The sequence below is a fragment of the Nomascus leucogenys genome, chromosome 18 (genome assembly GCF_006542625.1).
Source record: "Nomascus leucogenys isolate Asia chromosome 18, Asia_NLE_v1, whole genome shotgun sequence".
In the NCBI taxonomy this organism is placed as follows: domain Eukaryota; kingdom Metazoa; phylum Chordata; class Mammalia; order Primates; family Hylobatidae; genus Nomascus; species Nomascus leucogenys.
The window spans coordinates 33,939,611-34,227,968 of NC_044398.1; the positions used below are offsets into that span (position 1 = coordinate 33,939,611).

The window sequence follows — 288,358 nt, forward strand, 5'->3', positions numbered from 1 at the left end:
AAAAAAAAAAAAAAAATACAGCCCCAATAAAGTCCTGATGTGTTTAGCCAAATAAATGGGAAAAGGGCAGCCTTTAGGCAATAGCTGTTCCACTCCAGCAAAACGCCATGGAAAAGACCATGGCCCCCACCCCCACCAGCCCAGCAAAGGTTGAATGGGGAGCCTAGACTTCTACCCTGTCAGAGCTGTAAAAAGGCAACAAAGCCCCCTTTTGAGATGGTGTCAGGTAAGTCCAAGTAGGGAACTGAGACTTTTATGCTCAACAATCAGTAATGAGCCCACCCCAAATTGTCAGTGGAGACCACATGATCAGCCTGGACTTCACTTCTATCTGGCAGTAATGAGGGGCCCTCCCCCAACCTCAGATGTCAACAGAGGCCAGGTGGAGAACCTGGACTTCTACTTCTACCTGGAAGTAACAAAGAGGTGACCCCTTCTTCCCTTGCCAGAAAAGTGCCAGGGAATCCCAGCTAAAACGGAAAGTTTAAATAAGATCCACAGGCTCATATTATGGGAAAATATCCAGATTGCAAGTGAAAATTACTCATCATATACAGAACCAGGAAGATCTCAAACTAGATGAAAAACAAACAATTATAGATGCCAACACTAAGATGAGAAAGAGATGATTAGGATTATCTGACAAAGACTTTAAAGTAGCTCATATATATATGTATATTGTGTGTGTGTGTGTGTGTGTGTGTGTTTTGAGACAGAGTCTTGCCCCGTTGCCCAGGCTGGAGTGCATTGGCACAATCTCGGCTCACTGCAGCCTCTACCTCCCGGGTTCAGGCAATTCTCAAGCCTCAGCCTTCCGAGTAGCTGTGATTACAGGTGTGCACCACCACTCCTGGCTAAATTTTCTTGTATTATTATTTGAGACGGGGTTTCACCATGTTGGCCAGGCTGGTCTCGAACCCCTGGCCTCAAGCAGTTTGCCTGCCTCAGCCTCCCAAAGTGTTGGGATTACAGGCGTAAGCCACCGCACCCGGCCAATATTTTAACAAACAATTTGGAACATGCATGAAACAAATGCAAAGAATTAGAAAAACTCATCTAGGAAACAGATTATATAAAGAAAATCTCTGAATGGGCTCAACAGCAGAATGGAGGGGAGAGAAGAAATATTAAACAAAATAAAGCAGGAGCAGCTACACTGGTGTCAGATAAAGCAGATGTCAGAGCAAAGAAAATTGCCAAAGAGAGAGAAGAACCCTATATATGATAAAGTGTAAATCCTCCAAGAAGACTTAATAATTCTGAAAGTGTATGCACCAAATGCCAGAGCTGAAAAATATGTGAAGCAAAAACTGATGGAATTGAAAGCAGAATTAAACAGTGGAAACTTCAACAACTCCCTCTCCATAATTGTGAGAACAACTAGGCAGAAAATAAGCCAGGATGTACAAAAACTCAACACACCATCAAGGAATGGTATCTAATCAACATTTATAGAATGTTCCACTCACCAGCAGCAGAATATACATACTTTTCAAATGCCCACAGAACATATACCATGACAGGTAATATTTTGTGTCACAGAGTGTAGTGGCATGATCTCAGCTCATTGCAACCTCCGCCTCCCAAGTTCAAGCAAATCTCGTGCCTCAGCCTCCCTAGTAGCTGGAATTACAGGTATGTGCCACCACACCCAGCTAATTTTTGTATTTTTAGTAGAGATGGGGTTTCGCCAGGTTGACCAGGCTGGTCTTGGCCTCCCAAAGTGCTGGGATTACAGGTGTGAGCCACCACACCCGGCCAACGAATTTAAAATAACTGAAATGATATAGAGTATGTTCTCTAATCATAATGAACCAAAATAGAAATCAACAACAGAAAGATAACAGGAAAATCTTCCAACATTTGCAAACTAAACAAAATACTTTTAAATGATTCATGAGTGAAAGGGAAAGCATCAAGGGAAATTTTTAAAATGCATTTAACTGAATGAAAATTAAAAAATAAAACATATGAAAATGCATGAGACACAGCTACATTAGTGCTGAGAGGGAAATTAATAGCACTAAATACATTCACTAGAAAAGAGAAAAGATTTCAACTCAATTATCTAAGCTCCCACCTCAAGAATCTACTAAAGAAGAGCAAAATAAACCCAAGGCAAGCAGAATAAAGCAAATAATAAAGATAACAACAAAATTGGCTGGACGCCATGGCTCACGCCTGTAATCCCAGCACTTTGGGAGACCAAGGCGGGTGAATGACCTGAAGACAGGAGTTCAAGACCAGTCTAGCCAACATGGTGAAACCCCGTCTCAAATAATAATACAAGAAAATTTAGCCAGGAGTGGTGGTGCACACCTGTAATCTCAGCTACTCCAGAGGCTAAGGCAGGAGAATCGCTTGAACCCGGGAGGCGGAGGTTGCAGTGAACCAAGATTGTGCCATTGCACTCCAGCCTGGGCGACAAGAGTGAAACTGCATCTCAAAAGTAAATAAATAAATAACAGCAAAATCACTGAAATTAAAAACACAAATCTACAGAAAACCAATAAAACAAAGACTTTTTTTTTTTTGGAAAAGCTAAATTCACAAAACTCTTGTAAGATGACAAACAATAAAAGAGAGAAAACAAAAATTTCAAATATCAAGAATAAAACCGGGATATCTCTACAGATCCTGCAGACAGCAAAAGGATAATATGGAAATACTACAGTCTACACTCATAAATCTCCAAGCCTAGATGAAATGGATCAATCCCTCAAAAAAGCACAAACTACTACAGTTCACCTAATATGAAATAGATTATTTAAATAGCCCTTTAGCCCAGTGTGGTGGCGCTTGCCTGTAATCCCAACTACTAGGGAGGTTGAGGCATAAAAATCGTTTGAATTTGGGAGGCGGAGGTTGCAGTGAGCAGAGATCATGCCACTACACTCCAGCATGGGTGACAGCGCGAGATTCCATCTCAAAAAAAATAAAAAATAAAAACAAAGTAACTAACCCAACGACTATTAAGTAAATTGAATTTATAATTTCAAAACTCTTAAAAAAGAAATTCCAGACCCAGATGATTTTATCAGTGAATTCCATCTAATGTTTAAAGAAGAATGAATACCCATTCTATACAATATTGTCTAGAATATGGAAGCAGAGGAAACACTTCTCAATTCATTTTATGAAGTTAGTATTAACCTGATACCCAAACCAGATATGACAAGAAAATAAAACTACAGACCAATACCTGTCATGAATATAGATGCAAAAGCCCTTAACAGAATATTATCAAATAGAAATTAACAACATACAAAAAGGATTATATACCATGATCAAACAGGGTTTATTCCCAGGCATACATGGCTAATTTTCATATGGGAAAATTAATCATTATAACCGATCATACTAACGTACTAAAGAATTTAAAATCCCATGATCATATCAATAGACATAGAAAAGGTATTTGACAAAATTCAACACCCGTTCATAGCAAAAACTCAGAAATATAAGAATAGAGGAGAACTTCTTTAACTTGATACACAATCTACAAAAACTTATAGCTAACATACTTAATGGTGAAAAACTGAATTCTTTCCTCCTGAGATCAGGAGCAAAGCAAGCTGTCTGCTCTCACCAATCTTATTCAACATAGTGCTAGAATTTCTAGCTAGAGCAATTAAGGCAAGAAAAGGAAATAAAATGCATACAGGTTAGAAAGGAAGAAATCGAACTGCCTCACTTTGCAGATGACATGATTGTCTGCATAGAAAATCCCAAAGCATCTTACAAATAAGCTCCCAGAATTAAGTCACCATCAATGCGGGCTGCAGCATAAACATATAAAAAGCAAATTTTTTCTGTATACTAGCAACACATGGAAACTGAAATTAGAATACAATACCACTTATAATTGCTCAAAGAAAATTAAATACTCAGGTGCAAATATAAAATAGCATGTACAGGATTTGTATACTGAAAACTATGCAATGCTGATGAAAGAAATCAAAGAAGATCCGAATACACAGAAAGACACATCATGTTCATGAACTGGACTATTCAACACTGTTAAATATTAATTATCCCCGAATTGATATACAGGTAGAAAGCAATGACTATTAAAATCCTAGCAAAATGTTTGTAGCTATAGATTATTTTCAAATTCATAAGAAAGGCAACAAAGCAAGATTACTTTAAAGTTTTTGGAAAAGAAAAATAAAGAAGGAGAAATCTGTCTATTCGATTTTAAGACACAGAGCTACAGTAACCAAGACTGTGTAATTTGGCAGAAGGATGGTCATACAGGTCGGTGGAACAGCACAGAGAACCCAGAAACAAACCCATACCAACATGCCCAACTGTTTTTGACAATGGTGCAGAAGCGATTCAATGGAAGGATAATCTTTCCAACAAATGGTGCAATTGGACATCCGCAGACAAAAATAAATAAACAACAAACAAAAATAAACCTTGACCTATGTCCTACATCTTATACAAAAATTAACTCAAAATAGATCACAGATATAGATATAAAATGTAAAACTATACAACTGTCAGTAAAAAACTTGGGGGAAAAATCTACAGAATAGAGGGCCAGGAAGAGTGTTCTTAGAATTGATACCAAAAGGATAAGTCATAAAAGAAAAACCTGATAAATTGCTCTTCATCAAATTAAAAACTTTTGATCTGCAAAAGGACTTTGTTATGAGGATGAAAAGACAAGCTTCAGAATGGAAGAAAATATTTGGAAACAATATGTCTGACAAAGTGCTAGTGTCTAGAGTATACAAAGAACCTCAAGACTCAACAGTTAAAAAATAATGCAACTAAAAATGGGCAAATATATGCAGAGATATTGTACTGAAGAGAATATACGGATGGCAAATAAGCACATGAAAAGATGTTCAACCTTATTAGCCACTAAGAAAATGCAAATTAAAACCAGAGCGAGGTAACCTAACATAGCTATTAAAATGACTAAAATTAAAAAGAGGCCACACATGTTGGTTCATGCCTGTAATCCCAAAATTTTAGGAGGCTGAGGCAGGAGGATGGTTTGAGCACAGGAGTTTGAGACCAACCTGGGCAACATAGTAAGACCCAGTCATTATAAATAAATAAATAAGTACAAACAGAGACAACATCTAATGCCAGTGAGAACATGCGGAAAATTCACCACTGACACATTGCTGGTGGGCATGTAAAATGGTACAGCCACTCTGAAATATAGCTTGGTAGTTTTCTTAAAAACTGAAAGTGCAACTACCATACCACCTAGTACACCTCCGGGCATTTATTCCAGAGAAAGGAAGCCTTCTGTTCACACAAAAAGACCTATACACAAATGCTGATAACAGCCTTTTTGCCCCACAGTGGAATATACATAGCTGTCCTTCAAAAGGTAAATGATTAAACAAACTGTAGTATGTACGTACATGGAATACTATTCAGTAATCAAAAAGAATGAACTATTGATATACACAACAACCTGGGTGAATCTCCAGAAACTTATACTGAGAAAAAAATCCCTGTAACAAAAGGATTACATACTGAATGAGTCCATTTATATAGCATTTATGAAATGATAAAATTTTAGAAATGGAAGACAGATTAGGATTTTTCTGGAGTTAGGGATGGAGTAGGGGTGGAATGAAGGTGGGGGTGACTATAAAAGAATACATAATGAATCCTCGTGCTGTTACAATTGTTTAGTATCTTTGTTATGATAAAGAATACATGAACCTACACAGGTGATAAAATTGTATAGAATTTACATACACACACAAATGAGGACAAGTAAAATGGAAATCTGCATAAGATCAGTGAATTATATCCATGTTAGTATTCTTGTTGTCATATTATGCTATAATTCTGCAAAATATTACCATTGGAGGAAACTGGGAAAACTATGCAAAGGATCTCTGTATATATATATTTTTTTTTTTTGAGACACAGATTTGCTCTGTTGCCCAGGCTGGAGTGCAATGGTGCGATCTGGGCCCATTGCAACCTCTGCCTCCTGGATTCAGGCCACTCTCCTGCCTCAGCCTCCCAAGTAGCTGGGACTACAGGCATGCACCATCACGTTCAGCTAGTTTTTGTATTTTTAGTACAGACGGGGTTTCACCATGTTGGCCAGGCTGGTCTCGAACTCCTGACTTCAAGTGATTCACCCACCTCAGCCTCCCAAAGTGCTGGGATTACAGACATGAGCCACTGCACCCTGCCTGGATCTCTGTATTATTTCTTACAGCTGCATGTGAATCTATAATTGTTTTTCCACATATAAATTAATAAAATTACATATTTTGTTTCATATAAAAATATAAGTTGACTGGAGAGTGTAGTAGGAGAAGCTCGGGACAGTAACCATGATCATTTGAGATAAGTGATTATAGTCCTGTTGTTTAAGTTCCTCTAGCACCTCTTGGCTGCTCAGGTAAGGCCTTGAGAGGAAATTATTTGGGGTCATCCAGAGGTGGGGTTTTGTTGATGACCATGAGAAAAAAAAAAAAGAAAAATAAGGTTTAGGGCCATTAAAGTGACAGTGTTGAGAATCTAGTCTGACTGAGGAGGATAATGAAGAGAAAGAGGTGATGCTTTGGATGAAAGCAAAAGAGTCAACAGACTAGAAATCCTAATGAAGCAAAAACACAGAGTGGGGTAAGTGAGCATGCAAGCTGGTTGGAAAGGAGCAGTCAGAGAGAATGAAATTTTAATTAGACTATGAAGATGGACCATCTTGGAGGGGACAAAAGGTCAAGGATGACTATGCAAGTCATGGGTGAGGTGGAGTGGACAAGGAGTTCACTGGTAATAAGGAGGTCAGAGAAACAAGAGTCGCAGATATTGGATGCTGAAGTCATCAGATTTATGGACAGCTGATAAGGTGAAGAGCAGGACCTTGCGCCAGGAACCTAATGCTTTAGCCTGTGAAGTGGTGTGGTGGCTTAGTAACATGTCAGCTTGGCTAGGTGGAAACAGGTTTCCTAGAATCCCTTTCCTGTTTGTTTCCAGTTAGGGTTGGCCACAAGAGACAAATTGCAAGGCATGGAGACATTTTTCTAACACTTGAAAAGTCTATGCAAGGGCACCAGGCAGCTCATGCACCTTGTCACTTATCTACTGGGTCACCTTGTTGGCATGGGATGCCACCCAGGCTTGCAGCTGCTCCATCCTCCCCTGAATTTTACTTCAGCTTCTCCACTCATGGGTAAGATATGTGTTTATCTGCTTTTCTTACAAGACACCGTATATTTAAAATTGGAGGCAGTGCAATACTAACATGGGTTCCAGTCCTTCTGTGTTCATTTCAGCTCATGCTTGTCATCTCCAGCTTGTCCTTGCTCTCTACCACTTTGCAATCATCTTCCCTTCCCTTCCCAGCCTGCCCTGAGGACTTCATCATTCAGCATCAGATATGAAGATGACAGCCCTATAGAGACTATTTAACCAGCTTCTAAGGTGGTTAAATATCTTACCAGCCTATGTAGAGTCAAATCCTACTAACAAATCACTAGTGTATGTAATATCCCAGTGGTTTGCTTCTCTAAATGAACCCTGACTATTACAGGTTAAGAATTTTGACAAGAATATATTAACAGCTTCTAGGAGGAAGAAAGGGAAACTCACTTCAGGTCAATAGAGATTGTTATTTGGGACCCCTTCAAGACAACCAATTAAGTGACTCTCCCTAAAATACTGCTATCCAGCCCCCATTCCTCACTTTTGTCCTAGTGGTAATAAGGCATTCATCATGTATCTTTCAGAAGTCCAGATACCACTGTCTGAGTAGTTCTTTAATCTGCTTGTCTAGTGATTCCATCACAAATGGCTCAAGTAAGTCTGGCATGCCTTGGGCTTGGTGTGATTTTCTACACAAAACACAGATTATAGATGGACCTGACAATTAATCTAATTAATAAGAAATGCTACATTCAAAGCATTTTATCCAAGAGTGCAGGATAAACATATAAAAAGCTATCTCAGTTATAAGAAAAATATGTTTTCTATTTGAGAACCCTTGGATTTATGCATTCAGTTTGGGGGTTAAAAGGAATAAGGATGAGAGTTCATAGTGCCTGCTTTATCCAAACCTTTTTACAAGGTGAAGATGTGTTAACTAGTTACTATTTTGAGCCCTTCATACTGAAGTTTTGAGTGAAAAACACAGTCTGCTAAGTCAAGGCAACAATATTTTTCTTTTTTTGAACTTACTGTACCATTTAAATTATGAAGAAATAAAATGTTAATAATCATAAACACTTTGTGTTGTAAAACTGCTTTCCCCTCTCTTTCCTTCACTGTATACTGTACTGAAAATGTTTCAAATACTTCCAAAGACATCTGCCTTTAGACCAGTCATACACATTCTCCTTCAGCCTGGACATTAACTCAGCAAGCAGCAGCTTCGGAATAATGCACCTGTGATCAGGCCAATTGGGATAGAGGCATCACCTGCCCTTATCTTCTCAGAGCCAAAGAAACTAACTTTATTTTCCGTATCAGCTTCATTTTCCCCTTTACTCAATGCCCAGAGATTAATTCTTGGTTTCAGCCCCACCCCATGAAAAGGATGTCTATTCAATCAGAGAGACACAAAGATGGCTTGTGAGAACCAAGCAAAAAAGACACAAGAGGAATTTATTCTGGTTAATAAGCTGAGAGCAAACATGTAGAGGCTAATTGTATGGTGAGTACAAGAAGAGTTTCTTATCTGGGGAGTGTATAATGTTGGGGTAGACACTGTCATTTGTTTTCTTATCCAGTAGCCATCATTCTTCATTGCTTAGAAAAAAACTTTGTGCTACAGCTATCAGGCAAGTGGCATGGGATTTAGGAGAAAATTATTTGCTGTCAGCCCTGAAGGATGAAGGAATCACAATTTCTTTGTACAATCATGGTAGTCAGCTTTCAAGATTCCTCCAATGATTCTCATCTCCTGCTATTCATGCCCTTGTGTAGCTATCTCTTGCACAGAATAGGGCTGATGTGTGACCAGTAGGATATTGTGGAAATGGCAGAATTTGATGTTCATAAAAGACATTGCGGCTTTTACCTTGCTCTCTCAGCTTATTCACCCTGGAGAAGGCTGCTGCCACATTGTGAAAACATTCAAGTGGCCCTCTGTGAAGTCCATGTGATCAGGACTTGAGGGTTCCTGACAACAGCCACCATGAATTTGCCGACCATGTGAGTGGCACAACTTTGTTCACGTGACTGGAGGCCCAGCTGGCAATTTGCCTGCTATTTCATAAGAGACTCCAAGCCAGAACCACCCAACAGAGCCAACTAAGTCTCTTCCAAATTCCCAGCCCGAAGAAACTCTGAGAGATAATACATATTTATTGTTATTTAAGCCACTGAATTTCAGAGTAATTTGTTATGCAGAAATAAATAACAACAATTGTGCTGAATCCCATTCCTCTCTCACGGTATATATGTAGTCAGAAAACCATAGACTAAAGTCCACAGGCATATATGATAGTCCTTGACATTACCCATGTCTTATTTTAATAATCCTGGCTAGTTAAGTACTGCTAATCCATATCTCTAGAAAAATTTAGAAAGCCCTAATTTGCAGTGTTTACCTAGTTGTGTGGTGCAAATATTCCCACTGGTTGACATCATGCTACCAACACAGAGTTGGGAAGAAATGCACACAATTGGTTCTTGCAAGCTCATATGAGCCCCAAAGCACCACTGAATTGAGCTCAGAAGAAACAGATTGGGTCAAGTAATCATACTGACCTCTGCCTATTTGGCCAGAAGGATCTTCAGAGGTAGTGTAATGTTTTGACAATAGCTTTAGGACCAAATGACCAGGAGCCTAATTTTGCCTCTGCTGCTTTCTGGCTGAGTGACCTCAGTAGGTACTGCTTATTGGCAATAAGTGTCAGATTCTTCATCTGTAAAATGAGGATGGCAATTTCTGCTCATCAGAGATTTGAGAGAATTAAATGAAAATAACAATAGCAAAAACAACAGTTATAAGTACTTACTATCTATCAGGCCAGAGTTGCTTATAAGATATCATTACTTAATTTAATAATACAGGCAAAGCAGTAGGGACTAAATGAATGCTAATTATCAGCGCTGTTATTACATTTCTGAGCAGGGAGCTGTTCATTAGAATGAACACTGAATCAGAAATTGTTGGAACTGACCTGTCTCCTATTTTCCAACCTCAATTCTTCGTCTTCCTAAGTTGGGCAAAAGGCTCCAGTGAAGAGCTGTGAAGCTTATCTATGGGGACTCACCAGGGGCCAGCCCAGGCTGCCCACAAGACCATGAGCCACTCTGTGACTGTAGGAAGTGGAGAGAAGGGAAAGTAGTTAGGAAATCAAGAAAAGTATCTTTCAGTACCATGGCCAGAAGTTGTGCCACAGAATTGGAACAGGGAGACCCAGAGAGCCGGTGCTGTCCTAGTCCTAGTGCTGAATGATCCCACTGGTGTCCTTAGAAGGGCTCTGACCTCAGCCCACCAGCGGCATGTGGACTCATAAGTTTTCTAGCAGAGTTGGAGATCCTCAGGAACAAGAAATCTCTTAAAATGACATGAAACTTCAATCAACCAAGGCTTTCTAGCCTGATGTGAGTTGTCTTTACACACATATACCTTTTTAACAATGAAGAAGAATGGACATTGATAGAACTTGCATTCTGTGTTCATCACCAGGATAGTTGCTTTATAAACATCATTTTGTTTTTAGTCACAACCCCATGCAGCATTTTCCTTACTGACAAAGAACCTGAGGCATAGAGAATTTAAGCAACTCGCTGAAGGCCACCCAGCTAATCAGCAGTGGGAAAAGAATTTAATTCTAGATTTTTCATTCTAAAGCCCAGCTCCCTACACTTTGGATGCTACTATTTCCAAAAAGTCAGCAACACTTTGGACTATCAACCTGTCTGAAAACTAAAGAGTATTTGAAGCAGGTAATACAAATTGTTTTCTAATTTATTATGGTCGGTTCTCTTCTTTGAATCCAGGTGATACTGATGTCTTCATACCTCCTCTTCACCCTTCAGAGGAGGTCCTCTTGCTTCTAGAAAGAGAATACAAATAGCTATATTCCTACTCAGTGGGAGAAAGTGAGACTGTTCCAGAAGATGAGGACTTAGGCTGGTAATGTCCTGAGGAAATGACTATGCCAACCTAGAGATCCCCTTGTGTGTGGTAAGGTCCCCAGTGAACAGAATGGGGCCCTCACCTGACCACATCTCAGGCCTGGCTTCAAGATGGGTTTCAAACCAGAAAGTAATCATATTGTATGATTACTACATACTACATACATTGCCATCCTCATTTTATAGATGAAGAATCTGACTCTTATTGCCAATAAGCAGTGCATGTTGAGGTCACTCAGCCAGGAAATAGCAGAGGCAAATTTAGGCTCCTGGTCATTTGGTCCTAAAGCTATTGTCAGTAATCTCAGTATGCCTGAGATGTGGTCAGGTCAGCATACTTTAGAATGAACTTTTATGCTAAGATAATAACATGGTGGTTAAGTATTGACTCAGGTTGTCTACATTCGCATTAAGTTTTCACTGTGCTAAGCTAAACTTAAGTTTTCAGCGGTGTTATTTGGGGGCACTAACTCCATAAGCCTCAGGGTTTTTTTTTCTGTTTTTGTTTTTGTTTTGAGATGGAGTCTCGCTCTGTTGCCCAGGCTGGAGTGCAGTGGCGCGATCTCGGCTCACTGCAACCTCCGCCTCCCAGGTTCAAGCAATTCTCTGCCTCAGCCTCCCAAGTAGCTGGGATTACAGGCGCCTGCAATCATGCCTGGCTAATTTTTCTATTTTTAGTAGAGATGGGGTTTCACCATGTTGGCCAGGCTGGTCTTGAACTCCTGACCTCATCATACACCTGCCCCGGCCTCCTAAAATGCTGGGATTACAGGTGTGAGCTACTGTGCCCGGCGGGTTTTGCAGCTTTAAAATGGGAACTATAAGGTTGTTTACACCCAATTATGTATGTCATGTGCTTTCCCTAAGGAAATTATTCAATAAACTTTGGGTAGTTTTATTATTATCATTATTATTGCTGTGCAGTGATGCAGGTCACTGAAGGAAAAGGTGCCCATTTTCAACAATAAAACAGAGACATTCCTTTAGTGTATCTCCATATTCCCTGAAGGGGAGCTGGAATGACATGACGGACTTGGCCTCATGGCCTCAAGCCTTCCCTGTTGGAGTCTTCATGACACTCCTCAGAAGCAGCAGCCCCAGCCATGTCTGGAACCGTTCCTTACCAGACAGGAGGATATCATGGCCTCAACTCATGATCTGTACCAAGCCAAACCTCTTTTGGGGTACCACCAAGCCTCAGGCCTCACCTTCTCTGCCCTGTTGTCCCTGCCCATCTGTCCTGGTTTCCTACTAGTTTCCACTACTGGACACTTGTCTGAGGCTGGGTCCCCACCTGGATCTTGTGGCCTCTTGCCCAGGGCTTGGAGGGAAGCTGCTCCCACACATGGTCCTTTGTGGGTGTGCTGTCAGGAAGATGACGGTACAATCTGTTTAATGTGCCAGTTGTCTCTGTGAGTCCCTCATCCGGATGAGCACTTGTCACACCCCTGCAGAGCCCCAGCTGGTTCTTAGAGAGGTGCTCCAGCTCTGTGATTACCTAATCTGGCTTCCCAATCTACCCCACAATGTGTCATTGCTGAGGTCCCTGTGGGTCTTACAGATAAACTTGCTACAGTCATCCTACACAAAAAAGAAGCTCGTTATCATGAAACCGGCCTGCTCTGTAGCTCCTGGGCCCTAACTCACCCTAGATTGCTGTCAGCTCTTTTGTTTTCCCACTTAGACCAAAGGGATTGAGATGCTTTCTCATTCCTTGGAGCTGCCACCCTCCATTCTGTATCCTCTGGTAGAACACAGTAAAAGGCAATCTCCCCCTTCACCCTGCTTGCTGCACCCCAGATGCTGCAAGGCCCATGTGCTGTTTTTGACTTCAGTACTTCAGATTGCTGTAGGAACACAGGAGGCAGCAGCCAGATGAGAAATTGAGTTTGACTCTGGAGTATTATAAAGTCCTTATAGTTACTGGCCTTAGGTATAAGGTCTATATTATTAAAGAGAAATTATTCACCAAACACTTGTTAAAAATGTTAAGACAGTTTATTTAAGAGTATTGCAATAGGTAAGTGCTATGGTCTCAATGTTTGTATCTCCCTCAAATTCATAAGTTGAAACTTCACTTCCAATATGAAGGAATTAGGAGGTGGGCACTTTAAGGGATGATTATGTCATAGGCCAGAGCCCTCATGAATGAGATCAGTGCCCTTCTAAAAGAGGCATTGGGAGAGACCCCTCACCCTTTCCATCATATGAGGACACAGCCAGGAAGCATCATCCACGAACCAGAAAATTGGCCCTTACCACACACTGAATCTGCTGATGTCCTGACCATGGACTTCTGAGCCTTCTGAACTGTGAGAGATAAATTTCTGTTGTTTATAAGCCTTCCAGTTGATGACATTTTGTTACAGCAGCCCAAACAGACTGAGAGAGCGAGAGAGATGGAACTCAACTTTAAATACAAACAGGGACAAGTGGGGATTTATAGCCAGTGGGCCCAGTGAGGGAGAGGACAGAGAATTACTATGGGGAACTTGGGGTAGGGGAGAGAGACCTGATTAGATATCAAAGGCACGGGGGATTTCCAATAAACTGCCTCAGCAGGATTTTTTGCTAAAACTGGGCTCAGCAGGCCATGGAGGAGGCCTAGTTGAGAAGAGGGCTCAGAGTGTGGTCAATGAGAGAGGCTTCGTCAGTTTCAGTCAGGGTTCTTCAGAGAAACAGAAACAATAAGAAAGAGAAAGATTGAGATTTATTTTAAGGGATTGAGTCATGCAATTGTGGATGCTGGCAAGTCTGAAACCTAGGGCAGGCCCTTTGGATAGAAATTCAGACAAGAGTTGAAATTGTAATCTTGGACCCAAAGTCTGCAGGGCAGACCAGTGGGCTGGAAATCTAGACAGGATTTCTATGTCAGTCTTGAGGCAGAGTGCCTTCTTCCCCAGACACCTCAGCTTTTGCTCCTAAGGCCTTCATCTGATTGGATGAGGCCCACCCACATCATGGAGGTAATCTGCTTTACTTAAAGTCTGCCAATTGTAAATGTTAATCACATCTACAAAATATCTTTCTAACAACATCCAGACTAGTTGACCAAACAACTGGCCCCAATCGCCTAGCCAAGTTGACAAGAAAAATTAGCCATCACAGGGTCTGAAGAGAGTATGTGGACACCCAGACGGTATGTTCAGTCCACCTTCACTTCCAAGGGACGCTCACAAGTCTCCCCAGTTGATCCTGTTTTTTAGGGAAGACAATGCAGAGGATCCTCCCCCACCCCCATCACCCCTTTCCATAACCTAGAGATAAAAATGAGGTAAGAAAGATTTGTTCCTGGGCCAGGTGTGGTGGCTCACACTTGTAATCCTAGCACTTTGGGAGGCCGAGGTGGGTGGATCACCAGGTCAGAAGTTCAAGACCAGCCTGGCCAACATGGCAAAACCCCATCTCTACTAATAATACAGAAATAGCCAGGTGTGGTGGCAGGCACCTGTAATCCCAGCTACTCAGGAGGCTGAGGCAGGAGAATCGCTTGAACCTGGGAGGCGGAGGTTGCAGTGAGCCAAGATTGTGTCTCTGCACTCCAGCCTGGGCAACAAGAGCAACAAAAAACAAAAAACAAAAAAATTAAAACAAACAAACAAAAAGATTTGTTCCTGTACCTCAAGTGGACAACTGATGTCCAGAGACCCACTGGACTGAGAACATCCACCTCCCTCAGTTTCTGACTGCCGAGCAGTGATGACTGGGGACATTTCATGCAGGTACATCACCGAGGAGTGAAGAAAGTAGTCACCCGAACCAAACGGTAAGGTCTCTGTCCCAGAGATGCTGGGGGTTTGGCAAAAATGCTGTGAACACCGATAAGGGCATTGCATTGTTAATCTGTACATGTGAACAAGAAAGGATTAGCCTCCAGACCTCATACTCAAGGACGATGGTAGTGGAAAGCCCCACTTCCCATTGTGCTTCTGCTTCCTGATGCTCAAGAATAAGCTTTAGGCTTGACCAAGTGGGGGTGGAGGGAAACACAAACAGAAACTGCCACTATCCTCCCCACAAGCAGAAAAATTTAAGAGTGTCTTGTTCTCTAATGAAGTTTTGTAACAGTAGCCTATGTGGTGAAAACAAAGCCGAAGCCTCCTCCAGCGTGCTTAAAACCAGGTTTAAGCTGCTGGCTGCTACTGTTGCTTCACCAAGCACCTTAGCTCCAGGGAATGGGCTTCACCTCTGTTTCACAGAGAAGTCCCCTTTGCCAAAGAATGTGGGTGGTCTGCAGGGAAGCAGGGCAGTGAATATACTTTCCCTACCTTCTGTGATGCATTTTCTTCGTGCAGCTCTAAAGCAAGATTGTTTGTTGTTATAATGACGGCCTTTCAGTCTTTACTTACAACATCCTGTTCTCCCAGGACATTAAAGGCTGGGCTGAGAGACAAAGCTGAGGGACGCCTAGTCTGGCTGCCTCCCTGGTGCCAACCAAGTTCCTGACTGGATCAGGCTCAACCTACAGGAATTCCTTCCCCGTCATTCACTCACTAGTGTGTTTTAAAAACATATTTTGAGGTGGCTCACGCTTGTAATCCCAGCACTTTGGGAGGCCGAGGCGGGCGGATAACGAGGTCAGCAGATCGAGACCACGGTGAAACCCCGTCTCTACTAAAAATACAAAAAATTAGCCCGGCGTCGTGGCGGGCGCCTGTAGTCCCAGCTACTCGGAGAGGCTGAGGCAGGAGAATGGCGTGAACCCGGGAGGCGGAGCTTGCAGTGAGCCGAGATTGCGCCACTGCACTCCAGCCTGGGCGACAGAGCGAGACTCTGTCTCAAAAAAAAAAAAAAAAAAAAAAAAAAAAAAAACATATTTTGAGTGCCTACTGCTGGTGCTAGGGAAACAGCTGTGACTAACGATCTCTGACATTCTGGGGTGCCCATCCTCACAAAGGAGACCTCTGCTCCCAGCACACCAGTGGCAGATGTGTCCACATAGATCCAACTCCATTTCAAACTCAAAATGACCTCTTTTACTCCTGCTATGTTATATATATTTAAATATTTTTAAACATTTGTTAATAGCATTTCAAACTTAAAATTACCTCTTTTACTCCTGCTATGTTATATATATTTAAATATTTTAAAACATTTGTTAAACAGCATTTCATGGGGATATAGTTTCTCTTTCTCTCTTTCTTTTCTTTTCTTTTCATTTTTTTTTTTTCAGTCTCCCTCTGTCGCCCAGGCTAAAATGCAGTGGCTCAATCTCCTCCACCTCCTGTGTTCAAACAATTCTCCTGCCTCAGCCTGCCGAGTAGCTGGGACTACAGGCATGCACCACTACGCCTGGCTAATCTTTTTGTATTTTTAGTAGAGATGAGTTTTCACCACGTTGGCCAGTCTGGTCTTGAACTCCTGACCTCAAGTGATCTGCCCGCCTTTGCCTCCCACAGTGCTGAAATTACAGGTGTGAGCCATGGTGCTCTGCCAGATGGTAGACATAGTTTCAAAAATTAAATATAGTTTCTGCAATTAGAAAAATGCAGAAAGTGGGCCAAACGCAGTGGCTCATGCCTGTAATTCCAGCACTTTCGGAGGCCAAGGCAGTCAAATTACTTTAGGCCAAGAGTTCAAGACCAGCCTCGCTAAAATGGCAAAACCCCATCTCTACTAAAAATACAAAAACTAGCTGGACTTAGTGGTGCACGCCTATAATCCCAGCTACTTGGGCAGCTGAGGCAGGAGAATTGCTTGAACCCAGGTGGCAGAGATTGCAATTAAGCCAAGATCGTGCCACTGCACTCCAGCCTGGGTGACGGAACAAGACTCTCGTCTAAAAAGGAAAGAAAAAAGAAAGAAAGAGAAAGAAAGAAAGAGAGAAGGAAGGAAGGAAGGAAGGAAGGAAGGAAGGAAGGAAGGAAGGAAGGGGAAGGGAAGGGAGGAAAGGAAGGAAGGGAAGGAAGGAAAGAGAGAAAGGGAAAAAAGAAAATAAGCAAAAAGAATAAAAAAAGAAAAAAATGCAGAAAAGTATGAAAAAGAAAAAGTATCACTTCTACATTCATATCCAGAGATAACAACGGCTAAAATACTGGTATATTTTCTTCCAGCCTGTTTTCCACCAATATATGTAAAATAGGAAACATGTAACACATCCTTGGCTATTATCTCCCTTTCCTTCAGAAGGACTTGGGAGAACAAAGACTCTTGGCTAAAAACGAAATGAAGGTCTTTTTGGAAAGGCCATTTCACAGCCCCTCTCAGGGTAACCAGGGGAGCCTCCTTTGAAGCATAATGTGGCTTTTTTATTTTTCAGGCTGGCCCCAAAAGGCAGGAAGCAAGCCAAACAGGACACAGGCGCAGCATAACAATGTGGTGTACTGACTCCCAGGAGAAAGGGAGGCATGCTCCTAATTATGAGGATGTTAAGGAAAGGGCTCCTTCCTCCTTGTGCGTTTGGGCGTGGTCCCTGGCAGTTGGTACTAGTGTTTGTCCTTGGGAGATGTGGGTGGCAATGCTTGATGTAACAGGTGCATAATTTAAGGAGGCAGAAGAGCCCAACATCCCACTGGGAGGGATGTTGACAAGAAAAGCTGACCCAGTGGTAGTGTCAACCTGGACCCCTGGTATCTGAGCACCAAAGTCCCTCCCATCCCAGGATGCACAGGGAACGTCTTCAATAGGGGGCTTCCTGACCATATGCTGAAGCCCGGGGGCTGCTCAGGATGAAAGAATCAGACTAAGGGAAGACACTGGAGTCATAGAAAGCGATGGGAGTGGGGCAGGAAATCCTGTTGCTCAGACAGGGGGCTTCTGTTGCCCAAAATGGAATGGAGGTTTAAAGAACAATGCATCACCACAGCAAGGCTAGACCTGGGACGTGTCCTCAGTTACACCCTCTGTGAGGGGCCTGTCAACCCATTGCCATCCCTTTGTCTTGTTTGTTTGTTTTTCTTGAGACAGAGTCTCGCTCTGTCGCCAGGCTGCAGTGCAATGGCACAATCTCTGCTCACTGCAACCTCCACCTCCTGGGTTCAAGCGATTCTTGTGCCTCAGCCTCCCAAGTAGCTGGGATTACAGGCGTGTACCACCACACCCAGCTAATTTTTGTATTTTTAGTAGAGACAGGGTTTCACGTTGGCCAAGCTGGTCTCGAACTCCTGACCTCGTCATCTGCCCTCCTTGGCCTCCCAAAGTGCAGGGATTACAGGCGTGAGCCACCACACCTGCTCCCTATCCCTTTGGATTTTGGGGAGAAGTGCTAATCACTACCTTCAATGAAGCCAATATTCTTCCTCACCTGCCCAAATCAAAGCCCCCAAATGATGTCAGGACAGCCCAGATTGTAGTAGGGAGACAGAGACCATTGGAAGGGAGCTTTTTCTCCTGGGGGGAGAAAAAAAGAGGATAATTCTGTATCTGATACCACAGAGACCTTGTTTTTGTGTATATTGTCTAATGGAAGAAAACAAAGAATGTTAGGACATTAGAAAAGACACAGAGCTATACAAGAAGGACAATGTGGTCAAAACGCACTCCTTAGCTCTACAAAGAACATTGTCAATGTGGACCTAATAAGGTCGCCTCTGTTTATTGATTTGACCAAAAATAGAAATAGAGCTACATTGGGAGAATGAAGAGAGGGGAAGGTGATGTAAGACAGCTAAATCATGATCTACAGGAGGTAAAGCAGCAATGTCCGAATTTAGTAAACTACAACTATGAGTGTATGCCTGGGGAGAGATAGGGTATGGTCAGAGGTGGCACAAAGCAGTGCTTTATCATTATCTTCATCATGTATCCTCTTAGTACTCTTAGCCATGTTTGTGTATAACTTTTACTAAAAATTTATACATCTATAAAGAAAAACTGCCCCAACCATCTGTAAAATGAAAATGCCTTCTGGGATGGCTGCTGTAAGAAGCAGGTACCCTGGGGCTTGCAAGGGGGTTGGAGGAGAGGGGCCTCATGCACTGCCCTACCATCCCTGTGCTGCCTTGGAGGACCACCAGCAGCCAGGGCCCAGGTGACCTGGCAGAGACCAGCCATCCAGCAGGTCATGCTCTTCCAGCCATCCAGCAGGGAAGAGCTCCTGATGCTGAGGACCCCCAGAGAGGATCCCTCCTGAACCATGGGTCAGAACCTTCTCTCTATTTCCACACATGAGAGGCAGCTGGCCCTCACTGGGGAAGACCAGGTCAACTCTCCAGCTTCACACAGCTCTGTATATGGCTTTTTCCATTTAACATTATCTTGTGGGCATTTTTATGCAATATATCTTTTGGAATTTGGTGCAAATGCTATCTGGTCTCATTGTGTGGCTATACCATGTTAACGGCATATCTAAAACACAACACTGGGCTGGCTAAGAGTGCAGGTGCATCAATCCTATTTTCTCAACTAGAACCCTGACTCTGTCACTTTCCAGCTGTGTGACATGGGGGGACACACAGCTTCAGCTTCTATCTCTGTAAAATAAGGTAATAAGAGTACCTAATTCACAGGGCACTTGTGAGATTTAAATAAATAAATACATATATACAAAGTGCGCAGAGCAAGACCCACTGCTTAATAAGCACATAATACATTATAGTTATTACTATTTTTTAGCAATCCTAGCCAGATTAGGTGGCTGGTGCCTGAAATCTCAGCTACTCAGAGGCAAAGATAGGAGAATCCCTTAAGCTCAACCATTCGAGGCTGCAGTGAGCTATGACTGTGCCACTGCACTCCAGCTTGGATGACAGAGTAAGACCCTGTCTCTAACAAAAATAAGAAGAAGAAGACGCCATCCTCATTTTATTTTATTTATGTATTTATTTATTTTGAGACAGAATCTCGCTTTGGGCCCAGGCTGCAGTGCAGTGCATGATCTTGGTTCACTTCAACTTCTGCCTCCCGGGTTCAAGCAATTCTCCTGCCTCAGCCTCCCGAGTAGCTAGCTGGGACTACAGGCACACACAACTACGCCTGGCTAATTTTGGTATTTTTTGTAGAGACAGGGTTTCACCATGTTGGCCAGGCTTGTCTCGAACTCCTGGCCTGAGGTGACCCACATGCCTCTGCCTCCCAAAGTCCTGGGCTTACAGGCGTGAGCCACCATGCCTGGCCGCCATCCTCATTTTAAATACAGGATTTCTTTTTCCTAAAGCACACTTTAATAAACCTCCTTATACAACTTAATCACACACAAAAATTCATATTCATTAAAGAAAAAAATAGACAATGCATATGAGCAAAAAAAGAAAACAAAAGCTACCTGGAATATTACCCTTTTCCCCCAAAGATAACCACAATATATTTGGTGTATATATTTCAAATCTCTTTCCTTTGTGTGTGTATGTATAAATATATGTATACATATACATACACACACATATATACACATATACACAATATACACTATATACACACATAACTCCAATGATCTACTCTCCAATGATCTATGTATACATATATACACATATGTGTATATATGTGTATATATGTATACATGTATGCATATATGTGTATATATAGTATATATGTATATACATGTATAAACATATACACGTATATATGTATACACATATATATGTGTATACATGTATATATATACGTATACATGTATATACACATATATACGTATACATGTATACATATACATACACACACATATATACACATATGTGTATATATGCATACATATATATATACACACACACACACATGCAAAGGAAAGAGATTTGAAATATATACACCAAATATATTGTGGTTATCTTTGGGGGAAAATGGTAATATTCCAATTAGCCGAGCGTGATGGCGGCCTCCTGTAGTCCCAGCTACTTGGTAGGCTGAGGCAGGAGAATGGCGTGAACCTGGGAGGTGGAGCTTGCAGTGAGCCTAGATCATGCCACTGCACTCCAGCCTGGGCAACAGAGCGAGACTCTGTCTCAAAAAAAAAAAAAAAGAATAGATCATTTATAGTTTTCTTTTTCCATTTAAGAAAACAGTCAACAATAATTTTTCATGGCTGCCTAGTATTCCTTTTCATGTTTGTATTACTCTTTGTTAGTACCCATTGCCCATCACAAACAGCATTTTATTATTCCAAGTTCTGTGTGTGTGCTGAGATAAAAAGCTCACACAGTCTACTCAGGTCTAAAGAGCATAGCTTTTAATTTTCTCTGCAATGATCATAAGACAGTCTCCATTGTGTGTAATAATGAGAAAAACTTAGATGTGCCATTTAAAAGTTTAGCTATCTCCTCTGGTTTATGTCTCTGATTACGCTGTCAATATTCAGTCTCCTACTTCTGAAATCAGCCTCTGGGCTGATGGGGAGTACAGCGTGTCTTCAGCAGGCCTCCCAGCTGTTTGCCCTGTCACATCTGGCCATGGAGTGGAGCAGGCACCTTGGCCTCATGGGAACTTCCCTGTGCAAGCTCCTGCAAACCCTCCATGCCTAGACCATTTCATCATCAGCCTCCTGACCAGTCTGTCTGGACTGGTGCTTTCAGATTTCAGCATGCATGCAAATCACCTGGAAAGTTTGTGAAAACAGACTTCTAGGCACCACACCCAGAGATTCTGATCAGTAGGTCTGGGGTGGGATGAAGAGTTTGCACTTCTAACAAGCTCCCAGGTGAGGCAGGTCCCAAAGCCACACTTTGGAGATGAGTACCCTCGTCTACATCTCCACCACAGCCTTGCTGTGCAGTCACTTTGCTCTCACCAAGGTAGTACCTTGGCTGATCTCTGGCTCTCAATCGAGCTGTCTCCCCACACATTACCAAGAGCTTAAGAGATATCCTAGATTCCTGGCTTTCCACAAGGGAAACCGGAGTGGGGAAGGGGGAGTGCTTCCTACAGCCCTCCCTCTGAGGACATCCCATGCTGCCTCCTCTCCCCCAGGTTGATATGAGGGCTCCTTTTCAGAGGCATCTTTCCAAAGCACCAACTGGGAAGAGAAACACAAGCTCCCCGCTGACCCCCCTTACTTCAGGCTTTTGTTCCAAGGTAATTTTTATCTGCCATCTTCCTCCATTTTAACATTAAACCTGAATGCGTAGAGAAACAGATGCAGGGACACTGTTATCTGACATCCTATACATCTCTTTCTTACCCCTCACTTTCCTCCCAGAACCAGAGAGCCTTTCTTTTGTTTCTCTCTTGTCTGGAAGTCACTCTTCCATTGTTAATGCCTTGTTCTGTTGTGTGTGTGTGTGTGTGTGTGTGTGTGTGTTTTAGACATGTGACCACCTTCCCTGGGGTCATAATGGCAGAGTGGCTTCTGGGGAATATAATTTATAGAATATTAAAAATATATAGTTTAATGTTTTCAAAATGTCTCTGGTACACATAGTAATTGTGTTTTATTTTTCTTCATTACATCTGCCAGAATTCGTTTATTTGTTTATGCTGTTTTATTTGATTTTACTTATTAATTTTACTTTTTTCCTATTTTCAGACTCAATAATTATGTTACCTTTATTATATAGGGTAATTATATATAATACCCTATTATATTTATAATATTTTTTTCTTCTACCCTTCTGGGTTTTCTCTGGGATCCTGTACCAAAAGGAAGATTAACAAACAGAAATTTATTAATATATATATCCAATAAATAGATGAGAGATGCCAAAGACATGGCTTTAAGCTAAAACAAAGGAAGAAAGGTGTGAGGGAGGCAAGCCATGGGAAGGTAGCCAGAAAACCAGGTGACCAGGAGAGGTTATGCAGACTGAAGTTGGAGTCTTCTCCATGGATTAGAATATTAGAGTTGTGATTTTTTTTTCCCTTGACACCAAGTCTTGCTCTGTCGCCTGGGCTGGAGTGCAGTGGTGCGATCTCGGCTCACTGCAATCTCCACCTCCCGGGTTCAGGCGATTCTCCTGCCTCAGCCTCCTGAGTAACTTGGACTACAGGTGCGCATCACCATGCCCATCTAATTTTTGTATTTTTGTGATTTTTTTAAAGTATACTTTTTAGTAGAGTTTTGTTTTGTTTTGTTTTGTTTTCAGTTTTTCAACTTCTATTTTAGTTTCAGGGCATAGGTGCAGTTTTGTTAGATGGGTATGTTGCATGATGCTGAGGTTTGGGGTACAATTGATCCCATCACCCAGGTACTGAGCATAGTGCCTAATATTATTTCAACTCTTGTGCTCCCCCTCCTCTAGTAGTCCTCAGTGTCTGTTGCTGCCATCTTTATGTCCATAAGTACCCAATGTTTAGGTCCCACTTATAAGTGAAAACCTGCAGTATTTGGTTTTCTGTTCATGCATTAGTTTGCTTAAGGTAATAGCCTCCAGCTGCATTCACGTTGCTGCAAAGGACATGATTTCCTTCTTTTTAAAGGCTGCGTATCTCATGATTCAGAGCCATCCTTCTCTTACTGGTACAGAGAAGAAGACACTCTTATAAATGGAGATTTCCTCTATAAATTTAAGTTTCCTTTACTAAAGGGTAACTTATACTCTCTTTCAGAGCTTCTCCTGTGGCCACTGTTGCTGAAAATAATCAGCTCAAGATAATCCTTATGCCAAAGAAGCATATTTGGTGCAGTATATTCTGGTTTCCTATAGTCATATTTTGGGGTAGCATATTCTGGTCTCCTACAGTTATGTTCTTCATTTTTAGATTTTTTTTCCTAACATCCTGAATGGAAGGTTTCTTTTCATCATTTTGAACTTTAAAGATGTATTTCACACTCACATAGAAGTATGTAATGGTATACACATGGGATCATGCCATAGGTGCCGTTTTTACTGTAGAAGCCTTCTCTGACACTCCCACCTCCACCATCCCTTCACAGGAGCACCACACCTCGCATCTTTCTTCTTATATAATAAAACATCTGAAGCTAGAAGCTTATACTTTTCTTTTTTTTTTTTCCTTTTTTTTTTGAGATGGAGTTTTTGCTCTGTTGCCCAGGCTGGAGTGCAATGGCGTGATCTTAGCTCACTGCAAACTCCGCCTCCCGGATTCAAGCAATTCTCTGCCTCAGCCTCCAGAGTAGCTGGGATTACAGGCGCCCACCACCACGTCCAGCTAATTTTTGTATTTTTAGTAGAGATGGAGTTTAACCATGTTGGCCAGGCTGGTCTCAAACTCCTGACCTCAGGTGATCCAACCGCCTTGGCCTCCCAAAGTGCTAGGATTACAGGCATGAGCCACTGCATCCAGGCCAGAAGCTTATCTTTTTATATGATTTGACTGTATCCATTACTTCAACATGTAGTATTATCACCGTCTTTTAATTTCTAAAGACATGAAAATCCTGCTGTAGTTTGCGCCATAAATAATGTGAATTTGAAGGCAATGCATATTTAGATCTATTGAGATTGGTGCTTTATTTCTTCCCTCTTCTGAACTCTCTCTTCCTTTTCAAATAGGGCAAGCTAAAATTATTATCTCCCACAGAGGAAGGAGGATGTTAAGAGGAGGAGAGATTGGGCGGTGAAATGAAGAGAACATGACTACCAACTTTCCGGGATTCTCCTGACCCATTCTCCCCCATCAACTCGATACCAACCAGCCTCGAGATTCCTGATCATATGGTTAGGCTTTGTGTCCCCACCAAAATCTCATCTTGAATTATAATCCCCATAATCCCCATGTGTCAAGGGAGAGACCAGGTGGAGGTAATTGAATCATGGGGCCAGTTTCTCCCATGCTGCACTCGTGAGGGTGAGTTCTCACAACATCTGATGCTTTTATAAGGGGCTCTTCCCTCTTCTCTTGGCATTTCCCCTTCCTGCCACCTTGTGAAGAAGGTGCCTTGCTTCCCCTTTGCCTTCCACCATGATTGTAAGTTTCCTGAGGCCTCCCCAGAAATGCTGAACCCTCTTTCCTTTATAAATTACCCAGTCTTGGGCAGTTTTTTATGGCAGCATGAAAATGGACTAATACACCTGAGATGATTGCTTCTGTCTTGGATGTCTAAATCAGCCATAGAACCTAGCATTGCCCTCATATTTAAGTTGAGGCAGTCATCTACTAGCAGATATTAAAGAAACATTACTTAAGACACTTGTTAAGGATGGTAGGAAGGCTTTTCTCAAGAGGAGTTACTGCAATGAGGGTTTTGCAGTGTGGAGGATAGAGATCAAGCTCCACTCTAAATACAAGAAGGACAAATGGGATGTTTAGCTGAGTGAAATGGGAGTTAGCGGATGGAAAATTCCTCAGAGGAAACATCAAAGCTAAGGGGACTCTTGCTAGACCAACTCTTTTTTTTTTGAAAAACCACTTTATTGAGGCATGATTGACATGAAAAACTCTTTTTTTTTTGAAAAACCACTTTATTGAGGCATGATTGACATGAAAAAAGCTGTACATATATAATGTATATAACTCAATGAGTTTGGGGATGAATATACAGCCGTGGGGCTGTCACCATCATCAAGGTCATAAACATATCCATCACCTCCCAAAGTTTCCTCTAACTGTCTTTATTATTATTATTATTATTTGTGTGTGTGTGTGTGTGTGTATGCACGTATGTATGTGGGTAGTAAGAACACTTAATGTAAGAGCCACCGTCTTAGAAAATTTTAAGTATACAATGCGGTATTGTTAACTATAGGCATCTGCTGTATAGTGGATCTCCAGAACTTATTTTTCTTAACTGAAATTTTGTACCCTTTGACCATCACCTCCCCATTTCCCACTTCGTCCAGCACCTGGAAATCACCATTCTACTTTCTGTTTTTATGAGTTTTTTAGATTCCACATGTAAGTTGTAGATCAGATAGTATTTATCTTTCTGTGTCTGGTGTATTTCATTTAGCATAATATCCTCCAGATACATCCATGTTGTCCCAATGGCAGTATTTTCTTCTTTTTTAAGGTTGAATAATATTCCATAATGCATCTATACCATGTTTTCCTTATTCGTTCATATGGAAATGTGTAGGTTGTTTTCATACCTTGGCTATTGTGAATAATGCTGCAATGAACATGGGAGTGCAGGTATCTCCTTGAGATCCTGATTTCAATTTCTTTAGATAAATACCCAGAAGTGGGGTTGGTGAGTCATATGGTAGTTCTATTTTTAATTTTCTGAGAAACTACCGTACTATTTACCATAATGGTGGCACCAATTTACATTTCTACCAGCAGTGCACAAGAATTTTATTTTCTTCATATCCTTACCAGCCCTTTTTATCTTTCGTTTTTGACTCAACAGGATTCTTGTTTGCTGAAGGCAGGCCAGCATGATAAATAATGTGAATTGGGGGTGGGGAGTGAGGAATTTGATCAGATATTGACAGTAATCACTACCAAGGTGGGGCAGTTCCACTAAACTGACTCAGCAGGATCTTGCTGGACTAAGTGGCCCAAAGACAGAGGCCAAGGTGGGGACCTAGTCAAGAAGAGAAGTCAGAGGAGGCTGACTCAGGTTTGGTCGAGGACAGAATCTTTGTTACAGATAGCACCAAATGCAGCCAGGACCTGGATGGATCTGGGGAACTGCCAGCTATAAACACTTGTCCTGGCCAGGTGCAGTGGGGTCATGGCTGTAATCACAGCACTTTGGGAAGCTGGAGCGGGAGGATCACCACTTGAGGCCACGAATTTGAGACCAGCCTGGGAAACAGAGTGAGACCTTGTCTCTACAAAAAAAAAAAAAAAAAAAAAAAAAACAAAAAAAAAACCATGACTCACTGCTTTCCACCTCAGCCTCCTGGCAACTGGTAGTCTTCTTGACGAAGGGTGTGCCACCACACCTGGCTGATTTTTCGAATTTTTGTAGAGATGGGGTCTTACTATGTTGCCCAGGCTGGTCTTGAACTCCTGAGCTCAAGCAATCCTCCCACCACTGCCTCCCAAAGTGCTGAGATTACAAGTGTGAGTCACCGTGCTTAGCCTACGAAAATTTTTTAAAACATTAACCAGACATGGCAGCATGCACCTGTAGTCCCCATTACTCAGAAGCCTGAGGTAGGAGGCTCACTTAAGCCCAGTAAGCTGAGTTTACAATGAGCTATGATTATGCCACTGTACTCCAGCCTGGGTGACAGAGCGAAAGCCTGTCTCTAAAAAAATAAAAATAATTTTTTTGGAAAAAAGAATAAAATTTGGCTCTCTAAAGCCATCTCATTTCTTAATGATTCTAGATAATGCAAAAAAAAAAAATCAGTTACAAGACCTGTGCATCTTTTCATCTCATTAGCCTCTCAATAACATGATCCCATACATTTTACAAGATTGAATTTTTCTGGACCATTTTAAGTGAGTTACGGTGGGGTTTAACTGTCTGCTCCCATCCCCCTATCCCATGAATGCTCAGCCCCAGAGAACAGCTCCCTCTCTCTGACACTCACTCACCCACCTGCTCTCATGGCTTATTCACGTCATACTGTGGTCCCAACTCCTGGCTTTTCTGCATCTCACATTCTTGGTTCCCAGTGCTGCCTGCTCTTTCCTCCCTCAAGCCTGCTTGCTTCAACCACTGATTCTGGTACCTTTCAGTTGTGTTTTCTTATTATTATTTTCTAATTTGTATTGATTTCCTATTATGAATAGCCATTTTATGTACATGGTACAGCATTGAAAAGCTACACAGGGTATATGTACAGTAGAAATTAAGTCCCCTTTTGCCCACATCTCATAGTAATGGAATCTTCCTCTGTGAAAGTAACCATTGTTACCAGTTTCTTGAGTATCTTCCCAGAGATGACCTGTGAATTTATAAATATTTATGTATATACATATATTTCTTTTCTTCTATACAGATTGAGCATACTATACAGATTGCTTGGTATCTGGCATTTCCCCATTGACATCATAGCTTGGAGAGTGCTCCATTTCAGTGCACAGAGAGCTGCTCATTTTTGTTATTGCTGTCACTTTTCTTTGGCTTTGACTCTTGGAAAAAAATGTCTTCGGCCATTCTGGCAGTGTCTCCAAACCTGCCCTCTGCTGCCTGTACTGCAGTTTCTAACAAGAGGTACCCTCTGTCCACCCTCCTCAGCGACTTGCACCATCCCCACCCCTCTCCCTGGCCTTCTTGCCAGTGATGGAGAGAAATGAGCCATTCTAGCCACAGAACTTTTCATTTCTCCGAAGAACCACCGAGCTGAAAAGGGAAATGGCTCTTCCTGTAAGGGAGCCTGAGGACTTTCAACAATGACATGCTGGTGCCTGGCAAGGAGCCCAGATTCACAAAACCTTCCCAGCCATATCAGATAAACGGCATTTATACCACTAGGACCAAGATCAGCGATGTCAAATCAGCAATCCTTCCTGCTTAATATGCATGCTTCTCTTACCACTGCCTAAAAATTCAGCCTCTTCCCCCCTAATTCAATGCAGAGACAAACACAAAAGTCCAAAAGTTAGACTTGGTTAAAAAAGAACTTAGGGGCTGGGCCCGGTGGCTCACCCCTGTAATCCCAGCACTTCGGGAGGTCAAGGTGGGAGGATTGCTCGAGTCACCAGTTTGAGACCAGCCTAGGCAACACAGCAAGACCCTGTCTCTACAAAAATATATATTTTTTCAATTAGCTGGGCATGGTGGCGCATGCCTGTAGTTCCAGCTACTTGGGAAGCTGAGGAAGAAGGATGCTTGAGCCCAGGAGGTCACGGCTGTAGTGAGCTCACCCATGATTGTACCACTGCACTCCAGCCTGCGTAACAGAGCGAGACCCTGTCTCAAGAAAGAATTCCGAGGAGTCTGAGTAAAATTTGGCTAAGAAAAGAATCTTTGTCAAGGGCCAGAATCTAGGAATGAGGGACTGCAAAAAAACTTGAAGGAATCCAGCCCCCATACCAACCTTGGACCATATCCATCATGACTTTTCCATGGGGGAGAAGTAAATTCTGATCTAGTCATGGCTTCTGTCATGTTGAATTTTGCTTTTTTTTTTTTAATTTAAATCTCTATCTATCTTAAGTAATGAACTACCATCCCCTCAGAAATAGATTTTTAAGGCCGGACACCATGGCTCACGCCTGTAATCCCAGCACTTAGGGAGGCTGAGGTGGGAGGATAATTTGAGATCAGGAGTTCGAGATCAGCCTGGTAAACACAGTGAGACCCTGTCTCCACAAAAAAATTTTAAAAATTAGCTAGGCATGGTGGTGCACACCTGCAATCCCAACTACTCCAGAAGCTGAGGTGAGAGAATCACTTGAGCTCGGGAGTTCAAGACTGTAGTGAGCTATGTTCATTCCAGTGCCCTCTAGCCTGGGCGACAGAGCAAGCCCTCATCTCTTTAAAAACAAGGAAAAAGAAAGAAAGAAAATACATATATTTTAATGTTTATTTTTTGAACCTCTGCTGCCAGCAATGGCAATGGTTAATTTATAGATGTTGATTATAAAGGTGTCTGCTATTCTTATTTCCTGCCTTTCCAACCTGTAGGAAATACTTCAGCTTGAAACTTCCACCCTGCTCGGCGCATGAGCCAGAGAGAGGAGCGTGGAGTGTGCAGGTAGAATGGAGCAGAGGGGTATAGAGGATTTTGGAACTGTTCTTTCAGGAGGTTGGATTCTAATATGCCCAGGTTACCCAGCTGACTCCATGGGAACCTACATGCGCATAGAGCCTCAGCCTAACACCTGCTGACCCACAGTGGCAGGAACAGACTTCCAGCCTCTCTCCACATGAGCAGGCCACTCACTCCTCAGAGGCACTCATCCTTTTCTGATCTCTGTTGGAAGAACTGGCTACTGGCCAGAGGCCTGGGATGAGGATCCTATCCATGGCTGACCCCAGGTACCAAGAAAATTGGAGGCAGAATTGGCATAGGAGCCAGTTGGGAAGAAGTGAGGGAGGTGACACTGCGTCACTATACTGATGGTTTCCCATCACTGGCACCACCACTGGGCGGTGGGGCATGGGTATGTTTACCCAGCTTAAAGATCCAGGGCAATTTTTGTAGTTTTTGAGAGAAGCCTTTCTGGGTTGCTGGTTCCTGGTCCCCGGCCCAGCTCTAAGCTCGATGGGTCAGGAAGTGCTCAGGGGCTGCCAACTGACTTAGGGTATCCATACTGCTTGGAGAAGCTGCTTCTGAGCCCTATCCACTACGTCAGCCTGAGGCAGATGCCAGCTCACATAAATTATATTCGCTATATCCTCTGCATGGCAACTGGGAATCCCAAGTCCTCTACACAATGTCCTCAGTTCTCCTAGACTGGGGATCATCCATCATCCCTTTCCTACCTGGCCCATTACTGGGCCAACTTCCCAGATGGGACGGAGTTGGGTGGCAGGCAGACCTCAGAAGGATCCACTGACTGAGAATGAGGTTGAGCATCAGGGAGAGCTACTGAACTTTGAACAAGCCAAGAGAAACATTTCTTGTGACTGTGGCTGGAGTCTTCTGCCTGGAAAGATAGGCAGGGGATACTGCTTCAACAACCAAAGGAAGCAGGAGACATCCCACTTGATGACCCCAATTTTTCCCTGCTGCCATAAATGTGTTTTTTGTTTTTTTTTTTTAATATTACCTGGTCCCATTGTGTCCGGAGTTTGTTCCTTCCGGTGGGTTCGTGGTCTCGCTGATTTCAAGAATGGAGCTGTGGACCTTCCTGGTGAGTGTTACAGCTCTTAAAGATGGCATGGACCCAAAGAGTGAGCAGCAGCAAGATTTATTGTGAAGAACAAAAGAACAAAGCTTCCTTAGGGTGGAAGGGGACCCCAGCAGGTTGCTGCTCCACGCTGCGGTGGCCAGCTTTTATTCCTTTGTTTGTCCCTGCCCACATCCTGCTGATTGGTCCATTTTACAGAGTGCTGATTGGTCCATTTTACAAATCTCTAGCTAGCCCCAAAGCACTAATTGGTGCATTTTTACAGAGCACTGATTGGCGCATTTTACAAACCTCTAGCTAGCCACAGAGCGCTGATTGGTGCATTTTACAGTCCTCTTGTAAGACAGAAAAGTTTTCCAAGTCCCCACTCCACCCAGGACGTCCAGCTGGCTTCATCCTTACCATGGGCTTTTGGCACTCCCATTTGCCCCGAAACAGCAGGTCAACTCTCTACTTTTTCCTAGTGCAGAAGCACAACTTCTCCCAAATGCTGCCATAAGGTATTGAAAGCTACAACCTCTCTCCATATGTTTAGACACCATCTTAGAAAGAAAAGCAAAACTGGAGGCAGCCATTGAGATCTTGAGCCTTTTTATCCAACATTGATTGAAGACTTCTTAAACAGTATTATTTGAAAGATCACCTATATCCAAGTTTTAAATAGATTAATATTTTGTAATTATTTTTTCTCAAAAAACAGCAGATAGAGACTCAGGAAAAAATCCAGATTAGTTATGGTCAAATAAAGGAATTTCTCTTTTCCTGCCATTATGGGCTGAATGGTGTCCTCTTAAAATTCATGTTGATAGACTGAGTTTCTTTAAAATAAAAAAAAAAAAGAATAAAAAGAATAATAACATGAAAATATGTTATTAGTGTAAAAAAATTTACTCGCCGGGCACAGTGGCTCACACCTGTAATCCCAGCATTTTGGGAGGCCAAGGTGGGTGGATCACCTGAGGTTGGGAGTTCAAGACCAGCCTGACCCACATGGAGAAACCCCATCTCTACTAAAAATACAAAATTAGCTGGGCGTGGTGGCACATGCCTGTAATCCCAGCTACTCGGAAGGCTGAGGCAGGAGAATCACCTGAATCTGGGAGGCAGATGTTTTGGTGAGCCAAGATCCCGCCATTGCACTCCAGCCTGGGCAACAAGAGTGAAACTCCATCTCAAAAATAAAAACAAAAAAATATATATTAGTTGTTCACACCGGTCACAGTTGTTCACACCTGTAATCCCAGCACTTTGGGAGGCCAAGACAGGAGGATCATTTGAGGCCCAGAGTTTAAGAGCAGTCTGAGCAACATAGTGAGATCTTGTCTCTACAAAAAATTTAACAATTAGCCAGGTGTTGTGGCATGTGCCTGTAGTCCCAGCTACTAGGGAGGCTGGGGTGGGAGAATGGCTTGAGCCTGGGAGGTGAAGGCTGCAGTGAGCTGTGATTGCACCACTGTACTCCAGCCAGGGCAACCTAGTGAGACCCTGTCTCAACAACAACAAAAAAGTAGTTTGACCTAAGCCCCAAATCGGGGGAACAGACCTGAGTCCAGCCTTTTATCTCCTTGCTGGTTGACCTTGCAATAAAGCCTTTTGTTTTTACAAAAGCTGGTGCCCTAGTATTGTCTTCTATGTGCATCAGACAGTGAGCCTATTTCTTGGTAACATCTTAAATTTTTCACATAAATGGGAGCATGTTGTAATATCTAGTTATTTAGCACTTCCTACGTGCCAGGCTTACATACGTAAACTCACTTAATTCTCATAGCAACCTAATTTATTCCCCATTTACAAACATGAAAACTAGGGGACAGAAAAATAAAGTAGCTTGCCCAAAACCTCACAACATGGAAATGACAAGTGGCAGAGCCAGGATTTACAGCAAAGTGGTGAGGCTGTGCAATTCCCAGGCACAGAGAAACTTGTTTTTTCACTTAAAGATACTTTCTGGTAGTTTCCAGGGATGGTGGCTCATGCCTGTAATCCCACCACTTTGGGAGGCCGAGGCGGGCGGATCACTTGAGGTCGGGAGTTCAAGATCAGCCTGGCCAACATGGTGAAAACCCGTCTCTACTAAAAATACAAAAATCAGCCAGGCGTGGTGGCGGGCACATGTAATCCCAGCTACTCAGGAGGCTGAGGAAGGAGAATTGCTTGAACCTGGGAGGCGGAGATTGCAGTGAGCTGACATTGAGCCACTGCACTCCAGCCTGGGTGACAGAGTGAGACTCCGTCTCAAAAAAACAAAGATACTTCCTGGTAGTTTCCCACCTCATTACACATATACTTACTGCATTTGTTTTAAGAGCCACGTGGAATTCCACGTTTTATTCTAGGGTATAAAAATGAAGCCCGCATATTGCTGCTTTAACAAGTAGCCTTCTGTCCACCTTCATGAATAGTGACTCATCTGGAAGGAATGGAGGCATTTCCTCTCTCATCAATAGAAGTAGAGATTGGTCTTTGTGTTTCTGAAGACTGGTAGGTGCTCCTTAACTTAGACGGAAGACACTTTTTTCTTTGTTAACAGTTAGAGCTCCTTTTTGAGAAGCTTTACCTGAGAGGACGTTAAGACTTATTATGAGAGAAAGGAGGCAAAATGAGTGTTTGCAGGAATGGTACTAGAGAGATTTGGAGCTGGCACTCTAAGACATGACTGGGAGTAGGGAACAGGGCCAAGGTCTCTGGGTCCTGAGGCTGGGAACCTGACCACTGATGAATGGTCCCATCGGTGGTGTGTGGCCTGGAATAGATCTGAATGGAGGAAGGGGCTTTAGGGGCTTCTGAACAAGTGCCTAGGAGGGATATCAGACCAGAGAAGGGGCGTCCCGCACGCAGAGGCAACTCAGCAGGGCAGGCCGAGTGGTGGGAAAGGAGTCTGCAGCAGTGGTCATGTCCCCTGCCTGCCCTGCCCAGTGTAGGGAACCTCTTAAGCCCATGTCTCACCACAAATCCCTCCTCACAGCTCAGCTGCCAGTGACGGGCTTCCCCTTAGTGCCCCAGGAATTTGGCAAGCCTCCAAGATCATCTTTTTCTCCTATTCTCAATCTCTTTTTCTGTTTGCTCCCATTTGCAGATATCCTCAACTTTATTTTCTAGCTCTTCTATTGAGTTTTCATCACTGCTATTATCTTTTTCATTTCGAAGGACTCTTTTGTGTTTTTTATGACATCTATTCTTGTTTCATGGATGCAATATTTTTTCTTATTTCTCTGGACGTGTCATTTATAGGTTTTAGGAAGGAAGCATAAGAGGGGTAGTTTTCTTCCTCTTGGAGTTTCCAGGTCCTTTCAGGTTTATTTGCCTGGGTCTCTAGTTTCCATGTTAGAGGTTGTTCTCTAGTGTCTCGCAATTTTGGTTTCTTATTTGTTGTTAAATGGGGAGGGCAAAATAACAGATCCCACCAAACAATATTGAATTATGTATAGATATAAAAGAGAAATTACCTTCTTTTTCAAATGAACATAAAACATTCATGAAAATTGACCAAATATTAGGCCACCAAGAAAATCTCAAGAAATTCCAAAGAATAGAAATTAAAAAATGCGGCCAGGCGCAGTGGCTCACGCCTGTAATCCCAGCACTTTGGGAGGCTGAGGTGGGCGGATCACAAGGTCAGGAGATTGAGACCATCCTGGCTAACACGGTCAAACCCCATCTCTACTAAAAATACAAAAAAATTAGCCGGGCGTAGTGGCGGGCACCTGTAGTCCCAGCTACTCGGGAGGCTAAGGCAGGAGAATGGTGTGAACCCAGGAGGCGGAGCTTGCAGTGAGCTGAGATCGTGCCACTGCACTCCAGCCAGGGCGACAGAGTGAGACTCCGTCTCAAAAAAAAAAAAAAAAAGAAAAGAAAAGAAATTAAAAATTGCATTATCTGATCATAATGCAATAAAACTAGAAATCAATGACAGATTTTTTAATCTGAAAATTCCTTTTTTCTGGTAATTTAAAAATACTCTTTTAAGCAGCTCCTTGGAAAATTAAAAAGTAAAATTTTTGAATTTCTTGAAAATAATAATAAAAACAAGACATATAATCTCTGTGATAATGCTAAAGTAGCTGTGTTTGTTGTTATGATATGTGTATTGTTCTTTGTCCACAGTTCCTGGCCCATAACTCCCATAACTTTTGTTAGTCTTCTGTTACAATGTTGGGTGTGTTAGGTCTCAGGAAACAGAATCTCTCTGACCTTCTCCTGCTCTTCTTTCACCTACCCCAAGGCAGGACTCTAATCTTTCCTCATTTCTGACTGTGGGTCCTAAGACCCTTATTCCAGAGAGGATTCCACGCCATTCCCTCGGGGAAGAATGCTGAGGTCCTGAAGCTTCCATGAAAACTCAAGAGGCCTGAATTCAGAGAGGTTCCAGGTAGCTGAATACCTGGAAGTTTCTGAGGCGTGGCACACCCCTTCCCCCCACCTCTGCCTATGCATCTCTTCATCTGTATCCTTTGTTATAGCCTTTAAAATAAACCATTAGGCCAGGCGTGGTGGCTCACACCTGTAATCTCAGCACTTTGGGAGGCCGAGGCGGGTGGATCATGAGGTCAGGAGTTCGAGACCAGCCTGGCCAACATGGTGAAACCCCGTCTCTACTAAAAATACAAAAATTAGCTGGGCATGGTGTCCTGGCCTGTAATCCCAGCTACTCCAGAGGCTGAGGCAGGAGAATTTTTTAAACCTGTGAGTTGGAGGTTGCAGTGAGTTGAGATCACGCCACTGCACTCCAGCCGGGCAACAGAGCAAGACTCCATCTTGGAAAAAAATAAATAAAATAAAATAAATAAAATAAAATAAACCATTAAATATAAGTGTTTTTTTGAGTTTTAAGAGCCACTCCAGCAAATTAATCGATCCCAAAGAGGGTCATGGTAACCCCAACTTTTTTTATTTAATACAGATGGGATTTCAAGGTGTTGCCCAGGCTGGTGGCAAACTCCTGTCATCAGGTGATCCTCCTGCTCCCAAAGTGGTGGGATTACAGGCATGAGCCACCATGCTCAGCTGGAAGCCCCAACTTGAAGCCAATCAGTCAGAAGTTCCAGAGTCTCGGACTTGCCACTGGGTGTCTAAAGGGAGGGAGACTAGTTTAAGGGACTGAGAGCCCTCAACCTGTGGGATCTGATGCTATCTCCAAGTAGATAGTATCAGAATGGAATTGGAGGATATGCAGCTGGTGTCCACTGCTTGTTGGTGGGGAAAAAACTTCACACATTTGGTCACAGACATCTTCCGTGTCGACTGCTGTGTGGTGTGAAAGCAGAGGAAAAACATGGTTTGAGAATTTTTCCCAAAGAGCAGTTATTACAGGAAAATTTATGCCTTTAAGTATCTGGCGCAATAAAAATGAAAGCATAAATATAAATAAATTTAATGTCCAAAATAGAAAACAAAATGGCAGAGTAAACCAAGAGAAGCAAAAAGGAATTAATAAAGATAAAATTATAAATAATGATTTGGAAAACAGAAGAGTAAAAATAATAAATTTAAAAGCTAGATATTTGAAAAACACAAAAAATACACAAACTCTTGTCTAATTTAAGCTTTAAAGAAGAGAAAACACAAATACATATAGAAATAAAAACAGAACACAATTTAAGAAGAAAGTACTTTGTTCAACTCTGTGCAAATAAGTATGAAAATCTAGAAGAAATGGGTATTTTTTAGACAAATACAACTTACTAAAATTGAAACCAGTAGAAATAGAAAGTCTAAAACTAATTTCTGAGGAGGAAATGAAAAGGCTGAATAGTTCTTTCACAAAAACAAAAAAACACTAAGCCAAATGATATCACAAAGGACTACATAATCTTTAAGGATCTGCTAATTCCATTGTTACTTAAACTATTTCAGGACATTTCATTTTAGGAAGCATTTACTCTATTAATCCCCCAACCTGACAAAGATTGCATTGTTTTTATTCCAATACATTTCACATTTGTTTGGAATAAATTTCAAAGATTTTTATTCCAATAAAAGAAAACCACAGACAATTCTCTCTTAAGAATTTCAATGCAGAAAACTTAAAATAGACCCTGACAGCAGATTAAATGATGCATTGTGATCAAGTGGGGTTGATTTTAAGAATGCAGTGTTTCAATGTCAAATTGAAATTTGAGAATGCAAAGTGTTTCATTAATATATGATCATCTCTACAGATGCAGAAAAGGCATTTAGCAAATTCAATATTGGTATACTTTTTTTACGACAAAAATTCAGTAAACTAGGAATTGATAGATATATCCTTAACGTGATAAAAAAAATCATGGCCCAAAAGTCAGCATCTTAGTAGCTTTTCTGCTAAAGCAATGAAAAAAACAAAGAAAAACATAATTCTTAGCTTTTGCAGGTCTGCCTATGTCACTGACATAGTTTGATATGTGTCCCTACCAAATCTCATGCTGAACTATAATCCCCAGTGCTAGAGGTGGGGCCTGGTGGGAGGTGTTTGGATCATGGGAGTGGATCCCTCATGAATGGTTTGGCCATCCCCTTGGTGATAAGTGAGCTCTTATTCTGAGTTCTTAAGATATCTGGTCATTTAAAAGTGTATGGCATCCCTCCCCTCCACTCTCTCTCTTGCTCCTGCTTTTGCCATATGATGTACCTGCTTCTCCTTCATCTTCTGCCATGACTGTAAGCCTCCTGAGGCCTCCTTAGAAGGCAAGCTGATGCCAGCATCATGCTTCCTATAAAGCCTACAGAACTGTGCGCCACTTAAACCACTTTGTAAATTACCCAGTCTCATGTATTTCTTTTTTTTTCTTTTTTTTTTTCTTTTTTTTTTTGTGACGGAGTCTCACTCTGTCGCCTAGGCTGGAGTGCGTGGCACAATCTCGGCTCACCGCAACCTTCGCCTCCTGGGTTCAAGCAGTTCTCCTGCCTCAGCCTCCCGAGTAGCTGGGATTACAGGCACACACCACCACACCCGGCTAATTTTTTGTATTTTTAGTAGGGACAGGGTTTCACCATGTTGGCCAGGCTGGTCCTGAACTCCTGACCTCAGGTGATCTACCTGCCTTAGCCTCCCAAAGTGTTAGGATTACTGGCGTGAGCCACCGCGCCTGGCCTCAGGTATTTCTTTGCAGCAATGCGAGAATGGACTCACACACTGCTGTAGAAATCAGTATGACATTTCCTCAAAAAATTAAAAAAGAATTACTATATGATCCGATAATTTCACCTCTGAGTAAATAACCAAAAGAATGGAAAGCACAGTCTTGAAGAGATATCTGCACACTCATGTTCGTAGTAGCATTATTTGTGATAGCCAAAAGAAGGAAGGAACCTAAGTGTCCACCAATGGATGCACAGATAAGCAAAATGTGGTTTATGCATCCAATGGAATGTTATTCCACCTTAAAAAGAAAAATACTGACATATCCTACAACATGAATGAACCTTGAAGACATTATGCTAAGTGAACTAAGCCAGTCCTGAAAAGACAAATACTGTATGATTCCACATATATGAGGCACACAGAGTAATGAAATTCATAGAGACAGAGAGTAGAACAGTGCTTCCCAGGGACTGGGGGAGAGGGGAATGGGGAATTGTTGTTTCATGGGTATAGAGTTTCAGTTTTGCAAGATGAGAACAGTTCTGGAAATGGATGGTGGTGATGGTTGCACAGCAACATGAGTGTACTTAATACTACCAAGCTATACAATTAAAAATGGCTAAGACAGTAAACGTCATGTATATTTTACCACAACAATTTTCAAAAAACAAATCTGGTGCATATCAGGTTCACAATCATGTTAGTTTAATTTTTCCTTCACAGGAGAGGAAAACATGGAAGCAATGTGAATTCTCCATGAATTTATAAGCTAAATCACGTAGAATCCATACTCTCTCTGGAACCTCTATAGCACAATGGCAGACTGCAATGCTTACAGGAACCAGGCAAGCAAATGAGTGGATGGAGTTAGTGTAGACAAAAGGGCCTTGTATGACTGGCCAATTGGAGAGAACTGAAAATGTGATTTTTTAAATATGCGAAATTCATCAATTTTTAAATTTCTGGTAATGAATTCAATTTTTAAAAATCATGGTGTGGCCAAACAAAATGTACCTGTGGGCTGAATTTTATCTAAAGCTGTTATTTTGTGCACTCTGCATAAGAGATGAAGGAAAGGATGCCAATGTACCGGCATCTTGCCTGCTGTGGCCAGGCAAAGAGGCTATGGTGACAGGGTTGGAGGTTATGAATGGGCTCAGCAACATTGACTTCTACTCATCAAGGCTGACCTGGCTATGGCTACCATTAACTGCCCAATTTCCCAGCAGCAGAGACCAACACTGAGCGCTTGATGTGGCACCATTCCTTGGGGTGATCAGCCAGCTACTTGTTGGCAGGTTGATTATATCGGACCTCTTCCATCATGGAAAGGACAGCAGTTTGTCTTCACTGGAATAGACACTTGCTCCAGATATGGGCTTGCCTATCCTGCATGCAATGCTTCTGCCAAGACTACCATCCGTGGACTCACAGAATGCCTTATCCATCATCATGTTACTCCACACAGCATTTCCTCTGACCAAGGCACACACTTTATAGCTAAAGAAGTGCAGCAGGGGGCTCATGCTCATGGAATTCACTGGCCTTACCATGTTCCCCAACATCCTGAAGCAACTGGACTAATAAAATGGTGGAATGGCCTTTTAAAGTCACAATTACAATGCCAACTAGGTGACAATACTTTGAAGGGCTGGGGAAAAGTTCTCCAGCAGGCTGTGTATACCCTGAATCTGCGTCCAATGTATGACACTATTTCTCCTGTGGATTTCTCCTTGAGGATTCATAGATCCAGGAATCAAGGGGTGGAAGTGGAAGTGGCACCACTCACCATCACCTCCACTCATCATCACCCCTAGTGACCTACTAGCAAAATTTTTGCTTCCTGTTCCTGCAACGTTATGTCCTGCTGGCCTGGAGGTCTTACTTCCAGAAGGAGGAATGCTGCCACCAGGAGACACAACAATGATTCTGTTAAGCTGGAAGTTAAGATTGCCACCTGGCCACTTTGGGCTCCACCTACCTCTAAGTCAACAGGTTAAGAAGGGAGTTACAGTGTTGGCTGGGATGATTGAGCCATACTACCAAGATGACATCAGTCTACTACTCAACAATGAAGGTAAGGAAGAGTATGAATGGAATATAGGAGATCCATTAGGGTGTCTCTTAGTATTACCATGCCCTATGATTAAGGTCAATGGGAAACTACAACAACCCAATTCAGGCAGGACTACAAATAGCCCAGACCCTTCAGGAATGAAGGTTTGGGTCACTCTACCAGGTAAAAAACCATGACCTGTTGAGGTGCTTGCTGAGGGCAAGGGGAATACAGAATGAATAGTAGAATAAGGTAGTCGTCAAGACCAGCTGCGACCACATGACCAGTTGCAGCAATGAGGACTGTAATTGTCATTAGTCTTTCCTCCTTCTTTTGTTAAAAACATGTTTGTGCGTGTGTACACTTATACTAAGAAAATATCTTCATTTTATTTCCTTTATTTTTCCTTTGTCATGCGACATAAGATTTATTGACTTCATATCAGCATTTAAGTGTTGTTAACTTTATGAAATAGCATTTAGGTTAAGGATTAGTATACTTCTGGTTGTATGAAGGATAGCTGTATTCTGTTAGGCATAATTATGACCTTATTATTATCTTTATTTGAAGATTATGTATGATTTCAGGAGATGTGTATGGGTTCAAGGTTGACAAGGGGTGAACTTGTGATGGTTAATATTGTCAACTTGATTGAACTGAAGGATGCAAAGTACTGTTCCTGGGTGTGTCTGGGAGGGTGTTGTCAAAGGAGATTAACATTTGAGTCGGTGGGCTGGGAGAGGCAAACCCACCCTCAATTCGGGTGGGCACCATCTAATCAGCTGCCAGCACGGCTAGAATAAGGCAGGCAGGAGAAGATGGAAGGACTAGACTTGCTGAGTCTTCTGGTCTTCATCTTTCTCCCGTGCTGCATGCTTCCTGCCCTCAAACATCAGACTCCAAGTTCTTCAGCTTTTGGACTCTTGGACTTACACCAGTGATTTGCCAGGGGCTCTTGGACCTTTGGCCACAGACTGAAGGCTGCACTGTCGCCTTCCCTAGTTTTGAGGCTTTCGGACTCAGACTGGCTTCCTTGCTTCTCATCTTGCAGATGGCCTATTGTGGGACTTCACCTTGCAATCATGTGAGTCAATACTCCATAATAAACTCCCTTTCATATATACATCTATCCTATTAGTTCGGTCCCTCTAGAGAACCCTGACTAATACATTATTTTTCATCTTTCTGGGCCTTGCCAAGCAATTTAGGGAATGAAAAGAAGGAATTCATTCTACTTTGCTCCCGTTTGTCATCTTCACAGCTGAGAAGTAGGCTTTCTACATCTTCAACCAGGAGGCAAGATCGTGGATACTCTGTCTTTTACTGGTAAAGATGCTCCTTGTTGCTGGATTCTAGATCCAGAGGGCATCAAGGCATGCAAAGTCTTCGAAATTAGGGCCAACAAGGAAAACTTTCTGTGACTGTGGGAGCCGAGAGTTCCCATCATCAGACTGCCTTCTGTGAAGAACTGGTGATTTCTTCTAGAAAATCAATCCCATTGACTCCTGTCCTTGTTCAGGACTTAATCCAGAACAGTGCCTGTGGATGCTCAGTAAATATTTGTGAGACGAAAGGAGGAGATTTCTCTTTTATTCTTATTTAATTACAGATGGGATCTCACTGTTGCCCAGGCTGGAGTGCAGTGGTGCAATCATAGCTCACTGCAGCCTCAAACTCCTGAGTTCAAGCAATTCTCCCACCTTAGCCTCCTGAGTAGCTAGAACTACAAGTGTGCACCACCACATCCAGCTAACTTTTATTATTTTTTTATTTTTGTAGAGATGGGGGGTTCTCACCATGTTGCCCAGGCTGGTCACAACTCCTGGCCTTAAGTTATCCTCCTGCCTTGGCCACCCAAAGCTCTTGCTTGAGCCACCATGCCTAGCCAGGAGATTTCATCAGAGATTCTTGTCTGTTGTTATTTTTTTTTCTTAGAGACAGGGTCTTGCTATGTTGCCCAGGTGGGACTTGAACTCCTGGCCACAGGCAATCCTCCAGCCTCAACCTCACAAGTAGCTGGAATTACAGGTGTGTGGGACTGCACCCAACTTGTCTGTTTTTGGATGGTCTCCAGAATCATCTCCTACTGGGGCTCTGATCAACTGTTTCATTGTGCTGTTTGTCATGGAACCCTAAAACTTCCCCTGAAAGAATGTCTCTCTTACATCAAGAGGATGCCAAAAAAGGAGAATTTAGGTTGCAGATGGAATTAAGGCTGTTAATCAACTGGCCTTAAAATAAGGTTCTTATTCTAGAGCATCCAGTTGGACCGAACATAATCACGTGTCCTTAAAATTGGAAGACTGAGACAGAAGAGGAGGTCAGAGTGATGCAATGTGGGAAGGACTCAAATTACTCTTGCTGGTTTTGGAGATGGAGGAAGGGCAGGCTGGGCGCGGTGGCTCACACCTGTAATCCCAGCAGAGGCCGAAGTGGGCGGATCACTTGAGGTCAAGAGTTTGAGGCCAGCCTGGCCAACATGGTGAAATCCTGTCTCTACTAAAAATACAAAAATTAGCTGGGCGTGGTGGCACATGCCTGTAGTCCCAGCTATTTGGAAGGCTGAGGCAGGAGAATTGCATGAACCTGGGAGGTGGAGACTGCAGTGAGCCCAGATCTCACCACTGCACTCCAGTGTGGGTGACAGAGCAAGATTCCATCTCAAAAAAAAAAGAAAAGACCCAGGAAAATTAACTGAAAGCAAATAAAATGTATCAAGGATGTTTATAAAATTAGGAAAATACACTAAAATGCTATTGTGATTCTACTAAGTATGTACATGTATTAGCATTATGGGAAAGTTTTTTCCTAGCCTTTTTTTTTTTTGAGACAGGTCTTGCTCTGTCACTCAGGCTGGAGTGCAGTGACATGATCACAGCTCACTGTAGTCTCAACCTCCTGGGCTCAAGTAATCTTACTGCCTCAGCCTTCTGAATAGCTGGAACTACAGGCATATGCCACTAAGCCTGGTTAATTTTTTTTTTAATAGACTAGGTCTCTATGTTGCCCAGGCTGATCTTGAACTCCTAGGCTCAAGTGATCCTCCCTCCTCAGCCTCTCAAAGTGTTGAGGTTACAGTCGTGAGCCACGACAACTGGCCTGTGCATTTTATTTTATTTTATTTTTGAGATGGAGTCTCACTCTGCCGCCCAGACTGGAGTGCAGTGGCATAATCTCATCTCACTGCAATCTCCACCTCCCAGGTTCAAGCAATTCTCCTGCCTCAGCCTCCTGAGTAGCTGGGATTACAGGAACGCGCCACCAAGCCCGGCTAATTCGTTGGTATTTTTAGTAGAGATGGGGTTTCACCATATTGGCCAGCCTGGTCTTGAACTCCTGACCTTGTGATCCTCCCGCCTTGGCCCCCTAAAGTGCTGGGGTTACAGGCGTGAGCCATCGCCTCTGGCCTGGTGTTTGCTTTTCTAATCTCAATTCAAAGAGAGATTGCACAGCATTTAGACCTAGTCTTTGTCAATATTTTAAGCACACATTATTGTCCAATATATTAAATATTTTAGGGATTGATATTTAAAAGACATTATTTTCTAAACATAAAAGTATATTATTAAATGAAATGTGGTTATACAAATCAGGCATTCCGTCTGCTTTTTCCATTTGAGTATCATTGATCTGGAGACATGAAAGAACTGGATATTTTTCAAGCAGTTCTCCTGAAATGTTATTTATTGCAATGGAGCTGTTGGGGCCGACAAGGATTTCAGAGAACTGCAAGTCTACAACCAGATAAGGGCAGCTCCAGAGCTTTAAACAGACGGCCAGGCCCGGAAGCCTTCCAGGCTGAGGACTCTCAGGGGCAGGACTGGCCGTGGTCGAGGAAAAAAAAGAGGGGAAGAGATGGCCTCTGGGGGATGGAAGCCCCAAAGGGAAGAAAGACCTGGTTTCTGGCAAAGAAACCACATTGGCCAGGAGCTGTGGCTCACGCCTGTAATCCCAACACTTTGGAAGGCCAAGGTGGGAGGACTGCTTGAGCCCAGGAGTTTGAGACTAGTCTGTAAGACAACTTCCCCCATCTCTAAAAAGAAAAAATAAAAATTAGCCGGGTATTTGGGTCAATATGTGATAGTTTACTTTGACTAGTGTGGTCTTAGTTGTAATTATTTCGGAGGCTTGGTGATGCACGCCTGAGGCGAGAGGATCACTTGAGCTCAGGAGGCTGCAAGTGAGCCGTGATAGCGCCACCGAACTCCAACCTGTTTCAAAAAAAAAAAAAGGAAAACCAGATCAGCACTTGGGGTGCCCCTTTCCCTCAGCTTTAGCAAGATCCTGTGTTTTGTTGCGGTAAGCAGGTGCGTGGTTCAGTCATGCCCAATGCTCAGACCACTCCTCACTTTTCACATCCAGGAGGAGGAGCTGTCAGGTCTGACCGCAGTCAAGCAGCAAATGTAGTCCAGGGGACGGCTAGAGGTGAGGTCAGCCGCAAGACTGGCGCGTGGGCCGAGCAAAAACCTGAGTCAGGAGGCGGCCAGGCAAGGTCGGCGGAGGGGGCGGGGCCCGAAGCGGAGGCGGAGCTTGGGAAAGCCTGGCGTGAGTGCAGGGCGGGGCCAGAGGTGGGCTGAGGCCGGATCAGGCGGTGGGGGCGGGCCCCGCAGGCCCGTGCGGCTCGCGCCTGCGCACGGGCCCGCGGCGGGGCGGGGCTGCGCGCGCGCGGTGCGCGGGCCCTGGAGGGCGGAGTCCGCGGGCGCCGGCCGAGGGAGGGGGCGCGGCGGCTTTGGAGTCCGGCGCTCCCTCAGGCCGCGGACGCGATGCTGGTTGCTGCGGCTCGGGCGGCGGGGCTGGCGGGGATGTGACGGGCGGCCCTTCGTCTCACCTTCCGTCCTCGGGCCCGCAGGTCGCTGGGCGGCCTGGAGCTGGGCCGCGGCCGAGGAGGCAGCGCGACCTCCGCACGGTGAGATCCGGGATCAGGGCCAGAGCCGGGGCCGGGGTCGCGGCGAGCGCCGGGGGCAGCCCAAGACCAGGCACGCAGTCCGGGGCGGGGCGGAAGCCCGGACTCCCGGGCTGAGGCGGTGGCGCCCTCCCGTCCCCCGGCCTCCAGGGTGAGCCTCTCTAGCCCCTCGCGAGCCGCCGGACGCGGGGCGGGCGCGGACCCGGGAGGCCGCAGGGCGCCCTCCCTGCGGCTGTGATAGCGCGGGGCCTCGGGCCGCGGGCGCCGCCGCCTTTCAGGAGAAATCAGGGCGAGGCTGAGGCACCCTGATTTCGGAGCCTGGTGGATGGGGAAAGTACCGGGGCTCCCCGAGTGAGTTCGATTTTTTTTTCTTTCAATTACAGGGCTAAATGAAAGACACACCCTAAAACACATCCTGAGGTGAAACTTTGGTGGGGCACACCGTTGCCGTAGGTTCAGATCTTCTCTCTTCTCTTTAGACATGTATTTTCATACATTTTAAAATAATACACCTACTTTCTTGATAAAGTAAAAGGAGGAGTGAAAGGACTCCTTTGTGGTGGTCGTTGGTGGCGAAGCTTAAGTTTCCATTTCAATAATTGCATATTCATCTGTGTGGGCTCCCCGACCAATGAGACCTGCTGCTCCCAGACAAGGCCTTAGCGGAGTGGAAATGACTGATGCAGGGACTCTGTGGTCTCAGATTAGAGTGTTGGTACCTCACTCCTATAAGTGAGAGAAATTGAGATTTAAGCTTTTTAAAATAGCCATATGAAAGGCATTCCTTTTCTCCTGAGCATTAAAATATAACGGAACCTATTAATTTGGCCAGTTTTTTTTTTTTAAAGCATCATCTTTTAGACTAGAGACTTTAGAGATGGCAGCTGCTCTTTAACCAAAAGGAACTTAAGATGCTCTCCTGCAAAAGATGGGTTCAAAACATGTCTTATCCGTCATCCATATGTGATAAAGATGTAAATATTCCTGAGTGTTTGCCTGAAATCAGTCTTCTTCCTCTTGGACTTTATTACTGTTTGTTTCTCTTAACTTATGAAAGCTTGTTACTATTATTTTTTATTTTTGTTTGTGTTCTAAACAACATTGACTTCAAATAATCTTCAGGTTAAAGATGCACATTTTGTTGAACCCTTTAGCCGTAATTCATACTGTCGTACTTCAGCATAAGCCATAGTTAAGAAAGCACTAGAAGCCATCCTGAAAGCAAGCAGAAAGTCTCTATTAAGAATTCTGTAAAAATTCTACCCTTCCACATTCAGACCTGCATTTTTTGTTGCTTTGACTCAACTCCTTTGCCTATTTTGGAGGAAGGGACTTTGAATCCATATTTACAAGTCCTTCAGTGACTCTCCATAGTCTATATCGATAAAATTCAAAGTCCTTCATGATTAGTGGTATTTGTCTACATTCTAGTGTCATCTTCTACCATTATGCCTGCCCTCTCTATATAAGACTGTTGCAGTTCCCTGAAGATGACATCTTCCTCTGTGGTTTTTCAGTGTTCTTTGTTGAGAATTCTCTACCTAGTAAACAACCTGCCCTTGAAGACCTTACGAAAGTATCACTTCTGAGGCTTGTCTAGACATCTCATCCCTCTTGTCTTAACTGATTCGTACACTCTGCAGTTAGTATTTGTCAACCGGTAGTTAATGATTTGTTTATGTGTCTGTCTCCACCAGGTTTTGGGGTTTCTTTTGTGTTTTTTGAGACAGATTCTTGCACTGTCGCCTGGGCTAGAGTGCAATGGCCTCATCTCGGCTCACTGCAACCTCTGCCTCCCGGGTTCATGCGATTCTCCTGCCTCAGCCTCCTGAGTAGCTGGAATTATAGGCACACACCACTACACTTGGCTAATTTTTTTTTTAGTAGAGACGGGTTTCAGTATGTTGGCCAGACTGGTCTCGAACTCCTGACCTCGTGATCTGCCCACCTTGGCCTCCCAAAGTGCTGGGATTGTAGGCTGGTTAGGAATGAAACCCCAGTTATGTTAAAAAAAAATCCATTTTATGATACAGTAATAAAAAGGGCATGACCCATAACGATTGCTGTTTCATTGGTCCTACAACTTTATTTTGAGGTGCAAAGTCATGCAGGTAGAAAGGGATGGTGGGGATTACAGTCCAGGTCTTTTGACCATCTGTGTATTTCGCTTTTGCCCCCAGTCTCCTAATTCTAAATCTTAATTGTTTTACAATTTGAATGGGAGTTGTGAGCGACTTGGATGTGTTCTGAAAAAAGGGTCTATTAATAGAATATTGAACTTGAAAGAATTAACAGATTATTTGGTTCAACTTTAAAAATTTTACCATTAAACAACTCAGCCTAAAAAGACAAATAACTTGTTTGAGATTGCTTAGGCTCACCTACATCTCATATCTCCTGACCTCGTCATTGTGTGTTTTTCACTACTCCATGGTGCTTTGGGGTGAAATGAAGGAGCTGCCAGTTTTTCAGAGGGAGTGCAAATCTGCTTGCACTTTCTCTCTCTGAATCCATAGCTGCCACTCCTAGGGACTTAAACCCTTGTGGCTGAGAAACATGATAATTCATTTGGGGATATGGGAGAAACCTAACCTTCACTATTCCTCTCAGCCAGATAGTTTTAACCTCAGTGCTTGGGGTCCTCTCTCCAGATGCCCCATAACAAGTGGCTTCTGATCACCATATGGAGATCTCACATACAGTTAAGGTTTGATGGTACAATGAGGTTTTTTTTTTTTTTTTTTTTGAGACGGAGTTTTGCTCTTGTTGCCCAGGCTGGAGTACAATGGCACGATCTCGGCTCACCGGAACCTCCGCCTCCCGAGTTCAAGCGATTCTCTTGCCTCAGCCCCCTGAGAAGCTGGGATTACAGGCATGCACCACCACGCCCGGCTAATTTTGTATTTTTAGTAGAGATGAGGTTTCTCCATGTTAGTCAGGCTGGTCTCGAACTCCCACCCTCTGGTGATCCGCCCACCTCGGCCTCCCAAAGTGCTGGGATTACAGGCGTGAGCCACTGCGCCCGGACTGAGATTTTAATATAAGAAGGTTGCAGCTGGCTAATAGCATGGCTAAAATTACTTGTGTGGCTTGTCTGTGAGAAGAGCCTATCTTACTCCTATGTGATAGGATTTTGGGGGAAAAAATTGATGACTGTGGCTGTCTCTAAAAAGATGAAATGTGTAGTGGTGTGGGCCTGACCAATTCCAAAAGGCTTTTTATGTTACAAACAACTTAATGGTCAAAGAAATTTTAAAAATCAAAACAAACTTTTAATTTTTCTTCTTATTTCTTGTCATATCTAAGTGATTTTATATGATAAAGCATACAGCATACATATAATGCTTAATATTTGCTTTCATATTTGATGTTTTATTTTTTGCTATAGTTTTTATACCTTTAGATGATTATACAGTGTTACAATGTCATTTCTTAATAATTGGACATCTAGATTGTTTACTATTTTGCAGATAATGCAGTTAGTATATAGCTGTTTATCATTTTGCTTCTTTCCTTTGGGCTAAAGGCCCAGGAGCAGTATTACAAAGTCAGAGGGTATGAAGGTTTTGTTAATTTCGAAAAATATTATCAGATTTACTTCTAAAAGATATTGATTTACACTGACTCCAGTGGAGTTTGGTTGACCACTTCTATCATACTTTATAGGTTTTTGCTTTTAAAAGTTTGTTTTTTAAAAATGAGGATAAGGTTACTTGCAGTTTAACATCATAATCCATAATAGACAAGGAAATGCAGTATTCTTCTAGTTTTATTTTCTCCTTTATTTGTCCATCGTTCATAAATTTATTGGAATCTTCTCACCCATTTTCATTAGCACTAACATCATAAATATATTAATCTCTTGGAAAATATTTCTGATCTATTTTTTCTTATTGTAGGCTTTATAGGTTTTATATTAAATTTACATTTTATATATATATATATATATATTTTTTTTTTGAGACAGAGTCTCACTCTGTCACCAAGCTGGAGTGCAGTGGTGCCATCTCAGCTCACTGCAACCTCTGCCTCCTGGGTTCAAGCAATTCTCTTGTGTCAGCCTCCTGAGTAGCTGGGACTACAGGCGCGTGCCCCCATGCCCGGCTAATTTTTGTATTTTTAATAGAGACCGGGTAATCCCTATATTATATATTTTTTTAAAAAAATCAGTGTGGCTGGGTGTGGTGGATCACACCTGTAATCTCAGTGCTTTGGGAGGGTGAGGCTGGAGAATCGCTTGAGCCTAGGAGTTCAAGAACAGCCTGGGCAACATAGTGAGACCCCATCTCTATTTTAAAGAAAAAAGATAAAAGAAAAAAGTCAGTGATTTTTGTCCTTTGATTGTGTTTTTTGAGAATGAATGCCATGCACCTGTTTGATGCATACTTTTATTTTCTTAAGCTTCTAGAGTTCATTTTGTTATGTATATATATTTAGAAAGTTAATATACAACTGAGATCAAATTTCATTTATGTGTATTTTATATTATAGAAAACTACATTATTATGTTTCCATTCTTTTTTCTGAACTTAAATAGGAAAACAAAACAAAATAACCTAACTTTAATAAAAATGTGTACTTGTTTTTTAGTAAATTATGGTAAGTTTTTAGTTAAACTAAAATTTTTGTGACAGCAATATATTGGTTAATTGAAATTTTTGTCTGTTCAAGATTAACCAGAGGGTTGTCTTTAACTCTTATTGTTAATCATTCTAAAATGTATGAAAGGAAACCTTAGTAATCTGCTCCCATTGGGGAGTAGATTACTCCCATTCTAGATAGATGAGACAGCCCAGGATAATAGTTAACATTGAGTGCTGGGTTTTGTGCTGGTTCTTGGCATGGAGTTTCTTACCTAATCTTCACAGCAACCCTAGGAGGTAGGTTCTTTTAGTATCCTCATTTTGTGGATATGAAAATTTAGAGACCGTGACCTGCCAAAGATAACATAGGTAGTAAGCATTGGAACTGGAACTCAGTCAGCCTGCTTTTAAAAGGTGCTATTTCAAAAGTATTATCTTATTTTCCATGCCAAGGATTTGGACTTCATTTCTTAGACATTGGATAGATTAGGTGTTGCAAAGCAAGGGGATGATGTGGTATGTTATCTCTTTTAGGGAGATTGCTCGTGTGACAGTGTGGCTATATATTGAATTATGTTTATAATAGGAAGTGGTTGAAATATTCATGTGAGAAATGAAGCCTAAACTGTGAGGTGGAAGTGGAGATCGGGATATTTTGGAAAGATAATAGGATTTAGTAACTGATATACAACAGAGTGGGAAGGCAGAGTATTGATTTGGAAGACATTGAGTGGGGTAATGACAGATGAATATGTGCTCACAGCACTTTGTTAAATTTCTTTCACAGCGCCGACTGTGATGTATTGTACCTATTCTAGTGACATATCTTGTCTCCTCCACTGGATTGTGTGCTTGTCAAAGATAGGAACTGAGTAGAGGAATGAGTGAATATAGGATGAGATAATACAGAAAGGTCAAGCGACTGAACTGGAAACACCAAATTACCAAAATGAAAGAGTGAGTGGAGGAAGAGTAGCTCTAGAATGTGACAGCTGTCAGGGAGGATGGGGGAAGAGCCATCAGGGAGGAGGCAGAGGGGGAGGGAAGTATTAGCACAGACGTGAGCATGTAGAATGCTGCCACCTCAGGCTATAAACAGTTGTGGTTGGTGTACCCTGCTGTCATAAGCTGATTGTGGTTGTATAGGGTGAACTTGTCTTTCCTTTGTTATTGACTACTTAAGTTTTCTCTGAGTATCTGATGGCTTTCTGCCTCTTTGGCTTCTGACTTATGCTTGCTACAGGTGCTGATGCTGGGGTGTGATTCAGCCTATTGAGATCAACCAATGAGAACAGTCCTTTCTTTTTAAGTGAATTGACCAATCACAGTATGTGAGGTGTAATCTCTGAGTTTTTAGCTCTTCTCTGATGAGTTGATTGGTTTGGAATGTCCTAGAGTTACTTCTCTACCTTTAACGACTTCTGGTTGATTATATTAAGGTTTGGAGCCATTGGGAAGCCAGAAGATTCTTAAAGGTTGGATCCATGAGCACTGAAGTTTTTTACCTGTTTACTTTTTCAAGTTGACCAGTAGCTTAGTTTTAATATAGTTGGATCATCTTTGAAGATTATTGGTCTTAAAAATGCCACAGATTATTCCAAATAATTAAGAATCTCTGTTTTCTTTGTACTTTATAGCTATGTAAGACAGGGGCTTGTTTTAAATTTTCTTGGTCAGCTCCTAACTTACTTCATATGTCTATTTCTCAAAGAGTTACTTGGTAAAGGAATTTGCTCTTGATTTTTTCTACAACCATTTGCTTCAGGCCATCTTTACCCCCTGTTCTCTGCCTTCTCCTGTTTTCATCTACCCCGTTTATGTCCTTGCTAAGGACAGTGGGAAAGGGAAAAGAGAAAAAGCATGAGTGATTACTCCTTCCTTCCCTTTGTTATGATAGTTGTTATTGCTCTCCCTGCCATCACTGCTCCCAGCTGTTCACTTTGGCATGGTCTCCTACCCTGTATCTTGAGTTCTGTGTGTGGGAATAGAAATGCAAGGCATGGCTTTTTAGCTGAGGAATGATGGGCATCTTAGGGTTTTGGTCCTTCTGTGATCTCTCTTTTGGTGCCTGGTATTGAAAACCCCAGTGACATCTTGTATCTGAGCAAGTGTTTTCTGTTCCCTAGCATTCTACTTCTCCCTCTTTTTTTTTTTTTTTTTTTTTTTTTTTTTTTTTTGAGACAGGGTCTCTGGACCCAGGCTGGAGTGCAGTGGTGTCATCATGGCTCACTGCAGCCTTGACCTCCTGGGCTCTAGCTATCCTCCTGCCTTGGCTTCCCAACCTGTACTCAACCTGTAGGTGGGACTACAGGCATGTACCACCATGCCTGGCTAATTTTAAAAATTTTTCATAGAGACCGGGTCTCCCCATGTTGCCCAGGCTGGGCTCAAACTCCTGGGCTCAAATGACCTTCCTGCTTTTACCTCCCAAAGTGCTGGGATTACAGATGTGAGCCACCACAACTGGCCCTGCTTTTCTTTAAGATGCAAAATTAAATTCCAGTCCTGTTTTTCTGAATTGCCTACCCTCCTCCCCAACACTGCCCCCATGTCAAGATTGCAAAACCTTTGATGACGAAGCCGCTAGCGAATACGCTAGGGACAAAGAAGCAAGACAGATACCAGAAGGTACTTTGAATTGTTGTTGTCATCATATTAATGATATTTCGTTGCAGCCTGAGTGCTTTAGGGCAATTTGAGAGCTTTCTCTGACCATTATCTCTTGGCAGCCAGTGTTAGGGTTGGGAGTTATATAATAATTTTCTCTGAAGACCTTAGCTTAGAAAAACAGGGGCTATTCATAATAGCTATTTAAGTCTGTAGAATGGACTTGATGATATTTTGGTCAGAGTTGGTAGGCTACTTTATAGGAAACATCCAGGTGGTATTTCTTTTCGGGGTGGGGAGGCAGGGATGGCCATCTTTTTGTTTTGTTTTTTTTCCTTATTTAAAATTTTTTCTCAGGTATATTTTCCTCATTTTAGGAATAGTATGGTATGGCTTGTCAACCTTTATTTATTATTGGTACCAGCTAGAGTTGTAGACTTGGCCATTGTTGTGGCCTTTCTTGCAGTCATGTTTTTCCAGGACTTGAGATGTTTTACATTCTAAATTCCTTCAATCCTGGCTTAGAGAATAGATCCTCAGTCTGGTTTTTTCTCATTCATTCATTCAAGAAATGTATTCCGAGCACTTGCTAGGAATAGTTCAGTCAACAAAACAAGTTTTCTGCCTTTGTGGAGCTTACATTCTAATGACAAGATACAGAAAATAAGTATATGTGTAATATGTCATCTATTACTTTGCTGTGGAGAAAAAGAAAGCAGGAAGAGGTGAAAAGAACATGTGATGGGTGATGCTGCTGTTTTATCTAAGGTGGTTAGGGAAGGCTGTAATAAAAACTAGTAGTTGAGCAGAGATCTTGAAGAAGTGAGAATGTGATCTATGCAGATATTAGGAGAGAGAGTACTTGATGAAGATAGAACTGGAATGCGAAGATCCCGTGGCTGAAGCTTGCTTTACCTGTTCTAGGAGTGGCAAGTAGGCCAGTGCAGGCATTGAGGGGAATTGATTGGTAGATGAGGTCAGGGAGGTGGGTTTGGTTGGGGGGATGCCTGATCGTATATGGCGTTGTAGGCCAGTGAGACTGGCTTTTAAAAGGTGGGGAGCCACCAGAGTTTTGACTTGTTATAAGTAGAACTCTCAGCTGCTATGTAGAGAATGTCAGGGGTGGCGCATAATGAGATTATTTAGCAGGCGCAGCAGTAATCCTAAGTGGGAGATGATGATTTTAGGCAGGGATTGGGAGAAGTGCTCACATTTTGTATAAATTTTGAAGGCAGAGCCAACAGTTTAATGATGGATTGAATGTGGGCTATGAGTTTGGCCTGAACTACTGGACAAATGGAGTTAACATTTCCTGAGATGGGTAAGAGTGCAGAAGAAGCTGGGTTTTAGTGGGGGAAGTAATGAGTTCAGTTTTGGACATTTTAAGTTAGTAATCTAAGTGGACATATTGTGAAGAGAGCTGGGTATGCACAAGTCTGCAGTTCACAGCAGAAGTCTGGGTTAGAGATATATAAATTTCCAGTTATTAGCAGAGAGATAGTATGTAATGCCTCGAGAATGGATTAAAATAATTTAGGGAGTGAGTGTGGCTGGAGAAGTCCCACAAGTTAGCCTTGGGATCCTGTAATGTTTTCAGAGAGAGAGAAACTAGCAGAGGAGACCAAGAAGCAGCACACCCATAAAGAAGGAAGAGAATTAAGACTGAGTTGTATCAGTGAAGCCCAGTGAAATGTTTTAAGAAGGAGCGAGTGAGTAATCAGCTGTGTCAGATGCTATTAGATTGAGGACTAAGATATAGTAATATGAAAATCATTGGTGACCTTAACAAGTTGTTTCTGGTTTAGTGGTGGAAGTGAAGACTTGATTGGAGTGGGCTTAAGAGAGAATTGGAGGAAAGGAATTGTAGACTGCTGGGATAGACAGTTCCTTCAAGGAGTTTGCTATAAAGTAAAGCTAAATAACAGGGTGGTAGCGGGAGGGGATGTCCAGTCAAGGAATTCTTTTTTAAAAGATGGATGCTTTTCTTTTTTTGTATTCTTATTTATATACTGTAAACCAAAAAGTATCTGAGACAGGTCTCAATCAATTTAGAAATTTATTTTGCCAAGGTTAAGGATGCATGCCAGAGAGACAAGTCTGTCTCCAAAGATGATTTTGAAGGCTTCAGTATTTAAATGGAAAAAGCAGGCTGGAGGGGCAAGAGGGAGGGTATTATCACATTACTGAATCCACATGTTACGAAAGAAAAGGAGCAGGTAGGGGAATAGTCGGTTATGTATTTGTTTAGTGCTCAGTAAATCGGTGCTTTACATAAGATAAGGTGAACACTGAGTAGTTACTCATGGACACATTTAACTTCTTCTTTTTTTTTTTTTTGAGACGGAGTCTAGCTCTTTCACCCAGGCTGGAGTGCAGTGGCGCGATCTCGGCTCACTGCAGGCTCCGCCCCCCGGGGTTCACGCCATTCTCCTGCCTCAGCCTCCCGCGTAGCTGGGATTACAGGCGCCCGCCACCTCGCCCGGCTAATTTTTTGTATTTTTAATAGAGACGGGGTTTCACCGTGTTAGCCAGGATGGTCTTGATCTCCTGACCTGGTGATCCGCCCACCTCAGCCTCCCAAAGTGCTGGGATTACAGGCGTGAGCCACCGCACCCGGCCTAACTTCTTATCTGTAGCTATCAGCTTAGAAACAAAAGGAGCGGGGCTGGGCACGGTGGCTCAGCCTGTAATCTCAGTATTTTGGGAGGCTGAGGCAGGTGGATCACCTGAGGTCAGGAGTTCGAGACCAGCATGACCGGTGAAACCCCATCTCTACTAAAATACAGAATTAGCCGGGCATGGTCCATGGTGCATGCCTGTAATCCCAGCTACTTGGGAAGCTGAGTTGAGTCAGGAGAATTGCTTGAACCTGGGAGGCAGAGGTTGCAGTGAGCCGAGATCGCGTCATTGCACTCCAGCCTGGGCAACAAGACAGAAACTCCAAAAAAAAAACTTCAAAAACAAAAACAACAAACAAAAAAAACCCCAACAAAAAACAAAAGGAAAGGCAGCTTCTTTTGTGACTCAGCTTCCAGCTTAATTTTTTTCTTGTGGCATAGTGAAGTTAGGGTCCCAAGTTTTTACTTTCACAATACAAATATATGTAGTTAATAAAATGTTTCAACAGAGAAAAAAATGCAGGATCTACGTCGTTGAAATGTAAATGAAATTAACTTTATCCTAATCTGTGCACTCAAGGTCCATCATCATCATCATGATGGACTGTACTGCAGTTTTGTGCAGTGCTCGCCTTGTAGTAGCTTCAAAATTTTGATTTAGCAACCTATTTGTTATGGTGGTTTTACCTTTTTTAAAAAAAAGTTAAATTGAAGAACAAATGAGCAACTTTTCCAGGGAAATTTTGACAGCTAACTCTTCTCCACCACCCCTTTTTTTTTTCTAACGTACCTGATCTCATTTTACCGTAACTGCTTACGATTATTGAGTTGATGTTTGAGATGAATTCAGAAACTATGTTGAAAGCACATATTACAGTTATAGCACTTTATATGCCTCTTTTCGTGGTTCATTTATGTTTAAGTAAGTAGTAGTCAATATTTAGTGTTGGAGCATCATTGCAGTTGCTTCTTAACCCTCTTCATTGGTCTTTCTCCAGATTTTCTTCCCTTAGCCACTGATCCACGCCCCTGACTTTTGGATTTCCGAAACACAGATCTGACCCGGTTCTGTTTTTGCTAAAAAAAATCTTTTGTGGCTCCCCATTCTCTACAGAAGTTAATTTTCTTTTCTTTTTTTTTTTGCCTGTTTAGCCACCTTTTGCCTGCACATGCTTTAGGGAATCTGGAGTACTCCCTAGGGTGTCTTGCTGTGTTGGCCAGGCTGGTCTCAAACTCCTAATGTCAAGCAGTTTTCCCACCTTGGCCTCCCAAAGTGCTGGAATTATAGGCATGAGCCACCGTGCCCACCCTCCCTAGGGGATTCTAATGCACATGTGATGTTTCTTACCATAGGACTACAGAGTAAAGATCAGATTTTTTATTAGCATACAGATAGTCCTCCAAGAGGAGGTTCCATGAAAATGAGAAATGCTTTGACATCTGTCTGCTTTTGCACATAGTATTACTTTTTTTTTTTAATTTATTTTTTATTTTTTGAGATGGAGTTTCGCTCTTGTTGCCCAGGCTGGAGTGCAGTGGCGTGATCTTGGCTCACCGTGACCTCTGTCTCCTGGGTTCAAGTGATTATCCTGCCTCAGCCTCCCAAGTAGCTGGGATTACAGGCATGTGCCACCACGCCTGGCTGGTTTTGTATTTTTAGTAGAGACGAGGTTTCTCCATGTTGCTGGTCAGGCTGGTTTCGAACTCCCAACCTCAGGTGATATGCCCGCCTTGGCCTCCCAAAGTCCTGGGATTACAGGTATGTATGAGCTACTGTGCCTGGCCACTATTTCTTTTTTTTGTAGAATACCATTCATCTTCTCTGCCTTCTCATTAAATCACTTTATCTTTTTTATTTTTTTATTTTGAGATGGAGTTTCACTCTTGTCGCCCAGGCTGGAGTGCAAAGGCACAATCTCTGCTCACAGCAGCCTCCACCTCCCAGGTTCAAGCAATTCTCCTGACTCAGCCTCCCGAGTAGCTGGGATTACAGGTGCATGCCACCATGCCCGGCTAATTTTTTATATTTTTAGCAGAGGCGGGGTTTCACTATGTTGGCCAGGCTGGTCTTGAATTCCTGACCTCAGGTGATCCACCTGCCTCGGCCTCCCAAAGTGCTGGGATTACAGGCATGAGCCACTGTGCCCGGCCATCACTTTATCTTTTTAAGAGCCCAACATAGATGCCTCTTCTTCCAGGAAAGCTGCTAGACATATGTTCATTATGCCTCTTCCATCTATCCTTCATTATATTCTGTTAACCTGTGTTCCTGTTAACATTATGCAGTTTTTTTGTTATGGTATTTGCTATATTTTACTGTTTGTTTTCGTGACAGGTTGCTCTCTTGCCCCCACTTATAGACACTCAGTAAATTTTTTGTTGAATGAATGAGTAAAGCAAATAATTATCCAACATTGACCCAGTTTTGATTGACCCATTTGGTTGGAAATTTACGCCATTCAATTTGTACAGAATATACAAATGAGCAATTCGAACAGTGTTCTTAAAGACAGTCATATTCTAAAGTCTTAGGAAATTCATATTTATTAAATATTCTTTTCATGAGCAAATAATGAGACTTGTTGATGATTTATTTTCTATCCCATATCTCTATTTTTGTCTAAATCTTTTTTCCTTCTCTGGTTTTATTTTTTTTCGTCTTTGACGTCTGTATTTGGATGTTAACCTTAACCATCCTCTACCCTGACACTCATCCCCTAAACTTGATCCCCCTCTTGGCTTCTCCATTAGTGTTTTCTCTGTCACCATCTTACACGTCATTTAGGTTTCTGTGTAGTATCTGTAGGTCTTCTACATCTGATGAGTTACTGAGTTCAACAAACATTTTTTGGCCACTTCCTGTGTTCCTGACTTGTTAGTAATAAGAGGCTGAACAAGAGAAGGTCCCAGTCTGCAAATTATTATGATACAATGTGGTAAGTGTGGTAATACAGTAATAGTGGAATATTTAGGGCGCTATTAGAAGATAGGAAAGAAAAACAGTGTTTTTCCTACTCTCACGTACCACTCAGTACAACACTTTTTTTTGAGACGATGTCTTGTTCTGTCACCCAGGCTGGCGTGCAGTGGCTTGATTATAGGTCACTGCAGCTTTAACCTCCTGGACTCAAGTGATGTGCCCTCCCGAGTAGCTGGGACTACAAGCATGTGCCACCATGCCCAGCTAATTTTTTAACATTTTTATGTAGAGGTGGGGTTTTGCCAAGTTGCCCGGGTTTGTCTCAAACTCCTGGCCTCTAGGATCCTCCCACCTTGGCTTCCCAAAGTGTTAGAATTACAGGCACAAGCCACCGCACCTGGCCTTTGTAACTCTTTTTTTTTTTTTTTTTTTTTAAGAGGCGGAGTTTTGCTATCTTGCCTGGGCTGGTCTCAAACTCCTAGCCTCAAGTGATCCTTCTGCTTCGACCTCTCAAAGTGCTGGGATTACAAGAGTGAGCCACACAGCACTTGGCCACACAGCACCTCTTACACTAAATGTGTGGAGACTGTTTTGCCGGACACCAAGCAATTCTGACACCATAGTCTCCAGTGAAGAACAGCTGGATGCCCTATAATTTAGTTCCAATCTGACACTGTCTACCTGTAGATAGTGTTAAATCCTGTAGGATAAGGGCTCAGTCCCACAAGATGGCGCCATCCCTCCTGCCACATCAGATGCATGCTCCAGGTTGTGACCTGTGTCTATGACCAGCCATAAATTGGGGTTCCCATGACCCCCTTCTTGGGTTCAGTTAATTTGCTAGAGCAGCTCATAGAACTTAGGGAAACACTTTACTTATGTTTGCCCATTTATTAAACAGCATATTACAAGAAATATAGATGAACAGCCAGATGGAAGAGATGAATAGGGTAGGTAATGGAAAGGGGCGTGGAGCTTCTCTGTCCTCTCTGGGTGTACCACTCTCCAGGTATCTCACGTATTCAGCTCTCTGAACCCTGTCCTTTTGGCCTTTTATGGAGGTTTTATTACATAGGTATGATTGATTACATCATTGGCCATTGGTGATCAACTCAACTTCAGTCCCCTTCCCCTCCCTGGAGGTTGCGGGATGGGGCTGAGAAGTCCCAACCTGTACTCATTCTCTCGTCTTTCTGGTGACCAGCTTCCATCTTGAGGTTAACTAGGGGTCCCCAGCTAGCAGTCCTCATTAGCATACAAAAGATACTCATCACTCTGGAGATTCCATGGGTTTTAGGAGCTATGTGTCAGGAACCAGGGGCAGAGACCAAATATGTATGGGATATGATATCATATCACAGTATCACAGGCAGCCTGGGAATAAAGAATATCTCTTTCACATATTACTTATTTTTTCCTTTGGCTACTGCCAGTCTCTTTCAGGTCCTCATTACTATGTTTAGATAATTGTAAGACCCCTTAGTAGCTACTCCTGCCTTAACTCTTGTCATTCCAGTTCCTCATGTACCCTGTCATCAGAAAGGGTTGAGAAAATTGTCTTAAAAAGGGAGAAAAAATGTTACATGCCTTTCCTTCTCCTGTTCACAGAATAAACTCCAAAAATAAAATCTAGAATTCAAAGTCCTTGACTCAGACTTCCTTTTCTTGTCTTCTGCTACATGAACCTTTCATCCAGCAAAACTCTTCTACATTCTGTTCCAAACACACTTCACTCATTCTTTTTTTTGCCTTGATTGTGTACTACTCATTCCCCCACAACATTTTACTTTTGCTTCCTCTATTTACAGAAACTATATCTATCTGTTGACATAGTTCTTAATTGTTAAATCCACTGTGAACCTTAGACCATCATGCCCATGTTCTTGAACTTTCTTTGCCTTCCAAAGCGTCATTCTCCTGTTTCTCTTTCTGTTTCTTTTTCCTTTTTTTTCTTTTGAGATGGAGTCTCGCCCTGTTGCCCAGTGCAGTGGTGCGATCTCTGCTCACTGCAACCTCTGCCTCCTGGGTTCAAGCAATTCTCCTGCTTCAGCCTCTCAAGTAGCTGGGATTACAGGTACCTGCCACTACACCCAGCTCATTTTTGTGTTTTTAGTAGAGTCCGGGGTTTACCATGTTGGCCGGGCTGGTCTTGAACTCCTGACCTCAAACGGCCACCTTGGCCTCCCAAAGTGGTGGGATTACAGGTATAAGCCATTATGCCTGGCCTTGTTTCTCTTTCATACCTATTCTTTTCCAGCTGTCTTTACTGTCTCTTGTTCATGTATTCAGCTAATTTTAGTTAATGATACTGCCAGTTAATGATACTGCCAGTTTATGATACTTAGTTAATGATACTGCCAGTCATTCAGGTGCCCAAAGTATAAACCTGGGAGTAATCCAGACTTCTCTTATCTCTCATTTTCCATTTGTTGTCAAGTCTTTGTGAGGTATCTCTTCTCTCTTCATTCTCTTTACTGTTTCCTTGGGCTAGGTCTAATATCTAGAGTAGACCACTGTAAAAAGCTCTATCAGTGTAAGTACTCTACCTGGTCCTGGGTATTATACAAAACAAGTATTCAGGAAATGCATTTTGGTTATAGCCAGTAGGAATGCCAAACAAAAACTACAGTTTTGAGTTGACCACCCTAGAATAGTGCTTAAACCATGGACTGATTATTCTGTATCCATTAAAGGTCGATTTCCTAAATATCTCAATTAGATGACATTGTTATGAAGTAATTTTTACTTTTTACAAAAAATTTACTTAAGGTTTAAGAAGATAATGTGTTAGTATTGCAGGGAAAAGGCAAGAAAAGTTGTATGGAAATGGCTCTGGCTGGGATGTGTGCCAGAAATGATCTTGTAGACATTTTATTAATGGGCCAGAAAAGAGATTAAAAGTTTGCAGGTAACGTTTGGTGCTTATTTATCCACATGACAGTATAAGAGCAATTAACTACAGGAAGATCTTGAGACTGGAATAGACAAAATTTGAGTATTAGTGTGTGGAATTGTAACCTAATGTATTTGACTAGTACTGTGAAGATGCTGTTTGTCAGTTAATACCCAGGAGAAACTCCTGATATCACTGTGTCATGTTCCTGGAAGATACTGGCATAATATGCTGATGCTTGAGATGTGGTAACATAATTACTGTACCTCTGCATCATTTGATGTGTTTCATAAGCACAAGCTGTTTAGTATTGCAGAATTATTTTTTGACCCCAGACATAGTCATAGAAGAGCTCTTTAGTCTCTTGAATTTTTTTTTTTTGTTTGCTAATAGTAGATCTTAGATAGGATTTGTCTTATTTGTGCTGTGAAAGAAAGTCCAAATTTGCAGTATTTTCTACTTTAAAACTTAAGATTCCCTTATTCTAAATGTATTTTGCACATGTTTCAAAATAACAATTTATATTTTGTGAATATTTTACAAAAGTATTAAGGGCTTTTTTTTGTTTTTGCTGTTGCTTTTTTTCTTTTTTAATGTTATCTTTTGAATATATGTTTCTTTATTGTTGATCTTTATTTACCTCTGATGAATTTAGGGGTTTATGAGGCTGGCACTAGATTGTCACATGGACATTACCTTGGAAAATCTGTTTGAGTACTCTGTATTGCAGCATTTTGAAGTTGATAGTGGGATGTGTGTATCATTTTGGCTTATGTTATTCTGTCCAGAGGATTCTCCCTAGGGAAGGTGGGAAAGAAAGGAAGAATGCTTTGGAGAGAATTCCCATGGTGGACAAGTAGCATTTTGAGTCAAGGGAGTAGTGTGCACTTTGGTGAGTAGTGTGCACTTTGGTAAGGAGTCCTGAAAGAGCATCTTATGGTTACAGATCCTGAGGTGGTTTGGTGTGGTTGGAAGGCAGGTTTGTTGGTTAGTGGTGAGAGGGAGCAGCTGTAAAGGAATACCAAAGCTGCAATTTGAAGGCTTGGGTAATTTTAGCTGCACGCACTCAACTAGCTGTGTGTCTATATGTGATTTCCCTAAGTTTCAATTTCCTTAAATGTGCAAAATGAGAATAATAAAAATATCTACACTGTAGGATTGTTGTGAGGTTTAAATCAGGTAACATTTGTACCTGGCACACAAGTACTTAATAAATATCAGCTGCTGTTTTTAGGTATTTGTACTTTAGAGAGTTATTGAAGGATTTTAAAATTGAAGAGTGACATGATCAGAATTAGAATTTTGAATACTAATCTCAGGAAAAGTGTAAAAAATGGATTGAAGGGGAAGAAACTGAAGGCGGAAAATTAAGTAGGCCTGTGCTAGAATACTGGCTAGTAAGATTCTAGATTAAGAAATGAGGAGAGGACAGGACGAGTTTGAGAACTATTACAAATTATCACGTGCGTTGTATTCCATGAGTTGGGGAGATCTTAAGGGAACTAGGAGAATTGACAGCAAGAATATGGACAGAATACCTAGCTGAGTAAGAAACATTGTATTTTCCTCCTCTTAATACAACTCAGAAACATACTTTAAAAGCATTTGGTATTTTGACATTTGGTACTGGGACGTTTTGAGTGTTACCATATAATCATTTTGGATAAAGATACATGTCTATTTACACAGTTTTGTTTTTGGAGTACTTTATGTACGTTCTCGTTGAATACTCTTCTATTTGGCGAGTTTTGTTGTAGCATTTGAAAAACTGCCCTTTCCCAGTAAAATGATTAGATTTTAATTTGTTTACTCAGTTGAATGTTCTTACCTTACATAATTTTACTTAGATTATTTTATAATAGAGAACAAAGGTTTAGACTATGATGTGTTTTCTTGTCACTGAAGTGTTCCTTACGTTGTTTTGACCAATTGTACTGTGGGTTAAATATAATGTACTTTAATTTTAAGGTGTGGTTGAGACTCAGGCCCAAGATATTTTACTTTTTATTAATCATATTTTATAAAATTATAATGATAATTATTTAAGTAAACAAGATTTTGGGATTGTGTATAAGGTCATAGGCATTTTCACTTGTTTGTCAGCAACCCCTAGAAGTTATGTCTCCTTCACTATTGAATTAGAGTGAGACTTTCTACATACAGCTATATCCAAGGGCAAAAAAAGTAATGTTTAGTAGAGCTGCAATCATAAGAAAGATTTTTCAGTGATGCTTATTTCTTCACCCAATAGCTTTTATTAAGTGTCTTTTTATGTATTAGAATAATCTTTTTTGAGATGGAGTTTCACTCTTGTTGCCCAGGCTAGAGTGCAGTGGTGCAATCTTGGCTCACCGCAACTTCTGCCTCCTTGGTTCAAGTGATTCTTCTGCCTCAGCCTCCCGAGTAGCTGGGATTACAGGCATGCACCACCTCGTCTGGCTAATTTTGTACTTTTAGTAGAGACGGGGTTTCTCTGTGTTGGTCAGGCTGGTCTTGAACTCCCGACCTCAGGTGATCTGCCCACCTCGGCCTCCCAAAGTGCTGGGATTACAAGCGTGAGCCACCGCACCTGGCCATGTATTAGAATAATCTTTAGGAATTAAAAAAAATAAATATTTTGTGCTCCTTGTCTTCAAGGAGCTCTCAGTCTAGTGGAGAAAGTAGAACACAGGAAAACATGATTTTAAAAATAAAATAGTGTAATAATTGCTATACCTAGGGATACCCAGCTAAACCATGGGCATATGTAGGAGGAACATCTAATCTGCAGATATCACATGATCATGCTAATTTGGTAGACTTATTGCTATATATTACATGAGAAGAGTAGATCCAGAACTGAAAGGAGTCTATCATCCAGCCATCTGTTACAGATCAGGACATAGTACATTTCAGAGAGCACATGCTACTTCATGGGAGATGGAAGATTGCAAGAAGCCTCTTGGCAATCCTCACTTCTTATGCCATTTCTTTATATAGAGTATATTGTGTATGTTCCTTGTCTCCCTGATGGGGCCACTACTGTGTGTAATGGATGAGACATGATGGAGTGGGTTGAGGAGGGAGATACATATGAGGTGAGTTTAAAGGAATTTCAATTATTTGGCGTGAATAAGAGAAATCTGGGACTGTCTTAAAAAAAGTTTTGGGTTTTTTTTGGTAATAATTTTATACTCAGAGAAATGTTGCAAGACCAAGAATAGTACAAAGAGTATCTAAATACTCTTTATCCAGATTTACCTGTTGTTAATATTTTGTGCCATGTTCTTACCGTTTGCTCTCTTTCATGTATATGTATATATGAATAGGTATATATATGTTTATATGCATATTATGGCCCTTTATCTCCTAAATACTTCAACATGTATTTCCCAGTCATAGGGATTTAAAAAAAAATTGTACAGTGTGGACTTCACTAAATTTAACATTGACGCAATAGTTTAATCTACTATTTGTATTCCAATTTTTTGTTCAATTGGCCCAGTCACCTTTATGGTATTTCCCCTTCCACAGACTGCTTTTTAAAGAGCAAAGAATGAGTCATGAGTAATTTTTAGTAGAAACTTTCTATTAAGGGTCTAAAGACAATCATGGTGACTTAAAGTTGGATTCCTGTTTTGATCCACATCCATGCCTCCCACAAACTTTCCTGTCTCAGAAAATGACAGCACAATCCCATTTATTATTCAAGCCAGAAACCTGAAGCTTATTTGGTTTCTCTTTTAACTTTATCCTTTGAGTTTAACCCATCACTGAGTCCTGTAGTTTCTGTCTCCCCTATATATCTTGAAACCCATCTATTGGCTGGGTGCAGTGGTTCATGCCTATAATCCCAGCACTTCGGGAAGCAGGAGGGTCACTTGAGCTCAGGAGTTCAAGACCAGCCTGGGCAACATAGTGAGACCACACACCCCCACCCCCGTCTACAAAAATTAAAAAATTAGCTGGGTGTGGTGGCATGTGCCTGTGGTCCCAGCTACTAGGGAGGCTGAGATGAGAGGACTGCTTGAGCCCAGGAGGTCGAGGCTGCAGCGAACTATGATCACCCCACTGTACTCCAGTCTGGACGACAGAGAAAGACCTTGTTTCAAAAAAAAGAAAGAAACTTGTCTATACCTTTCTATTCATCTACTTCAACCAGCCTAGTCTATCATTGTTTCTCATCTGGACTCCTACCTACTTTCCTACCTGATTTTTTCCTGCTTCTACATTTTCTTCTTTCCTATTCATTCTCCACATAACAGCCAGAATGATCTTTTAGAAATGTAAATCAGATCGGCCAGGTGCAGTGGCTCACGCCTGTAATCCCAGCACTTTGTGAGGCCCAGGCAGGCGGATCACCTGAGGTCAGGAGTTCAAGACCAGCCTGGCTAACATGGTGAAACCCCATCTCTATTAAAAATACAAAAATTAGCCAGGCATGGTGGCGGCACCTGTAATCCCAGCTACTAGGGAGGCTGAGGCAGGAGAATTGCTTGAACCTGGGAAGTGGAGGTTGCAGTGAGCCGATATCGTGCCACTGCACTCTAGCCTGGGTGACAGAGCGAGATTCCGTCTCCAAAAAGTAATGATAATTTAAAAAAGTACATCAGATTGCGTCATGCTCCAGTTTATACATTAAGTGGCTTTCCACTGCGCCAGAGCACTCTCTGCGTAGCTTAACTCTTCTTTAGTCCACAACTTTAAAATATTCTCCCTCTGAGAGGCCTTACTTGATGCCCAGTTTGTTATTTTTCCTAAAGCATTTTGTTGTTTTCCTTTATAGCACTTATGATTTGTAATTATTTAATTGTTTTTTTTTCTTTTTCTCTATTTCCTACACTAGGTTGTAACTGCAAAATGCATAGGGCCCAGGTCTGTTTTGTGCACTTTTGTGTACCTAGCACATTGCTAGAATTATAGCAGATGATTAATAAATATTTGAATATTTGAGTGAAAGGAAACCTGAGAGGTTATCTAGTCTTACCTCCCACCAATTTAAGAGTCTGCACTATCTCTGTCAAGTGCTTATCTAGCTTATTTTTTAATGCTTTCGCAGATGGACAGCTTAGTGTTTTATGTAGTTTACTTTGTTGAATAATTTTGGTAGTTTGAAAAGTTTTAGTTTTTGGGCTGAAAACTACCCTTTTCTTATTTCTATTCATTGATCCTAGTTCTGCCCCTTTGTCACAACTTAAACTATTTTGACCCTACATATAGTATCTTAAACTATTTGACAGCAACCGTCATGTATGCTCTTGGCTTTGTTAGGCTAAACCATTTATAAGTGCTTGAGCTTTTCATCATGTGGCATGTTTCTTTACCCTTACGTCCTTTGTATCCCTTTTGCCAGGGTAGCTCTAAAAGTGGTATAATGAAGGATAAAGATATTTATGATCTTTGGTCCAGTTATCTGTGATTAAATGATTTATAGCACATTAATTCAATGTAATATATTGTGGCCCTTAAAATAACAAATATAACTGTAGAACTGTGGGATATATTTATAAAACAATGATATTTTAAAAGTAGAACATTAAATTGTACCTAGATAGTTCATATAGCTGACTCTGTGTGTGTAGATGAAATTTAGAAGGGTACATGAAGTAATGAGAATAGTTGTATAGTTATGTTAGGGTGGTGGAATTATAGGGAGAAGTTTTGTTTTTTTTTTTTCTTTGAGACAGAGTCTTCCTCTGTCACCCTGGCTGGAGTGCAGTGGTGTGATCTCAGATCACTACTTCCCAGGTTCAAGCGATTCTCGTGCCTCAGTGTCCAGAGTAGCTGGGATTACAGGCATCTGCCACCACCATGTCTGGCTGATTTTTGTATTTTTAGTAGAGATGAGGTTTCGTCCTGTTGGCCAGGCAGTTCTAGACTCCTTGCCTCAAGTGAGCCACTCACCTTGGCCTCCCAAAATCCCAAAGTGCTGGGATTACGGGTGTGAGCCACCATACCTGGCTTTATTTGTTTATTTAAGAGACTGGGTCTCACTGTGTTACCCAGGCTGGACTCGAACTCCTGGGCTTAAGTGATCCTCCCATTGCAGCCTCCTGAATAGCTTGGACTACAGGCATGAGCCACCATGCCTGGCCCAGAAATTTTAAAATATAGAGTATTTTATAATTAGTTTAATAAGAAAGGAGAAAATACAATGCTTGGAAATGTCATTCCAACTAGAATTAAGTGAGATTTCAGTAGTCTGCATTAAGACTGTATTTCTTTTAATGTAGTTTAAGAATGCTTATTTTGTGGCCTTATCACATTGTAATAATAGCCACATTTGGCTAGTGGCTACTGTATTGACAGGGCAGATACATGTATTGGGTAAGGGCAGATGGAGAACATTTCTTTTGGTACAGTGTTCTATGGATAGTGCCAGAATAAGAGATTGTGTGGGATGGATCACTCATGAGAGCAAGATAGGCAAAATGGTGACTTGTAGGCTGGCCGCGGTGGCTCACGCCTGTAATCCCAGCACTTTGGGAGGCCGAGGCAGGCGGATCACGAGGTCAGGAGATCGAGACCATCCTGGCCAACATGGTGAAACCCTGTCTCTACTAAAACTATAAAAAAAAATTAGCTGGGTGTGGTGGCACACGCCTATAGTCCCAGCTACTCAGGAGGCTGAGGCAGGAGAATTGCTTGAACTCAGGAGGCGGAGGTTGCAGTGAGCCATGATTGCGTCACTGCACTCCAGCCTGGCGACAGAGCAAGACTCCGTCTCAAAAAAAAAAAAAAAAAAAAAAAAAAAGAAAGGTGATTTGTGTCCATACAATTTGAGGCTCAATCTTGAAGGTAGAGGAGCCAAGGTGAGGTGTGGGAACAGGGCCACAAGACATAGTTCATGGCACTGGCCATTAGGTGGCAGTGTCTCCTCAGGCCTGCTAGTTATTGGAGCAGCACTTGGGGAGTAGGAAGAATGAGGTGGGGAGCAGTCTTCTCGGTGAGTGGGCAAGGTTTCTGTATATGTAAAAGTTTGTTGGTAGTGTCTTTATATTTCAAAGAGTACCTATCACCACTACCACCGCCGCCGCCGCCACCACCTCCTCTTACCATATTAAGTGCCACTGACAGGTTCAGTGGTCCTGATTCCTGACTCTCTATGTGAACTTGGACAAATTACTTAAGTTTTCTAAAGCTATTTCTTCATCTGTGAAATGGGAATAAATATACCTATCTAGTAGTTGTTAAGGTAGGAGGTTAAGGTTAAGATGTGATAATTCTTTTTTTTTTTTTGGAGACAGAGTCTCTGTCACCCAGGCTGGATTGCAGTGGTACAACCTCGGCTCACTGCAACCTCCGCCTTTTAGGTTCAACTGACTCTCATGTCTCAGCCTCCCAAGTAGCTGGGATTACAGGCATGTGCCCCCACACCTGGCTAATTTTTGTATTTTTAGTACAGACAGGGTTTTACCATATTGGCCAGGCTGATCTCGAACTCCTGACCTCAGGTGATGCACCTGCTTTGGCCTCCCAAAGTGCTGGGATTACAGGCGTGAGCCACCGTGCCCAGCCTAAGATACAATTCTTATAAGTGAATAGCACAGTGCTACACATACACCTACTTGGTAAAAATTAGTTATCATTAAGGGCCCTGACAGTCATGTTCTCCTCTTTTGTTTTCAGCAGGGACAGTTAAGCCTTTCCACCTTCTGGTTGCATAGGAAGGACAGTTTCTTGCCTTGGTCATGGAGATCCTGTATAACCTGTCTTCCACAGGTGTTCCTGTCTCTTGAGAGAGCAGCCTGAGCCAGCCCCAGGACATTATTCATTTGTATGTACTAACATCTGTTATATGCCAGGCTCTGTGCTAGATGCTGAGTATTAAAAAAAAAAGAGTCTTTAATTAGGCTATTGAGTGTATGTTGTAGATATTTTCATTATGCTTATGTTTTTGAAATTACTTGTATTGCTCAAGTTCTGTATGCTTTTGTTGGTTGAGTTTGCTCATAACGTTTAGTAAGACCTAGTACCTACTTCCTGCAGCCCCATTCAGCTGCAGGTGTGATTTCCACACCCTTCAGGTTTAGCCAGTCTTGACTTAGGTGGGTGAGTGGGGCCTGCAATTAGCATGGCTACCATAGGCATAATGTTTACCATTCCCATCAAGCTGCCACTTTCTTCTGGACTTAGCTGTAAATCAGAACTTCTGCCTTGTTTTCCCCTTAAGCATTTTCAGTCTCCTAATGGGACTGGAAGCCCACCTTGATCTCATGGTGGGATCTTGTTCCAAATATTTTCCCCACTATTTTCTTTATTTTTAACCTCCTCTTTGAGCTCTTTTCCTGCAGAAAAGAGGGTACAAAAAAAAAAAAAAAAAAACCCAGGCCAGGCATGGTGGCTCATGCCTGTAATCTCAGCACTTTGGGAGGCTGAGGCGGGTGGATTACTTGAGCTCTGGAGTTGGAGACCAGCCTGGACAATGTGGCGGAAGCCCATTCTTTACAAAAAATACAAAAATTAGCCAGGTGTGGTGGCACACACCTGTAATCCCAGCTACAGGGGAGGCTGAGGCAGGATGGTTGCTTGAGCCCAAGGAGGTCAAGGCTGCGGTGAGCTGTGTTTGCACTACTTCACTCCTGCCTGCGTGGGTGACAGAGGGAGACTCTATCTCAAACAAAAAACAGAAAAACAAAGAAGATTGCCTCTATGTTGTCTCAAGTTACTGTCTTTTTTTTTTTTTTTTTTAAATAGGGTTTGTTTGAAAGAATAGGGTATATTTCCTGACTGTTCATCTCTTTATTCTTAAACCTGCTGTAGTCAGATTTCTGTCCTCATCTTGTCTCCTGAAACTGCTTTGGCAAAGGTGACCAAATTTGTAAACTACCAAGCCCAATTCCTTTTGGTTTTTAGTTTACTTATATGTGGAATTTGACACTACTGCTCGTTATCTTCAAAGTTTCTTTCAAATTACTTTTTTAGTTCTCTTCTTTACGCTTAGATCATACGTTCTCTGTGCCACCCCCCTCCCCCCGCTTCCCCCCATCTGTTTTTTTAAGTGTTGGTAATACCAGGACCGTGCCTTTATCTCCTTGTTGTACATCTTCTCCAGGTGACCTCGCTTGTTTTTGGTGGGAAATTTGACCATCATTCCCGTACTGATAACTTTCAAATCATCATCTTCCTTTCAGATTTTGCCCTTGCATTTCAGACTCCTTTGACCAGTAAACACCCTCGCATATGCTCTCTAGATAATGCACCTCAAAGTTAGCTTGACATGCTAAGTTTGTGATCTTTTTCCCCAGACATAATGTTTGCCCTCAATGAAAGGCAAACATTATGTCTGGGGAAAAACATCATGTCCAGTCAGACAAGCCCAGAATTTTGAGCTCTTTCCTCTTATCTCCCACATCCAATCAATCACTCATCCATTTATTTGCTAAATATTATTCTCTCATTTTGTGCCCATTATTGTGACAAAATTCTTTAGATTTAATATTGCTGATATCTTTTGTACCTTTTTGCTACAGTCTTTGTTGTCTTTCTCACGTTGTAACCTCTTAACCCATCTCCCCTTCTTAACCCATCTCCTGCATACTTAAATCAAAGTGACTTTTCAAAATTCACGTCAGATCTTTTTTTTTAATAGTTTAAAACCCTTTAGTTTCCTAATTGCCCGTAGTAAAGTCCAGACTTCTTAGTATGGCACATAAGCCACTCTGTAGGCTGTATTTTTCCACTATTCTTCCTTTCTTCTTATGCATTTCTGAAACCCTGTTCACTACCATTGTTCAGCCAACCACAGTTTTCTGAATGTGTCATGCTGGTTCTATGTTTTTGTTTATGCTCTTAGGCTGTATTGTTTTTTCACATTCAGTGTCTTTATTTCTATTTACTATTTATCTTTTGAGACTCAGCTCAAGCATTGCCTCCTCTACGAAGCCATTTGTGTTATCCCTGTCTCCCAGTTAAGCACTTTCTTTTTTGTTCCCCCATGTGCTACCCCTTATACTCTGCTCTAGCAGTTAAAGTACTTCATTCCCCTTCTCTTGTCTACATGTCTTTTCCCTTATATTGGAAGGTCTTATTTTATCCACAACCTGTATCTTAGAGCCTGATTCATAATAGGCTTTCAATAAATGTTTAATAACTAAATGAATGTATTTTAAGTCATTGCTGTAATGACAGCATTTCTCCTTTACTAGATCATAAGCTGCTTATGGCAAGTACTATGTGTACCTTCTTTACTTTTCAGGATCTTGTCTTATAGTTACTTTATAAAAAAGTGTTGAGGCTGGGCGCCGTGGCTCACGCCTATAATCCCGGCACTTTGGGAGGCTGAGGCAGGTGGATCACCTAAGGTCAGGAGTTTGAGACCAGCCTGGCCAACATGGTGAAACCCTGTCTCTACTAAAAATACAAAAATTAGCTGGATGTGGTGGTGGGCGCCTGTAATCACAGTTACTTGGGAGGCCGAGGCAGGAGAATCACTTGAACCTGGGAGGTAGAGGTTGCAGTGAGCCAAGATCATGCCACATGCCATTGCACTCCAGCCTGGGTAACAAGGGCGAAACTGTCTCCAAAAAAAAAAGAAAAAAAAAAAGGTGTTGTATTAATCTGAGGTGGAGATTTGCAGTGGATTAAGCATGGCCTCTTTACAAAGGAAGAAGTTGAGTTCTGTTAGTCCTAAGCACAATAAGATATTTGATGGTCATTATAGTTAATTTATAGAGGCAAACATTGCACCTAACTTTAGTCACTTTGGTATTTGGCAAATCAAGCAGATTGTCAGTGTCAGTACTCTGGGGATTGGTTAAATGCTGTTAACTATTTTAAGGATTTTTACTTTTAAAAAATGTTAAGGTATGGGTGTCCTAGTTGCTATTAAGAATTGTGTGAGCAATTATCTAAAACATTTTGTAACTAAATCATACAGGGAGCCAGTATTTGAAGAGCATAGTCATACTGAGACTAAAACTGTGCCATACTCTATTTCTTTTGTAATTTAGTATTTTTTTTAAAAAGCGTTTTATGCCAAAAGTTTTAAGTTCCTTCTTCAAAAAAATGAAACAAGCAGGTATCATGGATATGCGTAGAGATTGAGATTCTAAATTAGAATACGTTATTAAGAAGAAAGCTATCAGGGAAGAGATTGGTTTCTTCATTAGGGTTAGTAACCCAGTATAGTTTGTGGAGAGGTGGAAAAAAATCAATATTATGCATTAGTACCTGTTTTACTTATGTAAACAGGAACCTATAAATAGGAGCTTATAAACCAGTTCTATAGGACCTCAGATATTAATTGAAATATACCGCCAATTGTGTGATAAGCTGTTATGCTTTATGTGTGTGTGTATATATACATATAGATGTGCTGATGATGTAAATTTGAGGTAAAAATTAGTAAAATACCTAACAAGACACTGTTAAGGAATATGCTGTTTATTCTTGCTTTTAACCTACATTTGTAAAGAACCAGTTAGGTGCCAGCCTATGTCTTAGGGCTTCACTGAGGCAGCAGGTGAATGAAAGTCAGTCTGTGTTCTCAAAGAACTTGGCCTCCAGTGGAGGGAAAATAAACTTTAAGTGTCTGAGGGGCATTACTTGGTGTGTTGACAAGAAACGAGAGCCCACATCTGAGGCTGGTGAGTTTGGCTTCTGCAAAAACGGTTTGATACCATGAAGAATGTGTGAAGGGTGAGGGGTAGTGCATTTCAGACACAGGACTATATGTGTGAACACATGTCTGTGAGCCCCAGAACTCCCAACAAGTTAGGCATAAACCTTTACAATTAGTTGAATAATTGGGGCTGATGACTAACTACACCGTCCATAGAAACCTTGAAAATTCCCTAGTTCCCTTTTCCCTCCATTGGACTTGCTTCCCAGTGTATGCCCTCATATTTCTTTTTTATGACATTTATTATATTTTTGTGTTTTTTGTTTTTTTTTTTTTTTTATTTGAGATGGAGTCTTGCTCTGTCGCCCTGGCTGGAATGCGGTGGTGTGATCTCGGCTCACTGCAAGCTCCACCTCCCGGGCTCACACCATTTTCCTGCCTTAGCCCCCCGAGTAGCTGGGACTACAGGCACCTGCCACCTTGACCTGCTAATTTTTTTGTGTTTTTAGTAGAGATGGGGTTTCACTGTGTTAGCCAGGATGGTCTTGATCTCCTGACCTCGTGATTCGCCCGCCTCAGACTCCCAAAGTGCTGGGATTACAGGCGTGAGCCACCGCGCTCGGCCATATTTTTGTGTTTTTAAATGTCTAGTCTTTGCTGGGCCATTAGCTTTAGGAGTGCAAGGTTCATATCTGTCTGTGACAACTGTATCCACAATAACTTGTGCAGTTGCTGCACATAATGGATGTTCAGTAAATATTTAGTAGACAAATAATGCTTTTATGGGTAACATAATGGTGTTATGGAAAGCATAAAGTAGTTCTGTTGAAGAAGAGAATGTGGTTTAATGCACGATTTTAAGTAAGATTTTCCTTTCCCGTTAGGTGGAATTTAGCCATCTAGACAGTAAAGAACACACATGCCTCTTGAGTTGCTCACCTCTGTTTTCCCCTGCCTACAGTGGTTTGGAAGACATAGATAACTATGAAATAGGACATTTTGGGTGAGGTTAGGGTCTAAAGTTAGCATGGAGTTTAAAAATCTTGTATAGTCAAAATTGCTGTTGAGAAACCAGATGGTGATGTAAATTTAACCTGGTTATCTTTTCTTGCAGCTTTGGTTGAGTACCAAAGAGTTGGTCGGTTCAGAGAGTTGGCTTCTGCAAAAAATACCCATTTTCAGATAGTAGTATCTCACTGTTGGTAATTTGCTCATACTGTGCCAAGCATGTATAAACTGAGACTTACTGAGGGAGAAAGAGATTCATGTCTTTTCCTATATGTTCACTTTGTAAGTATATTTTTATAGAGTGGAATGATGGGTGGAATCACCTACACCATTAATGTTCCTCTAGCTCTGGAAAGTAATTTTACTTTGTCTAAATTCAAATATATGTGTGTTGGGAGGCTGAGGTGGGAAGATCACCTGAGCCCAGGAGTTGAGGCTGCAGTGAGCTGTGATAGCACCACTGCACGCCGGCTTGGGTGACAGTGAAACCCTATCTAAATATACACACACACACACACACACACACACATACACACACACATATGTGTATATATATATTTATTAATTATACCCAGACACAGACACGTAATGTGATTGCCTCATTCACCATCTCCACTCTTTTCAGGTACAGAAACTCATTTATTTACAAACAGTTTAAGTTCTGAAAGGCTGTTCATAAATTCTTTTTGTAAACAATCACTAACATCTTCCTTTGGTGTCCGGCATTGCTGAGAAACTTATTTCAGTTGGTTGCTTTGTTCATATGTACAGAAGCTTATGAGTCGAAAGTAGAGGAGTTTCTGTATGTGGGACCTGTGAACCTAGGCATTTACTGTCTCCTGGTCCTAGGACCCTGCTTTGCTTAGTGAAGTTTGCTCTTCAGAAAGATTCATGTAACCTTCTCCCACTGGAAATGACTCAAGACCAGGAACATCTAATTTTCAGGACATACACTTTTTTTTTTTCTTTTTAAAAAGTGCTTTATGTCCAAAGGATTACTTAATTCCCCGAGGATGAGTTAATTCAGGCATTACTGTATCAATAGTATTTTATACAGTTGTGGAATTGGGAGGGGACTTGATTTATCTCCCCCTGGTGCACCTGCAACTCTGAAGGTCCATTGTATCTGGGGGAAATAGAATGGAATGTAAAAAATGTTTAGTTGATTTATGTGAGGGTCGGGTCAAGAACAGGTTAAACTAATTACGATAATAGGGGTTAGAATAGAGCAGTGGTTCCACAGTGTTTGTGTGTACCAGAATCACCGGAAAGACTTCATTAAAACAAGATCTCTGGGCTCTACAGAATTGCTGAACACTATATCTAAGGTAAGGCCTTAGAAAATCTATTTTTAACACGTTTCTAGGTGTTATTGATGCTACTGCTGATCAGCCTTGGTCAGGGTAGTTAGAAGTTTATGATTTTGCTGATTCAAGAGTCCTTTGTCTTTTGTAGGAGGAGTTAAATGTAGAGATCCAGGGTTTGGGAGTTCTCTGAATAGGAGTATGCAGGTGCTCCTGAGAGAGAATGAAAATGAATGCTAAGAGAAGGAGGATAATGTAGAATGTGCTGAAATTTATTTCCTATCTCTTTCCCTGATGAAAGCATCCTTCTTTGGGGTTTGCTTTTTTATTTTTACTCTATTTTTTTTTCTGAGACGGAGTCTCACTCTGTTGTCCAGGCTGGAGTGCAGTTGTGTGATCTCAGCTCACTGCAACTTCTGCCTCCCGAGTTCAAGTGATTCTCCTACCTCAGCCTCCCAGGTAGCTGGGATTATAGGCACCTGCCACCACACCCAGCAATTTTTGTATTTTTAGTAGAGATGGGGTTTCATCATCTTGGCCAGGCTAGTCTGGAACTCCTGACCTCAGGTGATCACCTGTCTTGACCACCTAAAGTGCTAGGATGACAGGTGTGAGCCACTGTGCCCGGCTGGGGTTTACTTTTTTAAATAGAAGTTATATATGGATGTTTTCAAACATCATGTGTAGAGAAAACAGCATAATTAATCCCTGGTGTTATTTACCACTCACCTTTTAATAGTTTCAGTTTTAACTGTCACACTCCCTTTTTTGAGGGGTGTTTTGATATTTAATGGAGTGTTTCAGATTTTCTTACTTTGTGATTCTTTTTTTCTGTATTTATTAGTTGTGGTTCTTCTATAAAGAAGATTTTCCGTCAATTTTTTGATTACTTTGAAATACAAGAAGAGCAGGATACATGCTTATTTCTTTTATCAATTTGTAGAAAAAAGTTGTCTTTGCAATAAGGCTTATTTTTACTATTTATAGGAGTAGAAGCAGTTTGAGGCTTTTAATTTTTTTTTTTTTTTTTCCTGAGATGGAGTCTCGCTGTCGCCCAGGCTGGAGTGCAGTGGCACGATCTCGGCTCACTGCAGGCTCCGTCCCCCGGGGTTCATGCCATTCTCCTGCCTCAGTCTCCTGAGTAGCTGGGACTACAGGCGCCGTCACCTCGCCCAGCTAATTTTTTGTATTTTTAGTAGAGACGGGGTTCCACTGTGTTAGCCAGGATGGTCTCGATCTCCTGACCTCGTGATCCGCCCGCCTCGGCCTCCCAAAGTGCTGGGATTACAGGCGTGAGCCATCGTGCCCGGCGAGGCTTTTAATTTTTTAAGAGAAGCTTTAAAAAATGAAGTATAACTTAGACATACAATAAAATACATAAATCTTAAATGATGTACTCTTGGTGAATTTTACACCATCCAGATCAAGTTGCCAACATCTCAGTCAACCCCTTTTCAGTTAGCCCCCTCTTGCAGAGTTAGTCTCTGTCCCAGGGATTTCCAACGTGTGAATTCCAGATCGGCAGAATCAACATCACCTGGAAACTTGTTAAAAATACTTTTTCCTAAAGCCCTACCTTAGATATGTTGGTTCAGAAACTCTGGGAGTGGAGTCCAGAGATCTTGTTTTAATGAAGTCTTCTGGGTGATTCTGATACACACAAGCACTGTGGAACCACTGCTGTATTCTAACACATATTATCATCATTACTTTAATCAGTTCTTTACCTTACTCTCACATAAATGGATCAACTGAACATTTCTCTCATTCCATTCTGTTTCCCCCACATGCACTGGGTTTTTTCCTGTGCCCTGGGTGAGAAGTCTTGCTGCTTCTTCCCCAGCAGTTTAAGGCTTTTGCTTCAGAGGACAGAAGGAGGCAGGGAAGGGAGAGGGTTTGTGTTTGTTCCAGTGCAGCGTTTGATCACCTCCTGCAAGCCTGTGCCATTAAGAGGGGGCTTTCTTATATGTTTCTCTTGAATGCTAGGTTGAGGCCCATGAGGAAGAGCTTGCTGTTGGTGCTAGTCCACATCTGGCTTTTAAGCAGACATTAAAATGTTAGCTTATTACTCCTTTTTATGGTGGTCATTTCTGTCTTTTATGCTCAGCCAAAAGCAAAACTGTTAAATGTCCATCTCTCCTGGGAGGGGCTTGTCTCCCTTTGGAATTTGATTGACTTGCTTGCCTTATAATAACAGCTTTCTGATGGGCTTATGAAAGGTTATGATTTTGAAGATTATCTGGCTCTTCCAGGTTTTTAGGTAAGAGTGATATTAATTGCAGCTTTTTACATCGAAAATGGAAATCTGACCTTCATATAAATGGAATCACACTATATTTATCCTCAAGTCTCTGGATTCTCTTGTTTAAAGGATCCTGTTAGTTTTATCTGTATTGTTGCATATAGCAATAATTAGGTCTTCATTACCATGTTGTATTCTATTATGTGGAAACTACCACTAACATTTTTCTTTTTTTTTGAGATGGAGTTTTGCTCTTGTTGCCCAGGCTAGAGTGCAATGGTGCAATCTCACCTCACTGCAACCTCTGCCTTTTGGATTCAAGTGATTCTCCTGCCTCAGCCTCCCGAGTAGCTGGGATTACAGGCATGCGCCACCATGCCCAGCTAATTTTGTATTTTGAGGAGAGACAGGGTTTCTCCAAATTGGTCAGGCTGGTCTCGAACTCCCGACCTCTGGTGATCCACCCACCTCGGCCTCCCAAAGTGCTGGGATTACAGATGTGAGCCACCGTGCCTGGCCTCACTAACATTTTTCTATGAAACTATAATTCTAATGTATGTAGATCTTTACAAAATGTTTCATGTTTAGATATTTACTATTTGTCATATACTGAGCAAGCTGGGGCTTGAGTAATGTATTCTGGTGAATCAAACCCAGTATGTGCCATTAGTGAATTTATGGCCTGGTAGTCTTCCATCCATGTTAATGTTACTCCTGTTACTCTTCTTCCTGATGCTGGATCTCCTATGGCCCTGTCCCTAATGCCCATTTAATTTAATTTAGGGAACTTTGCTCAAGCAGATCCTATATAGACTGAAATGTTAAATGTTTGCTTGTTGTGATTTGACCTGGTGTTTGTAAAATGTCTGTACTTAATTGTTATACTTGTCTACTATTTTAAAAGGCAGTATATGGGTCAATATTGACGTAGTTTGGCATGTGTCATCTTTTCCTAGCCCTCCGCACATTAATGACATTTGCATGCCCCACAGGTATTTGAGTTTTGTGTTCCTGTACCAACTGGTAAAATTTGGAGGGAGAAATTTTTATGGTTTGGCCAGGGGAACTTCTGGTTCCTCTTTACTTGTTAGCATTTCTGTTCTTTTAAATTTAAATTTCAGGAAGTAATATACATTGGATCTGCATAATAACCTTATTTAATGTTCTTAAACCACAAATTCCTTTTGAGCCTAACTTTTACAAGTTACTTTGAACTCCATTTATGTGAGTGAAAATGAAGTTGTAGCTGGAGCACAGAAAGGTCCTACTGATACAATAAAGAGGCTTTGTGTTGAGCATGGCATGTCCTCTTTAAAACTTTGAAGAATCTGGAAGTAAGTGCACCATTTTAAACCTTTGGCTAAAGTTGTCCATTTTGCTTATTGGTATTTTATGTTATGTTTTATGTTATGTTATGTTATTTTTGAGATGGAGTTTCACTATTGTCACCCAGGCTGGAGTGCAATGGTGCAGTCTCCGGTCACTGCAACCTCTGCCTCCTGGGTTCAAGCGATGCTCTAGCCTCAGCCTCCCAAGTGGTTAGAATTACAGGCGCCTGCCACCACGCCCAGCTAATTTTTTTTTTTTTTTTTTTTTTTTTTTTTTGTATTTTTAGTAGAGATGGGGTTTTACCATGTTGGCCAGGCTGGTCTCAAACTCCTGACCTCAGGTGATCCACCTGCCTGGGCCTCCCAAAGTACTGGGATTACAGGCGTGAGCCACCACGCCTGGCTGCTTATTTAATTGCTATAATCAAGCCTTTGAATCAGCTTATGCCACAGATGACAGCCAGGAAAAAATGGGAAAAGGGGATATGAAAGAAGTAGTTGAGTAACACAAGGTTAAAAAAAATCACTTTAAATTCTGATCTAGTTGTCTGAACTTGAAAGCAGATTTCCGAAGTAACTGCTTATATGTGTGTAGTCATCAGTATTGTTTTTCAGTTAATTGCTCTTGTACTTAGTAGTGAGTTTATGTCTGTTTAAACCCCTAAAATGAAGACAACTTATACCTTCTAAAAAACTATTTGAAAAACTAAAAAAAGACAGTGAGTGGGTGGTTCCTCAGATGATGAGGTAATGGATATGAAAGGAGTTTGAAAAAGTGACAGCTCTTACTGTTCTTCTGCTAAATTTCTGTAATTAATATCTAGGTCCTTTGCAGTCTTTATGCTTTTCCTCTGACATTAGCCATTCAGTCCCTTCCTTCATTCTTGTCCCTTGCTGTCAGTAGGCTTCTCAGAATACAGGCAGCATCGCTTAACGAAGGGGATCTGTTCTGAGAAATGCCTCCTTAGGCCATTGTTCTGTGAACATCATAGAGTATACTTACACAGATGCAGATGGTATAGCCTACTACACACCAAGGCTATATGGTATACTATCTTGCTTATAGGCTACAAACCTGTACAGCATATTACTGTATTGAATACTGTAGGCAGTTGTAACACAATGGTAAGGAATTGTTTATCTAAATTTACATAAACATAGAAAAGGTACAATAAAAATACTATATAAAAGAGAAAAAATGGTATACCAGTATGGGTCACTTGAATGGAGCTTACAGGACTGAAAGTTGCTCTGGATGAGTTAGTGAGTGAGTGGTGAGTGAATGTGAAGGCCTAAGACATCATTGCACACTAGTATGGACTTTATAAACACTGTACAAACAGGATACAATAAATATGTGAAAAATAAAGTAATTGCATTACAATGTTACAATGGCTACCATGTCACTAGGCTATAGGAATTTTTCAGCTCCACTGTAATCTCATGGGACCATCATTGTAAATGTAGTCCATCATTGACTGTAACATCATTGCATGGCTCACTGACTGTATTTCATTCGTTTGTCATGAAGGCAGTTTTCATTGGCCCTGGAATCAGGTAAACTTGAACCCAAATCCTCTTTGACAGTTTGTGAATTTGTGACTTTGGACAAGTGTATTAGCCTCTTTGAATCTTGGTTTTAGCTATTTAAGATGGGAAGAAATCTACTACCTTATAATGTTATGAAGATTAAACAAAAAGGATGAAGTGGTAAGCATGGTACCTGTCATGTAAGTGCTTAATAATATTTGCTGCTGCTTTTCCCTTATCCAATTGTGGATTTCTTTTAAAAGTGAGAAACTTGATTTACAGTTTTAAAAAAAGGCATTTATAAGTATTTTTGAATTTTTTTTTTTTAATTTTATTTTGAGACAGAGTCTCGCTCTTTTGTCCAGGCTGGAGTGCAATGGTGTGATTTCGGTTCACTGCAACCTCTTCCTCCCGGGTTCAAGTGATTCTTTTGCCTCAGCCTCCTGAGTAGCTCAGATTACAGGTGTGCGCCACCACGCATGGCTGATTTTTGTGTTTTTGGCAGAGACAGGGTTTCACCATATTGGCCAGGCTGGTCTTGAACTTCTGACCTCAGGTGATCTGCCTGCTTCAGCTGCCCAGAATGCTAGGATTACAGGCGTGAGCCACCACGCCCAGCCTGAAAAAAAAATTTTAAATATTAAATACCAATACTGTGAATTTGCTATACTTTAAAAAATTATTCTTACAGAAACTAAAAAAAACTCAGACATTTTCAAGCACTGGTCCAGATATTAGTCTTAGTTCACCACTACATTAAAGCTCACAGATGGTATTAAAGTGTCTCAGAGATTATATCATTAGATGATGTAGGCAACATATATTTTTTCAAATTGTTAATGAATGGATTTTTTAGACACCTAACAGATTACAGATTAGATAAAGTGCATCAAAGACAGCATGGCTTCCAAAATGAAGCAGACTCACAATGTCTATTTCAAAATTATAAGCAAATATAAGGGAAAATTTCATGAACATTTAAAGACAGACAGTAGCTCATCAACAAATGAAGTGATAATATTCATAACGTAAACTTCATAGTGGAGCTGTCAGACTAGTTTATCTTAAGACCAAAGTTCAAGATGATTGATGTCATTTGTGTTGCAATTATTTGTACATTTAGAAATCATTATTCTTCATAGAGAATAGCACATTCAGGTTCTAACATTATTCTTTACCCCCACAAAGTGGTGGAACCACAAACACTAGTAACAGTGTGTCTGTCTTTTGGGCTCATCTTGTGCCTCTGAGTTATTAATACTGAAGATGCTCTTGGGAGATAACATGTATTACCCTCATCTCAGGCAGGAAAATAGAGGCATAGAGAAAGGAAAGAATATAATTTTCTTTCCGTGGTCTACTTGTGACAGGCGGAGAAATGTTAAAGCCTTTCTGACTCACAGGCTCTTTAGTCTTTAACATGTATTATTTATTGATTTGCAAAATGACCCTAATATGTAATATTAATACCAGTTTTCTTATGTTTATACTGAAAGTGGTTGTGGGTATGGTAGTATGTTTTGTGGAAAAGACCATTATCAAAAATGAGGAAGACAGTTGTCTGGCATGGATATTGCCACTGTCCCTTGCTCTGCTCCTGGCAAACATTGCTGCTTGATCACGTCACTACTTCAGAAGCTAGATTTGACCTCAGCATCCTTTTTGTTTTTTAAAAATTTTAATGTTAAATTTTTAGTAGAGATGAGGTCTCACTATGTTGCTCAGTATGGTCTTCAACTCCTGAGCTCAGGCGATCCTTTTGCCTCAGCTTCCCAAACTGTTGAGATTACAGGCGTGAGCCACTGTGCCCGGCCTCAGAATCCTTTTCAACATATTGCCCAAGGGAGCTATTACCAGTCAATCACAGGTCCACAAAACAAAGTTCTTTTTTAGTCTTTCCTTACTGTTGAATTAATTTACATTAAGAAATTATGAACTTACTTAAAAGTTGAGGATCTGTTAAATTTGTAGTCCTGTAGCTGGCCTCAAAGTACAGTATATAAGACTTAGTTTATGTTCTCAGCAGGTTTACTTTCCTGTGGGTCAAATAGACATGCACACAATTAGAAGACAAACTCAGCGATATTATTGCTGTGAAGAGAATAGAGAATGATGTAAGATTAATTTTAACTGGAAACATTGGTGGATGTGGTGATTTTGGATCTTGAGGGTAGAATCTTCCAAGTGGTCTTTAGCAAAGGCATAGAAGTTAGAAAATATAGGATGGATTTTGGGGAACGACAAATAACGTTATCTTGGCTTAAGTATACAACAAGGATAAGGTAGAACCAAATGGAGTATCTTGCTCCCTGTACAATGAGTTTTGGGTTTTATTTTGTTGTTCCTAGTCTCACAGATGGTTTTTAATAAGTAGAAGTACGTGATCCAGATCTGTGCTTTAAGAAGATAACTGCTGACAGTTTGAATAGAGGTAAGGTTGGAATCTTGACATAAATGTAGGAATCCTTGGTAGTAGTACAGGAAGAAATGATGAGTATACAAACTAAAATTGTGGAATGGAAGTGGTGAATTTAGAATAAATTTTTAAAGGTAAAATTAATGTGATTCCTATAGGATTAAGTTATCCCCAGAGGCTCCAGCATTTCTTTGGAAGGATATCCAGTTATTTCCTTTGTATATTCCAAGTTTAAAAAATTTTTTAAAGGTGATTTTTTTTCTCTACTTGTATTTCTGGAGAATTATTTCTTTAACCTTGGTATTTCATTAAATAGGATACGTATTTGCATCTGTGATTTGGTATATTTTTTCTTTCCTTCCATAGATTTTTTTTCACCTTTATTCTAGGGATGTTTTCTATTATGTCCTCCTGCCTTTTCTCTTCCATTTAATTAGTTATTCTACTTCAGGGATACTAATTATCTTTCTGTTCAGGCTGTGTCCTACATTTTCTTTCTAATTCGATATCTTTGTCTTTTTTTTCTCGATACTTTTTTTTTTGATACAGGGTCTCACTCTTTCAGCCAGGCTGGAGCGCAGTGGCTTGATCACGGCTCACTGCAGCCTCGACCTCGTGGGCTCAGTTGATCTTCCCGCTTTAGCCTCCTGAGTAGCTGAACAACAGGTGTGTGCCACCATGCCTGCCTAATTCTTGTATTTTTTTTTGTGGAGATGAGGTTTTGCCATGTCGTCCAGGCTGGTCTCACACTCCTGGTCTCAAGTGATCCACCCACCTTAGCCTCCTCGATATACTCTTGTTACCTTAAGATTTTTCTTCTTTTTTTTTTTTTTTTTTTTTTTTCAAATTCATTGTTCTTCTTAATTGGTTTCCTTAACGCTGAAGCCTTTCTTTTCAATTTACCTGTTTTGTCTTTTCATCTTTGGGCTTTTGTTTCATTAGATGCATGGTTATTCTGTGTTGTTCTGTGTTACAAGAAACTGTTTATATGATTGTATGGGCATTTCTTTTTGTCTTGCTCAGGCTTAATTTGGATACCTAGGTCAAGACTTTGCTTTTGCCCTTCTGTGGCCCTATGCTTTCCCATCTCTGTAGTTGTGTGAAATGTCCTATACCAGTCTCATTTCATACTGCTGAGGGTATAGTACATTTCTATGGGCTTCAGATCCTTCCCTCAACTCAGTATAGGGCCTTAGAAGTTGGCAGATCCTGGTGATGCCTCTGCCTAGGTTTTGAAGCCTCTGTGCTCGGGATATTTTTCCTCAACTTTTCTAGGGCATGACAAATCAAATTTTTCTATCCAAACTGGAGGTATTTCTTAAAATTTTCAAGGTTTTTAGTTCACATTTCTTTCTCACTACTGCTTCCAGGCAGTAATCAGGCTAACTATCATACTGTACCATACAGAATTTTTTTCTGTCCACTACTTTTTAAACTTTATAGGTTCTTAGTTTAAATAGTTTTTTGTATTACAGTGTGTAACTGGTAGGTTTTCTGCTAAAAAAAATCACATACACACAAATATATATATATATATCTTTTATTAGTTGTTGGTAACAGGATGTTCTTTAGTCTTTTTTCACTCTATACTTGAACATTTGTACGATTTTCTAAATATTTACTTTTGACATAATAACATGTGTTATAGGAACTCTGCTTCTTAGGCCAGGGTTGACTTGGAATCAGTTGTTTTAAAAATAAAAAAAAATTCTCATGGCTTTAGTAATTAAGGTTTTTCAAATGTCTTCTAGCTTTTATAAAATCATGTATTTTTTTAAAAAAATAATATATTCTTTAATTACCTTTTATTTCACTGGCTTTAAGGGAACAGGTGATTTTTGGCTGCATGAATGAATTGTATAGTGGTAAAGTCTGAGATTTTAGTGCACATGCCATCCGAATAATGTACATTGTACCATACTACATTGTGTAGTTTTAAAAAAATCTCTCATCCCTCTCCCATCATCTCCCCTTCTGAGTTTCCAGTGTCCATTATACCTCTCTGTATGCCTTTGCATACCCATAACTTAGCTCCCAGTTACAAGTAAGAACATATGGTATTTGGTTTTTCATTCCTGAATTACTTCAGAATAATGGCCTCCATCTCCATCCAAGTTGCTTCAAAAGATATTATTTCATTCTTTTTTATGGCTGAGTAGTATTCCATGGTGTATTTTCTTAATTCACTCATCGGTTGATGGGTACTTAGGTTGGTTCCACATCTGGCAATTGTGAATTTTTGCTGTGATAAACATACATATGCAGGTTTTTTTTTTTTGATACAGTTTTCCTTTGGGTAGACACCCAGTAGTGAGATTGCTGGATCAAATGGTAGATTTAGTTCTTTGAGAAATCTACATACTGTTTCCCATAGAGGTGGTACTAATTTACATTGCCACCAGCAGTACCTAAATGTTCCCTTTTCATCACATCTATGCCAATATCTATTGTTTTTTGACTTTTTAGTAATAGCCATTCTGGCTGGGATAAGGTGATATCTCATTGTGGTTTTAATTTGCATGTCCCTGATGATTGGTGATGTTGAGCATTTTTTTCATGTTTCTTTTTTTTTTTTTTTTCGAGATGGAGTCTCGCTTTGTCGCCCAGGCTGGAGTGCAGTGGCGCAATCTCGGCTCACTGCAAGCTCCGCCTGCTGGGTTCACGCCATTCTCCTGCCTCAGCCTCTCCGAGTAGCTGGGACTACAGGCGCCCACCACCACGCCCGGCTAATTTTTTGTATTTTTAGTAGAGACGGGGTTTCATCGTGGTCTTGATCTCCTGACCTCGTGATCCGCCCTCCTCGGCCTCCCAAAGTGCTGGGATTACAAGCGTGAGCCACCGCGCCCGGCCTTTTTCATGTTTCTTGGTCATTGTATACCTTCTTTTGAAAAATGTTTATTGATGTCATTTGCCCACTTTTTGATGGGATTATTTTTTTCCTTGTAGATTAGTTGGAGTTCCTTATAGATTCTGGATATTAATCTTTTGTTAGATGCATAGTTTGCAAGTATTTTCTGCCATTCTGTGGGTTGTCTGTTTACTCTGATTATTTTTTGCTGAGCAGAAGCTTTTTAGTTTAATTAGGTCTCATTTATTTTTTTGATGCATTTGCTTTTGGTGTCTTAGTCATAAATTCTTTGCCTAGACCAATATCAGAAGAGTTTTTCCTCGATTTTCTTCTAGCATTTTTATGGTTTCATGCCTTGGATTTAAGTCTTAAATCCATCTTGGGTTGATTTTTGTATATGGTAAGAGATAGGGATCCAATTTCATTCTTCTACATGTGGCTATCCAGTTTTCCTGGCAACATTTATTGAATAAGGGTTCTTTTCCCAATTTTCGTTTATGTATGCTTTGTCAAAGGTCAGTTGATTGTATTTGGCTTTATTTCTGGGTTCTCTACTCTGTTCCTTTGCTCTATGTATGTACTTTTATACCAGTACCATGCTGTTTTTGTTACTGTAGTAGCCTTGTAGTATAATTTGAAGTCAAGTAATGTGATGCCCGCAGATTTGGTTTTTTGTTTAAGATTGCTTTTTGGTTCCATATGAATTTTAGGATTGTTTTATCTAATTCTGGGAAAAATAATGTTGGTATTTTGATACGAATTGCATTGAATCTGTAGACTGCTTTGGGCAGCATGGTCATTTTCATTATATGGATTCCTCTAATGCACGAGTGTGGGATGTATTTCCATTCGTTTGCATTGTCTGTGATTTCTTTCAGAAGTGTTTTGCACTTCTCCTTGTAGAGATCTTTTACTTCCTTGGTTAAGTATTCCTAGGTATTTTATTTTATTTTTTTGCAGCTATGGTCAAAGGGATTGAGTTCTTGATTCTCAGCTTAGTCATTGTTGGTGTGCTACTGATTTGTGTACTTTGATTTTGCAACCTGTGACTTTACTGGATTTATCAAATCTTGGAATCTTTGGAGGAGTCCGTAGGATTTTCTAGATATATAATCATATCACTGGCAAACAGAGATAGTTTGACTTCTTTTCCAATCTGAATGCCTTTTATTTCATTCTCTTGCCTGAGTGCACTGGCTGTGGCTTTCTGTATGTTCTTATTTTTAAAGGAGAAACTTTTACCCAAAATGAAAAAATTATTTCGATTAGAAATTGGAAGAAGTACTCTGTAAGTATTATTTTTTACATAGTCAAATTTGGTGGTTTAATTTTATTATTTCTGGATCTTGCTGTCATTCATAGCATACATTTATAAAAGTTTATAAAAGTGTTCTTTATTTTCTTCCAACATAAAGTTATTAATTTAATTAGTGCATTTGGTATTTGCCAGGAGTTCTGTAGGAATCATGAGTAGCTTTTGGGCTTTTCTGCATATAAAAGTGTAAGTATCATATTATGTAATAATTCATGTAATTATCCTTATTTAGGAATGTTTAATGTACTACTTTTTTCTCTTCACAGATTCTGTCAACTTTTAAGAACAAATGCACCTTATAGCTCATGGAAGAAAAAACACAAATCAAGACATTTTTGGGTTCCAAGTTGCCAAAGTATGGAACAAAATCTGTAAGAAGTACATTGCAACCAATGCCAAATGGGACACCTGTTAACTTATTAGGAACTTCCAAGAATAGTAATGTCAAAAGTTACATCAAAAATAATGGCTCGGATTGTCCATCATCTCATTCATTTAATTGGAGGAAAGCAAATAAATATCAACTTTGTGCACAAGGTGCCGAAGAGCCTAACAATACTCAAAATTCACATGATAAAATAATTGATCCTGAAAAACGTGTTCCTGCTCAAGGAATGTTTGATAAAAATGGGATAAAGGGAGGTTTGAAAAGTGTTTCTTTATTCACATCAAAGTTAGCAAAGCCATCCACTATGTTTGTGTCATCTACAGAGGAGCTAAACCAAAAGTCTTTTTCTGGACCATCTAATTTGGGTAAATTCACCAAAGGCACATTATTAGGAAGGACTTCATATTCTTCGGTCAATACTCCAAAATCACAGTTGAATGGATTTTATGGAAACCGGTCGGCTGGTAGCATGCAAAGGCCTAGAGCGAACTCCTGTGCCACCAGAAGCAGTTCTGGAGAAAGCTTAGCTCAATCCCCAGACAGTAGTAAATCTATTAATTGTGAAAAAATGGTAAGGTCGCAAAGTTTTTCACATTCCATTCAGAATTCATTCCTTCCACCTTCATCTATAACCAGATCACATTCCTTTAATAGAGCTGTGGATCTTACAAAGCCTTATCAGAACCAACAGCTATCCATTAGAGTGCCTCTACGGTCAAGTATGCTAACAAGAAATTCCCGGCAGCCAGAAGTACTCAATGGGAATGAACATTTGGGGTATGGATTTAATAGGCCTTATGCTGCTGGTGGAAAGAAGTTGGCTTTACCAAATGGCCCAGGTGTAACTTCTACTTTAGGTTATAGAATGGTTCATCCCTCTCTACTGAAATCTAGCCGATCTCCATATTCTGGGACTATGACAGTTGATGGAAATAAAAATTCACCTGCTGACACATGTGTAGAGGAAGATGCTACAGTTTTGGCTAAGGACAGAGCTGCTAATAAGGACCAAGAACTGATTGAAAATGCAAGTTACAGAACAAAAAACAACCAGACCATGAAACATGATGCTAAAATTAGATACCTGAGTTCTGATGATGTGGATGACATTTCCTTGTCGTCTTTGTCATCTTCTGATAAGAATGATTTAAGTGAAGACTTTAGTGATGATTTTATAGATATAGAAGACTCCAACAGAACTAGAATAACTCCAGAGGAAATGTCTCTCAAAGAAGAGAAACATGAAAATGGGCCACCACAGGATATATTTGATTCCCCCAAGGAAAATGAAAAAGCCTTCAGTAAAACTGATGAGTGGATAGATATAAGTGTCTCTGGTAAATATTACTTATCCTAAGTTTTTTTGCTTTCTTTTAAATAATATAACTGAACTTACATTTAGGATTATCTTCAGGTAGATTTCAAGATATTATCAGTTTCATGGAGGGTTTAGACAAAATTGAGGTGGGGCAACGTTTATTTTCCTGTGACTTTTGCTCCATACCCCATTTTTCACCCTATCCAAGACAATATTAATAAAACCACTCTTTGTTGTTCTTTGGCTGTTATACACAGCCTATTCCTGCTTAGTATATGCAGTGCTTCTAAATGACTTCCCCTGCTTACCTCAACCAGTGTGGTATGCCATTAAACAAACCATCTCTTCTCTTAGGATAGCATTTCATTGCTATTTGTTAAGAGTAAAGCTGTACCAAAGGGGATACAATGAGATAATATAGGTTATGTCTAATCTGATGGATTTTTTTATCCTAGAAAATTTTTCTTGTTTAGCAATTTTTGTAGATACACTTTCTGAGAGAGCTTTATTTATTTATTAAACTGAAGAAAGTGAAATAATACCTGTTAAACATTTCCTCTTATGTTTGGTTATCCTGTTACTAAATGCAGGAGAAAATGTATTTGGTATTTGTATGCCCATATACCTGAATAAAGAACAACTAAAGGGATTAGATATAGACATGTGGTATAATCAGGGGACTAGATCATGCATAGAAATGCATGTACAAACCCTTGATTGTCTGTAGGTCTTCTAAAAGAGACTGCCGGAACAAGTTTATTTCCTTATAGGGAGGCAATTATGAGTACCCTACATTATTTAATCTATGAAGTTAAATAGTGTACACAGAGGAAAAGGAGTTTCCTGGCCAGTGTTTAAAAATAAATATCTTGGGAAATATAGGAATATGAGGGTTTATTTACATTTTTGGAAATATTACAGAAGTGAAAGATGACTAAATGAATTTTCTTTTCCTCTATTAGAAAATATTTCAGTAGGTTATTTTAAAGATTTTGGCTCTTGATGTTTTTATTGCTTAGGATATAGAAAATGCTACAGTTATGAGTGCTTTTCTTGAGCCAGCTTTTTTGCTATGATATATCAAATTATTAGCACTTAGATTTTTAGGACATGAGAAACAATTATATTTTTGTGAATCAATAACCTTTTTTCTCTTGAAGACAGGAGTGAATGTACAAAACATACTTCTGGGAATAATTTGGTTTCACCAGATACAGACTACAGAGCTGGTTCTTCGTTTGAACTCTCTCCATCTGATAGCTCTGATGGAACATACATGTGGGATGAAGAAGGCTTGGAACCCATTGGAAATGTCCATCCAGTTGGGAGCTATGAGTCCTCTGAAATGAACAGCATAGTATGTATGGATTTATATACTCTTGGAATATTTTGTTTACCCTACTATAGAGAGACTTGTGATATGATTGATTTTTTTAAAAAATTTATGAATTAACTTTACTACTTTGAGAAAAGGAAATTCATATTTGTTAAGAGCCTATAAAATATCTGACTCTAATATGAAATAAAGCGTGGAGAATATATGACATTTGACTTAAATATACTCAACATGTTTACATATATATTCATCATACATATGTGCATACTATATTAGTAGGTTAATCTGTGCCACTGGTTCTCAAAGATTGGGGGAGGAGGTCAATGACTGAAGGTGGTTTTGGTTGTCGTATTGATGAGTGCTTCTTGGCATCTAGTGGGTAGATGCCAAGGATGTTGTTTAACATCCCACAGTCCACAAGACAGAGACCACAATGAATTATCGAGCCTAAGATGGCAGTAGTGCTGCTGTTGAGAGACCTTTGTGCTGTACTGAGGTAACACTGAAGTGCCAACTCTCAGTGGGATAATGCAATACAAGTGTATTATTTTACTCTTAGAAAGTCTGTTGTGGGTCTGGACAGCTCTCTAGGGCAGCTGTCTTTAGTGATCTAAGCCGCTTTGATTTTGGGGCTTGACCGTCTTTTGAGGTCCCTTCTTTTCACTATGGCAGAGGAAGAGAGTGCCAGAGGGTCTCACACGTATAATTACTTGCATTGGCCTGCAGACAACACTTGGCACTTTTGTTCATGATCTGTTGACCAGAACTAATCATGTGGTCCCATCTAAACACTAAAAGGACAGGAACTGTAATCTTTGTGTGTGCCTGGAAGGCAAGGGAATCAGGTATGGGCAAGTGTTAGAAGACCTGCCATGAATTTATATGTGCATATTTTAAGAAACATGGCAAGTAATATGGATAATATGCCATATGGGTAAAGTGTAATTGGTATGTTTAAAGTGACTCATTGCAGTTATTCAGTATATAAAATATGATTTTCCAGTAGTTGTATGGGAAAATTGGCAGTCTTTGTGGATATATTAAATTCCAAGTGGATTTCAGGCAGTGTAATTTTCTATGCTCCTGTAAACCTTTTACTTAAGCCATTGTTACCAGAGGCTTAAATTGCACAAACATGTTTTTAACCTCTATCAACACCTTGCATACAAACATTTAATTTAGTGGCAGTGTCTTCATCTCATTAGATAAAGGAGGCTCAGAAAAGATAAGTTTAAGACCTTACATGCTGTCTTACTAGGAGTTTTAAGGCAAATATGATTAAGTGCAAATGAACATGGTGTCCAGCAGATGGCAGCAATAAACCACGTAGTACCTGACAGTTTCTGGAGGCTAACCACCTTCATTCAGTTCATTGTTCCTGTAACTAATCACAAAATAGCTTTCTCTAAAAGATTTCAGAATGCATCTGGATTGACTGTTAGTCCTTAAGGTCCATGAGTTTCCTCCTTGTTCAGTAGGTTTATGTCTATGGTATGGGAAGAAAAAAACATTCATTCTGTGCTTTGGAACAAGATGGTGTTTCTCTTTCTCTTCTGATCTGATCTCTTCTGATCTTCTCTTTCTCTTCTGATCTCAGACAGAGTCTGAGAAAGGATAGAGAATTGATGGGAAAAGTTGAGAACCGTGTGTTGAGTTCTCGTACAGTGATGTTGGATTTACCATTTTTGCTCTGAAGTTACGTGAATTTTTTGTTTTGTATAAATTTTAGGCGTGTACCTGTTCAGAATTGGTGGGGTTTTTTTTTTTTTTTTTGGTGAATTGGACTTTCCATCATTACTTAGTGATCTTCTCTATCTCTAATTATGCTTTTTGTTTTCAGACTCCTTTTTTTTCCAAATATTAATATACCTTACCAGTTTTATTTATATATTTTCCCTTCTTTTACTATCAGCCTTTTTTATGTATAGCAAATAGTTCATTATTTTAAAATTTTCAGTTTGTCTTTTTCTTTTGAGTAGTGAGTTTAATCCTTTTATGTTTGCATTTATTGCTATACTTGGACTTTATTTACTCTGCCATCTTATTATTTTTATTTAAATTGTCTTGCTTTTTTTTCTGTTTCTTTTTCCTTTTCTTTTTTTTCCTAAAGTGGTTCAAAGTAGTATCTCTTACTTAACCCCCAGAGACTTTTAGCATATTCTCACTTTTCTTGTCTCTGCAACACTGCTTCTACCAGTCCAGGTCAAGATAAGGAGCTTTCACTAGAATGTACATCAACTGTGTCACTTCTAACACAGTTTAGTTCCACCCACTGTTCATTTCTGCTGACATTGTTTTTGTAGTAAGTCTTCCTTTTTGAAAGAAACAGTGTGTTGATATACATTCTGGTGCAGTCTCCTAATCATGTCAAGGATCCCAACAAATAGTTTGTAGACTGACTACTTTTCATAACACCAGTCTAGAATCCCGGCTATTTATTTGTTTAAATGCTACCAGTATTATGCAGAGGTCTAATTTACATACAGTAAAATGCACAAATCTTCTGCAGACAGACCGGAGAATTTTGATAAATGTGTATGCTTGTTTGACAGTCATCCATATTAAGATATAGAATACTCCCATCGCTCCAGAGTGTTCCCTTTCTGTCAGTCATTCTCTTACTCTGCAATCACTGTTGGTTTCTGTCACTATAAATTAGTTTTGACTGTTCTTGAACTTTATATAAATGAAATCATGAAGATGTGCTGGTTTATATCTAGCTTCTTTTCATTAATACTATGTATTTGTCAGTTACAGTTTCTTTACTCTTGTATCATATTCCTTTGTGTGAATATACTACAACTTATTGTTCATGGGCATTTAGGTTGGTTCCAGTTTCTGGCTATTAGAGTATTGCATGATTGTGAAGATTTTGATGTATGTTTTTTTGGTGAACACTTACTCATTTTTGTTGGGAAAATGTGTAGGAGAGAGATTCCTAGGTTATAGGCTATGCTGATGGATAAAGATGCTGTCAGTGTTTCAAAGTGATTGTGCCTGTTAACACTCCCCATTGGCAGTAGATGAACATTCCAGAAAATTCACCTTCTTGTCTATTCTTGGTGCTTTCTGCCTTTTTGCATTTTTGCTGTTTTGTGGGTATAGTAGTATTGCATTGAGATTTTGTCTTGTATTTTTTGGTAACTACTCACAGAGCACCTTCACATCTGTTTATTGGGCCATTAGGATATATCCTCTTCTGTCAGATGTCTTCTGTTGGGTTTGTTTTCTTAATGATTTGTAAAAATTCTTCATATTTTTTGATATAAATATTTTATTTTGTATCAATATGTAGATGTTTGTATTCATGTGTATATTTACATTTTATATATGTAGAGTGTGTTCTTTACTGTGAGTTGCTTTTGAAATCTCTTAGTAGTGTCTGTTGATATAGAACTTACCAATTTTGATATTGTCCAGTTTTACAAGCTTTCCCTTTACCGTTACCACTTTTTTAAAAACTGTTTGTGAAGTCTTTTCCCACCTTAATATCATGAATACATGTTTCAATGTTTTGCTCTAAAAGCATTATTTATTTTTAACCTTTTACCTGTAGGTCTCTAGTCCCCATCTGGAAATTATTTTTGTGTATGGTTTGAGATAGATGTCAAGATTATTTTAGTCATCTTTCCCCCACTGTACTTCAGGGTCATCTTTGTCATAAATCAATGACTGCGTGTATAAATATTTCATTGCATAGACAAATATTTCTGTTTATTTTGTCAGTTATATGTTATTTTCATTATTGTAGCTTTAAAATAAATTTTGCTGCCTGGTAGGGTAAGTCTTCCAGCTTTGTTCTTTTCCAAGATTTCCATAGCTCTTCTTAGCCTTTTGTATTTCCAATTAAATATTAGAATGAGCTTGTCAATTTCCAGAAAGGACCTGCAGGGGTTTTGAATGGGATTGCATTGAATTTATAGATGATTTTGGAGAGAATTGACATATTTATGATGGAGATACAGTCCTCCATTAATTTCAGACTTTAGAAATACTTCTTGCTAATGTTTTATACTTTTCTATAAAATGTTACACATATTTGATTTTGACACTGTAAGTGGTACCATTTTTATAATTTTATGAATTTTTGTTGTATGTACAAATATACCTGATTTTTGTCATGTAAATTCATCTACTAGTTATAATAATTTGCCTGTGGATGATTTTGGAACTTGTATATACACTCTATAATCATACCATTTGCAAAAAAGTTGCCTCACCACCCCAGCACTTGCCCTATTACATGAGTTAGGACCACCAACGTAGTGTTGAATTGAAATGGTGATAGAATTTCAGAGAGAAAGCCTTAATAGCTCACCATTAAAGTTTTTGGGAGTTGAGAGGGAATTTAATCAGAATATGGAGGTTCTCTTTTATTTTGTTTGCCGAATTTTTGTTGTGAATGAACATTAAGTTTTACCAAATGCTTTCTCTACATCTGTTGAGATAATGAAATTTTTTTTGTGTTAGTGTGGTAGATTGCATGGCTTGATTTTCAAATAGTAAACTACCTTTCCATTCTTAGAATACATTCACTTGGTCGTATTATCTTTTCAAATGTATTATCTTTTCAAATGTTGTTAAACTAGATTTTCTAATTTTTAAATTTTAAAATTATTTTTTAAAATTAATTTTTTTTTTTCTTTTTGAGACGAAGTCTCGCTCTTCTCACCCAGACTGGAGTGCAATGGCGCAATCTTGGCTCACTGCAACCTCTGCCTCCCAGGTTCAAGCGTTTCTTCTGCCTCAGCCTCCTGAGTAGCTGGGATTACAGGTGCCTGCCACCACACCTGGCTAAATTTTGTATTTTTAGTAGAGACAGGGTTTCACCATGTTGACCAGGCTGGTCTCGAACTTCTGACCTCAGGCGATCTGCCTGCCTTGGCCTCCCAAAATAGTGGGATTACAGGCATGAGCCACCGCGCCCGGCCTAAAAATTAATTTTTAGAAAAGAGATAGGGTCTTGCTATATTGTCCAGGCTGGCCTTGAACTCCTGGTCTGAAGTAATCCTCCTCCCACAGTCTCCCAAGTAGCTGGGACTACAGGTGCGTGCCACTATACCCACCTCTGCTAATAGTCTGTGTTTTTGCATGTATGTTCCTGAGTAAGATTGTTCTACTCTAATTTTCTTGTTTTTCTACTGATGTTCTTGCCATGTTTTGGTATCAAGATCATGCTGGCTTTATAATGAGTTGAGAAGTGTTTCTTATTTTTCTGTCCTTTGAAAGAATTTGTGTACAACGAATGTGCTTACTCCTTAGGTATGTAAAAGAATTTGCCAGAATTCAGCCTTCCGGACCTGGAGTTTTCTTTATGAGAAGGTTTTTAATAACAGTTTTAATTTTTAGATATTGGCATATTAAAATTTGTATGTATATTCATGTTGGTTTTTGAAAATTTGTCCATTTCCTCTAAACTTGTCATTTGTTGGTGAAAGTTGTTTAGGATTATCCTCTTTTTAACATCTTTAAGGTCTTATAGGGACGTCTCCTTTTCATTCTTAATACCGGTTATTGGTGTTTCCTCTTTTTCTTCATTTCCAAGAACCAAATTTGGGCTTTGCTGATTTTTCTATATTGTGCTTATTTTCTGTTTTTATTGATTTTGGTTTATATCTTTATTTCTTTTCTTCTACTTTTCTTTAGTTTAATTTGTTTTTTCTTTTCCAAAGTTTTTGACATGGAAACTAGATAATTGATTTTTAGCCTTTCTCCCTTCTCTGGCATATGAATGAATTCTCATAAAGAGAAGTCTTTATTATTTGGGAAAGAATGCATTCAGTAAACACCCTAGTAGTAAATATAGCAGTTAGTTTCTTTTTATGTGCGTTGTTTCAAAATTATGAATTCTAAGGCATGTTGTATGGGCCATTTTCCTTAATGCATTTATATATCCATGAACAATATACAGTATGATTTTGTATGTATTTTACAACTTAGGTAAATGATACATAATATTCTACAGGTTTCTTTTTTAACTCAATTTTATGTTTTTCGTGTATATGTGTATTTATATTGTTCTAATTCATATTTATTACTTTATAATACTCTGTCATTTGAATATACCAGTATTTTTCTCTGTTCCCCTGCTAATCTACATTTCAGTTATTCTTTATTGCTAATAATAATGTCTACATGGTGTAGCAGTGAACATTCGGATTCAATTCTCTTTGATCATATAAGTCAGTTTCTTTAGGATATAAACCTAGCTATAGCGTTCCTAGGATATAAAACTAGGAATAGTGTATTTTCAACTTTAATGATATTATCAGACTTCTCCCTAAAATGGTCCTACCAGTGTATACCTTTCAGTAGAGGATGAGAATTTCTGTCACTCCTCATCTGAACCCCATATGTCGTCATCTGACTTCAACATTTTAATCAGTCTGGTGAGTGTGAGATGATACATAATTTTAATTTACATTTACGCCATTGTTGATTTTGTCATTTTTTTCACACATTTTACTGGCTGTTTTGTTTCCTTTTATGTAAATTTTTCCTTCACTGATTTTTCAATTGGGTTTTGCCATTTTTCTTATTGATACAGAAGAGTTTTTTATGTGGTTGGAATTTAATTCTTGTTAAATGTGTTGCAGATAATCTTCTCTGAGCCCGTTGCTTCTGTTTTGTTTTTTGTATCTTTTTACCATTCATAGTTTTTACTTTTGACAGTTAAATTTAGTAATGTTTTTCTTCATGGTTTTTGCTTTACATGCTCACGTATGGCATGTGTGTGTAAGACACCCTTTCCCATCCTGAGGCCATACAGGTATTTTGTTTACAGAGAGGTGTTATTGCATAATGATTAAGAGCCAGGGCTCCGGAACAAGCTAAGTTAAAACTCCACCTCTGTCATGTACTAGCTGTGTCTCCTTGGATTCTCTGTGTTCCTTTTTTTTTTTTTTTTTGAGACAGAGTGTAGCTCCGTTGCCCAGGCTGGAGTGCAGTGGCACAATCTCTACTTACTGTAAGCTCCGCCTTCCCGGGTTCACGCCATGCTCCTGCCTCAGCCTCCCAAGTAGCTGGGACTACAGGTGCCCACCACCACACCAGGCTAGTTTTTTTGTATTTTTAGTAGAGATGGGGTTTCACCGTGTTAGCCAGGATGGTCTCAATCTCCTGACCTCGTGATCTGCCCACCTCGGCCTCCCAAAGTGCTGGGATTACAGGCGTGAGCCACCATGCCCAGCCTCTCTGTGTTCCTTTTTAAAAAATATAGATGGTAGTTGTACCCACCTCCAGGGCTGATGTTAGGAAGTCCATGCCTGAATGCTATGACAGTCATGTGATTCCCTGGTGATACTGGTTGTTATTTTGAGTATCATCTCTCACTAACTCATGGGATTACTGTGAACATTAAATGAGGTCATATATATAAAGTACTTATTAATGCCAGGGATATAACACGAGCTCAACAGATGTTTGTTATTTTGCTTTCTAATTGTTTTGTTTTACATTTAAGACTTCATCCGAAGTTGGTATTAGGCACAATAATTTATACTCATTAATATTCTTCCACAATATACTTGGGGTGCTATGCAGAAAAGAGTTAATGTCGCAGGTCTTAGATTGCTTCTTAGATAACCTGCCTGAAAGGTTGGCCCTTGGCTGGTAAACAGTTCCTTAAACTGCTATAAAACTTTTCATAAATGATAAGAGTACAGTAGGTTTGCTGTGCCTAAACTGTTTGCACAGATAATGTGATTTATGCTGAATACCTGCTTTCCTCCTGGGTGTCTAGAATTTTGGTATGTGCGAGGCAGAGGGTACCCACAAGACCATCCCCCAGTGAAACCTTGGGAGCTGAGTTTCTTAAGAACATCCATGGTGGGCCGGGCATGGTGGCTCATGCCTGTAATCCCAGCACTTTGGGAGGCTGAGGCAGATGGATCACCTGAGGTCAGGAGTTCAAGACCAGCTTGACCAATGTGGTGAAATCCCATCTCTACTAAAAATACAAAAATTAGCCGGGCGTGGTGGCACGTGCCTGTAGTCCCAGCTACTCGGGAGGCTAGGAGAATTGCTTGAACCCGGGCAGCAGAGGTTGCAGTGAGCCGAGATCATGCCATTGCACTCCAGCCTGGGTGACAGAGCAAGACTCTCAAAAAACAAAAAAAAAGAACATCCGTCGTGGACAAGACTTTGCACTCTTTGCATGTATTGTCACAACTGTTTGCTGGAGAAATTAAGCACATCCTGTGTAACTCCATTGGGAGAGGACTCCTGGAAGCTTACACCTGATTTTGCCCCATGTGCCTTTTCCTTTCTTATTTTGCTTTGTATCCTGCTGGAATAAATCTTAGTTGTTAATATTACTGTATGCTGAATCCTTTGGCTCCTTTTAGTAAATTTTCCGTTTTGGGAGTGGGCTTGGGGACTCCTGACACAGGTACTGATATGAAGTTATCTTTGTTTACTTCATGATAGCATTTTTTTGTTTATCATCTTTTATGTTAGTCCTTTGAAATAGCTATGGACCACCTACTACCTTTGGTTTCAGACTAGGATGAATTCTAGAGGAATTGAGTAAATTGGCACTGATAGGTTGGGAAGTAGTTTACTACTTGCTATACTCTCAGTCTCAGAATTTTTGAACTCAATAAACTTATAACTGATATTTAACTTTCTTGAAGATTAAATATAGCATTTTTTCTGGTAAATATTATAATCATTGTATGTGCACAATCTTAGGCAAAAACATTTTTTTTTCTCTTGTAAACACAGTGAGCCATACTCAGAATCTTCTTTGCAGCAATGCTATGACAATACGAGAGCTCTCATTGAAGAATAGTTGAACTATAATGTCATGATGACTGATTTTCTAACACTAAAATATTTAGGAGGTGATAATTTTAAATCATCACATGGAGTGCCTTTATTTTTGGAATGATTTTTATAGGAGGCCCAAAGAAGTGTTTGAATCAGATCATCACGAAAGTATCTGGCTTTATTTTCGTTTTATCAGCTTGCCTTATCTTCACATAGTGGGCAAGTTTAACTCCTTATTTAAATGAGATTCTTGTTCACTTTAAAAGGTAGATCCAAAAACTTACTTGTATGCTTTTGACACACCAACAGGTAGGTATGCCTTCATTTTCATGAGGCTAACACATTTTATTTACATTTCTTTATCTGTGTTTTACTAAGAGGAGAGCTGGCTAGATTTGGGTTTCTACCTTGTGATTGATGCAGCTAGACTTTATTGAGATTTAAATGTCTGCTGAATGTCATAATATTCTTAGCAGTGTTTGTGTGGGTATATGAGTTCCCTAGATTATTTGCACTGAAATTTGGAATTTCTCTACTCCAAAAATGTAGAAGAAAAATATAAAAATATCAAACCTGGCTTATATTTGCCTTATTTGGTTTTGAGTTTTAGAATGAATTTAGGAAATTTTTAATTGCTCTCTAATTTTGTATCTGTGACATTTTACTTAGCTTGGGTTATTTTACTCTAAGGAAGAGACCAGAGATGCTTTAATCTTTATTTTATTTTATTTTATTTCATTTTATTTTATTTTTTATTTTGAGACGGCGTCTCCCTCTGTCGCCCAGGCTGGAGTGCAGTGGCGTGCGTGATCTCGGCTGACTGCAAACTCCGCCTCCCGGGTTCACGCCATTCTCCTGCCTCAGCCTCCCGAATAGCTGGGACTACAGGTGCCCGCCACCATACCTGGCTAATTTTTTGTATTTTTAGTGGAGATGGGGTTTCACCATGTTAGCCAGGATGGTCTTGATCTCCTGACCTCATGATCTACCTACCTCAGCCTCCCAAAGTGCTGGGATTACAAGCGTGAGCTACCGTACCTGGCTGAGATGCTTTATTCTTTCTAACGTGTATTCACATATACTGTCTCAGGTGGTTGCACCTTCTCTACATTTTGCTAGTTTTTCACTTTATTTAACAGTATTATACTACTGTCAAACTGTTTTCATTAAACTCTGGTGAGATCATATTGTCGTTGCTTTAAATCCGTATCTGAATAACAAAGATCAGAGCAGAACTAAATGAAATTGAAATTAAAAAATCATAAAAATGATCAATGAAATGAAAACTTGGTTCTTTGTAAGGATAAACAAAATTGACAGGCTGCTAGCTAGATTAGCCAAGAAAAAAAGAGGAAAGATTCAAATAAGCATGATCAGAAGTGATAAAGGTGATTTTACAACTGATACCATGGAAATACAAAGGATCATCAGAGACTACTATGAACATCTCTATGTGCACAAACTAGAAAACCTAGAGGAAATGGATTAATTCCTGCAAACATAGCATCCCAAGATTGATCCAGTAAGAAATAAAAATAATGAATGATGAAATTGAATTAGTCATAAAAAAACTACCAACTAAAAAAAGCCCAGGACCAGACAGATTCACAGTCGAATTTTACTAGGAATATAAGAGAGCTGGCATCAGTCTTACTGAAACTATTCCAAAAAATTGAGGAGGTGGAGGAATTCCTTCTTAACTCATTGTATGAAACCATTATCATCCTGGTACCCAAATCTGGCATGGACACAACAAAAGAAAAAAACTACTGGCCAGTATCCTTGATGAACACACATTCAAAAGTCTTCAACAGAATACTGGCAAACCAAATCAAACAGCAACTCAAAAAGATAACTCATCATGATCAAGTGGGTTTTATTTTAGGAATGCAAAGATGATTCAACATACGCACATCAATAAATATGATCCACCACATAAACAGATTAAAAACAAAATCCATATGATCATCTCAGTAGATGAAGAAAAAGCATTTGATAAAATCCGGCATCCCTTCATGATAAAAACCTTCAGCAAACTAGGCATCAAAGGAACATACCTCAAAATAGTAAGAACCCTATATGCTAAACCTGTAGCCAACATCATACTGAATAGGCAAAAGTTGAAAGCATTTCCCCTAAGAGCTGGAACAAGACGAGGATATCCACTCCCATCACTCCTATCAGCGTAGTCCTAGCCAGAGCAAACAGGCAAGAGACAGAAGTAAAAGCCATCCAAATTATAAAAGAGGAAGTAAAATTATCTGTTTGTTGATGATATGATCTTATACTTAGAAAACCCTAAAGATTCCTCCAAAAGACTTTTAGAATTGATAAGTTCAGTAAAGTTTCAGGATACAAAATTAGTATGCAAAAATTAGTGGTATTTCCATACACAATCAGTGCTCAAACAGAACCAAATTGAGAGCTGAAATCAATTTACAGTAAACACACACACACACACACACACACCCGTAGGAATACATTTAACCAAGGAGGTGAAAGAACTTTACAAGAAGTACAAAACACCGATGAAAGAAATCATAAATGATACAAACACATTGAAACATTTCATTCTTATGGATTAGAAGAATATCATTAAAATGACCATACTGCTCAAAGTAATCTACAGATTCAAGGCAATTCCCATCAGATTACCAACATCACTTTTCACAGAATTAGAAAAAGCAATCCTAAAATTCATGTGGAACCAAAAAAACACCCCAAACAGCCAAAACAATCCTAAGCAAACGGAACAAAGCCAGAGGCATCACATTACCTGACTTCAAACTATACTACAAAGCTGTAGTAACCAAAACAGCATGGTACTGGTATAAAAATAGACACCTTGATTAATGGAACAGAATAGAGAACCAAGAAGTAAAGCCACATACATACATCTGACTGAACTTCGACAGAACCAACAAAAATAAACTACGGGGAAAGGACACCCTATTCAATAAATGGTGCTTGGCAGATTGGCTAGCTATGTGAAGAAGAATGAAATTGCACCCCTGTCTCTCACTATACACAAAAATTAAGATGGATTAAAGACTTAAATGTAAGATCAAAAACTATAAAAATCCTTGAAGAAAACCTAGGAAAAAGTCTTCTGGACACCAGCTTAGGCAAAAGATTTATGAGTAAGACCTCAAAAGTAAATGCAACAAATCAAAAATAGATAAATGGGATGTAATTAAGTTTCTGCACAGCAGAAGAAACAACTGAGTAAACAGACAACCTACAGAATGTGAGAAAATATTTCCAAACCATGCATCTGAAAAATGACCAGTATTCAGAATTTACAAGGAACTCAACAAGAAAAAAAATGTATAACTCCATTAAAAAAAATGGGCAAAGGATATGAACAGACATTTCTCAAAAGAAGACATACAAGCAGCCAACAAACATAAAAAAAAATCTCAACATCAGTAATCATTAGAGAGATGTAAGTCAAAACCACAGTGAGATTCCACCTCACACCAGTCAGAATGGCTATTATTAAAAAGTTAAAAAATAACATATGTTGGTGAGGATGTGGAGAAAAGGGAATACTTATAACACTGTTGGTGGGAATGAAAACAAAATTAGTACAACCTCTGTGGAAAACAGTACAGAGATTTAGCAAATAACTAAAAATAGAATTACCATTTGATCTTTTCCTCTGGGTAGATGTACTACTGGACATCTACCCAGAGGAAAAGAAGTTATTATATCAAAATGATATCTGCACTTGTATGTTTATCACAATAAACGTAAATTATCAAAATAGCAAAGTTATGGAATTAACTTAAGTGTCCATTAGTAGTTGATTGGATAAAGAAAATGTGGTGTATATACACCATGGAATACTATGCAACCATAAAAAAGAATGAAACTGAGACTGGGCCTGGTGGCTTATGCCTGTAATCCCAGCAGTTTGGGAGGCTGAGGCAGGCAGATCACTTGAGGCCAGGAGTTCAAGACCAGCTTGGCCAACATGGCTAAACTCTGCCTCTACTAAAACTAAAAAAATTAGCCAGGCATGGTGGCACACACCTGCGATCCCAGCTACTCGGGAGGCTGAGGCACAAGAATCACTTGAACCCGGGCAGAGGCTGCAATGGCGGAGGCTGCAGTGAGCTGAGATTATGTCTCTGCACTCCAGCCTGGGCAACAGAGCAAGACTCTTTCTCCAGAAAACAAAAAACAACAACAAAAAAAGAAGAATGAAGCTGTATTCTTTGTAGCAACATGGACGAGCTGGAGGCCATTATTCTAAGTATAATAACTCAGAAACAGGAAATCATATACTGCATATTCTCACTTGTAAATGGGAGCTAAACAGTGGGTACACATGGACATAAACATGGAAATAATAGATACTGGGGACTTCAGAAGTGGGGAGGATGTGTGGGGGATAAGAGTTGAAAAATTAACTATTGGGTACAGTGTTCACTGTTCAGGTGATGGGTTTCTAGAAGCCCAAACCTCACCATTATGCAACATGTTCATGGAGTAAACTCACACATCATGAATCTAAAATCTAAAAAAAAATCTGTATCCATATTCAGGGCCTTTTTCATACTACTGCTACCTTGCCTACATTCCCAGGCTAAGACCATTTGAGATTATTTATATTTTTCTTAATGCTCCCATCTATTCCTCCTTTAAGGCTGTATTCAGACTTTTATTCTCTCCCCTTCCCCTAAGGGTTAACTGTTCAATGATGAGACCCTATAGCACTTTAAATCACACCCTGGTTTTCTGCCTTTCTCCTTCCTGTTACATCGTGAGGACAGCTTCTTTTCATCTTTCTGTGCTGTGATACTGACTTAGTATGTGTAGGTACTCGATAAATGGTTCTTTCCAGTTAGAATTAATTACTCCTTTCTTCCTACTTTCTGATCATGTTGCTTCCTCCTACTTTTGGCACGTTATTTCAGTTTATAGTATGCTACTTTGTATTGATCTTCATACCTGCACTGAAGTAATTTTAATTTTTTGTTGTTGTTGTGTTGAGTCTGGTTCTGACGCCCAGGCTGGCGTGAAGTGGCACAATCTCAGCTTACTGCAAGCTCCGCCTCCCGGGTTCACGCCATTCTCCTGCCTCAGCCTCCTGAGTAGCTGGGACTGCAGGCGTCCGCCTCTACGCCCGGCTATTTTTTTGTATTTTTAGTAGAGACCGGGTTTCACCATGTTAGCCAGGATGGTCTCGATCTCCTGACCTCGTGATCCACCCACCTCGGCCTCCCAAAGTGCTGGGATTACAGGTGTGAGCCACCGCGCCCGGCCACACTGAATTAATTTTGAAGACAAGGACTGGACTTTTCTTTTCTTTTGTTTTTTTGAGATGGAGTCTTGCTCTTCGCCCAGCCTGGAGTGCAATGGCACGATCTCGGCTCACAGCAACCTCCACCTCCTGGGTTTAAGCAATTCTCCTGCCTCAGCCTCCTGAGTAGCTGGGATTACAGGCACATGACACCATGCCTGGCTAATTTTTTGTAGTTTTAGTAGAGACATGGTTTCACCATGCTGGCCAGGCTGGTCTCGAACTCCTGACCTCATGATCTGCCCGCCTTGGCCTCCCAAAGTGCTGGGGTTACAGCGCTCCTGGCCTGGGCTTTTCTTCAGTAAAATTCTCATTTTCTGATGCTTATGCCCCTTTAACTCAGGTTTTATCCTACATCCTGCATCAGTATTAAGTTTCTTCTTAGTATGTATGTTTAGATTCTATTGCTTTGGGTTAGAATAAAGTCTCTAAGTTTGGTTTGTGATCCATAAGGTTATTTCATGGCTGGACTTTGCCTTGTTTACATTTGTCCTTTCACTGTGAGTACATAGCCTTTTTTATCTTTTCTACTGAGGCCACTGTAGAGTGTTATTTTCCCCATTCATTCATACTCATGAAGTGGTGGGAAGGGTTGGATAGATGGTGTTGATGATCTCTACAAAGTGATGCAGAAACCAGTGTACTTGTACCTATTAAAAAGTGACAGCAAAAAGTACAAATGACTCCCCCCCACCCCCTTGAGCCATTTACACATAAGCTTCCTACCTGAAGCCCTATGGCCTTCAGATACTTTAATACAGTAATTCCCAAACTTTCTGGCACCAGGGACTGGTTTTGGGAAAGACAGTTTTTCCATGGGCTGGAATGCAGATGGAGATGGTTTTAGGATGAAACCCTTCCACCTCAGATCATCAGGCATTAGATTCTCATAAGGTGTGTGCAACCTAGATCCCTCATGTGCGCAGTTCACAATAGAGTTCACTCTCCTATGAGAATCATTTGCTGCTGGTGATCTGACAGGAGGCGGAGCTCAGGCAGTAATTCTCATTTGCCTGCTGCTCACCTCTTGCTGTGCAGCCCAGTTCTTAACCAGCCATAGACTGGTACTGGTCCATGGCTCAGGGGTTAGAGACTCCTGCTTTAATGTATATTTCTTGGAAACAAGAACATTTTCCTATATAATCACAGAATAACCATTCACATCATGAAATTAACATGAATGCATTACTACCACCAAATCTTCGGACCCCATTCAAGTTTCTCCATCTGACCAATAATAACTTTTTTTTTTTTTAGTTGTCAAATGATCCTTTATTGAAATATTTTCCTTTGTGCTTCTTAACTAGCTGGCCATTCTACCGCATCACTGTTTATGTCATCTATGATGTCATGAGGGTGGCGGCCATCAGCATTGCAGCCCACAGACTAGGCAGCCCCCAGGATCTCTTTAATCGTTCCAGAGAGTTTTCTGGCTAAAGATCAGTGCCACATCTGTCGAGCAATGTTGACAATCTCATCAAAAGTGATATTTTCACCTTGTTTAATATTTTCCTGTTTCTTTCTGTCTCCTGGCAGTTCCTTGAAGGCTTTGATGATCGGGGCAGAGGGAGAAGGTACCACGTCAATCTGGGCCTGTCTATTCTGAATAGTCAGTTTCACTGTAATTCTCAGACCCTTCGAGGTATTGGTTGCCCTGGAGGCCGATCTTGGGGGCCAGTGCAGACGTGGCATTGACTTTACCTCGGTACACCTCAGATACACAACTTTGATCTCAAAGCTGGGGTGGAACTTCAGCAGCATGGTGGAGGTAGCTGGTGTCGGATGAACCTGGATTTGGTACATCCAAAGAGAGTTGCACCTTGGCCTCTTCTGAGCCAAAAACTGAAGGCAATAATATCTTCTATAGTAAAAAGATATGTGTTAGAATCACACGTTGGTTTTGTTTATCAGGGACTTTAGTCTCTTCAGTCTTCTGGCCAGTGAGTGCTCCTTCAAACAGACTCCTGTGCTTTTTTCTTCTCTCATAATTCTTTGAGCACTTCCTTGCTCTTTTGTACAAGATGTTTTAGTCTCATCTTTCATTTTTTTTCTGCCCTAGGCCTGGAATGAGTGATTTCTCCTAGAGCCCTTGTTCTTTTTATTAGGAAATGCTGTTTCAGAGCCAAGTTTTGGGTGCTAGATGTGCTCACTGCTGTTGAAAAGTTGCTGCTCACAGGCATCTTCAGTGGTGAGAGCTAGGGAATATATTTATATATATACATATATGCTTCCACACACATGTATCAATATTTATGTCCACATTATTTATACATTTTGAAAACCATGAATTCACACTAATACCACCAATTCCATCCTAACACCACAGGATTCAGTTCTAGTTTTTTCCCTTTCTATATTTGCAGTCCCCATCTCTGACAGTGGTAAACCTGACTTCCATTATTATCCTTAAAATATTTACAGTTATGCATTATTTAACAGTGGAAATACATTCTGAGAAATGTGTTAGGTAATTCCATTGTTGTGAAAGCATCACAGAATGTACTTACACAAACTTAGATGTTGTAGCCTACTGTACACCTAGGCTATGTGATATTAGCCTGTTGCTCTTAGGATACAAACCTGTATAGCATGTTACCTTACTGAATACTGTAGGCAATTGTAACAATAATGATATTTGTGTATCTAAGCATATCTAAATATAAAAAGGTAATGCACTGCACTATGATGTTATGACAGTTATGACATCATTATGTTACTAAGCAATAGGAATTTTTCAGCTCCATTATAATCTTAAGGGACCAGTTTTATATGCAGTCATTGACCAAAATGTTGTTATATGATGCACGACCGTTCTTATTTGATTAACTTCCTTCTTTGTAACCCACTTCACTTCTGCCACCGTATCCTTTTCCACATTGATGTCTTTCTCATCCTACTTGGGCTCTGAAACCTCTATACTATTAATGCATGGATTATTTGAAGGAGGATTTATGGAGATGATCTTGGACATCTTAATAATACAGACACAGTATAAATATTCTAAGACCTTAACATGTATCTGGTTTTGGTTTTTTTTTTTCCTTTTTTATGGAGTCTTGCTCTGTCACCCACGCTGGAATGCAGTGGCACGATCTCGATCTCAACTCACTGCAACTTCTGCCTCCTGGGTTCAAGTGATTCTCCTTCCTCAGCCTCTTGAGTAGCTGGGATTACAAGCACACACCACCATGCCTGGCTAATTTTTGTCTTTTTAGTAGAGATAGGGTTTCACCATGTTGGCCAGACTGGTCTCGAGCTTTGATCTCAAGTGATCCACCTGCCTTGGCCTCCCAAAGTGCTGGGATTACAGGCATGAGCCACCGTGCCTGGCGAGGCATATATCTGCTTTAGTATCATAATGAATGACATTAAAAAATCATGAAAAATGCTTCTGTGTGTAATACGCTTTATAGGATCTGGATCATTTAGTGTGATTAATATGGGAGCTTGGATCTAGAAGTGTGCAGAAAGCTAAAAGCTTCATTTTTTCAAACAATATTTCAAAATTTGGTGTAAACTCTGATTTTTAGGGAATCCAAATTAGATTATCTTAATGGTCAGTTTATGTAATAGTGTTTAATTATAATCAGTAATGAAAGTGCACAGCAACTAATATTGGAAGGATTTGTAAGAATCCTGAGATCAACTCAATCCTGAAGATTCGAGAAGCATCTATTTCGAAATTATTTGAAAAGGGAAAAACATTGCTTATTTAGAAAAAGCACATATGGTACTATGTTTGTAGAAATAAAGAATTTACTGCCGTTTAAAAGAATCTCATTAAGGGTGCTAGGTATCCAGAACTTTTTTTTTTTTTTTGTAATTAGAGTCAGACTGAATAAAAAACACATTTGTAAATCTATTGATGTATTAGTTTTCTCTCATTGCCATGACATATTACCACAGTTAGTAGTTTAAAACAGCATTTATCTTACCATTTTGAAGCTCAAGTCCAAAATGTGTCCCACTGGGGCAAGGCTATGTTCCCCTGGATGTTCTAGGAAAGCATCTAGACCTCCGTTCTTCCATTCACTTGGCCTTTTACTATTTGGCAAAGCTGTAGTATATTTTATATGCAGAAAAATTAGATGCTATAGGATCAAGGTCATAGAGATTATTTAGTCTTAATCCATTTATTTCATAAATAAAGATACTGAGGCCTAGAAAGGTAAAGTCATATAGTCCCTCTAGCAATGCAGAGTAATTAAAACTTGGAACAACTGGCTCCCAAGTCATTGTTTTTACTGCCACTGTAGATTTATACTAGGTTTCTCCTTTAAGGTAAAGAAGAACCTGCTTAGCGCTGTTCTCTGTTTTCTGTCTGTTACCAAAAGAGTCCCTTTTGGAGAATGGTTCACTTGGACTGTTATTGGAGAAACCTTTTTTGAAAACCAAACATTCAGATTGTCTGCTTCTGCACTTGTTTTTATCTCTGTACCAAACTATAGTAGAGTCTGAGAACAAAAGGAGAAAAGGCAGTATATGGAGGGTTTTCTATATATGTTTCTTTTTGGTTCGTTCATTTATGTTCAGCTTGCTTTTAAAAATTGTTTTCTATTTGCTATGGCTGGAAGAATGTTGAATGCTTTAAGAAAGGGCAGGAGGGATTGTGGAGTGTATGAGGAACTATGAGAAGGCCAGGATATCCTGAGCACTGACTCAGAGGAAAGAAGTGGCAGGAGAGGAGGCTGTCAGTACAGAGCTTTTATAGAGCTTGAAGGATTTGGATCTTTGCCTTAAAAATTGAAGGCAAGCAGTTGGAGAATTTTAAACTCCAAAAAATTTAATTCAGTTTACATTTTTAAAATGCTGTGTATGAAGATTGAATTAGAGGGGAGCTAGACAGGATCATGGAAGCTAATATTCAAGTGAGAGGTGCTAGTAGCTTATGATATTGTGGTGGCAAAGTGGAGATCTGGCGGGGTGGGTAGTTTTGAAAATGGGTTTAGAGGGTACAGTCGACCAAATTCCATTATTGATTGACTGTAGCGGTGAAAAACATCACCTCCGTACCTTTTGAAGTTGTAACTAGTGTTTCTGCTTTCATTCATTTTGCCAAATTATTTTATCACCAGTTTGACTTGTTACTTTTCTTGTGGCTTTCCCATTCCTTCTATGTCACATCTGCACTTTGGCGTTTTTCTTTTCACAATCTGTTCTCACTTTTATTTCAGTCTGTCTAGTCACTTTTAATCTCTAGTTACTACTACATGTTCCTGAATGTATAGTTGATACTTTGTTATCTCTCTTGTCTCTCCTATTAGTTTCTGGCACCAAGTAAGGACTCAATAAATAATTGCTGAAATGGATGTCATGATGACATTTGATAAATACTGCCTTTTAATTCAAAATAAATAGAAACATTTAAATTAAAGGTACTGGCGCTGGGTGGCCATGGCGGTGGCAGCAGCAGCAGACGTTGGCGGCTGGGCTGCCAGGAGCAGTTCCGCTGGGTTTTGCCATTCGGGGCACCCCAGCAAACTAAGATGGAGTATAAGTGGAAACCTGACAAGCACGGGCTTCAGCAAATCCTGCAGCTGTTGAAGGAGTCCCAGTCCCCAGACACCACCATCCAGAGAACTGTGCAACAGAAACTGGAACAACTTAATAAATATCCAGACTTTAACAACTGATTTTTGTTCTTACAAAATTAAAATCTGAAGATGAGCCCACAAGATCTCGTCTTGAAGAATGATGTGAAAGCACACTTTCAGAACTTCCCAAATGGTATAACAGACTTTTATTAAAAGTGAATGTTTAAATAATATTGGTGAGCCAGGCGCGGTGGCTCACGCTTCTAATCCCAGCACTTTGGGAGGCCGAGGTGGGCGGATCACGAGGTCAGGAGATCGAGACCACGGTGAAACCCCATCTCTACTAAAAATACACAAAAATTAGCTGGGCGTGGTGGCGGGCGCCTGTAGTCCCAGCTACTCGGAGAGGCTGAGGCAGGAGAATGGCGTGAACCCGGGAGGCGGAGCTTGCAGTGAGCCGAGATTGCGCCACTGCACTCCAGCCTGGGCAACAGAGCGAGACTCTGTCTCAAAAAAAATATATATATATATATTGGTGACTCCTCCCTTCTGATTAGAGCCACCATTGGTATTTTGATCACAACTATAGCCTCCAAGGGAGAATTGCAGAATTGGCCTGACCTCTTACCAAAACTCTGTAGCCTGTTGGATGCTAAAGATTACAACACCTGTACAGAGGGAGCATTTGGCACCCTTCAGAAGATTTGTGAAGGTTCTGCTGAGATTTTAGGTAGTGATGTTTTAGATCATCCTCTCAACATCATGATTCCCAAATTTTTACAGTTCTTAAAGCACAGTAGTCCAGAAATAAGGTCTCATGCTTTTGCATCTGTCAATCAGTTTATCATCAGTAGGACTCAAGCTCTAATGTTGCACATTGATTCTTTTATTGAGAATCTCTTTGCATTGGCTGGTGATGAAGAACCAGAGGCACGGAAAAATGCGTGCCGAGCACTTGTGATTGTTTGAAATTTGAATGGATCGCCTACTCCCTCACGTGCATAATATAGTTGAGTACATTCTACATAAGATTCAAGATATATGGCCATGTTTTCATGGATCAGGGACAGTGGCTCAGCAATATGATGAAGATGAAATTGATGAGGAAGATGATGATGATGAAATTGATGATGATGATACAATTTCTGACTGGAATCTAAGAAAATGTTCTGCTGCTGCCCTAGATGTTCTTGCAAATGTGTATCATGATGAACTGCTACCACATGTTTTACCCCTTTTGAAAGAATTACTTTTTCATCATGAATGGGTTGTTAAAGAATCAGGCATCTTGGTTTTAGGAGCAGTTGCTGAAGGTTGCATGCAGGGCATTATTCTATACTTGCCTGAGCTTATTCCTCACCTTATTCAGTGCCTCACTGATAAAAAGGCTCTTATACATTCCATAACATGCTGGACTTTTAGCCGCTATGCACAATGGGTAGTCAGCCAGCCACTGGACAGGTACCTGAAACCATTAATGAGTGAATTGCTAAAGCGCATCCTGGATAGCAACGAGAGTACAAGAAGCTGCCTGCAGTGCCTTTGCTGCCCTAGAAGAGGAGGCTTGTACAGAACCTGTTACTCACTTTGCTTATATACTTGATACCCTGGTCTTTGCATTTAGTAAATACCAGCATAACCTGCTCGTGCTTTACAATGCCTTAGGAACATTAGCAGATTCAGTAGGACATCATTCAAACAAACCAGATTATATTCAGATGCTAATGCCTCCACTGACCCGGAAATGGAACATGTTAAATGGTGAAGATAAGGATCTCTTCCCTTTACCTGAGTGCCTATCTTCAGTTGCCACAGCACTGCAGTCTGACTTTCTTCCATACTGTGAACCTGTGTAAGAGACAATGAGGAAAACTCTTGCCCAAGCCATGCTAAACAGTGCTCAACCAGATCAATATGAAGCTCCAGATAAAGATTTTATGATAGTGACTCTTGATTTACTGAGTGGCCTAGCTGAAGGAGTTGGAGGCAACATTGAACAGCTGGTAGCCCAAAGTAACATCCTAACACTAATGTATCAGTGGATGCAGGATAAAATGCTAGAAGTTCGACAGAGTTCTTTTGCTCTGTTAGGTGACCTCACAAAAGCTTGCTTTCAGCATGTTAAGCCTTGTATAGCTGATTTCATGCCAATACTGGGAATCAACCCAAATCCAGAATTCATTTCAGTCTGCAACAATGCCACATGGGCAATTGGAGAAATCTCCATTCAAATGGGTATAGAGATGTGGCCTTATATTCCTATGATGTTGCACCAGCTTGTAGAAATCATAAACAGACCCAACACACCAAAGACATTGTTAGAGAATACAGCAATAACGATTGGTCATCTTGGTTACATGTGTCTTCAAGAGGTGGCCCCCATGCTACAGCAATATGAAGACCCTGGTGCACCTTTCTGAGAAACATAAGAGACAATGAGGAAAAGGATTCAGCATTCCATGGAATTTGTACCATGATGATTGTGAATCCCAGTGGTGTAATCCAAGATTTTATATTTTTTTGTGTGATGCTGTTGCATCATGGATTAACCCAAAAGATCTCAGAGACATGTTCAGTGTAAGATCCTTCATGGATTTAAAAATCAAGTAGGCGATAAAAATTGGAGGCATTTCTCTGACCAGTTTCCTCTTCCCTTAAAAAGAGCATCTTGCAGCTGTTTATGGTGTTTAATACACTTAAGCTGCAGTCCCAAAATTAGGGGTCCTTCAGTCTTGGAGACTATGAGGGAGACTGCGCCCAGGGAAAATGCTACCCTTTACGGGGGGAAGGGTAAACCAGTAGGGAATACACTACAGTCTCAACCCTACTGGAAGGGGCAGGAGGGACGTGTTGCTGTCACTGTATTAAGTCAATGTTGGGAAACGTTTTAACATCTGGAGCCTTTGTGGGTGGAAATATGTCTCCAATTACAACTCTGCACTGGATTTGAAGAAGCAAAAAAAAAAAAAAAATCTGTTTAGTCTACTCACGAAACAGCACATTGTGGAATATTATGGAGAATTGTACCAAAACAGGAACCATATAAATGATGCATAGGGACAAGAAAGAGGAACAATTCTATAGTGCACAATAAAGGAAACCGGGAGTTACAAATAGTAAAGAAGCTTTTTTCTTTTTTTAAGTTTTTTTTTTTAATCCAAGTTTTCCCACATGATGGGGCTTTGTTTTGCATGTTGATGAAGAACTGCACAAACAGAACTAATGTAGTTAAAATCAGCTTGCCTTCCCATAGTAGAAGCAGGTTCTTGGAAGTTACAATTGAAGGTACCCCCAAAAAATTGGAAATAAAACAAAACAAACATGAACAATGAAGCACCCTGTGAAATGCCAAATGAGTCACTCCTTTTACCTTTTTTGGGGTGGGCAGGGAGGGTGGAATAAATGGGGTTTGGTATATCAAACTAAAGATGACAGTTTGCATTGAACATTAATGTAGCGGATATAATTTGATAGTTGTACTTCATTAGATTTAATTTCTACGCCAATATGTTATTTTTTAAAGTGCAGTTTAAGGGTTAGGCATGCATTCTGGCTCATAGTGGTTGAAAGTAATTTAAATTCGTGGGAAAGTAGCATGCTTGCATCACATAGAGTGAGATTGGTATTCATTTGCCTATGTTGCAGCAATTTGTGTTGCAGTTTACCAATTCAACGTAGCTCTGCCACACTAAATTGTTCCTTCTTAAGATCTGTGGGTTTTATTTTCCTTAAGAGTATAGATATATAAAGTACTGTAGTTTACAGCTAGTCCTTGAAATATCTTTTTTAGGATCTGTTAGGAATAAGATTGATATTGCATTGTGTGTAACCTGCACAATGTGGAAAGCTGATATACCTGTGCAAAATCTTTGCCTCTGTGCTGTCAGTGTGATGTGCTTTCTGCATGGTTATATACTACTCATGATTCTATCAAAACTTCTAAAATTTAAATTATGTGGTAAAAGAGCTGTAAAAGGCTGCGTAAATGTCAATTGGCACATAAAGACAATTGTAGAAGTTGAAAAATGATTGCTGTATTTCAGTGTTTATTCCCACTCAATATACTGCCTTCTAAGCTTTCTTTTTTTTTGTTCAAAGCATGATCTTAAAGATATGTTTAAGTTCATGGGTGTAATGCAGGGTTCCTACGCTGCAAATGTAGGAATGTATTTTGGTGCGTTTTGGTGGCCCTCTGTGCCGTAGATATATGCACATAGGTTGCAAATTAAAAGCTACAGAGTGAAAGTTGGTTTGGATTCTCTTCATTTCATTTGTTCAGCTTTTCTGTTATTTTTCTCTACTTACATGTATTCCTGTGAATAAATCCTTGTTAAGTTAGCCCTTAAAAAATTAAAGGTACTGTTTAATACTTTTCACTTAGTTTTCTATACACATTATGACATAACCTATTTACAAAGTAAGTTTCTAAGGTATCACGTGTCATAATAGCAAGCTGCAAGTAACTAAAAATGTGATGCTAGCATAGGCGTGGTAGTGGAGGGACAGCTTATAGAAAGTTGAGATGGTCCTAATGTAGGTAAATAGAAATCTCAAACTGATATTGATACTTTCAGGTATGCTTTGACATTGAGTTGCAAAATTTGAACCAATAGAAGGGAGCTACTCCAACTCCAGTAGTGAATCTTCCATGTACATTTAATTATCAGTATAGATCTTTTTGTCCTATTAATATAACTTTTATGTGTGAAGAAAAGTTTAAATGTATGAAATGTAGTTGTTGTGATTCTTTAAACATAATTATATTTTTCTTCGTTCAGTATTAATGTTTCTTTTAAGTATGTTACAATATGAAGTTCAATTCAGTAATTCTTGAGCTTCTGCTATGCTCCAGGCATTCTCTTAACTTCTGAGGACACTGAGGTGGTTAAGGCTGTCCTTGTCCTTAATTAGTTCAATTTCTTGTTTGATAGGCAGATAAATTATAAACACATGATCATAGTATGAATTTATAAATGATTAGTATGCATATGCTCTTGAAATAACAAAAGGAAAGTGTGTGTGTGTGTGTGTGTGTGTGTGTGTGTGTGTGTGTTGGGGGGGTCATTCAGAAGCTTTTGAAGAGGAAGTTAACTTGTGAGTTGAGTGTTGAAGAACGAATGCAAGTTTTACCAGTTGGCCAAGGAAATTAGATGGTAAGCATTTTAGCATAGGGAACAGCATGTACAGCATGAGTATATCACAAAATCATGATGTGTGAGAGGAATATCAGCATTGCTGAGTATAGGGTGTGGGGTAGAGGGTAGTTGACCCCAGGGAAGTAAGATGGTGGAAAAGAAGGAAAATTCAGTATCTCAGACTGAAAGGATAAATGATATTTATAAATCAGATTTTTAAAATAAGAAAGATATAACATTAAATATTATAAATATTTCTGTATCAGATCTTCATACACCCCACCTATGTATGAGACCATGAACAGAGTGCTTTTTTTCTGAACATTTTTTCTCCTAAAAATGAAGTTATTGGATTACCTAAACTCCTTCTTGTTCAAAACCTATGTTGCAGAGAAAAAGTCAGTGAACTTAAAAGTAATTTGTTAATAAACAGAGTCGGTGGGGTGCCGTGGATCATGCCTGTAATTCCAGCACTTTGTGAGGCTGAGGTGGTAGGATTGCTTGAGCCCAGGAATTTGAGACCACACTGAGCAATGTAACAAGACCCCATCTGTACAAAACACTAAAAAATTAGCCAGGCATGGTGGCATATGCCTGTGGTTCCAGCTACTTGGGAAGCTGAGGTGGCACGATCACTTGAGTCCAGGAGGTTGAGGCTGCAATGAGCCATGATTGCACCACTGCACTCCAGCCTGGGTGACAGAGTGAGACCCTGTCTTAAAAAAAAAAAAAAAAAAAAAAAAGAACAGAGTGTAATATGTTCCTTTTACCTAGCATAGTACCTGGCATAGAGTAGATGTATAATGGGTAATATTTTTGGAGAAAATATTGAATTCTGCGATTTGGATCAAGTAGCTATTATAAAATTGTTATAGTTAATGAGGACACTGAAGCCAAGAGTCTTTCACTAATTGAATGAATTTTAGGAGTTGTTGAAGTTACTATTTTAGCCTGAATAAGTAATTAAATATTTTTCAATTTAGGTTATTCGGTTTTATTGTCCCGTGGTGATTAAAAGTATTGCTTTTAGGCTCTTCAACTTCTAGTGGCATTTGTGTGGTACTTCCGCAATGTTTTATCCCTTTCTTGGTCTTGGGAGTCAGGCAACCTGTATTAGCAGAAGCGGCCAGCTTCGTAGCTTAAGTTGGGTTGCATGGAGACACAGATAGGAAAGTTGGTCTGTGGAACCTCTTTCTACCTTTTAGTACATGGTGAAGGAGCAAATAGCATGAGAACATTAGACCAACCATTGGGAAATCCAGATTTCAGCCGTAGCTGAATAAGTAATGTCTCATATGACCACAAAATATTCCAGGCTTATCTTGTATTTTCCCTGCCCTAGCCCTTGAGTCATCATGTCTCCAAGGAAGATTTTTATTGGAGAATGAGATTTAGAAACCAAGATCCGGGGGCTAGGTGTGTTTGTTGCTACTGAGGTATAATTGCTTTTAGTTATTGTGGCAGACAGAACTGACAATTATATGTATACACACACACTTCTATATTTATTTCTGTATCCATTTCCATATATATTAAAGACCAAGAGTTCACACGGATACCTTTGACTCCAATCAAATGCCACAGAATTTGTTCTAGCCTTTCTTATTTTTAAGCCTTTTCTCGGAAAGTGAGAAACTTGGTTTCTCAACTACAATATATTTACTTACTTATTCAACACTGTGTGTGTGTGTGTGTGTGTGTAAGGATTATAGTATATATTTATACATAGTTATAGATATAGTATATATTTATAGTATATTGTATACTATAACTATACTATATTTATACTATATTATATACACAGAGTTTCAGAATTGCTAACTTACACCGTATGAAAAAGATTTACTAACTTACAATATTTGTTTAGCATTTTTTTAAACCTTAACCTTACAGAATACAATAAATACTGTTTTCCAAGTTTACTTATGTTCTTTTAGTTCTCAATCCTTTTAGTGTGATTGTATTATTTGTAATACTTTTAGGTTCATTTGTTGCTGTTTGTATTTCGTTTTGGGTTCTGCCCACATCATGGTTTATTTAAAGTACTCATTTATTTCATGTTACTTCATAGAGATCTTCCGTTTTCTTCTTTTTTAAAAAATATTTTATTTTTAAATTTTAACCTATGTATGTATTTGTTTGTTTATTTTGAGACTGGGTTATGAGACTGGCTAATTTTTGTATTTTTGGTAGAGATGGGGTTTCACCATGTTGCCAAGGCTGTTCTTGAACTCCTGGGCTTAAGTGATCCACCCGTCTTGGCCTTCCAAAGTGTTGGGATTACAGGCGTGAGCCACCACATCTGGCCGAGATCATTCTTATTCTTTTTGTACCGCTGTATACTACTTATTTTGTAGATTGTGCATTGTTTATTCAATTGCTCTCCCAACAATGGGCATTAAGATTGTTTCCAGGATTTTACAGTTATAAACTGCCGTAATGACTATGCTAGTGTAGAGCATTATTATTTTTGTAATTTAGATTAAAAAAACATATCTACCACCTTACTTGTGTCCATACCAGCTCCTATTTAGTTGTTCAGAAACTTCTGCATATTAAAGTGCTAGTCAGTATTACTGTATGATAGTTGTTATGCATGGTATTCTATTTTCCTAGAACATTCCAGTCACTTTCTACTCTTACCTAAAACTTACTGGTAAATCTTAAGTGCATTGATTAGTAAATCTCTGGTATTACCATATCTACTCATAAAATCATCCTATGATATTTTTATTACCACCTCCCCTAAAGTATAATGTCCTTAAGATATGAAATTCTGCAGTAAAACAGAACAAAAAGAAAAGCTTTTAAAAAATGTTACTGAAACTTCATTTGATGTACTATACAAAAGTGTGATGGGGCTGTCCTCAGGTTAAATGGGCACTCGTGGATGCACTGTAACTTGACTGGTTTGAGGACGGAAAATTGAACATAAAATAAGGAAATTCTGACTGCTAAAGGAATTGAGGTCACTCAATACATTCGTTTTCTCTCATCTAACAAAAGGACTACACATACCACTAATGCACTTGGCATTTTGATTTATTAAATATATATGTTAACTGAAGTCTGCCACCCACCGTTATAATCAGTATAGCTAAAATTACTCATCTGAAACATGTGAAGGCTGAAGTAAAAAAGTAAATTTTAAAAGGCTTAAGTAAAGTCCAGTCAAGCAAAACTTGATTTGAGCTTACTGCTGAGCTTTACAACATACTACATTACTGCAACCATTAGAAGTCCACCAGTCACACCTGACTCTTCTCCTTTTTCAGGTGCTAATGTGCTTCTGTAGTGGCCTATTTCTGTTTCAGCCTTCTGTAAGGCATCACAGAAAGGAAGGAACAAATATTTAAATTATAGAAAGTGAATGCAGTAAGAATAGGATTGACTCTAAAACAGTAGAAACAAATAAGCCTAATTATAGCATTTGAGAAACAGGGTATATTCGTTTTTTTCTGGCTGCTGTGACAAATTACCACAAATATAATGGCATAAAATAACACACTCTTTGTTATCTTACTATCCTCTCTAGCTTACAAGTTAGACGCATGTCTCTGCAGGCTAAAATCAAGATGTCAGCAGGGCTAGGTGCCTTCCTGGAGACTCGAGGGAAGAATCCATTTCCCTGTCTTTTCCAGCATCTAAAAACTTCCTTTGGTTCATGACTTCCTTCCTCTGTCTTCAAACCCAGCAACACTGCACCTCTTTGACCATTCTCCTTCTGTCTGTCTTCTGCCTCCCTCTTCCATTCTGAGTGATTATTATACATTGGGCCCCCTCAGATAATCCAGGATAATACTCCTATTTTAAGGTCAGCTGACTGGCAACCGTAGTTCCCTCTTTGCCATGTAAGCTATCATATTTACAGGGATTATTCTGCTTATCAGGAAAATTATTTCATTTCTCTGGAACTCCTGTTTTTATTGTAGTAGAATTCTTAAAATGTTTTATGAGAAGCCATAATTTCAGCATGCAGACCCCAAAATGAAACAGTATTTATTCGTGCCTTTTGAAAGGAGCTACGTGCTTTCCTACTCATTTCTTCCTTTATTTCTCAGAATTTGAATTTATACCTGTTCATTTTTAAAGTTCTGGGTGTTAAGGTAGGTTTGTTCCAGGGAAGGATAGAGAAAAATCTAAGATCATTTCTTGAGAGCAGAAGAGAAATTTGTAAAGAATTGGGCTATAGCTGAAGTCTACCCTCTCTGGTTAATAATTCACAGGGAATACAATGATGCACAGACTTTTTTTTTTTTTTAAGTAATAATTTTGTTTCATAGGGTATTCTTTGTGAAGAATTTATGTAGACATATTCACAGAGCCTTGTTCTGTTTTCTTGGTCTGGGAACCAATATATTTTAAGGTAAGTTTCTTCTGTACAGTGCCTGTATTCTGGTGATGTTTTGTAAGCTTGTTTAAAGTTGGTCACTCTTACCACATCTGGCCATTTGAGTTTTACAGAGAGTTAGAGTCATGGCCTGAGCCTATTTTCCAGAAAGATTTTTTAAATTTAATTTTTGTATATTTTGGGAATCCAGATGCAGATTTTCCACATGTGTATATTGTGTAGTGGTGAAATCTAGGCTTTTAGCATACCCATCACCTGAATAATGATCATTGTACCTATTGGTAAATTCTCAGCCCTCACCTCCTTCCCATCCTCCTACCTTTTGTAGTTTCCAGTGTCTGTTATTCCACCCTGTATGTCCAGCTGTACCCATTGTTTAGCTCCCACTTATAAGTGAGAGCATGTGGTATGTGACTTTCTGTTTCTGAGTTATTTCACTTATAATAATACCCTCTAGTTCCATGTTGCTGCAAAAGATATGATCTCATTCTTTTTTATGGCTGAGTAGTATTCCATGGTGTATATGTATTTCCCACACTTCCAGAAACAGTTTACCTGAAATCTCTCGGAGTAGGAATTTTTGGGTGTCACAATGAGAGTGGGAGATAGGAACACTGGATTAGAAGTCACTAGGGATGAGTGTTAGTCTGGATTTATTTATTTTCACTAAATTTGTTTTGAGTACCTACCAGCTAGTAATTTTAAATAAGATAATGGCATTTTTTTTAACCCTTCCTGGAGAATTTGTTCCATTATTCTTTTAAAACTGGAAAATGTTCATATTTAATTATTGTATCCCCTCCATTGTTTCTGTGCCTCTTTTCTAGAACTTCTAATAATTGGCTGTTATATCTGTTGAGCCTCTTTTTCATTTTCTCTGTTTTCATTTATTTTTTAAATCTTTGTTCTTTTACCTTTTTTGGCCTTTTTTTTTTTTTTGAGAGATTTCATAGAGTTTATTTTTAAACCAGGCAATCACTTAACCCTTTATGGAAATTTCAAATATATTCACTTGCTATTTTCTGTCTTTTTTTTTTTCTTTCTTTCTTTCTTTAGGTAACCATCTTACTGGGCGTTAAGTGGTATTTTCGCTTTTGCTTATTCTCAAATGAGGTTGAACTTTTTTGTGTGTTTATTGTCTATCTTTAGAGAAATGTTTTTTCAAGTCCTTTGCCCATTTAACTGGGCTGTTTGTGTTTTTGTTGTTGAGTTGTTAAGAGTTGTTTATATTTTCTTGATACTAGATTCTTATCAAATGTGTGAATTGCAAATATTTTCTCCCATTCTGTAGGCTTCTTGATAATGTCCTTTGATATACAAGTTTTTAATTTTTATGAAGTCCAGTTTGTCTATTTTTGTTGTCATTGCTTGTGCTCTTAATGTCATGTCAAAGAATTCATTGCCAGTCCAAAGTAAAAGTCACAAAGATTTATCCTTATGTTTTTGTTTTGTTTTGTTTTTTAAAAAAGTTGGGGTTTTGCTATGTTGCCCAGGCTGGTCTTGAACTCCTGGACTCAAGCAATCCACCTGCCTTGGCCTCCCGAAGTGCTAGAATTACAGACATGAGCCACTGCACCCAGCCTCTTTTATTTTTTTTCTGAGAGTTTTACGGTTTTAGTTCTTATATTGAGGCCATTGATCCATTTTGTGTTTTTGTATGTGGTATGAGGTAATGATCTGACTTCGTTCGTTTGCCATTGGTTGACAGTTTTTTTCTTTCACCATTTTAAAAGTGTCATCTGAGACCAGGCACAGTGGTGCATGCCTGTAATCCCAGCACTTTGGGAGGCTGAGGTGGGTGGATCACCTGAGGTCAGGAGTTTGAGACCAGTCTGGTCAACATGTCGAATCCTCATCTCTACTAAAAATGCAAAATTAGCCTGGCGTGGTGGCGGGCACCTGTAATTCAAGCTGCTTGGGAGGCTGAAGCAGGAGAATTGCTTGAACCAGGGAGGTGGCAGTTGCAATGAGTGGAGATCGCGCCACTGCACTCCAGCTTAGGAAACAAAAGCAAAACTCCATCTCTAAATAAATAAATAAATGCCGTCTGTAGCCGGGTGCCGTGTCTCATACCTGTAATCTTAGTACTTTGGGAGGCTGAGGCAGGCATACCACTTGAACTGAGAATGAAAATATATTTTATCAAAATTTGTAGAATGTAACTAAAGCAGTGCTTAGAAGGAAATTTATAGTGATCAATACTTGCATTAGAAAAGAAGGGTCTCATCAGCAATCAAAGCTTGTACCTTAAGAAACTAGTAAAAAATCAAATTAATTCCAAATCAAGTAGAAGGAAGGAAATAATAAGGAAAATAGAGATTAATGGAATTAAAAGCCCAAAAGTAATTGAGAAGAAGCAATGAAATTGAAAGGTGGTCTTTGAAAAGATCAATAAAATTGATAAACATTTAGCAAGACTGACAAAAGCATAGTGAAACAAAGATTACAGGGTTGAAGGAAAAAGATACTAGTACAGACTCCACAGACATTAAAAAGATAATGAGAGAAAACTATGAGAAATTAAGCACATAAATTTTTACTACTTGAGTGGATCAATTCCTTAAAAGCACAGACTACTAAACTTCACCCAAGTTGAAATAGATAATTTGAATAGCCCTATAACCATTAAAGAATTTACTCTGTGGAAAAAAAAATTCCAAAAAAGATCTCCTTGTCCACATGGTTTCACTGGCCAATTTTACCAAACAATTAATGAAGAAATAACAGTAATTCTACATAGACTCTTCCCGAAAGTAGAAGAAAATGGAAAGATATCCCCAATTTATTTTACAAATCCAGCAATAACCTCACACTAAAACCAGACAAATAAATTATATGAAAAGGAAACTGCAGTCCAATATCCCTCATTAACATCATAGTGCATGCTTGTAATTTTATGTGGCTTCAGCAGCCATTTCAAATGTAGGTTTAACTTTCTAGTGCCAGAGGCAGAGGCAGGCCATAGTCACCCTTGACACAGTTTCCAGTTCTATACTACACCCAAATGACAAGCTGGTGGCCAGAGGTAAGAATTGAGAGGCATGACTCCTGCGTAGCAAACAGCGTTCTCTTTCCCACAGCTTGCATTAAATGGACCATTCACTTATTATATTTGCTGATGAACTTAAAGTGACCACACCCTATTTCCCAATAATACTAGTTGCCAAACTCTCTTTTTCTGTCTACCTGCCTGTGCTCTGCGTGTGGCCTCAAGGCATTCCCTGTATGCTTCAAGGTCTGTAAGTACTTAAAAACTCTTAAATTTTCACATTATGTGTGTTTCATTGAAGCCATATCCACAATCTGACCCATAACTGCAATGCCTGCCCTGAAGGGACCCATGCAAGTGAATACCCTATGAGCACTCTTTTGTCTGGGCCTCTGGTGGCTGCTGGTGACAGTAGCTCCCAGCCTGTGTTGACAGAGAAACTTGAAGAGTTTTATTCAAAATAAAGATAGTCTTAAAAGTCTTAATATAATGTCAGCATATTGAAACTAACATGTAAAACAAAACAAAACAAAAATATAATGTCAGCAAATTGAAACCAACATGTAAAACAATGAAACAAAACAAAAACAAAACACTATTTGCCAAATGGGCTTATCCTAGGAATGCAAGGTTGAAAATCGATCAGTATAATCTACCATGTTAACAGTTTTATGGGAAAACAAATCCTGACGGTGGAGAAAAGACATTTCATTTAGCAAAATATAACATCAATTAATGACCTTTGCAAACTAATAGAAAATAACTTGACATCTTCAAAAAACCTACAGCTAACATTACGTTAATACTTAATGAAGAAAGATTAAATGCTTTTCTCCTAAATTCGAGAACAAGACAAATATGTCCATTCTCACCACTCTTATTCAATATAGTTAATGAAGTTCAGCCAGTGTTATAAGCCAAGAGAAAGAAAGAAAAGGGATTTTTATTTTCAGATGACATTCTCTATGTGGAAGACTCAACATATTTAAGATGTCATTTCTTCTAAATTTATAAAGACAATGCAATTTTTTCATCAAAACCATAGAAATACTTTTCTGTAGATATAGACAGGCTTATTCTAAAATTTATATAAAAAAGCAAGCGAACTAGAGTAGCTTACACAGTTTTGAAAAATAAGAATAAAGTGGCAAGAATTACTCTACCTGATGTAAAGACTTAATAGTTACAGTAATCAAGAGAGTATGCTATTGGCAGAAGCATAGACACGTAGATCAATGGAACGGAATAGAGAATCCTGAAGTAGACCTACACAGATATGCCCAAGTGATTTTTGAAAAATGTTTAGAGGCAGTTTTAACAAATAGTACTGAAACAATTGGATATCCATAGGTAAAACAAAGTAAAACAAAATAAATCTCAACCTAAACCTCTCACTACCTATTAAAACTAATTCAAAATGGATCATTGATCATATAAAATGTGGACTATGAAACTTTAAAAGAAATATAGAAGAAAATCGTTAGGAACTAGGGCTAAGCAAAGAGTTTCTTTGATATTAAAAACGTAATCCATAAGAAAGAAATTGACAAATTGAACCTCATTAAAATAAAAAAAAGTTTGCATTGCAAAAAACTCTGTTAAGAGGATGAAAACAAGCTACAGCATGGGAGAAAAACTTTGCAAACCATATATCTGACAAAGTTCTCATATCCAAAATATCTAACAAACTCTAAAGTTGAACAATACAAAATATCAGCAATTTAATTAGAAAAGGAGTAAGAGACTTTGACATTTCACCAAAGAGGAGATATGGATGGGAAATAAGGACATGGAAAGACATTCATCATAATTAACCTTTAGGAAATTGCAAATTAAAATCACATTCTATACACCTATAGAATGACCAATATAAAAAATTGTGATAATACCAAATGCTAGTGAAAATGCTGAGAAACAACATTTCATATATTTCTGGTGGAAATTAAAATGGTTCAGCTGGAAAAAATATTTCTAAATCTCCAAGCTAAATAAATTGGTCTGGAAAAAGCCTCTTTGTGCTCTAGAAGATAACAAATGAAAGACAGAGTTTGTCTTTGTTCAGAGTATGGAAAATAATTCAAAGGTTACAGATTTAGAGAGGGAATACACCTTGAATTCATTTCTAAACCAACAATCTTTGAAAATAGGGTTGCCATCTTGATTTTCTGGTCCAGATCACAAGGGAGTAAGACTAGCTTTAAATTTAACATTCATTACCCAGGTTGCTCTGTAGCCATATGCCAAAGGGTCACATCATGTGGCACATAAGGAGCCACCTCTGTTCTGATTTCATTAAACTCCCCTGAAATCCACAGGATACACAGGGGGCTCCATGCCTTGATCCTCAGTATCAAATGACTGTAATTTCACCATGCCAACCCCTTTGAAACAAACTTACCCCTCCAGTTCCTTTTGTTGATGGGGAAGCAGGTTGGAGTATTCTCAGCTTACTAACAAAGTTGTTTAAGGAGTCGTCTTAGTCCTTTGACCTGTTGCTCCCATTTTCTTGATTTTAGGCATGGTTTAATATTGGACAGGATTAGTCATGCAAATACTTAAAACTGAGTGGACAGGAAGCAAGCACATGCCACTGGGACAAACTGGATATGGAGCTCAAGCTGCTTGATTTTGTTTCACACCAAATGAAATTAGTGCTTGTTTAGGACAAACCTGGTGGGCCACCACAGTTGAGCATGTTTGTCAGATTAGCTAGTGAACTACCAAATGTGTGTTCCGTTCCAATTGGATCATTGTCCTCAAAAGGCAATTTTAAAAAGTTTGACTTAAAAAAAACAAGATTCCTATAACTAAGTGAGTTTAGCAATGTTGCAAGATACAAAGTCAATGCACACAATTCTTATTTCTCTGTATCATCAATGACTAGTTATAAACTTGAGTAAATATAACAATGTTGTTTATAAGATCTACCAAAACAGTGAGGTATAAATCTAACAAAGTCTATACTGAAGAGTATAGGGAGCTTATAAAAGAAATTACAGAAGATCTAGATAAAAATAGGGCCTACATAAATACATAAAGTAATGTGGTATTCATGAATTGGAAGACTCAGTGTAGTGAAGACATCACTCCATCCCAAAGTGATGCAATACCAATCAGAATCCCAGCAGGAGTACCAATATGTTTTTTTTTGGAAAAAACAGAACAAAGCTGGAGGAATTGTACTAACTCATTTTAAAGCTACAGCAATCAGGACACTGTAACATTGGCAAAGGGACAGTCAGGTAAATCAATGGAACATAATAGAGACTCCAGAAAAGAAATGGAACCACATAAAGATGGCCTGTAGATCTTTGACAAAGATGTAAAAGAAACTCAGTGGAGAAATCTTTGAACAAATGTTGTTGGAACCATTTGATCGTTCATATATTAAAAAACAAAAATTGACCTTTGACTAAAATTTTACATCTTATACAAAAATTATTCCAAAATGGACCTTTGATGTAATTGTGAAGGGTAAAACTGTAAGAAAACCTTTTAAAAGACTATGACCTGGCGATTAGGTGAAAAGTTATTAGAAATTGTGCCAAAAGCATGATCCACAAAAAATTAACTGGATTATATTAAATTAAAAATCTTTGTTCTACCAAAGATACTGTCAAGAAACAATAAAAAGTTAAATTACAGACTAGGAGAAAATAGTTGTGACTCACATATCTCTCAAAAGACTTTTATCCAGAATGTATAAAGAACTCTTGAAAGTCAACAATAAGTAAGTAGACAACCCAAATCAAAAAATGTATAAGAGACCTGAATAGACACTTTATCAAAAAGGATATAAGAGTGGCACATAAACATGTAAAAGTATGTTCAACATCATTAGCAAATTCAGGCCATGCTTAGACACCACTGCACACCTATTAGAAGAGCTAAAATAAAGATTACTGACAGTAACTAAGGGCTGTTGAGGATGCGGAGCAACTAGAAGTCTCATTCATTGCTGATTGATACGTGAAATGTTACAGCAACTCTGGGAAATGATCTAGCAGTTTCTTAAGAAGTAAACATACACTCATTTTATCATCTAGCAGTCTTCTTGAGTATTTAACATAGAAAAATGAGAGCTTATATTCACACAAAAAGTTGTACATGCATGCTTGTAATAACTTCATGTATAGTAGTTAAAAACTAGAAAGAATCGAAATATCCTTCATTAGTAAATTGGTACACAAACTGTACATTCGCAATGGAATAGTACTCAGCAATAAAAAGAAACCAATGAACCTTAAAGGCATTATGCTGAGTGAATGAAGTATTCTCAAAATGTTGCATGCTGTATGATTCCATTTATATGATATTCTTGAAAGACAAAACTATGGTGATGGAGAACAGATCAGTGTTTGACAGAAGGTATGGATGGGAGGAGGGTGTAACTATAACTGGACAGTGTAAGGGACTTCTTCGAGGGTGAAGAAACTGTTCTGCATCCTAATTGCGTAGGTGTTTACACATCTATTTGTGCTTTAAAATTTACAAACTCTATACCCCCAAAATTAATTTTACAGTATAATTAAACTAATGATGGTGTCATTCGTCAGAAACACTTATAGTGAAGGAGAAATGTGTGAAGGAAGCACTGACCCACCATCTCACAGTTCACTCTATTTGAATAGAAATGTGTTCTCAAAATCCAAGGAAGTTCTATGGTAAACCTGCTCATATGTGCTCAGTTTTAATTCCAGTCAGTCTTACGGGAAGCCACTGGAAGCCAGAGAATATACACATTTGGGTTTTCATTGTCATACTCCCAAGTAATTATTGCATTTTAATGGTCTACTAAGGAAAACAGGTCTATATGGATGTTGGCTCCCAATAAGTGCAGTACTGCCAGTTAGAGAAAGAGGCTGCCACAACAAACAGGGAATAGAAACTCTTTCCCACATTAACCAATTTCCGCACTACATGGTTTCCTCTTTTCCTGTAAAAATGCAGTTTCTACCCTGTACGGATGATTTCTAAGCTGGTGAAGAAAAGTTAGTTAATTTTTCTTTCTCCTGTTACCTGAACCCTTACTCTAATTCTAATGATGTCTGTGATGTCACTCTTCTAAAAATCTGATGTTAAACATAGACCTCCCCAAAAGATGGACAAGGGAAGAATTGCCTAAAGCAGATGTTAGAATTCAGCAATCTTACTCTGCAGTGTTTTGTCAGACTTACTGTTCCAACATCTTCTGGTTGTCATTCATCTATCTATTTGGTAATGACTCCCACAATTTAAATCTCTTTGCTTAACTCTAGACCCCTATATTCGGTTGTCCTTTGAATTTGTCTTCTCAAAGATGCAGCATGCACATCAAAATAATTGGGCTTCAAAACTATGTATTCTTTTACATTCTACCAGATCTGGCCTTCCTTTTTGGTTTTGCTTCCATTATTCTATTTATTTAATCTTTTCCAGCTTTATTTAGGTTGGCCTTCCTTTTTTATGCTTTATTTCAGTTAATAAACATCATACATTTGTTTCTCAAGCCAAGAACTAAGGAGTCATCCATGGCTTCTTACTTCTCAGTTAACTTTCATCCTGTAGAGTCTAACTCCTCAGTATGTTTCATAACTGCTTTTTCTTTGTTCTCACTGACACTGATTAATATCAGGCCACTGACATATGCCACATGAATTCTGCAACAGCAACAAAACTGGTTTTTCTGTCTCACTTAAATCCATTCTCTACACTGCAGCCAGAATACTTCTCTAGTGCAAATCTCAATTTGTCACTTTTTAAAACTCTTTAGTTTTGTTTACCTGGGCATATCCTGTACCCAGATTAGTTATTCGCATATATTAGTAGTGTTATTTGTAAATTATTGAGATTATTCTGGATCAATGCCTAGCCCCCCAAATTGGCTGGCTGCGAAGACTGATGGTACCACACATGTACCAAAAGTGTTTGAAAAGACTTAACTCACAAAATGAGACTTTCTGGGGAGAACATGGCAGTCACCCACACTGGTTCACAATGGTTTGCATGGAGGGGAGGGGCGGGTGGCACTGATATTTGTCATGGTTAGTGAATGGGCTGGGTTGAAGGTTCCCACATGCAGGCTGGTTTTGTGTGATTTGAACTTCCCAGTGGTACCAGGACTTAATCCAACGTGAAGTTTTACTTATATAAAAGCCCTATATCCTTTTTACATAAAGGAAAAATTTATCACTACAGAAAAGTAAAAAAATATATTAAAAACATAAGTATGTGGTTATGTTCTCACATATTGGAAGATTATAATTGTCCTTCAGTTTATCACCTGCCAGATATTTGAATGTATTTTTCAGCGTTAAAATTGTAGCCATATTGTGCATATGTAATCTGTTTCTTTTCTTCTCCCCCATTTTACAGAGTGGATCTTTATCTAATGAGATGAATGTTTGAAACATCATAAATAAGGATTTATTTATATATGTTTGATTTTCTTTTTTTCCTCTCTCTCCCTCCATTTTTTGCCTCTCTTCCTTCCTTCCTTCTTTCCTTCCGTGTTCCTCTTCCCCTTTCCTTTTCGACTGGGCTTTTTTAGTAACTTCATAGAGTGATATAATTATTCTGTCACCTTTACATTCATTAGAGTAGGCTCACTCCCATTCTTTGAGGCTGTATTTTTTAACCATTCATTATAAAATGAAAGGTACAGAAAATCACATAAAACGTAGCATTTAGTTGGTTATTAAAAGTTTGGCATCTTTTTAACAGTGGTGACAGTTCTCCTTTCAATGATTCAGTGCTGCTCAGCAGGCCCTGCTCTGGACTTAGAGCACAGTGCTATATTGCTTTGGATTCTTTGCCATGGCCTTAATTGTCAGATCTGGCCCAGGTTACCCAACACTGTCTTGTTTCACACATACTCAGACATACATACACCAACAGCCAAATGTTTCTTGAGAGGATATGATTTTTGGGGGAAGGAAATTACTTATAATGCTTATTGTGATAAATGAGAAAACATAGTACTGTAAACCAAAAAAGAATAAAAATCTCATTTCTTCTATTTTATTTTGTTATGTTTATTTATTTATATTTTTTGAGACAGAGTCTCCCTCTGTCGCCTGGGCTGGAGTGCAGTAGTGTGATCTTGGCTCGCTGCAACCTCCACCTCCCGGGTTCAAGTGATTCTCCTGCCTCAGCCTCCTGAGTAGCTGGAATTACAGGTGCCTGCCACAACGCCTGGCTAATTTTTGTATTTTTAATAGAGACGGAGTTTCACCATGTTGGCGAGGGTGGTCTTGAATTCCTGACCTCAGGTGATCTGCCCACCGTGGCCTCTCAAAGTGCTGGGATTACAGGCATGAGCCACCGCGCCCGGCCTATTTATTTATTTAAAAAAACGTTTTTTTTTTTTTTTGTAGAGATGGGATATCCTTATGTTGCCCAGGCTGGTCTCAAACTCCTGGGCTCAAGCGATCCTCCTGCCTCAGCCTCCCAAAGTGCTGAGAATACAGGCATTAGCCACTTTGCCCATCCAGAAATCTCATATTTCTAAAAGTGAATCTGTGTTTTGGTTTCTTTCTAAGTATTTTCTATGTATATTATAGTGTTTTTATTTTCGTAAAATGGATAATTCTGTACATGCTGTTTTAGATAACTGCTTACTTGCTCTCTTTTTTTTTAACCAGTTAACTTCTAGTTCTTTAACAAAGAACTCTGGTCAAATGGGGGAAAACATTTGTGGAGAAGCATGAGGAACATTTTGGAGTATATGTTTGTTGTCTTGATTTTGATGATGTTTCCACACCATGACTGTAATGTCAACATTTATCAGTTTATTTTTCTTCGACTTTTATTTAAGTTTAGGGGTACATGTACAGGACATGCAGGTTTCTTACACATGTAAACGTGTGCCATGGTGGTTTGCTGCACAGATCATTCTATCATCCAGGTAGTAAGCCCAGCATCCATTAGTTATTCTTCCTGATCCAATCCCTCCTCCCACCCCCTGCCCTCTGCTAGGTCCCAGTGCATGTTGTTCCCCGCAGTGTGTCCATGTGTTCCCATCATTCAGCTCTCACATGTAAGTGAGAACGTGCGGTCTTTGGTTTTCTGTTCCTCCGTTAGTTTGATGCGGATAATGTCTTCCAACTCTAACGATGTCCTTGCAAAGGACATGATCTCCTTCCATTTTGTGGTTGTATAGTATTCCACAGTGTATATATACCACAGTTTCTTTATCTGGTCTGTTATTGATGGGAATTTAGATTGATTCCATGTCTCTGCTACTGTGAATAGTGCTGCAGTGAACATCTGCATGCATGTATCTTTATATAATAGAATTATTTATATTTCTTCAATTATATATCCAGTAATGGGATTGCTGGGTCAAATGGCATGTCTGCCCCTAGGTCTTTGAGGAATTACCACACCATCTATCACAATGGTTGAACTAATTTATACTTCCACCAACAGGGTAAAAGTGTTCCTTTTTCTCCACAGCCATGCCAGCATCTGTTGCTTTTTGACTTTTCAATAATAGCCGTTCTGACTGACATGAGATGGTATCTCATTTTGGTTTTTATTTGCATTTCTCTAATGATCATTGATGTTGAGCTTTTCTTCATGTTTGTTGGCTGCATGTATGTCTTCTTTTGAGAAGTGTCTATTCATGTCCTTTGCCCATGTTTTATTGGGATTGTTTGCTTTTTTTCTAGTAAATTTGCTTAAGTTTCTTGTAGAGTCTAGTGACTAGACCTTTGTCAGATGGATAGATTGCAAAAATTTTTCTCCCATTTCATAGGTTGTCTGTTCACCCTTATGATAGTTTCCTTTGCTGTGCAGAAGCTCTTAATTAGATCCCATCTGTCAATTTTTGCTTCTGTTGTAATGCTTTTGGCATTCTCATCATGAAATATTTGCCTGTGCCTAAATCTTTACCTGAATGGTATTGCCTAGATTTTCTTCTAGGGTTTTTATAGTTTGGGGTTTTACATTAAAGTCTTTAGTCCATCTTGAGTTAATTTTTGTGTGTAGTGTAAGGAAGAAGTCCAGTTTCAATTTTCTGCATATGACCAGCCAGTTCTTCCAGCACCATTTATTAAATAGGGTGTCCTTTCTCTATTGCTTGTTTCTGTCAGGTTTGTTGAAAATCATATGGTTATAGGTATGCAGTCTTATTTCTGAGTTCTCTGTTCTGCTCCATTGGTGTATGTATCTATTCTTATACCAGTACTGTGCTGTTTTGGTTACTGTAGCCTTTTCTGTAAAGTGAGGTAGCATGATGCCACCAGAATCTGGGTGCTCCTGTATTGGGTGTCTGTATATTTAGTTCTTTTTGCTTAGGATTGTCTTGGCTGTTTGGGCTCTTTTTTGGTTCCATGTGAATTTTAAAATAGTTTTTTTCTAATTCTGTGAAGAATGTCAATGGTAGTTTAATGGGAATAGCATTGAATCTATAAATTCGTTTTGGCAGTATGGCCATTTTCACGATATTTATTTTACCAACCATCCATGAGCATGGAATGGTTTTCCATTTGTTTCCTCTCTGATTTCTTTGAGCAGTGGTTTGTAGTTCTCCTTGAAGAGGTTCTTTCCTTCCATTGTTAGCTGTATTAATATGTAGGTATTCTCTTCTTTTTGTGGCAGTTATGAATGGGAATTCATTCATGATTTGGTTCTCAGCTTGCCTGTTGTTGGTGTTTAGGGATGCTCTCCATTTTTGCACACTGATTTTGTATCCTTAGACTTTGCTGAAGTTACTTGTCAGCTTAAGAAGCTTTAGGGCTGAGATGATGGGGTTTTCTAGATATAGAATTATCTCATCTGCAAACAAAGATAATTTGACTTCTTCCTATTTGAATACCTTTTATTTCTTTCTCTTGACTGCCCTGGCCAGAACTTCCAGTACTATGTTGAATAGGAGTGGTGAGAGAGGGCATCCTTGTCTTGTGCTGGTTTTCAAGGGGAATGCCTCCAGCTTTTGCCCTTTCAGTATGATATTGGTTGTGGGTTTGTCATATATGGCTCTTATTATTTTGAGGTATGTTCCTTCACTGCCTAGTTTATTGAGTGTTTTTAACATGAAGAGATGTTGAATTTTATCGAGGGTCTTTTCTGCATCTATTGAGATAGTCATGTGGTTTTTGTCTTTAGTTTTATGTGATAAATCACATTTATTGATTTGCATATATTGAAACAGGCCTTGCATCCCAGGTGGATAAGCTTTTTGATGTGCTGCTGCATTCTGTTTGCCAGTATTTTGTTGAAGATCTTTGCATTTATGTTCATCAAAGATATTGGCCTAAAGTTTTCTTTTTTTATTGTATCTCTGCCAGGTTTTGGTATCAGGATGATGGTGACCTCATAGAACAAGTTAGGGAGGAGTCCCTCCTTTTTAATTTTTTTGAATAGTTTAAGTAGAACTGCTACCAGCTCTTCTTTGTGTACCTCTGATAGAATTCAGATGTGAATCTGTCTAGTCATGGGCTTTTTTTTTGGTTGGTGGACTATTTATTACTGGCTCAATTTTAGAACTCGTTATTGGTCTGTTCAGGGAATCAGTTTCTTCCTGGTTCAGTCTTGGGAGGGTTGTTGGGGTGATCAGACCCAACAACAGGTCGTGGGGGGACGATGTCCGGCAGAAAGGAATGAGAAAAAGACAGTTTGAGAGAGAAAGTGGGACCAGGGGGCCATTGTGAGTGTGGAGGCTGTGAAGACTCCGAGTTCTGGGAGCCCATGCTATTTATTGGTGCTCAAACAAAGAAACAGGTGGTGAGGATGTGGGGGTTGAAAGGAAATGGTGTATCAAGTGAACGAGAAACATATGGCTACTTGAGATAATGGGAGTGCTAGAAGCAAGGAGCCAGCAAGTCTGGCAGACATGCAAGCCCTGCCTCAGCTTCTCTTCCAGCTACTCAGCTTTTCTCCCAAAAAGGGCGTGTGTGTCCAGGAATTTATCTGTTTCTTCTAGATTTTCTAGTTTATGTGCATAGAGGTGTTTATAGTATTCCCTGATGATTGTTTCTATTTCTGTGGGGTCAGTGGTGATATTCCCCTTATCATTTCTGATTATGTTTATTTGATTCTTCTCTCTTTTCTTCTTTATTAGTCTAGCTAGTTGTCTATTTTATTAATTTTTTCAAAAAGCTGTTCCTGGATTCATTGATTTTTTTTTTGAAGGATTTCTGTGTCTCCATCTTCTTCAGTTCAGCTCTGATCTTGGTTATTTCTTGTCTTCTGCTCACTTTGGGGTTGGTTTGCTCTTGGTTCTCTAGCCCTTTTAGTTGTGATGTTAGGTTGTTAACTTGAGATCTTTCTAGCTCTTTGATGTGGGCATTTAGTGCTATAAATTTCCCTCTTAACACTGCTTTAGCTGCATCCCGGAGATTGTGGTATGTTTTCTCTTTGTTCTCATTACTTTCAAAGAACTTCTTGATTTCTGCCTTACTTTCATTATTTCTCAAGTCATTCAGGAGACGGTTGTTCAATTTCCGTGTAGTTGTGTGGTTTTGAGTGAATTTCCCAATCTTGAGTTCTAATTTGGTTGCACTGTGGTCCAAGAGACTGTTATGATTTCAGTTCTTTTGCATTTGCTGAGGAGTGTTTTATTTTATTTATTTTATTTTATTTTATTTTATTTTGCACACAAAACAATAAACATTTTCTAAAAGTACATACAAACAAAAAGATGCATATCAAACATATTAGGAAGGTTGCACATGGGAAGACGGGGAATAGAAATGGGGGGTGGGAATTAAAGAAAATAAATGAGAGAGGGACTTTGTATGGATCAATGATAATAACTCAATCCTCCATTTGACAAAGAAGAAGGAGAAGGAAGAGGAAGAAAAAGAAAGTGGGATAAAGGATCAGAAAGGGAGGAAAATAGAAAAAATTAGAGTATGACTCCAGGGTAGACCTGCTTTGTTGTCGCTTGGTTCGTTGGTTGGTTTGACAGTTGTATTTCTCATATGTTTCGCCACGTTGGCCAGGCTGGTCTCAAGCTCCTAGCCTCAAGTGATCAACCCGCCTCAGCCTCCCAGAGTACTGGGACTACAGGCGTGAGCCACCACATCCAGCCCCCACATTGTTTCTGGCCTCTGTGGTAGACCTCCCAGACGGGGCGGCCGGGCAGAGGCGCTCCCCACATCCCAGACGGGGCGGCCAGGCAGAGGTGCTCCTCACTTCCCAGACGGGGCGGCCGGGCAGAGACGCTCCTCACTTCCTAGACGGGGTGTTGGCCGGGCAGAGGGGCTCCTCACTTCCCGGACGGGGCAGCTGGGCAGAGGTGCTCCTCACATCCCAGACGATGGGTGGCCGGGCAGAGGCACTCCTCACTTACCATACGGGGCAGCCGGGCAGAGGCGCTCCTCACATTCCAGAAGGGGCGGCTGGGCAGAGGCCCGAGGAGTGTTTTATTTTTGATTATGTGATCAGTTTTAGAGTTAGTGCCCTGTGGCCATAAGAAGAATGCATATTCTGTTGTTTTTGGGTGGAGAGTCCTGTATATATCTATCAGATCTACTTGATGCAGAGCTGAGTTCAGATCCTGAATATCTTTGTTAATTTTCTGTCTTGATGATCTTTCTAATATTGTCATTGGGGTGTTAATGTCTCCCACTATTATTGTGTGGGAGTCTGCGTCTCTTCGTAGGTCTCTAAAAACTTGCTTTCTGAATCTCGGTACTTCTATATTGGCTGCATATATATTTAAGATAGTTAGCTCTTCTTGTTGAATTGAACCTTTTACCGTTATGTAATGCCCTTCTTTGCCTTTTTTGATCTTTATTGGTTTAAAGTCTATTTTGTCAGAAACCAAGATTGCAAACTCTGCTTTTTTATGTTTTCCATTTGCTTGGTAAATATTCCTCCTTCCCTTTATTTTGAGCCTATGTGTGTCTTTGTATGTGAGATGGGTCTTTTGAAGACAGCATACCGATGGATCTTGGATAATTATTTAGCTTTCCATTCTGTGTCTTTTAATTGGGGCATTTAGCCCATTTACATTTAAGATTAGTATTGTTGTATGTAAATTTGATCCTGTCATCATGATGCTAGCTGGTTATTTTGCAGACTTGTTTATGTGGTTACTTCATAGTGTCACTGGTCTGTGTACTTCAGTGTGCTTTTGTAGTAGCTGATAATGGTTTTTCCTATCTATATTTAGTGCTTCCTTCAGGAGCTCTTGCAAAGCAGACTTGGTGATGTATTCCATCGGCATTTGTTTGTCTGAAAAGGATCTTATTTCTCCTTTGCTTATGAAGCTTAGTTTGGCTGGATGTGAAATTCTGGGTTGGAAATTCTTTTCTTTAAGAATGTTGAATATTGGCCCCCAACCTCTTCTGGCTTGTAGGGTTTCCACTGACAGGTCTGCTATTAGTCTGATTGGCTTTCCTTTGTAGGTGACCTGGTCTTTCTCTCTGGCTGCCCTTAACATTTTTTTTTTCATTTTGACCTTGAAAATCTGATGTTTATGTGTCTTGGGGTTGATCTTCTCATGGAATATCTTATTGGGGTTCTCTGCAGTTCCTGAATTTGAATGTTGGCCTGTCTTGCTACATGGGGGAAGTTCTGGATGATATCCTGAAGTATGTTTCCCAAGTTGGTTCCATTCTCCCCATCTCTTTCAGGTGTCCCAATCAGTTATAGGTTTGGTCTCTTTACATAATTGCATATTTTTCAGAGATTTTGTTCATTTATTTTCATTCTTTTTTCTCTAATCTTGTCTGCTTGTTTTATTTCAGCAAGATTGTCTTTAAGCTGTGAGATTCTTTCCTCTGCTTGGTCTATTCTGCTATTGATACTGGTGATTACATTGGGAAGTTCTCATGTTGTGATTTTCAGCTCCATCAGGTCAGTTATGTTGTTCTCTCAACGAGCTATTTTGACTATCAGCTCCTGTGCTGTTTTATCATTCTGAGCTTCTTTGCATTGGGTAATAACATGCTCCTTTAGCTCAGCGAAGTTTGTTGTTACTCACCTTCTGAAGCCTACTGTGTCAGTTCAGCCATCTCATCCTCAGCCCAGTTCTGTGCCCTTGCTGGAGAGGTGTTGCGGTCATTTGCAGATGAGGCACTCTGGCTTTTTGAGTTTTCAGCGTTTTTGCATTGATTCTTTCTCATATTTGTGGGCTTATCTACCTTCAATCTTTGAGGTTGCTGACCTTTGAATTGGGTTTTTGTGGAGTCTTTTTTGTTGATGTTTTTATTGCTGTTGTTTTCTGTTTGTTTTTCTTTTAATAGGCTACTCCTCCAAAGGGCTGCTGGTGTTTGCTGGCATTCCTCTTCAGACCCTAGTTGCCTCAGTTTTTTTCTTACCTGGAGGTATCACCAGTGAAGGCTGTGAAACAGCAAAGATGGCAACCTGATCCTCCCTCTGGAAACTCCATTCCAGGGGTTACTGACCTGTTGGCAGCCTGAAGGAGGCACCTGTGGGAGGTGGCTAGAGACCCTGTTGGGTGATCTCATCCATTCAGGAGAAACAGGATCAGGGACCTACTTAAACAAGTAGTCTGGCTGCTTTTTGTTAGCACAGCTGTGCTGCATTGCGGGGGACACTTTCTTGTTCGGACTGTCTGGACTCTCCCGAGCCAGCAGACTGGATCAGCTGAGTTGACCAGACAGCAGAGATGGCGGCTGCCCCTCCTCCTGGAAACTCAGTCCTTCTCAGGCAGACTCCTTGTCACTGTTGGCTGGCTGGAATTCCAAGTCAGTGGGTCTTAACGTGTAAGGTGCCGTGCAAGTGGGCCTGCAGAATGACGCTGCTTGGATCCTTGGATTCAGCCCCACTCCTGGTGGTATGTAGGGACAGATCTGCCTTGCCAGGAATCCCAGGGGTGGAATATGCAAAACTCATGTATCTCTGTGTGTGCCCAAGCTGCTGCTCTACCTGGACGCCACACAGTTCTGTGTATTGGTGACATGGGCTTATGAGAGGATCTCCTGATCTGCTGGTTGCAAAGACCTGTGGGAGAAGTGTGGTTTCCCCAGGTGGGATTGCACAATCACTCACCACTTCTCTTGGCTGAGGTTGGGGGTTCCTTTGGCTCCACATTGCTCCCGGGTGGACTGTTGCCCTGCCCTGCTTTTCTTCATTCTCTGTGGGTCAGGCTATTTGTCCAGTCAGTCCCAATGCGAGAACCTGGATATTTCAGTTGAAGGTGCTGAGTTCACTCACTGCTTTCATTCCTCTCCATGAGTGCCGCAGACCATAGCTGCTTCTAATTGGCCATCTTGGCAATCTCTCCTGTTTGCTTTAAATGTGTACAGTTTAATTGCATGTCAAAAATTCTGCAATAGAGTTTTTAAAAATGAAAAAAAAATTTCCAGAGATTTTGTTTTTCAAATAATTTTTCTAGTTACTTTTAGTCTTTGGAGGGCCCAACACAAAATTGAACATATTTGCATGGAACACCCAACATAGGAAACAGTTTTAATTTTATTCATATTGTCTGTAATAAAGTAGATATTTCCCTTCTGTAAGAGTTTTTTGGGCTGGGCGGTGGCTCAAGTCTGTAATCCCAGCACTCTGGGAGGCCAAGGCAGGCAGATCACGAGGTCAGGAGATTGAGACCATCCTGGCCAACACAGTGAAACCCCGTCTCTACTAAAAATACAAAAAATTAGCTGGGCGTGGTGGCGGGTGCCTGTAGTCCCAGCTACTTGGGAGGCTGAGGCAGGAGAATGGCGTGAACCCAGGAGGCGGAGCTTGCAGTGAGCCAAGATCGCGCCACTGCACTCCAGCCTGGGTGACAGCGAGACTCTGTCTCAAAAAATAGAGTTTTTTATGACCATGATGTCTCAGTCTTCTAAAAGTTTGTTGGACTTTTGATCTTTTTACTTGTATATGCTAAGGAAAGGTCTTATGATATTTGGATTCATTCTTGGATTGTAAGGACTCACCAGTGGGCTATAGGTCAAACCGAGTTTATTACCTTAACCTTAGTTTTTGTTTATTCAGTTCTTTAGGCTTCAGAACAACAGTATTTGAAAATAAAACACTACTTTTTAAAGAAGAGATAATAGCGAGTAAGGTCGCAAATAAAAGCCAGCAGGGACTGCATATGCTGGTTTGAATAGTCTAGTCCTATCATAGAAAAAGAACAAATTGAGTCAAGCCAAGGAGGTGACAGAGTGCTTAATGGTAGCAGGAGATAGGTTTGGCACAAGAAAGGAAATGGAATAACCACATCGTTAAAAACTTATTTTATTATTTATGTAAGTGGTCCAATCCCTGGAAATAATAAAACACAGCCTCTCACCTCTTATACCAATTATGAATAAATTTTGGGCGATTCTTTACTATTTTTGATTCTTCAGTATTTTACCAGGGAAGATGTTAAAAACGGACTTAAAGTTTTTTAATATGAAAATAAAAATCTACTGGGGAAGAAAGACTAGGAGGAAGACTAGGAGAAGGATGTTAGAAATAGCTTAATTAAACTAGTTAAATCTATTTTTATTTTTAAAAAATTTGAAAACCTATTATTCTTTCAGTGCAGATAATGAGTGAATTCAGGATATCATATAGTTCAATTTTAAAAAATAATGGTTGACATATCCTTAGAGCTAGATTATAGTATATTTTTTACTGCTTTTGTTCACAGGATATTTTGAATAATCTTGAATCATGTGACCTTGAGGATGATGATCTTATGCTTGATGTGGATCTGCCTGAGGATGCACCTCTTGAAAATGGTAAGTTGAGACAATATTGAGCCTTCAGAGGTATATACTTGAGCTACTTGACTGTAGCCAATTTGATATTTGTTACTTGCAGACTTCTTAATCTTAATGGAGCCTTTCAGACTGAGAATCATCTTAAGTGAGGTAAAATAGGTTCATTTGTAAACTAACTTAAATATTTAAAACCTGATTTTGTAAGTCTTAGATATAATTCTCTATCATCCAATAACATTTTATACCATAAAGTAAGTTGCAGATAAGAGTTATCTTTTCTTTTTCTGTGTATGTACCCAGTTTTTCCTCCCTTTATCTCATTTTGATTTTAGGAAGAAATGTATTTACAGAAACATACCGTCTTACTTGTGAAACACTATAATATCTTAATTTGATAAATATTTTATAAAGATTAATTCTGGGAAAGTGATGACCTTCTGAATGGATCATTCTGTACGTTTTACTCCCAATTCTAGTCTGTCTTTCTCTCTAGATCCCAGTAACTGCTGGGCTGAGGCTTCAGATAATCCATATGGGAGAGAGGGGCCTTAGGTTCTTTTGGCTCCAATGACCATAGCACTTGTAGGATTTTTTTATCTTAAGGACTGTTGGAGAACCAGAAACCAGCATAAAAAAGCCCTGGAGGCAAAGGTTGAAATGGGGATACTCCTGGGGAGAGGGCTGCCCTTAGAAATCTGAGAATTTCCTGTCAATCAACATTTGCCTGGTCTCACAGGCCTCCAGGGGCTAGAAATAAAGTGAAAATGGTGAGTGGGATCCTTTTATCCATGGTGCTAGAAAAATGCAAGGAATATTTCAGAGAGGGGAGGTGTCTGTTCCAATGCTTCACTGGGGTGTTAGTAGCCTGCTTTGCTGCTTTATTACCAGCTTGTATTTGTCATACTGGTGAGGCTTTTATTTTTCCTGCCAGAATGCTGTATGGCATTCTCAAAATCTCAGTTGCTTTCAAAATAAACATTTATTTTTCTCATTCATGGATCTGAGGATTAGCTGGGAAGCTCAGGCTATGGGACTGGCTTGAGGTCTATTCCATGTTTCTTCATTTGGAGACCAGAAGCACTGTGGGGCAGGTTGTTCTCATGACAGCAGAAATGCAACAGGATGAGCAGAAACATGCATATTATGTCTCTTAAAGTCTTAGCTAAGAACTAGCACTTTTTTTTTTAGAATAACAAAAAATATTTTACTAAAACAAAAGATTTACAGAAGTTTCCAGGTAAGCCATACCAAATGGTCACAAGATTTTTTGAAGAGGGGAATCTACACTTGACAGCAAAGTCACAGTGTTGTTAGTGAGGGCTGTGATATTTGTTTAATGTTTCCATTTTAGTTCAAACAATCAAGCTTGTCCATCTACATTGTCTAAATAAAGTTAGATTTGGTTAGAGAGCGTATTCTAAAGAACTGCTTAGCTGCTTTTAACCAATGCAATTAGATCACCAAAAAAAGGGAGCAAGGAGCCCATAAAATTAAAATAAAACCACCTTCCTCCTCAAAACAAAAACAAAAATAAAATAAAATAAAGAAAAACACCCACACCCCTGGAGCTAACCTGACAACTATCTTCATTCACAGAGGACACTTATTTCTAAGCACATTCTTTTGGCCAAAGCAGGTAACATGGCCAAACCTAACACCTTTGAGACTGGAAAGTGTACTCTTCATAATGAAGGCTCTGCACATGATAGAGGACAATGCATGTATAATTCTGTAAGGAGAGAATGAAAAGTTGAGGACAATATCCACTACTTCTCTCAGAGACAGAGAATGTTACACCTTTCTGTGGTTCTGCTGTCCCTTAGTATGCTCTGGCAAACAGCTGAGTTCTAGTGCTGAAAAAGAAAAAAATCACAGGCAACACTGAGGAGGAACAAGGAAAATGACAGAACCCTGAGGATCAGAGTAGTCCAAGGAGATAATCACTTAGATTGAATTGCAGCACAATTATTTCTGGAGTTAAAAGACAAGACTTCCCAACAAAACAGTGTATTCAGTAAATGACAGAAAGCATCACTGCTATTGAATCTGAATTAGTGACTTGAAAGATCAAGTAGAAAAATATTGTAGAACACAGAGGAAAAACATAAACCACTGGAAAGTTATAGGGGAAGAATAATGAGACTTGATGATCTGGGAAATTTAATGGTAATTTTTAGGGCTGGTAGTGAGGAGTGAGAGATTTACTTCCTCGGAATAAATCACATGCTAGGTAATGCATTTTACTTTGACAGAATTATAACAACTTCTCTTGGAAACTTTATGCCCTTTCTGGGTGGAAGTAGAAAGAAAGGATCTTAGAGCCTGCCTTATCTTTAGCAGACAACAGAAAGTCACCCAAATATTAGATAAAAGTAGAATCACAGGGAAATTTAGTCTTTGAGGTCTTGATTGGGAACTTGTGAAAAGTAGGAGGGAACTCTTGGGAACATCCCACATAAACAGTACTTCAGATTTTTCTAGAAGAAGGCAAACAGCTATTGGCTATTTTGAGTAAAGGAACATTAAAGAAAGCATGTAAGAACATGGAACTAAAATATGTAGCCTCCTGAGCCACCAAAGATAAAATAGTATCTAGGTTTGGTACTATAGGAAAGTGGGAAATTTTTCTTTTTATGGCTCTTAAGTCTGGAATGACTATACACACCTGTTACAGTTTTTTGGCTGGGAGGATGAGAATGTTACAGGGACTGATAGAGGTTTAGGGAGTCTTACAATGTGCTTTCCACTGCAGGTTTTAGTCCTTTATAGCTTCTGGTTGTTGATGATATTATGCAGGTTTGATAAAGATTTAGATTGGGGCCAGGTGTGGTGGCTCATGCCTGTAATCCCAGCGCTTTGGGAGGCCAAGGCAGGCAGAACATGAGGTCAGGAGATTGAGGCCATCCTGGCTAACATGGTGAAACCCTGTGTCTACTAAAAATACAAAAAATTAGCCGGGCTTGGAGGCACATGCCTGTAGTCCCAGCTACTTAGGAGACTGAGGCAGGAGAATCGCTTAAACCCAAGAGGCAGAGATTGCAATGAGCCGAGATCGTGCTACTACACTCCAGCCTGGGCGACAGAGCGAGACTCCATCTCAAAAAAAATAAATAAATAAAAAGGTTTAGATTGGTCACTATGAACTATAATGAATTGCCACTAATTCTCCCAGTATCAATGGAGTTTTGGCCCACAGAAGAGTGGCACCTCACTGAAATCCTTAATTTGGATACAAATTTGCTGTGACCTCATTATGAATGACAATTGTCAAATTGTCATTTCATGGAAGAAGCCATGAGGAGAGTATTTTTCTGGTGAATGCATTTGTGCAGTTAATCTTTCCCTATTAAATGTGGCATATGTAGTAGCACAAATAAGGAGAGAATGTTGGTCAAATGTTTTCTGGACATTTGTGGGCTAGGATTTGGAGACTGTTATTGGAGGAAAGTTTTTGGAGATTGTATTAATCCATTCTCAACGCTGCTATAAAGAACTGCCTGAGACTGGGTAATTTATACAGGAAAGAGGTTTAGTTGACTTACAGTTCTGCGTGGCTGGGGAGGCCTCAGGAAACTTGCAGTCATGCTGGAAGGGGGAGCAAACATGTCCTTCTTCACATGGCAGCAGGAGAGAGAAGTGCTGAGCAAAGAGGGAAAAGCCCCTTATAAAACGATCAGATCTCATGAGAACTCACTATCACAAGAACATCATGGAGGAAACTGCCCCCATGGTTCAGTTATCTCCACCTGGTCCTGCCCTTTACACATGGGGGTTATTGCAATTCAAGGTGAGATTTGGGTGGGGACACAGAGCCAAACCATATCAGAGAATGTAGGGGCAGAAAAGTATGATACTTTTTCTCAACCATCTTAAGGGTCATGACTGACACACCTATAACAAAAGACAGGTTAACAAAAAAAGTGGAACACATTTATTTAATCAAAATTATACATGACACAGGATTCTTCAGAAATGAAGACCCAAAGACCCAGGGAAAACTCTGGTTTTATGTTTAGGCTTGATAAAGAATGGACAGCTGTATAGAAGTGTGATTGGACAGAAGGTTATGATCTAATGGTGATAGAATGAGGGCGGGGAGGGTGACCCAGCAAGGCTTGTCTGTTCAGATTCTCTGTAGTATTCCTGCCTCCCAGGTATGGTGCAGAACCCCTCTGGAATGAGGGTCTTCAAGGAAGAAAGGAAAAGAGAGTGAGTGACCTTTCTAGGTTTTAGGGCTTCCTTTGAGGAAGAGAATTTTTAGTTTCTATGACCTGCCTTGGGGAGAGGAATTCTGGTTTCTGTAACTCACTTTGGAGAAGGAAGAAGGGCAGGAAACAGGAGGATAGGAATATCAGAAAGACCTTGCCTCTGAGGCATTTCCAGTTTCCCTCAGTTCAAAGTACTCACCTTGCCAAAGTGCCACACTTTGTAGTATCATGTTCTGATCCCCAACAGAGAAATCCACACCTGAGTGTTTTGGTGACCCTGAGTGTAAGCTAACAGTTGCGGGGTCTAAGGTTGATATTTTAGTTCCTGTATCAATAAAACATTTGTAAGGTTGTCCTTTAATATTTAGAGAAATTTATTTTTGAGCTTAAGGGTAAAACAGAAAATTTGGTGCTTGACTTCCCCCTCAGAATACTTTGCTAATCATACTTTTTTCTTCTTTATTTCTTATCTCATGCTAAAGACTTCCTTCAGAAGGCCTATAGTTTTCTCTAGCAGGGGTTCTCAACTCATAGTTAGGGCCCAGTCTCACCTGCATCTGCATCTGGTTGTGATCAGCACATTGGGTTTTTGAACTGGGATACCTTGAAGTTCACCAGTTTTTTTCTTTAGTTTGCCACAAGCCACCATCATTCCCTGTGGTATTAAACACATTCAGAGGGACTTATTTTCTTTCTTAATCTTATCTGTCCTGTTTTAAATTTAAATTTATCAGTCTCTGGGTCGGGCGGTGGCTCATGCATATAATTCCAGCACTTGGGAGGCCAAGGCATGTGGATCACTTGAGGTCAGGGGTTCAAGACCAGCCTGGCCAACATGGTGAAACCCCCTTCTCTACTAAAAATAGAAAAAATTAGCCAGGCATGGTGATGTGTGCCTGTAATCTCAGTTACTCGGGAGGCTGAGGCAGGAGAATAGTTTGAACCTGGGAGGCAGAGGCTGCAGTGAGGCAAGATCATGCCACTGCACTCCAGCCTGGGCACCAGAGCTAGACTTCATCTCAAAAAAAAAAAAAAAGTCTCTGGAAACCGAATTTGTCTCTGTCTTGTAATTTTGTTTGCTTTCTCTTTTCTTCTCTATTGTTTCAGTTATTTTGTCAGGGAACCTTTAATCTTTTCTTAGAAACCATCAGCAGTGTTACTCTACATTATCTTCTTAGCAGCATTTTAAAATATATAAACATGTGGTTGATGGATGCCTTGAGAAGTTAAACATGATACTTCCTGCAGAATCTTGGAGCAGTCATTTCTCTAGAGTTTAAGCCCACTTTGTCTCAGTTTGAACATTAGTCTTTTGTGGTTATGGCAAATGTTTGCTTCCAATGCTTACTTGCCATTATGTCCATGTTTGAGTTCAAGTTTCAATGAAGATTCCTCAATTTGGAGTCTATATGTGGAACCTATAACTTTTAGCAAATACAAAAGCACCACATCAGTTTCTACATTGTAATTGCTCACAATATTTAACCCATCTCCTGGCCTATTCGCCCGATTTGCTTGCTTCTTCCTCTGTGTGGACTGTGTTGATACCATTCAAATAACCTATCAAGTGGTTTTTTTGACAATGTTTCTTGCTTTGGGAGTGAGTGGAATTTCTCTTGCCTGAATTGAGGAAAAATATGAATTCAGAACAGTTAAATGTAGATTATCCCTTCGTTATATAGAGTTACTTAAACTAAAGAAACATTTTAATACCATGTAGAAATACTTAACTGGGTCTTAACTGAATCTATGAATATAATACAAATATGAATTTATATATGATGTTGCTAAAGGCACTAAGCTAAAAGCAATTTTAAATCTTGAAGCCTGGGCATGGTGATTCATGCCTGTAAGCCCAGCACTTTGGGAAGCTGAAGTGGAAGAATCCCTTGAGGCCAGGATTTTGAGACCAGCCTGGGCAGCATATATAAGACCCCATCTCTAAAAAAAAAAAAAAAAAAAAAAAGACTCTCCGTGGTGGCTCGTGCCTGTAGTCCTAGCTGCTCTGGAGGTTGAGGTGGAAGGATCACTTGAGCTAAGGAGTTTGGGGTTACAGTGAGCTATGATTGCACCACTATACTCTATCCTGGGTGACAGAGACCCTGTCTCAAACAAAAAGAAAAACCTTCTCGAAATGATTACTTTAAATTTTCTTTTGCTGTCTTATTTTCTACTTCTGACATTTTTGGACATAATGGTCACCATGCTTTATTTGTGAAGTTTTCTATAACTGAACTTAAAAAAAAAAAAACAAAACTTAGTTTATTCCTGTAAGATGACAACAAATTGAAATAAGTTCAAATGTAAGGCTTCTTTTAAAACATGAACAAAAAATCTTTTTTCACATTATTAAATGTATATTTCTTCTTCCTCAAGGTGACTATAATGAATATAAACAAAATTTCAGTGTCCTTTTAAAAATGTTTTAAATTGTTATACATTTAGAGGAAATACATTAAAATGAATTCAGTATATATGAGAACTGAACATCTATACTTTTTAAACTACAATATCCTTTTTTGGAATGCCAAAGTTTGTTTTTATCCGGTATACTGTAATGAAACACTCGTCATGTTTCAAATTCAAGTTTTTGGTTCAGTGAAACAGTAATTTAAATAAGCGAGGTTTTTTTTTTTAAATGGGGATTATGTTGATTTTTATAGCTTTTTATTACAAGGAATTCTGAACATGCAGGACTTGAACTTTCTCATGTAGTAGTTCTCAGACTAGAGAAACCTTTCCTGTTTTGTGGCTTGGGTTAGTGTTTAGCAGTATTTTTAGTAACCGTCCTAAGTCAGTAGCTATGTAAGCACTGAGTGAAGATGGAGTCACAGGGCAAACTGGGCTTGCTTCCCACAGGGAGGGCTGGGTTTTGAGCAGGAAGGAAGGCCTGTTCAGCAGTGCCTTGGGTGCAACTATGTCTGAGTAGGCAGCCGGTAACACAATGTCTCCCTTGTGCAAAGTAACTCTCTTAGTGAGTGCTCAGATATGTGAGGAAAAAGTATTTGGGTAAGTGAAGAAGCTTGGGGTGTTGCAAAGAGATTCTTTTCGTGTTTTTGTGGTATTTGGATTTAAGGGAGTGTACTGTTTGTTGCTGCAAAGTACTGGCTTTGTTTTCAGTGGCATTTTAGACTTTTTGAACAAGCTCTTACTGCAGGCAGATTGAAGCGTCTTACTTTCTGAAAATGTGAGCTTAATTTTAAAAGTGTGATTTGTTTGTGATGAAAAGTTAATTTGTGCTTCTTGAGATCAGTGAAAATTAATTGTAGCAGTCCTTTATAGGAATGAGTTCTCTTAAAAATCTGCTGTTTCCTGTCATTTTCATTCTGAAATCAGAGCCAACTTGTGACAGTGATGAAAACCACCTAAAACTGATTATGAGTGTTTAAAATGTATAATGTTGATTTCAAGGATAATTTGCCTGTTTTAAAACAGTGTGGTAGTTAATTGTTTATATGACTGTAATGTAAAAGTATTATAATTTACTTCATTTTGAATAATATTAAGTTCAGTTTTCACCAGAAGAACTGCTTATGCTTTTAGAAATCTTGATATTGTGTTGTGATTATCGTAAATGGCTGATATTTTTAAACTATTATTTTTATTTTATTTACAGCATTTAATTATCAAGCTGTAAGAGTCAACTTTTATGGAGTATGTACATGTTTATAGTCTTTTGCTTTTGAATCTGTCTAGTGGAGTGTGACAATATGAACCGCTTTGACCGACCAGACAGAAATGTTCGGCAGCCTCAGGAAGGTTTTTGGAAAAGGCCACCCCAGAGGTGGAGTGGACAGGAGCATTACCACCTCAGCCACCCTGACCACTATCATCACCATGGAAAAAGTGACTTGAGCAGGTAAGTACTGTTCTGACTTAGATTTCATTTGCTGTCCTCTGATTTTGAATTATAATTCTCCCTTTCCCACAACCCTCAAAAAACCTGTTTTTGTCTGGTTTGTTTTTAGAGGCACCAAAAAGCACTTCAAGTTTTATGTGGTACTAATTGGAATAATATGTCTAATTTGTTCTTTTTGGCCCAATGTTTTTTCATTAGTTTTATCTTAAATATAAATACTCTATTTATATCTGCTTTTTGGACTTCAAGTTATGGTATGATTTTCTAGCTGTCATTTGGAAATAATTAAATGTTAACTTTGTTAAATTTCATAGTTTTTCCAAATAATATTTAAAATTAGTGCCAAGTGATTGGTCTTTTGCTCATGTAATAAGTTAAAATTTAAAAATTCCACAAATACCATTAAAAACAGAAGAAGGTACTGCTTAGTGCTGAAGGTACCATTTAGTCATTTTTTTTTTCAAAGTAGAGGATAGTCTTTCAATTGATCAGATCTTATTTTGTAATGAGGCTCCGTAGTCATTCAAACCTGGGATCAAAACCTGACCTGGCGCAGATTAGCTTTGCAAGCTTAGATGATTTATTTAAACCATCTCTACTTCACTTTACTATCTTTAAAACATAATTAATAATATCTTTCTCTCAGTGTTTGAGAATCAGGGATAAAAGTGCCTAGAGTAGTGTCTAGTTTACAGTAGGCACTCTATGGAAGTTACTAGTTTTTCCTTTTCACTTTCTTATCTCATTCCACAGGGATTTCAGGTCATTTTGGAGCACATTTACAATACAAATAGTACAATGGGTTTAAAGAAATAATGGAAGAAAAACATGGAGTTGTGTAGTTCCTAAAGTGAGGGAAAAAATTGATTCTAAGATTCTTTGCAGCAAAAGCAAAGAATAAAATTCAATTTATTACAACATATACAGTATGCATAAGATAAAGGATGTGTTTTTTTCCTGAATTAATTTGTCAGAAAAGTTAAGCAACATTTTCAAACAACTGTGTTCCTTGGATGTCAGCAGTTGTAAGAAAAGAGAGGGTCCCTGGTCAAATTAGTATGAGAATGAATAGATGATAAACATTTTTTAAATGGTGGACTCCATTGTGCTTTTATGTATAAATATAGTACTGTGTTTTTCAAAAGGTGGTAAAAGATATAATATGTAGCCATTTTCCAAAACATATGATCACAAATCCCTTCTACTTTCTCTCTGTGCCTTAATATTAGAAAGGTTTGGGTATACTAGCCCCAGGGCCTTTTCAGTATTGCATGTGCAAAAGTCCTATTTCCATTCTAAAACTTCCTGAGTGTTGCTTCGCTTTCTTCTGTCCCTTAACTCCCATTATTATTGTCATTAGTTACAGGATCATGCCTTATCCGTAACTCAGGGGTGTTGGGAAGACTGGTGGTTGAGAACTAATACATCCACTCATGTTCTCATCGTAATACTGCTCTGTCTTTTTACCTGGCCTAATCTTCCTCTCTTCTTTTCTGCCCAGACCTCCTTTTTTTCTACACCTTTTGATATGCTATCTGGAATTCTCTCATATCCTAGCAAACTCACATTCTTCATCTCTTTACCTGCATTCTCCTAATCATAACTGAAACGTAGCTCTTTCCCAAATGTACTACTTCCCCAGCAACATTTTTACACCAAAGATTCTTATTTTCCAGTCACCCTAATACTTCACTGTTTAGAGATGGGTTTTTGTCCTCATTTCTCATTGTCACTTCTAGAGGAAGTGATTTTTAAGTCCCATTTTTTGAGACTTAGGGCATTTGGCTGTTATCAACTCTTTACTGGCTACCTGGAGCTTACAAAAGGCTTGGCTCTTGGCCCACTTTCCCTCTTTATTGTAAGCTTTGCTGCAGTCTTGAGTGGCTGCAGTGTTCATGTACATGAGTCATTTAACCCTCTGTTTGCTTAGTCCTGTAGGACAGTGGTCTCCAACCTTTTTGGCACCAAGGGCCAGTCTCCTGGAAGACAAATTTTCCACAGGCCGTGGGTGGGAGGTTGGGGGATGGTTTTGGGATTGGGATGAAACTCTTCCACGTCAAATCATCAGGCATTAGTTAGATTCTCAGAAGGGGTGTTCAACCTAGATCCCTTGCATGCGCAGCTCACAATAGGGTTCGTGCTCCTATGAGAATCTAATGCTGCCGCCGATATGACAGGAGGTGGAGCTCCTCTCGGATAAGCAGTAATGCTTGCATGCATGCCCTCTGCTTACCTCCTGCTGTGCGGCCTGGTTCCTAACAGATCACAGACCTGTGCGATTTTCTATATACAAGATATGTTATCTGCTAATAGTTTTTACCTTTTCCTTTCCATTTTGGATAAAAATTTCTTTTTATCTTTTGCATAATTGCTATGGCTACAACCTCTGTTGAGTAGAAGTGGTGAAAGCCAATAGGTGTGTCTTGTTTCGGATATTGGGGGGAAAATAAATATTTTAAACATTTTACTGTTAATGTGATGTTAGCTGTGGATTTTAAAAGAGACTTTTATCAGTTTGAAGTTCCCTTCCATTCATGGATAGTTGAGTGTTTTTATCATGAAAGGGTGTTGGATTTTGTCAATTACTTTTTCTGTGTCTATGGAGGTAATCTTTTTTTTCCTGCTTTCATTCTACTAATGTAGAGTAATACATTGACTGTTTTTCAGATGTTGAACCAACCTTACATTTCTTGGCAAACTTCCACTTGGTCATGGTATATAATTCTTTGGTATGTTGTGTGTTGTGTTGGTATGTTGTGTGATTCAGTTTGCTAGTATTTTGTTGAAGATTTTTTTTGTGTGTATATACATATTCTTAAGAAATATTGGTCTGTAGTTTTGTTTTGCTTTTCTTCTTGAGATATCCTTGTCTTGTTTTGATATCAGGACCATACAGATTGAATTGGGAAGTATTCCTTTCACTTCTACTTTTGGGAAGAGTTTGTGAAGGATTTTTGTGAATTCTTCTTTGAATGTTTTGTAGTATTGACCAGTGAAGTTATTTGGGCCTGGGCTTCTTTTTGTGGCAGTTTTTTTGATTGCTAATTTAATTTTTATAGATATTCTGTAGATGTCTTTTTGGCCTTGTTGGTTTATAATATTGCTTAAATCTTCTGCTTTCTTACATATCTCTAATTGTTCTGTCCATTATTGAAAGTGAGATGTTCAAGTCTCCAACTTCACTGTATCTTGTAGGGAAGGTGTGTTAGCAATAAATTCTCTGTTTTTGTTTATCTGGGAATGTCTTAATTTCTCTTTTATTTTGAAGGATAGTTTTGCCAGATGTAGACTTCTTGGTTGGCAGTGTTCCTTGTAATATTTCAGCCCCCATGCTTTCTGATGAAAAATCAGCTGTTAATGTTACTGAGTGTGTCTTCCACATGATGAGTCCCCCTGCCCCGCCCCCCAGCTTTTTTTCTGCATTAAGGATTTTCACTTTTTCTTTGGCTTTCAACAGTTAAAATTATAATGTGCCTCTCTTTTAGTTTATCATATATGTAGTTTGTTGAGCCTCCTAGATATGCAGATTAATGTTTTTCATCAAATTTGGGACATGTTTGGTCATTAGTTACATTCTTTCTGCCCCTCCCCACTTCGCTCTGGCCACTTAACTAAGGGAATGTATTAGCATCATTCCTTGCTTGTCACAAAAAATTTGAAAAAATAAATACAAATAACGTGAAAACTACTTAAATCATATTTCTCCCTGGCTAGGATTTGTTGTTGTGTTTTTTGTGGTTGTTTACTGACTTTTCTAGACAGATTCTAGAAAAAGTCTGTATTTTAAAAAAATATTTGACGTCTTTGCTTGGTTTGATTAGTGGTCAGCTAATGGTTGGATGGAGATTTCATTGAATGCCTTGAACTAATAAGTCTCCCAGCCTCCACCAGGGGGCTCTGTGTGTTTGCTTAGGCACACCTGCAGCACCTGTAAGTAGTTTGCAGCTTAGGCACACCTGCAGTCCCGTAAGTAGTTTGCAGCTCTGCCTTGGCCTTCACTTCCTGCTTGTTCAGAGTTTCAAAGTCAGCCAAAGGTGGAAGATTAGGGAATTCTCTGGTATTTCCTTGGCATGTACATACACAGCCTATACATGTATATGTTCTTCTCTATTCCCAAGACTATATTGGAGCATTTCAAAGCCTCTTGTGGACATTTCTTTCCTCAGGTTTTCCTTTTATGATTTTTGGTCAGCTTCTTGTTTGTCCCATTTCAAGATATTGCCATTTCAGGCAGCTGAGATTTTAAGCAATGCACTAGGGATAAGGGAATTACCGAACAAGGTTTGAATCAGCTCACACCAACTCCTGAGAATGGGCTTTTTCTAGGGAGCAGCCAGAGAGATCAAATCATAGCAGTTCTTTGGGAGTGGTGCTTTTTGGAGAGTTCTAAACCCATTTTGTCCCCCAATCTCTAGTGACTGCTAGATTTCACAGCTGCCATGCTTGTTGTAATACTTTTGGTTCTCAGGCTACCACAAAGGTAAGGAGATGGGCGTGGCTATTGGATAAATTAAAATGCCACAGAGCTCGCTGTTTCTCTGAGATTCAGCAGTTTTTGTTGATTAAATGCTCCTTAGTTGTTGTAAGCATTTGGCTGATTTCTAGAGTTCTGAACAAGTTGATTTTGACAAATTTGCCAGTGTTCTTAGTACTTTAATGGAGGAATGGAGTTTTAGAAATCTCTGTTATTCTGGCAGTGTTTCTCTTCATTTGTCATGCTTTATTTTTCTTTCTTTTTTTTAACTAATAGATTTTATTTTTTAGAGCAGCTTTGGGTTTACAGAAAAATTGAGCAAAAATAGAGTTCTCATATGCTTTCTCACATTCCGTTAGATACAGTTTCTCCTATGATTAACATCTTGCATGATTGTATTATAATTGATAAGTCAATATTCATATTTTATTATTTACTAAAATTCATAGTTTATATTAAGGTTCACTCTGTTTTGTATATCCTATGGGCCTTGACAAATGTATAATGCCATACCATTATAGTATCATACAGAATAGTTTCACTACCCTTCAAATTCTGTGTGTTCCACTTATTCATCCCTCCTTTCTTTTCCTGAACTCCTGGTAAATACTGATCTTTTTGCTGTTTCTACAGTTTTGCCTTTTCCAGAATGCCAGAGAGCTATAATCAGAGAGTAGATAGTCTTTTCAGATTGGCTTCTTTCACTTACCAAAATACATGTAAGATTCCTCTACGTATTTTTGTGGCTTGATACCTCATTAAAAAAAAAAAATTGGCCAGGTGTAGTGGCTCATGCCTGCAGTCTCAGCACTTTGAGAGGCCAAGGCAGGAGGATAGCTTGAGTTCAGGAGTTCAGGAACAACCTGGGCACATATTGAGTCCTCATCGTGACAAAAAAATAAAAAAAATTAGCTGGGTGTGGTGGCACGTGTCTATAGTCCCATCTACTCGGGAGGCTGAGGTAGGGGGATCACTTGAGCCCAGGAGGTTGAGGCTGCAGTGAGCCGAAATCACCCCACTCTCCAGCCTGGACAACAGAGAGAGACCCTGTCTCAAAAAAACATTACTGAATAATAATTCGTTGTATGGCTGTACTACAGTTTGTTTATTCATTTACTTACTGAAAAACATCTTGGTTGCTTCCAAGTTTTACCAATTATTAATAAAACTGCTATAAACATTTATATACAGATTTTTGCATGGGCGTACATTTTTCACCTCATTTTGGTAAATATCAAGGAGCACTATTGCTGGGTCATATGGGAAGCATATGTTTAATTTGGTAGGAAACTGCCAAACTGTCTTCCAAAGTTGCTTTACCCTTTTGCGTTTCCACCAGCAATGAGTGAGAGCTTCTGTTGCTGCTCCATATCCTCATCAGCATTTGGTACTATGCTTTGGACATTAACCATTAGGTATGTAGTGGTATTTCAATGTTGTTTTAATTTGCAGTTCTCTAATGATAAATGATGTTGAACATTTTCTCACATGCTTATTTGCCATCTATATATCTTCTTTGGTGATGTGTCTGTTCAGATCTTTGCTCATTTTTATTTTATTTTTTATAATTTCAACTTTTACTTTAGATTCAGTGGGTACATACGCAGGTTTGTGTCACATATACATGGATATATTGTGTGATACTGAGGTTTGGAATATAGATGGTCCCTTCACCCAGGTGGTGAGCATAGTATCCAACAATTTTTCAGCCCTTGCTCCTCTTTCCCTCTCCTGTCTAGTAGTCCCCAGTGTCTGTGTTACCATTGTTATGTCTGTGAGTATAATGTTTAGCTCCCACTTATAAGTGAGAACATGTGGTGTTTGGTTTTCTCTCCCAGCGTTAATTCGCTTAGAATAATGGCCTCTAGCTATTTGCCCATTTTAAAATTGGGTTATTTATTCTATTGTTGAGTTTTAAGAGTTCTTTTTATATTTTAGATGCCAATCGTTTATCAGATATATGTTTTGCAAATAATATCTTCCAGTCTGTGGCTTATTCTCTTGATAGTACGTTTTGCAGGACAGATTTTCAAAAATTTTTAACATTTCCAACATCCATTTGTTCTTTCTTGGGTTGCACTTTTCATATGGTATCCAAAAAACTCATTGCCAAATCCAAAGTCACCTAGATTTTCTCCCTTTTCATATTATACGAATTTTATAGTTTCCCATTTTGCATTTAGGCCTTTGATTCATTTTGACTTAATTTTTGTGGATAATTTAAAGTCATTCTTTTTGTTTATAGATGTCCAGTTCTAGTCTCATTTGTTGAAAAGACTATCTTTTATACTGTGTTTTGAATTGCCTTTGCTTCTTTGTCAGAGATCAATTGACTATGTATATATGGGTCTATTTCTGAGCTCTCTATTGTATTCAGTTGATATGTCGGTTCTTTTGCCAATACCACACATGTCATTTTGATGACTGTAGCTTTGTATAGTAAGTCTTGAAGTTGAGTAGTGTTAGGCCTTCGACTTTCTTCTTCTTCAATATTGTTTTGGATGTTTTGGGTCTTTTGCCTGTTCTAATAAAAAATTTAGAATCACCTTGCCAATATCCTCAAAATAACTTGCTGAAATTTTGATTGGGATTGTGTTAAAATGTTACCACAAACATAAAAATACGTACGTTTAACTTTTAGTATAAAGTTTTTAGTAATGGTGATGAAACACTAATGATTTTATAAAATCAAAACTGTGACTCAGGTTACATAAGAAATGAAGAAGAAACATCTCCCCACCCCACACACGTACGCACACACACGCACACACGCACACACACAGATGTACAAACATCCGCACTTGCCAGTCTAACCTATGAATCACAAACTTTTAGATTAGCACGAAATCACACATCTTAGTAATCAAGAAGTTCTGTTGGGAGTGGGAAGAATAAAGTTATTTGTAAGTATATGGGTATAGCCATAGAATTTGGAGAAATTCCTTTAAAACTGCATTAAATAATTATGCAGCAATGATTTGTATGCTTGTGGGTTTAATATCAGGTTCTGCTACTGTATGTTTAAGTGGGTAAAGAAGGTTATCTCTTCAAGATTCTTTTCTCTAGTTTGCATCATTTTTTTTATCTTGTTGATTTTATTGGCAGCACTTAAAGAACAAGGATAGATAATATTGGAGACAGTGGGCTTTCATTTCTCATGCCTTTGAAACCACTGAACTCATTTTTGCCTTCACCCATATCTCTAATGGTTCATTTCTTCATATTTACTTGCCTGCCTGGGCTATGATCGGGCACATAAGATCTCACTTCACTAACACATGGCTACTAGCATTCTAGTGTGTTCATGCCACAGCAGCTTTGCAGTCTTCGTGTTGCTTTCACTACCGGAGTTTCTGTTAGAAATTCATGAATGTTAAAATTTATACAGAAGTACAAATTTATCAACTTAATGTGGGGGATTATGGCCAGTAATTCCCCCTTCATCTCTTATTTTTTATTACCCTTCTTACACATTTGCCCCTGGATTTGTGTCTTTAGTCTTAGAAAGTGATTTTACCTCCCATTCTGAGATTTATTTTTTAATGTGGAAACTGCATCATCTTAGAATCTGAAGTCTCAAATTCTGAGATTAAAATCTTCATTATCTTTCTGTCTTATGTTCCCACTCCCTCCTATCTTCATAGTCTCCTTTTATTTTCTGAAAATAATCCCTGTTATATATTTGCTTTCTGTTCCATCTTTGCCTCTTTCTGTGTCTTAGATTTCTCTGTTATATTGATTTTTTCCCCCAGAAAACTTCATGTGTTTCTCCCAGTGGGATTTTATGTCACTTTTAATTTATTGTCAGATGGTTTAGGAACAAATACATAGATGCAAAGCAAATGTGTCAATATTTTAACAGTTGGTAAATATAGGTGAAGGGTATGTTGTTGTTCATTGTAGTATTCTTTTGATACTTCTATTTGAAGAAATGTTTCAAGATAAAGAGGTTGGAAACTTAATATGATAGTAAGTCATTTTTATTTAATATTTACTATATATTATGTATTAGTCCAAGCACTTTAACATATATTACCTCATTTAAGTCTTATACTAACCTAAGAAGACAAGTATTGTTATTTTGCCCGTTTCATAGATTAGGAAATGAAGCATAGAGGGATTTGGTAACTTGCCCTGTGTGTTGCGTAGCTAGTAAGTGGCAGCTGAATTTGGACTCAAATGATCTGTGCAGATAATATTAAAATGAATAAGATATGGCTCTGTTTTCAGAGGGCTTACAATCCAGTTAGAGTTGAAAAGTACATAGGTTTCTTTAGTTTATGCTGTGAAACAAATTAAGGATCATAAAATGATAGTTTTATCTAGTTGAGGGGATCAGGAAGGTCTTCTGAAGAAAGTAGCATTTCAGTACTAAGAGAAAATACAGGGTTAATTTTGAATCTCATGGTGGAGGTATTTGAAATGCAACCTAAGGCATATAAACTTTGTTCAATGAGCAGTAGAGAACATTGAGAGTTGAAGAAACTATGACCCAAAGATAATAAATATTTTCAACAGCTAGTTACTGTCAGATAGGATTTAAACCTAAATCTGAGGTGAGAGCTGGCTATTGTGGCTTTTCTAGATGTCAGTTCTTTGTTTCAGTTAGTGAACAAGACTTGTTGACTCTTCCTTAAAACATTTTAAATTTATTAGTCCCATGCATTTGGATCACATTTATGTCAATATATGTCCATATACCATACCTGATTCTCATGGTATAGCCTGCAAACCAGTCTCCTTCAGTATATTCCCTTTCTAATGTTCTCTCACTTGGCAAAATAAGAAGTACCTTTTAATTTGATTATTAACTATTCAGATTATAGTTCTAAAGCAGTGCTTTTGTCATGTGACAGCTACAGAATTTTAGAATCTCAGAGATACAAGCTTTTAAAAAAAATTCTAGTGGTTAAAATACATGTTCCTTACCCATTCAGTGCAAAATAATAATAATAATAATAATAAATAAATAAATAAATAAATAAATAAATAAACTAGAAAACCGAAAACTCAGATGCAAAGGAAAAGAGTACACAGTTCATTCCTTCATCGAGTTTATAATTTGGCCTGAATTGCAAACAAAGTATACTGTAATAAATACTATAATGGGACACAGTACAGATCTCTATAAAAACACCTGTGGAAGTGCCAAGTCCTGCCTTAGGGGATTTAAGGAAGTGTTCTCTGAAGTAGTGTCAGCTGATTTAAGATGAAGAGGACTTATCTAGATCAAGTGTGCACAGTGGAGGGCAGAATGGAGAGAATGGCAAAGACTACTCAGAGGTTGTGGGTTTGGAGATGAGATTGTAGCATGCTTTGGGAATCTCAGGTAATCAGGTATGAATTAAGAAGTCACTCTGGGCCGGGCGCGGTGGCTCACGCCTGTAATCCCAGCACTTTGGGAGGCTGAGGCGGGCGGATCACGAGGTCAGGAGATTGAGACCATCCTGGCTAACACGGTGAAACCCCGTCTCTATTAAAAATACAAAAAATTAGCCGGGCGTGGTAGTGGGCGCCTGTAGTCCCAGCTCCTTGGGAGGCTGAGGCAGAGGAATGGCGTGAACCCCTGAGGCGGAGCTTGCAGTGAGCCGAGATCACACCACTGCACTCCAGCCTGGGGGACAGAGTGAGAATCCGTCTCAAAAAAAAAAAAAAAAAAAAAAAAGGAAGTCACTCTGCGGGAGGAAGGTGTGGTGAGGGAAGAAGTTGAAGAATAAATAGGATTCAGGCTGTCTGTGGCATCATAAGATCAACAGTTTGAAAATTTCTAAAAATCTTTTTCTTGGGTTAAAAGAAAGTTGGGCCTGAAGTACTTAATGAGAAGTAGTTTCAGAGAAAAATGATCTTGTAAAAATCGACCTCATACTGAATATTTGAGAATTCAGAGATTTGGGAATATTTGATAAAAGCTAGAAAATTTGGTAGAAACCATATTTCTACGATTTCAATATGGTTGAAATTTAATGTGTTGGAATTTTTGTACACTTAATGCATTATGAATTTAACTTTAATCTTGATTTTAAAATAGCTATTATATTGGAGATAATATTTTTTCAGTGTCTTATTTACTGAAATTTTGCTAGAAGTTCAAGACCAGCCTGAGCAACCCGTCTCTACTTACTAACTAGCCAACCAAATATACACACACACACACACACACACACACACACACACACACACACACACAGAGAGAGACAGCGAGTGCGATTTCACATATATTAGAAGTTCTCGGCCGGGCGTGGTGGCTCACACCTGTAATCTCAGAACTTTGGAAGGCCAAGGCGGGTGGATCACCTAAGGTCAGAAGTTCAAGACCAGCCTGGCCAACATGGTGAAACCCCCTCTCTACAAAAATACAAAAATTAGTCAGGCATGATGGTGGGTGCCTGTAATCCCAGCTACTCAGGAGGTTGAGGCAGGAGAATCGCTTGAACTCTGGAGGCAGAGGTTACAATGAGCCAAGATCGTACCATTGCAGTCCAGCCTGGGTGACTGAGCAAGACTCTGTCTCAAAAAAAAAAAGTTCTCGTCACAATTTAAGAACCAACTGGAATTAAGGTAGCAATTTTTAAATTGCCATAACTATGACTTCTGGTTAAAATATTTTGCTTTTTACTCCCATGAAACACATTACTTTTATTTTTTTCCTTATTCAGCATGTATGTTATTGTATGAAACTGAAGGGAAGTGTAAAAAATTTTAGAGTAGATTTTTTTTTTTTTTGAGACGGAGTCTCGCTCTGTTGCCCATCTTGGAGTGTAGTGGCGCGATCTTGGCTCACTGCAACCTCCGCCTCCCGGGATCAAGGGATTCTCCTGCATTAGCCTCCCAAGTATCTAGGATTACAGGCACGTGCCACCACGCCTGGCTAATTTTTTGTATTTTTAGTAGGGACGAGGTTTCACCGAGAGTAGATTTTTTTAATGCACTGTAAGATTAGGAAATATGAGGTATGTATAAAACTTTTACAAAAGCTTAAGTAACCTTTGTTGGAAAACATGCTTTACTAGTAATATAAAAACAAAAAATTTGTCTTAACTGCCTGTTGGGACTTTCAAGAAATGGAGTCCAAGGGTGTATACAAACTGAGAGTTAATGTTGGTAGCATCGTTATGGGGCTAAAAAAGGTGTGCAATTTAAGAAGTTAAACAAAGTTAAAAACTAATGAACAACAGTCAGTGCAGAAAAGAAAGAATAAGTTTAACTTTTTCAGATAAAGTCTTTCCAGAGTATTGTTTCTATTCCGGTGCCTAAAGGTTTATTCTTCCAGTATGTAAAATACACAAAGGATGGGGGATACAGAAGATAATTGTTTTAATAAACAAGAGCTGATGCCTTTTGTGGAAACACATCAGTGACTGAGGTGAGTGCAAGTCAGAGCCATGGTGATAATGATAAGTGATTTGTAATAATCACTGCAATAATTTCATTATCTTTATTTCTTTCTGAAATTGTATTGTATATCTTTTCCCTCCACCTTCTTCCTTGCCCTTCCAGAGGCTCTCCCTATAGAGAATCTCCTTTGGGTCATTTTGAAAGCTATGGAGGGATGCCCTTTTTCCAGGCTCAGAAGATGTTTGTTGATGTACCAGAAAATACAGTGATACTGGATGAGATGACCCTTCGGCACATGGTTCAGGATTGCACTGCTGTAAAAACTCAGTTACTCAAACTGAAACGTCTCCTGCATCAGGTGAGTACATAATGAACATTTCCAGCTCTGATATTTTAAATTGCAAGATGGATTGACTTTAGTTTTTTTTAAAAAATAGTTACTTGGGTTTCTCATGTCTTTTTAGATTTCTGTGGAATAATGCTTGTAAATAGTATATAGTAGAAAGTTTTGTGGAAAAAACCTGTGGGATATTGCATGAGGGTCTCATTACACAGTCCCTGGTATTTATGAGTGTGATATTTGATAAGCCAATCTCTGCTTCTGTTTCTTCATTTTCATAATACCTACATTATAAGGTTGTTGAGAGAATTAGAAATAATAGTTGTAAATTGGCTAATCCAATGCCTGAAACATAGGCATTCAGTATTCAGTGGCTGCTACTATGATTTGAGCTAAGTGACAAATAAGAAACAACAATTTTTGCTTTACATAATGATAGTCACATAATTCAGTTTTTGTTTGGGATTTTCAAGTTTAATCTTCTCCTGCTTTTTTTTTTTTTCTTTTCTTTTCTTTTCTTTTTTTTTTGAGAAAATCTAGACTCATAGCAGTGATGTCACTTGCCCAAAGTCACAGGATAACCTGATGTTGGATCCTGGCATCTGATTCAGTAGTATTTACTTTGTTTTAGCACTTACAGACAAGGTCAGATGTATAGCAGAAAATCAAGGAATAAAATACTAATTTTAAGTCATAGATACCTTTCGTTTGGTTTTAAATCTGTATTTGTACTTTGTAGAATAGCCAGCTTTAGCTTAAAACTACAGTTAAGAAAGAACAGCCTGACTTCTCTGTTGCTGTTTGCTTTCTGTCTTAGAATTCCTGGTGGCCATCAAAACAAAACACGCGGTATATGCACATGAAAGGCTAGTTGAAGTGAAATTTGGCTCCTGTGATGGTTAATGTAAATATTCTGTTAAAGTCAGGTAAATTGTTTTCTGTTACTCAGTTAGGGATCTTCTGTACTACTCCTCTCCATTCTTGTGGATATTTGACTACTGTTTTGAAAGGAAACTTTTCTGAGCTAAGGAACAAAAGAGTGGAGAATCCTTTTTGGATATGGGATTGTTCAACTTCTCTTGAGGCAGAAATAAATTATATGATTGAATTATCCAGACATTGAGCTTACAGCCATGTTCAACTGTAACTAGAAAACAGGCATTGGTATACAGTGTTTTTCTGTTGGCTGGTCTGGGGAGATGATTTTTTGATTAGGAGTTTTAGTGTCAAAGGGAAGAGGTGGTAGGGAATGGTGGGACATAGGTAAAATATGTCAAATATCCACTGTGAGCCAGTCATTGTACTAGCTATACCACGTACCAACTTTTGTGTTTGGGTGTTTTGCCCTGAATCATGAAGCATGACTAAATAGCAGCTAATAAGACCAGGCCACCTCTAATAATGAAAGAAGTAGCATAATTCAGGTAGTAGTAGGTGAATTGGTAACCAATGATTGGTACCATAAAAATAAAAAAGTGTTTTTTGAGGTTGTTTGTGTAAAGTTGTAAATCTCTTAATGGTTCTTTTCTGTCATTATGGCCTCTGAAATCTTAGGTACTACACACGGATAAAATTGACTTTATTTTTTGTTTATGTGATGGCAGCAAAATTATGAGAAGAAAATTGCAAAATCTTTTTAGGTCATCTTTAAAGTTTCCCAAATGCTGATAGAAGTTAAAAGATGACTGAGTTCAAAATTTCATGTCATTGCCTCTTTAAATTTGTTTCTAATGTGACTGAATTAAAAAAAATCAATGTGATATGTATATATAGTTTTCAAAAAAATTCATACACTATTCAAAGGCTTAATGAACAAACAGTATGTCTGGCCCCCTCCCCGCCTCAGTCAACCTGTTCTCATCTGAACAGGTTACTGTCCAAAGCTTCTCTAGAGCTGTCATGCAGGGACTTAACTTTTGCCATAATCTGGGACTGGATCCATTCTTTCGATAGCATGTCTTCTTTCTTCCTAGTTTATTCTCTCACTTTGCTGGAATATATCTTTAATTTACTTCCTAAGAGAGGATTAATGAATGGCACACTGTTTTAGTTACTTCATTACTGAAAATCTCTTTATCCTGGTCTCGCATTTGATTGATATTAAAAAGTTTGGTTGGTATGAAATAGTTTTGTTGTAATAGAAGAGAGTTTTCCCTTAGAAATTTGAGGGCATTGCTTTTCTAGGATCTTATTTAGCCATTGAACGGTCTACTACATTCTGATCCGTTGTACATTGTGTTTTGCCTGTTTTTATCTCTGAAATATTTTTAATCTTTTATTTCTGGCATTCTGCAGTTTCACAGTAATGTCCTTGGACTTGAGTTTTGTGGTAGTTGGTTGGTTGTTTTCCACTTGATGTTTTGGCAGTTAGTAGGCTCTTTGGAGATTAATGTATTGTGAAATGTTCTTGTTATTTCTATGATTATTTTCTTTCCTTTATTTTATCTGTTATCTTTCTGGAATCTTTAGTAATCAGAAACTAGAATTTCTGAATTGAATCTCCTCACCTTTTTATTTTTTGTTATACGTTTTTCTTTTTCTTTGGGTTTGGTTATGTTTCCTGGTATATTTTCTCTACTTGATATTCCAGCTGTCTATTTTTATTTAACTGTTTATCTTGGCAATCATATTTTCAATTTCCAAGAACTTTTGTGTATACTGTTCCTTATTCATATCATTCAACTGTTCTTTCAGGAACTATGGTAAGTAGAGAGTTTCTGTTTGTTTTGTTTCATTTTATTGAGAATTCTTTGGTTCCCTGTATTTCTCTTTTTAAATGGTCATTTTGTTCTTTATGCTTATTTTGATTTCTCTTTCTTCTGGAATATTTCTTCAAATTTATAATGATTCTTTGTTGTTTATTCAGGACTTTGTACATGGGCCAGGCTTGTCAACTGGCTAGTTTTACTTGATGGCATTGTATGGATATCAGTGGACCCTCAGCATCTACTGAGTGAAGGGTTTTTCCTTCTGAGGTGGTTGTAATTTATCCAAAGAAGAAACCTGATTTTATGCTGGGAATAAAGTAGAAGACTGGGAAAATGTTTGTTTCTTTTTTTTTTGAAACGAAGTCTCGCTGTCTCACAGGCTGGAGTGCAATGGCGCAATCTCGGCTCACTGCAAACTCCGCCTCCTGGGTTCTCGCCATTCTCCTGCCTCAGCTTCCCTAGTAGCTGGGACTACAGGCGCCCACTACCACGCCCGGCTAATTTTTTGTATTTTTAGTAGAGACGGGGTTTCACCGTGTTAGCCAGGATGGTCTCGATCTCGTGACCTTGTGATCTGCCCACCTCGGCCTCCCAAAGTGCTGGGATTACAGGCGTGAACCACCACGCCCAGCCAAATGTTCGTTTCTTACACAGACTTTCAATTCATTCCCACATTTTTAACCTTAAGGGGTCATAAATGTATGTTTTTCTCTTTCTGGCAAAATGGGTGATAAAAGAATGAGAAGAAGACAAATTCAGAAGGTTGGACGTTCAGTAGGAAAAGTAGTGAGATCTCTTTGGCTTCTTAGTGTCTTTAAAAGATGGTGGGGGAAGGTGATGGTGCTACATTAAAAGAAATGTAAAGGACAAGTAGATACGGTGTGAAATTTTGAATTGTATATTGATTTGGACAGATCAGCTATAAAGGACATTTTGGATTAGTTGGGGAAATTTGAATATGGCCTGTATATTAGATGAGATGGAAATTTACTAAAACGGAAAGGGGAGATTGTTGACTGAAAAAAGTAGGTTATAAGGCTGTAATATACATTATGATCATTTATCTATCTGTATCTACATCTGTGTATTTCTCCAGAGGGATATGCTCTAAGGTGTTACTAGTGATGATTCCTGGATGGTGAGAATGTAATTTCTTTTTTGTGTGTTTTTTAAAAAATCTGTTTTCTCATTTCTAATTCTCCATGCATTATTGTTTCTGGGGGGAAAAAAGGTTTTTTTAAAAAGTATGTGTCTTATCCAGTGATCAGTTAATTAACTGGATATGTTAAAAATGTAGGATGCTCACGCTGCCTGACTTCAAACTATACTACAAGGCTACAGTAACCAAAACAGCATGGTACTGGTACCAAAACAGATATATAGACCAATGGAACAGAACAGAGGCCTCAGAAATAATGCCACACATCTACAACCATCTGATCTTTGACAAACCTGACAAAAGCAAGCAATGGGGAAAGGATTCCCTATTTAATAAATGCTGTTGGGAAAACTGGCTAGCCATATGCAGAAAACTGAAACTGGACCCATTCCTTACACCTTATACAAAAATTAATTCAAGATAGATTAAAGACTTAATTATAAGACCTAAAACCTTAAAAACTCTAGAAGAAAACCTAGGAAATACCATTCAGGACATAGACGTGGGCAAAGACTTCATGACTAAAACACCAAAAGCAATGGCAGCAAAAGCCAAAATTGACAAATGGGATCTAATTAAACTAAAGAACTTCTGCACAGCAAAAGAAACTACCATCAGAGTGAAGAGGCAACCTACAGAATGGGAGAAAATTTTTGCAATCTATCCATCTGACAAAGGTCTAATATCCAGAATATACAAGGAACTTAAACAGATTTACAAGAAAAAAAATGTGCAGCCACAAAAAAGGATGAGCTCATGTCCTTTGCAGGGACATGGATGAAGCTGGAAACCATCATTCTTAGCAAGCTAATACTGGAACAGAAAACCAAACACTGCATGTTCTTACTCATAAGTGGGAGTTGAACAATGAGAACACATGGACACAGGGAGGGGAACATCACACACCAGGGCCTGTCGGGGGTAGGGGACTTGGGGGGGATAGCGTTAGGAGAAATACCTAACGTAGATGACAGGTCAATGGGTGTAGCAAACCACTATGGCACATGTATACCAGTGTAACAAACCTGCACGTTCTGCACATGTATCCCAGAAGTTAAAGTATAATAATAATAAAAAAAAATGTAGGATGCTAGAGAAGAGGCAGAAGAGATAGATAGATTTAGGGCAGGTTGTCAAGGACCTTGTGTGCCATAAAGGTAGCTGGGGCATTGTTCTGTTGGTAGTAGTAAGCCAGACAAGTGACTTGGCCAAATTGTTATTTTTTTAAAAAAATTACTTTAAGGGATATGTAGAAAATGAATAGCAGAGGGAGTGACTTAAGTCATAATATTTAGGAGGCTGTTGCACCCATTCAAATTTTAGGCTAAAGTCGTTAAATTTATGTGGACATTCTTCTAGGTTCTCTGATATACATTATCTCTAGTCTGAAAAGTAGGTGATACTGGCTTCACCCTCATAGTTGGAAAGGGTGAGGCTCAGAAAACTAATCAGTGATACAACCAGGATTTTTTTTTTTTTTTTTTACCCTAATCTGTATGACTCCAAGGCCTGTTGCACACAGTGGTGTTCTAGAAGATACCTTGAAGGACAGCAGGGAGAAGAGAGTGTGAAGGTAACATATAACACTAATTCTGCCATCATTCTGTGTCCCCTTAGCCAAACCCAAGCAAAGGAATTTTTATTAAATAGTACCGTTTAAGAGTTCACTTGAAAAAAGTTCTCACTGCACACAAAATTTTAAAAATTGTAAACCATTATATTTGGCCTTTGATCTGTTTTTTATTTGTGGTTTTACTCAAATTAAGATTACTTTATAGTTTAAACATCTCTTTTGTGTACCTCATTCTACTCATCACGACATCATTATGGGATAAGAATGACAACAGTAGTAATTCAATTTTAATGGTCAGAAAACTAAGACTGAAATTTAACTGTGTTTTGCAAGATCACCCAGTTGCATATTAATGTAGAGTGCATTTTAAACTCAGGGCTTTTGAATTGTTTTAGCTTAATACCTCTGTATAGTTTATTGCCTGATTTAGAAATTTTGAATAAGAATTTTGACCCTGACATGAAGAATGTGGGGACATGATGAAAAAGATAGTTTTTTGTGGTATCTTGTCTCTCTCTCTCTTTTTTTTTTGAGACGGAGTCTCACTCTGTCGCCAGGCTGGAGTGCAGTGGTGCAATCTTGGCTCACTTGCAAGCTCCGCCTCCCGGGCTCACGCCATTCTTCTGCCTCAGCCTCCCAAGTAGCTGGGACTACAGGCGCCCGCCACCACGCCCAGCTAATTTTTTGTATTTTTAGAAGAGACAGGGTTTCACCATGTTAGCCAGGTTGATCTCGATCTCCTGACCTCATGATCCACCTGCCTTGGCCTCCCAAAGTGCTGGGATTACAGGCGTGAGCCACCGCACCTGGCCGGTATCTTGTCTCTTTAAGTCTCTATACCCTGTTTCAAAAACCTCTTATCAAAGCATAATATACATACAGAAAAGGGTATAATTAATAAGTATTTATATTAATGAATTTTCAGAAACTGAAAATACCTGTGTAGCCAGCATCTAGCAAGAAACGCAACATTACCAGAACAGAATCCTCTGCTTGCCCATTCTCATGGTGGCCAATGGATTTCTGAAAATATAGATGAGTTTGTCTGTATTTGAACTTTGAAATGAAATGAAATAATATAGGATATATTATTGTTTTATATCTGGCTTCTTTTGCTTAATATTATATTCACGAGTCATCCATTTTCTGCATCATTCTCATTGCTGTAGAGTATTCCATTGTGTTAATATAGGACAGTTTATTTCATTTGTTCTACAATAGATATTTGGACAGGTTTCCTTTTTTGTTTATTATGAACAGTTTTGCTGCTGTATTCTAGTATGTGTCTTTTGGTGAACATATGTATGCATTTTTATTGTATTTATACCTATAAGTGAGATTGCTGGGTTAATTATAAGTTAGGTAAATATTCAGCTTTAGTGGATACTACAGAGGTTTTCTAAAGTAGTTATACCCACCCACTCTTTCCCATTCTCATTTCTTTTCATTATGTTTTGTTTGCTCTTATCATATTATCACAGTCATCATCTGTTTTGACCTTGCAATAAGAAATGAAGAATTTAAGATGGAGTAATGGAAAGGCATGATGATACCTCTTCCTAACATTTTATTTGCATTGCAAAATATTTGATTCCTATGATTTACGTTATGTCTACTTCAGGATGCTTGTTTTGGGGATAAAAATGGAGTATATAATAGTATTTTATGAACTGTCAAATGTGATTTACAAATGTTTAGTTTCATTATTCCCTCCCCTCCAACGTTGAGAATAAAACCAATAATTTTTCCCTCATATAATTCTCCAATTCACTGTGTGTGGGGGCAGTGGGTGTAGTGGCAGTGGTAGGTGATGGAATATTAGTGGCATCATCCTAAGTGGAGTTCACCAAGAGCTTAGAGGCTACTGAATGATTGCCACTTGGTAGCAAAGAACCAAAGAAAAGCCAGCGCATGCCTGTTTCCCTATCCCCATATTTTTCTTATCACTCCAGGAATAAAATGAGTTTATGAAATATTCATAAGAATATATACAACATAAGGGTTCAGTTTAACTTAGAATGTGAAGGAGCTTGTACTCTTAACCACCCAGATTAAGAAATAAGACATTAATAAGCTCCCTGTATGCTCCTTCCTGATTGCAGTACCTTTCTTTTCCAGAGCCTAGAGTTTTCCCTTGTTTTTCCTCTCATTTTTACTGTCTGTGTTTGTATTTCCGTGAATATAAGGTTAGCCTCTTTTTGAACTTTATATAAGTGAAATTATAATGTGAGTATTCCCCTATGGCTTCTTTCATTCAACATTTTTTTAAGGTTCATTCATGTGTGGCTCTACTTCATTAATTTTCATTTCTCTATTGGTGCTCCAATCTATGAACAAAACATAATGTCTTTGTCTATTTTATTCTTGATGTCCATTTTGTTTGTTTCCGGTTTTTTTTTTTTTGACTCTGACAAATAATATTCCTATGAACATTTTCCTGGTACAACTGTGAGAAAGTTCCTCTGAAGTATCTAATCAGAATTGGAATTTCTGAGTCCTGAAGCGTGGAAATATTTTACCCTAGAAAAACCAAACTGTTTTCCAAAGTAGTTCAGTCTTTTTTACTCCCCTCAAGTAGTAGATGTTGTTTTTCATTGTTTCACATGTATGCAAACTTGATATTATCCAACTTATGAATTTTTGTCATGTGGATAGAATATGGTGACATTTAATTGCAGTTTTAATTTACATTTCCCTGACTGCTAATAAAGTTGAACCTTTTTGTATGTTTATGGAATGTTTGTTGCCCAATCATGTCTTTTGTGTGTATGAGAGAGAGATTTTTGTGTATTCTAGCTGCAAGTACTTTGTTGGTTATATGTGTTGCAAATATTATCTTCCATTGTGTAGAGTGCTTTTTCACTCTCTGATATCCTTTGATGAAAAAAAAGTTCTTAGTTTTAATATAGTGAATTTATCAGAATTTTTTCTTTGTGGTTTGCACTTTTAGAAATCCTCGTTTGAAAATCCTTTCTTGCTCTGAGGTCATAAAAATATTCTATTCTTTTCTAAAAAATTAAGAATTTTGATCTTCACAATTGAATCTCAAATAACTTGGAACTGATTTTGGTGCATTTAAGGTGTGAGGTAGAGGTCCACTTTTATTTGTTTTCGTCTGTGGGCGATCAGTGGATTCAGGGCTTAAAGTGTGAAGAGTTCATTTGTTTTGTTTTGTTTTGTTTTTTTGCGACAGAGTGTTGCTCTGTCACCCAGGCTGGGCAGTGGTGCAGTGTCAGCTTACTGCAGCCTCGACCTCCTGGGCTCAACCAATCCTCCCAAGTAGCTGGGACTATAGGTATGCACCACCACACCCGGCTATTTTTGTTATCCTGCTAAGATTCTGAATCCTCATGCATGGCTGCTCCCACTCTTCTGTGTACCCTTTTCTCATACTACTCCAGCTCTGACTCCTTGTCAGCCCATTGGGCTCTGATACCCCACACCAATCCCCATCTCCAGATGGACACCTTCTCACTCTGCTTGGCCTCTGACACCACGTCAGTTGAGTCTACACAGGGATGCCCTCCTTACCCATTTTGGGTCTGAAACCTGGCATTGAACCCTTTACTCATTATCATGCCTGAGCTCTGGCAATCTGTGTCAGGCCATCCTGTGTGTGGATATCCACCTCTCTCTGCTTTGACTCTGATAGCCCATGCCAGGCTGCTGATTATGCACATATACTCTATTCTTTCCACTTAAGTTTGACTCTAATATCAAGCTATTTCCCCACCCCTCATGGATACTGTTTTCACTCCTTTTGGGATATGGCATATATTGGTAAGCTGCCTCCCTACGGAGACATGCTCTTTCAACCTACTTAGGCTGTGAAACTTCCTGCTGGGCTTTTGGGGTGGAAACCTATTTTGCTCTGTCTTACCTAATGGCTTGTTAAGAAAGGAATAGGAAGGTGAAGAGGAGAATTAAAAGTATCAACTTTATTGAGACAGAATATGCATTCAAATAAACTGCACCCATTTTAAGTGTACAGTTTGTTTTGATGAATATATGCAATTGTGTAATTACCACCACGTTCAAGGTATAGACCATTTCTGTACCTGATAAATTTCCTTCATTTCCCTTTGCAGTCAGTTCTTTCTCAAACCCGGCCCAGGCAACCATTATTCTGCTTTTGGTTCTAAAGTTTTATCTTTCTTAGAATTTCATCAAAATGGAACCATTTGATGTGTACTCTTTTTGTTTCTGAATTTTTTTACTCGCCTTAATGGTTTTGATACTCATCTGTGTTTTGCTAGTATCAGTAGTTCATTTCTTTTTATTGCTGGATAGACTCCATTCTACATATATGTACCACAATTTGACTTTTATCAATTTATCTGTTGATAGACATTCAGGTTGTTTTTAGTTGTGGGATAATTGGGATAATGCTGAATCTCTACATTTCAATGATGAAAGTTAATAGGAATAAATGTAATTAAGAAAAATCAGGCCAGGCACGGTGGCCCATGCCTGTAATCCCAGCACTTTGGGAGGCCGAGGCAGGTGGATCATCTGGGGTCAGGAGTTCAAGACCAGCCTGGCCAAAATGGCGAAACCCCATTTCTACTAAAAATACAAAAATTAGCCAGGCATGGTGGCATGTGCCTGTAGTCCCAGCTACTTGGGAGGCTGAGGCGGGAGGATCACTGAACACGGGAGGCAGAGGTTGCAGTGAGCCGAGATCATACCAGTGCACTGCAGCCTGGGCAACGGAGTAAGAATCTCTCAAGAAAAAAATCAGAATAGACAATTCCAAGGTGGAGTTTTGGGTTCAGGCAAATTTTCCTACTTGTACGAGCTTGGAAAAGTTGCTTAAACTCTCTGTGCTGCAGTTTCCTAGAAAAGATAATAGAGATTGAAATAGCTCTTACTTCAGGCCTATTGTGAAGAATGCATGAGGTAATTCCCATAAAATGCTAACGTAGGGCCGGGAGCGGTGGCTCATGCCTGTATAATCCCAGCACTTTGGGAGGCCGAGGTGGGCAGATCACCTGTGGTTGGGAGTTCAAGACCAGCCTGATCAACATGGAGAAACCTCGTCTCTACTCAAAATACAAAATTAGCTGAGCATGGTAGCACATGCCTGTAATGATCGGGAGGCTGAGACAGGAGAATTGTTTGAACCCAGGAGGTGGAGGCTGTGGTGAGCTAAGATCACACCATTGCACTCCAACCTGGGCAACAAGAGCAGAACTCCCTCTCAAAAACAAAACAAACAAACAAAAAACACATTAAAATGCTGACATAGTATCATGCATAGTATCTTAAAATGCTAAGCATACTATGCTGATAGTATTCTAAAATGCTAAGCATAGCATGCTGATGTTTCAGCATAACCTGATACTTGTAACGCAGTTCATGCATGTTGGCAGTTAATAATAACAACATGTTTCATAGTAACATAAAAATCAAGGGTTTTTAATTGTTCACAATTTTATGTAGCAGCCCAGAAAGCTAATTTTATTTACTTCAGTACCTGCATTTGTTTTTTATTATTCTGTCAGTACCAAGGATCATGGTAGTAATGAAGATAAAAATAAAGAGGACACAGTTTTTAACCTGTACCCAGTACATTGTTCGAAAACTATAGGTTAAAATCGGTTAGTGGGTCTTAAAATGAATTTTCATGATGACTAGAATTTTTGGTAATGAAGTAAAACAGTATAAAACTATCAGAGGACATCACATGTAATAAGGACAAATACTTTTTCATGAAATTTGTTTTTAGTGAGAGATATATGTATATCTCCCTATATTACACACATGAATATGTGCATACACATGTAAATGAATACTATTCATGTATATATGTACTTGGTTGTGTTATAAAATGTATTTTTATTGTGGATCAATGTCCCCACCCCCCAAAATAGAAAACTCTGTTCTAGTAGATAAACAATACTATGCTCAAGACTCTAAGGCCAATAAATCATAGAGCTGGGACTTCAGTAGTAAATAAGGCAGCTATCACTGCATCAATAAAACATTAAATTATCAATAAATTTACTGAGAGACATTTGTGATGTTTTATTTTTAAAAACCTGCGAAACTTTGTAGAAACCATTTATGTTCTATGGGAAGACTAAATATTATAAATGCTACAGATATTAAAGTAGTAATCAAGATGGCTAGCTTATAGTCTAGAGGAATATACATGTATTAAATAATTACAAGAATGATGTGTTGCAAAGGGTAACAAATTAGGTGTTATAAAAAGATTGTGTAAGATACAATCTGAGTGTATAATAGTGTGTCGTATAAAGATTGTACAAAATACAGTTTGAGTGTATGGTGTGTATGTACAGTTTTTCTCAGTACGATTTACAGATTTAATACAATTTCAGCCAAAATCACAACAGCTTTGTTTTTGGAATTTATCAAAATGACTCCAAAATTGGAAACACCAAAGGATAAGATTTGTGTACATTGAAAAGGAGAAAGGGGAAAAAACCCTTTAGAGCAGGATATAATACACAAATAGACACATAGAGCATTGAAAGAGAATAGGAAACATAGAAATATGTGCTGAAGTATTTAGTAAAAAGTAATTGGATATAGAAAGGTTTTTTTTTTTTGGTTTGTTTTTGTTTTTTAAAGAGCAGGGTGTTGCTGTGTTGCCTATGCTGGAGTGCAGTGATTATTCACAGGTGTGATCATAAAGTACTGCAACCTCAAACTTCTGGCTTCAAATGACCCTCCTACTTTGGCCTCCCAAGTAGCTGGGACTACAGGCATGTGCCATTGCGTCCACCTGCATATAGAAAGATTTTATGCAAAAGTTACTGAGGAAAATTTATTAGTTTAGGAAAACTTAGTTTCTTATACTGTAGCAGAACACAGATGGCTCGAGGAGTTGGATATTTTTTAAAAATCAAAATCTAGAAAAATTAGTAGAAATTAGGAATATCTTTAAGTGCCAAAACAAACCTACAGGAAGGGATATCTGGGTTCAGATATGTTCAGATGTAACAGATACGTAAATGTGTAGGTTCAATAAAAAATTTAAACAAAAAATTTGTAAATACTATTTGCTTAGAATATTATAAAGGTTCTATTTATATATAACAACATTCCAGTTAACTTGGATGCCAGATAGATATGTTTTTTATTTCAAAGTGTCTTTTCCCTGACCATCTGTGAGGATCACTTCACCTCTAAAGCGCTTATTAAAAAATCAGATTTTATAAGTCAGTGTTTTTAAAATCCTCTCAAATGTAGCTTGAATTAGTAGATTTTAAATCCCACTGTTGAATTTTACAGTATTACTCAAAAATTATTTGTAGTGCACATTCTGGGCTGTGTGATGTGATTGTTCATCTATATACCTTTGTATTTAAAAAAGAAAAAAAAAACTTAGAAAAAGAAAAGAAAGAAAACGTCTCTGTCCTCTTCCTCTGCTCCCTTTCCTAGGATGCCTCTTGTGATTGTGTTGTAGCATATCTGAATCACAAGGCAGCTTTGTTGACATCACTGATGATGCCTGTTAGTAGGGACTTGTCAGTGCTGCTAAACATTTTTGTTAGTCATTTCAAGTATCCCTGTCCATTGCAGCTGCTCTGGAACTCATAGGAGGATCTCAGTTTTTGCAAACTCATGGAAGAATCACCTGGGTAAGATGGAGTTTGTTACAGGGTTTTCAGCAAGTTAACATGTGGAAGAATTATAGTATTAGAACAAAAGTTTACCATTGTGATGTGTCAAAAAAGAAGAGTGGAAGATGGTTTGCTGACAATAGTCCTCTAATGCTTTTAGAATAGCGGAAGGTTTATCCATCTTTAATAAAATGCCGATAATGTATTAGCATCCTAATTGCATTTAGAGTTCAGAAATTCTAACTAGAACCTGTAGAAACTGCTAAAACATTTCACCTAGTAAAGCAGCCCAGAATTCCTAGACAGTCAGTTAACTATGAATTACTTATTTTTTGTTCAGTTGCTATGGATTTTTTGTACTATTTTTGCTCCTATGCATTTATTAAATATGTTTATGCAAAACACTTGGAACAGTACCCAGCACTGGTGAATAAATGTTAGCTCTTTAGTATGTATAATGTGAAACATGAAAATTGAATGCATGAAGTTATTTCTTCAGTATTTTTTAGAAAGAGTATGTTTTCTATTTTATGATCCCCTCCCCCCCCCCACACACACACCAAATGTTTCCTAATTTTGGCCTGGGCACTTTCCTTTTAGTCAAGGATTAATAGAGAGTACTAACCATTGGTTAGTGTCAGAGTTATTAGGGGGTGGTTATTATTTGATTCAGTTGTTGTTATATTCCTAGTCTTTAAGGCTTTTGTGCTTTAATGGAAATAATAATTTTTTATGTGTTTTTGATCTCCTAAAATCTGGACTGCTAGACTGTTTAATAAAAAGGAGAATTCTTTGAAGCATATTAATAACTTAAACACTAGTAACTCCTAGTTGTCGTGGGCTGTCCTATGCATTTATTTCATTTTTTTTTCAGTTTTCAAAAATAATGACTTGGTATATGGGGCTTTCACTTAATTTATTTCTAATTTCTAATTTTTAAATTGATCAGAACAATATATTTCTATGATATAAGTTCTTTGGAAGGTGTTAATATTTTCTTTGTGGGCTAGAACAGAGTTTGGAAAACTTTTCTTTAGAAGATCATGTAGTAAATATTTTAGCCATTTTGGGCAAGACACAAAACTGAGGCTATTATGTAGATAAAACATTTCAAATGCGACCATTTAAAAATGTGAAAGCCTTCTTAACTGTAGTAAAAACAGGCAGCTGGCCAGATTTATCCTGTGAACCATAGTTTGTTAATCTCTAGCCAACAGCGTGGTCAGTTTTTACGATGGCTCTGTTCGTTTGAATAGAATATATATTTTCTGTATCTTAGGTAGCAGTATGTCTATTATATCAGGCTTGTTAATTGTACTATTTATATCTTGCTTATCCTTACTAAATTTTTGCCTTTGATGTGTGATTTTCTGAGAGTAGTGTTAATCTCCAGCTATAATTACAGATGTCTCAGTTTCTCCTTTTAATGCTGTCCTTTTTTGTTGTAGTATTTTCAGGCTATTGTATTAGGTATATACATGTTTATGATTGGTACATCTTCTTGGCAGATTGGTCCTCTGATTACTAATTAGAATTCTTTGTTTATTAATACTTTCCTTTAATGCTACCCTGCTTCTCGTGTTACAATAATATTGCTATTTCAGCTTTTTGTGGGTGTGATTGTTGAGATTTATCTGGTGTTTCTCTCTCCTTTTTGCTTGCTTTTAGCTGTTTTTTGATCAAATCTTATCTTAGTTTTTTAGAGCTGCCATAACAGATTACCACACCGTGGAGGCTTACATCAATAGAATTTTATTCTGTCATAGTTCTGGAGGCTAGAAATCCAAAACCAAGGTGTTGTCATCAGGGCTTTGCTCTGTCTGAAGCCTCTGTAAGAGAAATTTGCGTTTCTTCTACCTTCTAATGGTTACCAGCAATCCTTGGCATTCCTTGGTTTGTAGATGCATCTCTCCAGTCTCTACTTCATCTTCACATGACCTTCTCCCTTGTGTGTCTGTGCGTCCAAATTTCTCCCTTATTATAAGGATATCGGCTATATTGGATTTATGACCCACCCTAATCCAGTGTGACCTCAACTTGATTACATTGTAAAGGCCTATTTTTAGTAAGGTCATATTCACAGGTTCTGGATGGACATGAATTTCTAGGGGGGACATCATTCAAGCTAGTGCAGTTCTATTGAGATGCAATATACACCGTAAAATTCAGCCTTTTGGTGTACAGTTTTTCTGAGTGTTTAATAAGCATATTTTATTTAAATAAATCTTCTCATGGGAAATGAAGAATACATTGCCTTTACTTAGAAGAAGGCTGTTAAATAAGATATCAAATTTATATATGCAGCTCACCAATATTTCCTTATTGGCAACATCCGTATTTCCACAATACAGTTCCCAAAAGGACTTCTAAGTCTCAAAATTCTGTCTCCTTTGATGTGCTTCTCTCTTGATTACACCCAGGCTTTATTAATGGTTTGCTTCATATCATTATCTCCTTCTTCATATATTTTCTTTAGAATATTCATCAATCCGTCACTAGCATCTGTTTCAGTATCGTAGGAGGGTTTCTCTTTTTCTTTGCACTTGATTTGGTTTGGCTGTGTCCCAACCCAAATCTCTTCTTGAATTGTAGCTCCCATAATCCCCACATGTTGTGGGATGGACCTGGTGAGAGGTAATTGAATCATGGGGGAAAGGGTTTTTCCCATGCTGTTCTCATTATAGTGAATAAGTCTCATGAGATCTGATGGTTTTATGAAGGGCAGTTCCCCTGCACATGCTCTCTTGCCTGCCACCATGTAAGACATGCCTGCGCTTCTCCTTCTGCCATGATTATGAGGCTTCCCAGCCACATGCAAATGTGAGTCCATTAAACCTCTTTTTCTTTATAAATTACCCAGTCTCAGGTGTCTTTATTAGCAGTGTAAGAACAGCAATCTTTTTCAACCTGAGCCAGGTAATCCCTCCCACCTTGTGTTTTCCACTTTCTTTCTTTTTTTTCTTTTTCTCTTTTCTTCTTCTTTTTTTTTTTTAAGAGTCTTACTCTGTTGCCCAGGTTGGGGTGCAGTGGCACAATCTCGGCTCACTGCACCCTCCACCTCCAGGGTTCAAGTGATTCTCCTGCCTCAGCCTCCCGAGTAGCTGGGATTATAGGTGCCTGCCACCACACGTGGCTAATTTTTGTACTTTTAGTAGAGACGAGGTTTTGCCATGTTGGCCAGGCTGGTCTCAAACTCCTGACCTCAGGTGATCTGCCTGCCTCGGCCTCCCAAAGTGCTGGGATTACAGGCGTGAGCCACCGCGCCCAGCCTTTTCCACTTTCTTTCTGCATAAAATAAGAACTGTATCAGTCTTGACCTTTTTTGAACTGCCTTCCACAGAAATGGGTTTCAGGAGATTGTTCACAGTCATGGAGTAACTCCTCCCACTTAGATTCTTTACCAAAAGGTCAAATGACCTCTCTGTGAAATGCACCTGCACATTCTCAGTGGGAACTTGATGAACTCCAGTTAAGGTAATGTAGATTTTCACAGACTTATCTGACTGATCCCATCCATAATTACTGGTTTTCACTGTATATCCCATTGTAACGGGAGCAACCACAGCATCTGGCTCTTCATTATCAAGAAGTTCTGCTTTCTTCTATGATTTCTGTTGCATCTTGTTCTGGATTTCTGTCTCAATTTTGGATTTTTTCACCTGTAAGGGCATCGCGTACTCTTTTCCTAGTAGCCATCTCCAGCAACACCTTTGCTTCTTCTAGATGTTTCTGTAGCTCTTCCAAAGCCTAGATCGGGCTGGGTCAGGCCAAAGGCCCGAGCTGCAGCCACACAGGGGAGAGAACGGGAAACGCCGTGCTGAGCCTTCAAATCGAACACAGACCCCCACCTACATGAATTTAGTATACAGTTTTATGAGCTTTAACTGACAATTGTGCAGCTATTACAATCACCTCCCAGAATTCCTTATTTTCTTTTAAAGTCAATTTCTACACCCACTGCTAGCTCCTGGCAACCACTGATATGAAAAGATTATCCTATAAATGGATATGATATAGCCTTTTGAGTGTAATATATAGCCTTTGAGTCTGGCTTTTTTTCTTAACATAATGAAACTTGAAATACTCATTTATGCTGTACCATGTATTAGGAATTTGTTTCTGTATATTGCAGAGTTAGTGTTCTATTTTAATGCTACTGGTTTGCTTATTCATTTACCAGCTGAAGGGTATTTATGTTGCTTTCTAATTTTTTTGCAGTTACAAATAAAGCTGCTGTAAACATTTGTTTACAGATTTTCACGTGAGCATGTGCTTTCATTTCTCTCGGGTAAATACTTGGGAGTAGGGTTGCTGGGTTGTATGGTAAGTGTAAACTTAACTTTTTAAGAAACTACCAAACTGTTTTCCTTGGTGACTATATCATTTTGTATTGCCACTAGCAATGTAAGAATGTAACTATTGTTCTGCATTCTTGCTGGCACTTGGTATTATCAGTGTATTTTAAAAGCCACTGAATAGGTGTTTAGTGGTATCTCATTGTTGATTTAATTTGCATTTGTGTAAAGATTAATGATATTGAGCATATTTTCATATGACTGTTTGCCATTTGTATATCTTTTTTGGTGAAGTGTCTTTTTTGCCTGTTAACATAAATGTCTTTTCTTACTGATTTTTGAGAGTCCTTTATATATTTTAGATACAGCTCCTTCATTAGGTATGTAAGTGATGAAACAAATGGATATTTTTTAAAATGGGACTAGCTTTTTGGGCAACTGTGTACAATTGTGAGTTAATAACCCTGCACCTTCACATTTGCATTATTTTTGTTACTATTGTTTTAAAATTAGCTAACACTTTAAAAAGGCTTTCTGTGAGTTATGCATTATGCTCAGTATTTTACTTGAATGATTGCAGATATTTTCTTCCAGTCCATGTCTTCTTTTATATATATATAATAATATATAATTATATATATTATATAATACATAATATATTATTATATATATTATATAATACATAATATATTATATATAACATAATTAAATATATAATATATAAATATATATAATATATAAAAAGATATATATTATATATATAAAAGAAGACATGGACTGGAAGAAAATATCTGCAATCATTCAAGTAAAATACTGAGCATAATATATTGTATATATAATTATATATAGTATATATAATTTATATTATATATTTGCATATATATTTATATATGCAGATATGTAAATATATAATATGTAGTTATATATATTTATATATAATTATATATATATAAAATTTTGTTTGTTTTTGGAGACAGAGTCTTGCTCTGTTGCCCAGGCTAGAGTGCAGTGGCGTGATCTAGGCTCACTGCAACTTCCACCTCCCTGGTTCAAGTGATTCCCCTGTCTCAGCCTCTGGAGTAGCTGGGATTACAGGTGAATGCCACCACGCCCAGCTAATTTTTTGTATTTTTTTCCGTAGAGATGGGATTTTACCATGTTGGCCAGGCTGGTCTCGGAACTCCTGACCTCAGGTGATCCTCCTGCTTCGGCCTCCCAAAAGGCTGGGATTACAGGCATGAGAGCAAAAGTTCTGCTCTTGAAGTAAAATTTATCATTTTTTTACCATCATTTTTTCCATAGATCATGTTTTTGGTCTAAGAAATCTTTGCTCAACTCAAGATTGCAAAGATTTTCTATGTTTATGTGGATAAGTTTTATGTGTGGGTAAGTTTTATTTTCTATGTTTATGTGGATAAGTTTTATAGTTTTAAGTTTGAAATTTAGGTGTATAATCTGTTTTAAGAGTTTTTGTATGTGGTGTGAGTTATGGGCCAAGATTATTTTTATCACATGTATATGTTCAGTTGTTCTAGCACCATTGGTTCGAAAGAATATTATTTCCATAGTGTTTTGCGTTAGTAATTTTGTCAGAAATGCCTTTGACCATAAATGTGTGGTTCTGTTTCTGGACTCTTTTCTTTCCTTTGATGTATGTTTATCTTTTTGCTATTACCACATTCTCTTGATTACTGGAGCTTTATAGTAAGTCTTGAAGTAGTGTGACTCTTCCAACTTTCTCTTTTCAAAATTGTTTGACTATTTTAGTTCTTTTGCCTTTCCATGTAAATTTTAGAAGCAGCGTTTGTATTTCTACAAAAAATAATTCTGCTGGGATTTTAATAGGGAGAATACTGAATCTCCAGTTGAATTTGGAAGAGAATTGGTATCTCAACAATATTTAATGTTTCCATTCATGAACAGAGGATATCTCCATTTATTTAGTTCTCTCTGATTTCTTTCACATATACACACACATATATATTCCTTCACATATACACATATGTATACACATATATGTATATACATATATGTGAAAGAAATCAACCTATATATTTAATATACAGAGTTAGTCTGTGTTTTGTTGGATTTGTACCTAAGTATTTCTCTTTTGTTACTTGGGATTTTTTTCCCTTGTCTTTTGGATTTTGCCTTATCATAAATGGTAGTTTTTTTTAAATTCAATTTTCAGTTGTTTGCCATACAACAGTTGATTTTTGTATATTGACCTTGTATGCTGTGATTTTGCTAAATTCGTGTACTAGTTCTAGTAGTTTTTGTTTTTGTCTTTGTTTGAGATGTTCTCCCTCTGTTGCCCAGACTGGAATGCAGTGGCACGATCTCAGCTCATTGCAACCCCCGCTTCCTGGATTCAAGCGATTCTCCTGCCTCAGCCTCCTGAGTAGCTGGAATTACAGGCATGTGCCACCACGCCTGGTTAATTTTTGTATTTTTAGTAGAGATGGAGTTTTGCCATGTTGGCCAGGGTGTTCTTGAATTCCTGACCTCATGTGGTCTGCCTGCCTCAGCCTCCCAAATTTCTAGTACTTTTATTATAGATACTTAAGGGACTTTCTACACCATAAATTCTGTGTCTAAATGAGGTTATTTTATTTTTTTCTTTCCTATTTGTTCGCCTTTTATTTCTTTTTCTTGCCTTATTGCACTGGATAGAAACTCCACTATGATACTAAATAGGAGTGCCTTGTTCCTGGTCTTGGGGTAGAATATTCCATCTTTCACCATTAAATATGATGTTACTGGTAGGGTGTTTTGTTTTGTTTTTAGGGGGGCGTCAGAGACAGGGTCTCCTTCTGATACCCAGGCTGGAGTGCAGTGGCACAGTCATGGCTTGCTGCAGCCTTGACTTCCCAGGCCCAGGTGATTCTCCCACCTCAGTCTCCCAATTAGCTGGGACTACAGGTGCATGCCACCACACCTGGCTAATTTTTTGTATTTTTGGTAGAGACAGAGTTTTACCATGCTGCCCAGACTGGTCTTGAACTCTTGGGCTCAAGCGATCTGCCCCTCTTGACCACCCAAAGTACTGGGGTTACAGGCATGAGCCGCCATGCCTGGTGGGTTTTTTGGATGAACTTTATCAGGTTGAGCAAGTTCTTTTATTCCTAGCTTTCTGAGTTTTTTAAAATCCTGATTGGATATTGAATTTTGCCAGGAAATTTATCTATGTCTATTGAGATAATTGTGCAGACCTTTTATTTCTCAATTTGGTGAATTACGTTGCTTTCTGACTATTGAACCAGCTTTGCATTCGTGGGATCAACCTCAGTTGCTCATGATGTATTTCCCTTTTTACATATTGTTGGTTTTGATTCTTCGATTTTTTTTTTTTTTTTTTTTTTTGAGATGGAGTCTCACTCTGTTGCCCAGGCTGGAGTGTGGGGGTGCAATCTTGGCTCACTGCAACCTCCACCTCCCAGGTTCAAGCAGTTCTCCTGCCTCGGCCTCCTGAGTAGCTGGGACCATGGGCGTGCGCCACCATGCCCGGCTAATTTTTTTTTTTCGTATTTTTAGTAGAAATGGGGTTTTGCCATGTTGGCCAGGCTCATCTCGAACTCCTGACCTCAGGTAATCCCCCCGTCTTGGCCTCCCAAAGTGCTGGGATTACACGTGTGAGATTTTTAAAAAGACTTCTGCATCCTTATACATGAAGAATATTGATCTGTAGTCTTCTTATACTGTCTTTGTTTTAGTATGAGGGAAGTGCAATTAATGGCCTCATTAATTGATTTTATTAATTTAATTTGATTTTTCTGTAAGTGGTTGTATAGAATTGATGTTATTCTCTTAAATTTTGGAACAATTTGCCAGTAAAACATCTGGCCTCAGATTTTTTTTTTTTTAGTGAGAGGCTTTAAACCATGAATTCATTTTTATTAATAGTCATATGTTTACACAGGTTATCTATTTCATCTTAGGTGAGTTTCAAGAGTTTGTTGCTTTTGAGGAATTTTGCCACTTCATGTAAGTTGTCAAATTTGTGTGTGTAGCGTCATTCATATTATTATTGCTTTATTTACTCTTAGCATTTGAGATGTCTGTAATGATATTTCTGCTTTCATTCCTGATAGTGTTTTGATTTGTGCTTTCTTTTTTGCATTTTGGCAGTTTTGCTAGATGTCTAGCAATTTTCAAAGAATGTGTTTTTAGTTTCATTGATTTATTTCTGTTTTTTAATTTTCAGTTTCATTAATTTCTGCTCTTGATTATTTTCTTCTTTCTGCTTGTTGTATGCTTGTTTTGCTCCAGTTATTGATTTGACACCTTTGTTTTAGTAAATGTATTTCATTCTATAATTTTCCCTTATCACTCTGCTTTAGTTGCATTCCATAAATTTTGGTATGTGGTGTCTGTTATTTTCCTTCAATTCACAATATTTTCTTGTTTTTCTTGAGACTTCTTTGATCCAAGGATGATTTAGAAGGTTGTCTACTTTTCAAGTGTATGGAGATTATCTTTCTGTTATTAGTTTCTAGTTAAATTCTCTTATATTCAGAGAGCATATGTTTGGTGTATTTTTAGTTCTTTTAAATTTGGCTTCTCAAATCTGTAGGTTTGTGTCTTTCACCAAATTTGGGGTGTGTTTATCCATTATTTCTTGAAATATTTTTTCTGCCCACCCCTATCCTGTGACTTCAATGACAGGAATGTTAGCTCTTTTATTACTGTCCGCATATGTTCCTGAGCAGGCTCTGTCAATTTTTTTTGACCAATCTTGTTGCTCTTTGTCATTCAGATTGGATAATTTTTGTTAATCTCTCTTTAAGTTTATTGTGTAATCTGAAATGCTAGTATTTAGCCCATCAATAGTGCATTTTAAAATTTTGGTTTTTGACTCTTTTCAGGTCTAAAATTTCCATTTGTTTCTACTTTTTATATTCTGTTTTTGTTTTGTTTTTTCTGAGATTTTTCTCTTTGTAGTCCCTTCAAGAGTTTATTCTTTTGGAGAATTTTAGTACCAGCTCTGTTAAAATCTCTTCCAATTCTACCTTCTGTGTCATTTTGTTGTTGGCATTTTTTTGATTGTCTTTTCCTTTGTGAGTTGACATTTTCTCCTTTGTTTAGATGTTGAGTTAATTTTGGATTATATATTAGATATTCGAATGTTGTATAATGAGATTCCTGATCTTCTTTAAATCTTTATTTTATTTTGTTTTTAAACAGGCAAACAATGTGGTTGAATTTAGGCTACAAGGTACAGCTAGCTGTCTTGATTGTGGTTTTAATGCCAGCTCTGTTTTCAAAGCTTTTGCCCTGCTTTCCAGATCTGTTCTGAGTATACATCTTCCAGAGGCTAGTCTGGGACCTGGGAAGTGATCTTAGGTTATTTTTCAAAGTCTTTGCTATGCTCTTTAGGATCAGATCCAAGCAAGTGCTGCTCAGGGATGAACCGATGAATTTACAACGCTTTACGGAGCTACTTTACTCAGTTCCTGGTATTTTGTGACCTCTGTGGTATTTTCTGTTTTGCTGGACTTCTCTTTTTTCCTCTATCCTAGATGCTGTTGTTTTATTTTTTCTATTCTGCTGTACACTTTCCACAAGTGCACCTGCATCTAATGCAAAGCAGTATGTGCTTGTGTTGTCTCATATTCCTTGGGGTTCCTGCATTGCAGTTGGGAAGAACACATTTAGATATTTGGAAATAGTTCAGATTTTACAGTCTGTCTCTCTTCTCAAATATACTTGTAGGTAGGACTGGCAATGCTTTTATATGTCTAGGCAGTAATAATGGAGATGAACTTTTTACTGAGATGAGTCCTTTAAAACTAAGTTTACTTTCTTTATTTGTTAATTTTTAAAAATGTGTTCTGAGAATATTGCTATTCATTAGAATGTTGCCTATGTTCTTAGAGCAAAGTCTTACTGTCCATTTGACACCACCATAGAAAAGTAATTTATCTATGCTGGAAATTTGGCAAACACTTACTCTTGACTGTCAGTCAGCATTACCTTTTGAACTTCCCTAAATACACATTTAGAAATTCTGGGCCCCATCCCTAGAGATTCTGTGTCAGTGGGTATACAGTACAATAAATTAAGAAGAAAATAACCTACATGCTCACCTCCCCTATTGTAGACGTTATCCATGGTATGGGAGAACCAGAAAAGATACATCTGAGGAAGATTGCGATGTTATGTTCCTTGAAGTTTGCTGGTTCAGTCACTGGGTTTACTGAGGCAGCCAGGAATCATGAACAAATAAGCTGTTGAACCTCAGTTGTGCTGCCTTGGTCAGGGGCTCAGTCCTGATCAAGGTAGCACGTCACCCAGTTATATTCTCCACTGGTTCATTTTTCTTGAGGCTGTCTTTCTGAACCACTGAGCATGTGGTTTCTTACTACTAAACCAATTCAGCAAAGGGTGGAACTTAATATTGTCATCTTATTTTCTTTATAATGTTTTAGAACAAAAATCTTTATTTCAACCTTTTTTTGAGGCATGATATACATCCAGTAAGTGTTTGCCAAAGTGGTTAAGGTGTACCAATCTTAAGTACACAGCTCAAGCTTTTCATATGTATGTTTAACTACAATACACTCAGGACATAGAACATTTCCAGCTTCCTGCTAGGTTCCCTAATGTTCCCTCTTAGTCAGTAACCCCCTTCCCTTTAGTCTACCATCATTCTTCTGATTTCTAACACCATAGATTAGTTTTGCCTTTTCTCAGACTTCATATAAATGGAGTTATGCGATATATATCCTCATGTAGCTAGTATTTTTAATTCAGTTATTTTTGCTGCTTAGCCTTATTGAGTTATTTAATATTATTGTTTATGGCTCCTTTGTACTCAAAACATGTCTAAACCAAAGCAGATTCAGTTGACTTTTGTTTTACACTCTTCTTAGGTGAAACAGTCTTAAAATTCTTTAGGAAATTACTCATACGCTTAATGGTTCTCTATTTCAACCGCTTATATAGTATCCGTTATTTACTTCCACAGATTATTCTTGCCGTAGCTCCCTTTTATCTTCTTCCACATTTCCTTCTAACAGTATATATAGGGGAAATGAAGATTTCTAAAATTTTATCTCCCATTTGTTCTTCACCATGCTAGCATTTGGTCTTCACCATGCTAGCATTTGGTCTTCACCATGCTAGCATTTGGTCTTCACCATGCTAGCATTTGTTCTGCGTAAATTCAGGTTGAACTGAATGTCCACAATTACTATATTAATCTAGTGTTTTTCTTCCCTTCTTTCTGACAGCATGATGGAAGTGGTTCATTGCATGATATTCAACTGTCATTGCCATCCAGTCCGGAACCAGAAGATGGTGATAAAGTATATAAGGTATGACTATGTAGTCATGCTGGATTTTTCAGAATTGTTTTTAAATACTAAAATAATGTTACAATGACAACGAAAACAATAATAAATGTATTAATACCTAAAGCATCAGGTTTGTTCTTTTGCTACTTTGTTAAGTTGAAATGGTATCTCTGTGGTGCTTTAATTTGAATTTATCAATTGGATAATGATTTGTCCTTGTAATACTACTGTTACAGGATTTAAAAAGAAAATATATTGCTCATAATGATAAATAATTGAGTTTTTAAAATATGAGTAGGAATAAAAGTTAAAATGGTTATAGGTGCTTCTCATATATAAATCCCAAAATTGAAGAAGTATACTGAAAATGAGATTAATTTATCTTTTTTCATGTTTAAAAATACAGAATACAGATGTATTTTTGTGAGTGAAAGTGTTTTTTTATAATTCTTATTATCTTTATGTCTATTTTTAGTTGAAGAAAACTCTTATATTGCAACTATTTAAGCACATATTTATTTCTTAAGCACACACAGAGATTCTTGGTTGATTTAATGTTTCCAAGTCAAGTTATAGTTAGCTTTTACATCCCATTTTCAGGGTACACTTATTAGTGTTTGCTAGTCATCTACAGTAACAACCTGAAAGCAATGGTGGCTTATAATAATGAAATTTATATTTCACTTACATATTGTCTATAGATCAGCTGGGACTCTGCTTCATGTGTCTTCTTCTTTCTGGGATCCATACTGAGCAGGATCAGCTGCTATTGTGGGACATGTTATTGTGCCAGTGGGAAGAGAACTTTGATAGGATCACATGTGAATTCTGCTTGGATGTGGCACATATCACTTTCAAAACAATTCAAGGGGCCAGGCCTGGAATTGGTGGGGCAGAAAAGCATTATTTTCTTAAAGGTTGCAGAGTGATTTATTGGGAAAAAGATTGTATATAAAGCAATCAAAATCACAAGAGTATAGTACAGTAGTCAATCTCATTCTCTCATCTTGGCTTTTCAACTTGTTGACTACCTGTCCTTGCCCAAATTGCTTCCCAACCCTGAGCTTTCATCCTGCTGTCAGTATAATACATTAAGTCAGCAGGTTCACAGCAGGCCATCTCTTCTCAACACTCAGTTGAGAACCATTGACTTAGGTAATCTCTGATGACCTCCCAGTTTAGAAAAAAAAAACTGTGAATTTGTGACTGACATTTTAAAAGCAAAGTTCACCTCTTTCCTGAATTTGTGTGTGTGTGTGTGTGTGTGTGTGTGTGTGTGTGTGTGTGAAAAAGTTTTTTACATATAAAGAATTTTTTTTTTTTTTACACAGTCTTGCTCTGTCACCCAGGCTGGAATGCAGTGGCGCAATCTCGGCTCACTGCAGCCTCGGCCTCCCGAGTTCAAGCGATTCTGCTGCCTCGATTTCCCAAGTAGCTGGGATTACAGGCATCTGCCACCATGCTCGGCTAATTTTTTGTATTTTTAGTAGAGATGGGGTTTCACCATGTTGTCCAGGCTGGTCTCGAACTCCTGACCTCAGGTAATCCACCCACCTCGGCCTCCCAAAGTGTTGGGATTGCAGGCATGAGCCATCGCACCTGGACAAGAAATTATATTTTAAAGAAAAAAAATTAATTCCAACATTTTTACGCAATTGGTATCTTTACTCTTTTTCAGTGTTCCTTTCTAGTTCATCTAAATATTTAATGTTATATGATAGACATTTTTTGCTTTTTTTTTTCTTTTTTGAGACGGAGTCTCACTCTGTTGCCCAGGCTGGAGTGCGCTGGTGCGATCTTGGCTCACTGCAAGCTCCGCCTCCCGGGTTCATGCCATTCTCCTGCCTCAGCCTCCCGAGTAGCTGGGACTACAGGTGCCCGCCACCGCGCCCAGCTAATTTTTTGTATTTTTAGTAGAGACGGGGTTTCACCATGGTCTTGAACTCCTGACCTCATGATCCGCCCGCCTCGGCCTCCCAAAGTGCTGGGATTACAGGCGTGAGCCACTGTGCCTGGCCATATGATAGACATTTTGTTACACACTATTTATTTCTTGTCCCTGCTCCATTTCCCTCCAGGCAGATTATTCCTAGTCTTTCTTATTTAAGCTGAGATGCAATAGGTCATACTGTTTCTTTTCTTCAGTATTCTGATCTCTTTTGCATTTTAATCAGCAAATCCCCAACTGTGTCACCTTTCATCCAAAATGGTTTAGCAGTGCAGTTTCAAAGACACAAATATTGCATCTTTGCCATTAAAATTTTAAGATCTAAAGTCTCCATTGGACCTACCATGCCTCTAATCTAGCCTTTTATTTTAAAATTTTTTTTATTTTTAAATTATTTTACTGTGCCATTAAAATTTTAAGATCTAAAGTCTCCATTGGATCTACCATGCCTCTAATCTAGCCTTTTATCTAATCTCAGGACAGATCCCTCTCCCATTCCCTTAATGATCTCTTCCAAATAGCCCTCTCCAAGCTCCATGCTCAGCTATACTTCTCACCCTCTGCAGGTAGCCTTATGTTTATTCATCCAGTAAATATCTTATGCTTCCTGCCTTCTAGCCTTCTTTTTTTGTTTGTTTTTTTGTTTGTTTGTTTTTTTGTTTTTTTTGTTTTGAGTCTCGCTCTGTTGCCCAGGCTGGAGTGCAGTGGTGCGATCTCGGCTCACTGCAAGCTCCGCTTCCCGGGTTCACGCCATTCTCCTGCCTCAGCCTCCCGAGTGGCTGGGACTACAGGCGCCCGCCGTCACGCCCAGCTAATTTTTTTTTTTTTTTTTTTTGTATTTTTAGTAGAGACGGGGTTTCACCGTGTTAGCCAGGATGGTCTCGATCTCCTGACCTCGTGATCCGTCCACCTCGGCCTCCCAAAGTGCTGGGATTACAAGCGTGAGCCACTGCTCCCGGCCTCCTTCTTGCCTTCTAACATATCTATATTTGTCTCATTCTTACTCCTTTGTTCCAGTTACAGGGGAAAAGTGTCCACTGTGCTATGGAAGATCAGCTCTTCTGTGTTCCTAACTCTTGTCTTCTGCTGCTGCTTAAGGACCTAACTGCATCTCTTCCTCCTCTCTCATCTGTCTTGAGTGTGCCTCATCTACTTTCTTGTCATTATTCATTTGTAAATTTGTATATCTCACTTAATTTCAGTAAATCAAATACACTTTTCCTTTACTCCCTTTAAACTCTTTTCCAGTTAGTGTGAGAACTTGGAACAATGAAAATAGCTACCATTTCAATGCTGTAGACGTTTGACATGACCTTTGTTTTAAAAGCTTTCTCCTTTGGCTTTTGTGTCACTTCTCTCTGGAATCCCTCACACCTTTCAACATTTTTTCCTGTAAGTTTCTCCTTTATGTCTTTAGTCCAGTCCTCTTTGAACGTCTTACTCTCATAATTTCAAATATGGCATATGTGGCTAACATGTAAAACTCCTTTCTTTCATGCTTGGTAATCCAGTTGCCCACCTGACACACTTCTATTGTATGTCCCACCCATAAGTACCTCTAACACAGACTCTGTCTCTCTCACCTGCCACGTGTGTGTGTGTTTGTATTTGTATGTGAGATATCTTAAACATTTTATTTAATGAAAAAGTTGATAACTGTTGAGCTCAGAAACCAATACCCCAACATACAGTGCTTTGACATACTGAACTGAAGAAGCCTCAAGATCTCTTCTGGCTCCACCATGTCCCCACCTCCCCCCTACCCCCCACCCGCCCATGTAACAATATATTTAAAACTCACACATATTCCTCTTTGGACATATTTGTTGTTCTTCCGTATTTGCCATTTCTTTTGTTGGCGCAGCTATTCACCATGTCACTCAAGCTAGAAATACAGTGTCACCCTTGAATGCTCCTCTGTTCTTTTCTCACATGCAGTAAATTGCCAAAAATCTCAAACTTTTTATTTCTTCTCTCCTTTGTCATCTATATTATCACTCTCTTGGGTCAGGCTCCTACTCTTATCTAGATTATTATAATATTTTCATAAGTGCCTAGCTCAGTTTTCTTGCCGCTGTTAAAATTTGTCCTCTAAACACCTGTCAAAGCCATCTCAAATGCAAATCTGTCACTCCCTAGCTAAGGCCATGCATGGTAGTCATGGCTCTCTGTGATCTGGCCCTTGCATAGTTTACTAGCCAATTGCTCCTCACCATTCATCAGAACCTATGTGCAACAGCGACACTGCTTATACTTCTCCAGACGTGTTATGCTTTCCCTCACCTTTGTATTATATTGTATGACACTTAGAATCCTTTAACTAAAATTCCAAGCCTACCACACTCCTCTGTCTTCTGAAACTTGTGCTTATCCTTTGGAACTCCACTGTAGTCCCTCATTCCTGATGTGTGATGTCACTTCTTTGCCTATCTTTATGTATAAAATCAGTGTTCCCAGTGCAAAGAGATGATAAATGTTTGAGATGATGGAAATGCTAATTGCCCTGATCTAATCACTATACATTATATGTATCAAAACATTACTGTGTAAACGATGAATATGTACAGTGTTATCTGTCAATTAAAAGTAAAATTAAAACAATGAAACGGTTTTGGTGGGGAAAAAAATCCTTAGAGCAGTGCCTGCCATATAGCAAGTGCTATATACATGCTGGCTATTAATGTTCTTAGCACATTGTTTGTTGATTTCATTTTTGGGTCCATTTCCTGTGTAACACTGTCAGAACCTACTGGTGACTGCATGAATGATGGCTATATAGTGTTCCATCAAGTTGCTACATTTTATTCCGGTTGTCCTCTTACAGGACAATTGTAAACTTGTTAACTTTCAGGTAACACCTTGTTATAGGTTTTCTCTTTCTTAGGATCATTTCTTTCACATAGATTCCTAGGAGCAGGATAACTGAATCAGAGCGCAGGTATTTTGATGGCTCTTAAACATACAGCTGTATATTTGTCCAAAAAGGTTAACTGCTATGTCTGATGATGTGCCATTTTTTCCTGCAATCTGGTTAATTACATTGGGTATTTCACCACTAACTTAATATTTATAAAATAATACTTTATTCAACAAGTTAAATACAACATTTTACCAGTTATATGTATATTTGTGAGAACTGGCTACTTGTCTGTTGAGGCCTTAAAAATGATCTTAAATGTTTAGACAGGCTGTTAATATACTGGAGATATAAATCCTCTGTCATATTTGCATGGATTATCAGTAGCTTTTAACTAATGTTAATTGTTAAGATGCCTTAAAATGTTATATAATTAAATATAAATCATTTCTTTTGAATAGCTATATTTGCTACATAACTTAGAAATGTGTCCTTCTAAATGTATTCTTAGAAATGTATCTTTCATGATCTGCAATCCATCTTTTTTGTCTTTATGAATTTTTATAATTCCTAAACTTGAAATTCAAGTGGAGCTTATCTTTTGTATGTAATAAAGTCTTTTTCAATTATAGTATCCATAATAGCATTTTAAAAATCTTCCACATTGTTTGGGATGCTTATGTGATATGTTCAAGCCTTTGTAAAATGTCTATTTCTGATCTCTTTGTTAAAGAGAATATATGTTTTTGTTCCCGATGTATCTAAAGGGGATGACATTCTTTGCTTAGTTACAACACATCCTAATTATTTGCTTACTTGTTTTTCTCTCTGGAAAGATAATATTCACATCTGTATTTGAATTTCCTTGCTTATATTACTTTTTCTTTTGGATAACTGAATAATGATACACAAACAACATGGGCTAACTATAGGGTAATGATTAACACTTTGGAAATGTAACTGAATTCCTGCTTAACTTGACAGTAGGTTTCCATTAGGAAATGCCATAAGTATTAGGCATTTCTTAAAGATCCAATTGACAAGGTGTTCTCTCTCTGATTCAGGAGGTACTCCTCAAAAAGTGGCTCATGGTCAAAGAATCTTCCTTGTTACCCTTCAGGCACATTTATCTTTTTTGCTGATTTGTAAACCAGCCATGAAATGCCTCTGTGCCTTTAATTATTCTATTGCCTCTGCTTCTCATGCCCTTTGTTTTCTTTCACAGGCTACTCTTATGTATCCCTTGAAGTCTAGCTGAAGTTGCTTTTTTGTATGTGATTTTTTTTTTTTTTTTACTCTGTGGCCTATGTCCCAGTTTTCATATATGTAAAAAAGGATTACAGTACCTACCTCAGGAATGTGGGTAGAATCAAATGCTTAAATATGTGCAAGTGCTTAGTTTTTAACATCTAATAAGTTCTCAATGAATGCTAACTGTTGCTGCTACTATTGCTCATTGTCAACATGTCAGACTTCATTACTGGATGAAATCTTAGATTTTTTTTTAATAGAGGATTTCCCCCCTAAATGACCAGATAGTTTATTCATTACTGTGTCTTCATCATTGATTTCATGCCTCTCATTACGGTATTTTAAATACCTCATCTAAAAATTTTTTGATATTTCAGAATGAAGATTTATTAAATGAAATAAAACAACTTAAAGAGGAAATAAAGAAAAAAGATGAAAAGATCCAACTATTAGAACTTCAGCTTGTAAGTATTGTAGTATAATGTGTAGAGACTTTTCAAACTGGGTGAAATGTGTTTTTCATAAAACTCTGAGCCAGAAGTAGAGTTTAGCTTTATTTTTGGCTCTCAAAGTTGCACTTTTATATTATTTTTAGATTATATGCACTGTAATAAAAGTATGTGATTTAACTTTTAATCTAAATACTAAGTATTTGGTTTGGAAAATTCTTCATTGATTCAGCGACCTCAGTTTTGGGTATTTAAAATTCACCAATTTACATTCATTTTGTTGATACAAGGGTAAATGGCTTTTCTTCAGATATATTTAAAGAAACAAGTACTTGCGAGTTGTGAACAGGGTATTTTCTCTCTCTGTGAGCAGAATTAGCCTGAGTATTCAGATTTAGGTAGCTCCATCACTGTCAGATTGAAGGGTACTCCAAGAAAATGTTTATTTCCTATGGATGCTATTGAATGATCCATCAGAGTCATGTTTGAATCTTCATAATCTAATAATTGTACAATTTCAAATATTAGTCTCATATGAAAACAATATGTATGGTGTCTTGAATTTAATTATTACTTAGTTTGTATATAAAACACCATGATAAAAAGAAAATAATGGCCTAAAAATCACAACAGTCAAAAGGAAATCTTTGTTGTGAGTCAAGAGCACATTTTGGTCTAACAAAGCAATTTGGTGAAATATTAATCTCACTGAAAATATAAAGGATATCATATACTGAGCTCTGAGCCACTGGGGTCAGCTCATGGCGATCCATTTCATGAATAAATAGAGCAGACAAATCAAATATCATGATTAAAGGAACAAAGAAAATTTATGAATCTGAATAAAAGTAGCATAATATTGCAAATTGAGGTCCCGTCAAATACAAAATTAAAAAGGAAAATAATAAGGCCTAGTGTTTGTGTTCACAGCCAAAGACAAGAACCCAATCAACTTTCAGGGACAAACAAGGAAATTATGTAAGCTTCGATTTTTACAAAAATATATTACAGAGCACAGGATTTTGTGTCTTGTGCCATTCAGAAAAGAGGTTATGAACCTCATATTTTATATCCAAGCAAGTTTTTATTTATATACAAAGGTAAATTCTGACCTTTACTGTCTTGACAGACCCAGTTAATACATTTCAGATATTTGAGAGGTAAATTGAAAAATAACTCAAGCAAAAGGAGATAAAGATTAAAATGAATAAGCGGTGAAATGGAAACTAAGTGGTATAAACTTCTGAGCCACTAGTTGGAGAAAACTTACCGCCCATTTTACCTAATGTAAATTACATATCATTCTAATGTTGGGATTTGTTTACATTTATAAATCCTTAATTTTTCTGAAATTAAAAATTATTTTTAATTTTAAAATTTTAAGTTGCTATTAATTTTGGAAAATATTCAGATTAAATAAGTTTGAGGAAGAACATAAGGAATATGCTGGAGGAAGTTAGAAGTACTGAATTTTTTATCTTCTACAAATGAATAATTCTACATTCTTAATTTTTAAAAATATACTTAGATAAATTATAATACTGTTTATAAAATGCTTTAAAGTAATTATTAGTAGGCTGGAATAAAGTACCTTGCAAAAGTTAAAAGTTAAAAAAAAAAAAAGACAAAGTAGAAAAAATAAGGAAAACTTAAAAACAGCACAAAACTAAAGTAATAGAAATTAGACCAAATATAACAAATATAATAGTAGTTGCAATAGTCTTATGTCTTGGAGAGACTTTCCTTGAGGATCTAAAGCAAAATCCAGTAACTTGCTTTGTATAAAAAAAATTTACCTGAAGGAAAATGGCACGATAAGGCTGAACATAAAAGATTGGGGGAGGCTGGGCATGGTAGCTCACTCCTGTAATCTCAGCACTTTGGGAGGCCTAGGTGGGTGGATTGCTTGAGGTCAGGAGTTCGAGACCAGCCTGGTCAACATGGTGAAACCCTGTCTCTACTAAAAATACAAAAAAATTAGGTGGATGTGGTGGTTCACACCTGTAGTCCCTAGCTACTTGAGATGCTGAGGCAGAACAGTCACTTGAACCCAGGAGGCAGAGGTTGCAGTGAGTCAAGATCATGCCACTGCACTTCAGCCTGGGTGACAGAGTGAGACTCTGTCTTAAAAAATAAAGTAGAAGATTGGGGGAGAGAGAATAAAATTATTCTCATCAAAAATACTAGGATCTCAATAGTAAAATTAGAAAAGTAAATTTAAGACAGATTTATGAAAAAGGTCACTTTATATGGACATATGATAAATAATGAAAGATGAATCTTTTTATGCTGTGAAGTTTTGATAAAGTATTCTTTCTTTTCACCTCAGAATGTATCTTTAAAAAAATAACAGGTCTCTTCATAGCTCAAATTATATTATTATCTCTAAGCAATTAATAGTAATTCCTTAACATCTTCTAATATCTAGTCCATACTAAGATTTTCTCAATTGTTCCAAAAACATCCTGTACCTTGATGTCCCTAAACTAAAAGTCAGTCTAGGACTATGCACAACTGGTTATATCCCTTACGTCTCTTTTAATTTAGAACTATTCTTTTTTTTTCTTTTTGTATTGATTTGTTGAAGAGACTGCACCAGTTGTCCTGAATAATATCTTACCTTGAAAATAATTTTTAGAAAGATTTAAGAAGTATTGAAGAGCATCCTAAAGAAAGAAAAGTGAAAGCATTAATCTTTATCAGTAGGTACCTTGAAATTCTCTGTACTCAATATATTAAACCTAGTAATCATATTTGTCATAAAAGAGCCTGCCACCTGTTTTTCTAGGTGGTATGCCTAGTTTTCCTATGGATTGCTTGGGAGGCTATGGTGTATTCAGCTAGAAATTCCCTCTGTAAACACATTAGAATCTCATTAGCATGTTTACAAATTGCAGAGGAGCTGTGGCCCTGTACCAGGAGAACTTTGTGATATTTTCTTTACAGTTCATGTAAAGACTAATGTTAGTGTGGTTTTCTCAACATAAATTTAGAGGATTAGAAAAGATTCACTGCTTCTTATTGCAAGCAGTGATCTCTGTAAAGTGAATGCCTTAGTTTTAGGTGGCCAAGTATCCTTTTTATAGTAGAAAATTAGAAATCACTCAAAGATTTTAACAGTATAAAGTTTAGTTATAGAACTCGAGAAAGTCACTTGTTCAAACCAAGGGAGTTTTAACAGATACAACCCATTTGAAAACAAAGATAAGTAACAGCATTTTTCACATTATCAAATTAAAATCACCTATTTTAAATTTTTTTTTAATTTTTTTACATCTCTATTCTTCTTAATATAGGAAAAAAATCAGAAGAATCATAGACTAGGAATTAAAGGACTTGTTTGTAATTTAATTAGCTAAATGGCACTGACAGTTTCCATCACCTCTCTCTAGTGCTTTCTTTATCCAAAATATGAAGGTTTTTCTAGGTGATTTCTAAGTTCCCTTTCAGTTATAGCCTTCTATGCTTTTTTTCTTTTTGAAAAATATACATTCAACTCCAACCTATGTTTGCATGCAAACCTTCATAAAAATACGTTGACAGTATAAAGTGTTGAATTCAAAATATGCTGATTTAAAATCAGATTGCAGTGCTCTGAGAATTAACTGAAAGGCATAGAAGTTTACCTATTCAAACCTTATTAAAAAATGCCAAGAATGCCTATTTATCTTTACTACAATACCATAGTTAAATAATAGTTCAGATACATTTCCCATTGACTCTTCAGAATAATCTTGGGAAATTGCTAGTGTAGAATTTCCTTTATGGGGACACATAGACAGTGGAACTCAGGTTAAGTGGGCTAGCAGTATAGTATATTTGAAAAACCAAGACAGACCTGAGTTCAGATCCTGACTTTGAAACTTAATAGCCATGTTCTCTGAAGGGAGTTCTGTAATCTCTCCAAAGCCCCTTCTGTTAGAGGATAATAAAAGTAGTACTGGGCCGGGCTTGGTGGCTCATACCTATAATCCCAGCACTTTGGGAGGCTGAGGCAGGCAGATCACCTGAGGTCAGGAGTTCGAGACCAGCCTGGCCAACATGGTGAAACCCTGTCTCTACTAGAAATACAAAAATTAGCTGGGCATGGTGGCACACGCCTGTAGTCCCAGCTACTCGGGAGGCTGAGACAGGAGAATCACTTGAACCTGTGAGGCCGAGATTGCAGTGAGCCAAGATCGCATGCCACTGCACTCCAGCCTGGGCAACCGAGCAAGACTCCATCTCAAAAAAAAAAAAAAAAGTAGTACTGACCATATAGGGTTATGATAGTTACGTTGTGATAGAACTACATATGTAAACTACTTAATGCCTGGTCCATGGATACATGATGAATAGCAACTCTTATATATAAGCCCTAAATCACCCAGTGTAAATCAGTGCATATCTTATGATGTTTTAAGTTCCAAGTAAAAGTCCCTAACTAAAAGTGATTTTAAAAATAAAAACAGTTGTAAACTCAACAAGAAATTATATAGGTCTCATCCATTTCAGTGGTTTCTTATTGGTCATTTGGCTAATGATTGATTAGGTTCCAGATCGGCTTTTTTGGAATCCTATTGGCCGTCCATTCATGGTCACAAGATGTCTGTTGCTCTGTGTGTCACATTCTCACACAGTAATACCCAAGGATAGGTTAAGGGCCTATTATCTCCAGTGTCTGTTTTTAAAATCAACAAACCCTTTCTCAGATACCCTAGACTTTCCTGTTTGATTGGCTAGATTTGAGTTACTTGTCCCTTCCTAAGCATAGAAGAATGGGATTAATCACATTGGTTCAGAGTAATTAAGATCTGTCTCCTTGGGGTAAGAGATTAGGACACATTTCCCCAAATGTAGGACCAAATAGAAGGTGAGCATCTGTACAGTGTGTCAGCAATAAAGAAGGCAGATGGCGAGAAAATGATTTGGTTAGTCATTTTATATATGTTGACATGTCACTAGAAACTAGACTTTTCCAAATTTTGGAAAACTCATATATTTGCCAAATATTATTTTTCATGTGTTAGCATATAGACCACAGAAAATAAATCATAGACAATCCGCTACTTAGGATTTTTTGATTATATGATGGTACAAAAGTGGTACTCATTCAGTAAGCTCCTCAACTTATGACGGAATTATGTCCTGATAAACCCATCATAGGTTGAAAATAATCCCAAACCAAAAGTGCGTTTTTAGCAATATTATGAGTTTATCCAGGTGTGACCCCATTATAAATCAAAGAGCACCTGAATTTCTGGAATTGCAATAGGATGGAATAAGTAAAGTGTTTTCATTATGATAGTGTTTTTAAATTATCTTTTCTGTTCCTCATATATCCCTCGTATATGTTAAAAGTTGATCCTATTACAGTAAATTCCAAGAGATTCTAAATATTTGATTATATATTGAATCTGGGGGGTTATTTTGGAGTTAGAGTCTCACTCTGTCACCCAGGATGGAGTGCGGTGGTGCAATCTCAGCACACTGTGGCCTCGACCTCCCGAGCTCAGGTGATCCTCTCACTCAACCTCCCAGGTAGCTGGGACTGCAGGCACATGCTACCATGCCTGGCTGTTTTTGTTGTGTGTTTTTTGTAGATACAGGGTTTTGCCTTGTTGCCCAGGCTGGTCTGGAACCCCTGGGCCCAAGCAATCCACCAGCCACAGCCTCCCAAAATACTGGGAGTACAGGTGTGAGCTACAGCACCCAGCCTATATTGAATTTTGTTTCAGTGACTGTCTGATTTCTTAGGAATGGGAAATATGTTTCTATGATAGACATTTTTGTTTTTAGATTTTATTTTGTACAAAGAAATTGGAATGATCTGATTGCAGTTAAGAAAAATTTTGAATATGGCTAAATATTATTAAAGTAGAAATGTATCATTTTAACCTGATGCAATAATCAAGAATTTTTTAGTTTCCTATGAGAAAGTATATCTACCTGCAGTGAGGTTAACAAATAATGTGGTTATTTTCTAGCTTTTCACTAAGGGTGAATTCTCTTTTTTTTTTGAAACGGTGTCTCCCTCTGTCACCCAGGCTGGAGTGCAGTGGCGCGATCTGCGCTCACTGCAAGCTCTGCTTCCAGGTTCATGCCATTCTCCTGCTGCAGCCTCCTGAGTAGCTGGGACTACAGGCGCCCGCCACCACATCTGGCAAATTTTTTGTATTTTTAGTAGAGACAAGGTTTCACTGTGTTAGCCACGATGGTCTGGATCTCCTGACCTTGTGATCCACCCGCCCTGGCCTCCCAAAGTGCTGGGATTACAGGCGTGCACCACCGTGCCTGGCTGGGAGAATTCTCTTTATCAATATTTTCATGATCTTTTTTGAAAGTGATGATTATTTGGGAAAGTTACTTTGTGTTATATAAATGAGTGTGCTTTGAGTGGAATCGTGTGGAGAAGTCATTTGTGAACAGAAATGGTCAGATGGATCTTGTCAAAGGGCTGACATTCTTCAAAATATTTCAGTCCAGTAAAGTCAATACAACATGAAAGAGGCTTCATCACACTGCACATGCGAACAGACATCCTGACAAGTGGACTGGTATTCAATGTCCAGCAGAGTTCCATAAAAAATGCATTTAGGAAACTGAGCTTTAGTGACTGTAGTACCATGACAGTTCAGGGAAATACTGTAAATTCTGCAGTTGCATTCTTTTTATACTGAATATCCCTATATATTCTACATCCATATACTTAACTCCTTATATTGATATACATAAAATCATATATTGTATGTTTTATGGACAATATAAGAGATTGCCAAGGGTAATTTAGATTATTTAAAATTCTAACCTTATAGGCTGACTCTCAAACCTACTCCCTGAATAAGATGAGAGACCACTGAACAGACCTTAATGTTGGCTGTGATAACATTTTTTCTTCAAAAAAGTAGCCAGAACTATTTTGCCATGTGTGACTTTTTTGTTGCTTTGGTTACATACCCCCTAAAAAAGCCCTGATTACCTCCTGTCATAGCTGTTAATTTTTTTGTAGGTAATTTAGTTTTGCTTGTCTCTTAGAGGTGTTTATGTGTTTTCCTAAAGCTTCTCTTGTGTGTCTTGGTGTGTATATGCAGAATTAAACCAATGTAAAAATTTGTGTTTTTGTTTAGGCAACTCAGCATATCTGCCACCAAAAATGTAAAGAGGAAAAATGCACTTATGCTGATAAATATACCCAAACACCCTGGAGACGAATTCCTGTAAGTAACGTTTGCTCTTAGCCTCCTCTCCAGTCATTTGCTATTTTGATGTTTTATTTCACTCTTTTTACAGCAATCTCTAATAATTTTGAATCTGTCATGGCTGTTAATTTTTTTGTAGGTAATTTATTTTTGCTTGTCTCTTAGGTGTTTATGTGTTTTCCTAAAGCTTCTCTTGTGTGTCTTACGTAAGTGAATGTGCATTTAATAGCTTTTTCATTCTGCATACTATAGTTCATTTTATTTGCGTGTCTACTCTCCTCTTATTGCATGTATTTATGAGAGTAGTTCCACATACCTTAAAGGAAATAGCAGTACTGTATGCAGTCATCCCACTTTAGCAGCATATGACACTTTGAAAATATATGATGTAGCATTTTCCTTTTGTGTTAAAACTTTTCAAATACGTTTATTATAATTACTCAAATGTTGAGGCTGTTAGGAAATATAAATGCACGAAGATACAGACAATAAAAGTTACGTTTTAGGCAGAACTAGGGAATGGTTTATTTTAAATAGGAAGTAACTATGTATTCCATGCTTGTTTTTCAAAAATGTTATATCTCAAAACATGTTTAGTGCTAAAAATACTCTATCATTTAATCTGAGTTCTTCAGAACTTAGTTCAGGATGTGTGTGAGCCAGAGAATTATCATATGGACATTAGTCATTCTCCTATTGTTTGGGGCCAGGTAGTAGACATTTCTTGTTAAGAGATTGCCTAATAAGTCAGCCTTGACTCTTTTGCCTTATGTTTAGGAGTGGAATCCTAGTAACACAAAGGAACAGAGAAATATAATGGCTAATATAATCAGCAATTCAGTTTATAAAGCTTAGCCATAAGCCTTTAAAGTCTATAAAAGAGTTTTGTTTCTTTTCATCTAACAAGTTTTTTTTTTTTTTTGTGCTCTGTATAAGATACAATGGTAGGAATTAATTTATTCAACAAAAGTTTGATGATCCTCTTTCATCCCAGATATTTGGCTTTCAAACTAGAAGTGGGGAATTAGGGAAGGAAATACAGACAAATAAGGATTCCTCTTTTTATAAGTACTTCTTAAGAAATTGGGAATGCATTGATGTAGTTAAAGTGCTGTGTAAGTCTATAAGGTTAAAAGGATGTGGGAAAGTCTAGTTGAAAGAATCAAGGAGCTTGGTGAAGAAAATGAAGGTTGTGTTTGAATCGTAGAAAGCAAAAGATACCAACAGAAAAAGATGATGTAATATTATTTAATGTCAAAGGCGGTGGAAGCTCATCTGTTTGCAGCAGTTGTTTAATAGACTGTGCCCCTTGCTTCTAGATGGAAGTTTGGGCTTTCCAGGTGTCTCTATTTACCCCATAGGGATGTTATGCCTTATAATTGTGCTACTAAGAAGATTGGTGATTCCATTAAGCATGATAAGTTCCATTTTGCCATCCTCATGGAAGTCTTTATACCACCTCTGGCTCCTTCAACCTCACCGTTCTGGAAACTGGATGTTAGTCTTCCTCCTCATCAGACAAAAGTAACTATAAAAAAAGTAACTATAAAAGTTACTATAGGAATCATCTGGCCAAATACCTTTGTTTTGTAGATAAGGTAGCAAAAGCTAGGGAGATTAACTGGCGTAGCAAAGTTTCCATAATTAATAAGTGGCTGAGCTAGTACTATAACTTAGGACTCTTGACCGCTAGTTCTAGGTTCTTTTCCCCAAAAGCACATTGAAGAGCATTTGAAGGAGAGTGGTTTGCTGCCAACAGCAGCAGAGCAACAATTTGAATGTATTGAGATTTGTCCAAGGGGATTTTGGTATCACTTAATGGCTGCAAATAAGATCTCTGAAGTAGAGAATCAACAGGAAATAAGAGGAAGAAATATAATAGTAGAACAGGGGAAAGGAGGAAAAGCAGATATTCACTTACTCATTCAGCAGATATTTATGTGACTACTTCATGCCAGGCACTGTATTAATTTGGATGTGTAAATATAAAGAAGAATATAAAAATGTATGTGTAAATATAAAGTTCCATCCCTCAAGATGCTTGTAGAAACCCCCAGTGTGCTTAAATGATAGTAAGCTCACTCTTTTTCTGCATGTGAAGAAGCTAAGACTAAGAAGTGACTTATGCAAATGTTTACACAGCTTGTATACAGCAGTTTTATTTTAGTTGCTTTTCTTTTGAATGGTTGCTGGAGGGTGAGGGGGCTAGAAGGAATAGAGAGGAGAAAAGGATCATAGCTCTGGGAAGGGAGGACAGAGGCTTAATCTTAGTGAGAGATCATAATAAGGACTTACTTCCCTGAGAGGAAAAAAAACAGGTGCCCAGGTTTGCACTGCATGGTAGAAGACTTAGCAGTATACTGTGATCATCCATAGAAACATACTTTTATTTTAAAAATTATTTAATTTATTTTGAGACAGGGTCTTGCTCTGTCACCCAGGCTTGAGTGCAATGGTGCAATTATGGTCCACTATAGTCTTGACCTCCTGGGCTCAAGTGATCCTCCTGCCTCAGCCTCCCAAGTAGCTGGGACCACAGGTGTGCACTACCATGCCTGGCTAATTTTTTGATTTTTTGTAGAGACAGGAGTCTCACACTCCTGGGCTCAAGTGATCATTTTGCCTCAGCCTCCCCAAATGCTGGGATTATAGACATGAGCCACAATGCCTGACCACATACTTGTGTTTTAAATTACTGAGAAAAAAGTATTTTTGGTTGAAAAGGCATAGTTTCAGTAAGAGTGTAATAAGAAAACTCCTCTACAACCAAGTTAGGTTCAATCTAATGTGAGTACAAAGAAATCTTTTGACATATTAAATTACATAAGTCATTTTCTCAATAGAAATAATAAAATTCAATACCTATCATTAAAAGAATAAAAAAAAATACTAAGAATACTTTATGAGTAACATGAGGCCAAAAAATATACGTTTAAAAGAGAAGTACTCTAAAGCGGATTTTTCTTTTCCTATTTTTATTGAGAGATAACGATGTATTTATTCTATAGCAAATATAGAAAATAGAGAAGCAAAACAACTTAAGAAAAATTTTAAGTACTTAAATCATACAAGCCAATGACAGTCATTGTTAACATTTAATATATGGTCTTCCAGCCTTTTTTGGTGACGTGTGTATATGTGTATGTGCCACCTGTCATATCTATTTAGATGGAATTATGTTGTATATGTGGCATTTTAACCTACATAGGTAGTGATAATGGTGGTTGCTGTTATTATTTGGTTTGATTTTTTTGCTAAACCAAAATGAAGAAATGCATTACCTTTAATCAAGTTAAGGAATTAATTCCTTTACTGGATGGTTTTTGTAAGGTTCTTGAAATAAATTACTACAGTTTTTTTTTTCTGAAAGGTTTATACAGGCTTATACTACCACCAACTAAGTATGACCAGAAAGTGGCTTGGTGGCCATGATGTTAGGTTGTGCGATTCAAGTGTTTGATGTCATTAGGTTATTAAAAAAAAGCCCCTGATATTTCCCTCCACAAAAGAGGAAGTACAGGGGCAGGAGGGCTACCCCTTGTGCCCCACACCATCATTTCAGGTGGTACTGGGAAGCCACTCCCAATTATTTCTGTTATGACCATTCCTGTTATGTAATGTTTTCTTACCTTACAAATTCTTTCTTCCTCCTGGCCTAAAAACCATTTTATCATGCTATTTTCTGCATATATTCAACCTCAGCTTTTGTATATTGATTTTATATATATTGATCCTCAGAATTTTAGGAGTTTTTTTCTGCCTGTAGTAAAATTGGGCTTTCATGCTACAGGTGCTTTTGGTGTTAGAGCTGTACTGATAAAGATCAAAACGGTTTGGTTTCGGTTTGGTTATTATTTGTGAGACTGAACCCAGCAAGGGAATAGTGGCTAGTCACCTGGTGGGTGCTCTTCATTTAGGGCAAGACAAAGGTTTCTACTACCATAGGGAGCTGCCTAAGCCATGCTGTAGGCATAGTACAGGATGTTTTTAAGTACAAGTTTTTAAGAACAGTATTTTCAGCATTGAGGACCAGAGTGTGAAGCACTTCTTACTGGAGTAAGGGGTCTATCTTCTGCTTGAGAAAGCAATAATATAGTGTTATAAACTCCCCCGAGCCTTGCATTATAAAAAGAGGGCAGCCATAGGACCGTACTCCAGAATTGAGAATGCCCTACTCTAGAGCGACACAGTCCTATACAACTTTCTGTGCTGTCCATTGTAGTAGGCTGTAGCTACATGTGACTGTTGAGCACCTGAAAATGTAACTAAGGAAGAGAATTTTAAATTTTGTTTAGTTGTAATTAATTTAAATGTAAATAATCACATGTAGCTAATTGACATCATTTTGGACAAAGCAGCCCTAGACCTAATGATATCTACTTACATGGATACGGAAAGCTACCTATAACAATAAGTAAAGGGCAAGTCAGTAAAAGCAGTTTTCAGAAGAAATGAAGGAAAATAAAAAAGATGGAGTTCAGATTTAGGTGGAGAAAAAAGAGGGAAAAGAGATAAGAATGAGCTGTAAGAGCAGAAAATGATACCTCCAGAGGAAAGTGGGGCAATTATTTTTCTTCATCTGAGGGGCAAAATACCCAGATACAATGGTGAAATGAATAACACGAAAAGAAGAATAACAATATGGAAGATGCCTAATCATTCACATGAAAATAGTTTATATTACTGTGAATACTGCTGGAGGTTGTTGGTTATGCGAGAAATCAAGATTAATTTTAAACATAAAAACTTATGAAACTATTTTTAAACATAGTGTACAGATCCATGTACAAGCATATTCTTAAAAATTAGCATTATCTTGGACTGAATTTATTTATTTATTTTTTTATTTTTTATTTTTTATTTTTTTTTTTGAGACGGAGTCTTGCTCTTTCGCCCAGGCTAGAGTGCAGTGGTGCAATCTCGGCTCACTGCAAGCTCCGCCTCCCGGGTTCACGCCATTCTTCTGCCTCAGCCTCTCCGAGTAGCTGGGACTACAGGCGCCTGCCACCACGCCCGGCTAATTTTTTGTATTTTTTAGTAGAGACGGGGTTTCACCGTGGTCTCGATCTCCTGACCTTGTGATCCGCCCGCCTCGGCCTCCCAAAGTGCTGGGATTACAAGCGTGAGCCACTGCGCCCGGCCTGAATTTATTTTTATGTATTTCCAATACTGTTTTAAAAGCATTTAACATCAGTATTTAAAAATATGAATATTTTGCACATTAAGTAAATTGTAAAATCTTATGGTATGTACCTTTGGTAGTCCATTTGTTTGAACACCTAAAGTTAACCAAAGAAGCCAAAATATTAGAAAAACATTCAAATGCCTTATTACTTATCCCCTTGAATCTCTACGCAGGGAGAACAGGGTAGACCCAAAGGATCTACCTGGCCTGTCATGTAATGACCTGACCTGGATTACTCTGAAAATTGAGTATATGAATACACAGACCATTGTATCGGTATCAGTGTGAAAAGGTGCCTACTAGATAAAATTCTGAATGGGCACAATTTGATCTAATGCTAATTTTCTCTCATATTTTTAAGAACTAACTCTGTTATATATAGCAAAGAGGCAAGAAAAGATGATTTTATATACATTAAAAATGATCTGTTGGAATTATAGTACTGAGTCAAAGATTAATCTATGTTATGGTATATATAAAAGATATGCATATGTAATTTATGTAAGTTCAGCCATTGGAATATGGTCAGCATTGTCAACCACCCTTTTTGTGCTTAGAATTAGGTTTTTGGTTACAGCACTTTGGGAGGCTGAGGCGGGTGGATCACCAGAGGTTGGGAGTTTGAGACCAGCCTGACCAACATGGAGAAACCCCGTCTCTACTAAAAATACAAAAATTAGCCAGGCGTGGTGGTGCATGCCAATAATCCCAGCTACTCCGGAGGCTGAGGCAGGAGAATTACTTGAACCTGGGAGGTGGAGGTTGTGGTGAGCTGAGATTGCACCATTGCACTCCAGCCTGGGCAGCAAGAATGAAACTCTGTCTCAAAAAAAAAAAAAAGAATTAGGTTTTTGGGCCTCAGATTTACCGAGTCAAGTATTTTCCCATCATAAATATTTATAAAATAGAAAAGGTAAAAGCAGAAAACTATCACAGTTACATCACAAAAATCACATCAAATGTTTATAATTTCCAAAGGAGACAGATTTTACCTAGTTTCTAGCAACCATGGAAATTTATCAGCAAAGAACTCCGCTCTGTTTTTTCTTGCCTGAGAGATGGGATGGAACGCTAACCAAAAGACAATGCAGGCAAAAGATTTATCTTATGAATGATGTCCCCCAAATCCATTTTCTTAGACCATATTCTTTCCTGATTTGGAAGTGGGCAAAATTATTGGTTAATTTTTATGTGGGAAAAATGTCAATTTTTTTTCTTTTCCTTTTTTTTTTTTTTTTTTTTTTGAGATGGAATCTCTCTCTGTTGCCCAGGCTCTAGTCAGTGGCATGATCTCGGCTCACTGCAACATCTGCCTCCCTGTTCAAGAGATTCTCCCACCTCAGCCTCCCAAGTAGCTGATACCACAGGTGCATCCCACCATACCCGACTAATTTATTTATATATATATATATATATATTTATTTTTATTTTTATTTTTTTTTTGAGACGGAGTCTTGCTCTGTCACGATCCCGGCTCACTGCAAGCTCCGCCTCCCGGGTTCACGCCATTCTCCTGCCTCAACCTCCCGAGTAGCTGGGGCTACAGGTGCCCGCCACTACACCTGGCTAATTTTTTGTATTTTTTTTTAGTAGAGACGGGGTTTCACCATGTTAGCCAGGATGGTCTCGATCTCCTGACCTCATGATCCACCTGCCTCTGCCTCCCAAAGTGCTGGGATTACAGGCGTGAGCCACCGCACCCAGCCCTAATTTCTGTATTTTTAGTAGAGATGGGGTTTCACCATATTGGCCAGGCTGGTCTTGAACTCCTGACCTCAGGTGATCTGTCCACCTCAGCCTCCCAAAGTGCTGGGACCACAGGCGTGAGCCACCCACCGTGCCCAGCCAAATGTCCTGATTTTAAATTTAAATGAGCCCATTTATTTCTCTGGAGAGACGTTGCATGCATGTGCCCGTGCACGTGTGTGTGTTTGTGTGTGTGTGTGTTCCAAAGGGAATTACTTCTTTGCTAAGGCCTTTTATTTGTATTCATTATTACTTATATTTTTAAATGCCACTAAAAGTATTTTTAGAGAAAATCACATATACATTGGTGTTTAAGTAATATTTATGATCTGGTCATACAGTTATTTTTAGATTATTCAATGTTTAACTCAATATTAGACATTGGCCATGGAATACAGCCTGTGTTTTGATGATCTGAATGTTGACAGGAGCCATCTGTGTTGCTGAGACATTGTGTAGCATGCAGAATTTATGACAACACAAGAATTCTTTTATGTTTGTCATTTCTTCTATTTTTTTAAACATTAGTGCTGTGACTTTCTTTCATGTATACAGGTTAAACCAATAACCGAAAAAACAGAATTGTTTCTTAAGGATATGAACAAATTAAATATGGATATTATAGTAGTTGAGTGGTTTATTGGTTATAAGCTTACAGTTATCTAACTCTGTATTTTTCAATACCAGATACTAAAACTATAGAAGGCATTTTTGAAACTTTGTTTAAAGTATCCATTGGAAGAAGCAAAGTTTGCCTGTAGTGTAATTACAAAAGAGTGATAAGAAGTTGCAAAAAATGTAGAGATCTTTTTTATTTTTCAACCAATTTTTCACATTAGTTACGTTTTACGTAATTGTAGTACAATATCAAAACCAGGAAATTGACATTAGTGATGGTGTGTGTGCACGCTTCTGTGCCGTTTTATAACTTGTGTAGTAACTGTGCCATTTTATAACTTGTGTAGTAACGATCATCATATTTAAGGTATAGAACTATTGTACCACCACAGTGTTTTCCCTTGTGTGGTACCTCTTTACATTCATAACCATTCTCACTTTCTCTCACCATTCCTAGCCTCTGGCAACCACTAAATCTGTTTTACATCTTTATAATTTTATTATTTTCAGATTTTATAGAAATAGTATCTTACAGTGTTGAGCTTTGGAACTTGGCTTTTTAAAACTAGCATAACACCCTGGAGATCCATTCAAGTAGTTGTGTGCATCAGTAGTTTGTTTCTTTTTATTGCTGAGTACTATTCCATGATATGGATGTACCACAGTTTAAATAAACTGTTTAAATAAATAGTAAAGATGTTGATTCTCCCAATTTATGAATATGGTATGTCTCTCCATTAATTTAAACCTTTTTGATTTCTTAATCAGCATTATTCAGTTTTCAGAACACAGTTCACTACATGCTTTCTTTTTTTTTATTATTATACTTTAAGTTCTAGGGTACATGTGCACAACGTTCAGGATTGTTACATATGTATACATGTGCCGTGTTGGTGTGCTGCACCTATTAACTCGTCATTTACATTAGGTATATCTCCTGATGCTATCCCTCCGCCCTCCCCCAATCCCACAACAGGCCCCAGTGTGTGATGTTCCCCTTCCTGTGTCCAAGTGTTCTCATTGTTCATTTCCCACCTATGATTGAGAACATGCGGTGTTTGTTTTTTTGTTCTTGCGATAGTTTGCTGAGAATGATGGTTTCCAGCTTCATCCATGTCCCTACAAAGGACATGAACTCATCCTTTTTTATGGCTGCATAGTATTCTATGGTGTATATGTGCCACATTTTCTTAATCCAGTCTATCATTGATGGACATTTGGGTTGGTTCCATATCTTTGCTATTGTGAATAGTACTGCAGTAAACATACGTGTGCATGTGCCTTTATAGCAGCATGATTTATAATCCTTTGAGTATATATCCAGTAATGGGATGGCTGGGTCAAATGGTATTTCTAGTTCTAGATCCCTGAGGAATCGCCACACTGTCTTCCACAATGGTTGAACTAGTTTACAGTCCCACCAGCAGTGTGAAAGTGTTCCTATTTCTCCACATCCACTCCAACATCTATTGTTTCCTGACTTTTTACTGATGGCCATTCTAACTGGTGTGAGATGGTATCTCATTGTGATTTTGGTTTGCATTTCTATGATGGCCAGTGATGATGAGCATTTTTTCATGTGTCTGTTGGCTGCATAAATGTCTTCTTTTGAGAAGTGTCTGTTCATATCCTTCACCCACTTGTTGATGGGGTTGTTTTTTTCTTGTAAATTTATTTGAGTTCTTTGTAGATTCTGGATATTAGCCCCTTGTCAGATGAGTAGATTGCAAAAATTTTCTCCCATTCTGTAGGTTGTCTGTTCACTCTGATGGTAGTTTCTTTTGCTGTGCAGAAGCTCCTTAGTTTAATTAGATCCCATTTGTCAATTTTGGCTTTTGTGGCCCTTGCTTTTGGTGTTTTAGACATGAAGTCCTTGCCCATGCCTATGTCCTGAATGGCATTGCCTAGGTTTTCTTCTAGGGTTTTTATGGTTTTAGGTCTAGCATGTAAGTCTTTAATCCATCTTGAATTAATTTTTGTATAAGGTGTAAGGAAGGGATCCAGTGTCAGCTTTCTACATATGGCTAGCCAGTTTTCCCAGCACCATTTATTAAATAGGGAATCCTTTCCCCATTTCTTGTTTTTGTCAGGTTTGTCAAAGATCAGATGATTGTAGATGTGTGGTATTATTTCTGAGGGCTCTGTTCTGTTCCATTGGTCTATATCTCTGTTTTGGTACCAGTACCATGCTGTTTTGGTTACTGTAGCCTTGTAGTATAGTTTGAAGTCAGGTAGTGTGATGCCTCCAGCTTTGTTCTTTGGCTTAGGATTGTCTTGGCATTGCGGGCTCTTTTTTGGTTCCATATGAACTTTAAAGTAGTTTTTTCCAATTCTGTGAAGAAAGTCATTGGTAGCTTGATGGGGATGGCATTGAATCTATAAATTACCTTGGGCAGTATGGTCATTTTCACGATATTTATTCTTCCTACCCATGAGCATGGAATGTTCTTCCATTTGTTTGTATCCTCTTTTATTTCATTGAGCAGTGGTTTGTAGTTCTCCTTGAAGAGGTCCTTCACGTCCCTTGTAAGTTGGATTCCTAGGTATTTTATTCTCTTTGAAGCAATTGTGAATGGGAGTTCTGTCATGATTTGGCTCTCTGTCTGTTATTGGTGTATAAGAATGCTTGTGATTTTTGCACATTGATTTTGTATCCTGAGACTTTGCTGAAGTTGCTTATCAGCTTAAGGAGATTTTGGGCTGAGACGATGGGGTTTTCCAGTTGCTTGATAGATCTTCCTCCATCCCTTTATTTTGAGTCTATGTGTGTCTCTGCATGTGAGATGGGTTTCCTGAATACAGCACACTGATGGGTCCTGACTCCTTATCCAGTTTGCCAGTCTGTGTCTTTTGATTGGAGCGTTTAGCCCATTTACATTTAACGTTAATATTGTTATGTGTGAATCTGATCCTGTCATTATGATGTTAGTTGGTTATTTTGCTCGTTAGTTGCTATAGTTTCTTCCTAGTCTCGATGGTCTTTACAATTTGGCATGTTTTTGCAGTGGCTGGTACCAGTTGTTCCTTTCCATGTTTAGTGCTTCCTTCAGGAGCTCTTTTAGGGCAGGCCTGGTGGTGACAAAATCACTCAGCGTTTGCTTGTCTGTAAAGTGTTTTATTTCTCCTTCACTTATGAAGCTTAGTTTGGCGGGATAGGAGATTCTGGGTTGAAAATTCTTTTCTTTAAGAATGTTGAATATCGGCCCCCACTCTCTTCTGGCTTGTAGAGTTTCTGCTGAGAGATCAGCTGTTAGTCTGATGGGCTTCCCTTTGTGGGTAACCCGACCTTTCTCTCTGGCTGCCCTTAACATTTTTTCTTTCATTTCAACTTTGGTGAATCTGACAATAATGTGTCTTGGAGTTGCCCTTCTCGAGGAGTATCTTTGTGGCGTTCTCTGTATTTCCTGAATCTGAATGCTGGCCTGCCTTGCTAGATTGGGGAAGTTCTCCTGGATAATATCTTGCAGAGTGTTTTCCAACTTGGTTCCATTCTCCCCATCATTTTCAGGTACACCAATCAGACGTAGGTTTGGTCTTTTCACATAGTCCCAAATTTCTTGGAGGCTTTGTTCATTTCTTTTTATCCTTTTTTCTCTAAACTTCCCTTCTCTTTTCATTTCATTCATTTCATCTTCCATCAGCGATACCCTTTCTTCCAGTTGATCGCATCTGCTACTGAGGCTTCTGCAATCTTCGCGTAGTTCTCGAAACTTGGCTTTCAGCTCCATCGGCTCCTTGAAGCCCTTCTCTCCATTGGTTATTCTAGTTATCCATTCTTCTAATTTTTTTTCAAAGTTTTTAACTTCTTTGCTGTTGTTTTGAATTTCCTCTCGTAGCTCAGAGTAGTTTGATCGTCTGAAGCCTTCTTCTCTCAACTCATCAAAGTCATCCTCCATCCAGCTTTGTTCCGTTGCTGGTGAGGAACTGCGTTCCTTTGGAGGAGGAGAGGTGCTCTGTTTTTTAGAGTTTCCAGTTTTTTTGGTCTGTTTTTTCCCCATCTTTGTGGTTTTATCTACTTTTTGTCTTTGATGATGGTGATGTACAGATGGGTTTTTGGTGTGGATGTCCTTTCTGTTTGTTAGTTTTCCTTCTACCAGACAGGACCCTCAGCTGCAGGTCTGTTGGAGTTTACTAGAGGTGCACTCCAGACCCTGTTTGGCTGGGTGTCAGCAGCGGTGGCTGCAGAACAGCAGATTTTCGTGAGACCACAAATTCAGCTGTCTGATAGTTCCTCTGAAAGTTTTGTCTCAGAGAAGTACCGGGTTGAATGAGGTGTCAGTCTGTCCCTACTGGGGGGGTGCCTCCCAGTTAGGCTGCTCAGGGGTGAGGGACCCACTTTAGGAGGCAGTCTGACCGTTCTCAGATCTCCAGCTGCGTGCTGGGAGAACCACTACTCTCTTCAAAGCTGTCAGTCAGACAGGGACATTTAAGTCTGTGGAAGTTCTTGCAGAGTTTTTGTTTGTCTGTGCCCTACCCCCAGAGGTGGAGCCTACAGAGGCAGGCAGGCCTCCTTGAGCTGTGGTGGGCTCCACCCAGTTCGAGCTTCCTGGCTGCTTTGTTTACCTAAGCAAGCCTGGGCAATGGCGGGCGCCCCTCCCCCAGCCTCGCTGCCGCCTCGCAGCTTGATCTCAGACTGCTGTGCTAGCAATTAGCGAGACTCCGTGGGCATAGGACCCTCCGAGCCAGGTGCGGGACACAATCTCCTAGTGTGCCGTTTTCCAGGCCCGTTGGAAAAGCGCAGTTAGGGTGGGACTGACCCGATATTCCAGGTGCCGTCTGCTTCCCCTTTCTTTGACTAGGAAAGGGAACTCCCTGACCCCTTGCGCTTCCCGAGTGAGTCAATGCCTCGCCCTGCTTCGGCTCGCACACAGTGCGCTTCACCGACTGTCCTGCACCCACTGTTAGGCACTCCCTAGTGAGATGAAACCAGTACCTCAAGCAGAAATGCAGAAATCACCCGTCTTCTGTGTCGCTGGGGCTGGGAGCTGGAGACCGGAGCTGTTCCTATTCGGCCATCTTGGCTCCACCCAATCTGTCTTTTAATGGGTATATTTCAGCCCTTTATATTTAATGTAATTTTTGCTATGTAAGTCTGCCATTTTATTTTTTTCTTTTTTCTTTATTTCTGTTTTCTTTTTCTTTTCTGTGTATTAGTTTTTTAATAATTCCATTTTTATTTATATATAGTATTTTGAGTTTATGTCTTTATAATAATGTTTTAGTTGTTGCTCTAGGCATTATATTTCACACACAAACACATATATATTTAACTATATATAGTCTACTACATGTAGAAACCTTATGTCCCCTTAAGTCCCTTTTCCTCCCCCATTTATAAGTTTCTTAAATATTTTCTATGCGTATTTTAAGAAGTACATAAGAAAATGTCACAGTCATGCGAGGATGGAGGCCTACACTCCCCAGTCCTCCCTTTCTTTTTTCTTTTTTTTTGAGACGGAGTCTTGCTCTGTCGCCCAGGCTGGAGTGCAGTGGGGTGATCTCGGCTCACAGCAAGCTCCACCTCCTGGGTTCAGGCCATTCTACTGCCTCAGCCTCCCAAGTAGCTGGGACTACAGGCACCTGCCACCACACTCAGCTAATTTTTTGTATTCTTAGTAGAGACAGGGTTTCACCATGTTAGCCAGGATGGTCTGGATCTCCTGACCTCGTGATCCGCCCACCTCAGCCTCCCAAAGAGCTGGGATTACAGGCGTGAGCCACCATGGCCAGCCTTTCCAGTCCTCCCTTTCTGATGGGAATGGGGGCTGGGGCCACAGGTTTTTCTGTGGTGTTAGGTAGATTACTGGATACAAGTTTTCTGCATTGCTAGGCTACCTCTTTCCTGATCCTTTGGCTAGAGTGCAGGCTTTCTTAAATTTTTTTGTGTGTTCCTTGTCATTTCCAGGGGCTGGCTTCTCTATCACTCATTTTAGGATACATTAGGCAAAAAGAAAATCACCGTATTTTTCCTTGGGTCCCAAGCTGGTCTCACTTTTTCTCTCTACCTTTCAGAGTATTGTGTTTTATATATCGTGCCCAGGGTTTTTAGCTGTATTTGACAGCAGGAAAAGGGAGAAGTATGTCTACTCCACCTTTTCCTGAAACTGGAATTCCTTCTCCTATTAAATGCTGATCAGAGTATGTTATTTCTACTCTCTATAAGTAAATTGACAAGAAGCTAAGTAGTTGACACAAAGGAAAGTAAGAGAGCTATTATTCTCAGGGTGGTTATATTTAGTAGAAGAATTTTTAAGATACTCAAATCAAAGTAATGAAAAGAGGAAGAAAGATTCCACCAATGGCTGTGGGTGTTTATAAACAAGAACGATCATAATTAATTTAGGCAGGATCAGGAAAAGCTTTTAGGAAATGGGTTTGAAAGAGCCTAAGGGGGCTGGATAGGATTTTGACAGTTGGGTAGAGAAGTGGAAGACGTATTGTAGGTGGCAGAAATAAAATGAGTAACATTCTTTGTCTTTCTGGGCATAAGCTCAGATGGCATACAACTGTTTGATAGGCTAATAGATGGGTGCCCCTTGGCAGTGGCAGGCAGCGCTGTTTATGTATTTATTTCACAAGGTTGTCTTTCCCTTCTTATACTCAGAGCTATGCCAGAGATTATGATTTGTTGGTCTTGGGGAAATGAAGACAGATATCATTGTTTTTGTTTTTAAAATTTCTTAGGTGGTTATAGTATGTGGCCCAGGATTGACAGATGCTACAGCTGCATCTCTAGATAGACACAGTAAATTAATTTAATTTTGTTTAAATCAGTAAATAGTTACTTAATGTCTGCTATATGCTGGGGGAGTTTTAGGCTATAGAAGGTGGGACATCTAATATCTTTTAAAACTCCTGCCAAGTTATAGGTACTGTGACAGATACTTTCACCTAAATTATTTCAGGAATTAATGATCTAGCAGGAGAGACAATTTAATACAAAGTTGATTGTTTTAAATGCCATATAGAGTTATGAAATTAAAAATAGAGTTATAAAATTACTGGAGTGGAGATGGGGACAGATACAAGTAACTAAATTATAGGAACTAAAAGTAAGAGGGCTCTTCGAGATGAACCAGTCCAACCTCTGCATCTGACGAATGAGGAAACTGAGGCTCAAAAATCAGTAATGAGATTTCTCAAGGTTACAAGGCTTGGGAAAGATCCAAGGAAAAAAAGTTTCCCTGATTCCAAGGTCAATGCTGTTTCCACAGACCTGCAAAGGTAAACATACCTCTTTGATGAAGGAATCTATGACTGTTTTCTTAAACATGTCTATGAAGTTCCCATCTGAAAGTTTCTTTACTTAGTAGTACAGTGGGTAGAAGCTTGGTTCTGCAAAATGCATAGGGAGGATTTGGTTGAGAATTTGTTTGGTATAAATATAGCCTTTGAACCAAAACATTTCGCAAACAGCAGAACAGCAGGTAGTATCTATGGAGAGCATCTGGGGTCATCACCTTATTCAATGTTTTCTAAGCTGTTTTTGCCAAATTAGCAAAAGAAAAAAGTATAATAATTTCAAAAGATAAGATTTTTATTTACTAGAATATCCTAAAGATTGTTAATTTAGTTTTTGTGACTGTTTTTTTCCCTTCATCAACATAGAAAATGGATCTTTTATGTTTGTTTTATATTGAACAATGTGGGATCACCCTTAAATTTAAAGAAGTATTTGATTATACCTGAGTCAAAGAATGTTGATACGGAAAGTGAGAAAAATTTTTTTCCTTTCAAACCGTTCATAAGATCTATAAACACTGATAAACTATTATCAGTAATTTTTAATACAATATTATTTTTAAATCAGATTAATTGGTCTGAAAAAATATACATAATTTCTTTTGCAGATTTAACTGGGTGTGATGATTATTTATAGGCTTATTTTCCTTGCAGATATTTTAAGAGTGTTTCAATAGTTTTTTTTGTGCATATGTTTCAGTCAGTGAGGAGGTTAGGGACATAAGACCCAGTATGGTTCCCTTTGTATAACATTGAACAGTTACTTTCTTGAAAAAACTTTTTTCTGTAAAGTGAGGAGATTGAAGTAAATGACATTTCAAGAGTATCGTAGTTCTGATAATCTGTGATTGAAATAAGTAAAGCTAAAAAGCCCCAAGTTATTGAAATTAAAAAGCATGTCCACGTAACCGGTGGCCTACATGTCACATTATAACATCCTGAATCTTTTTTAATGCTGCCTTGGTTTTGCTAACTTTAGCTAATGTTCTTTATTTTTACCTGCTAATCATTACTCTGAAAACCTGTGATTTAAGAAGAAATTTTATTTTTTTTTTTGAGACAGAGTCTTGCTCTGTCGCCCAGGCTGGAATGCAGTGGCACGATCTCGGCTCACTGCAACCTCCACCTCCCAGGTTCAAGCAATTCTCCTGCCTTAGCCTCCCAAGTAACTGGGATTACAGGTGGCTGCCACTACACCTGGTTAATTTTTGTATTTTTAGTAGAGACGGGGTTTCACCATTTTGGCTGGGCTGGTCTTCAACTCCTGACCTCGTGATCCACCCACCTTGTCCTCACAAAGTGCTGGGATTACATGCGTGAGCCCACTGCACCCAGCCGAAATAAAAATTTTTAGATGATAATTTTTTTGTATTGCCTGATTCACAAATTGGTGCGTTTTCTGTGTGTTTAACACCTAAAGTCTATCTCCCCCTTTAAATTCCTTCCTTTTCTGCAAAAGACTGGAATCTGCTACTTTAACAAGAGATATATGATGATAAATGTAACGTATACCAGAAAGAATATATTATTTCTTGTACATTGTACTACAAATATTAGAGGAAAATAATTTTTTAAAAGATATTAAAAATAGGTTTGGATTATGATGTATTTTTAGTAATTTGAGCTGCCTGTATTTTAAAAAAATGAAATCTGTCTTCTCGTTAACAATATTGCTCTGTGTTATTTAAAAGTAAAACAAAGTATGACTTGGTTTCTCTATTTTTTGGTTCCCTTTTTTATTATACCTCCCTACCCCATCTCTCTCTGCACAGGGTGGGTATTCTGCTCCCTCCTTCTCTCCTTGGCAGGGCTCCTTCCAGGGGATCCCACGGACTGTTCCACCGCACCGCAGACAGAGTGAGTCTGTGTCTCTCACTCCTATCCTGCTCTGGCTTCCCCTTCATGGTATTTCCCTTCTGCATGACCTGTTCTTCCCCAGCACCTCCTTTTCTATCCTGAGTGCTCTGCAGGCATCTGCTAAAGCAGCACTCTCTGTGGTCTCCTCTCTTAACACTTCCTTTTACTGCATGTAAACAGACCTCTACTTAGAGCCTTATGGAAGCTGTCTGAGGTTAATTTCATTCTAATACTGTTTAAACCTATTGCCAGTGACCCTAGACCTACTGACATGCATCTGTCTTTAATGCATTTTCAAAACCTTGAAATGTGTGAATAAAAATTGTAGTGTTATCTAATTGTTTTAAAAAGTGTACATGCGATCTACAATAGTATGATGGACAGATGCATAATGTGTAGGGAGCAGGCTTACTAGACCATTGCACATTTCTTTAAATAATATTTCCTAATTAAGGGCTTGGATTGCATTTCACTGTCATCTAAAATAAAGATATTTCTAATTGTTTTTTCTAAAAGTGATTTAAAACAACTGTTTTTGTAATTTATCAGCTTTACAGCACAGAAGAAATGGCTTTTGAATATGCATGGTTTACTAACATTTCTAATGATTTAGTTACTGTTTGACCTTAAAATTTTTGTTTACGTTAAATCTCTTTTCCAAAACAGTGTGGGTTATTTTGTTTTATGTACTTAAGTATGCCTGGTAAGTTGGTTATATTTTATCTTTTTTGAAAAGTCACCCATAAAAAGCTATTATTAATGAAAACGAAATATAAATACAGTCAATCAGAGATATTTTTATGCCTTCTGCAAGGATTTATCCTGATTTGTGATTCATTCAGTTTTTTCATTATCCATTTCCATGTGAAGTATCAAAGGTGTCAAAGGAGGAAATTTTAAGTAATTAGGAATGTGATTTATTTAAAGAAAATTTTATTTCTTGAATTAGCCAAAATTATGAGGTATCGACATGAATTCCAGAGAAGGCATGGAGTTTATTTTTTGGCTGCTACACCTCTCCTTCCCTTCTGTACTTTTTGTTTTAAAGAAAAATCGTTTCTGTAGGCTTTTATATGATGTTCTTTAGTAGCAAGTTCATTTGTTTACTGAAGCAATGAGAAAAGGAGTTTTTTTGTCCTCCTTCTTTTCTATCTCCCACCACCTTGGTAACTCCTCCTTCTCCCACCACCTTGGTAACTCCTCCTTTTCACTTCTCTTGTCTTCAAGTAAGTTGCTTTCTTTTCTCTATTTAAATAATCCCAGCACAAAAAGAATCATACTAAAATGCTGGTCAAGTCATCTGAAATTTCAAAGGGCAGATACAACAAATTATAATATGTTCTTAGGCTTGTGGCCAGTAACCAGCAAGGTTTGAGATTTCCCCTCAGATTAGCACACCCACCTGTGTACTTACTCAAGCCCCCTTTTAGCCTGTATCCTTTTTTGTCACCATGTTCCTCCCCCTTTCTCCTTCCGCTCAGCTAGCCATAATATGGAATTGAAGTTCGGGGTTAATTATTCTGTATTACAAATAGAGTTTCAGCTTTACTTTTAAAAACATGTTTATCAGAAATACCCATTTCATTGGTTTATTTGTATAGCATTAGAATTTTCTTGTCTTTTCCTTGAGTCAGTGGCTGTCCATTTTCAAGTGCTTCTTCTCCTTCCTTCTTGGGTTCAGAGCTTTCCTTTTTGTTTCCAACTGTGAAGCAGCACTATCCTACAATTCCTACAATACTAGTAAGACCTGTTTTTTTTTTTTTTTTTTTTTAACCTTTCTAGATCAAACCTTCTTTCTCTGCATCTTCAGATTAACAAAAAGAAAGTTTTGGTTCTCCAGAGTTTGGATGTATTAGTCATCTAGGAAAAATATATATATATATGTATATATATATATAGGAGTCTTTTCCTGAGTAGGTTCTCACGTCCTGTGCATCTAAAAGCACTGGCCCTAGGATTTGATCTTTGAGACTTGTAGGACCCTGTTTGTGCGAAGTAATGACCAGAGGGCCTGTTCACAGCCTTTTAGTAACTATTAATGAGCTTGAAAGGTTTCTTTAGAGGGGAAATATGCTCTAAACTACTACTCTATTTTGAATTCACCCTGAGAACAGCTAAAGCAGTTTACTAATAAAGGGGTTTTTTTTAGTTATAAAATATAGCAAAGAAAGGTATGAAATTATTAGAATAAATCTAGTGGTTTTCCAGAGGGTTTTGAAACAGATCTCTTCTTTTCCTATACTAAACTTATAGTCAGTTGATACTTGTCTCCACATTTAGTCAATATATGGGTCCTAGTACTCATGTTTGGAGAGGTTAATTGTGCTTAAGAATATAGTTGAGAGATTTCTCCAATATAACGTTTCATTAAAAAGTTCTTTGATGACTTCTTTCTTTTTTTTTTTTTTTGAGACAGAGTCTTGCTCTGTTGCCCAGGCTGGAGTGCAGTGGCCAGATCTCAGCTCGCTGCAAGCTCCGCCTCCCGGGTTCACGCCATTCTCCTGCCTCAGCCTCCCAAGTAGCTGGGACTACAGGCGCCTGCCACCACGCCCAGCTAATTTTTTGTATTTTTAGTAGAGACAAGGTTTCACCGTGTTAGCCAGGGTGGTTTCAACCTTCTGACCTTGTGATCTACCCGGCTGGGCCTCCCAAAGTGCTGGGATTACAGGCATGAGCCACCACGCTCAGCCTCTTTGATGACTTCTTGAATATCAACTTGAGGGAACTGCCTTTATCTTCTAAATGGGGAGGCCAGGTAAAGCTTGGCTGTGAGTCTTCAGTAACAGCAATCTGTTGTTTTTTAAGTTACAGAAGTATAGTTGACCTTCTAGTATGAAGATAGTCTGTTCTAAATATGCAGAGTGAGATAATTAATGTTTACAGGGAGTATTTAGCCCTCATCACTCTAGAAAGCTGTAGTGGCCAGCAGTGTTCAAACTGCGTTTAACAATATAGGAAAATAGGCGAGGCGTGGTGGCTCACGCCTGTAATCCCAGCACTTTGTGGGGCTGAGGCAGGCGGATCACAAGGTCAGGAGATCGAGACCATCCTGGTTAACACGGTAAAACAGCATCTCTACTAAAAATATGAAAAATTAGCTGGGTGTGGTGGCGGGTACCTGTAGTCCCAGCTACTGGTGAGACTGAGGCAGGAGAATGGTGTGAACCCAGGAGGCAGAGCTTGCCGTGAGCCAGATCGCACCACTGCACTCCAGCCTGAGCAACAGAGTGAGACTCTGTCTCAAAAAAAAGAATATAGGAAAATAGAGATAAATGGAAGGTTCTGGCCTTTATTATTTTTCTTAGAAAATTTTGACTTACATTTCTTAAGTATATTACTAGTCTCTACTTCATGATACTTTTTTATTTCAAATTAAATTTTCTCTAGGTTAGCAGAGAATATCTGTGTTTAGGTCTTTCCTGCTGTTAGTAGGGATTTGAGCTTTTGTACAAATTCACTTAACTGGCATTGGTGTAGTCTTGCTACTCTAATTTCCAACTTTGTAAAATTGGGAATAATAAATAACCTACCTCAGAGTAGGAAAATTTAATAAAAATAATTGTTTTTGGCAAGTGGAAAGCCTTCCTGGTAATTCCAAATAGCATTTCTTGCCAGAGCATGTACTTACAGGAATACTTGACTTTTCAAAAAGTATGTTTTGAAATAATACCTATTTCTTATTTTGTCTAACTAAGCTTTTAAAACTTGCTGTTTAGTACCTTGCTTGATAAATTTAGAAATCACATTTATTTTTACCTTCCATGTGCGGTGACTTAATGCAAAGGGAAAAAGTTATTTTAAAACAACAAAAATTGCATAAATGCATCTATATTTGTTGTAATAGCCTGACAGTTTCTTGATGTAGTGTTGTGTCCACCATAATTATATTAAGAATGACAAATTTATATTGTCTTACATCTTCTTTCTCTTACAAATTTCAGGGGGTGTTTCACAAACATTTTTGACATGCAGTGATTATAAATTTATTTTACATGACAGCCCAGTATGTATTTACTGAGAGAAAGTATGTGTTTACAACAACCTGATTCACTGTGTATGTATATTTAAAATTCTGATAAAAGATCATGGGACAGTACTTTCTCTTAAAATATTTGATCCTCTCATATTTTTTCTCTCTATTCTGTTTTTTTAAATGTTGCTAGCAACCTGCAGTTAAAAAAACATTGGTCTATTTTGCCCATATAAATATGAGCATGTAGGTTTTAAATATACTGACTTTAAATATAAGGCTAAGAAGTGTAGATAATTTAATGTGCATAGATTTTGTGTGTATAAGGCCGGGCACGGTGGCTCACGCCTGTAATCCCAGCACTTTGGGAGGCCGAGGCAGGCGGATCACAAGGTCAGGAGATCGAGACCATCCTGGCTAACACAGTGAAACCCCATCTCTACTAAAAATACAAAAAATTAGCCAGGCGAGGTGGCGGGCGCCTGTAGTCCCAGCTACTCGGGAGGCTGAGGCAGGAGAATGGCATGAACCCCGGGGGGTGGAGTCTGCAGTGAGCCGAGATAGCGCCATTGCACTCCAGCCTGGGCAACAGCGAGACTCTGTCTCAAAAAAAAAAAAAAAGATTTTGTGTGTATAATCAAAGTAAAGCTTTTTTTTTTTTTTTTTTTTTTTGCTGAAATACTGTTTTTAAGTGGTGCCTCCTAAGAACTGTCTATGGCAGGAAAAAATGTTTATTGTTGGATATTAATAGAGTGGCTTAAATGGCTGATGAGCCCTTTGTAAGAGCCAGCTTTTCCTCAGTTTAGCCAAAATGTTGATCTTACTGAATGCCCACCTTTGCCATTTGCCTGCTTATTCTTGACTGCACTGTCTCACTTTAGTAATTCACTATCCTTATTCTTTTAGTCCTTTTGGCTGGAGAATTGTTCTCTTGAAATTCATACAGTTGGATAATCTTTCTAAGAGCTACTTAAAAATTACACTTTCACAAATATTCCTATAGGAAACTCTTATGTATATTTTTAAAAATTTAGCCATACCTTTTAAGAAAGGGGAAAAGACTAATATTAATTGAATACTTACTATGTTTTTTAATGTCTTAAGTACTTTTCTGGGCATTTCATTTAAATTATTTGATTCTCACAGCAACTCAGAGTCAGAGCAATTATTCCAATTTTATAATAAGGAAGATGCAGATAAATCATAAATAAATCAATAAATGATGTAGTAATTTGCTCAGGGTAAGTGAACAAACCATAATTAAATTCTGTTCTACTTCCAGAGTCTGAACCTTAAATATTTTTTGTAAATACAATGACTCTTCCTTCAAAATGTACATTTGTCCTATTTATAATAGTAATGTAGTGACTCATTATGGAGGAATTAGAAGAAACATTTTGGTATATTTCCTTTCAGTCTTTTAAATACTGTGTTATAAAGTTGAATTTATGTATTTTCAGTCGTTCTGCTTTTTTCACATAGTATTATTTTATATATATACACACATTTTTATATGGTAAATATTTCTTGAAATTGACATTTTAATGGCCACTTGATAATGCATTATGTGGATATATTCTAAATTAATTTTTTTCTATTGGGCATTAATGATGTTTCTAGTCACAGAGAGGAATATTGGTAAGCAGTTTATCTTTGTGTATAAATCAGTGTCAGTGTCTCTCCTTTCTTAGATAGATTTCCTGGAAGGATATCAGTTAATTAAAGGGTATACACTTTCTAAGGCCACTTGATGTGTCAAATGTGTATTTGACAATTGTTGAGTTGTCAAACATGCTCATAATGTATAAATTAACAAGGCTCAATCTGATTGACTCTAATGTGTGACTATAATCAATTTTATACATAAGAATAACTTCAGCTTCCTTAGAAATTAGCTCTGGGAGTGACTTTTCATAAAAATAAAATATTTTGGAATGAAATGCAAACTAGAGTAACTCAGTAAAAAAACTTTACTAATTCAATTTTGTGTATGCTCATTTTTAATTTAAATATGGTTAACATCGAATATGGTATTTTGTACCTTTTTGCAGCCAATTTCAAGGACTATCTAGTATAGTCATTGGTTAATTAACTAGAAATGTGCATCTAACTCATGGTCCAATAGGCCTTCCACAAACGTAGGCATGGGTTAGTTTCTTGGAATTATGAGAAATGCAGCGTTAGTGGTTTCTGTATAAAGCCTTTTATTACAATCTGCTTTGCAGCTTGTGGGATTTTTTTTTTAGCCAGTCTTTTTTCCTGTACCATAATGCTTACAATATTCTTGTACTCTGGATAAATATATTGTGTCTACTGATCACATCAATGGAACTGTGCTATTACGATGCCATTTAGGGTTTTTTTCCTGAACTACTCTACATCATCTGAGAGGTAGATGTTAATGGATTCTGTGTCTTTGAGATAGAGACCCACGAAATTAATCATCTAAGAGTGATTGTGCCTCTGTAGTAAATGCTTACTTAAGTCCCTCTTAATCATTTTCATACTTAAAAAAAAAAACAAAACAAACCCGTAAACTGGTCATCAACTTAGAAAAGCCATTTAACTCTTTATTTCAGAAATTATTTTTAAACAATTTATATTATCAATCTGCTGTCCTCTAAATTTTCTGAGGTCTAGAGGCACCATTTTGAGATACAGAGGAATAAGAGCATTCCTGTTTCCCAAAAAGCACTGGAAGCTGTGATTGGCTTCATGTGATCTCTAAAGCAAAAGTCTTTAAGTCTAGTTGTAATACAGTATTAGGGATACAAGTTAAGTCTTTCTATACTGATGTGCAGAGCTTCACTTATAATTTGCATCATATTCAGGTTAAGATCAGATTATACCTTTAGTGGTCTTCAATGGCAATAATTAACCTGGCCGGGCGTGGTGGCTCACGCCTGTGATCCCAGCACTTTGAGAGGCCAAGGTGGCTGGATCACAAGGTCAGGAGTTCGAGACCAGTCTGGCCAACATAGTGAAACCCCGTCTCTACTAAAAATACAAAAAAAATTAGCCAGGCATGGTGGCAGGCGCCTGTAATCCCAGCTACTTGGGAGGCTGAGGCAAGGGGAATCGCTTGATCCTGGGAGGTGGAGGTTGCAGTGAGCCAAGATTGCACTACTGCACTCCAGCCCGGGCGATAGTGCAAGACTCCATCTCAAAAATAAATAAATCTAACACATACTTAATCTTATTTAATCTTATAATATGCGGAAACCTCTGAAATTACTTAAAAATTAATTTCTACCTCCTTCATAAGAGGTTACTTGGGACTAAAACTTTTTAGGTATTTGGAGTATGAATATTAAATTTTATCAGAATTACTTTCAATATTTTGTTTGGTAAGAGTCTTCAAGTGATTCCTCTTAAGTGTGAGAAGTTTTACACATGCCTTTCTGAGGTTATGAGTATTTGTACTAACTCGCAAATTACTTTAGTAAGAAAATATAAATTTATTTAATGTTTTTGTTATGTACAAATATATTAAATGAAATAATGAATAATGCCTAGGGAAACACAACAATAGCAAAGCAAATACTTGTGGCTGCCACCCAGTCATGGCAATCCTTGGTGTTGTGTGTGGTCTCTGATGCCATTGTCCTGTCTTTTTCTTGTCTCTGCTCTCCCATTATGCCATTGGCAAGGAGTTGAGAAGTTAGTCCATTACTTCTCTGACAAAGCGTGGTACAGTACAATTTCGGATTTTTTCCTACCACCTTCCTCATAATCACTTTTTTGGTTTTTTTTTCCAGTTTGCATGATGCATGTCAGAGCCTGCATGAAAGTACAGGCATGTTACAGATGGCTCTATTTCCACCTTCCTTTTTATGGTTAAAATGTATTTAATAATAACAATAAACTTGTATGTACCCAGGAAAAAAATTAGCTAAATTCTATGTCTGTTATGCGGTAGCATTATTACACTTTAGAACATTTCCTGCTTTCTATTTGGTACACTTTGACATATTTTTACTCCATCAGGAATTGACATTTTAGCTGCCATCTTTTGCTAATAACCCTAGAACAAGAATGCTTATGAAAACTGGCATGAGTGCTTTTCTGTATGCTAATGCTGTAGATCTTTGAAGTGTCATAAAACAGTAAAGGTGAACTGTTTTGCTCATTGGTGGGTACTACTTTGCCTTTTTTTGTGTTCATTATGTTTCCCCCAATGGGTCACTGTGGAATCACCTCTTTATAGAAATACTGCTCCACACTGTGGCTTGAGTTTAGTATCTGAAAGTTATCCTGGGTAGGCTAGATCATCTAGGAAGGAAATAATAGGACATTATCCAGGAAAGTTAGTTCCTTAATATTGGTATTATATCTGCCTGTAGTGTATTAAAATAATCATCTGGTTATATTGTATATTCTGAAAGCTTGTGAACTCATCAGAACTAACCAAATTGCACAGAATATTACATTTTAATGCTGTATTTTAAGAAATTCTCTGATGGTTCAAATTCTGGCTTTGCCACTTGCCAAAATGTTTGAATTTGAACACGTTAACATTTTTTAACCCCAGTTTACTCATTTATAGAAAGAAAAGAACAATATGTTTCACCTAGGGGTCTCGTGATAACTAGAGATCATGCATGCAGACTCAAGAGTTTGAATCTGTACCCTTGGAAAGAAGGGAACACTGTTCTGTAAGAGCCCAGAGTATAACATTTCTCAGGTGTTTATGTGTCAGGCATTGTACTGTTACTGGTTATTATTTGCAACAATTCCATGAAGTATATATACTGGTATTACCCTCATTTTGTAAATTATGAAATTCCATTTCAGGGTAGTGGGATTATTTTTACCCAATATCTCGCCTCAGTGATAGATCTATAAGTGATAGATCCAGGATTCAAACTCAGATCAGCCTGATTCTAAAAGCTAAGTGACTCAATATTGTGTTGTACTACCTCCTTTGTAGAGCCATTGGAAAGTTCTCTCTAAACTTGCATGTCTTTGCTCTGGTTCTTATCTCCAGGAAGGCAGTTAAAGATCCTTGACTTCTGTGTCATATCAAATATGCTTGATGTGGATTCAAAATATATAGATAGTGTTGACATTATTGAACTATGTATTTGAAGCCTAGAAACCTCATATTCTAGTTTATTATTCTATTCCTAAAGAACTTGCTTTTGTGTCGAAGACCCAGTTACAAAATAGCTATGGCCTGAACTCATCATTCTTATATGCTTTAATAATCATAGATGAAATTTATTGAGCACATACTATGTGCTAGGAAGTCCTATGCTAAATGTTTTACATATGTAATCATATTTAATTATTAGAATTTTCTAGTAGCTGAATGCTTGTTAAGATACTTTTCCCAACCTATTTATAGTCTTCAGATAAAAAACATTTGGTGGCTAAGCTTTTAAAAGGTCATTATGAGAGGTACTTGTGTATAACATGCTTGTGTATAACATGCAGTCAGTATTTCCTACTATCCTTCTAAACATGAATCATTAAGCTAATCACAGACTTATTTGGAGAAAACAATGGGTTTTTCCTATTAGATTATTTTTCATCAGTGTTTATTTTTTGAAACTAGTTTTTATTTAATCATTAATGCTTCATCATTGACCTAAATCACTTTGGTAATTCTTGGCCAAATAAGTAATTCTTGAATATACCACTAATATTTATTTATTCACTTAATCATTTATCTAGCAAATGTATATTTAATCCCTACTTTGTGCCAAATACTAGAAATACCAACCATAATGAAAAGTGAATAAAGCATGGTACATGCCTGAAAGGAGCTCCAAGTCTTTGGTTATCTTTGTAAAGCAGCCTAAAATAGACATTTACGATTATCATTAAAGATGTCTACCAAGCCTTTGCACAACCCCCCTGCAGTGCCTATTGCTGACATTATTGAACTTGACACATGGAACTCTTTAATCTGAGAATTATCAGAATGGTGTGCTGAAGTTTACATATCTAACTAAAGTAAGACTTGAAGTTGCTGAGTTCAGTTAGAGGCACTTAGCTCTATAAGGCTGGGGATAGGTCCTCATTTTGATGCTTCAGTAACCAACCCCTCCACAAGTTTCAGGATTAAAGTTTTACTCATTTGTGACTATAGGGAGTAGTTAAGATATAAGATCTTTACTGAAGTCCCCCCAGTAGTGGGGGGATTCCTTTTGCCCTCTAGGTTTTGTGGGCTTCAGAGGCTATGAAATCCATGGATTAGTGGACAGCCTTCCCAAGGCCTTTTTTGGATACAAGCCAATACCTCATCTTGCCTGTCCCACCTTCAGATCTTTTTCAGTCCTCTCCAGATTTTATGCCAAATAGCTTGCGATATGGTTTTTCTGACAATTTTGTCCCCACTGGTTACATTCCTCACTGGTTCCACTGGAGTGATCATTCTAAAACACAAACATTAGATATTCTGATTCCTCTTCTTAAAATTCATCCACATCTCATCATCTACAGCACAAAGTCATAGCTACTAGGAGCTGGCCCTTAGCTATGCTTTTGCACAATCCTTTGAAATTCAGTCTAAAATTTCAAGTGACCAGAACATGGCATGTTGTTTTTTTTGCCTCTGTGTTTGGCATGTACTAGCTCATTACACATCTTGTTTACTTGATAAACTCCTATTCACCCTGTTAAAACTCAGGGCAGATTGTTCGCGGTTCTGGAATGCCTCCTGCGACCTCTCCAGGCAGGCATGTTTTGTTTTTGTTCCCATATGTTGTTATGCTTAAGACATGATCTCATCATTCCTTTACCTTATTGTCTCCCTCACTAAGCTCCTCAAGCACAGGAACAAAGTTATGTTCAGCCCCAGATTTTCTCACTCCTAGTACAGTACATGATACATAATAAACATTTTAAAAGTGTATAGTTTTTGATATTCATTCCTATTTGTCTTAGCCGTGAGGATATGGGATCTTTTTATATTTACATTCTAAAAATGTCTGAGGGCATCCTTTTAATGACCATAGAAGCTGCAGTGGATGTGGGCAAGATGAATTAACATCTGGTATTTATATGAACATAGTTGAATGTTTAGAATTTGGGGAAATTGTAGCAACAAGCCATCAGAACACATCTCTGCCTTGCTTGCTAGAGGTTAAGAGGTAGTTTGTTGTTCAACTTGCTAGCAGGGGTAATTAGCGGCAATCCAGTCCTTAGTGGGTAACCAGTTTCATGTAGTCCACATATCAGGAGCAAGTTGTTTCCTTGTTCCTCACATTATAGGTGTTTCTTATTCCTCGTGAAAGAGACTTTTTGTTTTTACAGTAGTGGAATTGATTTTCCAAATATAGTTACCAAGTAAATAATAAAGCAAGACATTGATTTGGGGATAGAGAAATTATATCATGCCACCAAAATTAATTTTTAATAAAAATATAAAATTTTATTTAGCATATGGAAACCACTGATTTATTTAATGTAATTCACTAGTAGTATAGATGTCAAACTTGTAGTTTAGACATTTATTTATAGAAATGTTAAATTCCTCTCAGTTGACTCCACATTTTGTTATTCTTTAAAAACTGGATGTTTTCTAATTCATTAATATTTGATATGAAGCTTTATTGCATTTAATACAAGTAGCTTGTCTTTCTGACTCTGCTGTATTTCTGTTTATTTCTCTGATAAGCAGTGGTCAGTTGGGTACTGTGAGTAATCAAAACAGTACAAGTGGTGAGTACAAAACAGTACAAATTTATAGTTCACAATGGCCCTTTCCTGGGCATTTCTGGAGGTTGGTTGTCTTAATAATCAGTTTATTACCTGTCTTAATTGGAAAATCATATTTTTATGCTTTTCACTGATAGCACGTTTATACCTTTTTTCTTATTGGCAATAGACATATTGCAATAAAGTCCATTTTTAAATTGTCACTGATATTTTTGGAAGTCTTAAATTGCTTTAAGAGTTTTAACTTGGAACTAGAATACCTTAACCACGTTTGAGGGTGAAAAGGAAAAACAAATCCCCATTCAACCAACCAATTGATGGTGCCTCCTTCCTGATTACTTTTTATTCCCTTTGGTAGATTTTGGTTTGTTTAATATGGTCCTGCTCTATTTTTTCACTAATCTTTCAAGGTCTTTGATCACTTTGGCACAGTCATTTTTATCTAGGGAACCCCAGGGAGAATCTGTTGATTTAATTATGTGGTGATTTTAGTATCTTCCGTTTTGCGGGACATTTCATTCATTTTTGTGTTGATGTGCTGTGAAAATAACCAGTGACTTTAAAGTCTGGGATATTTAGCTTGAGGCAGCAATTGAGCTGACTTGTTTATTTCAAACATTCTGCAATATGATTTGATGTGACATATTTCTGTACAGATTAATTTTGAGTAGTCACTGTCTTAATTTTTTTTTTAATGGCAAGTCAGCCGTATGCCATCATAGCCAACCATCCTCCATGAGTTGATGAGCCTTGCTCTCAGTCACTCCCAGTCCAGCCATAATCTAATCCCTGGCAGCCATTGTCCAGTGCTGGTCAGGGAGGTGGAAGAACTGAAAAAACACAAATGATGCAGTATAAATAGATCCGCCCCTTCTATTGGGGAAATTAGAGCTACTATGTAGATTTATTTGTGGATTAGCATAGCAAAAAAACTTATTAGTGAGAAATGGCCCTTTGAATTTCACATTGTAAAGCCCTTTGCCAAAGTCTTTGACGTTTTAGCCCACATTATTTAAAGAATGTGTGTGTGTGTGTGTGTGTGTGTGTGTGTGTGTGTGACAGAGGGAGAGAGAAGAGAGAGATTATGCATTTGTAGCAAATACCTCTGTATCAGGACAGGCCCAGTTGGCCCTGCCCCATATATTTTAACTATTTGGGCCATTGAAAGATAGCTTTAAGATTTGTATTTTTTACTGGATACCCCCAAATCGTGGAAATTGCATAGTTCCTCTGATGTTTTTTGAAACATAACTACACAATGAGCTTCAGGGAAGTACATGTGAGGCACGTAGACCGTAAGAACCTTGTCATAGGCTTCTGTTCTTTAGTTGCAGTTGAGACAACTTCACATTTGTTTTACTCTGAGCCATCATTCAAAAGGCTGATCAATCTAAATTTAAGTAAATGAATGTTTACTTTTGGTTAGGGTAGATCTGTTTTTCACATGTCAGCCATAATAGGAGTGAGACAGAACAAATAAACTTTGAAACATTTTATTTGGAAACTTTTCAACAAGAATATTAAAAATAGGTTAGCATTAGCTAAATGTCTTGACCTATATTTGTTAAATAAATAGAATTTCACATAAACTGAGAATATAGTGATTTACTCTAAATCTTGTTTATCTGCTGGTGCTTTTCATTCTTGACAGAAGAACAACACTTGTTAACGTGGTGTACAACTTTTTTTTTTTTTTAACTTTAATGTAAGTAGTATTCCGAAGGTCACAGTTAACACCTGAATGCTTTGTGGAGGTTAAACCAAAAGCTATAGAATCATTCTGTCAAGCTCTAAGGTTTAAAATACCTAATGAATCCATTATGGCAGGAATTTTTTCTATAATAAATTAGTACTTTAATGTTTTCTTTTTCTCATTTAATTTTGAATCTTGTTCAGTGTTTACTGCCTGTATCATTTTTTGTTTGCATTATCACTCTTGTATGTGTCTAATTTGCTTGAATATTGCAGTTCATTTTTTAATTAAAAGAAACTCCACATATTTTCCATATTAAAGCCATAATAAGTACCAACACAGCCTAATTGGTATTTATATTAAATCTGGGTGGAATTTCTAAGAACTTGTTGCTAATGTTGTTTTTAATTTTAACAGCCTCAAGTACTACAGCCTTCCAGCAGCCTTCCCAGACCCACAGACCACACCCAGGGAAAACTAATAAAGCCACAACACATCGAGGCCCGCAGTGAATGCGCAATCCAAGACATGCATCAGGGCATTGCACATCCGGAAGAAAGCTTTACACACATCTTGCAACAAGAAAGCAACTATGGTTTGGAAGAGCAGCCTTTTTCATCAGGCCCACAATTAACAATGGATGTGGCTAAGAGTACACCTTCTGAAGCAAACTTAAACATTACTGTAAATGCTCAAGAGCCTTATCATTTGGCAAACAATCAAATTAGTGACATGCAGTTTATACCCACTTCTCTTCAGACACCTCCCGAGTCAAGTACAGTAGACCAGGCTAAGAGAGTTGGAAGAAATCAGTCTCCGCCAGTGGGTTATATGTCTCAGCCCAAGTCCTTGCAGCTTTTAAAGCCATCCATATTGAGTTCTTTGGTACCACCTCCAGTTTCTGAATCATCTCCAAGTAGGACTCCCACTTGTAAAAAGTCACCAATAATCACAACATGTAATTCAGCAAAACTTCAGCCAACATCTAGTCAAACAAATCTTGCAAATAATCAGAATTTGAAAGCATCTAAGCTCCGCCCCCCCTCAGGCTCTTTCAAACAAAAACAAACAAACAGCCCCCAACTAGAGCCTCAAAGCTTCCAGGCCAAGACAAGCATCCCAAGGCCACTAACACAACGAAAAGAGATCATGCAGAATCCAAATGGCAATTTGCATTCTGGGGATTGTTTGGCCTCTAATCGATATTCTCGTCTTCCTAAACCAAAGATACATTAAGTACATAGCCATCACCTGCCAATTTGTTTCTTAAAAACAATCTCTTCTGTAATAGCTTTATTTGCAGCTTGCTACCGTGGTGGAGGTTCCATTGAAAGCCTGCAAATCTTAAATTAAAATGTAGAAGCTTCTACTAGTTTGGCTCCTTCATTTTATATCCTGGTTGAAGTACATGCCATTTGAGCATAATTATCTCAGGTAAACACGAAAGTTTGCTTACCCATTTCAGAGGCCTGCCAAAGGCCCAAATCATGTTATCCATCCCTCTCCAGAAAATTCATAATATTTTACTGAGCAGGCAAGAAGTGTGCTTTGCTGGTTTGGTCCTGTTAAGGTCTGTATTTATTGTGGTTGTCAGAACCTCACCACTTGTCACTTGTCTCTTCTGTGAATATGGCTACTATTTTAACTAAAGATACGGTGATAATGGAGGATGGTAGTCTGTAAGCAGAGTTCTGGCCAGTGTTTTGTATATTTAAAAGGTCTATGCAAAGCTTTGTGATGAATAAAGGAGATTAGGCTTTTAATGGAAAGTCTATGTAAGTTTTATTTTTCCTTGCCAGGGTCAGTCAGCTAATGTTACTGTTGATTCATTTCCCAAATTCCCCAGGCTGAAAATGTTTCTTATTACATATAAATCAGTTATATATTCCTTTACATCTTGTTTTACAAACACATGTGCATGTACACACACATATACACATACATACCATTTATGTTTGTATTTGTTACTGGGTAAATTTTGGAGAGCTTGAGATACACCTTGAAACCTGTACCTAAAGATGTATTCATTTGTAACATATGTTGGTGCTAGAGTTTTGCTGGTAATTCAGTTTTGAACCCTTAGGCTTATGGATCCATGATAGCCATTTTAAGGTTCCACAGCATTATGTCTTTAATTGTAGTATTTATATTTATTGATTTTCTGCTGATATCTGAAGACTGAAATAATGAACTTGAAACATTTGCACAAAACTTTGATGGGGTATAAATATACCATATATAGGGATTGTAAACTATTTTCTATAGCAAAACAAGTTAAAATATTTTGAGAAAAAGAACAAATTTAAATAAGACTATCTTGAGAAAGCTGGAGTTCATAATATTCTCCCCCTCCCCCACCTCCAGTCTCCTAGGTTTCCCTTTTCTGTGGTTTTTGTTTTTTTCTGTTTGTTTTTTGAGGCAGAGTCTTGCTCCATTGCCCAGGCTGAAGTGCAGTAGCACAGTCTCGGCTCACTGCAACCTCTGCCTCCCGGGTTCAAGCGATTCTCCTTCCTCAGCCTCCTGAGTAGCTGGGACTACAGGCATGTGCCACCATGCCTGGCTAATTTTTTTGTATTTTTAGTAGAGATGAGGTTTCACCTTGTTGGTCAGGCTGGTCTCGAACTCCTGACCTCAGATGATCCACCCACCTCGTCTATGGTGTATTTTTGAAAGACAATTTTTTAAAGGTAGATTTGGGAAAAAAATAGAATTGAAGACGGGAAATTTTGTTTTATTAAAAAGGTGCTAGAAGGTATTTCAAAGACAATATTCTTATTTTAATACGCTGTAGAAGGTAGGTGTGGAACCTCCATGCTACCATGTGCACGAACCTAATTATGCTTTGGGCCACTTGTCAGTTCAGTAAATCTGCCTTCCTCTTCTCCCAAATCGTGTCGTCTTTAGGTTGTTCACCTGCAGCTGCTTTAAATTAATTAATATCTTTCAGATAGATAACCTTATAAGGAGAATGTTTGTTTTGAGCAGCTGACCAAAAATGTATCAAACAGGATTATGGCCAGAAAGTCACTCAAATTTCTAGAGGTTCCTTTAAAAGATGTATGTTGATGAAATTGCCCCTTTATGAGAAAAACAACAGCAAGTCTTTTAGTAGAAATTTGAAAGAAGTGTTTGCTACCATTTTGACCCATTATTCCCTTACCTATCAGATGAATTTGCCATTCACTGGATAGAAACCATTCTTGGATTTGGTAAGAGGTGAGCAAGACAAACCTTGTATCATACTCTTATGTACCAGCACTTCTGATGGAGAAGCAGAGAAGTTCAGAACGTTCTTCACATAGTCCAGATACTGTTAGAGTCAGGCAAATCAGCAAAGCACTTATTTGTTTATGGAGATGACCCATGATGGCTGCAGTTTTAAGTGGGCATACGTGTTCTATCATTTTGAAGGAGAAAGAAAAGCGTTCTCACGTGTTGCAAATATGTGAATCATACTATATTCCCCTAAAGTAAAACCAGTGACTTAGTGGTTTTTGGTTTATTTAGAAGTTGGTTTAGACGCTTATGAAACATTATTTACGAGTTGGCCTTATCCTTAAGGGAAAAGTTCTAAATTTTTAAATTTATTTTTAATTCCCTAGTCTGAGGGAAATGTCTTTATTGTCCATTACATAAAAATGTTGACTCCAGTAATTTATTTTTCTCCATTTTTTCCTCCATGTATTTACTCCATTTTTCTCTATTTTTTTCTTCCCTGATGGATTTGCAGAAATGTTAACCAATTAGCTCAACTTTTCTCTACCTTTGTTGAGTCTTAATCTTTTAGAAGATAGGCTCATCGTATATTTATGAAGCATAATATATTAAAAGAAAACAAATCTAGGATGCTTGCATGACATAAAGTATTTGCCTGCAGTTTTCATTAAAAACTGCAAGAATATCATGCTTGTCTGCTTCTTAGTAAATGTTAAGTCTGAAATGGAAGTGAGGATGTAACTCTACTGAATAATCAAAGATCATCTTAGATTTGGCTTGATCTGTGTTTATTGCTTCTATTAATGTAAATCAACTCTGTGCCAAATCCTCCTCCACAGGAACACAAACCATTTATTGTCTTAGTTCTAGTGGTATCAATGAAGATAGTTACAGTATATGAATTCTAAGTCCTGAGGAAGAAATTTTATGGGGTTTGTTAAGTTTCACATTTGTGTAAGAGGAAATTAGTAGAGTATTCAGACTTCGATATTTGGCTGTTAATGGGATGCATATCAAATTTTTAAAAGAAAGCTTGGCCTAAGGAGTTTATTGGTACAGGTGCAGATGATTTTAAGGCATTAAAGGATTATAGAGTTGTGTCATTTAGACTGTTTCTAATAACTGAGACCATCTAACATTTTTCTTTTGGAGTCTCATTTTTATTTGTGCAATATTTTCAGGCATATAGGCTACTGTTCATTGTATTTATATATATATATATTAGAGTTTACTAAGTACTTTAACAAGTAAAAATCTGAATATGAAAGAAAATATCAGATTTGCACTTTAAATGAGCTTAATTGCTTGAAGTTGTGCCTGAAATATCGAAATGCCTCCTATTGGGTGTGGCTTTGTTGAAATAAATTTGTAATTGTTGCTGTTTGAAGATATCAGTACAGCTGTTCACAGAAATATATTCCCAGCATGTCACTTTTCCCATTAAAGCACTAAGTTTTCTTTGAATGTTCCATTGTCCTGATAAGTATTTTACTTTTTTCTCAGTACATCAAAGAGAGCGTGATCCCCCTACAGCTGTCATTTCCAAATGTTTCTGTAGCATAAATGGTGTTACAGACACTGGGGTGCACTCTTGGTTTCTGAGCAGAGTTGTCATACTGGTTTCCTGGTCTCTAGGGCACTGGGGATGTACTTTGAAATCACCGAACAGGCTTGCAATTAAGATCAGTAAGGCTGCAGCAGCATTTCAATTTACTTTCCATCTTACACAGTAGTTTTTGTGTTTTTAAATTCGTTTGGGTGGTTATGTTTGCATGCTTAAGCACACATTTGAAAATTAATTACAGCTGTACTACCCAATGTTTTTCCTTGGGGATAATGGCCTTGTTCCTTTTTAAATTCTGATGCTTGAATTCTATTTTCTAATGATCTTTCACATCCCCCTTTAAGTTTTTGCTGCAGCAATTTGAGAGAGTACTTTTGATTAAATGATTCTGATGGTGGGCACCAATCTACAACTATGTCATTAACTGAAGATACATGTTTTAATCTTGTTGGGAATAAGCTTACCCACTTTCTCCTTGGTAAAGCATTTACTTAACAAAATAATACCCGAGAATGTAAGGTCTCTAAGTCATTACTAACAAAGAGCAAAAATAATATCTGCAGTATTGTTTTTCCCATTGATTTTAAAAGTCAGTTTAGAGTACAAACTGTATATTGGAATTTGCCTGTAAAATGAATTCTAAAAAACAGATGTAAAGTCTCTCCTGAAAATGTTGGCATAGTAAATAAAAATAAAGTTCATAATTATAAAAGCTCTCTTGTCTTTCTCAACATTGACTCCCATAGTTTACTTTTTCTTTGATATCTTTTTTCCCACAAAGATCTAAGATACTGTTCATTTGCTTATGTTTTTCCCAACTCTGATACTTTATTTTACATGCTGCCTTCACACACACCTTCACACCCCAAGCCCTGATTGAGTAGGAGTTGATCAGTATTTTGTTGTTGTGTCTTCACAAATTCTGTAAGTGATCTGGTACTTTCGTTTCCATTGTAATAAAATATCTGCTTTATCTTAGAATATTGGGATAATGGTTAATGGATATTTCAAGAAACATTAGCACCTTGGATTTAGAATGCTGTACAAGGAAGAAAACACTTGTAATTTTAATTATTTTGTCTTAATTGTTTTTAAGCAGTATACAAAATAGCTTGAGGCAAGAAAGGTGTTTAGTGAAATTTTACATAATTTTTAGGAACAAAAGGAATAAGGAATATATATTTTTTCAGTTTTACAGTTTAGTCAGATGCGATAGTCATGTAAGAGACAAAAAAGTTGATGCAGTGGTATGTTATTAATCCAAAATGTTTACATGAATTCTGGGAAAGGAGGGAAATTGGATTAATAGTACGTTTGATAATAGCATTTATTACCTCTTAAGACACCTGTATGAACTTTAAGGCCATCTGAGTTCTTAGTTTTGCAGAATTTTGCTCCTTAGGTCAGCTAAATCGGGGTTCTTGTGTCGGGACCAGGAAAATGTAGACACGCGGACACATTGAAGTGTGTGGGGAATGGAATTCATTGGGCAAAAAGGAAAAAAAAAAACAGCAAAGCGAGGGGGGAATCCTGCTAACAGGCCCCCACCTCACAGATTAGTTCCAGGCCACCACACATGTGAGCTGAAGAGCTCAGGCTCTTCCCTCCTGCCCAAGGCTGGAACTTCCCGTGGCTCCACCCAGTTCTTCCAGTGCACAGGCTGGTTGGAGATTCTCTGGGGACCCTCCCCCTTATCGGCCTTCTGCATCTATCATTAACAAGTACTTTCTTATACTAAAAATTTTCCCTTTTAATTTTGTCATTAAGTGTAGTCATTTCAGTTTCTTCATTTATAATCAAACGCTGTTGATTGCGTGTTTTCCATTGTGAAAATATTTTATCCCTACAGAAAAGACAAGCCTGAGTTAAAGAATTGACTTCTTCCTCTGTTAACTTGGTTTAAGTAAGTTTGATGGGATGTCTTACCTGTGTCACTTGCTATGCTGGCTGCAGGGTGTACAAAGGTAACGATGATACAGGTTCTGCCTCATGGAGCTTAGGAACCCTAGGGGATTTTTAACATCATCCAATCCATTGCAGCACTGAGCCCTTCCCCTTCCTTTGAACCTACCAGTCTCCTTTGACATTTCCTCTTCAGTTTCATTTCATTCTGGCCTTTAACTCCCTTGCACTATTCTCCTCTTGGATTCTATATTACGTTTATTCTTGTTTGGTTGCATGCCTTCATTTCCCTAGAAAACCTGGCCTTTTATTATTTTATCCAAGAACGAACTTCCTCTTTAGCCACTATTAAATACTCTGCTTTCTACCTTAGGTTCTTAGAATTTGATTTTAAGACTTCTCAACTATCCTAAGGCCACTGTCCCTTTTAGAACCTCAACCCATACAATGTTGCTTTCTGAAGTCTACCTTTAACATTCAAATTCATGTCCAGTCTTTTCCTTCCATCCCATTCTCTTGGATAGATCAAATATAATATGGTCTACTTGATGTTTTTGGTTTCTATTTAAATTTTAATTTTTATGGATATATAATTTTACATATTTATGAAATACCTGTTATTTCGATACAAGCATACACTATAATCTGTGTAATTGGGATATCCATTACCTCAAACGTTTATTATTTCTTTGTGCTAGGAATATTTCAATTCTACTCTTCTGCTTATTTTGAAATATACAATAAATTATTGTTAACTATAGTCACTGTACTGTGCTACTGAACACTAGGTCTTATTCCTTCTAACTGTATTTTTGTACCCATTAACCATCCCCTCTTTATCCCACCTCCCCACCACCCTTTCCAGCCTTTGGTAACCACTATTCTACTCTCTATCTCTGTTAGATCATTTCTTTTTTATCTTCCACATGAGTGAGAATGTGCAACATTTGTCTTCCTGTGTGTGGCTTATTTCACATAATATAATGACCCCCAGTTTCATTCATGTTGTTGCTGGTTTCCTACCATTTCTTGCCATGGAGTCTCTAAGGAGGAATTTAGGTCATCCAGAGAAGCCTTTTCCTCACTGATGAATTCTCCCACCCATACACACAGCCCTCAAATTAGCATCTTTTCTGTGCAAAAATCAAAGAGGAAGAAACAGTTCCTCACAGGCACTTCTCTGGTTTCTCAACCTGAAAAGTGGTATTGCTATTTTCCGGATTTCAACCCACTCCTTAATCCTCACATGAATTCATTCAGACACCCATTTTGAGTATGAATAATCCTTCTTTGGTAATATTTTAAGTGATTACAGAACAAATGCTTTCTGCAGCAAAAGTATACCTGAAATGTCAGTCTACTAAAGTGAAAGGTAACTATTCCCCACAAGAAACATGGTCGAAATGCTTGTTTTGTGCACAGCTCTCGTTTCGGTCTCATGGCAGGAGGTGGATGAGACGGAGACCCTGCAATTGAAGAGATCAAATTGCAACATGACAAGAGGGATCCCAAACAAAGCACTGTAAAAGAGCTAGTGGGCAGGAAGGAGACGTTTGGGACCACAGGTGAACTCACTTCCAAAACCATTCATCCTTGACAAATGTGCATGTGTGTTAGGATTTCTTTTTAATTACAGCTAAATAAAAATTAGGCCACTATCACATAACCTGTAGTAGTAACAATACATTCCACGAACCTGAGACCTTTTTAAGCACGTATCAGTTCAAAATACTTCTGAATTATCAGGAATTTAAAAAATTTTCACAAGTTTTAGCTGAGGTTTTGCATTTGTAGTAGGTCAAATGCAAATGTGAATTACAATGAAAAACAAAAGTAATAGGACCTGTGATGGATTGTTAATGCAAATAGTTTCTTAAATTGTGTTCCAGAGTTTTGCTGAGATGCAAACACAGGTGCTCTAAACTCCCTGCTGCCAGGGGCCGCCTCCACCAGGTTCAAAGATTGAGGACTAGACAGAGCTCACAGGAGGTGTTTGGGAAAGGGTTTGGGCCAGACTTGGGCTCTCAGAACCCTGGTCGTTGGTCTGACTACTCTCATTCTAAGAAGAATTTCAACTAAGGGAAGGGAAGCAAAGCACACAGTGCTTTCCTGCCTTTCAGAGCTCCTAAAGAATTCAAGGGGGAAGCAAAGGAGACCATGGACTTAGAACTGTTTGTGAATATTACAAGAAGCATTACTAAAGTCACAGAACAAACCACAGAAGTACAAAGGGCCAGTATAACAACAAATTAATGATTTTTGCTATTAGTCAAAGAGATGCAAAACAATGGTGTGCTACTTACATACCTTTATATGCAAAGAACTGTTTAAAAGAGTGGAGCATTGGAAAAAAAATGTCTGACAGTAGGAGAATGATTACATTATTTATATGACAAGATGATGCCACAGTCAGCTAATGCTCTTGGGGAATATTTACTCAAAATATGTATAATAATATTTATTCAAAATATTCATATTACAACTGAGGACAAAAGCAAATTTACAAACCCATGAATGTAGTACAATATCAATACATATATGCTTATAAATACCTATATAAAAGAATAACTTCTTAATGGTGGCTGAATTATTGGCCATTTTATTTTTTATCTTTTTATACATTTTCTGTTTCTTAAAAATGGTGAGACTATGCTCTTATAATCAAAAAGTGCATGTGTATGTCTGTGTGTTTAATAACAGGGTCATTTCTGTTGCCCAGGCAACATTTGTAAAGCACCTGGCATATAGGCATCCAATAATTAATCTCCCTTGCCACAGATTTAATGAGTGGTCTTTGTCATCATGGGATGATGTTTCAGAAAATTTTAAGTCACTTATGCGAAGACATAGCAAATGGCCTATCTCCCTGACCTCAAAACTAGTAAGACTGCATTATTGTTTTACTCCTTTTTTTGTTCTAGTAATTGGGGTTGGGAACACATTACCTTATGAATCAGGATCCATCCACTGTCAGTGACAAAATCTATTTCTCCCAAACTTGAATAGTTTGTTCTCTTAGCATGGAAGCTTGGAGAGATTCATCCTTACTTATGTCAACCCTTCTCTGTGTTCTTTGTGTAGTATTTTCTTATTAGTCATCAGTTCCATCTACACCATCCCACATAGGAGTGCCCTAAACAAAATCTTTATAGATTGATAAGTCCATTCCAGCGTCCTGCTGCGTGAGGGCTGTTTGCTGTGGGATGTCAACTCTTAGTATATTAACTGGACCTTAGTGCATAGTCTGACGGAATGCAAATTGCATTGGACACATTTTTATAGCATGGCTCGATGGTGCTGGAAACCAGAAAAGACAGATCCCAGGGCTTTGCCCCACACACTAGTTACAGGATTGAGGATTCCTCTGGTTTGTTCAGCCACTGCTCTGCTGCCTCCTGCCTCCCAGGCTGGGATGAGCTAAAGAACAGGCCATCTAATTCTGCTCACTGGTTTCAAGCCACGGAAGGAGACACTAACCTTTAATTATAACATTTACTTATGGTTTCCTTAAAGCTAAGCTAATGCTACTCTGGTTTGGGGTGAGTGGGGAAAGCCTACTAGAGTCCAGTTGCCCAGCTCTCAGCAGCACAAGGCCTGGTCAGAGCTTCCTTCCTTAAGGAACAAACACACAAGACTGCATGAAAGAAATAGGACAGGAAAAGGAATCCTAAAGCAAGCAACTGTGTTAAAATCCAAGCAGGTATTGACTTCTTTTGTACAAAGAAGTAAAATTTTTCCCACAACAACTATTTTTCTCTTTTTATCAATATTTAATTTTCTGTAACCACACTTCACCACCACTTTTCTAATAACTTTTAACTGCAAACAAAGTTATGTGACCATTTTTCTCTGCCTGAGAAAATGGGATTTTTTTCCTTTCTTCTGAATACTGCCCTCCCTGCACCCCCTCCCAACCCCCCGCCCTGTGACAAGCTCAGAACATCAAAGGCAAGTGTTTTATGCACCGTGTACATTCACTGTCTGACTCTCTGCCAGGTTGGAGGGGAGAGCAGAGATTCGTGCTAGCTAGGTCAGGCTCTGTGCACAGGAATTTGGGCTGCGGGAGAAGCTGCTCTTTATCCTCTTCTGCCTTAGGGCAGGCAAGATGGGAACACTCTTCTTAGCATCTTTTAATCCATGTTGTCTGTGCTCTGTCACTCCTGCTTCTGAGTATTCCCAATAGTCAAAAGAATTTTGCTCAGTTTCCCTCAGTCCTTTGCATTACACGTTATAAATTACATTTGAAGATGCATCTTTGCATAAGGCATCGGGCCCTGTAAGCCACCCCATCCCCATCCCCACTCAACACTCACTGGTGAGAAGATAAGCCATTTTTTAAATGTTTATTTTATTTTTTTGAGATGGAGTCTCACTCTGTCACCCAGGCTTGAGTGCAGTGGTGCAATCTTGGCTCACTGCAACCTCCGCCTCCCGGGTTCAAGCGATTCTCCTGCCTCAGCCTCCTGAGTAGCTGGGATTACAGGCACCCACCACCACTCCTGGCTAATTTTTTTTTTTTTTTGTAGAGACTGGGGTTTTACAATGTTGGCCAGGCCGATTTTGTACTCCTGACCTCAGGTGATCCACCCACTTTGGCCTCCCAAAATGCTGAGATTACAGCATGAGCCACTGTGCTTGCCAAACCATTTTTTTTTTTAAAGTAGGTTAGTTTTCAAAAGCTGTGTGGTCTCATTTTACTGTTTTTTGTTTGTTTGCTTGTTTGTTTGAAGAGTCATTACTTTTTGAAGCACATTTTACATATATAATTTATTCCAAGTATACAATTAAGAGATTTTTTATAATAAAAAACTTAGCTGAGCATGGGGTGACATGCACCTGTGGTCTCAGCTACTTGAGAGCCTGAGGTGGGAGGATCACTTGAGCCCAGGAGGTCAAGGCTGCAGTGAGCCATGATTACACCACTGCACTCCAGCCTGGGTGACAAAGTGAGACCCTGTCTCAAAAAAAAAAAAAAAAAGATTTTTTAGTAAGTTTACCAGGTGTGCAACTTTTGCCATTTAGAATATTAGAATATTTCCATTACCCCAACTGTTAATCTCTGCCCCCTCTTGATTAAGCCAAGCATCATCTACTTTTTGTCTCTATTTATTTGCTTTTTCTGGACCTTTCACATAAATAAAATCATATCAGAGGTATTCTCTTGTGTCTGCTTTCTTCCACTTAGCATAACAATTTTGAAGTTCACCAAAAATCATAGCATGAATCACATCATTTTTTATTGTTGAATAATATTCCATTATATGAGCATACCTTATTTTGTCTATTCATTCACCAGTTTGTAGACATTTACATTGTTTCTAATTTTTGGCAATTATGAATACTACTGCTAGCAACATTTATGTGTAAGTCTTTGGACATATTGAGAGAGGAGGAAGGAAGAAACCCGTCAGGCAGGCAATTAAGGGGGGTCCTGGGTTGAGTTCTTTCAGACAAAAGAACAGCCTGCAGGCACAGATAAGAGACCTTGCACAGTGGGGCTTGCCTGAGACATGCCCACAACCTCACAGATAAGAGCAGCTACACAGGAGATTTGTCTAGACATGCCTGCAATGGAAAATTCTGTCCCCTGACACATGCACAGTAAGGGGAACAAAACAATGTGGAGTAACTCAAGCTAAGGACCCACAGGCACACTAGGAGTGTTACCGGGGGTCCTTGCACTCAGAGCTCTCAAGATGGTGGCAGGCCACTTCCAAGATGGCGGCAAGCCTCTTGTTCTCTGACCTGGGGTTCTTGGCCTCACAGATTCCAAGGAATGGAATCTTGGGCCATGCGGTGAGTGTTATAGCTCTGTTAGAAGCCGTGAGTCATGGAAGAGAACCGTGGAACCCAGCGACTAAGGTTCAGCTCGATTAGGACGAACCCAGGCACTTAGCTGTGGAGGAACAATGGCAAGCCTTTAGCCTGATTGGGAGTAGCAATGGGCGCCTCACTGGATCAGGAGCACAGAGGACACCCTGCCAGATCCGGAGGGGTGGAAGTCAGCAGCAGATATGTGGCTGCGGCAAACAGCAGTGGTGGATGGCGAGCAAAAGCTCAGGTCGAGCCATAACAAACTCGGACCAAAACAGTGTGCGGTTGCAAGATTTAAGAGTGAAAATAGAGCTCCCATACATAGGGAGGGAACCCAAATGGGGTAGCTGTTGCCAGCTCAAATGCCTGGGTTTATATCCCGATCGTTGTCCCTCCCGCTGTGCTCTGAGGTGATAGATGATTGGCTATTTCTTTACCTTCTGTTTTTGCCTAATTAGCATTTTAGTGAGCTCTCTTTACTACATGATTGGTCAAGTGTGAGTTAAGTTGCAAGCCCCTTGTTTAAAGGTGGATGCAGTCACGTTCCCAGCTAGGCTTAGGGATTCTTAGTTGGCCTAGGAAATCCAGCTAGTCCTGTCTCTCAGTACCCCCTCTCAACAAGAAAACCCAAGTGCTGTTGGGGAGGTTGGCCGATGACCACTCTAACTGCTTCCTGCTGAATTGGGGCATAGTAGGAGTTGTGCAGTTGAGATTTCCTCGGGAGGGGTGCCTTTGATGTCATTAACATTGGAGCATGGGCTAGCAGGCCAGTCCAGGGGTCTGCAGTAGATCTTAGTTATGGACTGCATCTGGGGTTCCATTTGAAGAACCATTTATAGTTTTACAGCTTCCATTCTAGAAGAGACAAACTTAACAAGGAGGTTAAAGATACAGGAAGTGAAATGTATGGCCTGAAGTGCAGGGGATTATTTCTTTGGCACACTTCACAGGCCCTGACTATCTACTTGATAGCTTTGAAAAGGCCTGGTCCAGTAAATAATGATTTGGCCCTCTGATGGGTGCTATCAATGCCTAAGTGAAAGGTTTGGTGAAGGATTTTAAGTAATTTCCATTGGTTAGCTACAGGCAAAAGTATTTTTTCCTTCTTCGGTGGCTAGCCATCCTAAGGGGAGGAAACTATGTCCTTGTGAGAGATTCCCCATTCTATTTCTTCTGCTGGGTACTGGGGCTTGGTTTCCCAGAGGGGATTACCCCATACTAGCGGTCCTTCTATAAGCATTTCTAAGGGAGGGTCCCGCCTTGAGGCTCCTTTGGCTTCAATATCCGCTTGGTGGTTCTCTTCTATTTCCCTTTCCTTTCCGATGACCCTGGTAGTGTAAGACTGCCACCTCTTTAGGTTTCTGTACAGCCAATAATAATCTCCTAATGGCTTCCTGATGTTTGATAGGTGTTCCCTTGGAAGTTAGGAATTCCCTTTCTCTCCATATTGCTGCGTGGGCACGGAGGACTAGGTAAGCATACTTAAAGTCTGTATATATATTTACCCTTTTTCCTTCTCCTAATTCTAGTATATAATGGCCCCTGCCTTTGCTAGGATGTCTCTCCCTAACAAAGGAGTGGGGCTTTCAGGCATAATTAGAAAGGCATGTGAAAAGAGTAAAGTTCCACAGTCACAACTTAGTGGCTGGGAGAAGTATCTAGTGACTGCCTGTCCTAGGACCCCTTGGATAGTGACAGATCTGGAGGACAGTTGTCTGGGACAGGAGAGAAAGACTAAGAAGGCTGCGCCAGTGTCCAGGAGACAGTTAACCTCCTGGCCCTTAATGGTCAAGCATACCCCAGGGCTCTGTGAGGGTGATGGCATGGGCGGGCACTTGCCCCCGGCACCCTCAGTCCTGCTACTGGATCATCTGGTTAGTGGCTTCTGACTCAGAGGACCTTGTCCCCTGGGGCAGTGGGCCTTCCAGTGATTCCTTTGACATAAGGGGCATGGATGAAGGGGCGGCTTACATCTATTCAGACAATCTTTTTTAGTGTCCTTGTAGACCGCACTGGAAGCAAGCCCTATTAGGCATTCGATTTGCCCAGGCTTTCCATGTTCCAGAGCCTCCCAAGTCTGCTTGCCTCAGGGCCATGACTAAAGTGGTGGCCTTTTTCTTATCTCGTTTGTCCAGTTCCACCTGTTTCACCTGATCTCTATTATAAAAAACCGAGGTTGCCAAGTTCAATAGGGTTTCTAAGCTTTGCTCCGGGCCTAAGGTAGACTTTTGAAGTTTTTTTTTAATATCTGCAGCTGACTGAGTGATAAATGTATCCTTTAAGATTAGTTTGCCTTCAGTAGAGTCAGGTGACAAAGACGTATTCTTCCTCAATGCCTCCCTTAGTCTCTCCAGAAAGGCAATAGGATTTTCTTCCTTTCCCTGTGTTATAGTGGACATCACTGAATAATTTATAGGCTGCTTCTTCGTTTTCTTTAGTCCTTCTAGCACGCAAGTTAGTAAATGTGCAGCACCAATCTCCATGTTCTGATTCTGCGTCCCAGTGAGGGTCTACACTGGGAACTGCCTGCTGGCCTGTGGGGAATTGTTCTCTTTCCTCTATTGTCATCCTATCATTGACCTGACTGAAATACCAAAGATCACCAAACTCTCGGGCTGCAGTTATGGCGGCACTTCTCTCATTTGGGCTTAGTGTCTGATCTAGCAGTTAACATTATAGCTCTCCATGTCAGATTAAAGGATTGTCCTAACCCTTATAAAACATCAATATCACCATCAGGGTTATCTGAGAATTTACCTAGGTCTATTTTATTTATTTATTTATTTATTTATTTATTTATTTATTTGAGACGGAGTCTCGCTCTGTCGCCCAGGCTGGAGTGCAGTGGCACGATCTCAGCTCACTGCAAGCTCCGCCTCCCGGGTTCACGCCATTCTCCTGCCTCAGCCTCTCCTAGTAGCTGGGACTACAGGCACCCGCCATCACGCCCGGCTAAGTTTTTGTATTTTTAGTAGAGACAGGGTTTCACCGTGGTCTCAATCTCCTGACCTCGTGATCCACCCGCCTCAGCCTCCCAAAGTGCTGGAATTACAAGCGTGAGCCACTGCGCCCGGCCTTACCTAGGTCTATTTTAATTTGCTTCAAGTCTGACAGGGAAAAAGGTACATACACTCTGACCGGGCCGAATTCTCCAGAATACATCTTAGGGTCGTTTTTGCCTTGGGGGGGAACATTTCCTATCTGAAAAAAAAAAAAAAACATAGGGACGCCAGCACCCCTAGTCGTTTCCCGATGAGCATTAGTCCTAGAGCATCCTCTATGGTCCTAATGCTTATTCCTTTCCAGGGTGCATAATCACCCATGGACCTCTGCTTATCGGATTAGTTATGCTCACCAATGCAGCAGTCCTGCATCCTTTTTCCCACCTTTCTTGACCACAAAGAAAGGGGTCTGGGCTGCTGGATTCTAGTGGTCCTTTACCAGCATGCCCAACATTGCCTTTGTGCTCAGGGGTGAGTCCTAGAGCTGGGCTGTGTTCCTGAGTATTTCATAACAACCCAGGTGCCCCATCAGGATGCATTCCCATAAACAACAGTTCTTGTGCAAATTCGTTTCAGAGAGGGTGTAGGTAACATTTTGAGTCAGGATTGCGATAGAGTTTTTTGATTCTGTAAGTACTTTAAGGCTTGGCTGAGTGCAAACAGCTCTAGCATTTGAGGAGACCAATTATTAGGCAATTCTCCTAACTTTGCTTCCACAAGAGTCTCCCTATCAATTACTGAATACCCATTGTGGTTTTTTTTTTTTCTCAATCACCTGGGAGGAACCACCTATCCTTGTCCTGAAGGGAGTTCCTCCTAGGTCTGGTCAGACCTTTGTATAGTAATTAATATTTAAATCTTCTGTTAGGAAACCTGTTGGGTCAAGGGAATTTTCAGTGGTTAATGTTAAATCACCTTTTTCTAACAGAATAGCCCCATACTTTAAGATTTGAGTTAGTAAGCTACCTTTTTGCTTTTTTGACTTAGGATAATTCTGAACTGGTGAGGTGTGCTCACAATGAGGTTTCCTCTAAAAGTTATTTTTCTACTTTCTTCTGTTAGCAAAGCGGTTGCTGCTACAGATTGAATGCATTTGGGTCATCTGCGGGTTACTGGGTTAAGGATTTTTGATAGGAAGGCTATGGGTTGTCAGTGGTCTCAGTGTTTTCAGGCTGTGCCCTTGTTTTCACTGACAACAAGGTAGTATTGGAGTGTTATAGGGTCATGGAGAAGACCTTCAATTATCAATTATAAGTTTTAAATTTACCCTGGCTTTTAAAGGAATAGGGCACACTTTTTTCTTTACTACTTCTTTCTCTTTCTTTCTCTCTTTGACTCACTCTTTGTCTCTCTCTCTTTCTCTCCCCTCTGTCTCTCTCTCTCTTTCTCTCTCTTTTCTCCTAACCCTTTACAAACATGGGGCCCTGGCAAGGGTGGTGGGGAACGGGTCCCATATAACTGCCCATGTCGAGAGCTGTATGCCTAAATTGGGAGGGACACCAGGGACAAGACTCTCTGGGTCCATAGCCTAGGGGCCTATGGATGCAGAGTAGAGCTTCCTTAGATCCCTTTGGAAATACAACTTGCTAGAGGAAATGAAAGTCTGAACCATTAGTACCTAGGAGGCAGGGATTGGAGGAAGTAGATTCAGAAGTAAGGAGAATTTTGGGGCTACACTTTCAAGAAAGTCATGGTTGGGACCCAGGAGGTATGGGTCAGAAGGAAAGGTAGGGGCACACACATGGGCGACTGTTGAATAGAGACTTCTGGCTGTGCCATGAAGTTAACTCAACCAGTTAATGCTGGGAGTTCGGAACGACAGCTTTCTGCCTCTAGTCGGCCCTTGGCTTCCCCAGGAAAATTGAAACTGGAAGCTGGTTCTAGGCAGACCAATACTCCCAACCCAGAAGGGTTGGGGGTTGTTAGAAAGTCCTTCCCCAGACAGCCTCACACCTGAGTCTTAAGTCCCACGGCCATGCTAATTGTTTTTAACTGGTGATGGGTGCCTGGTATTTTCCTCCAGTTCTAAGGAAGGATAGTACAGAATAGCAAGCGAAAGTGGTCCAATATTACTCACCGCTTTGGAGGTCCTTACGTGGTTGTCAAAACATTACTGGGGGGGTCCTTTCTCCCAGAGCTCCCAAGACGGTGGCAGGCTACTTCCAAGATGGCAGCAAGCCTCTTATTCTCTGATCTGGGGTTCTTGGCCTCACAGATTCCAAGGAATGGAATCTTGGGCCATGCAGTGAATGTTATAGCTCTATTAGAAGCCGTGGGTCGTGGAAGAGAACCGTGGAATCCAGCAACTAGTGTTCAGCTCAATTAGGACAAACCTCGGCACTTAGCCATGCAGGAACAATGGCAAGTCTTTAGCCCGATCGGGAGCAGCAACAGGCACGTCACTGGATCAGGAGCACAGTGGACACCCTGCCAGATCCGGAGGGGTGGAAGTCAGCGGCAGGTCTGCAATGGCGGCAAATGGCAGTTGTGGATGGCAAGCGAAAGCTCAGCTCAAGCCATAACAAACATGGACCAAAACAGTGTGCAGTTGCAAGATTTAATAGAGTGAAAACAGAGCTCCCATACAAAGGGAGGGGACCCAAAAGGGGTAGCCATTGCTGGCTTGAATGCCTGGTTTATATCCCAATCATTGTCCCTACCCCTGTGCTCTCAGGTGATAGATGATTGGCTATTTCTTTACTTTCTGTTTTTGCCTAATTAGCATTTTAGTGAGCTCTCTTTACTACCTGATTGGTCGAGTGTGAGCTAAGTTGCAAGCTCCTTGTTTAAAGGTGGATGTGGTCACCTTCCCAGCTAGACTTAGGGATTCTTAATCGGCCTAGGAAATCCAGGTAGTCCTGTCTCTCAGGAGGATGGGGTGGAGCTACCAGAATTTCATGCCTTATGCAAATGAGACACGCAGCTCTCATTGGTTTCTTTTAAAAGCCTGTGTATTCAGCTGTGAGACAGCAACCCTTTTTTAGGACCCCTCTCTGTGGCAGAGAGCTTTCTCTCTTTCTTTCCCTTATTAAACTTCTGCTCTAACCTCACCCTTGGCATGTATGTGTCCTTGATTTCCTCGGCTGTGAGACAAAGAACTTCAGGTGGCACCCCAGAAAACGAGGCCATTTCAGTATATTTTCGTTTCTCTTGGGTAGATACCTAAGAGTGGAATTTGCTGGATCATATGAAAAATTTATGTATAACTTGTTAAGAAACTGCCAAACTGTTTTACAAGTTGGCTTCACCATTTTATGTCCCTAGTAGCGATGTATAAGTGTTCCCATTTCTCCACATTCTTGACATTTGTTACTGTATATTTTATTATAGCCATTGTGCTACATGTGAAATGGTGTCTCGTTGTGCTTTTGCTTTGTGTTTTCCTAATGACTAATACAATGAGCATCTTTTCACGTGCTTTGCTTATTAGCCATTCATATACCTTCTTTGGTGAAACATCCATTTAAATCTTTGTCCATGGTTTTTGATGGGCTTGCTTATCAGGTATGAGCATTCTTTGTATATTCTAGATACAAGTCACTATCAGATATGTGTTGTGCAGATATTTTCTCAGTCTGTTTTTTGTCTATGTCTTTTAGGGCATAAGAGTTTTTTGATTTTGATGAAGTCAAATTTATCAATTTTTTTCTTTTGGTTTTGGCTTTTGGTGTTATATCTAAGAAATTTTTGCCTTGCCCAAGGCCTTGAGGATTTTCTCCTATGTCATCTTCTAAAAGTCATATTGTTTTAGCTCTTATGTGTAAGTCTGTGATCCATTTTGAGTTAATTTTTGTGTATGGCATGAGGTGGGGGTTAAAGCTCATCTTCTTGCATGTGGATACCAAATTGTCTCATCACCATTGGTTAATAGGGCTATCCTTTACCCAAGGAGCTCTCTTGGCACTTTTGTTGAAAGTAAATTGACTGTAAATAAAAGAATTTATTTTCTGGATGGTCAGCTCTATTCTGTGGATCCATACATCTGTTCTCATGCCAGACCACACTGTCTTCATAATTGTATTATAGCTTTACAGTGTTTTGAAGTTAGGAAATTAAAGTCCTCCAAATTTGCTCTTCTTTTTCAAAATTTATTTGGCTATTCATGGTCTTTCATAATTCCATATAAATTTTAGGATCATATTGTTAAGTTCTGCAAAAATGCATGCTGGAATTTTGATAGGAATTGCATGGAATCTATTCAGTTTGGGAAGAATAGTCATCTTGTCAACACTGAATTTTCCAATCCATGAACATGAAATGTCTCTAAAATTATTTAGATTTTTTAAATTTCCCTCAGCAATGTTTTATAATTTTCAGTGTAAAAATCTTATACTTCTTTTGTTAAATTTATTCTTAAGTATTTTAATTTTTGTTGCTGTTGTGCAAGGAAGGAATTGTATCCTTAATATCCTTTTCAGATTGTTCATTGTTTATACATAGAAGTGCAATTGATTTTTGTATATTGATCCTGTATCCTGAGACTTACTGTGCTTAGGATATGGTTTGGCTGTGTCCCCACCCAAATCTCATCTTGAATTTTAGCTCCCGTAATTCCCATGTGTTGTGGAAGGGACCCAATGGGAGATAATTGAATAGTGGGAGCAGGTCTTTCCTGTGCTGTTTTCATGGTAGTGAATAAGTCTCACGTCATCTATGGTTTTATAAAAGGGAGTTTCCCTGATCATTCTCTCTCTTGTCTGCCACCATGTAAGATGTGCCTTTCACCTTCTGCCACGATTGTGAGGCTTCCTCAGGCATGTGGAACTGTGAGTCCATTAATATAAATTACCGAGTTTTGTGTATGTCTCGATCAGCAGCATGAAAACGGACTAATACAGTAAATTGGTACTGAGAGTGGGATGCTGCCATAAAGATATCTGAAAATGTGGAAGCGACTTTGGAACTGAGTAACAGGCAGAACTTGGAACAGTTTGGAGGGCCCAGAAGAAGACAGGAAAATGTGGGAAAGTTTGGAACTTCCTAGAGACTTGGAGGGCTCAGAAGACAGGAAGATGTGAGGAAGTTTGGAACTTCCTAGAAACTTGTTGAATGGCTTTGACCAAATTGCTTATGGTGATATGGACAATAAGGTCCAGGCTGAGGTGGTCTCAGATGGAGATGAGGAACTTGTTGGGAACTGGAGTAAAGGTCACTCTTGCTATGCAAAGAGATTGGCAGCATTTTGCCCCTGCCCTAGAGATCTGTGGAACTTTGAATTTGAGAGAGATGATTTAGGGTATCTGGTGGAAGAAATTTTTTTTCTTTTTTTTTTTTTTTTTGAGACGGAGTTTCACTCCTCTTGCCCAGGCTGGAGTGCAATGGCACAACCTCGGCTCACCGCAACCTCTGCTTCTTGGGTACAAGCGATTCTCCTGCCTCAGCCTCCCAAGTAGCTGGGATTACAGGCATGCATCACCACGCCTGGCTAATTTTGTATTTTTAGTAGAGATGGGGTGTCTCCATGTTGGTCAGGCTGGTCTCGAACTCCCAACCTCAGGTGATCCGCCTGCCTCAGCCTCCCAAAGTGCTGGGATTACAGGCATGAGCCACCATGCCCAGCCATGGTGGAAGAAATTATGAAGCAGGAAAGTGTTCAAGAGGAAACAGAGCACAAACATTTGGAAAGTTTGCAGCCTGATGATGTGATAAAAAGAAAAACCCATTTTCTGGGGAGAAATGCAAGCCGGCAGTAGAAATTTGGATAAGCAACAAGGAGTCCAATGTTAATCACCAAGAAAATGGGGAAAATGTCTCCAAGGCATGTCAGAGAACTTCAAGGCAACCCCTCCTATCACAGGCCAGAGACGTAGGAGGGTTTCCTGGGCTGGGTCCAGTGCCCCTGTGCTGTGTACAACTCAGGGACTTGGTGCCCTGCATCCCAGTTGCTCCAGCTGTGGCTAAAAGGTGCCAACGTACAGCTCAGGCCATGACTCCAAATGTTGCAAGCCCCAAGCCTTGGCAGCTGCCACGTGGTGTTGCCTGCAGGTGCACAGAAGTCAAGAATTGAGGTTTGTGAACTTCTGCGTAGATTTCAGAGGATGTATGGAAACACCTGGATCTCCAGGCAAAAGTTTGCTGCAGGAGTGGGGCCCTCATGGAGAACCTCTGCAAGGGCAGTGCAGAAGGCAAATGTGGGGTCGAGCTCTCATGCAGAGTCCCTACTGGGGCACCACCTAGTGGAGCTGTAAGAAGAGGGCCACCGTCCTCCAGACCCCAGAACGGTAGATCCACCAACAACTTGCACCATGCGACTGGTAAAGCCTCAGACACTCAATGCCAGTCTGTGAAAGCAGCCAGGAGAGGTGCTGTATCCAGCAAAGCCTCAGGGGCGGAGCTGCCCAAGGCCATGGGAGCCCACCTCTTGTGTCAGCATGACCTGAATGTGAGACATGGAGTCAAGGAGATCATTTTGGAACTTTAAGATTTAATGACTTCCCTTCTGGGTTTTGGACTTGCATGGGGCCTGTGGCCCCTTGTTTTGGCCAATTTCTCCCATTTGGAGTGGGTTTATTTGCCCAGTGCCTGTAACCCCATTGTATCTAGGAAGTATCTAACTTGCTTTTGATTTTACAGGCTTATAAGGTAGAAGGGACTTGCCTTGTCTCAAATGAGACTTTGCTGAAAGAAGACTTTGGGGGACTGTGGGGAAGGCATGATATATTTTGAAATGTGAGGTCATGAGATTTGGGAGGGGCTACGGGTGGAATCATATGGTTAGGCTGTATCCTCACCCAAATCTCAGTTTGAATTGTAGCTCCCGTAATTCCCACATGTTATGGGAAGGACCCAGTGGGAGGTAATTGAATCATGGGGTGGGTCTTTCCTGTGCTGTTCTCGTGGTAGTAAATAAGTCTCACGAGATCTGATGGTTTTAAAAAGGGGAGTTCCCCTGCTCATTGTCTCTCTTGCCTGCCTCCACATAAGAAATGCCTTTTGGCCGGGCCCAGTGGCTCACGCCTGTAATCTCAGCACTTTAGGAGGTTGAGGCGGGTGGATCATGAGGTCAGGAGATCGAGACCATCCTGGCTAACATGGTGAAATCCTGTCTCTACTAAAAAATACAAAAAATCAGCCGGGCATGGTGGCAGGCGCCTGTAGTCCCAGCTACTCGGGAGGCTGAGGCAGGAGAATGGCGTGAACCCGGGAGGCGGAGCTTGCAATCAGCCGAGATCGCGCCACTGCACTCCAGCCTGGGCGACAGAGCCAGACTCTGTCTCCAAAAAGAAAAAAAAAAAAAAAAGAAATGCCTTTCATCTTCCACCATGATTGTTAGGACACCCCAGCCACATGAAACTGTGAGTCCATTAAACTTCTTTTCCTTTGTAAATTACCCAGTCTTTGGTATATCTCGATCAGCAGCATTAAAGCAGACTGATAGATCTTTGTATTAGTTCTGATCGTGCTTTTATGGGTTCCGTGGGATTTTCTGCACACAGGAGCTTGTCACCTACAGTAGACAGTATTACTTTTCCTTTCCCAATGTGGATGCCTTTGTTCCCCACCTTGTACTTGCCTGATTGCACAGCCCCCTGTTCTCTCAAGGCTGATGCTGCTGAAGCTGGAACCCCCAAGAGAGATTGACTCCCTGTGGCCATAGACCTGTGCTGTGACCTTTGGTGGCCCAGGAGGATAGCAGCAATGAGCCACAGCTGCCTTCCAACTTTGGGGGGGTGGGAAGGCAAAGCCTGTGCTCACTGTCAGATGTCCATCACAGGCCCATTTGGCCAGGGGGCATGGCCCCAGGTCTCTGGACCCTCTAATTTGGGACCCCTAGTTCTGAGAGCCCCACTGAAGATTTTGCGTCTGATTCCTACCTTATTCCTCCAAACACACTGTGTAGCAAGAGATGACTGTCTGGGCACCACATGGTGACCTCAAATTGTTTTAATAAAGTTAGTCTTACATTATTCCTTATCAGTGAGTGAAGCAGTGGGAATCTTAGGAATATAGCACAGAGGGTTTGGGAAGCTGAGTACACCAGACTGTAGGGCCCGTGGTGTTTAGATATATCCTCCCCAAACTGAGGCAGGGCCTCATGTCTAATATTGGTTTTTTAACACAGGAAGAGATTTAGAGAGGGAGGTTGAGGGGGAATCACTTCTCATGGAACCAAGGAGCTTCAGGGAAGGTTAAGCTGCCTTCAGAGGGTTAATTAGAATATCTGAGGGGGTGAAGTTTAAAGAAAGAATATTCAATACTATAATTTTAATTTTGTTTTCCAAATCTGAGTTTCTTTTGCTGTAATATAAACTTGAAAATTAAATTCAACAAAATCATTTTTGTTCTTGGAAACAGAAAATATAGCAAGTCTCAAAGGAAACAACAGGGAGTTTGGGGGTTTCTATGGTCCTGCAGGTGGAGACTGCGCTGGAGAAAACCCAGCGTTATACCCCCACGTGGGTGTGGAATGCAGAAGCCTGGTCGCATAATAATACATGATGTTTATTGAGTGTTCTCTCACACTCAACAATAATAGTTAATGTTTGTTGAGTGCTTTATAAACGCAACCATTATAAATGAAGGACCACTCTTGTTTAGTGTTGACGGAGGGTGCAGTGGAAAAACTAAAACACAGTCCGGGAGCCAAAAGTTCACAACAGTGTTAACTCTTTACTTGCTTTGTCAAAAATGGTGACGGGATCCAAATACACTGCACAATGACATTCGTAAAGAGATTTGTTCACCTCTCCAGCCCACTTCCCGCAAGCCTTCCCCACAGCACAAGCTGCTCCGAGACATCTTTCTTCCCAGTGCACCTACCACATGCCTCCCTCCCCACTCAGTTTCTGACCCCAAAGAGCAGCAGGGCCAGGAGTCAGTTCTCCCACCTTGGCACAAAGAAGAGCCCACGCGGAGGCCTCATTTCCAACATCTCATAGACCAACAGGCACATGAGTGTCACACTGGGGTCTAAAAGTGTGAGTCCATGTGCTGTGCTGGGTGCTTTATGTGTTGATGATGATAATGATGGTAGCTACTAATCCTTGATGTTCTGTGTGGCTAGGCATTGTTCTAAACGCTTTATACCCTGCCCTCAAATTCTTGCAACATTCCTAAGAAGCAGGCACTAGCCTCACTATTTTACAGAGGAGAAGCTAAGGCTTGAAGTTAGATACCTTGCCTGCACTTATAGCTATTAAATGGCGACATAGAATTTGAAACCAGGTCATCTGCATCAGAATCCATGCACTTAATCACAAGGCTACTACTACATCTCCAGCTATATTTCATCTCAGTTCATTTTCACAATAGCATTTCCTTTTTCACATGATAAAACAGAGGCTCAGAGTGTTGAAGGTCAATGGCCCAAAGTCACAGAGCTATTAAAGGAGTGGAATAGGCCGGCGTGGTGGTGGGGAGGGCCCGCGGGAGGCTGAAGGCGGTAGTCTATTGTACAATGCTGCCATCTAGTGGTAAAATCTGAAACCTTCCTTATACATACCCTGCCCATTTCTCAAAATGATTTTCAGTTGCTTAAAGTTTCAGAAGATGGAAACCCTGTCAAATCCTCAAAGTATTAAAATAAAAGTGAAAGGAAAACTATATCATAATGGAGGAATAGCTGAGGCAATAGTTTTTAACTGAGAGCGGACTTGGCTCTGAGTTTCCCAGCAGCCAAGGCTAAGAAGGAAACGTGTGTTCCACTGCTTATTGCACAATAAAAAGTCGATTAATCCATCACAAGACCAGCCTTGGACTTCATTTTTAATTCAACAACAATGGCACTAAAGATGTTGTAGGTGCCCTCCTGTGGACATTCATTTACCTGGAAAAGCCAACCAAGGGTCCCAATGGAACAAGTATGCCTGTTTATATAGGGGCCTTTCCCCAAGCAGTCATTCCTGGGTTGAGAATGCCCCATGAAGGCTTCAGCAAATGCTATCTACTAGGTCTTTCGGGCCCAGGCAGCACCCACATTTATGGTAGTTTTGGTTCAGTTATGTTTCGAAGGCAGCGCTGAGGGCCTGGCCCCTTGGTTTGGACTTTGGGTGGTGGCAGTGACGGTGCTCTGTTGTTCCATGAGCTGCAGAGATGTACTCTAGACCTGCGCTGTCCAATAAGGCAGTCACAGGTTACATGTGGCTCCTGAGCACTTGAATTGCAGCTGGTCTGAACTGAGATGCCCTGGAAATATAAAATCCACAGCAGATTTCAGATAAAAAAGGTAAAATATCTCATTAATAATTGTTATACTTATTACATCTTGAAATAAATTATTTCATGCTGGATTAATACAAAATAAGTTATTAAAATTAATTTTACTGATTTCACATTATAAAATGTGACTTTTTAAAAATTTAAAATTGCATATGTGGCTGGCACTGTATTTCTTTCTAGTCTAGAGATAGAAGAAATACTCTAGAGAGGGTATTTCTCTTTCTTCCTGGCTCCAGAGAGAGGTGGACTAGGCACTCTGGTCACCATGGGTAATGCCCCAAAACCCTAAGAACCTTTTGTGTTATTGTGGGAGAGCGGTTGTCTTTGTCTTCTAGATGCAGGCTAGCTTAGAATTGAAGAATTTGGCTAAAGTGTTCAGTGGCCCCAAACAACTTTGCTCTGCCAGTTGGGGCACGTTCTCTCTGTGTCAGCAGGCCAGGGACTGGGGTGGGGGTGTTGTCAACAATGGGAAAGAGCGGCAGGGGGAAGGCAAGTTTGTTTTCAGAAGTAGGATGAACCACCCCTGCACCTGAAGTGGGTGTCTCTTTTGAAAATGATTCTCTGGTCTCCAGCTATACAGTGCTCCTTCCATCACTGGGGTCCAGGTCTGGGCCCCAGGATTTGGACTTCACTCGCCAAGGCCAGCTCTCATTTGCTGATGTATCAGTTATAGCTTTCAGAAGCCAATTTGCAAATTTCCTTTCAGATCTTAAAAAGGCTGGAAAGCAGAGAGATGAGGGCATAAAGCTTTGTAAATTATCAAAATCCCAAGCGCACACATCTTCAAGCACACGGGAACCACAAGTCCCCAATCATTATTGTGGTTCTGCTTTTTCGCCTATATCATGTGTTACAATATTATGAGTCAATTTCCCAGAAGTTTTAGCTGCTTTTCTCTGGCTGCACCAATTATATCAATAACAAACTCACAATCACATCAAACGACTGTCAACATATCCCAGTGCACCATGCTCCATGTAATGACTAAATAAAGCAAAATTCCTTTATGGATTCTTTGGAGTATAACTGATCACAAGTTTGAGAATCTTGGGCTAAATACAAAAGATGGCATCAAGCTCCCAGGCAGCGGGCCAAAATGTGAAGGCAACATGCCTGGATAAACTTCTTCAAAGTTTCCAGTTTACTCTTGGCACATCTAAGGTCACTATATGAGTCAGTTTTCATGCTGCTGATAGAGATATCTGAGACTGGGCAATTTACAAAAGAAAGAGATTTAATGAACTTACAGTTCCACGTGGCTGGGGAGGTCTCACAATCATGGCAGGAGGTGAAAGGCAGGTCTCACATGGTGGCAGACAATAGAAGAGAGCTTGTGCAGAGAGACTGTTTTTAAAACCATCAGCTCTCGTGAGACTTATTCACTATCACAAGAACAGCATGGGAAAGACCTGCCCCCATAATTCAATTACCTCCCACCAGGTCTCTCCCACAATAAATGAGAATTCAAGATGAAATTTGGGTGGTGACATGGCCAAACCACATCAGTCACACCCCAATTCTTGAATGAAACTGGGTAGGACCAGTGCCCACTCAAATGACCAGAAGGGTGTGTGTGCCTCCCACACAGTAACTCCCCCTTAAATGTGAGTTCTCACGTCAGAGGTGCATAGGGCTGGGGAGCCAGAAGTATGTGAGGTCTCTTTCTGGGCTTAAAGCAGAGAAGGAACCCAGAAGCTCCCTGCTGAGCAGAAGACTCACTGTGGGGTTTGCCCTTTGGTAAGTCTGAATTTTGGTGGTCGAATTCAAAAGCCTCCTGTAGCGTGCAAAGGACACAGCTTCAGAGCCTTCCAGGGTGGCTGGCTCATGGTGGGCACGCCCCACCTCCTGTGGAATGAATGGATTCCACAGGACTTAGTTGTCTGTTACTGTCTTGTTTCCTGTTACCCTGGGCTATGTATCTTAGGCTGCCTCCTCCTTCAGGAGGAGCCTCGCACAGGGCTCAGGCTAGAGCTCCCAAGGGAGAGCAAAGCCGTGGGGTGACTAGGTGCTCAGTGAGTCCGCAGGGGAAAGGGAAACTTGGGGAACAGGATGCAGGGCTGTGCTACCCGGCAGCCCTCCTTTCAAAGGGGATGCATCTCTGGCCATTATAAAAGATTCAGTTCTGTCAAGGGCCTTCCAACATGCAGAGCGTGAGTGAGGCCTGTCGAGGGGCCCCCGGGGCCTCCCTCCCTTCGCCTCCTGCCTCCAGATGATGTTTCCTTCCCTGGGGTCTTGGCAGCTGGTCCTGAGCTCCCGGCGGCGAGTTTCCCGGACCTGCGTTCCCAGGCATGGCCACATGAGTGCGCGCGGCTCCCGCTCCGGAGCCGCCTCACCGGGGCCGGGTCACGCTAGCTCCGCGGCCCGTAGGGTCGCGGGATCCCAGGGCCGGGTCCCCCGACCCTGCCTGATCATCTGAGGGGCAACTTCGCTGCGCTTGGAGATGCCCTTGACCACTTTGTCTGCCAGGACGCCCCAGCGGGGCCAGCTGAGCGTCCTGGCCTGCGGCTGCACCCTATGGTGAGGGATGGAAACGGCGCCCTCCTCCAGGGCTGCAGAGGCGATGAAAATTCCCGCGACCTGGCGACACCAAGTCCTTCTCAAGCGCAGGGGAGAGGGAGGGTGCGGGGGTCCTGGGGGGCTCCCTCGGAATGAGGGGTGGGGCTCCCGACAGCGCCCCCAGCCAGGGCCAGAAGTGTGGGCGCGCCGCGTTCCCGGTGCTTCCGTGCAACACGTTTCTGTCTCTCCCGTTTTCCAGAGGAAAAAGTTGCCGTGGGAAGCAAGGATTCCCGAGCCTCGGTTCTGTCCACGTGGTGCAGGGCCCCTGTCCAAAGAGGGCCTGGCCCAGCCCTGCCCAGGTTCAGCCAGGTGACCGGGGCTGCAGGCAGATCCAGATGACTACAAAGTGCTCTCCCCTCCATTCTCCAGGCCTCTCCTGCGGGGACCCAGCTGGAAGGCCTATGGGCTCCCACCCCTCAGGGCAAAGGCTGGACTTAAGGGCCAGGCTTTCCAGGTGTCATTTCCTCTCCGAACCTCTGGGTGTCACTCACCTCGAATTTCCTGTCTTTAGCTGGGCATTGGCCGACAGAGCCCGGAATCTCTGCTGTCCCTGCTCAGGTAGAAGGGCTTGGCCTCCTTCCCACAGGCCGTAGTCCCCAAACACTGCTCAGCACCCCCAGGCAGGCTGCACATCTGGATGGGCATAGGGGGAATAGGATCCCACACTCACCCTCACCATGGCCTCAGGCTGTGCAGAGCATGCTTCCAGGTCCTTGACTTTGGGTTTGGGCAGATGACTTTGGCTAATGGAATACTGGCAGTCATAGAGTTAGCAGAGGCTTTGCAATGTGTTTGAGAGATTGGCTTTGCATTCCCGCACTCCACTGATTGAACCTAAATGAGAAGCATTTCCTCCTGGTAGCTGCTGCCCTTTCATCCTGGATCCCATAATAAGCACACATAGAGCAGGCCTGAGCCCAATCTGCAGTGGGGAGCTGAGCCCTGCAGTCCCACTGCCGGAAGCAGAGCCACCCTGCTGAGCCCAGCCTTGACAAGCATCCAGTGGTCTTCAGTGGGCCACGCTTACAAGCATGGGAATTAGTGCTTATTGTCATATGCCACTGAGCGCTTGTGGAGGTTGTCCAGCAAAGCTGACTGACCAATGTCCTTTTCTCGGTCAGGCCTGAATGGCTTATAGCCCAATTCCATGATACAAATGATATCATTGAGACAATGATGTTTTGAAAATTGTGCAAGCCACAGAGCTCTCTGTCTTCCTAAGACCTTGTGTGGTGTGTATGGTGTATATGCTTGTGTGTGTGTGGTGTATGTGTGTAGGCAGGGGAGGACACTATCTTCAGTCAGAGTTCAGACAAATGCCCTGCACGACCAGGACAAGGTGAGGGGCCAGGCTGCTACCCAGCGTCACCCTGGGATGGAATTCCGCAAAGACTTGGTAGAGGGGCCCAACTTGATATAACAACGTTCTTATTAATTGTCTCCAAATCTCGTAGCCTCCGCTTATGGAACAATTGACACCGCAAAGATAGATTCTGATTTTCTTTCCTTTTCTCTGTTGGATGGGGCTACAGCAGCTGTCTTGTCTCATTCAAAGCCATGGAAGACGCCACTGCCAGTTACATTGGTGTCTCCAAGCATCATAGCTTTCCTTCCCTGTAGCTCAAGTACAACAGCATGTTCTTAAGGATCCTGATTCGCCTAGAGTTTACACACCTGATAAGTGGTTTCCTTTCCAAGAGCCATAAAACATAGTGAATGGTGACCTGGGGGCCCAGCACAGGTATTCTAAAGCAATTAGCCACCAGCCAGGAAAAGCCATTATACGAACAGTGGGCTGAGTTGTGATGGACAGGTCGCATTCCATGAAGATTCCCAATAGAGCTCTGGAAAAGGAGCGAACAGACTCCTTGGCAAGCCTCCGCCTCTACTTTTACCCATTAGCAGCCCTCCGCAGGTCACGGGGCATTACAGCTGGGCTTTGGCTGCTGCGTGCCTCTGCCTTCCTTGCTGCAAAGCTGAACCCAGTGGTTGGCTGGGGGGGACTTCTGGCCAGGCCTGGACCCCTCCCCCTCTCCACTCCTCCCCAGCCTTTAATGCTCTGGGGCATTGCTTTGTGCAAAGACAAATAATACCAGGGAGTTGTTAGGAAATATACCCCTCACAGACTCCCTAGGACTCACTGCAGCTGACATCTGAGCTGCTTCTCTTCTGAAATGTTGCTCCTAAAGCTCAAAAACAGGAGCAGATTTCAGCAGCCGCTCCAATTTCTCTTGGCGTGATGAAATAATGAGGGAGAATTGCCCCGTGACATCTGATACAGAACGTTCCTGTTTCCAGTTTACCCACATAACAAGATGGTTTCATTTATAATGAGATAAGCAGAGAGCGGTGCTCGGGAAGGCCTGGTGTCATTATGGAGCTATTTCTATGTTAATGGCGATGAGAAGAGAATGCAGAAATGGCTGTCACAGATTGACAAGGGTGATGTTAAATACGCCTGCTGTGATGCAGCCACCGTGGAAGGCCCCATTCAATACGTGGGCTGAACAAACGGTGGGTGACTTGTATGCTTTGTGGAGAAGGGAGTGTTTGTGCCCCTCTCTGAACCCTCCTTGCCCTGCTCCCACAATCTTTGAAGCCGTCTCTCTCACCTTCTCTCAACAGGCATTTGACCCTCTCTGCCTACCGGCCAGCCTCCCAGGGTTATCCAAGGCGGGTCTTTGAGATACATACAAAGCTCAGGTCATCAGCCTGGGAGGAGGCCGACCATGCTTTAAGGGGCCCAAAGTTGAAGATAGGGAAACTGACTCTAAGCTGGACAAGGGATAAAGTCATGAGATTAACTGAAGTAGGTGGTGGAGAACCAGATCCAAACTTACTTAAGCGGGAGAAGTTGAGGTGTGGCTGATTTAGGTTTGACAGAAGCCGTACGGATGCCATTTCTTTCCATCCTTCTTTGTGCTCCTGTCTCCTCCATGTCAGATCTGGTCTCAGGCTCCTACCCCTGGCAGGACAGTCAAATCCTGTTAGGCTCTAGCGGAAGAGGGAGAGTCCCTTTCTAGGAAACCCAGTAAAGGTGTCACTCCCTACCTGTGACTTAGATTGGACCATGTGTTCATCTGTAAAACTGCATCAGTTGAGAAGCAATACTCTGACTGGCCAGGCCTGGGCCATGGATTCTACCTGAGTCACGTAGTCTGCAGGCGATGGTCTTTCGTAAGCCATTGCCAGAAGTCCAGTGAATCATACTTAGCTTCTTTTGGGCTCACATTTTTTTGTTTGTTTGTTTTTCCTTCTTGAATCATGGTTGTCTGAGAAGCGAGGAACAGAGAAACTACGCATATCGCTCCTCTCCCTGTCCCATAGGAAGAGGTCTTTAGTGTGGCCCAGAGCCTTCCTGGTTAGGCCTCTACCCTCCCACCCCAGCTGCCTCTCCGACCCATCCTGGTCCCCCAAACAGCATGCTTTTCCATCCTTGTGCTTTTACATGAGCATCTGCCCAAGGGGCCCAGACTTTCCTTCTCCAACCAAAAGACTCCTATGGATCCCTCAGGACCCAAATTGTCTCACCCCTTCTGTGATGCTTTCCCCGAGTTCTTCCAGGCATTTGTCTACGGTCTGACTCCCTGTAAAACTCTTTATCACATTGTTATCTCATGACCCTAGGAGGCTGGGAGCTCCTGGAAGACTGTGTTTTAAAGTATTCTTTATTTTTTTTTAGAGATAGGATCTCACTCTGTCACCCAGGCTGGAGTGCAGTGGCGCGATCATGGCTTACTGCAGCCTTGACCTCTTGGGCTCAAGTGATCCTCCTGCCTCAGCCTCTTGAGTAGCTAGGACTATAGGGGTGTGCTACCACACCCAGCTACTTTAAAAAAAATTATTTTTGGCCGGGCACAGTGGCTCATGTCTGTAATCTCAGCAGTTTGGGAGGCCAAGGCGGGCGGATCACCTGATGTCAGGAGTTCAAGACCAGCCTGGCCAACATGGTGAAACCCTGGCTCTAATAAAAAATACAAAAAAATTAGCCAGGCATGGTGGTGGGCACCTGTAGTCCTAGCTACTCAGGAGTCTAAAGCAGATAATCGCTTGAACCCAGGAGGTGGAGGTTACAGTGAACCAAGATCATGCCACTGCACTCCAGCCTGGGTGACAGAGCGAGACTCTGTCTCAAAAAAAAAAAAAAAAGGATTTTTGTAGAGGTGGGGTCTTGCTATGTTTCCCAGGCTGGTCTCAAACTCCTGGCCTCAAGCAATCCTCCCACCTTGGCCTCTCAAAGTGTTGGGATTACAGGGATGAGCCACTGTGCCCAGCCAAAATATTCTTTTCAGTTTTTTTATTACGAAACATTTTCTTTTTTTTTTCATGTGCTTTTTGGCTGCATAAATGTCTTCTTTTGAGAAGTGTCTGTTCATGTCCTTTGCCCACTTTTTGATGGGGTCGTTTTTTTCTTGTAAATTTGTTTGAGTTCATTGTAGATTCTGGATATTAGCCCTTTGTCAGATGAGTAGGTTGCAAAAATTTTCTCCCATTTTGTAGGTTGCCTATTCACTCTGATGGTAGTTTCTTTCGCTGTGCAGAAGCTCTTTAATTAGATCCCATTTGTCAATTTTGGCTTTTGTTGCCATTGCTTTTGGTGTTTTAGACGTGAAGTCCTTGCCCATGCCTATGTCCTGAATGGTATTGCCTAGGTTTTCTTCTAGGGTTTTTATGGTTTTAGGTCTAACATGTAAGTCTTTACTCTATCTTGAATTAATTTTTGTATAAGGTGTAAGGAAGGGATCCAGTTTCAGCTTTCTACATATGGCTAGCCAGTTTTCCCAGCACCGTTTATTAAATAGAGAATCCTTTCCCCATTGCTTGTTTTTGTCAGGTTTGTCAAAGATCAGATGGTTGTAGATATGTGGCATTATTTCTGAGGGCTCTGTTCTGTTCCATTGATCTATATCTCTGTTTTGGTACCAGTACCATGCTGTTTTGGTTACTGTAGCCTCAAAAAAAAATTTTTCAAACATCAAAAGAAAAAAAAATTTAAATATGTGTTCACCACCCAGATCTAATAGATGATAACAGCTTGCCACATTTGTTTTACCTTTGTCTCTCTCTTTGAAGAAATAAAATATTAAAACAATACAACTAAAGCCCCAATGCTCCCATTCCCTTCTCCTCTACTCCCAGGCTTCTGAAGTTGAGTTAAATCTCTATTCAATTTCACACTCTTGAGAATTATTCATGTTAATTTGTAAATATGTTTTGTTCATTTGTACCACAGTGGAGTGCTTTTGATTGTAAGAATAAACCATGGTTACTTATCCTTTTCTTTCCTGGGGAGTACATTTGTTTCTGACTTTTCAACATTGTAAACCTTCTGCAGTGAATGTTCTTGCCTGTATCTCCTGTTGCCAAAGCAAGAATCTGTCAGCAGGTACACTAGCGGTGGAATTGCTGGCTTTACGTAGGGTGTGTGCATCCTCAGCTTCAAAAACATTGTCAAGGCCAGGTGCCTTCCCAAGTGCCTTCCCAGCTACTCGAGAATTAGAGCCGGGAGGATTGGATTTCTGGAGCCCAGGAGGTTGAGACTGCGGTGAGCCATGATTGTACCACTGCATTTCAGCCTGGGCAAGATAGTGAGACCCTGTCTGAAAATCAACAACAAAACATGAATAAACATTACTTGAGTTTTCTCCAAGTTCAATCTGATTATAAAATGAAGTCATATTTTGGTTCATTTGTATTTTTGTCCAATGATTGATGGGGCCAAGCCTTTTTTCATATGCTTGTTGGTCATTCAAGTTTTCTCTTCCACAAATTGCTTGTTTTCCTAATTAGCGGGTTGTTGGTCTCTCTGTGCCCTGGTGCCAACTCCTTTGTTTGTTATACACAACCTTGTCTTATCCATCAGTACATCCCTGCATCTTTCTCATTGCCAGACATGGGGCCAGCCGCTGATAAATTTTTACTGGAAAAGGGAGAAATGAAGAAGACAAGCCCTCTGGAACCTGCGAAGCTGTTCTGACTGTCCCCTGGGGGTGACCTGCATGAGCACAGGCCTGTTTAGGAGATGGGTCTGCCTGGGAACTAGGCACTAGGTCTGAGCAGATAGAGAGCAGTGACAGCCAGACAGGGCAGGGAGATGGTCGATGGGGAGGGGGCTGCTGAGTCCAGTGGACCCTTTCTGGGCTCCACCCTCCATGAAGAGTCTCTAAGCCTTGCTGACTTTGTTGCCAACAGTTCGTCAAGAGACCACCCTGAGATCTCTGGAAGGCAGTAAGAAATCTGGTCACTTCTACAAAATGCCAGGATCCCAATCCCCTTCCCAAGGTGAGCCCATTAGCCACAATCCTCAGGACTCAGTTAGACATTTAATTTCCAGTTTCTCCAAATCCTGCTCCTGTTCTGAGTCGTTAAACAGGCTCCCAGGCTGTCTCCATTTGAACATGCACTTGGCCAAGGCAGCCCTGGGTGCTCTGCAGGGAACATACGCTAACAGCTCCCCATCAAACACTGCCTGGGAGAAGTGTGGAGCCCAATCCAGGCCTCATCACGTCCTTAATTTCCAAGCACCACTTGCAGCCACACTGTGGTGAGAATTCAACTCTTACCTGCCTGTGAATGATTCTTTAAATGAATACAGTTTACAAAAAGCTTTGAGAGGACAGGAATCATAGCTAACATTGCCCAGTGTCCCAGCACCTACAATGTACCTGGCACTTACGAGGCCTCAATAGTGATTTATTTATTTATTTATTTTGGAGACGGAGTCTTGCTCTGTTGCCCAGGCTGGAGTGTAATGGCATGCTCTCGGCTCACTGCACCCTCCGCCTCCTGAGTTCAAGCAATTCTCCTGCCTCAGCCTCCCGAGTAGCTGGGACTACAGGTGCCTGCCACCACGCCTGGCTAATTTTTGCATTTTTAGTAGAGATGAGGTTTCACCATGTTGGCCAGGCTGGTCTTGAACTCCTGACTTCAGGTGATCCACCTGCCTTGGCCTCCCGAAGTGCTGGGATTACAGGCGTGAGCCACCATGCCCGGCCTCAATAGTGATTTATCTACGAAACGGATGAAGGGACCAGAACAATTGACATTATCAAGGTGGCAATTCTCTTTGAGTTTATCTAGAAATAGCATTCATTCAAGTAAAATATTATGAGATAAATATCATCTTTTTTTAAACATTTAATCTAATCATTTAAAACATTTATCTAAAATAATGAACATAGAAGAACAGCCACTGAAATCTTGATATGAAAAATTTCCAGATATTAAACCTTGCTTCAGATATTAAAACCTAATATAAAGGGACAATAATTGAAAGAATATGGTACTGGTATAGAAGTGGATATATCAGTGGACAATATTAGATTGCTGAAATATACCCAAGTAATGCAATAATTTAGTTCACAGTAAACACGGTGTTTCAAAAGGGTAGAAAATGATTATCCAGCCTCAAAGCGGGGAGTCTCTGAGCTCGGAGCTCTGAAGGGCCTCAGCAGTTTGGCGCCTTATAATTGCAAGACCCTGTCTTATCAAGAGGTGACAGCTGTTGGGTGAGATGGGGGGAGTTTGCAAAGCTAGCAGTCTCTAAATGGATAAAAAATTGCTTGTTTGAGCTATTTTAAAAATAATTGGATGTGTAAAAATTTTAGCTGGGTGCTGGCAGGCTTTTGAGCTAACAGATCTCAGCCTGCAGTGCAGAAATAAGCAATCCATGGGCTAATGTACAGAGGCCATCTTTGGCTCATTTATAAAACAAGTCCCTGTTGGCAACTTCAGCAGCTACAGCTGGTGGGATCACCTCCCCGCTCTCCAGAGGAGCTGTGTATAAAGGGACTCCATGATGCTTCCCAGTGAGAGTCCAAGGTGAGCAAGCAACTTCCCTTTCTGTGCGTTTTCTTACCCTCCTTTTTCTCATCAGCCTCTCATGATGGTCATGACAACAGGCAACATCTGAGCATTTTTTTTGCCAGGCACTCGGTCAGACGCTTTCATGGAAACCATCATCAAATACACAAAGGAAATTTATGAGGTAGCAAATTTATGTATCATCTCCATTCTACAAATGAAGAAAGTGGGCAGAGAGAGGCTGAGCAACTTGCCCTAGGTTTCACAGAAAGTACAGAGCAGAGCTGGGTTCTGACCCTGCAGGCTAACTCTCCCCCAGTGCCCAGTGAAGGTGGGTTTCCTCACCTGCACACCTCCGCTTCCCTCCATCCCTCACCCCTAGTTTGTTCTCCTCCTTTTGGTACAAGTGTGTTTCCTGTAGCCCTCTGCAAGGCCTCGTTCTGGTTCTAGTCCTTCCTTCCATATCAGTCAGGGTCCCCCTGGGAGACAGAACCACAGCAGTTATTTGAGCAGAGAGTATTTAATATAAAGAATTGTTTACTAGGGATAAAGTTGTGAACTCCATAACTGAAAGGACATAAAAAAGACTCTAAACTATCACAGACGTGGTGACTGCAGGAAGCAGCACTCACACCTAGGGCTGGAGGAATAAGGGAAGAGAATGGAATTATTAAAACTCAAGCTTGGGCAAAGCCCCTGGAACTGGAACTCAGATTAAGTAGGGCGTGATGGCCGGTGCTTGGGTTTCTGCAATGGGTGGGAGGGTAGATGGGATGAAAAAAACTGCAGAATGAATCCAGCTGCTGCTACAGGAAGGAACTGCCTTTGCTGGGGCAAAGAGGCATTGCTAGGGTGATGCTCATAGGAGTAGAAGCCAACGGGAAGGAGCAAGTTCTGCTCCATCCTCCAGCTCCCCAGTCTCCCTGAAGCGCCCCCTACTGGTAAAGTTCAACAGGGAGCAGCTGGCAAAGCAGAAATGTGGTTTGCAGCATCCTAGCCTCAGCGTCCCTGAGCTGAGATAGAAGGGTGGGTTTGGAGCTGAGAGACAATTACTTAATAAGTAGTACACCTTTCTGTGGCCAAGGTTGAAGCCTTGTCTCTTAGACTTCAGGATATGCGCTTCAACCATTTCCTCTCTGCTAAGCTTTTGGGGAGCTCTGCTTCCAATTCCCACGTAGTTATTGTTCCTCTTCCATGGGGTACAGATGGCAGAGTGCCAGGGTCCTTCTCCAAACGGAACTGAGAAATGTACATACCTATTATGTCCTCTGCATGCAGGGCCTGAGACTCAGCCATGTACACATCCCCACCCTGGGTACCTTGGAGTCCATATTCTGCTAACTGTAAGTCCCAGGCATTTAGCAAGCCCTTTCCCAGAGACACTTGGGCTGGCAGAGAGGGAGGACAGCTGAGGCCACGCTTCTGTCCCTTCCCTCCCCAGCCTGTCCAGCTCATTCCTGTCATACATGTTTGCCTGAGCTTGGCACTGACACCTCGTGGAGTTTGACCTTTCTAGAAATGAATAATTTGATTTCTCAGGAAAGTAGTGAACATAAGGTAAGCTTTAGCAATATCAAAGCAGCACATCGATTAAATATCTGCCTGAGAATTCTCTCTGGGTTTCTATATTCCAAAAGGCTTACAATAAAATTAACTCCAAAGTTACTGAACTGGGAAATGTACAATTACTGTCTTGTTGATGCAATAAAATAGAAAAGACTGTTTAGGCATTTAATTGGCACCCAACAACATACGATGGTATGTTAATTAGACATCAATTATGACAGAATGCTAATTGACATGTGATAAGCATTCTCACTGATAACCAATGTTTGCTCTGCCAAATTAAATGCCTCAGTGGGCTGTGTCTGACAGTTGGGAGGGGATTTATTAAACGGCTGCAAGTGCCTGGGATCCTCCAGATGGCTGGGGCTCTCTCTAGAACATCCTGCTACTCCTTGGGAAATACTTCCAGGGTCAAGTGATTGACTTCTCCTCGTTGCTTCCGGGAAAAGAAGTCACCCTTCTCAGGGAGCCTGGCCTCGCTTACCTTCAATGCCCGATACCTTCATCTTCCCATCACCTGTCTTCTCTTCTCAGTCTGTGCAGCCCCACATTTCAGCCCACTTTCTGCAGCCTTTACAGTCAAGCCTATTTGAATGCTAAACGTGGCTCCACCATTTTCTAGCTGTGGGCCCTGACTCTGGGCTTCGGTTTCCCCTTTCTGCAACAGGAATCTTGACTAAGTTTTAGGACTAATCGGAAGAAAGCCGTGACCTCAATTTTTAGCACAGAGCTGGAGCTCAGTACCTTTGATTTTCTGTTCTCTCCCCTCGTTTTCCCTTCTGGTCTCCTATTCCTACTCCTGGGTTATGGCTTTGTTCCACACTGTTGGACTGTGACCCTGACGCCACAGTTCTCAGCCCTCCATCTGAGCTGAGACCAAGCTTTGACTACCATCAGAGAACAAGTGCGTCTTGAGCTTCAGATTTAAGTGCTGGTTCCACCATGCATTAGCTGTGTGACATTGAGTCAGTTGCTTCACTTCTCTGTTCTTTGGTTTTCTCATCTGTGTTGTGGGGATGATAACAGTACTTACCTTCAGGTTGATGCAAGCACTTAGGGTGGTGCTTGTGCATGGAAAGTGCTCACCATATATCAGCTTGCAAACATCGTAAACATTAGACCAGCTGTCTAGGGTGACGCTACTGAATTCTCAGTCAGGTTCCCCCACCGCCCAACCAACTCTTGAGTAGATTCAGGCTTCCACAGTCTCTTGTTTCTAGGTGGCAATGCAACAAGTGGCCTCATTCCCTCTCCTTTGCTTCCTGGACTTCTGGATCATTTCAGACAGATTCTGGCTGCTGTAATGTGGCCACTGCATGTTTTCTTAAAAGATCGCACGTGTGTGTGTGTGCGCACTTGCTGGTACACACAGTGGTTAGGAGTTAGTGAGTCCTAATTCCTTTAGAGTACAAGAAATATGTGACTCTTTCTTTCTTTGCTACCAGTTAGTATTCTATTCTTTTACCTGGGAACTTAGATTGCCTATGGATCTAGGTCAATTCAATGACTAATTTATTGAATGGCTAATTTGCGAAAAGCCAACTCTCCAAGAGTTAATTTGCTGAAAATCCATTTGCTGAATCATCAAATTACTGAGTGGCCAATTCCCTGAACACTGTCCAACCCTTAACCATATGTAGGCTGGGTGGCCGCAGACAGTTTGCTGTCAGAGCAAGAAACACATGTAGAAGTAGACTCAGAAGCTAAGCAAAGAGTAAGGCAAATGTCCCTAACAGTAAAGAAGATAGGAAGCTGAATCTACGAGAAAGTCCAGCTGTTCACAGTTAAACGATGTCCACTTAAGAAGTGCTCTGCCTTTGAACTGTGAAATAGACAAGGATTTCAAGCCTGGGCAGGCTGCTCTGTGGTTAAATACCTGTAAGAAAGTGACACTGAAACTAAAACAAAAATCAATTTTCAATAATTTGGTAGCTCAGTTGTTTACAAATTGGCCGTAGCAAACGGATTTTCAGTGAATCAGTCTATTTCCTTCCCTACCATAGCCTAGCCCTCAGGTATGCTAATACTGAGGTAAGAAAAGCCCATTTAGAGAGGGCGGCCATCTGCCAATAGAGAACAGGGGCAGAAGGTGGCATCTGGTCTGACATCTACATCTCAGCCAGGGCTGGGGCAGGGAAACCTGGGGGTGGGAAGTGGGGCCCAATAGCCTGAGCCTCTAGGTGGTGGTCAGATTAATGATTGAGCCGGTGGTAGCTCTCTGTTCCTAGAGGCATGCTTACCTCTAAGGCAGACCCCAAACACAGCCAAGAACAGGACATGCAGAAGCTCAGAGGAGGTAGCCTTGGCCCAAGACAATAGGTAGGGCTATGGGGCAGGATTCCTCTTCAGCCTCAGACCTCTTTTTAGGAGCAAAACAAAATTGTCAGAGGCTGGGGACAGACTCTGGCACTCAACCTGAGCTCGGGACTCCAGGTTGCCTGAATATAGGTAAATTTATTCATTAAAAAATAATTATTTTGTGCTCATAATAGTAAAAAGAAATAATATTAACTGAATATATTGAACATTCACTGTGTCCCAGACCCAGAACCATGCTGAACACTTGTGTGCATTATCTCACTTCATCATGAGAGGAACTCTATAAAGGAGTTGCCATTTTAATTCCTATTTTACAAAGAGCCGAGGCTCAGAGACATTAAGAAGTTTGGCCAAGATCACAGAGCTCACAAAGAATCAGAGATTGTCTTCATATCTAGATTTGTACAGCTCCAGATCTATGCTTTTGACCCAAACCTCACCTAGCCTTCTAACTGTGAGTCAAGCATTGCACTGGGTTCTGGGAACAAATCAGGCAGGCCCATTTTCTTCTTGGTAGAGCCATCACATGCAGTCACCAGACCTCATCCTACTCTAGGGGTCCCTCCAGGTATTTGTCGGACAGAAGAGGCTGGGCTTTGAGAAGGCCTGAGTGTGGATGGGACAGGTGTCAGCAGCAGGTGGCACTGGTCTCCCACATCCTACCTGCTCAGCCTCACACTGCGGGCTTCTTTTCCAGCAAGCATTCTCTGACACTTGCTGAATACTGCTGGACAGAGTTAAGCCGGCCTGGAAAACACCTAGGAAAAAGAAACCATGGTGAGCTAAAGGCTGGTGAAGACAAAAAGATTATGGGATGGGTAATGGAAAATTTTTTTTTTTTTTTTTTGAGATGGAGTGTTGCTCTTTCACCCAGGCTGGAGTGCAGTGGCGCAATCTCGGCTCACTGCAGGCTCTGCTCCCCGGGGTTCACGCCATTCTCCTGCCTCAGCCTCCCGCGTAGCTGGGACTACAGGCGTCCGCCACCTCGCCCGGCTAATTTTTTGTACTTTTAGTAGAGACGGGGTTTCACCGTATTAGCCAGGATGGTCTCAATCTCCTGACCTCGTGATCCGCCCGCCTCGGCCTCCCAAAGTGCTGGGATTACAGGCGTGAGACACCGCGCCCGGACGGAAAATTTTAATCACTAAATATGGCCTCATATCTAGTTGAAGAAATGAGGATTATGATGTCTCTACATATTCTTCCTCACCTTGATATGCATATATTTTTAGATATTAATTTCCCCTTTCTTCCCTCTCCACTGGTTTATATTATGTGTGTTAGTTGGAGTTAACCTTATAACTTTTGGCTACCCAGGAAAGCATAATAGAATTGTAATTAACATGAGGAATAAGTATCACTCAAACATGGATACAGGAACTTATGGGCTCTGGGCTTTCCCTTTTTGGGGAGAGGGTTTGTACACCTTTGTATCAGTTAGTACACCTTTGTATCAGTTAGTACACCTTTGTACTAGTTGCATTACTTTAGGTAGAAGCATGTTATTATTTGCAAGTTTAAATATAGGCATTTTTTCCTTGGTGTGTCATACACATGATAATATATTTTAATTATATTTTTTATCTATCTTCTTTTTGATGTTATTTTATGTGGGGTATTGTATACAGAATATCAATATATAGAACTAGAAAAGGATTGGGCATTACACAGTGAGCCTAGATATGGAGCTGGGTAAAATACCCAATAAGGCATTGCTTTAGGGAACATGAGTACATTTTTCTGGGGGTAGTTTTATTATTTCAGATGAGACCATTATTGTTGTGTGATTGGGAAGATTAAGTATAGAAGAAGGTCATATGCTGTGTTGGACAGTCAAAGGAGTGAACTACAGTAGACACTTCTCATTCTCTTTGGCCGTCCAGAAGCATTGGACATATTTCCTGTGCTTGAGGAATTTCCCATTTTATGCATCATGGTGAGAGGTAAAGACTCTCTCCTCCATGGATATTTCCTAGCCTCCCTTGTAGCTGAAACTTAGGCATTTGACTCTGGCTTTGCCACTTAGTCACACATTTCCGGACTTTGATTCAGAAGCTAATAACATAGAAAGATATACCGAAGCATTCTGGTAAGGTTTGAAGCAGAAGTGAAGCCTGCAGAGGCAGATTTTCTCATTTGACAGACAGTGCTTTACATCCATTGGGTCAATGAGGCAAGCTGCAATGTCTGTGCCCAGGGAGGATGGCAATGGTGACTCCACTGTTTCAGTTCTGTGGAGTAATTTGGGGGCCTTTCTCTGAAGAAATGCCAGGCCTGATTTTCTGGTCCTTCCAGAGTTTTCCTGTCTTTTAACACATTTTATTTCTGTTTAAAATAACTTGACTTATTTATTTACATTTAAGAATTCTGGGCTGGGTGTGGTGGCTCACACCTGTAATCCCAGCACTTTGGGAGGCTGAGGTGGGCGGATCCCGAGGTCAGGAGATTGAGACCATCCTGGCTAACTCAGTGAAACCCTGTCTCTACTAAAAAAATACAAAAAAATTAGCTGGGCGTGGTGGCAGGCGCCTGTAGTCCCAGCTACTCGGGAGGCTGAGGCAGGAGAACGGCGTGAACCCGGGAGGCAGAGCTTGCAGTAAGCCGAGATCATGCCACTGCACTCCAGCCTCGGCAACAGAGCGAGACTCCGTCTCAGAAAGAAAAAGAATTCTGACTGCTGCAGGAAAAACAACAACCAGCACAATGACAACAAACCAGTGTGGTGATCTTTGCATAATTGCCTTGTATCCAGTCACCAAATCACAGTCACTTGAATTCATCATAACAGTACTTTTAAAATGAGTCTCTTCAAGGAATACTATTGTGTCATATATAAATTAATGCTAAATGATGAGTTACTGGGTGCAGCACACCAACATGGCACATGTATACATATGTAACAAACCTGCACGTTGTGCACATGTACCCTAAAACTTAAAGTATAATAATAAAAAAAAGATAATTTTCTTTCTTTTTTTTCCCAAGTAATATAATGCATGAAAGTATGGATGGTAGAAATAATCAATAGTCACTATTCCTTGTGTCTGTTCAACTGGCTGCAAATGCTAGGTTCCTGTATTCCTTTACTCAAGGCTGTCCTTTGAGCAGACTAGGGATTGCTGTGGTCTAAGATAAAGCAAATTTTGGCCTGGATATAATTAGTACCAAAACTCCCTTGCCTGTACAGCGTGGCTTGGTGATGGCCAAATGTAAATACTATAAAATGTAAATGGATCCTAATGAGGAGAGATGGTTACCTACAAAATGCAGCTCAAAGTAGAATGAACCGAAGTACTTAAAGAAGGACAAGCTAAAAAAACAAGACTTTATTAAAGTTGCAAAAGTCAGGAGAAAGCAGAGAGAAAGATAAGAAAGTGAACTCAGAATCAGGAACCAGGAAGGACTGGGATGAATCAGGAAAAAGACTAAAAGCAAAATGAGAGAAGTACTAGGTGGTGGGCAATGATCTGTAGTCTCCGGTTTACCTCTGTTAATTATAACATGAATAGTGTGTGAATTGCTTGAACAAACCATAGATGCCTAGAGTTTATAAACTGAACCCTCATTCCCACAGAACTAGACTCCTGCTTTGACTCTCCACTCTGCAGTTAGTTTGATCATCTGCTTAAAGCAGGGCTAAGCTCCCAAATGGGAGGAAATGTTTTATTGCCCTGCATTAAGCCTGTCCTTAGAGGTGGATTGGACTATTATCTAATCATTGCCAGAAGTAGGACATGAGATCAATATTCCAAAACCCAAGTCATTATTTTTTATAAGTGTCTGCCAAAATTTAAAAAGTATATAGAGACCTTTTTAAAAAGTTTAGACATTAAAGCAAGAACCATCTGCATGAATGTGTGCATGTGTTTGTGTATATGTATACTGTGTATATGAGTGTGATTTACATATATAAATCATTATAAATAAATACACACAGTAAATTTAACATTACAAAAAGTAAAAGGCTTCTTCTATTTTCAGTACTATCCCTTAAAGGTAGCCACTACTAAGAGTTTTTGTGTATATTTCCAAAAAGGTTTATATAATTATAGTGTATTAATATATGTAAATATTTATACATTTGTATCCTTTCCTTTTTAATACATATAAGAAATATACTATTTATCCTTTTACTCTATTCATTTAAAAACATGAATTGGAATTTTTTCTGTGCAAGCACATATAAATGCTTCATTCTTTTTAAAAAGTCAAGTGGTATTCCATTGTGTGTGTGTCAGTCCATTCTTGCATTGCTATAAAGAAATAACCTGAGACTGGGTAATTAATGAAGAAAATAGGCTTAATTGACTCACATTTCCACCGGCTGTACAGGAAGCATGGCTGAGAGGACTTAGGAAACTTACAATCATGGAGGAAGTGAAAGGGAAGTAGGCACCTCTACAGGGAAGGAGAAGGAGGAAGAGAGTGAAGGGGGAGATGCTACACACTTTCAAACAACCAGTGAGAACTCACTCACTATCATAAGAACAGCAAGGGGGACGTCCGACCCCCATGATTCAATCATCTCCCACCAGGCACCTCCTTCAACACTGAGGATTACAATTCAACATGAGACTTAGGTGAGGACACAGACCCAAACCATGTCAGTGTGGATCTGTTGAACCATATTTTACTTAACATATATGAGAGTTCCAATTGCTATACTAAACAATGCTTAGTATTGCCAACCTTTTTAAATTTAGACATTCTCATGGGTGTAAAATGGTATTTCATTGTGGCTTTAATATATAATTTCTTAATAACTAATAAAATTGAGCACATTTTAATATGTGTATTGGCCAATTTTCTATACTTTTTTTGTGAAGTACTTGTTCAAGTGTCTCATTTTTCTATTGCATTATCTGTGTTATTCTTATTGACTTGTAGTAGATCTTTATACATTCTGGATTTAAGCCCTTTTAAAATTATACATATATAATATTTATTATATTGTAACGTTTGCTACATACACATACGTGTGTGTGTGTGTGTGTGTGTGTATGTATACACATGTAGCAAAAGTTCTCTCATTCTGTGACTTGTTTTTGATTCTCTTAACAGTATTTTTTGGAGTACAGCCGTTCCCAGTTTTAATCAGGTTTAATTTAGCAATTACTTCCTTTATTGCTAGTGCCTTTGGGTTCCTGTTTAGTTAATCTCTTTTTATCCTAAAATAATAAAAAAAAATCTTACATTGTCTTCTAGGATTGTATTGTTTTGTGTTTCTTTTAATTTTTTTATTTTTTATTTTTATTTTTTTTTTTGAGACAGTGTCTTGCTCTGTCACCCAGGCTGGAATGCAGTGGCGTGATCATCTCTGCGCCTCTACTTGCCAAGGTCAGATGATCTTCCTGCCTCAGTCTCCCAAGTAGCTGGAACTACTACAGCCACCACCATGCCCTGCTAATTAAAATATTTTTTTTTGGCCAGGCACAGTGGCTCACGCCTGTAATCCCAGTACTTTGGGAGGCTGAGGCAGGTGGATCATGAGGTCAGGAGTTTGAGGCCAGCTGGGCCAACATGGTGAAACCTGTCTATACTAAAAATACAAAAATTAGCTGGGCGTGGTGGTGTGTGCCTGTAATCCCAGCTACACGGGAGGCTGAGGCAGGAGAATTGCCTGAGGAGGTGGAGGTTGCAGTGAGCCAAGATCGTGCCACTGCACTCCAGCCTGAGTGACAGAGCAAGACTCCATTTTGGGAAAAAAAAAAAGAAAATTCGATTTTGTAGAGATGGTGTCTCCTTATGTTGCTGCAGCTTGTCTCAAACTTCTGGGCTCAAGTGATTCTCCTGCTTTGGCCCACCAAAGTGTTGGGATTACAGGCGTGAGCCACCATGTCCATCCTGTTTCTCTTTAAATCTACAATCTGCGTGTTTGATTTCTTTGTGAATGGTATAAAATAGAAGATCCAATAATTTTTCCAAATGTTTATCTAGTTGACCCAGCACCATGTTTATTAAAAGACCATCATATTCTCCTCTGATATGCAACATTACCTTTGTTATAAACCAAGTAGCTGTATTGTGTGGGTTTTATTTCTGGATTCCATTTTCTATTTCATTGACTTAATTACTGCTTTAATTATTTTGGCTTTTAAGTCTTGATATTGAGGAGCTCATATTAGCCACATCGTTTTTCTTTCTAAGATCTTCCTGGTTCTTCTTCTTAAGTCTTCCCAAGATTTTTATAAAATCTTTTAAGAGGGTTTTCACTTTTTTTGGTCTTTTGCGTTTCCATATACATTTTAAAATCAGCTCATAAATTTCTAAGCCAAATTGGAAAACCCTGCTGATATTCTGATAGGAATTGCATTGAACCTATAGATTAATTTGAGGAGAAATTAACATCTGTATAATATTCTCTTCCACTTCATGAATATGGTATATCTCTTCATTTATTTAGGTCATTTTCAATTTTTCAAAATGTTGTATAGTTTTCTGTGTAGCATCCTTGTACCTTCTTTGTTAGATTTATTCTCCGGTTTTTAAATTTACAATATTATAATTGGAATATTAAAATTTTTTTCTCTACTTGTTAGAATCTAAAGCTACTACTGCTTTTTGTATGCTGACCTTTTATCTAGTGATTCTGCTAAGTTTGCTTATTAATTTTAATAGTTTGTCTACAAGTTTTTGTGCATTTTCTATGGTGTACTATGTAGTCTATGTAGTAATCTGTTATGATTGTTTTATGTCTTTCTTTCCAATTCTTAAATCTTTCATTTATTGTTCTTGCTTAATTGCACTAGTTAGAATCTCTAGTATAATGTTGAATAGAAGTGGTGATAGCGAGTGTTTTTGTCTTATTTCTTTTTCTTTTTTCTTTTTTTTTGAGATGGATTCTCACTCTGTTACCCAGGCTGGAGTGCAGTGGTGCAATCTTGGCTTACTGCAACCTCCGCCTCATGGGTTCAAGCAATTTTCCTGCCTCAGCTTCCCAAGTAGTTGGGATTACAGGCATGCACCCTCACTCCCAGTCATTTTTGTCTTATTTTTTAATCTTAGGGGAAAAGCTTTTAGGATTTTGCTGTTAGGTTCGTGATATTGGTTGTAGGTTTCTGGTATCTATAAATTAATAGATGAAGAAGGTCCCCTTCTAATTCTATTTTGCTAAAAGATTTTATTATGAATACACATACAATTTATCAAATGATTTCTCTTTGTTTATTAAAATGATCATGTGATTTTTCTCCCTTATTCTCTTTATGTGGTACATTAAATTAATTGAGTTTTAAATGTTAAGTTCCCTTTCTTGGAATATGCACATCTAGGGTTGTGATGTATTACTGTTTTTATAAATTGCTAGATTTGTAACGCTTTCAATTCTGTTTTAAGAGAGATTGGCTCCTGATTTTCTTTTCTTATAATAACCTCGTCAGAGTTTGGAATCTAAGGTTATACTTCCACATAGAACAAGTAGGGAAGTGTTTCCCAGTTGCTGTTCTCTGGAAAAGTTTGGGTGTGACTGGCATTATGTTTCTTTAAATGTTTGGAAGAATTCACCAATGCAGTTATCTAAGCCTAAATCTTTTGATAAAAGGCTTTCAGATATGGGTTTAATTTCTTTAAAATGTATAGTACAATTCAAATTTCTCTTTTTTTCTTATGAATTCATTTTTATCTAAATACGTAAATGTACTGACAACAGATTACACATTATTTTCACTTAATTTTCTTTTTAATTCCCCTTTCCATTCCTGATAGTGGTTTCTTGCGCCTTCTTTTTTTTAATGATTAATTTTTTCCAGTGATTTATAAATTTACAAATCTCATTCAAGTGTTCAGAGGGCAAGCCTTGATTTTGAACTCTGGCTTTCTTGACTTTTCTCTGTTCTACATTTGTTTTCCACTTTATTAATCTCTGTTCTTATCTTTATTATTTTCTTCCACTTTGAGTTTAATTTGCAGTTCTTTTTCTAACTTCTTGAGATGGATGTTTAGAGCCTTGACTTTTGGCATTTCATCTTTTCTCATATGTTCACTTAATGGTAAACAGTTTCTTCTATTCATAACTTTAACTGAATCCCATAAATTTTGATATGTCATATTTTCATTGCCATTCAGTTCCAGATGTTTTCTAATTTCCTTTGTAACTTTTTCTTTCACTTATGTACTATATAGAAGTATACTGCTTAACTTCTAAACATTTGGAAATTTTCTAGTTACCTTTTTTTAAAAAGTGATTTCTAGCTTATTTCCATTACAGTTAAGGAAAATACTTTGGAAGATATTAATTTCTTAAAAATTGTTAATGCTTGCTTTACGAGTTAGTATATGACTGATTTTGGTAAATTTTCTTTTCTTTTCTTTTTTTTTTTTGAGACGGAGTCTCGCTCTGTCGCCCAGGCTGGAGTGCAGTGGCGCGATCTCAGCTCACTGCAAGCTCTGCCTCCCGGATTCACGCCATTCTCCTGCCTCAGCCTCTCCGAGTAGCTGGGACTACAGGCACCCGCCACCACGCCCGGCTAATTTTTTGTATTTTTGGTAGAGACGGGGTTTCACCGTGGTCTCGATCTCCTGACCTCGTGATCCGCCCACCTCGGCCTCCCAAAGTGCTGGGATTACAAGCGTGAGCCACCGTGCCCGGCCTTTTTTTTTTTTTTGAGACATAGTTTCACTCTTGTTACCCAGGCCGGAGTGCAATGGCGTGATCTCGGCTCACCGCAACCTCTGCCTCCCAGGTTCAAGTGATTCTCCTGTCTCAGCCTCCCGAGTAGCTGGGATTACAGGCATGTGCCACCACACCTGGCTAATTTTTGTATTTTTAGTAGAGATGGGGTTTCATCATGTTGGTCAGGCTGGTCTTGAACTCCTGACCTCAGGTGATCCACCCACCTTGGCCTCCCAAAGTGCTGGGATTATAGGCATGAGCCACCATGCCCGGCCAGATTTTGGTAAATTTTCTATGTGCTTTTGAAAGTAATGGTATATTTTGCAGTTTAGGCTATTGTATCTTATATATGTCAGGTAATATATACTAAACATGTTGTTTAAGTATTCTCATTTTAAAATTTTTGTTTATTTACTCTTTCAGTTATGGAGAGAAGTATATTCAGAACTTCACACTACAGTTATGGACTCATTTTTTTCTTTTAGGTTTGTTAATTACTAAATTATTTATTTTAATGCTATACTGAGAGGTGACAGCATGCTGGCAGTCCTCACAGCCCTCGCTCGCTCTCGGCGCCTCCTCTGCCTGGACTCCCACTTTGGTGGCACTTGAGGAGCCCTTCAGCCCACCGCTGCACTGTGGGAGCCCCTTTCTGGGCTGGCCAAAGCGGGAGCTTGCTCCCTCAGCTTGCAGGGAGGTGTGGAGCGAGAGGCGCGAGCGGGAACTGGGGCTGCGCGCCGTGCTTGTTGGCCAGCTGGAGTTCCGGGTGGGCGTGGGCTTGGCGTGCCTCGCACTCGGAGCAGCCGGCCGGCCCCGGGCAATGAGGGACTTAGCACCCGGGCCAGCAGCTGCGGAGGGTGTACTGGGTCCCCCAGCAGTGCCAGCCCACTGGTGCTGTGCTCGATTTCTCACCGGCCCTTAGCTGCCTTCTGTGGGGCAGGGCTCGGGACCTGCAGCCCGCCATGCCTGAGCCTCCCACCCCCTCCACGGGCTCCTGTGTGGCCTGAGCCTCCCCGACGAGCACCACCCCCTGCTCCACAGTGCCCAGTCCCATCGACCACCCAAAGACTGAGGAGTGCAAGCGCATGGCACAGGACTGGCAGGCAGCTCCACCTGCAGCCCTGGTGCAGGATTCACTGGGTGAAGCCAGCTGGGCTCCTGAGTCTGGTGGAGATGTGGAGAACCTTTTTGTCTAGCTCAGGGTCTGTGAATGCACCAATCAACACTCCGTATCTAGCTACTCTGGTGGGGCCTTGGAAAACCTTTATGTCTAGCTCAAGGATTGTAAATAAACCAATCGGCACTCTGTATCTAGCTCAAGGTTTGTAACCACACCAATCAGCACCCTGTGTCTAGCTCAGGGTCTGTGAATGCACCAATCGACACTCTGTATCTGGCTGCTCTGCTGGGGCCTTGGAGAACCTTTGTGTGGATACTCCGTATCTAACTGCTCTGATGGGGACGTGGAGAACCTTTATGTCTAGCTCAGGGATGGTAAATGCACCAATCAGCACCCTGTCAAAACAGACCACTCGGCTCTACCAATCAGCAGGACATGGGTGGGGCCAGATAAGAGAATAAAAGCAGGCTGCCCAAGCCAGCAGTGGCAACCCGCTCGGGTCCCCTTCCACACTGTGGAAGCTTTCTTTTTTCGCTCTTTGCAATAAATCTTGCTACTGCTCACTCTTTGGGTCCACACTGCTTTTATGAGCTGTAACACTCACCGTGAAGGTCTGCAGCTTCACTCCTGAGCCAGCGAGACCACGAACCCACCAAAAGGAAGAAACTCCGAACACATCCAAACATCAGAAGGAACAAACTCCAGACGTGCCACCTTAAGAGCTGTAACACTCACCCCGAGGGTCCGCGGCTTCATTCTTGAAGTCATTGAGACCAAGAACCCACTAATTCCAGACACAATACCATTAGGCTCATACAAATTTATATTTTTTCAATTGTACTGATTGTTGACTTTTTGATAATTATGAAATACCCCGCATTATCACTTAGAGCATGTTGGTCCTAAAGTTCATTTTTTTTTTTTTTTTTTGAGACAGAGTCTGGCTCTGTAGCCCAGGCTGGAGTACAGTGGCGTGATCTCAGCTCACTACAAGCTCTGCCTCCTGGGTTCACGCCATTCTCCTGCTTCAGCCTCCCCAGTAGCTGGGACTACAGGCACTGGCCCCCACGCCCAGCTGATTTTTTTGTATTTTTTAGTAGAGATGGGGTTTCACTGTGTTAGCCAGGATGATCTCGATCTCCTGACCTCATGATCTGCCCACCTCAGCCTCCCAAAGTGCTAGCATCACAGGCGTGACTAAAGTTCATTTTGTCTGATTTTTTTTTTTTTCTGAGACAGAGTCTCGCTCTGTTGCCGAGGCTGGAGTGCAGTGGTGCCATCTCGGCTCACTGGAAGCTCCGCCTCCCGGGTTCACGCCATTCTCCTGCCTCAGCCTCCCGGGTAGCTGGGACTATAGGCGCCCGCCACCACGCCTGGCTAATTTTTTTGTATTTTTAGTAGAGACGGTGTTTCACCGAGTTAGCCAGGATGCTCTTAATTTCCTGACCTCAGGATCTACCCGTCTTGGCCTCCCAAAGTGCTGGGATTACGGGCGTGCATTTTGTCTGATATTAATTACTACAGTCATACCAGCTTTCTTTAAATCAGGGTTTGTATGGTACTTTTTTTAAATTTTACTTTCATCTTTTTTTTTTTTTTTTGAGATGGAGTCTTGCTCTGTCACCCAGGCTGGAGTGCAGTGGCGCAATCTGGGCTCACTGCAAAGCTCCGCCTCCCGGGTTCACGCCATTCTCCTGCCTCAGCCTCTCCGAGTAGCTGGGACTACAGGCACCCACCACCACGACCGGCTAATTTTTTGTATTTTTAGTAGAGACAGGGTTTCACCGAGGTCTCGATCTCCTGACCTCGTGATCCGCCCGCCTCGGCCTCCCAAAGTGCTGGGATTACAAGCTTGAGCCACTGCGCCTGGCCTACTTTCATCTTTTTAATATCCATATATTTTGGGTGTATCTCTTGCAAAAAGTATATAATAGTTGAGTTTTAATCCAAATAATAACCTTTATCTCTTAATTGGAATATTTAATTTGTTTTAAATATAATTACTAATATATTTGAGTTTAAATCTATCATCTTACTTACTTTTTTCTATTGGCCCCACCTGCTCTATATTTCTTTCTCTTTCCTTTCTTGCTTTCTTATAGATTCATCAAATAGTTTTTATTTATTCCATTCTCCTCTATTAGTTTGATAGGTTTATCTTTTTTTGCAATTTTAAAAAAAATGGTTACCTTAGATTCCAGTAGGCATTCTTGATGTATTACAGCCTAGCAAAAATGATCTTCCACACTCTGGTAATTCAAGGGCTTTCAAGTACTTCGTGTATGTCTTGCCTTTTGTACTATTTATTCTCATGTATCTTAAAAATTGCACGTCTGTTTTTAAACCCCACATGGCATTATAATTATTGCTGTCTCATACAGTCAATGTTCATTTAGATCTCTGTGTGTGTGTGTGTGTGTGTGTGTGCGCGTGTGTATTTATAATATTCTTTCTAATGCTTTTACTTTCTTTCTGGAAATCTATGATTCCATCTAGAATTGTTTTTCTTCTGCCTGAAAATTTTCCTTTAGTGTTTAGTATTTCAACATGGGTCTGTTAGGTTTTTTGATTATCTGAAAAAAATTATCTAGTTCGTCTTTATTTTGAAGGACATAAAAGACTTTTATGATGGCTACAATATTTTTAGTTGGCAATTATTTTATTTATATGTGTGTATATATAAATAGTATATATAAAATATATAAATAAATATATATTCCATTGTTTCAGACATTCTCCCCCTTGTCCCTGTTGGGTATCAGCAGCCCCATTTCTCTTTGATGATTAGGATCAGGGAACCCAGCCTGTATAGTCTCTTTTGTTACTTGCTAATTCAGTGGCTCAAAATTGCCAAGTGGAAGATTCAACTTCCAGTGTCCTCCGGTAGAAACATTTCTTCCTTAGTAATTATGGGCTTTAAACCAGCAGAGCTCCCCATGGTGAGAACTGAAAGCATATATTTTGTATTTAGTAACTGAGTAAATATCTACAGAGTGGGTTTATGGACATTGGCCAACTGTGAAAATGGACTAAGGCAGAAGCTCTCCGTATTACCTGTCTTCCAGAACCCCCAGTTTGACAGTTGAACTGCAGTGGTGTTTTGAGTCCTTGGATATTACTGTCAATTTAGAGTCAATGTCCAGTAATCTCTGACAAGCCTGGGCAGTCCCTTCTCCATGCACCATCAGCCCTGTGCGTGAAGGTCCCATGGCGGGTATGAAGGAAGAATTACTGTGCACACTTGTGGCAGTGTCCTAGGACTCTTCTACACAGGAGCTGGATTCCCTTTCAGTCAAGCAGCTCCACGTCAGTGAAGTAGCAAAACACTGAGAATTGGATGAGAGGCCAGGAATCTTTGTGCTGTCACCAGACCTAATCTTTGTTTTTTTGTTTATTGATTAACTGAACAGAAAAAAATAGGACTTTGGTAGTCTCCCAGTCTATTTCAGTCATAGGAACAGTAAGATGATTTGACCACTGACGGATAGCTCCATGAGTTAAAACATTTTGAAATCATTTAAATCTGCTGCCAGTTATTGTACCTGCACCTCCCTTATCTCTGTGGTTGAGTGCCTCTACTTCCTCTATTCCTTTCAAGTATGCTCTCTGGTTCCCAAGTTGTGGGCTCTAAGCCAACAACATCAGCATCACCTGGTTTGTTAGAAGTGCAAATTCTCAGACCCCACCCAGACCTACTGAATCAGAAACTTTGCAAGTGGGGCCCAGCAATCTGTTTTTACAAGCCTCCAGGTGATTCTGATGCATGCTAATGTCTCAGGAACACTGCAATATACCACCACCTCTACTGAAAGAAAGGATCCCATTTCTGTGGCAGTATCAACTAATGTCACTCCTGGCCAGTGGAGGACAGCCACTATTGAGCTTTGATATTGATGCTGGTGTTCCTAATCAATATACTTCTTCTTCTTCTTTTTTTTTTTTTTTTGGAGATGGCATCTTGCTCTTGTTGCCCAGGCTGGAGTGCAGTGGTGCGATCTCAGCTCACTGTAGCCTCCGCCTCCTGGGTTCTAGCGATTCTCTTGGCTCAGCCTCCCAAGTAGCTGGGACTGTAGGCACCTGCCACCACACCTGGCTAATTTTTGTAGTTTTTAGTAGAGACGGGGTTTCACCATGTTGGCCAGGCTGGTCTCGAACTACTGACCTCAGGTTATTCACCCACCTCGGCCTCCCAAAGTGCTGGGATTACAGGCATGAGCCACAGTGCCCGGCCATCAATATACTTCTTAATGCCTCATTAAATAAAGTTTCTCTGTGTCTCCTGGGAGACGTATTTAGGTTATGCATGAGTAGATCACACAAGTAAATCCACTGCAACATTGCTATGTTTCTAATCTTTGAGTTATTTTCTCCAAGAAAATTATGCCAAAATATCTTAGCACTTCCACTTGATTTAATACAGGCCATCACTGAATCCACAGTTTAGGTTACCAGTCTTGAAGTCTAACAGAGCCACTGCTTTATTTAATATATTGCATCAGAATGTCTAGTTAGAGTATCCATATGGATATATTAATTTGGGATCACAATTATGTTCTTTCCTCCCTGGTCTAGTTCCCTTAGTATCCCTTCCATAAATAATCCCTAAGTATTTGCTGTTATAAATTAGCAGAAGATTGGAATTCAGGGTGTTAGCTCCTTTTTAATGTCATATTTATATCCACACCCCTAGGTTAGGCTGGGATCTGATCCTAATTATGGGTTTTCTAGCAAGAAAGAGTGGTGGGGGCTGGAGAATGAGACTCCTTTTGTTACCCGGGGGGGCCTTGCTCACAGAGCTCCCAAGATGGTGGTGGGCCACTTCCAAGATGGTGGCAAGCCTCGTGTTCTCTGACCTGGGGTTCTTGGCCTCACGGATTCCAAGGAATGGAATCTTGGGCCATGCAGTGAGTGTTACAGCTCTATTAGAAGCCATGGGTCATGGAAGAGAACCATGGAACCCAGTGACTAGTGTTCAGTTCGATTAGGATGAACCCAGGTACTTAGCCGTGCAGGAACAAGGGCAAGCCTTTAGCCCGATCAGGAGTGGCAGTGGGCGCCTCGCTGGATCAGGAGCACAGTGGACACCCTGCCATATCTGGAGGGATGGAAGTCAGCGGCGGGTCTGCGATGGCAGCAAACAGCGGTGGTAGATGGCAAGTGAAAGCTCAGCTCAAGTCATAATAAACATGGACCAGAAGAGTGCAGTTGCAAGATTTAATTGAGTGAAAACAGAGCTCCCATACAAAGGGATGGAGAGAGGACCCAAAGGGGGTTGCCATTGCCGGCTTAAATACCTGGGTTTATATCCAGATCCTTGTCCCTCCCGTTGTGCTCCCAGACAATAGATAATTGGCTATTTCTTTACCTCCTGTTTTTGCCTAATTAGCATTTTAGTGAGCTCTCTCATTGGTCAGGTGTGAGCTAAGTTGCAAGCCCCGTGTTTAAAGGTGGATGGGGTCACCTTCCAGCTAGGCTTAGGGATTCTTAGTTAGCCTAGGAAATCCAGCTAGCCCTGTCTTTCACTTTCACAATTACAATCCTATTGATTGCAGGTAAGATAATTGTCAGAGGTAATCAAATCAGAGTGACTCCATCTTGCAGAAGGCTGGTCAGAATAAGGATGAGGTCTTCTGGGCTGCATTCCCAGGAAGTTAAGCATGATAACCTCCTGAGATAGGTTAGGATGAGACAGTAGGTCAGCACAAAATACAGGTCAAAAAGACCCCTCCTGATAAAACAGGATGCAGTAAAGAAGCCAACCAAAACCCACCAAAACCAAGGTGGCGATGAAATTGACCTCTGGTCGTCCTCACTGCTTATTGTATGCTAATTATAATGCTGATAGCATTACAATTTAGCGTGTATTTAGCACACTAAAAGACACTCCCACCAGCACCATGACAGTTCACAAATGCCATGGCAATGTCTGGGAGTTACCTTGTATGGTCTGACAAGGGGAGGACCTCTTAGTCCCAGGAATTGCCTGCCCCTTTCCTGGAAAACTCATGAATAATCTGTCCCTTGTTTAGCATGTAATCAAGAAGTAACTATAAAAATAGCTAACCAGCAGCCCTCCATGCTGCTCTGCCTATGAAGTAGTCACCCATTTATTCCTTTACTTTCTCAATAAACTTGCTTTCACTTCACTCCATGGACTTGCCCTGAATTTTTTCTTGTGTGAGATCCAAGAACCCTCTTTTGGGGTCTGGATTAAGACCCCTTTCTGGTAGCACAGAAAGACCCTGCTTTGCTTAGGGTCTTGAAGCAAGGCAGAGCTATGCAGGTCAAAACTGAGGGGACATGGGAGACTTCTATTGGTAAAGGATGACTCAGAAGAATTTGAGAGTCCAAGGTATTCAAATTAATCCAAGTCTACCCAAATGACCCCATTGTCAGAATTAATTCCAATTGTTACCCTAAATTTTCTATCAGACACCTGGTGAGGGTGTGAGTATCACTGACATTGTGATTCTGGCTCTTCATGCTACTTATGCTTTAAATTAGGAAATTCAGGAAACTGTTATTTGTCTCAGAAGTACACAGCCACAAGAAAGGTAGAAGGTAAAGTTATTTGCAAGTCTGAAGAGAGCAGACGTCATGCTAAAAAGGGTAGAGTCATAAACAATATGAAAGATCAAATAATAGGTTAAAGAATGTGTGCAATATTTATGCCAACGAGATTATATTCTTTTAAAAAAGTGCTTGCATACATTGATCAGTGTATTACAGTCACAGCCCCCAAGATGTCCATGCCTTAATCCCCTGGACCTATGAATAAGGCTTTGCAGATGTGATTAATGGGCTCTGAGATGCAGGGTTTATCCTGGATTATCCTGGTGGGCTCAATCTAATGTGACCTTACGTGCAACAGCCTTTTCTGGCTGCAGAGAACAAAAGAGACAGTAGTGTGAGAAGGACTTGCCTTGTCATTTCTGACTTTGAAGATGATGAGAGGGTCCAAGTCAAAGAATGTGGGTAGCTTTGAAAAGCTGGGCACAGCAAGGAAACAGGTTCTCCCCTAGAATGTTCAGAAAGAAACACAATCTGGCTGCCACCTTGATTTTAGTCCATTTGAGACCGATTTTGGACTTCTGACCTCTAGAACATAAGTTTGTGTTGTTTAAGCTGCTGAGTTTATGGTAATGTATTATGGTAGCAATAGAAAACTAATACAGGAAGAAAAGGACAACTCAACAGGAGAAAAAAAAAACCAGCAAAGATTAGGAAGAGACAATTCACAGTGTTAGCTAATTAACATTTGAAGAGATGCTTAATCTCACTAATGAAGCAGGTAAATGCAAACGAAAAGAATGAGATTTCATTGTTCGTTCATTAAATTGGCAAATGTTAAAACGATTGATAATGTTGATGCTCAGAAAACAATACCCAAAAGTATGGTACTTTGGCATGCTGAGCACTTTGAATTAAAATAAATTGAAAGATCTTAGAAGCTGCTTCAGAACCAAGGATTTTCTAATCTTTTCTTTCTCCCCTGTCCCCAAAGTGCAGGGAGAGGCTCTCTCTCTGGAATTTCCTTATCTGACTGAGGAAACTTCCTTCCAAAAGAAATGGAATTATCTTAATCCCCCTCCCTAGGAATCTCATTAAATAACCAGGAAAGATGAACCACCAGAGAAAAGGAAAGACTACACGTCATCACCATACCCAGACAGACTTTTCATCTTTTTTTTTTGAGATGAAGTCTTGCTCTGCTGCCCAGGCTGGAGTGCAGTGGTGCGATCTCAGCCCACTACAAGCTCTGCCTCCCGGGTTCATACCATTCTCCTGCCTCAGCCTCCTGAGTAGCTGGGACTACAGGCACCCGCCACCACGCCTGGCTAATTTTTTGTATTTTTAGTTGAGATGGGGTTTCACTGTGTTAGTCAGGATGGTCTTGATCTCCTGACCTCGTGATCAGCCCGCCTCTGCCTCCCAAAGTGCTGGGATTACAGGCGTGAGCCTTCGCACCTGGCCCATCTATTTTTTTGAGGGCATCTCCGAGATTGCCTTAAAAGAGTTTATCTGCATAATTAGATGACCTTTGTTCAAGTGCAATTCTACCCCTCACCTTCCCACAACTTGCCAGTCCCATTCAATTTCCTAAAACAATCATTTAAAAACTACTGTCTGCTCTTTGGACCCATTCCTTTCCCTTGAAAATCATTTACTACCCCCTTACCATTGCCTACACACCCATCTTCCTCTCCCCTAACAAGAAGGTATTTAAGCCTCAACCATCTGGCCCTTCTTTGAGTCTCATATTTTGTATGGCTTCTGTGCTTATGCATATTAATATGTTTATATGCCTTTTCTCCTGTTGATCTATTTTCAGTTCATTTCAGCAGACTCAAACCTTCAGAGGGAGAGCAAAATTCTCTTCACCCCTATAGTAACAACACCCCATGGTAGTGAGAAATAAGCACTTTGAAACATTGCTGGTGGAAGTGTGAATTTCTATAACCTTTGGGAAACTAATGTGCGATGTCTAGTGATATAAATAACACACAAATCCTTTGATTTAGTAAAATCAGTTTGGGCCATCATTCTCACAGAAATAATAGGTCATTATTTTTCTGTAAATATATGAGGCAATTTATAGTGGTGTCAAAAAACTAGAACTAATCTGAAGGTTCATCTTGAGGAATGGATAAATAAATTATATGCATCCATAATGTGAAATATTGTGCATAAGGTAAAATTAATTAGATTTCTATACAGAGGTCTAAAAGGCTGTCCATTATATGCCATTGGCTAAAAAAGCAAGATAGTGTTCATAGTATGAATCCACTGAGATTAAAAATAACACAACAAAGCACAAAATGTGTGTGTACATATATTTACATACATTTATGTTTGTATAGAGAAAAGTGTGGAAAGAAACACACCAAGCAACAAACATTGGTTATCTCCATGTATGGCATTGGGTATGGAGGGGCATGGGAGAGGGCTGGAGAATTAACTTGTTCTTCACACAACTCTGTTTAGCTTTTTACAATGAGTGCATAAAACTTTTATGAAATTAAGCTTATCTAATACAGTACATAAGATGGGGAAGAAAATATGCATTATCGAATGTACACATCTGCTCATCAACTGATGAATGACCCTTTCAACAGGTGCTTCTGGCACTACCCACTGGCCAACAGTCCAGTTCTGGCCACAGCATACCTTATTTGTCCAGGGCACCTTTATGCAGTTGCTTAAACATTTGGTGGCATTTTGTCTCTGTTTTATAAAAATGAAGGAAAGATGGAAAAAAATGAAAGTGCAGATATGAAGTGTAAGTTTCATAAATTTAAAGCAATAGAGTTAAAGATGGAAATTGTTAGGCATGCCGAAAGTAATAAATCTTGTTCCAGAATCAGACACTCACTGGGCTTGAACCAGTTGACTGGTTGTGAAGGAGAAGAAAAAAAATTAAGGAATAGAGGCAAAGATACTGTATCTTTTGAGAGAAGTAACTGGGGATTACAAAATATATTTATTTTTTCTCTCCGAGATGGAACCACCAGTAAACACACTTAAAACATGTAGGTCTGTTGCAGGTTTTCCTGCAACACGTTTTCAGGCACACGTTTGACATGTCCAATTCAAAATATTGGTTTTAATGCATCCCCTTCCCAGTTCCTCATGCACGTCCCTGATTTCTACTTGTAGTCAATCAAGACGTTCACACAATCTTCAGGCTAAGTAAGATAAGTAGGAAGGAAAATGACAAGAAATAGTCAGATTTCAGTTATTTGATTCCTCAAACAGGCTTTTAAGATTCAAAAGGGCATACTTGAGTAAGGCAAGATACAGAATTTATATCACATTAAGACTGGAAAGAAAATAGAGGAAGTAGGAGGCCACGCCTCCCCTGCCACTTGGAAGCAGAGGGAAAGTGTCCCTGAGACTGGAGAGGAGGGGGCTAGTAGGGTGTCTTGCATGGGAGTCTGCATGTGACTCAGGCAGAGAATGGCAGCTGTTGGTCTTTGACTTGACCATTAATGGGTATGTACCTGAAATTTATTTTTGTTTACAAAATGGCTTTGCTTACTTGAGGCAACACTAAGATGCTCAATACAAACATTATTTGTCCTTTAACATTATTTGTATTTTTTCCCACATCTTACCACTATGAACATTACTGTTCTGATGACCCATTTGCCTGCCCTATTACCCACCTCCTTAGACTTTGCAGATGGAAGGGCACAGATTGTGTCACCCACACTCTGGCTATCAGTGATTGGAGTCAGACCGGGCACAAGACCCAGCTTTGCTCAACTTGGAATTTACAGTGGGACTTGGAGACTCTACTTGCTGAGTGCTGAGGCTGGGAGCAGATGTCATGGAGAGCTGGACAGCTATGTGCGTAGAGAAAGCTGTGTGGCCAGAAGACTGAAGCAGGGCTGCTGGGAGACAAAAGGCTGGGAGAGGAGCAGGATCTGCTCCTGCAGCCTGGAGAGACAGAGAAGGGAGTCTAGTTCCAGACTTTTCCATCTCTGGTCCCTTCTTGAGGCTTGCCTGCAATCCGACAACACTTTGCCATGAAAAGTGAAGATACTGAGAGGTGACAGCATGCTGGCAGCCCTCGCAACCCTTGCTGGCTCTTGGTGCCTCCTCAGCCTCAGTGCCCACTCTGGCTGTACTTGAGGAGCCCTTCAGCCCACGGCTGCACTGTGGGAGCCCCTTTCTGGGCTGGCCGAGGCTGGAGCTGGCTCCCTCAGCTTGTGGGGAGGTGTGGAGGGAGAGGCACGGGCAGGAACCAGGGCTGTGCCTGACGCTTGTGTGCCAGCACGAGTTCCAGGTGGGCGTGGGCTCAGTGGGCCCGCACTCGGAAAGGCCGGCCCTGGGCAGTGAGGGGCCTAGCACCCGGGCTGGCAGCTGCGGAGGGTGCGCCGGGTCCCACAGCAGTGCTGGCCCACCAGCGCTGCACTCGATTTCTAGCTGGGCCTTAGCTGCCTCCCCACGGGGCAGGGGTCCGGATCTGCAGCCCGCCGTGCCTGAGTCTCCCCCACTGCAGTGGGCTCCTGTGAGGCCTGAGCCTCCCGGACGAGCGCCGCCCCCTGCTCCACTGCTCCACAGTGCCGGGTCCCCTCAACTGCCCAGGGGCTGAAAAGTGTGGGTGCATGGGGCGGGACTGGCAGGCAGCTCTACCTGTGGCCCCGGTGCAAGATCCACTGGCTGAAGCCAGCTGGGCTCCTGAGTCTAGTGGGGACTTGGAGAACTTTTATGTCTAGGTAAGGGATTGTAAATACACCAATGAGCACTCTGTCTAGCTCAAGGTTTGTAAATGCACCAATTAGCACCCTGTTTCAAGCTCAGGGTTTGTGAATGCACCAATGGGCACTCTGTATCTAGCTGATCTGGTGGGGACTTGGAGAATCTTTTTTTTTTTTTTTTTTTTTTTTGAGACGGAGTCTCGCTCTGTTGCCCAGGCTGGAGTGCAGTGGCACAATCTCAGCTCACTGCAAGCTCCGCCTCCTGGGTTCATGCCATTCTCCTGCCTCAGCCTCTCCGAGTAGCTGGGACTACAGGCGCCCACCACCAAGCCCGGCTAATTTTTTGTATTTTTTAGTAGATACGGGGTTTCACTGTAGTCTCGATCTCCTGACATCGTGATCCGCCCGCCTCGGCCCCCAAAGTGCTGGGATTACAAGCGTGAGCCACCGCGCCCGGCCTGGAGAATCTTTGTGTCTAGCTAAGGGATTGTGAATACACCAATCGGCACTCTGTATCTGGCTCAAGGTTTGTAAATGCACCAATCAGCACTCTGTGTCTAGCTCAGGGTTTGTAAATACACCAATCAGCACTCTGTATCTAGCTAATCTAGTGGGGAGGTGGAGAACTTTTGTGTCTAGCTCAGGGATTGTAAACGCACCAATCAGCACCCTGTCAAAATGAACCAATCAGCTCTCTGTAAAACAGACCAATCGGCTCTCTGTAAAATAGACCAATCAGCAGGATGTGGGTGGGGCCAGATAAGAGAATAAAAGCAGGCTGCCCGAGCCAGCAGTGGTAACTCGGTGGGGTTCTTTTCGACACTGTGGGGGCTTTGTTCTTTTGCTCTTTGTAATAAATCTTGCTGTTGCTCAGTCTTTGGGTCTATACTGCCTTGATGAGCTGTAACACTTCCTGTGAAGGTCTGCAGCTTCACTCCTGAAGCCAGCGAGACCACAAACCCACTGGGAGGAACAAACAACTCCAAATACGCCGCCTTAAGAGCTGGAACACTCACAGTGAAGGTCTGCAGCTTCACTCCTGAGCCAGGGAGACCACAAACCCATCAGAAGGAAGAAACTCTGAACACGTCGGAACATCAGAAGGAACGAACTCCGGACCCGCCGCCTCGAAAAACTGTAACACTCACTGCGAGGGTCCGCGGCTTCATTCTTGGAAGTCAGTGAGACCAAGAACCCACCAATTCTGGACACAATACTAGGACACTTACATTTAGTCTCACACCAGCTCCATCTTTTAAAATTAGTTCAATTGTTTTGTTTCACTTTGAACTCATTTTAGATTTACTGAGGAGTTAGAAGGATGACACAGTGTTCTTGTGAACATTCATCCAGCTTCCCCAAATGTTGACGTCTTACACAACCATGGTATGTTAGTCAAAGCTAAGAAATGAACCTTGGTACAATTGTAATACTGTATTACTAGGGTAACCAACTTATCCAGGTTTTCCTAGGACTTCCTTTTTTATTTTTAGCACTGAAAACCCTGCATCCTAGGAAAGCCTTCAGTTCCAGACAAACTGGGCTGTTTTGATTTTAAAACTGAGG

At 39.7% G+C, this 288,358-nt stretch overlaps 1 protein-coding gene, 1 long non-coding RNA gene and 2 pseudogenes across 8 annotated transcripts; 3 read left to right on the forward strand and 1 right to left on the reverse strand.

Annotated features, from left to right (window-relative positions):
* Nucleotides 1–6,967: 6,967 nt before the first annotated feature.
* Nucleotides 6,968–13,424, forward strand: LOC101178547. Its single transcript, XR_179752.2, has 5 exons — nucleotides 6,968–7,165; nucleotides 7,339–7,525; nucleotides 7,722–7,791; nucleotides 10,160–10,890; nucleotides 12,007–13,424. It is a non-coding gene; the product is annotated as an uncharacterized LOC101178547 (long non-coding RNA).
* A 30,899-nt stretch (nucleotides 13,425–44,323) lies between these two features.
* Nucleotides 44,324–231,450, forward strand: CCSER2 (coiled-coil serine rich protein 2). 7 transcript variants are annotated; one of them, XM_030797953.1, is made up of 12 exons: nucleotides 44,324–44,568; nucleotides 85,986–87,444; nucleotides 88,586–88,782; nucleotides 137,388–137,478; nucleotides 145,365–145,527; nucleotides 157,499–157,694; nucleotides 182,236–182,319; nucleotides 188,732–188,818; nucleotides 195,910–195,999; nucleotides 212,545–212,677; nucleotides 220,250–220,289; nucleotides 226,375–231,450. In XM_030797953.1, the coding sequence occupies exons 2-12, from the start codon at nucleotides 86,025–86,027 to the stop codon at nucleotides 226,436–226,438; spliced, it is 2,565 nt and encodes an 854-aa protein (XP_030653813.1). In that variant the 5' UTR covers nucleotides 44,324–44,568; nucleotides 85,986–86,024; the 3' UTR covers nucleotides 226,439–231,450. The 7 variants fall into 7 exon arrangements, with proteins under 7 accessions (XP_030653813.1, XP_030653814.1, XP_030653811.1 ...); XM_030797954.1 differs by having other exon boundaries at nucleotides 212,545–212,629; XM_030797951.1 differs by lacking the exons at nucleotides 212,545–212,677; nucleotides 220,250–220,289 and adding an exon at nucleotides 44,949–45,014.
* On the forward strand, nucleotides 108,247–111,063 carry LOC100580767 (annotated as a pseudogene).
* LOC105738992 lies at nucleotides 173,963–175,602 on the reverse strand (annotated as a pseudogene).
* Nucleotides 231,451–288,358: the final 56,908 nt, after the last annotated feature.

Bases quoted from the DNA above. Each gene is read 5' to 3' on its own strand.
- CCSER2 (XM_030797951.1), top strand. From the start codon at position 86,025: ATGGAAGAAAAAACACAAATCAAGACATTTTTGGGTTCCAAGTTGCCA. The intron at 87,445-88,585 runs GTAAATATTACT...TTTCTCTTGAAG, and splicing joins GATAGATATAAGTGTCTCTG to ACAGGAGTGAATGTACAAAA. The intron at 88,783-137,387 runs GTATGTATGGAT...TTTTGTTCACAG, and splicing joins CCTCTGAAATGAACAGCATA to GATATTTTGAATAATCTTGA.